The 288,358-nt window shown below is 32.7% G+C and overlaps 11 protein-coding genes across 23 annotated transcripts in view; 6 read left to right on the forward strand and 5 right to left on the reverse strand.

Annotated features, from left to right (window-relative positions):
- The first annotated feature begins 6,460 nt into the window (after nucleotides 1–6,460).
- Nucleotides 6,461–17,842, forward strand: LOC129799018 (dynein intermediate chain 2, ciliary). 2 transcript variants are annotated; one of them, XM_055842603.1, is made up of 13 exons: nucleotides 6,461–6,580; nucleotides 7,373–7,600; nucleotides 10,460–10,565; nucleotides 11,290–11,409; nucleotides 11,568–11,680; nucleotides 11,746–12,016; nucleotides 12,086–12,247; nucleotides 13,451–13,528; nucleotides 13,595–13,660; nucleotides 13,719–14,232; nucleotides 14,290–14,389; nucleotides 17,373–17,506; nucleotides 17,572–17,842. In XM_055842603.1, the coding sequence occupies exons 1-13, from the start codon at nucleotides 6,542–6,544 to the stop codon at nucleotides 17,762–17,764; spliced, it is 2,124 nt and encodes a 707-aa protein (XP_055698578.1). In that variant the 5' UTR covers nucleotides 6,461–6,541; the 3' UTR covers nucleotides 17,765–17,842. The 2 variants fall into 2 exon arrangements, with proteins under 2 accessions (XP_055698578.1, XP_055698577.1); XM_055842602.1 differs by lacking the exon at nucleotides 6,461–6,580 and adding an exon at nucleotides 6,869–7,302.
- On the reverse strand, nucleotides 17,777–48,257 carry LOC129799019 (proton-coupled zinc antiporter SLC30A2-like). Of its 3 annotated transcripts, none has more exons than XM_055842607.1 (8): nucleotides 47,940–48,257; nucleotides 43,383–43,755; nucleotides 43,179–43,322; nucleotides 22,165–22,481; nucleotides 21,808–22,104; nucleotides 21,497–21,743; nucleotides 18,087–18,327; nucleotides 17,777–18,024 (listed from the first exon to the last, which is right to left on the reverse strand). In XM_055842607.1, exons 2-8 carry the CDS (start codon nucleotides 43,473–43,475, stop codon nucleotides 17,864–17,866), a joined length of 1,500 nt encoding a protein of 499 aa, XP_055698582.1. In that variant the 5' UTR covers nucleotides 43,476–43,755; nucleotides 47,940–48,257; the 3' UTR covers nucleotides 17,777–17,863. The 3 variants fall into 3 exon arrangements, with proteins under 3 accessions (XP_055698582.1, XP_055698581.1, XP_055698580.1); XM_055842606.1 differs by having other exon boundaries at nucleotides 47,905–48,257; XM_055842605.1 differs by having other exon boundaries at nucleotides 47,884–48,257.
- A 14,565-nt stretch (nucleotides 48,258–62,822) lies between these two features.
- LOC129799020 (protein apterous) lies at nucleotides 62,823–170,621 on the forward strand. 2 transcript variants are annotated; one of them, XM_055842608.1, is made up of 8 exons: nucleotides 62,823–64,575; nucleotides 91,319–91,512; nucleotides 91,576–91,831; nucleotides 97,354–97,493; nucleotides 153,196–153,369; nucleotides 153,446–153,708; nucleotides 169,342–169,550; nucleotides 169,623–170,621. In XM_055842608.1, exons 1-8 carry the CDS (start codon nucleotides 64,537–64,539, stop codon nucleotides 169,788–169,790), a joined length of 1,443 nt encoding a protein of 480 aa, XP_055698583.1. In that variant the 5' UTR covers nucleotides 62,823–64,536; the 3' UTR covers nucleotides 169,791–170,621. The 2 variants fall into 2 exon arrangements, with proteins under 2 accessions (XP_055698583.1, XP_055698584.1); XM_055842609.1 differs by having other exon boundaries at nucleotides 62,829–64,575; nucleotides 91,322–91,512.
- Nucleotides 170,622–177,651: 7,030 nt separating this feature from the next.
- On the reverse strand, nucleotides 177,652–182,321 carry LOC129799021 (probable cytochrome P450 12a4, mitochondrial). The gene is made up of 7 exons (XM_055842610.1): nucleotides 181,631–182,321; nucleotides 181,194–181,564; nucleotides 180,740–181,129; nucleotides 180,511–180,664; nucleotides 179,605–179,853; nucleotides 178,009–178,171; nucleotides 177,652–177,946 (listed from the first exon to the last, which is right to left on the reverse strand). The coding sequence occupies exons 1-7, from the start codon at nucleotides 181,712–181,714 to the stop codon at nucleotides 177,771–177,773; spliced, it is 1,587 nt and encodes a 528-aa protein (XP_055698585.1). The 5' UTR covers nucleotides 181,715–182,321; the 3' UTR covers nucleotides 177,652–177,770.
- A 1,943-nt stretch (nucleotides 182,322–184,264) lies between these two features.
- Nucleotides 184,265–188,569, reverse strand: LOC129799022 (probable cytochrome P450 12b2, mitochondrial). Its single transcript, XM_055842611.1, has 7 exons — nucleotides 188,436–188,569; nucleotides 188,002–188,369; nucleotides 187,546–187,935; nucleotides 187,325–187,478; nucleotides 184,863–185,111; nucleotides 184,641–184,803; nucleotides 184,265–184,579 (listed from the first exon to the last, which is right to left on the reverse strand). Exons 1-7 carry the CDS (start codon nucleotides 188,508–188,510, stop codon nucleotides 184,404–184,406), a joined length of 1,575 nt encoding a protein of 524 aa, XP_055698586.1. The 5' UTR covers nucleotides 188,511–188,569; the 3' UTR covers nucleotides 184,265–184,403.
- Nucleotides 188,570–235,624: 47,055 nt separating this feature from the next.
- On the forward strand, nucleotides 235,625–253,708 carry LOC129799023 (LIM/homeobox protein Lhx9-like). Of its 3 annotated transcripts, XM_055842615.1 has the most exons (8): nucleotides 235,636–236,589; nucleotides 242,202–242,541; nucleotides 242,630–242,764; nucleotides 246,161–246,370; nucleotides 246,456–246,598; nucleotides 252,957–253,064; nucleotides 253,130–253,195; nucleotides 253,374–253,708. In XM_055842615.1, exons 2-8 carry the CDS (start codon nucleotides 242,462–242,464, stop codon nucleotides 253,553–253,555), a joined length of 924 nt encoding a protein of 307 aa, XP_055698590.1. In that variant the 5' UTR covers nucleotides 235,636–236,589; nucleotides 242,202–242,461; the 3' UTR covers nucleotides 253,556–253,708. The 3 variants fall into 3 exon arrangements, with proteins under 3 accessions (XP_055698587.1, XP_055698590.1, XP_055698589.1); XM_055842612.1 differs by having other exon boundaries at nucleotides 235,625–236,589; nucleotides 252,957–253,195; XM_055842614.1 differs by lacking the exon at nucleotides 235,636–236,589 and having other exon boundaries at nucleotides 242,074–242,541; nucleotides 246,459–246,598; nucleotides 252,957–253,195.
- An 11,553-nt stretch (nucleotides 253,709–265,261) lies between these two features.
- On the forward strand, nucleotides 265,262–266,176 carry LOC129799024 (28S ribosomal protein S7, mitochondrial). The gene is made up of 2 exons (XM_055842616.1): nucleotides 265,262–265,421; nucleotides 265,476–266,176. The coding sequence occupies exons 1-2, from the start codon at nucleotides 265,393–265,395 to the stop codon at nucleotides 266,116–266,118; spliced, it is 672 nt and encodes a 223-aa protein (XP_055698591.1). The 5' UTR covers nucleotides 265,262–265,392; the 3' UTR covers nucleotides 266,119–266,176.
- Nucleotides 266,132–266,899, reverse strand: LOC129799025 (uncharacterized). The gene is made up of 2 exons (XM_055842617.1): nucleotides 266,546–266,899; nucleotides 266,132–266,474 (listed from the first exon to the last, which is right to left on the reverse strand). The coding sequence occupies exons 1-2, from the start codon at nucleotides 266,844–266,846 to the stop codon at nucleotides 266,167–266,169; spliced, it is 609 nt and encodes a 202-aa protein (XP_055698592.1). The 5' UTR covers nucleotides 266,847–266,899; the 3' UTR covers nucleotides 266,132–266,166.
- Nucleotides 266,900–271,279: 4,380 nt separating this feature from the next.
- Nucleotides 271,280–276,793, forward strand: LOC129799026 (transducin beta-like protein 3). Its single transcript, XM_055842618.1, has 3 exons — nucleotides 271,280–271,393; nucleotides 271,455–272,596; nucleotides 275,519–276,793. The coding sequence occupies exons 1-3, from the start codon at nucleotides 271,368–271,370 to the stop codon at nucleotides 276,721–276,723; spliced, it is 2,373 nt and encodes a 790-aa protein (XP_055698593.1). The 5' UTR covers nucleotides 271,280–271,367; the 3' UTR covers nucleotides 276,724–276,793.
- Nucleotides 276,794–279,906: 3,113 nt separating this feature from the next.
- The window catches only part of LOC129799030 (G-protein-signaling modulator 2), a 48,808-nt gene continuing 40,356 nt past the window's right edge, over nucleotides 279,907–288,358 (reverse strand). Inside the window, exons 5-6 of one of the 2 annotated variants that reach the window (XM_055842626.1) lie at nucleotides 284,187–284,360; nucleotides 279,907–281,256 (exon numbers count right to left, since the gene is read on the reverse strand). In XM_055842626.1, coding sequence (XP_055698601.1) covers nucleotides 280,585–281,256; nucleotides 284,187–284,360 — 846 coding nt within the window. In that variant the 3' untranslated portion in view covers nucleotides 279,907–280,584. Of the gene's footprint in view, nucleotides 281,257–284,147; nucleotides 284,361–288,358 lie in introns of both variants that reach the window. The other variant, XM_055842625.1, reaches the window with a different exon arrangement.
- Nucleotides 284,995–288,358, forward strand: part of LOC129799028 (uncharacterized) — a 6,972-nt gene continuing 3,608 nt past the window's right edge. For 3 of the 6 annotated variants that reach the window (XR_008751485.1, XR_008751486.1, XR_008751484.1), the window contains exon 1: nucleotides 286,681–288,358. This exon is cut by the window's right edge and continues 1,515 nt beyond it. The gene's annotated coding sequence lies outside the window, so the exon portion shown is untranslated. The other 3 variants (XM_055842623.1, XM_055842622.1, XM_055842621.1) reach the window with 3 other exon arrangements.

Below are 288,358 nucleotides of genomic sequence, written 5' to 3' on the forward strand. Positions count from 1 at the left end.
TAAAATACGATAAATGTACGATCATGAAACCGCATGAAGAGGATATTTTGAAATTTTGCATTTCCATTTGGCGAAATGTTGAAAGTTTCTTTTTTTTCTCTCTTGCCAAATTTCGTATCTCTGTGTTGGAGAACACGATCTCAGATTCGAAGGAAAAATTGAATTTGTATATTTTACCTAAAAATAAGAATTTACATAATTTAATTTTATATAGCGATTTATTGAAGTCAATAAAGTTCTACTCAGTATGACTTGCTAATTTCTATTTCTTTTTTTTTCCTACAAAGGCGTGAAAGAAAAATGTCGTTAAACCTAATTTATTTTGTTGTGGTTGTTTTTTTGCAATAATATTTAATCCAATATTTGTTGTTGTTGTTGTTGGTTGTCGGCGTCGGATGAATTTAAAAAAAAAAAGAAAAAAAGCATGTTTTAAAGTTGACTGCAAAGCAAGATAGTATACAGATGTGTACAAAAACTTTTGACGCATGATTTAATTACATTAACTTTGAATTTATGGTGAATAATAATAATATGCGTAACAGCAAAAACTTAATAATAGTGTAAGACAAGTGTGTATAATTTTTGAATAGATTTCCTCTTCTTTTTTGTGGAATACAAAAAATAATTTAAACCACTTAAGTTTTTTATTACAATACAAAACGGAGAAGCAAAAAAAATACAATATAAATGGGTTCATAAAAAATAAAAACAAAAATTAAAAAGAAGAATGAGGAATATTTATTTAAATTTTTAAGCATATCGGTAATAGTTTAATCGAAATAAAAGTCAAATTAATTATTTTGTCGTGTTAACCCCAACTATGAACCCCAACTGTGACTTCGGTGAACTTAATATCCTGCGTTAGAATACGACTTTAACTTAAATCAATATATTTACAGTAGACTGTCAAATTCGGGCATTTGGGGCCGAAATGTTAACCGAATTAGAGAGAAATTCGGGCGTCAAATTGTTTGAAATCCAACGATTTTTTGTTTTTCTGCTTAGGGGAAAGTGACCATGCTTGATACTGTAAAATGATGTCCAAGGTTTGTGATTTTTTTCTGATTAACACACAAACCGAAGCGATTCTTCCACTATGACAAAAAAATGTCTCACTTATTAGGTTCATAGTCCTACCTCACATAGTTCCTGGAAATCCTTAGATTTTCCTCAAGAAGAAAATGAAAATTCAGTGGCGACTTTTATACAAGTCGGGTCCGGGGCCTTCCAGTATAATAATCGATTCGACAAATCGGAGGCCTATTTTCACTGCAAAAATTTCACCGGATACAAAAAATTGCACATCAATATTTAGACGGAACTCTAATCTATCTGCTTAAATCGTTTATGCGACTGGTTTGGTTATTAGTTTTAAAATCACTTTTATGTAATTTTTCTAAGCCGTGTTTTTATGACATTAGGGCACTAGCGAAAGCCATTTTTTCACTTTGAGTCCATGAAAATGTCACTCTGCAACCTTAAAATTCAGGCAACAGGGTTGAAGGCTATGTCAATTGTCTATAAAATTGGAGGATTACAATAGGTGTAATTATGAAAAAATCACATCTAATGATAGAGTTGCCACAATTAAATTATCATTCATGGACTCTTTTTAAAATATAGGATGGACACAGGTAGAATTTATGAATTTGTCACCACCCACAAAAACAGTGTCCCCAAGTAAAAATATTTTTACATAAATATTAATACTGATGAACCCTCTATGTGCCTATGATAGTAGTTTTCCTGAACAGCGACATTAATTAAGAAATACTTATAAAATATCATGTATCAAAATTACAGTTTTGGACCTATTTTTGATTTTTGCTTCGTTAAACTAGGAAAAAAGAGCTAGGATCCTAATTTTTTTTAAGAAATGTGAGGCTTAGCACCAGCTATTGAAATATATTGCGATAAGTCATAACTATTGATTAACATAGAAAATAAATAGTTATTATTAAGCTTGGATCGTATCAAGCATGGTCACTTTCCCCTACTCATATTCAGTTTACATACTCATATTTACGGTAAATTTCATTAAAATCCCTTAATAATGCAAAATCACATAATAACTAAGACAAACCATGGCAAAGTTGAGTATATTTGCTTCATTTGAAAACTTGAAAAATTTCGTTTTTTTTCCGAATGTAACTGCTGTCCAAATTAAAGAGTAGCCCGATCTTAAAAGAGCCGAATTAGCGAGAGTCTACTGTATATTTGCGATTTTATTTTATTTTACTAAGTTTATTTAGTAGCTAATCTTTCAATTTGAGATTTTTGTAACCTTTCTTCTTCAATATGTATTGTTGATTTCAGTTGAGCATTTCAATTGAGAGGTTCTTAGTAGGAGTAGGGGTCATAGTAGTATGGTAAAGTGTCCTCAAGTCGGTCCGTGGACTTATTTAACCAATTTTTTTGCATTCATAATTCTAAAAATAGATCGAAATCAATTCTTTAAATTTCACTTTCTGCTTGCGAACAATATTTTAAATATTTTGCATTTTATCGCTTTTTACAATTATTCCAAATTAAAGGTGATCGTAGTTTTTATCCCCCATTTTAAAAAATCGTTAGAAATCGTAATAATTGTATATTAATGCGAATTTCACCAATTTTTAGGTAAAATGGTGTACTACAAAATATTTTTTTTAATATTTCTAAAATATTTATTCTTTAATATTCATTTTAATACTAGTATTTATTTATCCTAAAGTATTTCTAAATATTTTTTCTTTCTTCTTTTATTTTATAAGAAACACCCAAAAGAAACAAATTAATAAAAAGAATAATTAAAAGATAAATAATAAAAATATATTTTCTTTTTTCACGGACACATGGAAATATTGAGAAATTCTCAATTTGCATATTCTTATCAAAAATATTTCCCTCATGAACTTTGCTAAAAAATATTTTTCTTTATATTGAGTGAAAATGTTTTTTTTTTATGTTGGTAAATTTATTTTCCCAACAAAAAACGTATTTTGATATTTTGAGTTGTTTTTTATGGGAGTCCTAATACTAAAAAAATATTAAAAGGATTTTCCAGATTTTCATATTTTCTTGAGGATTTTGCGTTAAACTTCCTCAAGAAAATGCTAATTTTTTTTTTAATTTTTTGTTTTCCGCCACTTTAGCCAGGAGTCTAAGGGCCTTGACAGACCTGAGGATTAGCCGAGAGACGGCTTAGCGTAATTATATTAGAAATAATGGTCGAACTACATTTCCATTATTTTCCACTAAGTCGTCGCTCGGCTTAAGTCGTAAGTGTGTCTAGGGCTCATAACCAAAAATCTTCATGAAAAAAATCACATTTTTATGCATAATTTTGATTTGTTTTGTAAAATATCTAGATATTGCTAATAGATTTTACAACGCAGGACCATTTAAAATAATTTAAAATCAAAATTTTCATTCGCCTAAAATTTTTGGTATACTTTTGAAGTAATTATAAAGCCCTGAAATCTATACTTCAATGCCTCATAACGCGTGGCATTTAAAAATGTTAAAACTATTTTGTTTTTAATGTTTTCCTAAGTACGTTCTTCTTAAATAAATAATTTTTAACTTCAGAATGGTTGTATGATGATTTATAAACAAATTTAAATCGACATTAATCTTAGATACGTTCAAAAGATTTCATAAAATAATATAAGGCAGAGCTCCTTCTCTGCAGTTCGAGCAGCTCGCAAAGCCTAGGACGCTTTGCCTATGCTTTTCGTATATAAAAACAATTTCTTAAAATGATCTTTAATTTAAATAGGAAAATACGATGAGGGTGGTTGTAAAGTCGTCGACAGTTGCATGTGCCGAAAGAGAAATAAACTTGTTTATTATTTTATAAAAGGGTTGCAAAACGTCCGAGTCTTCGCGAGCTGCTCGAACTCCCGAGAAAGAGCTCTGCCTTATATTCCTTTTCGCAATTTTTTCTGGTGCATTTAAAATTTTTGTTTAATTTAATTTGTCTATAAATCACCTCAAAACCATTTTGAAGTTGAAAATTGTTAAAAAAGAAGGTTTCAAAAAATTATTATTAACCCTTAAATTAATTAATTGACCAAATTGGATTAAAATTAAGAGTTTGACCTTCAATAATTCCAGATGGCGATTTTTCCGGTGATTAGGTGTCTAAGGACGAAATGTTCAGCTCGACTACCTCCAAAACATATCTAAAAATGAATGAAATCGTCAGGGCCAATTTTTTGCTAAATTAGAAAAACCTCATTTTCGACCTATTTTTGGGGGATAGGGAACGCATGAAGGGGGAGGGGGAAAAAACAAAGAGATTATTTTCGAGATAATGTCATTTGAGGAGGGGTCACTGAAGACCGGAAGCTGATATCTCTTACCATTTGAATTTTATATGAGTCAAAAGACTGAGGAAGTTCGAAACAGTATTTTTAAAATAGGGCTATTACCGTTACTTTCCCGATCCATCACCGATTGTGACTGATGCAGTCGGGTTTAGAATTAAAAGATCTTTCAAAATTGTCCAAATTTGTCCAAATTCGTTGAAAATTAGACCCTCCAGCCAGGGTCGTTGACCTCTGACCTTGAATAATTCAAGATGGCGAATTTTCCGGTGATAGGTGTCTAAGGACGAATGTTCAGATGGACTACCTCCAAAACATATCCGAAAATGAACGAAATCGTCAGGGCCAATTGGGACTGGTAACTTTTACATTCATTTGCTCGTAAGCTTTTTTTTTTATTCCAGAACCTAAGGATGATTCTCTCTGATTCTATTTATAATAATGTCTGATTGATAAAATCTATCCTCAAGTGCATAAATGTTGCAACCATCATCCATATTATTTACAGTACAATTTTTACCCATTCAATGTCTTCCTCTCCTGGCTAATGAACTGGTAATGAATTGTAAATTAATTTGTTATAAAACGATAATTAATTTTCATCCGAAATCTAATTTGTTATAAGGGAAAGGCTCATAATTTTGTCCAGTTTCTAATTTTGGACACTTTGAGGATAAAATTGGACACCAAAAATAAATTGATTAAAATTATGGATTTTTATTCCAATATTTGATGAATAATGAATTATATCTAAATATTTGTTCTTTTTGGAAGATTTTAACATTAAATACGTTAAATTTTGAATATGATTTGAGTTAAAATTGCTTTATTGAAAATTTAGTGTGAGCAAATTGTAAACGAGAAATATATGACAGAACTTCGTGTTTACTTCAGTCTTATTTAGCTGTGGTGAAGTACTAACAATTTTTTTCGCTGTTGTTATGTGACATTATTAAATATTCATTGAATATTGTGTTGATTCACGTTAGTGGTGATTTATACATTTGACCTGAAGTGAGATTTGCCTTGTGAATTAGATTTTTCGTGTGAAAAATGGGAAATTCTTTAAGACATTTACCAGTGAGGTGATACTCCTTATTTTGGACAGGTGTTTTTCTCACGAATTTTCGTGAAGTTTAAGATTTTGTGATGACTAAGTTGGACAAATGCCTGGAGAAACAAAGGAGCATCATCTCTACGAAAGAGATGTATCGAGAAATGCCTTGAAAGGCTGCCGGAAAGGCCAGGGAATGAGCGAATCCGCGCATATCTGGAGTACCGAAGTCAACTCACTTTAATGAATGATATGGAAAGTTTCCGGGCTTCTTGTGACATTCTACGTTTTCCTTACATGAACAGGAAGAGGACTTGGTAAAATTGGTTCATGAAATGAAGAACAATGGACATCCTGTTGAGGCGGATTAGCTGGTCCAAATTTACAGCCAATTGTCCAAAATAATAACCAAGTTGTCCAAAATAAAAGTCAAATTCATCTCTACATATCAATTCATTTTTAAACGTATTAAAACTAATTTTAGTAAAAATAAGACGATAAATAGCTTGCTAAGTTTCCAAACAACCATTCTGAAAAGAGAGTAACAAAAAAAGTCAATTAGATCGAAAATATCGCACTTCAAACTTGGAACATTGATGCTTATAAACAGACTGGGTAAAATTATGAGGCCTTACCCTATTACTTTCTGCGTAAATTTGGGCAAATTTAGAAGTGATAATTTTAAATTAGTTGTGAACTGGTAAATTAAAAAAAGAAAAGAAAAACAAGAACAAAGCTCATGGTATATTAAAGTTACAAGTTGATTCCGCTGATTTGGTCCTTCTCATTACCCTTTTTATTAAAGTTTTAAAATTTATATTTCTTTTAGGTCATTCTTAAAATTTCACTTGAATAAATATCAAGAAAAGAATCTTTGCAAAAGATATAAATTAAACAGAGTAGGGGCGTCTCAACCCTAAATTCTTTTAGTAGAGATCGAAATCTAAATTGAATTTTTCTATTCTCATTCATAAACACGAAGAATTGATTCGATTTACGTGGGTGTATGAATGAGTCAAATCCCTTATGGCTTCCTTGGAAACGGTCAATTGTTATCAATTCGATTGATTTTTCGCAACTTGAATTAAACGTAATTACCATATTGTCTTTTACTTTTTCAAAAAGTGCAAAACTTTTAATTGACTTTTGTGAAAAAAGTTATTCAAATCAGTTCAAGATGCCCCGACTGGACTTCCTGCTGCGAAAGCGCGGCGGTGTAAGTAGCAGAGAACTGGTACAAGTGCCCCTTTCATAAGGATCTCTTCCATAAGTATCATATAAATTCCAAAGTGCTTCTTATTGCTGAATTTTTATGTTTTGCCGCGGGGGTGACAGTAATGGAATGCCGTTGGAACTCACAATTTGGTCGTGTGAGATATTTCAATGAGGAAAAATGTCTTGTTATATAGTTTCCTATTTGCATGCACTTGCAATTTTTCTCTCCTCATCTCCTCTTTTTTTCATACTTCCTTTTGCCACTGTGTCTATAGGGGGATGGCTTTGAAGTCGCGCATTTCTGTCCGGGGGTGGCGACAAAGTTTTTAAAGTCACGCGGCATGAAAGTTTAATTTGTTGTCTCGAGAGGATGTGCGGGGGTGAAAGGAAAGCTTTGGCAAAACTTTTCACCACGTTTAACTTATGAAACTAATAAATTACACACATAAGGATAGAAATATTGTTAACTTTCACCTACAGCCCAAAACTTTTTTCCCCCCTCACAAAATGCAATAAAAACAGTTGTATTTTTGGAATGCAAAATGCTATCTGGCAGAAAGTTTATTTTCCACCTGGTTTTCAGTTTGATCAAGTCCTTCGAGGCATGTACATGTAATTTCCGTTTCCTGTAGTCACACAAATAGCTTTTCGTATATAACATAGCTTCTAAACAAAATGACTACTTCTCCCAATGAGGACAAGTCCTCAGTTGTACCATTTCTTGTGAGTGGTCGAACCTTTTCCCTGTCCTTCATGAAGTTTACTGTTTAATATTTCTACTTCAAAATGTTAGAATAAGACGCCGAGTCAGCAGAAGTTGGGGAAGGAAATGGGGGAAGTTTCGGGAAATGATGAGTATGAGAGTTGGATGAAATCACGACTGTTGCAACGGCCAGAAGATCAGTTGGATCTCACAGAAGCGGAGTTGAGTGAAGAAGTTCCGAAGTTGCTGACAACAGAAAATACAAATATTGTCAAGAATCTCGTGATCTACAGCTTCAAGGATGGAGGATTTGTCAGTGTAAGTTTATTTGTTCTAAGAGTTTCACTAAAAAATGTTTTAAAATTTTTAGGGAAAAGTGGGGCACCTTTGAATCGGGGCAGCTTTAAAATTGGACATTTCCTTTTATTTTAAATAAAACTGAACCTTATCGTGGTATTACATAGATCCATAAATCAATTGTGAAGCTAAATTACATTATGATAAACCTTAATTCTTTTTTAAAAATATAAGAAAAAAGTCAAATTTAAAAGGTGCCCCACTCCCCCCCTACATTTAGGTTTTTCTTATGATATTTCTTCTAAATGAACCTCCATTGCGTTATAGTGAAGACAAATTTTCTTCACCTTGAGTTATAATCCCTCTACTTGTGTCCTGGCTTAAATAAAAATGCACTTTCCTTTAAAAAAAAATAGGAAAGTCTGCCAGACAAAAAAATTTAAAAATAAATTGAAACAAAAATTTATAAAGTAAATTAAATTATTTAAAATTAGTCAATTCAGGTGATCAATTCCGAATGATGGAAGGAAATGAAGTACCTATTTTCTATATCAAACTCTTCCTATCACAGGATATTATGGCAATATTTTCGCTAATTTAAGAAAAATATCATAAAATTCTTGTAAAAAAAAATTTTAGGGGAGACTGTGGCAAAAATTCACAAATCGAAAAATTCAAAAATCAATATCTTCCAAGGTAAAAAAGATAGCGGCTCAATTTTTTTTTCTATAGATAGCCTCCATAGACCTTCTTTAATGTCGTAAGTTTCTTAGAATTCGAACAGGGAATTTAGAGAAAAAAAATATCAAAATTTTTAGCCCTATTTTTGAAATATTTTCCTTGCAGAAGATAACAATTATTACCTACTTATTTTCCAAAATTGATGCACTGGTGAATATTTTCTAAATAATTTGGATTTTTTGAATACGAATCCGCTATCTATTTTAGAATTTCACAAAAGTTCTTTTCTCCTTAGTTCTTTTTCTCCTAAGAAATCCTTTTATTAAAAATGGCCACTTGGGGTAAAAAGTAACAAAAGGTACAGAGCAAAAAGTAACAAAAAAGCGAAGCAATTTCTGATGTCTCACGGCGAAAAGAAACGTCATTATCATGTCTCGCCGCTTGTTGTTTGCATTGGTCAAACGATTTGCAGTCTTTTGTGTGTGTGTGTGTGTTTTTTTTCTAAAATAGCTTGAAAAGCGCTTTTCTCGTTTTCTCACTTTTCTCATAGAAAAAACGGTGTTTTACAAAGGTGTAGATGAATAAATTTTCTATGAAAATATGTTATCTAGGTATTTTTTTTCAAATTTACGGAAGCCTGTAATGAAGCGAATCAAAATATGATAATACGCAATGTCTGATACTATTTGCCCCAGCATTTTTGAGATTGGTCACAAAATTACCTTTTAGAAAACGGCTCGATAAATATATTTTCTTACAAAATAGAGGAAAATTACTTTCACAAAGTTGTAGAGCGGTAAATTTTCTATAAAACTGCGCTAATTAGAAATTTTTGAAGCGCTCGAGTAGCTTGTAAAAAAATAAAATATCCGTTTTGTGAGTTTTTGCCCCAGTCCCCCTACTTAATTATCACAAGTAAAAGTTACAAAAGTGATACGAGAATAGATATGCTATTAAAGACTTCAACGAAATTCGTAGGAATTTTGGAAAACTTCAACTTTTAGTTTAACACTAAGCATTTTCCAATTTTTTCCACAAATATATCAAAAAAATCCCTTAAGAAACAAAAAGTGACAGATTCTGAAGAATTTCAATGTTCGAAATATTCGAATACATTACAGAGCTTTCATAGAGGCATATTTTAGGCAACGAAAACCAAAACAGACAAACTCACACCGGGTTAAATTTCAATGGGGGATTTTATTAACTTTTTAAAATCGATTGGGTCACTGTTGACTCAAATAAAAATTTTCTAACGATCTTCGAAAGTTATGTTTTGCTCTAAATAGATAGAAAAAGATATGATTTTTTTTACCTCCAATTTTCTTCGGTCTTCTTCGTCATTAAAGAGTTAAGGACCGTTCAAACAAAGGTATCTTAATTCGAAATGCTATTTCCAAATGAAAAATTTTCCAGTAAATTTCACTACTATTCTTGTCTATCTTTCAAAGAATAATTTCTTCTTTGAAAAGCTCTGTTCACTTCACAACAGTAAACTTTTCAAAATGAAATAGAAAATTTATCAGAGTTTATTCTTATGAAGTCGTTTTAGTATTTGCTAAACTTAAAATCTTAGAAATCGGAAATATTTTCAACATTCAGCTGTCAACTTTGTTTATAAAACTTACACAAGTTAAATTCCTTTGTTTACAATGTTTTTGTTTTCTAAGTTTATTTTCATTAGAGACAAAGTATTAATCAATAATATTTAAGAATTAAATAGAGATCCATGTTGCAATAAGAAATATTCTATTGGTTTATGATGGACAGCTTCAGGAATAAGCAATAGAGTTCTTGGACTTTGATCGCATATTGAGTTTTGAAGCCTTGTTATAATAAATATATTATTTTAAATAAAATAAAATAAATTATATTAAAAAATTATACAGACCCAGTTTGTACCTCAATTGTACTGGGACATAAATAAATAAATAAATAAGCATCATATCCAATTCATTTTAAAACTACTGAAATCAGAATTTTTCGGATGAAAAATGAATTATTTCGAAAAAATTAGGTATATTCTTGAAATGTCGTTCCGGAATTATTATTCTTAAAACTCATGATGGAGCTCATAGTTGTCTTAAGATTTATATATTTTCTTTTATAAATTATTAAAAAATGTTAAATCTTATTTATTATACTAATCTAGAGCAATACTTCTTAATTAATATTACCCACAATTTTGACACATTTCAGGCACCTTCTATGGGAAATACTGTGACTTTATTTCAATTTGAAGGATCATCACTTCATGTGGATTCTCCAGAAGCTAAGGCCCAAATGGCCAATATGGGAGAAGAGGGTATAATTAAGATGAATTTATTTGAACTATATTATTTGTCTTTTTTTATTTTCTCAATGTCTACTCTTGTATATTTTATTATGAACAATTTTATAAGAAATTTTTTGGTATTAATAATAAAATTGTTCAATGCTTTGATAAATTCTTGCTACTATCATTAGTTCGTTACGTATAAGCATTTTCTCGTACTTGTCTTTTCTTTCATTTTTATGATTCAATTTGAAAGTCATGAATATGTGCTCTAAAAAAATTAATTTTATTCTTTAAAATCAAGTTGTACATAAAGTCTTAATCAAGAACAAAAGTTTGAGATTTCCTTGATTTTTTTATTATTGCACTTGTTCCTTTGTTTTTTGATTTATTATATCGAAATCGCGATTTTTAATTTTTTTCTTTATACTAACCGAAATCTCTCTAAAAACTTGAACTTCAATATTCAAATTATGATCCAAGAAATGCTTATACGAGACCAGCTGATAGAAATGATAAGATTTAAAATTCGAAACAATGTACAAAACTTTAAAAATCGGTCCCCTGTAAAGTCAAAAATAATTCTAAAATACTAAAATTAAGCAAAAATTGCTTCTTTTATTCTAATTTTTCCTAAAGCTTATTTTTCACAGAATCTTATTGTCACATTCAAAGGAAACTATAAACTTTGTCTGTAAATTAAAGCTTTTGCATGTTACTTTTCGATTTTCGAATATTCTCTCCCAAAATACAGAAGTTGAAGATGAGTCAGAAAAGGTGGAGGAGAAATTACCAACACTCGAACAGGATATTCAGGAGGTAGATAAGGAGGTGGATCCTGATGGAGAAGGAGTCGATGGTGAAGCAGCTGATGGTAAATGCTTCTTAAAGTTTTTGTATTTGAACATTTGTGTCTCACGTTCTTTGCTTCATGCTTCATTCTAAGGGATATTTGTCACTGTGACTCAAAAATCATTAAAATCTGATTCTATCATCGGTCATAGGTCAAATTTGATATATTTGCTATTGCAGAGGAAGTTCTGGATGATGAACCTGGTGCATCTCAAGCTGGTCCCAAGAAGAAACTCATCAATCAGTTCAATTTCTGCGAAAGAGCGGCTCTTACGTTTAACAATCCCTATCGTGTAAGTGTTTGTCGTATAATTTTATTTTACAGGATTTTGAAATAAAATTAATAATGTTTCATCAGACTGTGGAGACTCAAACTATTCCACCTCCACGATCTACTTTTGGCGGGAATGTCCTTCAATGGGTGATCTACGATTCCTATGCTGAAGATTACGCGCAACAGCAAAAGGAAAGGGAAAAGGATACCAAAAAGCCTCCACCGAAGAAGGATGAATCGAAGAAAAAGGAAGATAAAACAAAAGCTTCAGAACAACTTAATAAGAAGTATCTACAGAGTTGGCAGATTCTCGAGAGAATGGTCAATCAAAATATTTACGACGAAATTGCTCAAGGTTTGTTGAACATTTAGGTCCTTGTGGTCCATGTCAAATGTTCTTCTTTTTAATGATAATATTCCTTAGATTACCGTTATTGGGAAGATCCTTCTGATGAATTTAGAGAGGAAGAGGGAACTCTTCTTCCTCTGTGGAAATTTTCTTACGAAAAGACAAAGAAGCTAAGTGTAACGGATGTTTGCTTCAACACTCTCTACTACGATCTCTTTGCTGTGTGCTTTGGTTCAAGTAAGAATAATTAAACTTTCATAGCTTATCTACACGATGTTTCTAGAAGATCTACAGATCGATACGATCTTTGTAGAGATCGATTAATCGCCAGAATTTTGATTGAGATGATCGTATTGGAACGATCTTTGTAATGATTGAGAGATCTTCGATTTTTATAGAAAACGTAGAAAATCGTTGTATGGAGATAATCTTTGCAGAGATCAACAAGGTTGTATAATTTTTGTAAATAAGATTGGAAGAATATGTCCAGAGATTAATAGATATTCGATTTTGCGCAAAAACGGATCGACACAATCTTTGCAGAAATCGATCGGTCTGTACCGTTTTTGTAAACATTGATAGATCAGCATAATCTTTGCAGAAACTGACTGAATGCTGCGATCTGTACAAAGATTGACAGATAGCCACGATTTTTACAGCCTTTAACAGTTTGAAGAGTTCGTCAATTTTGTACGATTTTTGTAGACATTAGCGGACCGGCATTATCTTTTCTTAGATTTATAGATCGACACAAGGTCTGCAAAGATCGACAGATCACCGCGATTTTTGCATAAAATTGACAGATCGGCACAATCTTTGCAGAGATGGATTGATCGACACCTTTTTTTTATAAACATTAACAAATCAGTAGTACTTTTGCAAAGATCGACAGATCAGTACGATCTCCGCAGAGATTGACAGATCTGCATTATGTTTCTACACTGAGAAAAATCCGAAAAAGTTAAAATAACATTCCGGAAATTTTAATTTTACCCTGCAGTATTGATCCGAAAACGGTGTAAATATTACCCTTTTTAGGTTTATTATGGGTTAAAGTTACCCTTAATTTATGTTTATTTTACCCTTAAAAGGTGTAAAATTAACATTAAAAAAATGTTGATATATTTTTACACCCAAAAAGTGTTAAAGTAATGACGAAAAAAAGTTAATCGCAGCCTCTTTTTTTCTCAGTGTAGAGATCGAAAAGCTCTGTAAGATTTTTGTTGATATTGGTAGATCGGCAAAATCTCTGCAGAGATTGATAGACGGCTCGATCTTTGAGCATATAGGTAGGTAGATCAGCACAGTTTATAGAGATAGATCGATAAATTAGTACGTTACAAATATCAGCAGAATAAAATGGTTTTTGAAAATGATCGGCTTATTTTTTATGTTATTTACTCCTTGGTAAATTATCATGAAATTAATTTTCGCTTTCAGTGGATTTTGTAAAGCAATCTGCTGAAGGATCGGTCTGCTTATTCACCATGAAAAACCCATCCTTTCCGGATTATCGCAGTAAGTTTGTCATAAGAGCTTTTTGAGCAAAATAATCTGATCAGTAATATTCCCAATTTTATTTAGTTTGGACTGAAAGTGGGGTCATGTGTTGCGATATTCACGTAAAGTATCCCTATCTTCTTGCAATTGGTAAGGTTTCTCTTTTATGAGACTCAAACTATAATTTATAGAAATCTTTCCTCGAAAGGAATGTACGATGGAAATGTGGCCGTATACAACTTACAAGCTAATATGCGAGAGCCTATGTATATGTCTCAAGGAGTCAATGGGAAGCATTTGGAATGCGTGTCAGAGATCAAATGGGGTCCGGATATGACGGATGGTGAACTCAATTTTTACTCTGCATCGACAGATGGAAGAGTCTTCAATTGGGTACTAATGCAGAATAAGCTGGCCATAACGCCAATCATGACACTCTATCTCGATCGTGATCTCGGTGGATGTCCTGATGGAACGGACATTAAACTCAAGGGCTGCGCAACTTGCATGGTTTTCCATCCTACAAATTCAGAGATCTTTCTTGTAGGAACTGAAGAGGGACTGATATTCAAGTGCAGCACTGCTTACAGTTCTAAGTACCTGATGACCTATCAGGCTCACTATTTGCCTATTTATCGGATTGATTTCAATAAATACAACTCAAACATCTTTGCTTCGTGCTCTGGAGATTGGAGGATTAAAGTCTGGGAAGATATGAGAGGGTGAATTTAATAATTTCTTAATGTTAAGAAGTATTTTAATTTTTCTTATTTCCACAGAGAACCCTTGTTTATCTTTGATTTAGCCGCTAGTGTTGGAGATGTTAAATGGGCTCCATATTCTAGTACTGTATTTGCAGCAGTTACCACCGAAGGAAAGGTTATTAACGATTATTATTTAATTTAAATCCCAATTCTCAATTTCCTTGTAAAACCTATTCTTTTGGCTATCATTACACTAAAGTCGTCTTCAGACTAGAGGTTTAGCCCAGTTCCCGAAGATCTCAAAATCCTAAATAGCAACCAATTATATTGATTTTTCTAAATTTAATAGGTCATTTGTTCTTAATAAGCTAATTCTAAGGTGATTTTTTCCACAAAATCTTGATTGTTGAAAAATTAGAGCAGTTAAGCCATATGGTTAAGTCTCAGGTCTGAAGCCCGTATAACTTTATTATAGGGGAAACTGGGGCAAAAAGTCACAAAACGGATATTTTATTTTTTTACAAGCTACCCGAGCACCTCCAAAATTTCTAATTAGCACAGTTTTATAAGAAATTTACCACTCTACAAGTCTGTGAAAGTCATTTTCTTCTATTTTGTAAGGAAATATCTTTATCGAGCCGTTTTTAAAAGGTAATTTTGTGATTATTATCAAAAATGCTGGGGCAAATAGTATCAGGCATAAGATACATCACATTTTGATACCCTTTGCTACAGAATTCCGTAAATTTGAGTAAAATACCTAGATTACATATTTTCATAGGAAATTTATTCTTCTACACCTTTGTAAAACACCGTTTTCTCTATCTTTTTACAAAAAAAAAAACACACACACACACAAAAGTCTGCAAATCGTTTGACCAATGCAAACAACAAGAGGCGACACATAGCATTGACGTTTCTTTTCACCGTGGGACATCAGAAATTGTTTCGTTTTTTGTTACTTTTTCCTCCATAGCTTTTGTTACTTTTTACCCCAAGTGGTCGTTTTAAATAAAAGGATTTCTGGAGAAAAGAATCTTTGTAAATTCTAAAATAGATATCGGATTCGTATTCAAAGAATATTCAGATGATTTGGGAAATGTTCACCAGTGCATCAAATTTAATATATAAGTAGCTAATAATTGATATCTTCTGCACGGAAAATATTTCAAAAATAGGACTAAAAATTTCTATATTTTTTATTTTCTAAATTCCTTGTTCAAATTCTAACAAACTTACGACATTGAAGAAGACCTATGGAGGCTATCTATGGAAAAAATTTTAAGCCGCTGCAAGATATTGAATTTTAAAATTTTCGGTTTGTGACTTTTTGCACCAGTCTCCCCTTACTGGATAACACAAGGCAGGTGTTACCCGAACTATCTCCTTTTCACACGTTTAATAAGTTCTGGTTATTCTACAAATGCTTAAAAATAGAATATTGCATTAAATTAAGTAGGGGAGGGTGGGGCAGTTTCAACCCTAAATTGCAAAATGGATTTTGCGACCATTTTCCAAAAAGGTGATAAACAGAAGTATAACTTTGTATATTCTGTGAATTACAGTTCTGTTTAGGGTTAATAAAAATAATAACAATCATCCTTTAATTTCATTAGTCTATTGTGGAGAAATTCATTTCACTTGAAAGGCAGAATGTGTGAAAGTCCCCCATTGCGGGGCAATTTCAAGATAAATATGAGGCAATTACTATTTTGAAGTCTTCTAAGACTCTAAAACCTAAAAATATAATCAAAAAAGAACTTTATAACAGAATTTGAACACTAATTGATCATACAGAGAAAAAAAAAATATCGCTAAAGATTTCCAAGCCTATTTCTCATTAATTGAGCAGTTTTCTTTGAATTTTTATACGAATGAAATGTCTTTTATAGTGCTAAGCTAATTCCGTACATTGTTGGGTCATTATATCGTTTTAGAACATGTCCTTTTTAGTATAACAGTTTTATAATAGTATTTTAAAGTCTTGAATTTTTATAATACTAAAAAAAATTACAATATCTTGTTGAAAACATTCTGAAAATATATTAAAACAATTAAATTCATCATTTTTAAGCACTTAGAAAACACTGAAAGATTATTTTTTTTTAATTTTTATTATGAACTTTTATGAAATACTACTTTCCATAATTTCGAACTTTATCGACAAAACAGCTACCGAACGTTTTCAATGATCATTTTAAGTTAATTTTAATTAAAAAAAAGTAAATTGTTAGACACTGGAAACTTCTCCGTGTGCTTGCATGAAACTGCCCCTCACGCACTTTCGAAACTCAAATGAAAATTGTCAGAACCGTCTTAGATTTCATTCAACGCTAAATGCCTTATAATAATCATAAAACCACTGGCAATTTAATACAATCATGTTATTTCGATAGATAAGTGCAATAGTTCAGAAATTGTTGAAAATAAAACATTACAAAAAGTTTCATTTTGATGCAGTTTTATAAAATCAATTACAGAATTCAAACGCGAAGCGTCACGAAATTAATTATTTTTATGAACATTGGACTCAGTTATCTCTTCAATAACATAATGGTTCTATCCCATTCCTTTCAAAGAGATAAGAAGAATATGCAAAAATTGAAACTGCCCCGTCGTTAAACTGCCCCACCCTCCCCTACTTATTAAGTCCTTAATAAGTACTTAGTTAAAAGGGATAGGGGAAAGTACTCTCCCTTCGAACGTTCATGCCTTCGAATAATGTGAATTTTCTTTAAGTTTTCCTAAGGGACTTATAAACATTTCTATTAAAAATTAGTTAGGTTATTATATCAATTATTGATAATTATGTGATAATCATGTGGAAATATCTTAGGAAAAGTAAAAGAAATTCATATTATTCGAAGGCATGAACGTTCGAAGGGGGAGTACTTTCTCCTACTTTAAAATAAAGTTTGAGTTTAGATTGTTATTCTTAGATGAACCTCAATAAATGTTTCCAGGACTTAAATCCAATAAATATTTATCCGTTTTAGTATATTTCCAATTCATTTATATTGATTTATTTATTTTTCTATATGGAATTATTTAATTAAATTCTTCTTGATTCACGAAGGAATATATTCTTAAAATTTTTCCAAAGGCAATTGAGGATTGATTAGATCAATAATGCTTAATCTAATAAGAATCTTTTTTAGGTTTTTGTTTTCGACTTGAATGTGAACAAGTATAAGCCAATCTGTATTCAAGCTGTAGTGTCAAGAAAACGAAACAAACTTACACGATTGGCTTTCAATCAAAAACTTCCCTTTATCATTGTTGGAGACGATAAGTAAGAAGTACATGTTGTTTTTTGGAAATGATAACTTTTCTAATTTGATTGGATAATTTACCCAGGGGAACCACAATCTCACTGAAATTGTCGCCTAATCTTCGATTGAAGGTGAAACCACCGAAGAAGCAGCAATGGATGGATCAAGCGACTTTGGAAGCTCAAAAATTGGAGAAGCTTCTCTCATTGGTACGAGAACTTCCTGAAGGCGAGAAAATCAAGGATACAGCCACAACTGTAGCTTCTGGACGAAATTAGTTGAACTTGTTGTAAAGAATCTCGTACAAGTCTATTATTCAAGCACTCGATATGTACAATAAAAGAACTCTTAAGGAGAAATAATGAGGTATTTGAATACTATAACGTCACATCGGGTCCATTTTCAATGTGATTGTGGGATCTTGACTCCAGGATGCCAGGAGTTCGTTCGATCTGGCAAGTGATGTGTTGAATGTTGAAGGAATTCTTCGCAAGGGAAGTAACTGACTTGAGGACTTTGTCACTGTCCGCTTGGTGATCTACAAGATCATTACAGAAGTTTATGCAATAAGAATTAGAAAGCAAAATTGATGAAGCTTACCGATCACAAGATGAACTGACATCACGTGCCAATCCATGCTGATGCTCCATACATTCAAGTGATGGACTGACTTGACCCCTTCTAGGCAGAATATTTCGCATTCTAGCCTCGTTAGACTAAAGTTTTTAGGGACAGCATCCAGAAGAACCAGCACAGCATCTCGAATGATGTGAAATGTGGTAAACATAACGATGATTGAGAAGATGAAGGTGCAAATGGGGTCAGCGACCTTAGCACTGGGCTGTAATTACAGGTAAAGGTTAGACTGTTAACATATGACTATTACAAAGATTACAAATCGTTCAAGGTGAAGATCATTTTTTTGTCAACTTTTTAAATTACGACTGAGATTATACGACAATAATATATTAAATTTAATGAAAAATACTAACATTAAAGGTTATGATAATAAAATATTTAAACACGACCTTCAAATTATATTTTGGGGTCATTCGGAATTAAATCAACTTTTTAGTACATCTACAAGTGAAACTCGATTCTGTATTTTTAAATTAAATAGAAATATGATCATATTGTCAAATGCGATAGTAGAATGAATTTTGAAGTCTTGAAAAGATTTTAAAAGACAAATTAACTTTCATTTCATCCTAATAAGAACAAAAATAGCTACTAAATTGTCCAGATAAAAAAGCGATCATACAGTTTCTGATCTAGAAAATAATAGAATTTACATTTTTCTAATAACAAACTATGATAGAAACAACTTACTTAACACTTAACCTACCAAAACCCGGTCAAATTTACCGGTTTCAAATTAACACATTTAAACGGTACAATATCGCTATCAAACTTTATAAATTTCTCAAAATATGCATGTAATATATTTTTCAGTGTTTAAATTTTAATTTTTTGCTCTTTTCCGGGGCAAATTTGTTGAGTATCCTACCCTACCGCGGTTTGTCATATGACCGAAAAACGAGCAAAAATGTTCGGTAGGTTTAGTGTTAATTTGATGATAAATACTAAATTTTTAATCGAATTCGAAATATTTGTTCTTAGAAAAATTTAGCCTTAAATTAATTTGACTTTTTAAAAATGAAAGGTTAAGAAAGAAAAGTGTTGTAAATGTAAATATTTCAAATAAAATAGAATGTGAAGATGTACAATATATTTCGAATCAATTTAGAATTTTACTAAATTACGAATTTATTTATTGACTACAAGCATTATGTCGCATTCAAAAGATTAAATTTTCATAAATTAAAGGGTTTGGTTTAGCTCTAAGGGAAATTCTTTTCAATAAATTAAGTCTGCTTATACTTTGTGAAGTAGTTTTAATTTTTAAGTTAAATTAAGGTTTTAGCTTATTTTGCAAAAATTTGTTTGTTCAAAATTTTCAGTTTTAAATTCTGAGGACAAATTCAGAACTAAATTGAACGTATTCGAGTGTTTTCTCATCTTTAATAAATCTTGCTGCTTTATAGAATGCCTTAATCGATTTTATAAGTATAAAAAAAATTATTTCTCAAGATTTAAATAGTTTACTTTTTGTATTTAGCGAGTCAATTTGATAAATGTCCAGATAGTACAAGATTCATAATTGTTTTGTTAGATAATTTTTTAATTTTACTTTTTCATCCCAACTTGTCTTATTATTATGAGTTGTTGCCCTATCACTCTTACTACCGGACATCTGCTTTATTCTTTTACAGAATAAAAACATATTATAACAATTAGAAATGAAAAGTTTCACTAGGGTAGAGTCAGCCCTTTTGGCCATGTAAGCACTTTTGGCCACCTAAAACAAAATCACATTGTAAGGCAATTATGAGTGTATTGAGAACAGGAAAATGGGTCTTATTTCGTGACCTCTAATCTAACGAATCAGAAAATCATAGTTGATTTTGTATCGACTTGATTAATTCTAAGTTATTGAAAGAAATTCTCGACAAGGTAAACAATCACTAAAAAACATGGGATTCTTAAGAAACTTGTTAATGTTAAGAGAAATTGTTTTGCATTATTTTATATTTTTGATGAAAATATTTTATGTTATTCAATGAAAGTCCATTTCTTAATTAACTAAATTTTATTGTGATATCATCTTTAATAAGATTTTCTAACAAATTAAATGAAAATCGGATGTGGCTAAAAGAGCTTACTTTTTTCTGCTGTGTAAGTACTTTTGGCCATTCATTTTCGCAGATTTCAGTGAAACCAATCATGACTTTTGACTGATTTTTACATCAAACAGAAAATGTGCAAAATGTCGTTTAAAATACTCTAATAATCACATAAAATTGGTGTTAAATAAGAATAGAACTTGTGCTGTGTATTTGTGAATTTTTTCGAGAGCTATTTCTTCTGTTATTTTATTAAAATTCTATTGGAAACAAGTATCCAAAAGTGCTTACATAGTGGTCAAAAGTACTGAAACATGCATAGTTGCATAAAATGCATTTTTCACTAAAATATCCAAAAAAATTTGGAATTCTCTTGGATTATTAGGAAGAAACGGCCTTAAGGTATCTTTGTACAAAATTTTATTTTATTTAAATAAAGATTACAAAAATTACAAGCACATGAAACCTTAAAGTGGCCAAAAGTACTTACTCCACCCTAAGACTGAAATCTATAGTTACTAAAGATATTGTTTATAAAACAGTTAAGATGATTAAAGTTCTACAGTTTTTAAAAAATTTAAAGAAATACCCTGAGCTTTCTAAATTTGAAAAGAAAAGGTTAAAATGTGTGAAATAGTAAATATTTTCTCTAATTGGCTAAGTGCTTGATTTTCGTTTGAACCTCAATTTCGAGGTTAAAAATCAATCTGAGAGAAAAGTTGCACTTGGGCGAAAATGTAACTAATAAAATGCTCTATCAAACACACAAAACAGATTGTTGGGGACAGTCCTAAGTTTTCAAGATATTTTTGATTAAAATTGTTAAAAAGTTCGATTTTTCCATGTGTTCTGACATATATGAGACTACAGCGCCCCTGGTGTCAGTTGTACGAACTCTATCTGTACAAAGGATTATCGGTCATATAAAGGAGAACAAATGTTCCCATATTAAGAAATAAATCGGTTCAGCAGAATCGAAGATATAGGCACCCAAGTATGAAAAAAACGACAAAAACGATTTTGCCAGGATTCCAGGCGCAAAAACAAAATGAAATCAAAATAATAAGTATTTTCGTAAATCATTTGACCCTAGCAATAAAAAAAATAGCACAATAACCCAGGGACAAAATCACTGTTGCACAGTGTAATACAATGAGTTATAAATGCACAGTGTAAACCATGAGATAGTTATTTTATTATAGTTTAAGGTTTTAAGGTTTCAATTAGATATTCAAGATTCCTCCCTAAATATCGTTCAACTGTTCCAGTTCTATTTCAATTTAAAATAAGAGTAGACATAATGCAAACGATCAATAGTTAACTTACAAAAATTTTGATAATTATAGCAGCAATAAGAACCCCTATGCTTTGAATAAAGTCCCCGATGATATGAATCATTGCTGCTCTGACATTGATGTTTTTGGATTTTTTCCTATTACTAAAGTTTTCCTCTTCCTTGAGAGTAACGTCAATTTCTTCTAATCCCTGATGGACTGATCCATTTGGTTCTAATATTGTGTAGTCCTCAGTTTGACGGCAGTTAAGAGGACTTGTTCTATTGTCAGGAGAAAGCCTACAAAAAATTTAAGACAAGTTAAAAAAAACTTTTCTTTTAGAAGTCCCTCAAATCCTCTCACCTTCCCAGGGTTAGTTCATGGCTTCCCCTATGGGCGTCTGTGGCTTGCATGTCTATCACATCCTCATGATTGATGCTTCCATTGCATCCACTGGCCTTGCTGAAGGAATTATGGCGACTATGCGTCGTCAGGAAGGAGGTACTGTGCAGACTTAATGGATTGGGCAGAGCGACGTCGAAATTGCCTCGAGGCGCTTCCGCCAGAGTCTTTTTGGTGTGGTCACTATCACAGTTGTCGTGGGTGTGGGAATGGGCGTGGAGGACACTGGCGCAAGATCCATGCAACACGATTGCCATTCTGTGCACAAAGAGTGAAAGTTAATGCAATTATTTATGTAATGTCGCCAAGGTAACATACGCAACATTGAAGGCCACACCGACGGAAGAGATGATGATCATGGTGTCAGCATCTATGTCAAAGTCCCAGTTGATGAGGCGAATTATTGCTAAGTAGATTAGTACACCTGTCAGTGCCCAGATACCTAGGATGGACAGGACTGCTCCCGCCACTTCGACTCTTTTATAGCCGAAGGACATGTGTTCATCTGCAGGACGTTTTCCCAGCCAAATTGCCAAGAGAGCAATGATGAAGCTAATGCAGTCTGAGAGCAAGTGGGCAGCATCCGTAATTACAGCTAAACTGCCAGCTAAGTATCCACCAAAAAGCTCTGCAACCTTTAAAAATAAAATAATTAACTTTAATGTGAAGATTCCATTGGAAAGCATAAGACGGAATTCATCATAACGTTGAAAGGAAGCTATAAGTACTTCCATAAAAAATATATTAAAAGGTTTTCTCAAATCAACGGTCATACAGATCATTGTAAACGCCTGTCTTTAGAATGTTCTTTGCACTTCCTTATGAGAAACTTTTAACAAAATCTTTGGTCACGTTACAAATCCTTTTTTTATATTAAAAAACGATGAAAGATTTCAATATCAAAATAGAGAAATTTAGTTTGCTGAAAAGTTTCTAAATTTGATCTTCAGAACAAATTCAAAGGGTAAAATGGGAAAAAAGTATTATTCAAGGGTATATGGGAGTTTGTCTTACAAGGCACATTTAGTTGCCATCAAATTATAGGAAGATCATATTCCTTTATTTTTTTATTATATTAATCTTAAGCGAATCTAAATGCTTTTTGTAAATTATACGAAAATAAAAAAAAAAATTGGTGGTTGCAGTTACCCAGATTTCTCTTATCCGTTAAATTAAAATTTAAAATCGTGAATATTTGTCATTATCCAGGAATGTTATTTTATTTAATGCTATTAATCCCATTATCAAAGAATTCTACAACAATTAAAAGAAAAGAGGAAAATGGAAGAAGCATCTTGACTTTGTGACTCTTTTAGGCAGTCCGGATTATTATTAATCGTATTGAGATATTGTATTATAAGGTAATCATGTTTACAATGTTAATTCACGTATTCGAAGAATTTACTAAGTCTATTCCTAGGAGCGCCTTCCCGTAGTGAGAATGCTTTTTCTACACTCAGAAAAATAATCGAGTAAAACTTACTCGAATCGATGTTGAATTAACTCTTTTTCGTTGTGATTTTCGATTAACTCTTTTTTAGAGTTGATTTTACTTCTATTTAGGTGTAATATTCAAAAGAGTTGTTTTAAATTTTTTCCCTAAAATTTACATGACAAAAGAGTTAAAATAACTCTTTTTAAGACTGAAAATAATTTGTTTTAAGGGTTATAATAACGCGTTTCAAGAGTTAAAAAAATCTTTTTTAAAGTTAAAATATTTATTTCAAATCCCAAAATGAATATGTTTAGTAATTTTATGTTTTTTATTTATTTTATCATTTTTTATTTTATCATTTTCTTTATTAATATGTTCTTGACCTCAAGTTCCCTATGTTCCGAGCCAAATATTAAGTATGATGCACGCACATGTCCTCATAAAACACTGTTAGGCATATTTCTAGTTGATGTTCCATTTGTCACACGAAAATCTTCTTGACTGAAGTATATTCTTAAAACGAAAACACTTAAGCATATACTTCAGTCGAGATGAAATTTTACATCGAAAAAGAGTAATAATTACATCGATATCCGACGAATTAATTCAACGCGCACTAAGAGTTGTTACAACACTATTTACTAAAATTTATACAACGAAAAAGAGTAATAATTACATCGATATTCGTAGAGTTAATGCAACTCTGCCATAGAGTTGTATTAATTTTTTAGGTTTTTTCTTAGTGTTGCTCCCGAAGTTATTATATGTGAAAATTGTTTAAATCAGACATTCAGATCTTTCCACAGGACGGGACTCGAACTCACAACAACTGTGAGTCAAGGCGGTGATTGATCCGCTCAATAGCCAACCTCTTACCTATTGCTCCACTGAGATCCCCAGAGGCAGTCCGATTGACTGATTAAAATCTTTAAAGACGAAAAACTGTGTACTGTTATTAGGATAACTCGGTATGATTAATAAGAATATTAAATTATTTTACTGTGTTAATAAGCAAACATATGTGGAATTAACAATAATGACCGCATTGTGGTCATTAAAGATCCTAAATTTTGATTCCCATATCAAGCTGGCATCCAACAGAAACTTCCCAGAAACATTCAAATGATTTACAAATTTTCACTTTTAATATTCATACACTGAGAGAAATCCGAAAAAGTTAAAATAACATTCCGAAAATGTTAATTTTACGCTGCAGTATTGATCCAAAATTGGTGTAAATATTACCCTTTTTAGGTATATTATGGGTTAAAGTTACCCGTTTTCATGTTAGTTTTACCCTTAAAAAGATGTAAAATTAACTTTAAAAAATGTTGATATATTTTTACACCCGAAAAGTATTAAAATTATGAGGAAAAAAAGTTAATCGCACCTTCTTTTTTCTCAGTGTATGTGTGCTTGAGTTGAGATGAATTTTCCTGCATATTTAGGCTTTAAGACTTTGGTAAAGATAGTACGGAAGGACGTTTTTGGATAATCGTGATAATCCAATAGAGTATCTTTGTAGTTCTCTAAATGATGGTAGACATCAGTGATGCAATTCTGACGCCGTCACATTGCTATCCCGCCAAAATTTTCCCGATTTTGCGAAATAGAAATATACATCATACACAGAGTCTTTACTCTGTATGAGTGGGCACGGATAAAGAGTGTGGCGCTCTCAGCTGGATGGCATATGTGTAGTAGTGCCATAGACATAAAATACATAGACTCCTCATTCGCAAAAAGTAAACACTTTCGCGTTTGACATTCACTTTTTGAAATATTTTTTACAGTGTACTGAAATCAAAACAACCTGATTTTCCCGCTATTTTCTGAATCTTCCCGCCCTTTTGTAAATTGTCATAAAAAATACCGCCAAAAATTATTAATCCTGATTTGTGCACTTTGTGCAGTTTTATGAGTTTTTTGAACTAATAATTCGCAACTATTATGTTATTTTATTAGAATACTTACCAGAACACGGTGCCAAATTTTATACTAAAATATTAAAAGCAAAATTAGTATTAGAGAAAAATATCAAAAGTACCGAATCCTCAGGCTGTGAAGATAATTTTTTGTTGGAAATAACAACAGTTTAGCCAAATTCAAGACAAGACATTCATATTTGTTTGAACCCCCAATATTCCACCGATTCCAACTATTACAAGATAGCAAATGAAATGCTGTAAAAGTAATTTATATGCTGGGGTACTGGAAGATTTCGCCAGGAATAGGGAAGTATTGTTCCTGAAGCAAAAAGGATAACTCATAAGACATTCTAAATCGTGGCTAAGAAAATATTATATAATTTAGGAAATAAAAGAATTTATGAACAATTCTCACAATAAAAGTATTTATATTTTAGAAGAAATAATAGAATAAATATTAACTCAATAACAATATTAACAATATTAACTCAATAACAATCTATATCTATAATGTTATTATAAAAAAAGGATCGATGGATAAGAAATCAATTAAGTCAGTGTCCCATGAAAAATGTTAGATGACGAAGTTTCTGTCTTTTGGAGCTTTCAGGTTTGGATGCTTTATGAATGGCGTAGAATCTTACATTCAAATACTTCTCGGTGATTGCATCAATTAGCAAGAAACGATGATCTGCAGCATGTAGAAAATCAGTGTCATCTTCAAACAGATTTGGAATGTCAGCACAGGTTCTGCGCACCATTCTTCTAATCTTGAGAAAATCCTGTTCGGTATGATTGTTTCCCATCTCACGCAAAGCTTTTTCCGCAATCTTGCACACCCTCAATACGGAATTTGATGGATATTTCAGTCGTCCATATGCTTTATAATAAATAAGACAGTTGTCTCGCTGTTCCCCCTCCAAAAGATTGGTGCATTTGTCGCAATGGATTCGCAAAAGCAGACGTTTTATCACAAATCCTGCGATATATTCCACCACATTTTCTGCATATAAAGACAGAGAAGAGAGTCCGAAGATGTACTGATATGTTTCGAGATATTCCTCTTCCTCTTTCAACAACTGCACATTGCTTTCTTCATCGTCCTTGGTTAGAGCAGCCATTGCAGATTGCACTGGGATGCAATTGCCGACTCCTCGATCACTCAACTGGCAATGCACTAAAAGTCTTTTATAGCATGCTTTAAATTCGAGCGTGTTGGGATTGTTTCCACGTCCAAGACGACTGCGAATGGCCGCAAAATATAATTCCACGTGGTCTTGATTTAGTTTATAAGTTGGGAGATACGTTATATAGTTTTTTTTATCGTCATCTCATAAAGATGGACGATATTTTTGAGGCAAACCATTAATCCTACGAATCCCACACTTCTTTGAGAATGGATAATCTTTGTTCCATCAGGATACATAAGATCTGAGATATAATGGATCCCTTCTTCACAGGTCTGAATAATTTCTTTGAAATTTTTTTCGCAAAGTGCTTTTTTCATTCCTGTGTCAGCTGTGGTTTTTGTGTTCAAGATGTCAAAGATTTGATTAAACTGTCGAATGAACTTTATAGTCGGATGACATCCCCGAAATTGTGGCAGACGTAGGACTTCATCACAAAATTGAAGGGCATTTGCTACAGACAGGCTTAAAGCCTGTGTCGCTAACCTCACCTTCATTTTCTGATCTTTGAAGTAGACATGAGCTTTTCTTAATTTTGTACCCGCATATAATCCCTCCTCTTCTTGTATTTTTACCAATTCCTCTAGGTACTTCCAATTAATCATTCCACCTTCTGAATCCATTAGTGGTCCTTTTTCGCCTAAAGTATTTCTTACCAGTTTAATCATATGTACCGGATCGGGGTACGCACACAAAGTAACACCATCTATTTGGAATGTTGTTACCAATGAAAAAGGGCTCAGATCACAACCAAGTTCAGTAAAAGTCGCACGATTCACTAATGTACCATCACAGGTAACACCAAGAACTTGAACTTTGCATTCCAACAAATTTCGGACGCAAATCCTGACCAAATTTGCTTTTTGAGAGGCATTTGCTTTAACCGCTTTAACGATGGGGAAAAAGCCAAGGGCAATCTTCCATTTTGCATTGATGGCAACAGCCATAAACACTAGTACTTCTTGAGCCAGTTTTCCACTGTGTTCTTCTTCATCTCCGAAATCAATGTATCCACTTGCTCGTTCACCTTTCCAGCTTGTCCCTTGCGCAATTGACATTTCATCATACGATAACTGAACGCACAATTGATAAGGTGTTGCCTCTTGAGCTTTTTTTATTGCATCAAATGCCTCCTGTGTAAAACCTGGATTTACGTCAACAACTTTGTACCATCTGGAAATTGTTGATGGACTGGGCAACGCAAATCCCCACTCAGCCCTAGCGTAGTCATACGCTTTCGGTGAGTAAAAGTTGAGTGTGAGGGCGAATTTCTTTTCTTCTTCGGTGTAGGACTTCTTTTTTCGTGAAAGGAGCCTCCTGACTGCATTCTCGACGGCCTTCGGTAGGGCTGTTAGCCTCAATGCTTCTTCGACACTGAGAATACTTTTCTTTGAAAGGGCTTCAACGAAATCAGATAATTTTTTAATTTTTTTCGCCTGTCTTTTTGACTTCTCACGGAAACCAGCACATCTTTTTTGTAGACCTGATACATATGTCCTCATGAATTTTAATTTTTCATATCGAAGGTACTGGCGACCTGGCGAAGAATCAGTTGCTGTCGTATTTAATGCTCTTTTTAGAGTTATTCTCTCTGTAGATTGGATCATCTTCGATAAATCATTTTTCGTTGAAGACTCAGGATTAAAATGTCTCGCAATGTCTGGTATTTTCTCAGTGTTGGCTCTTTTTGAAATCTAAAAAATAAGATACATACATTTTAACAGAGAAAATCATTGAATATGTTGGATCCGTCAGGGAATCATTAAGGGCGGAGCCCTTAAAGCAATCGCGTGGATGAGCGCCTTGACCCCAAGAGGTTTCTCCAGAACCCTCAGCGTTCCTCCTAACGATCTGTACCCTACGACGATCCAACATGAACTAACTCTCTCAATACTAATCCTCCCAATACGATAACCCTCCCGAAGAGGTAACTCACAGGCAACCACTAGGAACGATCTTAGGAGAAATCGGCTCCGCTTCGAGAAACATCTATGATATCAAATTGAAATACCAACGGGGGGTTTAACCGTTTGAGAGAAGCTAGTGCTAACGAATATAAAAATTTGAATCCTAAACCCTTTAAGGATGATTGGAACACGGATGCTGCATAAAAAAAAATGAAATAGATATAAAACAAAAAAATCTTAAGAAGCTTTAATTAATTATGGCAAAAAACAAATGGTCAGTAAAAAGTCAAAAGTGGTCAGCAGAAAATCAAATGTGATCAGCAAATAATTCGAAATAATCAGCAAAAATTTTCAATTTTGTCAGTAAAAAGTTAAATTTGGTCAGTAAAAACTTCGAATTGATCAGTAGATATATTCGAGTTGATCAGTAAAAAATTAAAAATTAATCAGCAAAAAATTAAAAATAGTCAGTAAAAAGAAAACATGGTCAGTAAAAAATTAAAAATGAGCAGCAAAAAAAAATTTAAAAAGCAGTAAAAAATTAAAAATGAGCAGTAAAAAATAAAAAGTGGTCAGCAAAAAATTAAAAATGATCAGTATAAATATTCGTATTGATCAGTGAAATATTAAAAAGTGGTCAGTAAAAAATTAAAAATGAGCAGTAAAAAATAAAATTTGATCAGTAGAAAATCAAAAGTGGTCACTAGAAAATAAAAATTGGTCAGTAAAAAATTAAAATTGGTCAGTAAAAAATTAAAACTGGTCAGTAAAAAATATAAATTGGTCAGCGAAGAATTAAGCCAGTGATAATCCTAAATCAGCTTATAGAGGTGCATTTCCTTCGGGATCGGGAATCTTCGTTTTTTCCATTTTGTTTTTTACACTTTTGTTTTTCCCGGTTTTTTCTTTGGAATCTTTGTCTTCGGTAACTTTTGTTTTTAAAAACTTTGTCTTTGGAAATCTTGTATTTCATACATTTTTCACAATTTTCATAAATTCTGTCTGTAACACATTTTGCACAAGTATATTTTATACCTTTCCAAAAATTTCCTTTCTCTCAAAAAATTTCCATTTGCCCCAAAGGACGAAACTAAAAACTTCTCAAACCATAGAGAATTTCCCTTTGCCCCAAAGTACGAAACTAAAAACCTCCCAAAAACAGAAAACTTCCTTTTGCCCCGACAGACGATACTGATAACTTCCCTAAACACAGATAATTTCCCTTTGTCCCAAAGGACGAAACTAAAAATTTCCCAAAGCACAGAAAATTTTTCGTAGCCCCAAAGTACGAAACTAAAAACCTCCAAAAAACAGAAAATTTCCTTTTACCCCGACAAACGATATTGATAATTTCCTAAAACACAGAAAATTTCCCTTTGCCCCGACAGGCGATACTGTTAACTTCCCAAAACACCCTTGTCCCAAAGGACGAGACTAAAAATTTCCCAAAATACAGAAATTTTCCTTTGCCCTAAATAACGAAACTAAAAATTTTCCTTTGCCTTGAAGGACGAAACTAAAAACCTCCCAAAAACAGAAAATTTCCCTTTGTCCCGACAGGCGATACTGTTAACTTCCCAAACACCTTTATCCCACAGAACGAAACTAAAAATTTCTCAAAATACAGAAAATTTCCCTTTAAATAACGAAACTAAAAATTTCCCAAAACAGAAAATTCCCCTTTGCCTCGACAGATGATACTGGTAAGTTCCTAAAATACAGAAAATTTCCCTTTGCCCCGACAGACGATACTGATAACTTTCTGAAACACAGAAAATTTCCCTTAGCCCCAAAAGACGAAACTAAAAATTTCCCAAAACACAGAAAATTTCCCTTTGCCCTGAAGGACGAAACTAAAAACTTCAAAAAACACCATTGTAATATCTTTATTTTATTTAATAAAATATATTTGTTTAAAATATATAAAAGATAAGATTTCCATAGACAATGTTTCCAAAAAACAAGGGTTACCGAAGAAAAAGATTCCAAAGACAAATTGGAAAAAGCAAAATGGAAAAAAAACAAAGATTCCGCAAACCTTTAGAAACTATGAGAGATAGAGGCCTCATAATTTACACCCTATTAAAGTCTCCTTTAGGCTCAAGATGTGCAAAATTTCACTTGAAAATGAAGAAAATTACTGCTCATTTTTAATTTTTTACTGACCATTTTTAATTTTTTACTAACCACTTTTTATTTTCTATTGATAACATTTTATTTTCTACTGATCAAATTTTATTTTTTACTGCTCAATTTTAATTTTTTTACTGACCATATTCTATTTTTTATTGATCACTTTTTATTTTTTACTGACCAATTTTTATTTTTTGCTGACCGCTTTTGATTTTCTACTGATCAAATTTAATTTTTTACTGCTCATTTTTATTTTTTTACTGACCATTTTTTTTGCTGATCACTTTTTATTTTTTTTACTGACCATATTTTATTTTTTGCTGATCAATTTTTTATTTTTTGCTGACCACTTTTTGTTTTTTTACTGTCCATTTTTTATTTTTTGCTGCCCATTTTTAATTCTTTGCTGATCACTTTTTAACCTTTTACTGATCATCTCGAATATTTCTACTGCTCGTTTTAAATTTTTTGCTGACCACTTTTTATTTTTTACTGCTCATTTTTAATTTTTTGCTGCTTTTTTAAATATTTTTACTGATCATTTTGAATTTTTTGCTGACCAAATTCAATATTTTTACTGCTCATTTTAAATTTTTTACTGACCACTTTTTATTTTTTACTGACCACTTTTTGTTTTTTACTGATCATCTTTTACTTTTTACTGATCATGTTTAATTTTTTGCTGACCACTTTTCATTTTTTACTGACCGCTTTTAATAAAGTACTGCTCTTATTTAATTTTTTACTGACCATTTTTTTTATTTTTTACTGATCATTTCGAATTTTTTGCTGACCAAATTTGACTTTTTACTACTCATTTATTCAATGCCATTAATTATTATGCTATTGGATGTACTGTTTTAGAAAATGACTTTCATTTTTTTCCATCATAAGGGAAGAGTACCGGCGATCGGCAGTGTTCCTCGGATCGTCAGCTTATTACCATATTGTTGCACTAATTCAAATAATTTTTTAAAAATCAGTAGCTACTTTTTATCATATAACTATCACCAGAATGCATTGCATTAGTCCAGATTTAATTTATAAAAATAATTTTCCGTGAAACACCTGATTAAATTCGTGACGATCCAAGGTACAGAGCACTTAGTTGAAATGACACCTACTTTTTAATAATTTATTGTAATAATTTAAAATTTAAATACATAGATATAGTTATATAGATATAGTTAACATTCCGATCCGGGGTGCTCTTCCCTTATCACAATTCAGGGAATTTATTGGTTTTGCCTATTTTGCTGTTTGGCTTCACTTTATTGATCATAACTTTAAATCATCAAATTTATATAAATATATATAAATCTGTAAAACTACTCCTTGTGGGTGATATAAAGAAGTTTTCGTAAAAATACGAAAATTAGACCTTTGACCTTGAATAATTCAAGATGGCGATTTTTCCGGTGGTAGGTGTCAAAGGACGAAATATTCAGCTGGACTAAACTCTAAAACATTTCCAAAACTGAAGGAAATCGTCAGGGCCAATTTTTTTAAAATTAAAAAAACCTCATTTTTTGCCTATTTTTGGGGGATAGAGAACGCATGAAGGAGGAGGGGGTAAAAACAAAAAAATTACGTTCGAGGTAATGTCATTTGAGGTGGGGTCACCGAAGACCGGAAGTTGATATCTCTTACCGTTGATTTTTTATATGGGTCAAAAGACTGAAAATTGCGAAAAACAGTATTTTTATAAAAGGGCTATTACCGTTACTTTCCCGATCCATCACCGATTGTGACCGATGCAGTCGGGTGCAGAATTAAAAGATCTTTCAAAAATGTCCAAATTTTTTCCAAATCCGTTGAAAATTAGGCCCTCTAGGGTAGTTGACTTTTGATCTTGACTAATTCAAGATGGCGATTTTTCCGGTGATAGGTGTCTAAGGACGAAATGTTCAGCTGGACTACCTCCATAACATATCGAAAAATGAAGAAAATCGTCAGGGCCAATTTTTGCAAGGTCATAAAACATGTTTTTTAGAGGGGATAGAAGGGGTGGGGGTAATTTGGGTAAGTTAGTTAGATAGAATGTATTGACTTCTGGGGGGGGTCACCGAAGACCGGAAGTCAATATCTCTTACCGTTTAGCAGCTAGGATGTTGCAAAGTTGAAAAAAAGTCGATTGTGAAAACTGCTCTCTCTCTCGGAGTTCGAGCAGTTAACATTAAAAAAAAAAGAAATCTTTGAAACACCATTTCGTTATCTTAACATCATCGTGGGTAGAGCTCAGTATTACCATTGAATATGGAGAGTAATTAATACTTAAGATTATGTACTATTAACAAAAACATTCCGTAAAATTATTCCTTAATCTCCAGCTTTTGCCCAAACATACGACTTTTTTGGGCCAAAGGTAGTAGAATTTATGGGTTAATAAATTAAATAAAATATTCTAAAAGCGTATTGAATTTACCAATAATGATCTAGTACAAATATAAAATAATATCCCTTTCTATCAAAATTTCTCTTTTATTTGATTTTTTCGAACTCTAATAGAGTCAACGAATCCAATAGAGTCAACAGGCTTGGAAATAATTAGTTGACTCTATCGAGGTCCCACTCTATTGACTTCTGGGCTTCGGTGACCTCCCCACAAGTCAACATTCTTTAGCGAACTAACTTACCAAAATATGATTTTCGGACTTTGTACAAAATTGGCTTTTACGATTTCATTTATTTTTGGAAATGTTTAGTAGTTAAATATAGCTGAACATTAATCCACCGACACCTTTCACCGGTTAAAGCGGCACCTTGAAGTATTCAAGATCAAAAGATCTAATTTTCACCCGTTTTGTTTTGTAATTTAATTGTTATTAATATTTTTTTTACTTCAGCGATTTTCGATTTCAAAATAGTTTTATGGTGATTTGTAAACAAAATTTAAATCGACATTAATCTTATATGCATCCCGTAACTTTGCGAAAAAGAATATAAGGTAAAGCTCCTTCTCGGGAGTTCGAGCAGCTCGCAAAGCTTCGAACGCTTTGACACTCAATTTTTGAAGCAAACTCCTTTTGTGAATAAAAACTATAATACTTGTAATTAAAATTATTCATTAGAGCAAAAATTATCATTCATTGCTGTTGTTAGAAAAATTTCTCCAATTTTTGGGCTATTTTTGTCCCTATTGTCCATCCATCCAAGAAAACTGCCGAATCCTACGGTATTAGATTTTCCAAAATGAGATAAAAAACGTTTCATTATTGTTTGTTGTTGATTTTCGGTTTGTGAAAACTAAATTATAACTAAACAAAAAAAAACAGATTCAATTTTTATTTTGATTTATGTAAAAGGACAAAAAACTAACGATTATTCATCCAATATGGAAATCATGCATTAAATAATTTCTGAAGAAAACTATTTCAGTGGAAAATATTTTGTCAACGACTAATTTATATTTTGGAAGATTCACAGTATATATTGTTTTTTAATGGAATTTTACGCAGAAAATGACTTCAGGTAGTATAACAGAGTAGAAACTACCAATTCTTTTACCACAATTCTAAACTAAATGACCTATTATATTTCTAATGGTTTCTACACATTAGGAGAAATTTCTTTAAAAAATGTCATTTTAAAGAACATTTCCCCTATCCTTGGAGGCAGAAACGTCAGAATTTTTTATAAAATGCAGTTTTTGACGAAAATTGCTTCTAGTGTGTAGACACCATAAGACACAGAGTAACGAAATATTTTTCTCTTTGTCAATTTAAGCCTTTCTACTAACTGAAATTTCTTCTGTTAATTCATATAAATACCAGAACGATTAATAAATTCAATTACAATATTAAAAATAGCCCTAGACAACTTCATAAAAAGATTTTTAGGGAAAGGTGGGAAACTATGAGAATTCTTTTAACCCTTAACGAACGAGAACATACAAAACTTACCTCTTCCTCTTGCTGCTCTTGCTCAAACGGACTCCTAACCTTTGCTTGACGTATTATTTGTGCGTTCTTTTCTGTGTCAGACACAGATATGGTTGATTCAGATAATGATGACGATTCAATCGTAAAGACATCATTTTTGTGATGGAATGTGTGGATCTAAAAAAAAAAATATATATATATATATATAAGGCTTTCAACAACCAATATAATAAATGTTTAAAATTACCTCAGTTGATGTTACGGAATCATGTGGGTCTCCTACTATTTCTATATCCGTTAACGTGGCTGATGAATCGATGATTTCCTCAGTTTTTTTGAAAGCTAACGGTAACACCACGTCATGTAAGCCAAGTGCATTTAAAATTATCTAAAAGAACATTATATATTTAAAAACTAAATAGAAATTTTTTTTTACTAAAAATAGTGAAATTATTAAAATTTTTGTGCTATGTACACATTTTTACTTTCTTCTTAGAATTACTTATATTCTTTTAAGACAATTGATAAAAGTTTTGTTTTTTTTAATTTTTTGTGGTTGTTGTCCTCTACTTTTGTCAATGATGTATTTGGGTGAATTGAGTAATATTTACTTTTTTCAAAAAATTCGCGAATACATGCACTGTTATTGAAGTTAATACTTTCACAAATTCTACAAGTTCTTACTTTATGTTCCGAATACTAAAGGACAATTTCACACAATCATTATAAATTTTCTAAAAAAAAGAGTATGAATTAAAATTTCGACACCTTTTAGTCTGGGTAAGGTGTTATTTTATATTATATCTGTTTTATTTTTAAACGGGATTCCTTAGTGGACAATCTTAAAAGATATAAAAAAATTTAATCTTATTAGAAAAAATATATGCTAAATTGATATTATTATTATTTTTTCTTTAACTTGCCACAAATTTGTAAGACGGAACCACCCTACTTTTTGTGAGCCTTAAATAAATTTAAAGAAAAATAAAAATTGAAAAATTTATATATTACTTCAATTTTAAATTTTAGGACAAATACAAAAGCAAATGACAAACTTTTTCTCTTTTAGAGTCATTAAAAGTATGCTAATTTCACATGTGAATAATTACAATAGCAAAAAATTTTTAACAACATGGAATTTGACTATAATAAAATATTTAAAGGCTAAGAAAATTAAAAATTAATATGAAATCGAATCATAGCGAAAATTTGAGAATTGAAATGGTGTTCTTTACCTCCTCTTCATGAAATTGCAAATCTCCTTGTCTTGTTTTTTTAACAAGAAATCCATTATCATCTTCGTCTGACGATCCATGAGAATCCAATAAAGAATTATTCCTGGAAATATTAAAAGATTAAATATAAAAAAAATATTAATTTAGCAAATTTTGCTTCATTTGTGATTTTAAAAGAATTTACCCAAATCAAGTAGTCAAATAAAAATTTGTCTGAAAACCTTTTTCTTTGAATGAAAAACTAATAACAGCTCTAATTGCCAATAAACATCATTTTTTTGCCATAATCATTACACAGATTCATGATTCACCGTTATTGAACTGTTTAATAAGACTTTGGGTGGATTTTGGTTGAAAATAGAACCCATCGAGAACATATTTTTATTTTATACATTACTTACCTCCACTGAATTTCTTTCCTGCTCACAAACTCCCTTCTGGCGCTCCACCACCCGCGTTTCATATTAATCTTCTTTAATCACAGGAGAATCACAATTATATGAGTTTTCCACCGTTCGTTGAATGTTCACACTTATCACAACTGCACCTGCTGAAATTTCCTATGCAACTGACATAAAATAAAATTGAAGAAGAAGAAGAATTGAAAACATGTTTACATTTTACAGTGTAAGCTCCTGTCAAATCGAAAAGTGTGCTGTTCCAAGGGAAAATTTGAGCTTGAACAGTCTATGTATTTTATGTCTATGAGTAGTGCGCAAAAAGCGGAATAATGGCTGTTATTTTGAATATCCCGCGAATTTTATCTCGCGAGCTCCTGGAGGTCGAGAGATGGCAAAATAGATGCATTTTAAGTGAAAATTTCACGATTTAGTGCTCAAAAATTTTTGTTAAAATTGTTTCTATTAATTTTATGTAATATATAATTACATAAATTTAATGTCCACGAGGAAAGATTGAAATAATTATCGATGAATACTTTGGGGTTTCTTGGTGTCTCCAGAACATATACCACAAAGATACTTATAGTCCATCACTTTAACATTCTGAAATATTTTAATATGAAAATTCTCAAGAAATGAGTAAAAGTATTTGAATAAATGCATGTTATTTCAATAACGAGTAGCATGGTTTTCTCCAGAAACGATTTGTGAAAAAAAATTCAAAGAAGATTTTACTAGAACTACATTTTTAAACTAATTAATTTTTATTTTAATTTTTTCTATGATTTTCTTCATTTTCTTCATAAATCCCTGAATATCCTTCGAATCCTCGAAAAGGATTGCGCAAGACTACTTGTCTTTTTCACAAAAATATTCTCGAAAAAATAGCTAAGTTCTCTGAAGATCATAAACACGGAGAACTTAAGGGTAAGGGACCGGTGTAACAATTTATTAACAACAATATCTGATGGTCGTTGAATGGAACATTTCAGCCCAGAATTAAAAAAAAAAACATTTCTTCTCAGATATTTTTCGGTTCCCTACGGACCTTCTTCACGGGTCGAAAATGTCAGGTTTCTGGGATTTTGTCTGTCTTGGACGCCAAAGGGATGTCTTCATTGGGTACATGGGTTCTGAGTCACACACTTCACGAATAATTTTATAGCGATATCTTACTTTTTACAAAAAATAAGATTACTAGTTACTACACAAGTTAAACAAAATAAAATAAAAATCTTTCTTGGCTACTAACTAAGTTTTGCTTAACTTATTTGTAAAAAGTAAAATATCGCTGTAAAATTGTTCGTGGAGTGTGTGATTCAGGCAGGACCCATGTACCACATGTACCCAATAAAGACATCTCTTTGGCCCCAAGAAAGAAAAAGCACCGGAAACCTGACATTTTCGACCATTGAAGAAGGTGCGCTGCGCACGGCACCGAAATCTCTAGGAAGAAAAGATTTATAATCCAAGGACAAAATATTCACATTTTAATAGACTATTTTGTTCATGTTTTACGATGAAGTTAACATTACCTCTTCCTTCCCATCCTATGATATTCAGTGGCCCCAGCTCTTTCCTCAAGGAAATATTTTCGCGAAGGACACAAGTTGTCCTATACAGCCTTATTTATAAGTTTGAAGAATATTCAAGGATTTATGAGAAAAATTGAGAAAATTACAGGAAAAATTAAATGATAGGAAATTAGTTTGTTCTAGGGAATTTTTCCTTGAATTCTCCTGCAAAAATCATTTCTGGATTCTGGACACCAACGTTATGTAATGTACAATTATTGAGATAAATACGAGTTCAAACAAGCAAGTTTATTAATTTCTTGAGAATTTTTACCTAAAGATATATCAGAAATTTGACGTGATATTCCTCCATAAATGTCTTGGGAGAACATGTTCATGAAACACCAAAAGGAAAACAAAAGTACTCATCCACTGGCATCCCCCACAAGAAAGGATTTCATTTTATTTGCACTGTCTTTTAGAAAAAAAAAACTTTAGGTATTATAGTTCATAACGAAATTGTTTATTAAATACCGAAGACATTAATAAATTCATATGGAAAAAATAATTTAAAAAATTATTTTGTTGCCTTGGACCACACTTGTAACAAAGAAATTAAAATTTGAGTGATTTGATGAAGCCGGCTATGTAACGGAAATGATTTTGAAAATATCCCGCAATTAAAGAGTGAACGAGAGAGTGCGAGCGAGAGCAATGGCATGATTGAGAAATGACAGACTCATTGAACAAAGCGTTGAATTTCACGGATTTTTCTCTAGTTTTTCGCGAATTTAATGTTTTAGTAAATCAAATTACAATAATTTTCATCTCATAAAGGGTGTTTCTGTGTTTAAATGTGAATAATTTGCTCAAAAGTGCACAAAATATGAGCTGAAGCGGCTTCACACACACAACCACCTTCCCGAAAAATCTGGATAAATTTCGTGACGGACATCAGAATTGGGGGTCAGATTACAACTATAAACGATTTTTAATTGAAAATTCTATAAAGGTATGCAAATTTTTTTTTACTAAACAAGAATGCATACAAAAGTTAATTTATAAGAGCACAATTTATATTCCTTTGTAATTTTTGTTTGATTTTTCCTCGTGAGAGCTCTTTTCATCACCTTGTCTCTATTTTTTCATCCCAATTATAAAGAGAATTTTCTTAGAACGCATGCATTTTTTTCTAATATAAAAAAACACGCACTTTTAGTCTGACATACAATGAATTAGAATTAGATGAACTTTTTTTCCCCTGTTAATTTTTATGTAATTTTTATTTATTTACCAAATTGATAGAATATTTTATCAGCTCAAAAAAGAAAATTCAACTTTAAGGCGTTAATTTTTTTAAATTGAAACTCTCGAGGAATTTTTATTACAAGAAAAACTAAACTCATTTATATACTGACAAAGTTAGTAAAACAGTGACTAATCATAATATTATATCTCTGCATTGGGCTGTTTTTAAAAATTAAAGACATTTTAAATAAACTTTTTTTCTATCTGAGGACCTTTTGATACTGTGATTGATAACTATTTACTATTATAAATTAATCTATATGCAATATTTACTTTCTCGTACAACATGGGGTAAAAGGAACACCTAAGAAGTTGTGTCAAGACTTATTGACACTGTCCCATTTAGGATATGAAATTTGAACATCTCTTTTTATAGGAAAATATATGTATGTAAGTATATTATAGAAAAAAACATTACTTAACATTTTATTAAATATATTAAATAAATTTCAACAAGTGTCAATAGGGGTTCCTTGTTGAAGAGGTGTTCCTTTAACCCTACCTCTGCTTTTTAATCAGAAACACTTTGTTTTTTAAACAGGAAGGCAGAATTCGCATGATAATTTACAGTAATCATCCAAAGTTTTACCTAGTAGCATTAGTAAATGTCAACTTATGTTCTTTGGCTTTAAGAGTCCATATAATTAACTTTAATGGCCTGATTTATTTTACAGAACTACTTTCCTAACTTTCCTTATATTCAAACTCTCCTCATGAAATAATACCTTTCCGGAAATTTGTAGAAAAGAAAAATTATATAATCAATTAAAAGAATTTCTTTTTCTTCAATTTCGAAGAAGAACTTTGTGCATGCGCCGCGGAATGGGGAAAGACGCACAATTGCTTCATATCGTGATTCTTCACTTTGCTGGAATTACTAAAATGCAACTGAGAGTAATAAAAGTTGTTCGGAAAGACGTCATTCAGTCTTCTTTTACAATGCATTATATACTTTTAAAAAATAAAATTAACAACTTTTGATATTATTTACTCGAAAGCAAAAGATTTATTTTGTGGTGGAAGAAATGAGCGGAAAATAGCTGCTGAATAAATTGAAAATCCTATCGCATTTTAAATTACTAGAAGTGTTAGTCTTGTGGTATTTGAAGAGGCTTCAAATTACTAAATAACGAGATACAATATCTTGTACTGTCGCCATCGCCTTAGTGACTATTTGGAAATTTATATCTTATGTTTCAAGTATGTGTGCTTGTTTACATTTTTATACAGGTAGATTAATCGATAGGAATTTTAATTCAAACATAAGTTTAGAACAAAATCACACTGACCGTATAATTCTTACCGTCAACGACCAAAGCTTTATTTTTTTTTCAAATTTACACATTATTGTCGCAATTTTTAACACACAAAACAAGAGATAATTTTAAAAATGTTTTTAAAATTTAATAAAATGATAATACTTCAGTATCTTATAAGCAAATTCGAAATATTCATTGAAAAGAATTAAAATGAATATATAAAATTTTCGTATATAAAATTCTATATCTCAATCTTATAAGCCGTATAAACCTTTATATCTCTTTTGTCAAACCTTGCACGAAAATCACACTGCTTTTAAAGTCCTAAATTGAGTTTTTCGAAAAAATTTAAGAAGGACGACAATTCATTCCTATTCGATGAACCCGAATTATTCTGGAAACACTCATTTTTACATTTTAGGAAATAAGTTAATCAAAATAGATATTTATCTTCTAAAAGAATTTTAAAAAAGAATCTCAAAATTTCAATATTTTTAATCTTCTAATCTCTATATTCAAATCCATTAAAATTTTGGATATTTAAAATGATTCTTGAATGTTATTAATTAACCTGATCCTTAGAACCAAGGTTTATGCTATATAGATTAACTTTTCGAAATTGATACTTAACTCCCCAAAGGGATTTTTCCAAGAAAAAACTCAAAATTTCAAAATTTTTAATTTTTCAAATTCCTTTTTCGAATCATTTTGGGTGTTGATGTTATTATGAGTAAATCCGATAACCAGAACTAAGGCTTATGCTATATGGATTAACTTCTTTAATTTCCTAATAGACTACATTTTTGATATATTTGTTTTAGGATTGAATACGAAAATAATTTGATCTAATATATTTACAAAATTTCTTCTTATATATATATTTTTTTTTTTTGAAAATTGAACACCTTCGGAAATATGGGCTAAACCTCTGCTTTAACCCTTTAACGACGAGACAGTTTTCGCTGACCGAAAATCAGCAATAAAAATGAATCCAATAAACAAAACTTATGAAACATATTACATTTAACCTTTGAAAAGCCAACAGAGTCTGATTTGATGTATTTTATTGTCTCTATGAACGATAGGGACAAAAATAGCCCAAAATTTCGCTCAATTGAAAAATATTATGTTTGAGTATTGTAGTTTTCTTTTTCGAAAACGGTTTTGCTTTAAAAAAAATGTGAGTATAAAAAATATTTAAAATCAATTTTCAATATGGAAATTTAAAAATTCGTTATTTTTGAGCTTAAAAATTTACTATATAGCAAAAAGGTGAAGATTTGCAAGAAATATCCTAAATTCTTTCAACCTTCTATTTTGCAATGCGGATCAATGCAATTCGATTGATTTCAATGCGGACAGCATTGAAATTAATGAGCAATTTTAACATTTTAATTTTCTGAATTCAAATTTAATTGAGCAACTATATTTATACTACACTCTTAGAAAAGTTTAGACATGATTACTAATGCAAATTAGTTGTTCGGGCGATTATTATCAAATCTATTTAAAATAGTTCTTATATTCTTAAAACATTATACTCATAATAAATTTATTAGTAGTGAGAATATAAGACAATATTTACGTGGATAAGTTGCGGCAATTATTTCATAATGCTTTCATACAATTATATTTGCTTGTGTTAATTAAATGAAATCATTATCCCAACTAATATTGGTCACTAATTCCTTTTAGTTCTCACAACCAATGTAAATAGATGGGCCTATATTTTCATAAAGTTATGACTACTTTTCCAATAGTAAAGAGTGGTTTTTATTTTAGTAATGCGTTGAAGCTCTTTCGAATTTTAAGCAACTAATAAGAAATATGCATCACAATGAATGCTATATAGTAACCACAACTAATATGATATAGTTATTATAGCCAATAAGATGGGTATCAACCCCATTTATTTAGTAATTGGGACTAATACGTTATAGTACCCATTACTATTTTGATTTAGTTGTGATAACTAAATGAAAAGGATACTTTAACTAACTGTGGTCAACTATTTCATTTAGTTACCCAAACTAAATATATAGTTGGGTCTATATTTACTATATTTTATAGTTCTAATAACTGCATATGAGCTTGTACGAACTAATTTTTTCTAAGAGTGTATTTTAACATGTTTAAACATGTTTTGGTGGGCCAAGTATTAGTTTATATCAATAAGTAAGCGAAAATCTATCAATTCAAATGATTTTTAATGCCAAATAACGCATAGGAACAATTCATCTGAAAATTAAATTGAATTTACAAATTGAAAAATCCTAGTGTGATAGCACGGTTAGAATTGGATATTAAGGGGAAATTCAATAGATTCTGTAAAATCAATGAAATTGGGTTTATATTAATGATTTTGATAACTTTGGGAATTAGTTTAAATCTTTAGTCTGAAGACCGCTTTACGGCGTTATCACACTTGCACATTAAAATTTTAACGTGATTCACATTAATTGTCGCTTGTGAGAGTTTAAATATGTTATTTGTGTCTTTGAGTCACTTAATGTTTGGGGTTTTTTCTATTTATTGATAAAGAAGTGGACTTGGCCTGCAAAAATAAGTTTAAATTTACCTAAAGCATAAATATTTTTCATAATAAAAAAATAAAGAGAAAATCGTATTAATTTTTCGCATTAATGCTATAATTCAATTTATATCAAATTTTGCGGGCCAAGTCTACCTTTTTCAACAAATAGATCAAATTTTGAATATAAATGATTCAAACACATAAATTACACATTTGGACTCTCACCAGCGACAATTAATGTGAATCATATTAAAATTTTAATGTACAAGTGTGATAACAAGATTAGGATAAGAAAACTTAAATTTTTTTTTTACAAAATATCTAAATTAAATCTTTACGCTTTCTGTAACTCGGAATTGCGCAGTTAATCAGGTGCCATATAAAATCCTTTCCTAATGTTTTAAAAATACAACATTAGTTATTATTGTTCACTGTAAACCTCTTGTAATCCCACACAAAAAAATTTTCAAGGCAAATTCGGCTGGCTGATAAGGAAATAAAGTTTAATCTCGTTGTTTTCTCACTGACTTAACTCCCCTATAATTAACAATTTTGTTCAACATAATCGCACTATACACATTTTTTAATCAATTCCGAAGGTATGCACTTACCATAAAAAACGAACAAATTATTGTCGCTATAAGAAGTTGTTTCCTGGCTCTGAGGCTCTGTAAATCCACTGTGGGATGTCTGAATCCTCTCTGGCCATAGAGGCACTTGTGACTATCCTCCCTATGACTGTCTTTGCCATTGTCCTATGCAAAATCAAGAATGTTTAGAAAGGAGCTACCATACTTTTGTGTACATAGACTTACAGTAAGGAGTGGTTCGTCATCCGGAGAACGATCATCGGCAACAAATACTGGAGTACTAGAGTCCTCGTTGGACACTCTGATATAATCTGCCATGGTGTCCACGTGATTGCTATTCCTCCAATTGTTCTCCTTGCATTGATCACAGTCAAATTTCTACTAGCACGATTGACGGAATCTTATCTGTATGTTTCAAATTGCTTATTAACAAATGTTTTCCTCGAACTTCACCAACTCCTTATCAGTCCACAACGCGATTATCACTCGAGTCTCTCTCTGAGATAAATTCTACACGAGCACCAGCCACTTCGCACATTTTTTATAAATACTGGAAAAGTGTCTCGTACCCAATGCACTAATTGTCAGACTCGTCAGACTGTAGAGGTAGAAGGAAGGAAATTTATTAAACGCAATTGGAAGTCATTTATTGATTCGTGAGGCTCGAGAAGTGTTAATTCTTCCAACTCCATGGCAAAAAGTGGAAATTAATTTAGTGAATTAATATAATTCTTTCCATGATAGAATTGTTTTCTTTGATTTGCACAATTATTCTCAAGAGTTTTGCAACATTGTTCAACTGCGCGACAAAAGTCTGAAAAATCCGACATATTTCTCAATTCCCGACATATCTCAAAAAAAATTGAAATTCCCCTAGGAAAAAATCGCACTATTCATTTAGAAATTTTTATTTTGCGCTATTTCCACTTCAACTAAAACTTCCCATTTTATTTATAATCGTTTATCCACCGCAATTAACACTCCAATAAAGTCTCTACAATAAGCTGAATAAGACTAAGCATTAGCTGTGTAAATATTTTCCTCGAAATTATCGCGATAAAATTACGAGTATACAAGAGAAAAAGATTTATTTTGTGCTTCAACGAGTCTTATCGAGAGATGTGAGTCATCGTAGCATAAAGTGGCGGGATCATGGTTTTCTATAAACGCAAGAAATTGGTTTTGGGATTTTCTCTAACAAAGCATTATTTAATGAAATTTATGCGAATAATCATTGGCAGAAAATTGTCTAGCCGAAAAAAGTCTGAATTCTTACATGCTTTTTCGTTAATGTTATTAGGTTTTAGCATATATATTTTTAGCGTGTTGCTAAATAATCGAAATTAAGGTGTGAAGGTGTTTGTACAATTGGGACATTAAACTTTGAATGATTCATATATAGAACAATACATTTAGTCAGAAGCCAAATAAAGAATAAGAGTGCGCAGTGTCTAAGAAATTAAATATGATATTATCTTGTTATCTACTTTATTAAAAGCCTTATTAAAGCCCTTAACTAGAAAATTTATTTTATGAGACATTACTTTTTTAACTCTTTCGCGTCCCACTTTTATTCAGCAGATGAATTCATGCAAAATTGAGTTTTTCCTAATGCTTTATGATCAAATATAATAGTTCAGAGAAGAAAAAAATTTTCCATTCCGTGAAAACTCGGAAAAACCCCGGGTCATATATGACCCTGTTGTCCTCAAGGGAAGTGTATTTACCATTTTCAAAATCTATATCACGGGCTTTTTAAGAGTTTTTTTTGCTTGAAGTTACTAATTTGGCCAAAACCATGGCAAACTGGATTGTCTTGATGAACACTGTACTCCTGGTGTTCAAGGAATCTTCCTGGTAATCCCTTGAACAGTCACTGTCACAATATTTTGAGTGGTATTTGGCAAAAATAAACTTATCCACATATTTATTCACACACAATACAATTGCACAATATGAGACGCTTGCAGAATACTCTAAAATATTGCAAAATATGTTATAATTCATCAGATATAAGATGAAATGTCCAGGAGCAAGATGTCCCACCTGCATTTCACAAAGAAAAACAATGTCCCAACTACATTTCGCTATAGGTTTGGGACGAAAACACTGTTACCCTTGGGGACCATAGGGTCATATATGACCCGGAAAATTCTACACGCTTTTCTGGAAAATTGAGAGTAGTTTATTATATCAAAATATGCAATATACAATCTTTAGATATTCTATTTTGTGTTTCTAAAGATCTTTTTGCTGAAAAAAATAAATGAATATAAAAAATTTTGAAAAATAAAAGTCATTTCACAAAGTTTGAAATTCGTGATTTTTGATCTCAAATATTTTCTTTTCTTGAATATCTGGAGTCTTGAGAAAATTAGCCAAGAATCTTACATCCTTCTATTATGATGTCGTGCACAAACCGATAGATTTCAATTAATGTAAATAGTCAAAAGAAATTGTTTTTTCCCCGGGTCATATATGACCCTAATGACGCGAGAGTTAAGCCTTAAAAAAAACCAAAAGTGCCCTGAAACAATTTCAATAATCATATTTCATGATTATTATATTATGACTGATTATTTAAAAAATATTATAGGTAAATTGTTCCAAAAACAATAATAAAAAACACAATAATGAGAAGAATCATCAAAATGACAATTTTTTATGTAAATTGGTCTTAATAAAAAGCCATTTTTTTTTAATAAAAGACAAATTTTTTTAAATAAAAACTTTCAATTTCTTTTAACCAAAATTTCCCACAGTTTACTCGAATCGGCGTAACTCTTTTTCGTACTGATTTTTAATTAACTACATTTTATGGTTAATTTTAATTCAATTTAGGTATTCAGAAGAATTGTTTCAACTGTTTTCAAAGTAACTCTTAATCTTTTTCTCGAAAAATTTACACCGTAAATAACTCACTGGAAACCATCCTATCTAGGATCGAAACTTTGGCTAAAAATAAATAAAAAATAAAAAAATAGACTAAACTCCCGTCATGATTTACATTTAATTTCTATACAGTCTACAACCGGAAGTGAATTTTCCAAAACACAGAATATTTCCTTTTGCCTCTGCACCGAAAAAACTAGAATGGTAAAATTTACAATCATCTATACAAAATTTTAATAGCCGCATAGTAAAAAATTCACCCAGCATTCGTAATATTAGATCGGACTGTCCAAAATTGTAGAATATACGTGCTCGCCTGTACGTCCTTTGAATAGTAAACTCTAAATAGCCGGGTGGTAAATTCTAATATCCGGATAGTTGATTTTACTAGCCGAATAGTAAATTTTAGTAGCCGGATATTATAAAAAAAAATCTTGGATTTTTTATTATAATATTCCGATTAATATTCTCTGTATTTCATGCCATTTTGGTGTGTGTAAATCTTTTTCCAATATTGCCGACCTCGTCGATATTTCAACGCTGAACCTTTGTGATAAAACGGCCGCGTATCTTTCAACTGCACCACGAATTTCTATAATACAAAGCATATCGGGAACAGTTGGATCATTATCTCAGATATTCCCAGATTATGGTAAATTTTACTGGCTTGGATGGTAATTTCAACCCAAATTACTATCCTTCGTTAGATTTTCCATTTTTCCAGATAAATTCTAAGATCTAAAATTCGCCTAGTTAAATTTACTATCCGGATATTAGAAACTGTGAGAGGTCAAGGTAAAATATAAAGGTAGATTTTACCATTCGACTATTAGAATTTATTATCCAGAGGATAGTAAAATTTTAAAATTTCGAGATTTTGAGATTTTTTGCCTTCCGGGACTTTTGCCCTTTCGAGATTTTGATGTTCGGAATTTTGGCTGACGAGATTTAGACCGGAAATATTATATTTTGCATATAACTATCCCACTCTTTCTCAGTAAAGATTAGATTAAACTAAATTGATTTTGTTGTGAAGTTTGAAAGAAGAAAAAGAGTGCAAAGAATGAGATAGATGTATGCTATCCATATGATAGATAGAAAGTAATGCCAATTTATATATTTTATAAAATTTTTCTAATCTAAGTTCATCTATTCATTGTCAATATTCCAAAATAAAATAGTTTACTGATCAAAATAGAATATTTTTCTGATCAAAAATGTTTATTCGAATGTGCAAGCATACGGAATCTTATGAATTTATAATTTTCTCATCAAAATTGGAGAGGTCAGTAAATTGTAGACTTGTCGGCTCACATCTTCATTTCTCTTGAATCGCGTTGAAATATAAGGCCTTTACATAATTATTCAACATTTATTAGTTTCTTCATTCTACTTTTCCAATATTTGCAAATTACCTATACGCTAAATGCAAAAATTGTCACCTCATTTGATTACAAAAGTTCGTTGCTCTACTGCGCAATCAATACCTTTAATTGTTTACTGGATCATAGGTTGTAATGCCTAATTGAACCCGATAATATATGCTCTGTTCGTATTTACTAAGGTGCAATAAATTTGACTACGGTTTCTTAACTCTGGCAACCTATAAAATCTTTCTAAGCTGAAGAGGCTTTGTCATCATTATGTTAATCCGTTACCTAAGTCACATGACTTTGGTGGAAAAGAGCGAAACATGTTGATTTTTCCGCGCCAATTTTTCTCATGGAGTGAAAGAAAATTTAACTTTTGTTAAGGAAGCATTAGGAGAAGTAAAAGTGCAAAGTGAGTACGGAAGTGTGCCTCTATCGAAATCAATTTCACGGGAAAAATTTACAGTAAAACATCCATAGGTTACTGTAAAACAGGTAAAAAGCGTCACGTTTTGTTGACTTTCTTTGTAAGTCGTTACAACTTCAGCCCAGCAGCTGAATATCCAGCATCACCTAAACATTTTCACTACAAGACACTGCCCAATTAGAGTCACAATCTTCTAGAACCACTGCTTATATCACTGAGCACTATCACTAATTTAGTACATCTGTCCTTTTTCAAGAACGATTAGCACACAAAACAGGTGAATATTTGCCCAGAAACTGTGACAAAGGCAGGTCTACTCTCAAGTTTAGGTTCTAAAGATATTTTTTTATCACTTGTCAGTGCTTCTGGAAAAGGTGTCTAGTGTTTGAATTCAATGGCACAAATGAGAGATGAAGCGAGTTTGTACGTTTTGTACCTGACTAAGCTCTCACGTTCTCTTACCTGGCTCTCACTGATTCTCTTCGTGCTCAGTTCCAACAGGTGGTTATATCTCTGAATCAGAGGTGGGAAACCTTGTGAAAGTATGAACTATATCAGAACAAAAAGATACAAAATATTAAACTTATGCCAAAGCATTCTTTGAAATGATTGAAATACAAAAAATACATTTCTTTGGTTTTGACTTTTTGTAATAAACACATTAAAAATTAACACATTAAGGAGATAAGAAACCTTTTACTTTTACTATTGCTAATTTAAATATTTTTCATATTATAAAATTAAATATTATAAAATTATAAAATTAAATCATGAATAAAATTTATTTTCACTTATAGAATAGAGCATTACAAAGGGTCCTGGGATTAGAGTGGAATCACCACTTCTCGCCACTTACATAGAAATCGGTATTTTTCGCGAATTGTGAAATAAATGAGCCGCAAATATCTTTGTGTTTTTACTGCTACTACATATAGAGTCGAAAAATAATAATTATTCTTTTTGGATTTATCATTTTAAGCACTTTTAGAGTAATATTTTAAAGCTATTGCATCGAATCCAATATTTCTTACCAAATATAGTGTCATCAAATTTTCATCAAGCAAAAAATACCGCTTTAATAAATAATTTGTCTATTGAATATTTAATTACACTTATGGAATACATAAAATTTGTATTTAGCTAATTAATATCTCATTTTATATAATTTTTATATAAAAATGAGGCATGGCGAAAAGTGGTTATCTTCTGGAAATGATTTTACCACCTGACGCCATATCTTTTCAATAGACGCTGCTAACTTCACTTCATAGATTCTCAGTTGTCAAATTTGCATTGTTTACTTGCTTCAATAGACCCATAATTTGATTTCTCAAATAAAAGTGGAAGAAAATCGTTTAACCCTTTAACGACGAGGCACTTTTTATGGACTGAAAATCAACAATAAAAATTAAACTGGGAAACATAATCAATGATAAGTCTGATATCTAACCTTGGAAAGTCCAACAGAGTCTGATTCGGTGTATTTTGTGCTTCTATGAACGATAGGGACAAAAATAGCCCAAACATTTAAGTAATTTTTCTGAGAATACCAATGAATAATATTTTTCTCTTTAATGAAAAATATTACGTATGAGTATTCTAGTTTTTATTGCCAAAAGGGTTTTGCTTAAAAAAATTGGAAGTATAAAAAATAAATAAAATCAATTATGAATTTGAGAATTTAAAAATTCGCCTTTTCTGAGCTTAAATATTTCCTACATGCAAATAGCTAGAGACTTGCAAAAAATATTCTAGATTCCTTCAACCTTATACTTTACAATTATGTACAGACATAAGAAAAAATACCTTTAGGTAGTCAGGAAAAATTATTTTCTTTATGAGACACCGGTGTTCCAATCGTCTTTAAAGGGTTAAAGTGAGTAATAATAAGGTGATCACGTGGAAAAAGAAATGCTGAATGTATTATTTTTATAACATTGCCTAAAATAATAGAGTTTGGACCTTTTCAAGTGGGTGGCGAGAAGTGGTTACAAAACTGGCGTAAAGTGGTGAAAAGTGGCGACGAAGTGGTTATTTTTGCATTGTTAATAAAAATCAGTTTTTTAAGTAGTCCAGCGTTAAATTCTAGGACTATTCTTTTCACGAATCTAGAGCCAATACATTTAAGTAGTTTTGTGTCAAATTTGAGTTATCTTGTAATAAGAGTTCAAAAGTTATAATACAATTAATTTCACTTTTTCCTAAAACTGGCGATAAGTGGTTACTCCACCCTATGCATATTTTTGGAACTCAAAAAAAAAACCCGTTAAAAATGGTTTTATGATGATGCCATTACCCCATTTAATGCCACCTTGAATAAAATAATTTTTTTTTAATATTACGATTTACGTAACATTAAATAATAATTATAATAATAGGTAATAATAAGTAATAATAATAAATATATTAATATTGAAAAGGTGTGCATTTAAGGTAAGTAAGGTCTTTAAAAATTTCGAATAAATTGAGAAAAGTTTCTTAACTATGTTATACTCAAAAAATCTAGCATCCTGTACGTTTTTTTCTATGTAATTCGAGTTCATATTTTTTTGTTTTTGCCATAATATTATACACTTACGAATTAGTGATGGCTCAAAATTCCTTACATTGTGATCATAAACCTAATCAAAAAATCTTAAGACAAGAGAACTTTCAATCGGTCAAAAAGCTTAAAATCACGTAAGGAAAATTATTTTGTTGAAAAATGATTTATGCCCTAGACACACTTACGACTAAAGTCCAGAGACGACTAAGCTCGTTCATAGCCAAGTCAGTTCCTGACACACTACAAATGAGGCTTAGCATTCACTGGTATCCACAAAACATAACTTTCCTGGGTTTTTATGCAGATATTTCTACTGAAATGCCCTAGTAGTCCATTGAAAATGAAACTACTTTTAAATTTACTTCACAATTCACGTATAACAGCAAGAATTATTCACTAGAATAGCCAAAATTGGCTTAAGTCGCGAGTTAGCTTCCATCTCACAAATAATTGTAATTAACAATGATTATTGGACGTGTACTGAGACATGATGTTACAAATAGTTTCATTTTCAGAGAAGTATTAGTGTATTTCAGTAGAAATATCTGCATAAAAAACCCAAGAAAGTTATGTTTGGGGATACCAGTGAATGCTAAGCCTCATTTGTAGTGTGTCGGGAACTGACTTGGCTATGAACTAGCTTAGTCGTCTCTGGACTTTAGTTATAAGTGTGTCTAGGGCATTACACTGTTAATAAACCTAGAATTTTATTACAAAATTACTCTGTCCTTACATAAATATTTTTTCTTGTATTCAAAGTGTTACGTTGATACACAATAAGACTGGTTTTTATTTTGAAAAGATAGTATTAAATCATATTATTAGTTCAATAATACAAGAAAAGTTGACTATCGGAGTCAATTTGGGTCCAAGTTGACACTATCGGAGTCCGTAGTGTAAAAAAAATAGCTGTTGACTCTAATGGAGATTGACTCTATCGAGGTCCCACTGTAATTGCATAAGCAAAGTGTTCTCGACAGTCGGAATGGTAAGTTTGACTCGAAGCAAATCTGTACCGTAGGTATGGATAACTTTTCCTGCTCCAACGCTACAGATTTTCATCACTTTTTAGAATATTTTAGCATTAAAAACAAGCATATGAACAAATAAAAAAGTAAATACGACAAAGGTATATCTTTTACGGGTACTTTACCGATTCATGTCCAATTAAGTCCGATGCACCCGGGTTGGAAATTTAAAGATCCTTAAAACAAACAAATTTAAGCGAATCGTTTGAAAAAAAATCCCCCAATTTTGTTAGAATTTCGAAAATTCTATAACGAATTTGCTTTTCGAATACAGGTGTACAAGGACTAAATATTCACCAAAATATATTTATAAATAAAGGTAAGAAAATTACAATATTTTACCTATTTTACTATGATTCTATAAAACAATTTATAAGTGGTTTTATGAATATAGGGCAGACTGGGGCAAATTTTGTCAAAACGAAAATTTCAATATTCACTATTTTCTAAAATAAAAGAGACTGAGGCTTGAAATTTTTATTATAGATAGCCTTCATGAACCTTCTTAAACTTACAAAGTTTCAAGGGTTTGGAAAAAGAATTATGTAAAATAAAAAATAATGAATTTTTGAGCCCTATTTTTGGAATATTTGGCTTACAGAAAATATCAATACTGATTAGCTCAATTTCTCGTTAAGATAGAGAAAAATTATCTTCCATAAAGTTGCAGAGGAATAAATTTCCTATAAAAATATGTCTATTTGATATTTTTAACGTTTGCGGGAGTAAAACGTCACAAATTATCCAAAGACTGACAAAATTTTCCCCAGCAATTTTAAGAATCTCCACAAAATCGACTTTTAGAAAATGAATCAAAAATCACATTTCTTTCGAGATAGAGGAAAATAGTCTTCTGCAATGTTGTAGAGCAGCACATTTCCTACAAGAATATCTTTTTTATAAAACGTTTAAGTTTTCTCAGAGCTCGTGAAAGAATTAAATATGCGTTTTGACAAGTTTTGCCCCAGTCTCCCCTACTTGGTCCTTTTGGTCAGTCTAAAAATGTCTACTCTCTATTCTAAATTATTGGATTTATTTAAATGTAATTAATTAATGAAATTATGTTATCGCTCTTGTATCAATCCAGCCAAACTGCAAGTAAATTCAAAGATGACATACCTTATATAATCATATTCATTTGGAAAAATCGTTTCAATTTCAAAAATATTGCTACTATCACCATCTGTTTTTGTCCATCTACAACAACTCTCGGAGGTTGAAAGCCCGACTCTTGGAACTTCTTGCATTCCACAACTTACACGCCTCTCAATCAAATACCTGCGGTTGGATGGTCGGGGGAATCGCAATAGGTGGTGAGGGTGTCAGGTGAGAAAGAGGTATTCCGCAAAGAGATTTTCTTTGGACATCACCTTCTGACATGTGGTGCTTCTCTTGAAGCTTCCTTCATGAAATGAGGATGACATCAGCAGAAATGGAAGAGCGCGGCACGTTAATGTCTGGTCTGGCTTGTGAGGAATAATAGAAATACGATAATAACAGTTCTGGGTGTTGAATCAATTTTCTATTGTTATCTGTGAGCACATTCAGGCCCCCTCCTCAACTTTGCTCTCCTTCAATTGTTGCCGTGGAAGATGAAATAATTTTCACAGGAGCTACTGGTTCTTGCGCATTCTTCACCTTTCTCAATCACCAACACCTTCTTTCGAAGTACAGCTCTATGCAACTGATGAAATTTATTTTTTTGAAATGAAATGAGAATTTTAGGATTTATTAAACAAATAATTTTATTCCATTGTAAGAAGTTGTTCACAAATGACGACATAGAGACTTTTGGTTATTAAAAAGTTTAAATATTTTTTTAAAGTATTTTATATCCTAAATTAAACACAAAAGTAAAAATCAATTGACTTATCGTTCGTTCAACTTCAACTTTTTTTAAGTTTGAAAATTAGTATTTAATTCTTTATTCTATTTTAAAGTGCTTTTTTTCTATTATAATTTTGGGTAGGTCGCTTTTAAATATATTTTAAATGTATTTTAGAATCTCTAGCCAGCAAATATTTTCATTTTTCTTATTCATATTACTAAAATGCCAAAGTAGTACAGAAGTACTATAAACGCGATAAGGGCTATAATAGTATTATAATTCAGGTAATACATCAATTAAATTACGTTCAACAAGGACCTGAGTCCGAATTGCTACGAACAACAATAAGCAACAATATAGGGGAGACCAGGACAGAATTAGCCAGTGATAGAATTAGACAGTCAGTGGGGTGTTACAGGTGTTACAATTTTTCTTAGAAAGAATATTGAGCAAACTAATTTTAATTTATTAAGAGTAATTAATTCCTTCCCTCAGTCTAATTTAAACAAATTTTAGTTATTTAAATTATAGTCAGAGAAAAATAATATTTGTTGGTTAATTCTGCCCCGGTCTCCCTAAGATAATTCCTTTTAGGTAAATTGCAAAGGGACTTTCTGGAAGAGCTAAGTTTTTAGGTATGTATGCCGGTGCCAGCCTCCATTGGTGACCTACGCCCCTTGAGTCATTATTCTCCTGAGGATTCAGAACTCATTGTCCCGTGTTGCTTTATTTTTAAGCTTTTTTCATTAATGCACAATTCAGAATATTTTGTGTAATAATGACAATATTTTTGTTCTTAAGTAAAATACGAACGGGGCGAAGACTGTTTTATAAGAGGAAAGATATGAATTTGCAATACAAACCGCAAAATCTCAGTGTTCGGTGCTACCCCTTGTTCGGTGGTGGCCCAGATTCTTCCAATATATTCTTCTCTTGGCTGTATTTTCCTCACGAAAAATCTGCCTTAGATCATGTTCTTGAGCAATCCCGAGGACAAGATCAATGCTCTGCTGAAGAGGATGGTCTAAACCAGATTTTTTGTGAGGAAAATAATGCCAGGAGAAGAATATATTAGGAGAATCTGAGCCACCACCGAACAAGGGGTAACACTGAACACCGAGATTTTTTAATTAGATACTCCCTCCGTTCCGAAATAAGTCGTAACGTTTGGGGAAAAACTAGGGATTAAGGAACGGTTTCAGAGAATGTTTTTGTTATTTACAAATATCTTAAGTAGGAACTATAATCTATGTTCAGGGATAATATGGGGATCCTACCACGATGGTAAGTTGAGGATTCGATATGTTGAATTTGTCTATTTTTCGCGTTTTTTTTTCAAAGAGCTCCGGTAGATAGTTAATTACCAAAAAATGGACTGTGATTAACATTATAAGCTAGAATTTTTTCTAAATTTTTAGTATGCGTAAGTAGAACTCAACAGTTATTACCGATATGACATTTTTTTATATCTCAAATTTTGCAGAATAATAATAAAAAGAACATCCTTTTTTATGTGTTTCAATACCTGGATGCAAAATGGTGAGAGATACAGACTTGGGACCTTCAGGAGACCCCCCATAAACTGACCCTGGGACCATTTATATGTTTCTCTAAAACATATCTAGAATTGAAAAAAAAAGAAATCGCACGACGTGTTTTCGAGCAATCCCAAAAACATGATTTTGGAGGGTTAGGGGAGGGGTGGGGGCAAAATAAAGGAAATATTAATGGTCCCAGGGTCAACTTATTGGGGGTCCCCCGAAGGTTCCAAGTCTGTATCTCTCACCATTCCGTACCTATTTTAGATTGAAAATAAAACGCCAAAAATAAGACATTTTTAAGACATTCGTTCCTCAACATACCATCAACACTAGACCCCAATTTTAGTACTGGACATTAGCAATAGTTCTTTACAAGAGATAATTGTTGATACACAAAACATTTACCAACAAACTTTCCCTTAATCTCAATTTTTCCCAAACGTATGGCTTATTTCGAAACAAGAAGAGAAGGAGTATTAGACTGCAGAGGATGATACCTGTATAATTCATAGATAATATAGGAATGCTTGATCGATGAAGAAATGTTCGTAATAGTCCAAGTAGTTTAGAAATAAAAATCATTGTTCGGTGGTGCCCAGTTTCCCCTATATTAACCAATCCTATATTAAAGCAATAAGGACGATTAAGTCAAATACAGCAGATAAGCGTAGGTCTGAAGTCTGTAGTCTGTATTTAGATTGATATGATCCGATATGAAAGGAACGTATTTGGAGAAGTCGGAATAATTTGTGAATTAAAAAAAAACATCATTCCTTAACTTTCATTGACAACTCCTTTGTGAAAATATTTTACGACAATAGACATTGAATAATTCCATGTTTTTCAAGGTCATGGCTTGAGAGTCATTATAGATTGTAATTTTCAATCTACTGGGCCAAGTTTGGATTTCTTTGAAAGGTCCTTAAGTCCCTAACAAGTTTCGAGGAGGTTATAAATCTTTCTAATGTTTCCAAACTTACTTGTAATAATTGGATGAGAAATACTTTCTTTGATTTTTTACCCTTCGACCTTGAAAAACCGATCAGGAATTATTCAAGGTTATTAGGTGATATTCTTAACAATCTTATCTACTATAATCCTAACATTTTCGCACCATATGCGAGTGACTTTACACACCGAAGGTGACCTGGTTCTCCTGCTTTTCTTTAATTCAGGCACTGAAGGATGACCTTCAACGATCTGATCTAATATCTTCGATCAACAAAGAGTTTGGAGTTCGAGAAATAAAACTTAGACGAAATTAGAGGCTTTTTTAGTTTGACAAACAATTTAATCACAAGAAGTACTAACGCTTGCACCTTCACTGGTTTATTTGACCCCGCAAAAGATACCGATTAAATTGTGGTTAAATTATGTGTACATGCTCAAATTACACTGATCTGTTAATTGTCTGTCATTTTCTCTTCTGGAAGATGATAAAATTACTACAAGCCGATATATTCAAATTACAACTCTATCATCTTTTATTACAATTTTTAGAGTTTACGCCTGAAATTACGAGTTGCAATTGATTGGAGAAGAAAAAAATCTTCTTTTTAATATTTCATCCTTATATTGGTATATATATTGGTGCCAAGGAAATTCTGGAGCATTTTTGACGAAGGGGAGGATAGCTTGTGGTTAAATGGCGCCATCCTTGAATTACTGCAAGTCACAATCACGGACAAAAGAACTTTTCAGTATGTGCGTTTGGAGCAGCAGTCAAGTAATTTTAGCTTGCATTGTGAGACCCTATTGCAGCTTCTTTTCAAAAGTTCTTTTGTTGGCTGTTTTTTGGGTCAAGAGCATGCAATTGGTGAAAAAAAAGTCAATTATATTATTTACCTTTCAAATTCTCATGTATTTTATTGAAATTCTGCATTGGCATATCATCTGGCTATGGGATGATGAAGTGTCGTGGGGAAAAGTGCTATTTAGCATCCTGCAAGAAAACATAATCTTGTTGATTTTGTATTTGTGGCATATCTTGCTGGAATATGAATGATGATTGATATAAAAATTATAGTCTTCAACGGATGGCAAATTGCACACCACAAGATGATCCATGCTGTGACTCTGCCACCATGCGATGCACTTAATTGATTCCCTGAAATCCGGACAAATCTTATATGTTGTTCGCTTTCCCTTCCAGCATCGTGTTTGTGTCACTTGCGGTTCCCAATTCATTCCCTCAAGACAAAACTGCAATCACGCCAAAGACAACTGCCGCCAAAGATGATTTGGCAACGGAAGGGCAATTAGTGATAATTGAAGTGTGCCAAAAGTCTCGCTGGAATCACATGGAAGTCCGCGATTGGGTTCCGTTATTCTACTATCTTGACAAAATAACTCACCTCCTGGCTACTTGTGTCTCTTCCAGGTGATCATTAGTCCCGCAGGATTATGGTGTTTATGGACAGACAGAGGAGTGAACTGCCTCAAGCAATATGCATTTTTTGCAAGCGTTTCAATCTGTGACGATCTGACGACGAATATGCCACTTTTTCGTGCTTCCTTAAATTACTGGATACTTTTTGATTGAAGAAAGATCAAAATGAGGCAAAACATTGTATGTAGCGATATCCAATATTTTCAGTATAGTACTTAACTTTAAAATCACAAATTGAGTGATGAGTAAAATGACATAATAATTTTTCTTCAGACAAATTATTATATCATGACTGACAAACGGTTAATTTGAATTTGGAAAATTTTGGTATTAATTTGTAATCAACCTCAATTTGATAGATTGTCATCTAATAAATCATATTCAGAAAAATATTTGTTTGTATAGGGTAAATGTCCTAATTTAAAACCATTTTCAGACACTTTAACTTTGACAGAAGATTCAACACATTAAGTTCATATTTTTTTTCTGAAGAGAATTACATAAATTTGCTCCTTGACACTTCTAGAATGCTACTGTTTAGTGAAAATTCTTTAGATATAATTTAAAAACTTCCTAAATACAAGAAAAACACACAAGTGCAAAATGCTTCTATTGGAAACAAATTAATCCAAATGGAGACAAAGGAAAGTTTCTAATTGGAGACAAACACTGTAAGTGAAACCGCGATGAAAGGCTTCCAAAACCTTGTTGACTTGCTCTTGACTGCAGGATTTGTACTTATTCCTGATCTTTTCTTCTTTCCCATCTAAATCAATAAGAAAATCTCGCCAAAAAAATCATATTTCCGGGGTTTCCTATTGAAGCATTCGCTGATACTTCAGAAAAACCCTTTTTCTTCACGAAATAGGTAAATATTTCATTTGAAAACTTCACGTACCATTAACAACAAAGATTAGCACTTAATTTAACTAAAATTAACCAGAAATATGACTTAAATGTTAAACATAACGAATAAACAACAATTACCTCATTGTGTTTTTCATTGGAAAACATGGTCCACTGAAAAAACTGTATAGGACTAATTCCCATAAGGTGACCCATAATGATGAATATCCTGAATTTTGGTGCCGTATATTCCCAGGTTATAGAAACGGCTCCTATGTAGTTTTTTCCAAGAGGGTGACATTAGCTCTGAAAAATGCGACCGATTTTAGTGTAAATTTTTCCCTGTTTTCGTACACATTTCACGAGATTTCTCCAAAAATATGTAGTTTGCCAATTTGGGGTTTTCGGTTGCCTATTCTATATTAAATTGCCTTTTATTTTTTATTACTATTATTTGTTAATTCATTCTAAACTGACAGAAAACAGCTAATAAACACAAAAGTTTTTTCGGCGCGCTAGAAACATATGGGAAACGTAGGAAATGTCATGCCCCTGGTTTTTTCAGTGTCGGTCGATGAAAAATTCGATGGTGAAAAGGTGCACTTTTAATTTTTCTGAGAAATTAACAAATTAAAATTTGTGAATATGAATGGATTTTCGCTTTATTTGGAGCAAAATTAACTAAATAATGAAACTGAGGTATAGAAAATTTATAAATATAGTAATTTAGTACTGTATTTATCATGAAAACAGTGAAGTTTCCATTTGGAGTAGCGAAAAATTTCCATTTGAAGCAGGTTTTGAATTAGCTTAATTTACCCTAGTTGACATATGCTATTAAATTGTGAAATACAAAACGACAAGAATTATAAGGATATACTTTATCCCAGAACTTTATGAAAGAGGCCCCTTAGTTTTCAAATTAATATTTGAAAATGAAAATGAATATTTGAAAATGAAATTTTAATAAGAGTTAGTGGAAGAATTGCATGTATAGTATAGGCTTAGGCTATCGAAATTCCGTTCCAACAAGTGGTTAAAGGATTTACCTACAGTAAGATCTAAAGGGGATTCGAACCCGGGACACTTGCATCATAGAGCGAGTGCTCTACCAGTTGACCCATTGAGTGTCATACCTTAGATACTTTAAAAAAAAAATCCTTTTAAGAAGTAAATACCCCTTATTATCAAAAGAAGGACACTGTTTAGCATTCGTAGTGGCGAGTAGCAGAACTACAATAATAGTTTTCCAATGATTTTTTTTTATTATGTATAAGGTAAGGTATCCTCGAGTTGACCGCCTCTCTCAAGTCGACCACCCTGGGTTCCTCAAATCGACCGGTGGAAATATTTATTCAATTTATTTACATTTACAATAATATTTATCGAATGGTTTAACATCATAGGGTCAATTACTTCATAATTAATTCAAATCAGTGAAAATATAATAGAAATTGACCATAAAACACTGAAAAATCATAAAAAGACGGAGCGTTAAGGTATTTCTTAAATAAAAATTCGCAATTTTTTATCAAATTATGGCATACTTTTTGATTCTTGACTTTTTTAAAGGAATTATTGCAATTATCACCCTTAAAGAGTAATATAAAGATTCCTAAAGTAATTTGAATGGACTTTTAGTGTTTTTATTAATAATATGAATTATTTGATATAATGGCATGATCAAGATCAGGCCAAAAGTTGGGAAGATCTTGTGGTCTTAATAGAGAGGCAGAAGTCGCTTTTGGATGTACTGCACTCTTAGAAAAGTTTAGACACGTTCACTAATGAAAGGTAGTTGATCAGGAGATTATTATCAAATCTATTTAAAATGGTTCTTATGGTGCGATATTGCTGTGAAGGTAGAGGCAGAAGTTGTTCTGGAACTTGAGGGATGCAACATAAAGAAAAGTAATATTAGAAGTTAGCTAGTGTGACTTTTTGATTAATTCCTGATTAATATTCTGCAGATTGGCGACAAGGAATGGATTTCAAAATTTCTCCTTCGAGCCATGTTGTTTAACCTCAATATTTATAAGAGTTCTTGTATAAGATGGACAGTGGACATTGGATAAATGGGGATATCATGGCGCAGTTAGTAAAAACATCAGCTTTTTGTCATTAAGACATCTAGCCGAACTCTCGTAATTGTGAGTTCAAGTCTAGCTTAAAAGAATTAAAGGTTTGAAAAGGGACATTTTTATGTATTTACTAGGGGAGACTGGGGCAAAAAATCACCTAACGGATATTTTATTTTCTTACAAACTACTCGAACGCCCCAGAAATTTCTAATTAGCGCAGTTTTATAGGAAATTTACCGCTCTACAATTTTGTGAGAGTAATTTTCCTCTATTTTGTAAGGAAATATATTTATCGAGCCGTTTTCTAAAAGGTAATTTTGTGACCATTCTCAAAAATGCTGGGGCAAATAGTATCAGGCATGGGATATTATCACATTTTGATTCGCTTTTTTACGGGATTCCGTAAATTAAAAAAAATACCTAGATAACATATTTTCATAGAAAATTTATTCCTCTACACCTTTGTAAAACACTGTTTTCTCTATCTGAATGATAAAAACGCTTTTCAAGCTATTTTGGAAAAACACACACAAAAAAACTGCAAATCGTTGGACCAATGAAAACAACAAGCGGCGACACATGGAATTAACGTATGAGACATCATAAATTGTTTTGGTTTTTCTTACTTTTTGCTCCATACCTTTTGTTACTTTTTACCCCAAGTGGTCGTTCTTAATAAAAAGATTTCTTGAGAAAAAAATCTTTGTAAAATTCTAAAATAGAAAGCGGCTTCGTATTCAAAGAATCCAAATCATTTAGGAAATATTCACCAGTGCATCAAATTTAATATAAGTAGCTAATAATTGATAACTTCTGCACGGAAAATATTTCAAAAATAGAGCTAAAAATTTTGATATTTTTTATTTTCTAAATTTCTTGTTCGAATTCCAAGAAACGTACAACATCGAGGAAAGTCTATGGAAGCTATGAAGTTATTGCGACTGCCGCCGACTTACCAATACTGGACTCACAAGGAAATCCAAAGAAAAATCACAGGCCATACACACCATAGATTTATATTAGAGTTTTCTCACAAAAATGTATTTTAATAAGATAATTGAACACAAGAAGTCTGTATCACAAAATCAGTACTTTGGCTATTGATGGTTTAGCAATGAATGGCTGCCCAGAAAAAATTACAAGAATAACTCATTAAAATTATCGATAAATTTTTGTTATACCCTTAATTTACTTTCTTAAGGTCTGTAATAAATCGCAAGGGTAGTCAAGTTTATGTGTAACAAAAAAGAAAAATTAACAACTCAAACTATTAAAATTTTGCAAAAATCTATTCAAATTGATATTTTGTTGCCATAAAAGACATCAGAATAATAAGAAATGTAGCAATTAGTCAATTAGGGAAAGTGTGCCAAATTCCGGCCGGCTTGCAATTCCGGCCTTTTTTTTGTTCCTCGAATTTCGATGAATTTTAGTTTTGGCGTACTCTAGAGATCATACAATGCAAAAACATTACAAAAATGTCGTTTCGACACACGAGATAATGTGAAAAAGACACTGGAAAAATTCTGGGAAGGCAAGAAACTTTAAGAATGAAGGTGGCCGAAATAGGGCACCAAAGCAGTGTCTACATTTTTATTTATTTTAAAATGGAATAAGAATGATTTGAGTGAAAATGAAGATGATAAACTGCGTATAAACTCCCAAGCAACACTCCTTAAAAAGAAGGAATAAAAAAATTATTTGTATTAAAAATATTACATTTCAAACTTTAGACTTTGGCGCTTGCTCGCAAGTATGCCGAAATTTGGCACAGTTAGGGTAAGTGTGCCAAATTTCGGCATAGTTGCATGCAAACGTCAAAGTTTCAAGTTTGAAATGTAATATTTTAAATACAAATTGATTTTTTTTGTTCTTTCTTTTGTGAGAGTGTTGCTTGGAACCTTGTAAAGAGTTTACCGTCTTTATTTACTCTAAAATCATTCTTAATACATTTTAAAATGAATAAAAATGTAGACATAGCTTTGGTGCCCTATTTCGGCCACCTTCATTCTCATAGTTCCTTGCCCTTCGGGAATTCTTCCAATATCTTTTTCATGTCATCTCGTTTGTCGAAGCTACATTTTTTGTTATTCTTTTGCATTGTATAATCTCTAGAGTACGTAAAATCTAAAAGTTCATGGAAATTCGAAGAACAAAAAAGGTGGCCGAAATTGCAAGCTGGCCGGAATTTGGCACACTTACCCTACCCTATTTTTTTCAAAGGATCCTCGCAGGTGATTTTGAGTTTATCTATAATAATGTCAACCCTCTACTTAATTTTAAGGTGGTTAGCCGAGTTTTGATGTGAAGTTTAAAATTTTTACGAGATCATAAAATTGACGAAAAAAAGCTTCCTGTCTTAGCCATGTCAGCTTTATAGGCTTCCCCTCTTATTGTGCAGAGAGTGAATCTTCGTATGATGAATTGCTTGACTTGTGAGTTGGGATTGGTGTTCAGAGAGTCATGTTGGATTATTGCTCTCCTATATAGAAAAACTTATCAGATCGGCCAGAGTGTGGCGCTTCAATGCTTCAATTCTCTCTTTACTCTGGGCCTGAGTATTGGTGCTGGTGAGAAAGAGTGGAAACTTGTCTTCCCTTTCTGAGAGAGCACCACGCCCAGGTCCGCCCCAAAACCATAGCAACACACCGGAGAGCGATCCGAGAGCACCGGGTGCCTCCAGCCGCACATTCGGTATCTCCCACCTCATTCACGAGGCCTCCGTTGGCTTCTTCTCGCAGCCCGAGAATTCTCATCTCATCGCAGAACCCCAGTGTTCAGCTGAGTGTCGCAGACGGCGCATGCGTCTTTCTCACTCTTCCTACGGTACTTCTTCCTCTTGTCCGGACATACGGTGATCCTGTGCGAAAAATTCACGGGAGGGACACTATCACAATTGTGTGGTGCAAAAAATAAAGCGTGTACAAAAAGTGAGATAAATCTCATGATAAATTTCAGAAATATTCATCTCCAAGTGAACCCTTGGAGACCTCTGCCGGTGCTTTGAAAGCATATCAATCGAAAGGACGAAATATCGTGTATAATGGAAAACGGTCTATACCGCGAAAACGATTCTCAATTATTTTAAAATACCATAAACAGTTCCGTCTGAGTTATAACCGTGTTATCCTTTCAACCTAAATTTATTACATCGATTGACTGTGGTGTTTCCTGAACCTCTTCTATCCTTCGCCGTGAAAATCTAATGAAGAGATCGTTTCTGGTGTTTTATTGACTGGGACCAGTGTTTCGAAGACAGTGCCCTAAAGTGGAATGTATCCATCAGCACAGGCGCAGAGACAAATATAAATAATCCCTTATCGATGAAGAATCTCTAAATGACACACACGGTACTCTAAATTGCTTCTTATCACTACGATACATCTTAGCTTCGGGGAGTGAAGAAGATTCGACTTTTTGGCCTTTTCGAGTGACATAAAAAAAGGAATCTTGCAGGCGGCTACAGAAAAGAAGGAAGAAGACAAAAACGACGATAAAAATATTCTAATAAATGTCATCTATTCTCTTGAGCCTTCTAAATAATTGTCCATGAAGATTTTTTTTTTAAATACAGAGGCTTGGAAACTGTGAAAGTGGTGAAACCAAGACTTAACCTCTTGATATCTTTAAGGTTGTCAACAGTATACCGGCGTCTTTGATGGACCCTTAAATCGAAAGGGTTGTAGCACTTCTTTAAATATTATCCTATCAAGAAGCAACGTTTGTTTAAAAACTGTGAAAGTGGTGAAACCAAGATTAAAACTCTTGAAACTTTTAAGGTTGTAATCAATGTACCGGCGTCTTTAACGGACCCTTGAACCGAAAGGATTGTTTGTAACAACGCTTCCCTCAAAACGGTGAAAGTGGTCAAACCAAGACTGACACCTATTAGACCTAGGGTTGCAACCGGTATATTCCGAACTCTAAAACCGATAGAGTTCTAAAATATCCTTAAACTTCGTTCAACGAAGAAAGCCTAGTAGCTTGTAAACCAAGGACAAAGAAAATCTAAAGCTACCTTTAGAGCTTCCGTATAAGAACCTAATAAGACTTGGGTCCAACGACGAAACCTCAAAGTGTTCAGTGTGTTTAAAAGTGTTTATTGTGCGTCTCCTCAATTCCCAGGTGAAGATAATTTTTGCCTGTGAATTCTCACAACTTTGTCTTTTTTCCGGCATATTTAGCCGTTTTCCCTCGGTGGCAGTGTGGAAAAATTCTTAAGAGTCACACTGCGTTCCAAGACGTAGAATTTGAATGGTGTGTCTTTTGTAAAGTGTTGTGCCTTTGCACGCAATGATGCATTGATGATTTCCTTGAGTGCGAACTGTGCGTGCTAGAGATCTTGTGTGGCGAAATTTTACCTCTTGAGAAAGGGGTGCCCTTCACACGGGCTCCGTTGACAACGATAAGCGGCACAACGATTGAGGCGCTTATGGGCGTCTGCAATGAGGAGCGCCCTGTAATGCATTGGGTAGGTTGACAATTCACTATTTTTCCATGGGATCCAATAGAGCTAATCCGAATAATTTGCGGGAAATTCATGTTGAATCCTTGACGATTGCTCACAGCTAAATTGTTAGTCACTGAGAATGTAGCGTTTTTTTTTTAGTGGTCTTGGGGTAAAACCTGACGCAAGTACTCAGAAGAGACATTACGTTTTCTATTGAGACTGAAATAGTTATTCTTGCATTTAGCACGAAAGGATTTCGTGATCTCGTACCACTTTACAATTTTGAGGGTTGATTCATAACGGAATTTTCTGATTCACCTAGTTGTAATGTGTGCGATAATCAGTTTATGTTCTTACATTCTTACTAAAATTATAGCCAACTCTTATAATTGTAAAAAACCAAAATTTTGTGATCAATAAACAGCAGGGGAAAGCGCGCTACCTTCGAACGATTCAAGCTTCGAACAATTCATTTTTTTTAAATATGCCTTTAATAAATTTAAGCCGTTATATACTATATTTTAATAGCTAGTCCAATGCCTCAAATTTCCTGATAAAAGCCATGAGTCAAATCCGTCAGGAACATTGAAGAAAAACGTGTTGTCCGAAGCTTGAGTCGTCTGAAGGTAGCGCGCTTTCCCTTAATTGTTTAAATTTTTATAAGGGGATGTGGTGCAGTTGAAAGCAAGTGTGACTTAGAAAATAATTAGAATTATTTATAATTTATAAATATTCATATCTCTTTTAAGAAATCCAAAATGCTTGTAGTAGAGACCGTACTAATTTCATAAAGAAGTCATGGAAAATGGAGGACTTTGCGATCTGTCCATTTCTCCCTTAATTCTAACAAATTAAAATATTCTTCTTAAAAGATGAAATTTTTTTTCTTTAATGTCTTAAATCATAAGAATGGACATGGCCATAATCTTATTTAGTAAGTACTCTAGTAATTAGTACAAGAAAAATAAAAAAAAAAACTCTCAAAATTAAATAAAATTCAGACTTACAATTAATTGGGTGGTCAATATTTTTAGTCAAAATGGGTATTTTCTCGGCAAAACAAAATACATAAAAATTTAGAAGAAATATAAAAATTTCTTATAGTCAATAAAATAATTTATTATAAGCATTATTTAACAAAAATCCTAAATAATAAGGTGATTATTCTTGAAATTTAGTTTATTTAATTTATCTTTAACAATGAATTTACTTTTAATTACTTAGTTTTACGTGAAATAAACCAGTAATAAGCCAAAACCATGAATAAAAGAAGTCAAATGGTCCAATTTTGAGTTAAATTAATGTCACTTAACTTAAACCTTAAATAAAATTAACTTTTAGATAAAAGGTATTAAGATTTATATTATAAAGATCATTTGTATTAAAGTATTAAAAAGCCATGAAAGTTTAAAGAGTTTTTTTGTAAATGTTTATACAAGTATATAAATTGTATTTTCTTAATTTTCCATTAACGAACTTTCCGCCAGCTGTCTCTACTTTGCAGTATTGTGTAAAGTATTGTGTAATTGTGTAAAGTACAGACAAATTACGAACATTTTTGCCAATTATTCATAGAGTTTTGCTGAAGTCTACCGAATATTTAAAGCAAATCCTTTTTGACTTGACAAATACAAAGATTTTACAAAACAAAATCTGCATATACCTGAAAATATTATACTAATATAATAAATTTATGGTAGTTAAATGGTATGTTATGGTAGTTACGTTAGTTAGATATTTATTAATTGATTTTTATACGTTACATTGAACAGTTACAAAATTAATAATGTGTGTAGTAATAATCCTCAAAAAGTACATTATTTAAATATTGCGAATACAACATCCCATAAAGCAACTAGGCCTTCTTGCAAGCGAGACGTGCATTTTATTATTCTATTTCTTATAAAGAATGGACTCTAAAATTATTTAAAAATTCAATTCTCGTACATGTAATCTAAAATCTGATGTTACAAAGGGATTTATACCTGATTTAGACCGCTCTACCACCAAATTTTTTTTTGTGATCCAAAAAAATATATATTATTTTTAATTCTAATACAACAGTTTCAATTTTAAAACTTTAAATTTATATTTAAAGTCCATAATCGTATTTTGTTTTTAATTTCTTAAACATTTTAAACAACCTAGACACAAGATTTTGGTAATTAATGTTTGATCTGAGCTTATTTATACAGTTATAGATACAGCTCATTATTTGTATTTTGAATAAGTAAATAAATAAATAAATAAATAAACAAAGTAAATAAATAAAAGAATAGCGATAAAACATAAAGGATTAAAATAACTAAAATTTTATTATAATTTTCACCCCAAATAGTATTTTAATTAGCTAACTTTATTTATTTGAATTTCAAAAAAAAATTGTTTTTAAAAGCACTTTAATTATAGTAAGATCTTTTTAGCTGGGTTTAGGGTGAAAGGAACACCTATTGACACTATAAGAATTCGTGTCAGGACTTATTGACACCCTACTCTGTACCATTTGGAATAGGAAATTCGAACACTTATCCTTATCGAAAAACGCTGATTAATGAAAAAAAAACGTTATATTAATTAGATTTTATTGGATGCATTAAATAAATTTCAACGTTTTGACAAAAGTATCAATAGGGATTCCTTGTCGAAGAGGTGTTCCTTCGACCCTAATTCATGTTAAAATGCTCTAATCACTTATAGGAATATGGGGAATATGTTACAAAAAAGAGACGGCAAAGCGTCCCAGCTTTGCGGAATGCTGAACTCACGAGATAGAGCTCACCGTGAAATAGTTTTTTTTTGCATAATCTTTTGGTATCACTGATCTACTAGAGATCAAATTGATTCATAAATCACAAAAGCATTTGAAAATCAAAAAATCGGTACTTATCCGATTCATTACCGATGAAGACAGATGCAGCCGGGTTCTAAATTGCAATACCTTTCCAAAAAATCCAAATTTAACCAAATCGGTTGAAAAATGAGCCTTCCAAAGTGATTGACCTTAGACCTTTAATAATTCAAAATAGCAAATCTTCCGGTCATAGGTATGTTTGGGCGAAATGATGTTGGCCTGGAATATGTCTAAAACATATCCAAAAATAATTGAAAAAGCTTGGGCCAATTTTGTGAAATATGAAAAAACGTGGTTTTTGGAGGGGCTAGAGGGGGGTGGGGAGGGGGAAGAACAAAAGTCGAGAGTTTTTTTTTTATTGGGGGTCATCGAAGACCGGAAGTCGATATCTCTTCCCGTTTAAACTCCAGAACAGTGACAAGTTAAAAAATAAGTCGATTATATAACTGCTCTCTCTTTGAGTTCGAGCAGTAAAAGTACACACAAATATGTTTGACTCTAATATTTTGCACACAACTGTAATTTGTAATCTAGAGCATAACTTTTTGCAAATCTTCAAAGAATTCTCTATGCAGCATTACAAAACGATTTCGAAAACCAGAAAACTCTTATGTACTATTGTAGCACATCAAATTTTCTTAATTTTGTGTTTCTTTGAAATAATTTTGTGATAAAAGTTGAAGAATTTTGTGAAGAGGCCACAAGTATTGTCTCAACCCTATGAGAGGTTACAATTAGTACTTGCTCAAACCTTTGATTAGTTTTCTTGAGAATGAGTGTAGAGTTTTAAAACATTGTAATGTTTTAATGGATCTTTAGTTTTAGTTTTAATTCTATCTTAGTTTTAATTCTTGTTTAGACGAACTTTTTTTTATCTTATCTTTATATCCGGGATAACACTTTGCAACTGAGTGTCATATCTACAACTTTAATAGTGTAATTTTTACACATGCACAATTTTTAACTTTATATTATCGAAAATATAAATAAGCCTCTTTACTTTTATCAAGTCTCACAAAAATTTCTTCCAAGTCCGAAAAGTCTCAATTCAATACCACAAAACATTTAAATAAATCAGAGTTTTAAACGTTGAAATGTACACAGCAAATAAAGTGTAATCTTCAGAGTAAACCAGCATCACTGGTTTTGGGGTGAAGATGTATGAAGATGGAGATTGAGTATACCAGAAAAAAAGAAGTTCAAAAGATGCAGGGAGAAAAAGTTAATAAAAGATTAAAAGCGGGCTTTTTTTGCACCTTCCTTGCAATTTCTGCTGAGTTGGTGTATTTTAGCATTATTAAATTGATGTTATGTGTCAAGGAATTTTATCAATTGTGCACATTTTAGTAAAGAGAGAATCACAATTGCAAATTTGCACCTCGAGTCATGCAAAAAGCCGACCGATTGCCACCTGAATTGCTTGGCTTATTTCTTCTCCACCTTTTCAATCATGCAGCACGTCTTGTGACCAAAGTGGTAGCCTCATTGGAATGAGAGTCTCGGAACCGGCAACCGGTTTCCAGCTTCATCCAACCAATCCCCATATCTCTGGTGCGCGCCATTCGAACCGGCGGCGGAAATTCTATCGCGCAATGGACAGAAGAAGCCACTGGTATCGATATTTTTTTTAGTTTTGGTTTTAGTCTCAAACTCTAGACTCTTTTCTCTCGTTTTTTTCCCTTTTTGAAAGAATTGCTTCTTCATCTGAAAATATTTAAATCACCAAACATTTATATATCTTGCGTTTCTACCGGAATATTCTCCAAGAGAAACATATTTTACCAACTAATCGCACTGCTTCTCGCTCCATCCAAGCTTTTGGGCTCTTCTATGGAAGAATATTGTTAACGAAGACATTGATAACATCATCACGGCACTTAAGTGATTCTCATGGAGACGATGAATTCTCTTTATCATCAATTCACGAGTCTGGGCTTCTTTTCTCTGGGTTCTTTCTCCACCTTCTTTTTTTGTCCCATCGTATTTATGACAAGTGTAAAAGAATTGGATGTTTTTCATTGAGTGGTGAATTGAGAAAAAGAAAAATTATCATCTTGAAGATTTTTTTTAACGAAAATATATTTAAATGTTTTCACATTGACAACCCATTCAAGCAAATTATCGTAAACAGTGGGGTGCAAAAACAGGCAGTTTGCAAAAGAGACACCTCGAGATTTATTTTATGTTACCCAAATGAAAGGCTTGAAATTTTTATACACCTTTTTTTTGCATCAACAAATTTCAATGTTCTTCTTTTCTTATGTTAATTTTGTATCTCTTTTATTATGCCAACAGCCAGTGTTTTAATTCAATTACTAAAATTAATATGAACTGAGTTTTGACGTGTGATAAAGGTTACAGCAATTTATATATAGTCATTAATAGTATTTTATGATGTAGAAATTATTAGAAATCATTATTATTTAGAGTTCTGCAAAAACCTTGGGAATTTTTAAAAAAAGCTACAACGGTTTCTTACGTATTTGATTATGATTTAGATATTGATCAGACGAACATTTTGTCTATATTTGTATGAGTAAAAAACTTGATTATTGACACTTTCAAGGTCAAATTTTAAACAACTTTAAAGTATTTATTTATCAGTTGATTTGGTTAAGATCGGACTTATTCGAATGGTCCTAAAATTCTGCACAAATTATTAGGGAAAAAAAGCTAATTCAAAACTTGCTCCAAATGGAAATTTTTCTCTATTCCAAATGGAAACGTCATTGTTTTCATTATAAATACAGTACTAAATTATTGCATTTATATATTTTCTATACCACAGTTTCATTATTTAGTTAATTTTGCTCCAAATAAAGCGAAAATCCATTCATATTCACAAATTTTAATTTGTTAATTTCTCAGAAAAATTAAAAGTGTACCTTTTTACCATCGAATTTTTCATCGACCGACCATGTTTTCCAATGAAAAACACAATGAGGTAATTGTTGTTTATTCGTGTTGTTTAACATTTATGTCATATTTCTGGCTAATTTTAGTTAAATTAAGTGCTAATCTTTATTGTTAACGGTACGTGAAGTTTTCAAATGAAATAATTACCTATTTCGTGAAGAAAAAGGGTTTTTCTGAAGTGTCTGCAAATACTTCAATAGGAAACCCCGGAAATATGATTTTTGGAGAGATTTTCTTATTGTTTTAGATGGGAAAGGAGAAAAGACCAGGAATAACAACATATCCTACACTCAAGAGCAACTCAACAAGGTTTTGGAAGCCTTTCATCGCGGTTTCACTTACAGTGTTTATCTCCAATTAGAAAATTTCCCTTGTCTCCATTTGGATTAATTTGTTTCCAATAGAAGCATTTTGAACTTGTGTGTTTTTCTTGTATTTAAAAAGTTTTCAAATTATATTTAAAGAATTTTCACTAAACAGTAACATTCTAGAAGAGTCAAAGAGCAAATTTATGTAATTCTCTTCAGAAAAAATTGAACTTAATGTGTTGAACCTTCTGTCAAAGCTAAAGCGTCTGGAAATGGTTTTGAATTAGGACATTTACCCTAAATTGGTTTTGAAGACAATGCATTGTTGAGGTACCGATAAATCGAACTTTTATTTTATATTTAACTTTTAATTTATATTATATCTATTTGAAATTAGAATAGCTTAAAGATTTAATCAGTTTTAAATCGTTACTTACTTAAAAGTAACAGCGATAGATAGCAAAGTAATCTAATTGTAAAGTTTGGCTACTTGTGATATTATGCTAAATCCAATGAAAAATGAAAAGAGAAAATTTTTCTCCTAAATATTTTTCTTAGCACAAGAGTGTTCTCAAGTGCTCCTGCATCACTGAGAAAAAAATAGAGTGCGATTAACATTTTTTCCTCAGAACTTTAACACTTTTTCGATGTAAAAATATATCAACATTTTTTAATGTTAATTTTACACCTTATTAAGGGTAAAATTAATATGAAAAAGGATACCTTTAACCCCTAATACACCTAAAAAGGGTAATATTTGCACCGATTTTGGATCAATACTGCAGGGTAAAATTAACATTCCTTTTTCGGATTTCTCTCACTCAGTGATTATCGACTTTCCTTTGCGTTGGTTCCTGTCTCAACTTATATACATTGTCCTCGTCATATTCCTAAACCACAAAACATTCGTGATAGGATCCAAAACTAAGAAAAAACGATAATGCAGCAGCACATGAGAACAGTTATGTTCTCATTCAACGTTCAAGTGAAAAATTATCTCTTCTCATTTTTCAATTGAATAGCACTATTATTTCATCTAAATATAATTAGTTAAAAAAATTAGAGGTTTAAACGTACTAAAGTGTCTCAATAACAATAAGAGTATTTTAAAAAGTCAATTCTGCTAATGGGTTCGCAATTTATTTTTCCTCTTGCTTATTTCGATTTATTGTTAATGACTTTTCCCTTAAGAAACATAAATTTTCAAGAAAGTTGTAAACCTTAAAAAATCATCTGATTAATTCGAACATATAGTAACATTATTTTGAGTATTTTAGTCATACATAACATAGTGATTGGAATATTAAATTAAAAAAGAAAACTTTGAAAAAAAATCATTTAAATTATAAGAGACTTGCTGATTTTTTTTTTAACATTTTTTTAAATAACTTTATTTTTTTAACCTTTTTTTTAATAAAAAATACACTTTAGCAAAACAATGAATTTAGTTAATTAAAAAGATATTCAAATAAAATTACTAATATTTAGAATTAAAATGATAAACTTTCTAATGTTGAAAAGAATTATTAATGCGAATCGCTTTTTGCACATAACAAAATGACAATATATCGTTTTTGCTTTCTTCTAATCTAAACATTATGAGAAATTGTTGACCAAATTTAACATTTTGAAAATGCCCTGTTTTGACAAAAAATGTGTAAAAAAAAACATCACGATCCTGAAGAAATCGTAATATCATTGAAATAATGAAAGGTTAGCACTTAAAGTTCAATAATAAGATCAAGAACCAATTTTAGAAAGTTGATATTAAATATATCGCAGAAAATATCGACATAATTAATTCCTTTCATCATTTTGCATAAAAAGATTACAATAATGCACAAACTCAACGGAAACTGATCAAAAAATAAATTTAATTCCAATAAAATGGCAATAAAATAGCAGAAAATTTAATGCAGTCTCTTGCAATAGTGTTTAATATTTTTTTAATATTGATTTTTATCGATATTTTTATGGTTCCTTGCTTCAAAAGCACTCGAAAGTAATTTTTATACGAATTTTGCTCGCATTTCGATTTCCCTGAGGATGTTTAAACAAAACGAAGTGTTCTGAAAATAAATTTTCTTTACACCGGAACTGAAGATGACACATTAAGGAATCTACCAATAAATTCTGGTGATTCTTATCAAACAAATCGGCCTTTTATGCCATCCTACAAGATTCTGATGCCATGGTAAATAGCGTAAAGTATCGTGATGAACAATTTAGTCAGAATTAATCAATTAATTATCATTTTAACATTAACATTTCCTTCTATTTTGTCTTTCGGAGTCAACGAGAGTCAAGTCGATAAATTTGTGTGATTTTGGCGTCATGTGTGAGAAAAAGAGAGGCTGAAGGCAAGAAATGAGAGGCATTCACATGGAATAGTTCTCTAAGAAATTTAATTTATTTATTTGGTTACATTAGAAATGAATGGAGTGGAGAAAGAACTCAGCATATGATTTATTGCTATTGTTTCACGTCATCATAACTCAAAACATATCAAGCAGATGAAAATTCTGGTTATAGGAAAAAAAAGAGCCATACTTTTCCAAGAAAGACCATGTCTTCACATGCTATTGCAAATATTAAAAAGAGATACTGAAAAGCAAAAGTGATTCCAAGAAAAATCGCTCTCATTTCTTCTATAATTTACGCGCATTTTAATGCTCTTTTCCTTGCGCAAATTGAACAATTTTACCACGTTTTTGTACACCGTATTATAGATAAAATGCACATTTGTAAGGAAATTGAAATATGTTTTTTTTTTAAATTTATTTCCATTCGATATACATACTATTATTAGTCAATCATGGGATTTATATAATATTTTAGGGATTAATAGCTATTTTTTTAAGACAAAAAGCAGTATTCCTTTTATTTTTTTCATTTTCTTGTTTTGTTTTGTTTTTTTTTCGGTCAGACTTTATACTTGACACAAATTTGCATTGGGAAACTTTATATAAAAAGATTTAGCGACTTGTGGGAAAAGAAGTGACAAAATTAAAACAAATAGAAGAATATGATGAAATTTAAGTACAATTTGTAGTGTGGAAAAAAATCATCTTAAACCTAATTTCACCTTAAAGACATCATTATATGTTTCTTCTGCTCAAAAAGAGGCGTATTTTTGGTCCAGTAATTGGACAAAAGTGGTCAAATTTGTCCCAAGAAGTGCACAATCAAAAAAGGTCAACCAATTTCACAGATATTTCACAATTTCTGCAATTTCCATATGGTAAATCTGAAGCAACAAAAAGAAACATTCACCCATGGATAATCGTCAATGGCCCAGAGGTATTAAATTAAATTTAGTGTGAAAAAAAAATGCAAAGGACTTTGAAAAAAAAATCGACTTTTTTACCGCAAGAACCGCATTGGTGCTTGTACTTTTTTTTTTAATTACCAAGAATTGAAAATGTATGCCCCACTGTGGGGAGTGTGATTTAATGTAGTATTTAAAAGTGTAATTACACCTTTAATTATATACTATTAAAATTATTTAAGAATAATTACATATTCCACAGTCATTGAGACGTAAAGTGCGTAAAATGATATACAGAAGCGTTTGTGCGCTCTGCATATGCGACGAACTAGATATAGGGAGAAAATGTCTCAATGTAAACTATTTAAGTGCATAAAACCATAATAAACACTAAGTATATGTTATAATATTTTAATTTACAAAATTTTCTAGAAAACTTGCTGATGAAAGGATTCTTTTTCGATAGGGTAGGATAGCTTAATTCAGAACCTGTTCATAATACTTGAAAGATTTTTAATTAAGTACCGATAGATTCATTTGATTTTAAATCTTTGAAGAAAAGACTATTTTTAAAATAAAAACTAACTTTTCCTCTATGTGTTTAGATTGACCTAATGGTTTTTCTAAAATCATATTTTTCATCAAATATAGAACTATCTGGATAACACATTAAGTACATGTTAAGCACTTAATAAGTAATTAAACTAATTCAATGACTTAATTTTAAGGAGTTACAAAACATACAACTATACACAGAAAACCAGTGATAAACCCAGAGAAGCTTATGATAGCTGAGATTCTTTACAGGTGACCTCGAAATGTGTGCAACTCGGGGTGCTTGTAACACCAAAAATGCAGTCCGGTTAAGATATTTTTGGTTAGAAAACCGCTTGTCGATTTCTCTTTCCGTTCTCTCTCCAGAAGTGGTTATACGACGGACGGGACGTCGTGATCTATCAGTGTCAAAACATGTAGATCCAAAATTTGAGCCCGATCTGACGAGGTCGGATTTTACCTGTGCGACACATAAAAAAGCTAAGATTCTAAAGAATCTCAGCTAAAAAATATTTCATAAAATAGTTCGTAAATGTTTGTGAATTCCTATTGGGAGTTTACGAAATGCTCGTAAAGCGTGTAACCCACTAAAAAGTTCTAAATTTCACAAACATTGTACGTAATATGATCACTTGACGAGCATTTTTTTGTTCTTTTACAAACATTTGTTCATAAATTTTTGTTTGTCTGGCAAATTTTCACAAAAGAATGACAAAATTTTTCGAACGCTTTTCTGTGAGTTTACAAACATTTTCACGAACAAATATTTGTAAAAGAATAAAAAAATACCTATCATGTGATTATATGTTACGAATAACATTTATACGATTTAGGAACATTTCGTAAGTCCACAGTGGAAATTTAGAAAAAGTATCGAATAATTTTCTGTAAATTTTAAAAATATTTGAAACTGATTCAAATTAATGTTAGTGCTTTGCAGTAAATTGCAAAAATAAAGTGGTTTAATTGAAACTTAATTTTTGGATACTTCCTAAGACCTTTGTGAAAGTCCTTTATTAATAGTGTGTAGGGGAAAGTGCCCATGCTTCATAATGACTAAATTTTTCCTATGTTTTTGAATAAGTACGACTCCTTAATATTTTTTTAAAAGCAGAACACTCTCCCCTAGTTTTTCAAATCGTGATGTGATGAGTCACATTTATAAAAAGAAAAAAAAACATAGAAAAATTTGGTCGTTATGCAGAATGGGACCGTGCAAAGCATGGGCACTTTCCCCTATTATGTTCTTAATTAAGGACCTTTGACCAAGCATTTTTTAAGGTAAAATATACAATAAAAATAAACACTTTCGCTTCTGGTCAAGTAACTTCATCTGGTATTAGGGCCTCGACAGACCTGAGGATTAACCGAGAGACGGCTTAGCGTAATTATATTTGAAATAATGATTAAACACATTTCCATAATTTTCCACTAAGTCGTCTCTCGGCTTAAGTCGTAAGTGTGTCTAGGGCATTAGGGTGTTCTCCTCAAATGCCTCTGCAGAAATTTTAAATCATTTACCAAATTTTCAAATTCAAAATCTGGTCAACTTCCTGGAAACTTATTGGGCTCAAGGCCAAAAGTATCAGGATTTGAGACTTTTTGGGGCACCTTATAGGGTGGAATCTACACTTATGGATGTTATACACTTATATATAGCTTGCAAGAATCTTAAGTTATTACATTAAATAGATTTAGAAAATTCAAAAAAAATTGTTAATCACCTTATAAACTAATAATTTTATGACTTTTCAAAATCCGTTTTATGTGAGCTTAAGATTTTTGTACGCTGTCTATAAGTGTATAACGTCCATAAGTGCAAACCACCATACACTCCCGAATTATACGTTTGTGGAACTAGTGACAGAATTTGTCTAATTTTTAGAATCTTTTGGCAAGCTCACATGTCCGGACCGTGAGCTAAAGGGAGATTTTAACAGAATATTAAGCTATTTTATTTGCAATTTATGCTCCCGAATAGTAAGTTTAGGGAACGATAGGAAAGATTTCCAAGGTTGAATTTCCAATTTTTGCCGACAGATGTCACTTTTTTTGCAAAAAGGGCCTTAAGGACCTTATAAGTTCTTATTAAGGGCTTATTACATGAACTTCAACAAAGCTCTTATTTGAAAGAATGAACAATGGCTTCAATTATAGGTTTGCGCTTGTAATAATATATACCTTGTGCTATCCGGGTAGTGAGATGCGATCATGAGTCCTTGTCTGAAGAAATAAAATCTACAATATAGTGCAACTTTTCTTGCATAATAAATATCACAGACATCTAGAAAATTAATAAACCATCAAACGCATCAATAGCTCTATAAAAAGAACAGGTGCATTTGCAATTCAATGAATGGCATTAATAAATTTGTCCAAATTAATTCGGTAGCAATTTTAAAGCAATATTTGAGTAATTCCAGAAGTATAGATATTTTATCCTCATAATATAGACAAGATTATCATCTGTTCGGCCAGCAGTGTCGGGAAGAGCACTTGGAATAGCTTTCATCTTTAACCCCAGTGACTTTTGAACAATCACCACTCTGGTTGATTGTGGAATGAAATATTGTGAAAATTCACGCAATAAAAAAAGTATCAGAGATTTTTTTTTCAACAGTCGTGGAATGCCACACGTAGACAAATGGGATGGAACGTCGAGGCAAAAGTGTAGGTTTTGAGTGAGTTCACGACCTACAAGTGGCAGGCAAACTAATCACGAGAGTCATCGTCTTTCCGCATTTCGTGTATCGCGACATAGAGTGAGAGTGTGGCGTAGAACGCATGTCTATTTAGTGTGAAACAAATAGCGACTAATGTGCAATTATTAATTAAACAGTACAAATTATTCTACAAGTTTCTCCCGTCCACCCACCTTTAAAATATTTTCACAGAGTTTGTCTGACGGGCACAAATGGACGAGAGATATGCGCAGAAGTTGACTTGTCGCATCATTTCTCACGAGATTTGGCGGGAAATATTTAAGCTTGGAAATTTTTTATAATGAATGACAGCCGAAGAACGGTTTTAGAACATTTTTACATTTTTTCTTAAATCTGGAAATTATTGCGAATTTAAACAAAAATATTGCCTTAGTTTGACTCTAATTATTATCATTTGCAAATTTTAAGGTAATGTTTCCTGTATTAAAGTTAAAAAAAAACCGTGCAAAAAAACGATGTCAATAAATAATAACAAGAAAATTAACATATTTGCTATATAACAAGCATAAATTTGTCATATCTTGTATTTCTAATAGTGCTATTTTTATTCAATTAAGTTTTATTGACGTTTTACAACTTTTTTGGATGTTTTATAAAAACTATTTACATTTTTTTTTGGAAAAAAAACTTATTTTGCAAGACGAATATTCTTCAATAGTTTTTGTAAAACTTTCTATAAACGTTAATGAAAATGTTGTCGGATGAAATGCCTCTAAATCCCTGGCTTTCAAAAATATAGCAAATGAATAGAGAAATATTTATTGGTTATAATTTAAAAAAATAATTATTAAGTTAAGTGACTTCGATAAGATGGAAATAACTTTTTCCGCAATTAAAAGCAATAAATATTGTTAAATAAAAGTTAAAAAAAAAGGATTGACCCTATTAATATCATTTGAAATCATCTTAGAAGTTTTAGCAAAGAATATATAAAAAAATATTTAATATTTTTATTCAGCAATATCCATAAATAAGTATTTAATGTCAAAAGCTTTTTAGTTAAATCGCGTTTTTTGATTGGTTGAAGCTTTCAATCCATCGGACGTTTTTGCCTATCATAGAACACGATGGGACTAGAATATTTGTCGGGGTTAAATATTTAACAACATATTGTTAATAACTTTAATCAAAAAAATTGAGTGAATTTGGTTAGCAAAAGTTGGCAGAGTTATTCACCTTTTAGATCACCTTTTGTAAGCGTTTCGCGAAGTCTTCACAAAAAGTGTCGTGTGAAATTCTCTCAGGACCTAAGAATTCACATGAAAGTTTTTGCGAAAGCTTCAAAAAGTCCTTACAATAGGAGATTTCAGAGCAATGAATTTATCATGTGAATAATTCATCATCACAGAATTCATAGCCTAGAACTTAAACGGTAAGAGATATCAACTTCCGGTCTTCAGTGATCCTTAAGACGCTTTTTTCCTTTTTTCTCCACGCTGTTCTTCCCCTCCAATACTATGTTTTTTACTTTATTTCGATACTGCGCCTTGATTTCTTTTATTATTGAACATGTTCTGGAGATGGTCCAGGTGAACATTTCGTCCTAACATAACTATGATCTAAAAAATTTCCAACATCTAAATTATCGAAGGTTAAAGTTTAATCACTCGGATAACCATATTTCTTAGTTTACAACCAAAATAAACCAAAATCGAAACCGAAATAACCGAACCGAACCATAACCGATATAAACCAAAACCATATTTTTTTGGTTTATTTCGAAAACGGATCCTACGATTTCTTTTATTTTCGGGTATGTGTTTGAGGTAACTCAAGTGAATATTTCGGCCATATAGGTCCCGATCAAAATACCGAAAGCCAAAATCTTAAAAGTCAAAATCCCGAACACCAAAATCCCGAAAGCCAAAATCCTTAATGGGCCAAAATCCCGAAAGCCAAAATTCCAAATTCTTAAAAGTGTCATAGCTACTCCCAGGATTGCACCCGCGCTTGCTGGAGGCAAACAGAAATTTTCTGTGTCTTGGGAAATTATTCTACACAATATCCTCCATATAAGTTTCATCCCTTTCAGGATTTTGAACATTCTGGATTTTGGCTTTCGGGGTTTTGGCCCTTTCAGGATTTTGGCGTTCGGGATTTTGACGTTGGGAATTTTGGCTGCCTCCGCGGCCTTCAGCGATTTTCCTATTTTGATATTTTATGATACTATATCAATATTTATACCTGATCATGCTTTATTTTTTAGAAAATATAATGCCCATTATAAATAAAAATGATAATTATTTAATATTTGTTTTCATTTTCTCTAAAAATATTACCTGAAATTTACTTTTATTTTAAAATTCATTATATTTCTGTATTGTTCATCATTTATAAGCATTAATGCCACAAATTTTCGTAAAATAAAGTTATGAGAACTGAAAAATCATGTAAATAGAACCTTTGGTGCAGATTTCCAGACTTTACGTAAAATAGTTTAGGATAAGGAAGATTTTTTTTGTAAATTATATTGTTCAAGGAAGATAACCATTAATTCAATATTTTTTATGATCAGACTTACAAATCACGCAAAAACTCGAAAATTTCGAGGAAGAATTACGATTTCTAGAGAAGATTCTGTTTTTGTTCGTATAGTAAAATTGAATTTATTTGCCGCCGTTCCGAAAATAAAGGAACAAATTGAACATAATTTGAAAAAGTGACTGATGTGAGCATTACTGAAAGCCAATTATGTAAAAATACCCGGTTTAGAAGTGTTACCAGACGTACCTTTTGTTTGATTTTTGTTAAAGAGCATATGCAGAAGGACCTGTAATTCTGGAATAATATTCTTTGAACAGATGTATTCCTGTTTAATATCACAGGATATGCCATAACAAAATATTAGATGTCCCAAAAGTCAACAATTTTGTCCTTGATACATAACTGAGAACGTAAAACTTAGTGGTGGTGATTTTAAGTATGGGGTTACATTTTGGGAAGTGTCGTATGGTTGGTATATGGAATAGTCAGGCAATATAAACCAATTTGTTTACAAGGATATCTTTGGACAATACATGTACTTTAACATCGAAAAGAATTTACTTTTGGTTTTTAAGTTTTAACCAAGCTAATGATTCAAAACACACTGCCAAGAGTTTTTAAACTGGTTCAATCAGAACAAAATTGACCTTCTGGAATGGTCAGGACGGTCTAAGGCCCTCAATCCTGTTGAATTTAAAGGAAAAGATTGATCACAAGATAAACTTCTCGAATGTGACTAATTTGGAAATGTTTTAAGTAGATATCCACACTACATGAAATACAATCACATTAGAAAAGTGTCAAATTCTGATTTCTTTAATGATCTTTCGTTGTCAAATGCTCATTTTTTTCAAAAGTTACTTAACTAAGTACTAATTAATCCAAATTAAATTTTCAAATAGAACTCGTAAGTTGTTAATTGCAGTAGAAGCCGAAAACTATCACTTGTTATAGAGTGTGCTATTTATATTGTCCTCTTAATATGTGCTATTTCAAGAATTTTTTGATCGTACTAAATTTCTTGATAGAGCTTTCAGGTTTTTTCTTCATATTCAAATTGTATTTATATGCAAGTTCATTTATTATTATTACTTTCATCATTTAAAAGCATAATTTTTCGAAAACAGAGCATATATTACAGTGTCCGAAACTGTGCTATTTATTTTGTCGCCACTGTACCTATGACTGAAAAAATTTTCGACATCGAATTTCCGAAAGCTAAATGTTTAAGTGCTCCAAAATCATTTCAGGACTGAGTATAAATTAAAATTTATTCTTAAAATGAAATCCAATTTATTAATAATTAAAATTTTTGAGATGATTTTCTTGTAATTTATGAACCTGTTTAAATCGATAGTCAACCGATATAAAGCTTTGAGCACTCCTCAAAGCTGGGACGCTTTGCTGTCTCTTTTAAGGATGGTATGCTTATACGAAAGAGTGAAAATACACATTTCCAAAACAAAAACTATTAACAATTTAAACTAGCTGGGCTATGAAAATAAGTAAAACAGCTTTTAGTTGATTTAAGCATAAAGACTGTAAATTCATATAACTTTCTTATCATTGGGAAAAGACGAGAGAAGAATGTTAATTCCATTTTTGAAAACACTTGCACAGAGTTGTTTATGAAAAAAAAAATTCGCTTGAAGTAAAAGTTGCGTAAAGCCGGTGTTCTTCACAACAACCAACTCCATATTTTCACTGAGATGAAAGCCAGAGAGGGAAAAAAATGAGAGACAACTTGATAAATTTTCAAATTGGAAATAATAACAATTTCTTCAAATGAATTTTCTTATCATTTGGAGCTTGTTTGAACCGAAATGAACTCCCTTTTCAAAAGTTTGTCGTCTATTTTTTGCCTTCTTATTCTTATAGAATCTTACACATTTAAAATAATTCATAATTTTTTTCTAGCCTCTTTGGAGGCACGCTGAATATTGTGGAATTGATAAGGGAAAAAGCAATAGCAGTGAGACTGAAACAGCCAGAAAAATAACAAACATAATAAATCCGTCTGGCTCTGATGCAAAGGTCAATTTGATGTTGTGAACTAAGATGGATTAAAAGGTCAGCAAATAGCCTAATGTTATTTTCTAGCATTTTATCATGCTTTCTCTTTGAATAGATCCAAGAAATTAAAAATTAATTTAGGAATTTTGAAAAAAATTACTGTGTTTATATTATTTGTCGCAATTAAACAAAAGAATCGTGCTCTACAATCCTAGCATGAAAAAGTTTTTTTAAATGATATATTTAAAAATTCTAGATTTTGTTTTCGATTTGTTTTTGAAACCTAATTGAGCGTTGTAATGTTAAGATGTTCTTACCATTTGATTGTAGATTTTATTTGTAAGAACTGTTGGCTTCTGTAATATTGTCGACAGGTTATTTTTACAAAATTTAGAAGAATTTTCGTTGATTGAACTACTATTGGTGAGACTCTTAACAATAATGTCACGTTACTAGAGAAAAGCGTTCTACCTTCGCACAATTCCAGCTTCGGACAACTCGCTTTTTTTCTACACTGAGAGAAATCCGAAAAAGTTAAAATAACATTCCGAAAATGTTAATTTTACCCTACAGTATTGATTCGAAATCGGCGTAAATATTACTCTTTTTAGGTGTATTAGGGGTTAAAGTTACCCTTTTTTCATATTGATTTTACCCTCAAAAGATGTAAAATCAACATTAAAAAATGTTGATATATTTTTACACCCGAAAAGTGTTAAAGTTATGACAAAAAAAGTTAATCGTAGCCTCTTTTTTTTTCTCAGTATATGTTCTTAATAAATTTCATCAGTGCAGTGGCTCATTCACTAATTTAAAACAGATTAAAAAAATGAATTGTTCGAAGTGTTCGAAGCTTGAGTCGTCCGAAGGTAGCGCGCTTTCTCCTATTTCTAACAGTGTAAAACAATTTGTAAGTATTTTTCTAATATATATTTTCTTTATAATGGACTATTTGAAACACTTTAGGTTCCAACAAAATCACGTTTTGCTATCTTTATTCATTTCTACGATAGTCATCGTAGAATATCACTCAATATACACAAGAAATTTATTTTCTCTTCACACTTTAATCCTCCTGTTACAAAAGAATAATTGATTTTCATAAGTTTCCGAAAACGTTCAAAGGGTTCTGACGATTTAATTGATGAGTTAATTAATTGAATTTGAGTAAATTCCTTTAGCCAATAAATTTGTGATATGGAAATTAACACAATAAAATTACATATATCTCATGAATATTCAATTAATGTCTACGATCGCATGGTGTCACAACAAATTATATTCTCTTGAATTTTAAATGATTTCCATGGTGTATTTGTTAAGTGATCTCCATAAGATTAAGAAGTTACATTTTTGCTTACAATATTTTGGGTCCTTTTCAATCCATGGAAGAGATTGAGAGATTATAGGAGTTGCTTCTTTTTTTTTTTTAAAGAGAAATGCTCGTGGGTTTCTGATTGATGATCTTGTGTCAATTGTCCGATGATGGGGAGAAGGTAAAACAAAAGTCTGGTCAAGAGGGATCTCTTTTTCACCTCTTGGACCATGCTCATTCTTACAATCAAAATCAGATCATCTGTATTTCCTCCTCATTCTTCATCTTCTGCCACAGTGTTTTGGATAATATGAAATGTTTCCAGCACAGATCCATCATAATACCATCATGATCATGTCCGATGTCCAACACGCTAAATCTCAAATGATCGAAGACAAGGTGGAGAGGTATAAAATACCTATATACACATGATTCAGTAAGATAAAAAAATTCATTCATTGAATTTCAGCGTGAAGAAATTCTCTATAAAATAAAGTTCCAACACTGAAGACTCCTGGATGAGCGACGAAGCGATAAGAGATCTTGAGTATTTGCTATTTGGACAGCATGAGCGATTACGGGGGAAAAGGAGGGAGATTACTTGGCGCCGTGATTTCTCCACCTTGGGTATCTCTTGCCAAGTTCTTTTGCCCCGCTCGTGCATCCATGAAATCTTGGCAGGAACTGAAAATGACAACACTGCAATGCTGAAGAAGTTAATGTGATCACTCCTCTCGTGTATGCTTCACTGAACAATTGGATGGGAAGTCACCAGAGATTGAGACGAGATTCAAAATTCGTGTTATTTGTCCAATGATAAATGCATCCACATGGCTTGACGATGATGAGGTGATCATTTCACAACAACAATTGTCGTTTTGTCTTCCTGCATTCCCATCGAGCCACAATGATCGATGAGTGATCATTTAACTCTTCGGTAACCCGCTTCATTCACCAATTAAAGTGTCAATGAGCACCTAAATTCAACCATCCATGTAGTCAACTTCTCCCGTCGGTCGTGATGATTGCACTTCTTCTCGCATTCTCACTTCATCTTCACCTTTATTTCATTTTGATCATGATCTTCATGATCATCAAAATATATTTTTTAAAAGGATTCTCCCAAGATTCTCCTTAACTCAATTAAAACTACCTCAATATACTTGGGCGTTCAATGCTTTGCACACTTAAAAAAAAATTGGAGGGTAGTTTTTACAATTTATGTAGGTATTTAGATATTTTTTTTAGGGTTGAAATTATCCTAGGATTGTAGATATTGTATTGTTGACTTTTTTTCAGTATTTCGTACTTTGGTACATTTTGTCTTCTACACTTTGCCTTCGAGTTCATTTGATTTTCAACATTTCGTCTACAACTATAAGTGGTCTTTAAGAATTTGTCTTTAGTTCAATAATCTTAAACATTTTGACTTATACGGGCTTCATACCTAAGACCTAGCCATCTGGCTTAACTCCTCTAATTCCATGCACGATTTTTTTTTAGGAAATTGTTGTTTAGGATTGGATTATAAGGGCAAATTCATTAGATTTTGAAAAATCAATAAAAAAAAAATTTATTTAGATTTTTGAGACCTTCGGAGACTGGGCTAAACCTCCAGTCTGAAGCCGGCATAAGGGTACATTTCGTCTTTAACACTTTGCCTCCGAGTTCATAATGTCTTCAACAATTTGCCTTTAAGTTTATTAGGTTTTTAACCAGGGGCCCATCAAGCCTAATAAAAATTGGAGCTACTTTTCACTTTTCCTTGTAAAAATTTTGCAGCTATTGCACCGCGACTTAAAAAAATTTGCTCGTAGTTCTTGTATAATTTTTGCGAACATTATGAAATATGTATTTTTAGATAGCTTTTAATGCAAGATTTCGAATTATATCAGTCTGATAAGTCAATTCTCTTTAGAAAGAAACTTGCCAATAGTCTTCAGTGCCTCTATGCAAAAACGTATGGAAAAATGAAATGTCAAGAGGCTCCTGTTTTTAACAATTCGCCTACGAGTTCATTTGGTTCCGGCACACCTTTTAGAACTGGAAAATTTCATGAAGTCGAAATTCGCATCCCTTTCTTTCTCAGACGCTTTCCATATGTCCATCTCATTCTTTCGCACTCTTCTTCTTCTTCCAATTATCACAACAAATTCAATTTAGCTCAATCGAATTTGAAGTGCGAAAGAATGAGATAGACATATGCAAAGCGCGTGAGAAAGAAAGTCATTCGAATTTCGACTTCATGAAATTTTCCTGATCTAAAAGATGTGCCTGAGTCGCCTGAGCCATAATAATGGTTCTGGCACACTTTTTAGATCGGGAAAATTTCATGGAATCGAAATTCACATCATTTTTTTCTCTCAAAGATTGCATATGTCTTTCCAGTCTTTTGGATTCTTCTTCTTCCTTTGAACATCTCACCAAATTAAATTTAGCTCAATCGAATTTTGAGACCGAAAAAGATAGATAGACTTATGCAAATCCATTGAGAAAGAAAGGGACGTGAATTTCGATTTTATGAAATTTAACCGATCTAAAAGGTGTGCGGGAGCCATAACAATTCACCTTCAAGTATTTACTCTTTAACATTTTGTGTTCAATATTTCGCATTTGGGTGCATTTCTTCTTCAAAGTGTCACCTTGAAGTATATTTTGTCTTGAAGATTTCGTTGTAGTATGGTTCTCTTCGTTTTAAACGTTATAAATATCGTTCGTCTACGGTTCAATTGGTTTTCCAAAATTCTCTTGCAAATATTATACTGTTTTAGAAAAAAAATACTTTTAAAAAAATTTTATTTCTAAATTAAATTTACTATGTTAAGTTTAGGTTAAATTTAGTAATTATAAATGGCAATATTCTTGACGTACGTGAATAATAAGTATGGATTATAGGAAGCTCTTTATTATGACGTCCAATGTTCAGTTCTAGTCCTATTCGTCAACATTGAGAAAACATCTTTACACATCACAAAAGCAAAATGGGTTAGAGACCAAATAATAATTAGGATGATTAGTAATAAATAGGTGTAAATAAGGAACTCTAAAGGAAAAAATAATTCATTCTAAATTCAACTTAATAAATTAATTCTGCATTGAAATAATAGTTGAGACTGTTGGAAATATAGTAAGAGTTGCTAAACGAATAATGAATTCTAATATCCATATAGTAAAATCGTAGCTTAGTCATCGTTACTAAAATCTAAAAAAGAATTAGTAAGTTTTCTTACTTTAAAGTTTGCATTTAAAAAATTACAAATTAAGAAAAATATTGAATAGGTCAATAGAATTTTTTGTGTGAGTTGGTAAGTTGTTCTATCCAATTTTTCTCAGTGTATACTAGCAATAACCTCTTGAGATCCTTTACGAAAATACTCATTTTACACCCACTTTGCGCAACTAGACAAAGATCGTGCCTCTCAAGTATCTTGATCACACATAACTCATGATCGAACAATTAAAATTCGCTACTTTAAATCAAATTAATTTGAAAATCGTGTAACAGGCGTCACTTTAGCTCAGACTAGCCACTTTTCACTCTCAATTGACTGTTAATCTCACCATTTGGATCTTGTCTCAATGCTTTTCATGTAAATCACCTGGATTATCCTCAAATGATCACAAATCAACACCCAATCATGAGATTTTAAATTCAAAGAACCTATAAACACCTGTTGATATAGCCCAAGTGTGGTTTCGTGAAACAATGGGTCAAGCAATTGTGAAACTTTGACTTGACTCTCTCCATGATGAAAATAAATTTATCTGGAATGTTGGTCTTTGTTTTATATATCACCACCCACCAAGTTTATGTGCACGAATATTATTTACGTGATTGAAAAATAAAATGTTAGCTCTCCAGTGTTTAGAGATATTGGGTTCGATATTGCTATTGTATCAGATTTTTTAATCGTATTTGTTTCGTTTAGTTGTATTAATCAACCTCCCAGATAAGATTTTCAACTTTATGATATACTTCAGTCGAAATAAATATTGATATTTTTGCAAAGTTAAAGTTTTCTTTGTTAGCCATTAATATTATAGGGTTTAATATGAAGTAATATTGCCTTGGGGACAAAAGAAAATAAAACCCTTAAAAAAGAATTGAGGTATCCATATTCCAAAAAATAATCTGTAGGTCTCTTTGAAAAAGTAGAAAACAAAAAACTTTTGTGGTCTGTAAAATATTCTCTTTTGGTCAGTAAGAAACATATAAAGTGATCAGAAATAGCTTTAAAAACTACATCTGAAATATCAAGATTGTTCATAACATAAACCGTAATAATTTAATGAATTATTTTCATTAGTTTATATTAACAAATCTATGTATTCAAATTATTTATGATGCCATACCTAAAATCTTCTCAGGGCATTCACTCAGCCTTTCCACCGATTAGTTATAGTCGAAAAGCAATAAAAATGCTATACAAAGATGCAAAACAATACAAGAAAAAGGGAAACTAAGTCTGAGAGATATGCATAACAAATTTTAATTGAAACTATTTAATAATTGGGAAAAAATCGAAAAAATAAATGAGCAGTAAAAAATTAAAAGTGGTCAACAAAAGATTAAATTTGATCAGCAAATAATTCGTAATATTCCGTAAAAAAGTTAAATTTGGTCAGAGAAAACTTTGAATCGATCAGTAGAAATATTCGAGTTGATTAGTAAAAAATTAAAAAAAATGATCAGCAAATAATTAAGAATGGTCAGTAAAAAGGAAAAGGAAAGGTCAGTAAAAAAATAAAAATGAGCAGTAGAAATATTCGAGCTGATCAGTAAAAATTAAAACTGATTAATTTTAACATTTGACTTTTCAAGAAGTTATTTTGCAATGAGGATGGTCCGTGGTGCAATTGGTAAGAGCGTTCAGCTCTTGGGCGGTGCGACCCGCGCCCACTCAAAATAAATAAATAAAATAACTATTGTGCAATGAATAATAAAATTTTTTAAGAATAAATAATAAGTATTTCTCAATTCAAACATAATATTTTGGTATTGTAGTAACGGCAAGTCTCAAGCTCATGGGAAATTAGGACCAAGAAAATATTTGGCAATACATTGTAATCTTGGAACTCTTTATCGTATTTATTGTTTTTGTTAGCTAGACTATTATACTTAATCGCTTAAATAAGCTTCATCTATAAATAATTTGACTACTTTTATATTATTCCATTAAAAGGAGTATATAAAATATATGAAGTAAAAGGAGAATTTTCTTGATTTTGTAAACAACATTCATTTTATGAGAAAAAAACTTTGCTATTAAAAAGAAACTTCTGGTTTTTAATTATGTAAATTTATTCTCTCGAACTTAGTGAAAATATTCTTAGATAAAAATTGCAGTAAATTTGTAATTAAAATGAGGCAAACATTTTTATAGACACTGAGTAATTTTATTTATTTTGTCTGTTTTTTCTTTCATTATTTTCTCAATAAAATTACCAAAGATTTAAAAATCATTTATGAGAAAGTTTGGCTTGTAAATTTTCACAAAATTTGTTTTATTTGGAAATTATGGGAAAAGTAAAGAAAATTTGAGATATTTTTCTGAGTTGCAGTATTTTATAAATTTAGCACTGAATTCTTTTTATGTAAAAAGATGCTCATTCATGATCCTCATGATAAACTTTTTAAATATTAAATATATATTTTATGAAATACATGGTTATACAATTAAACCTCTTTCTTTTAAAACATTTAATGTGATGTTTGCTATACGCAATATTTAAAAGTACAAACAAATTTAATGCTTCAAAGGTATTTTTTTAGAAAAATCACGGGAAAATTTGAAATAAATATTTAGAACATTTAAATAAAAACGTTCGTAAAATTTCATCATTTGTTCGTAAGGTTTTGTTAGTCGAACAAAAATATTATAAATCGATGTTTGAAAAAATATTCTCGTCAAATGATTATGAACAGTATTTGTCAAAAAATACAAATTTTTTCTGCGTTATTATGCCCAGTGCACAATAATTTTTGTTTGTAAACATGTTTTCAAAATTTCCCATGAGAATGAGCGAGATGACTAGATCTAGATCTCACTCACTCTCATTGAAATGTCAAAAACATGTTTATTAAACAAAAGTTATTGTGCGTTGGGCATTACAATTTACGAGCATTTCATGAGTTCCCAATATAAATTCACGAATATTTACAAACAATTTTTTCTCCAAAACTGGATCACAAATACACCCGTTTTCCTGTATCCTAGCGTAAAGTATTCGTGAGTTTTGCAAAGTCTGCATAAATTTATTCTTGGTCCTTATAAACTTCTCTAAAGCGATCTTCAGACTAAAGGTTTAGCCCAGATTCCGTTCTTAACGTCTCAAAATCCTAAATAGCAATTAATTTTATTGCTCATTCAAAATTCTAATAAATCATTTGTTCTCAATAATCCAATCCTAAGTTAAATTTTTCCAAAAATTCTTGATTATTAAAAAAATTAGACCAGTTAAGTCATATGCCTATGTCTCAGGTCTGACGCCCGTATTAGGGAGGAATAAAGTCAGTTCAATAGCATCAAAGTTATGTTCACTTTAGTTCCAAATAAAAATAAAATTTCTTTTGCCTTTAATTTACGTACGCAAAATTTCATAAATTATTTGACCTAAACACAAAAAAATCTTATGAGATCTGGATATGGGATTATATATTATATAATTTTCCTTACTGCTAAAAAACAAGTTTAAACTGTCTTCTTAATTTTGATTTAAATTTCACTCATACAGTAGAACCCCGCTCTAGGCCATCGCTCTATAGTTCACAATTTATCGACCGTTGATTTCAAAACACTGATTTTAAGTTAGGTTATGCTTTTTAGTACGCGACATGCATACATGCATGTCATAATTATTTTAATATTTTTGGCAAACTTTATTGAGTATTTGTGATAATTGTGATCCATAATAAAGAGAGCGAGGACAAGTACCACAATCGCAAAGAAAGTGGAAGTCGTCGAGCAATTTCAAGACTAAAAGTCGTCGATAATTTTAAAAAATGACATGGACTATAGTGCGACCCAAGTGTCAAATCTGGAACCAAATATGGCCTATAGCGAGGCTCTACTGTATTTAAAAACATTTACGTTTTTTAATGACCTAAATTAATATTTTACTGCTCATTTTGTATTTTTTTAGACGTATTATTTTATTTACATATATTTTCTTTATGTGAAATTATTTTCATATTTACCAGCTAAACAAAATACTAAGCGATTTATTTTCATTCATATTGTGTTAGTTCAACTGACAATTCCTCGCAAGGTAAACCTGAATGAACTACCATTACATTAAAAAGAACCTTTGGTGCTTCTATATAAATATATATTTTTTTGTTTGTTTCTTATTTCGCTGTACCTGCCATAATTCATAAAAATAATTCCACTGATATAATAAATACATATTTAATTCCATATTTTAATAAATATTTATGATTATGTGCTTGTGCCATGCTTCTCAGTCAACTAAATACAAGCCTGTACTTGCTGTAGCAAAGCGACTGGAAAGTTTTTGTTTTTGTACAACGAATTGTATGATTTAATATATAAAAATTCATATTTTTATTAATTTAACCATTTCCATCTTAAAATAATTTATGATGGAGAATGGAATTCATTAGTTACCTAGACATGGTTATCTTAGTCAAAAGTGCATTACATGTTTTTAGCTCATCGGCTTTTTGCAAGTCGTGCTATCAATGCTAAAGGGGGAGTTACATGGGGTTGTGGAGAGAAAAAGTGATAAGAAAGTTTAGTGCATTTGCTCTCAATAAATTACACAATTTTCACATTTAAAATGTATCTATCTTTTAGATTGATGCACACGAAGGTGAAATGGATGGTATTTCTCATGTGATGTGAGTAAAAGACCTCACAGATACACATAATTCAATAATAACGTGAATATACGCAATTATGCGATAATTGAATAAGAAATGCACTTGAGATCCTTTTCGGCTTTACTTGAGCTTCGTCTTGATTCAACTACCGTGTCTTGCATGAGGTTATTTATTATATCATCATATCGCAATATAAATAATTGCAGCCACATTAATTATACTTTTTGATGGCACATTTATCCTAATTTCATATTAAACTTTCCGCAACCCAATGCATTAATAATTCTGCCGACGATTTTGAGGAAAGTCAGCACGGAAATTTACTTTGTCTCCTCAGAAAAGCCCACGGCTTTTATAATTTTTGCTCTATCGGACCCCAATGTTATTTTTACCGTGGCAAATTACTTTTTAATGTATGTTGAAATTATCAATTTATATTTGCATATTCTCCCTTTTTTTCCTCTTAACGAAAAAAAAAACATATATAGCAGCAGAGCGCAAGATTCTTTGGGCCGACGAGGGAACGAAGTCCCACACTTCCAACACCCGTGATAGGTGGTCAATGTACAAATAGGAACAACAACCATCCACTCCATAGACCCTGTGCATCCTGCCTGGAGCCCTGCGAGCACATTGGGAAGCCCTTTGGACCAAACACAGTCTATCCAGACTCATGTCGCAGGTAGGATGAATTTTAATTCTCCTGCCCACAGCAATGCCTCATCTCTGTCTCTCATCTCTGCAGCAACTACAAATCCCCAGAGCACGGTGGTCTGTTCGAAGACGCCTCCCTGAGTTACACAGACTTGCCCAAAGAATGCCTGGAACGCACAAGTGTGCCAACTGGGAGCGGTGGTGGAGCCAGCGCAGGATCCACAACCATTTCCGACCAGTATCTGCAGCTGAAAGCGGAACCATCCGCTCCCAGCAGTCCAGAATCCTCCTCCGATGTTCCCTCCTCCAATCCTGACGACTGCGCCGGATGTGGTCAGCTGATACAGGTAATAATACAGGCTAGTATATGGGCTTCAGACCTAGGGCTTAGCTTTATGGCTTAACTGTTCTAATTTCATAATAAACAATATTTTTGAGACATGTTTTTTTTACATTTTGTTAGATCCGTCAAAGGGGAACGTAATGGGAAGATCTGAGTGCTCCTTCCGTATGAGAAGATCATTAACTTAAGAAGTGTTTCAGTATTCAAAGTGTACACATTTAATAGAAATTCAAGGGGCGAATAATTGGCTCTCAGAGTGAACCGTGAGCTGCGATCAGCAAAATTATGCAGATCTGGAGATAAATATCGACAGATCGCTACAATTTGGCAAATCGACAGATCGGTTTTATAATTACCAAAATCGGTAAATCGGCTCGATTTTAGTGAAGAATCGACAGATATAAATATCAGTTCGCTCTTATGAAGTATAGCATTCGTTTAACCCTTTAAGGACGAAAAGCTTTCTGCTGAGCGAAATTCAACGAAATCAAGTTTCCCTCGATATTTTAGCCTAGATAAGAGATTTACGGTTAAAAAGAAATTTTCCCATACCTAGGAGTCCTGGAAAACTATGGGTCATATATGACCCAATCGTCCTTAAAGGTAAAAAAAAACACAAAATTTTCCAGACGACTTGTTTACTCGTTTGCTCTGTTATTTTTGAAAGATAAATAACTTGAATATATTTGTAATAATAAAAAGTGTTACTTAGAGTACGAGTAAAAATTAAAACGATCAAAAATTAATTTTAAAAAATCTCATTCAATTTTTGGTCTCAAAGACTCTTGAAGACTTGTACAGAAAAACAATAATTTTTATGAACAAATGTATTATTGTTTATGTAATGTATTACAGTTTTCTTCGAAAGATGTTTTATGGTAATGGGTAGGTGCAATGTTGCTTGTCTCTGGGAATTTAAGACGGACAGTTGCACATTGCTGTGGATCTGGGAGTTCTTCCGGAGTTGATACGTTTTCGATGAAGACTTCAAAGTCCACTTCATACACGTCTTGTTCCAAATATATTATGTCGCTTTCGTTCAGGACAAGATTCTCGGCATCATCGCTATCTTTCGGGTATAATATGTGGATGATTTCGGGTTCATTGATCATGAATTTTTTTTTTCCATTTTTGAAGTCATGTACAAGAGGAAAAAGTTATGAATTTACAACATAGACGCAGAAGTATCTTATAAATTATCAAAATATTACCTTCTTCAGTCAGTATTGCACTGGGAAATCTCAGCTAATTGATATATCACACAATATTATACGAATAATTAACTATTTTGCGTACACATAAACAAAAACATGAAACAGTCTAACCTCAAATCTTCGAAAATCCACTAGAGACAAATTCGGTGTTTTTTACCTTTAGGGACGATAAGGTCATATATGACCAATGAAAATTATGAAGCTTTCCTGAAAATACCAATAAACTATAATTTTTACTTTGTTGGGATATATTATGTATAGTTATTGTAGTTTCTAGTCCCAAGAGGTTTTTGCTTAAAAAAAAATTAGAAATATTAAAAATATTAAAATTCAAGCATCAACGTGAAAATTTCAAAATTCGTTATTTTTGAGCTGAAATATTTTTTATATAGCAAATAGCTGGAGATTTGCAAAAAATATCCTAGATTCCTACATCTTTCTACTTCATGATTATGTATAAACATTAGAAAGAAATAACTTCAGATAGTCAGGAAAAATTATTTTCTCTATGGGTCACGGGTGACCCAATCGTCCTTAAAGGGTTAAACTCGTGTAAGATTATAAATTTCTTACATACAGCTGGTAAATTTTTATGTATCGTACTGGAAACAGTGATCTTTCCGCGGAAGTTCTGCAGAATTGGCAGCACTGGCACGACATCGACACAAATTGTGCACACAAAATTGTGCAGACTGGCACAATTTTTACAAAAGATCGGCACTCTAATGAACCGTTGGCGGCACAGTTATTTACCCCTTGTAGAAATTTACGCTGAAAATGATAAATCCTTGATACTTAATTCTCTGGGCTGATGTTCTACCGCTAAATTTTTCGAGCTAAGTATTCTCAAGGATCAGCCTGTATCTATTTTCGGCATAACTAAAACCTATTATCCCACCTTCACGAATTCCTAGCGACACGTGCCTTTTTCTGGCCAAGCTGATACTCATCATCCCTCATTATGCTTGCTTCTGTTGCCCCTTCCTCACGCAACGATAGCCATTCATCAGCAATTTAAATTGTAATTGTAAACATAAATTGTAAAACTTTTATAAATTTTTGGCTTAAACGATCTGTGATTCAGGGTTTCTGCCGTTTACCTGATGAGATCGGTCGCCGTAAGTCGGCGGCAGCTGCAACCAAGCATTATTTGAGGAGAAATATATTGAATTGAAAATATTGAATAACTCTTGATACTAATCCTCTTTACAATATCCCTCCCCAACGGGTAACTCATAGTCTAACACCAGGAACGTTCTTAGGCGAAATCGGCGCCGTTCCTAGGGACATTTATGTCGTAAATTCAAATACCAACCAGGGGTTTAACCGCTTTAACCATTGGACTAGAGCTATAGTCTTAACAGTATTATTGCATATAATTTATAGCACGTGACTTAATACACTGCTGGCAATAATCATAGCTCCACTTTTTCATACTGGAAAAACTTTGAAAAATTTTTTTTTTTTAGAAAAAAATAAAAAGACGATTTGAAGGTATTTTCATACCGATATGAAAAATTGCCATTTGAATTTCATACCGTTAGAACTGTGAGTACTGTGATAGAATCTTTATCAAAATGGCGATTTTCAGGTGGCAATAATTATAGCTCCACTCAATAAATTTGGCTCCAGGGTATTTATTTTCAATCAGTGAAGGTAAATATCTTTTAGTAATTTAATTAATAACTTTATTAAGCTAATTAGAATCATTTTTATAAAGTTTTTCATGAATTTTGCTGAAATTTTGCAAGAAAAATGTTTAATGAACAAAAATAACGGATTAAATAAGGTCTTGAAAGGGATGGAAATTGACAACCAAAAAATTTCCATAAAATTGACAAGATACTATCACCTTTCATCCGAATTTGTACATATAGCCGACTTATATGCATTTTAAACCACTCCCAGGGCTAAAAATCTTCTTTTGTTAGAGGCAAAAGTGTGCAATTTTCCGTGTTAGAGTCGAAAAAAACAAGTTTTCTACCGAAATTTGATGTAAAACAATGCTGACTGCTTATTCTCATCATGTCCTGTTGATTCTGCCCCAAAACAGAATTCCAAGTGACTAAGGGGGTCTTCAGAATATTAAAATAAAAAATTATCAAAAATAAGCTTATTGCAGTTTGATGAACAGAAGGTGTTTTACCTAATTTAAGAGGTACAAAATTATTTTTTTCGAATAAAAAAATTGATAGGTCTTGTCTTAACTTGTTTTCTGTCTGAAAAAAATATTTTAAACCACTTAAATGACGTAAAACACCTTCTATTCATCAAACTACAATAAGCTTCTTTTTGATAATTTTTTATTTCAGTATTCTGAAGACCCTCTTAGTCACTTGGAATTCTGTTTTGGGGCAGAATCAACAGGACATGATGAGAATAAGCAGTCAGCATTGTTTTACATCAAATTTTGGAAGAAAACTTGTCTTTTTCGACTCTAACACGGAAAATTGCACACTTTTGCCTCTAACAAAAGAAGATTTTTAGCCCTGAGAGTGGTTTAAAATGCATATAAGTCGGCTATATGTACAAATTCGGATGAAAGGTGATAGTATCTTGTCATTTTTATGGAAATTCTTTGGTTGTCAATTTCCATCCCTTTCAAGACCCTAATTAATCCCATATTTTTGTTCATTAAACATTTTCCTTACAAAATTTCAGCAAAATTCATGAAAAACTTTATAAAAATGATACTAATTAGCTTAATAAAGTTATTAATTAAATTACTAAAAGATATTTACCTTCACTGATTGAAAATAAATACCCTGGAGCCAAATTTATTGAGTGGAGCTATAATTATTGCCACCTGAAAATCGCCATTTTGATAAAAATTCTATCACAGTACTCACAGTTCTAACGGTATGAAATTCAAATGGCAATTTTTCATATCGGTATGAAAATACCTTCAAATGATCTTTTTATTTTTTTCTAAAAAAAAATTTTTTTCAAAGTTTTTCCAGTATGAAAAAGTGGAGCTATGATTATTGCCAGCAGTGTATACCTTGAAAAATCACTACAATTCGCTCCTTGGAAATTACAAGGGGCCAACTCAATCTGAGCCATTTTTCAAGAGACAGCACGAAAGATTCAACTTTGTATAAATAATTATCTCAATTAAGTTTGTTAATTAAAACAATTTAATTCTTTTCTATTTGTATGAGCATTATTATAAACACCCAAACATACATATTTTTACCTTTCAAAATATGTTTTTTTTTATGAGTTAGCTCTTTGTCATTCTAAATGATGCGCAAATTTTCATGAAATTAGAATGACTTACACACTATTATACTATTTCTTATAGGGATAAATCAAAGACAGAAATTATTTAATTTCGAGATATTCAAAAAAGATACGTTTTTGAGAATTTGAGTAGGTCTTCTTAGAATCGTTCCCGAAGTTGATTGTCTTTATATCCATCCGTTTGGCCTCTAAGTAAGTGCAGACGCACGTACAGCCTAACTGGACTTCAGACGGATGAGATAAGCAATCGTAACATAATTTTTCAGAAATATTCTGATTTTTAAAGATAATTTGACTCTTTATAAATATGAAAATTTTGAGGGACAAAAAGTTTGAGCAATAAAATATCAAAAATTACAAAATTTTATTTTTCTAGGGTAAGTGTGCCACATTTCGGCATAGTTGCTTGCATGCGCCAAAATCTTAAGTTTGAAATTTAATATTTTTAATACGAATTTGATTTTTGGTTACTTCTTTTTAAGGAGTGTTGCTTGGAACCTTGTAGACAGTTTATCGTCTTTATTTACTCTAGAATCATTCTAAATACATTTTAAGATTAAAAAAGAAATGTTGACATAGCTTTATTGCCTTATTTCGGCCACCTTCATTCTCATAGTTCTTTGCCTATCGGGAATTCTTCAAATGTCTTTTTACACCATCTTGTTTGTGGAATCTGAATTTTTTGTTATTCTTTTGCACTGTATAATCGCTAGAGTATGTAAAAACAAAAAATTCATGAAAATTCGAGGAAAAAAAATATGGCCGGAATTGGAAGCTGGCCGGAATTTGGCACACTTACCCTATTATGAAAAATATTCCTGATTTTATTTTGATGAAAATAAGTTTGAATTTTAAGGAACTTCCTATGAAAAATCTTTTGAATTTAGGTATTTGTGTTTTTTTAAACAATTTACGAAATTCTCGTTTATTTTGTTAATACAATTTTGCCTATATTATAAGCTTGATTTACATAACTTCACTTATTTTTTTTTATAATATGATGTCTGAGATAAATTTTGATTAATAGACTCACTACGGACTATTTCTCACCATTAAATATCGCTTACAGGATCGATTTTATTTGTCGGCGGTGGAAAAGCGATGGCACGCTGGATGCCTTCAGTGCTGCATGTGTCGTCAACTCCTCGAAGGCGAAACTTCCTGCTACTCTCGAGATGAGAATATCTACTGCAAAACAGATTACTACAGGTACGTGAGTTTCCTTGCACACTTCCCCCTTTTTCCCAATGAGAGTCTCTGCATCTCGTGGTTTCACGTGCGGCGAAAGTTCATTAGCGATCGCCTCTCACAAGATCATCTTCTTATCACCAGTGAACATCGCCTTCAATTTGTCTTTCACTGATTTTATAGAGATCTTATATCTGTTACCTCTTATTTTTTTTATTTAACTTGGGCATACCAGTATAGAGATTCAATAGGATTCGCATTATTGTTCCACACAAAAATTTAATTCACTTGAGCGGGATTTTCATGCTTCTGCAAGTTTTCTACCACCGCCCACGAATTTCCGAAAGAAGACGTTCTCATCGTGGCACGCAGCGAATGAGCAAACAACTCAAGAGTAAATTTGACTTCCATCATCATCTGATAGTGCTGAGATTAGTGAGATGGATGTTCCGAGCTGCAGCTAAATTGGCAAATTCAATCTGAGCGAGTGTGAGAGATAATTGCAGATTTTGCACTGCTGAAGGAGTCTCGATAATCCCCCTATATATTCCATTAAAATCTCAGCAGTGAATAGCGAGTGCACAAAGTGCATCTTTTGCTTTTTCTTCCAGCGCGGTACACCCCACAACTGCCACTTTTCTGCACGCAAACCTACCGAGACGCCATCTCGCCTTTGAACTCTATGTGCAAAAATGATCTTGGCGAAATATCCGTGGGCAAAATCTTACCTTTTCCCAATACATACAGACGAATGGGGCTGTTTGGAACAGCTTCTTGAATTATATCGTTTTCGTTCTAACGAAAGCTCGTAACTATATTTTCTAATACTTATGTTTACCGGTTCACAGTGACTTTAAATTAATTCGTCACATAAAAGTTTTTCCCACATTTTATAGTAGTATTACTATTAAAATTTAGGTCATAATCGGTCCATATCCGGTTTAGACATGTTAGGGATTCCAAGACCTTTCCAATGAAATCAAATCTGCCCTATTCGGTTGAGAAATAAGCTCTCCAAAGTCCTTCAAGTTTCAAAACAGGAATGAAATATTCACCTAGTCAACTACTCCAGAAATAAACAAAAAACCACAAGACTCTTTTTTAAGAAAACACGAAAAGAATAAACATAAAAATTTATTACAGCAAAGTCTTCTTTGTCATTTTTTACCGGTTTCTAACCGATTTGAAAACAAATTTGGGTTTCGGTAGTCACACGAATAAAGCACTGGTTTTATGAGGCAGAGGCCTTGACTTCGATTTTTACATAAAACCTTTGTTTTGTGAAAAATTATAAAAAATTCAAAGGTATTTGTACGAAATTAATAGGCTTTTGGTAGACTCCATCTTACTAAGAACATCGAATAAGGGAGAATGAAAAAAGCATCCCTGTTGGAAGGTGATGTTCTTGTGAAGTGCGATAGGTTAATTAATTTATAGATTTGTTTAATTTAAGATGAATGCCCTAGATACACTTGCGACTTAAGCCGAGAGACGGCTTAACGTTATTATAACCAAAATAATGATTAGACACATTCCCCATCACTTTCCCACTAAATAAATCGGTTTTTGGCTCAACCGAGGGACGGATTAGTCAGAAACTGATGGAAATATAATCTGAACATTATTTTGATTATTACTGCGTTAAGCTGTCTCTCGGCTTAAGAAGTAAGGGTGCCTAGAGCGTAAACCCATATAAAGACGACTAATTCTTTCAACTCAAATATTGAAATAATGATATTCAGAATGTCAACTAAATTACATTTTTGAATAAGATAAAAATGTTGGCCGACTCAAAATCATTTTAAAATAAATAAAGATAATTTGTGTTTCCTGGACCCCTCAACCTATTTAGACTTCGTTTAAATCCGTTGAAAATTCCGCCTTACGCACGACCGTTTAACTTTTGACTTTGAAAAAGTCCTAAGAGAGAAAGATTGAAGGTCATTGTAGCATAATATAGCAACTTAATCTCAATAAGTACCTTCTAAGAGATACAGTACGATTCCATTGGTGTCAAGATAAATATAAAAATTTTGAATACCTTTAAAAAATCATAAAATTTTAGGGAGTATATAAAAACTCTTAAATTACTTTTTTTTTTAACTAAAAAAATGAGATAAGTGTCAAAGAGTGAACTACAAGAACTACCAAATACGTTTACATTATTATCTTACTGTATTCAATGTTGAAATAAATCACACAAACACTCTTTTCAATATTCCTATCGTTCAGTAATAACATTCCCAATTTGATGGCTCTCTCCGGCTGAGGTTTTTCCTTTACCGATTCGAAGGTTTATCAGAGAGAACTTACCTAAAAACCCGTTGGAAGTTTGAATGTTTAAACCGACGAGTTACACAAAAGTGAGCAAGTTCATGAAAAGAACATTTAGGGTAAGTGTGCCAAATTTCGGCATAGTTTCTTGCAAGCGCCAAAGTCTTAAGTTTGAAGTGTTGGTTGGAACCTTGTATACAGTTTATCGTCTTTATTTTCTTTAAAATTATTCTTAATGCATTTTAAGATGAAGAAAAATGTAGATATAGCTTTCATGGCCTATTTCGGCCATTTTGGTTCTCATAGTTCAGTGCCCTTCCGGATAATTTTTCCAAAGTCTTTTTCACATCATCTCGATCGTAGAATGGACATTTTGTGCCATTATTTTGTATTGTATATTCTCTAAAGTTTGCAAAAACTAAAATTTTAAGGAATTTTGAGGAACGAAAGAGGTGGCCGAAATTGCAATCTGGCCGAAATTTGGTACACTTACCCTATATTAATAAAATTGTAATTCAAATGTTCTGTCATCCTGAAGTTCCACAAAACTACACAAATATTCACTTTTTGCAGAAAATGTTTGCACACTGCTGTTGACATTGTTGACGATTAGTGTTAAGAATATCGAAATTCGAAATGGCAGAAAAATCAGCGCTAAAGCGGCAGGTATATGAACTTGCACTTCAGGCTTCCGGTAGAATTTCGAATAGGTTTAGCTTGCCTTTGAAATGGCTTTGTCTGTTCGAAAGGTTATTACTGAACAGAGCCATTATATTGTAAATAAATTTGTTATCCGAATTTATTTATTTCCGAATTTATTTTCGCGAGAATTGACAATATGCAATTAGGACATTTGCTGATGATTCTGACAATATTTTGTCGAGCTTCAAATTAAGAACTGTGAAGCAAAATCACGTATCAGAAACAATCCCACCCGCCCCTAAACAATTTTTTTGTTAACTTTGTTGCCGCTATCGCTCATTGCCACTTCTTGTCTTTGTCTGCACAGAGGTAGCCTTTTGCGAAATCTAAGAAAATTTCCCGCCTGAGGAAAGAATCCGCTGAAGATATTGAAGGTGGTGCATACTCCCCCAGTGATATGTTCGAGAAAGTTGGTCTTTTTAGTCTCATTTTGTGCTTAAATGTAGTAAAAACACCCGCAAATTACAGAGTCATTAAATTGAACCTTGAAGGAGTGGGAGGTAAAAGAAAATATAATTTTAATTCGAGTTTAAATCGTCGATGTATGAAACCGTTTAACGTTTATTGCAAAAAACGAATGCGCTATAACTAAAGTCACGTTTCAATTGAAACATAAATTTGAATATGAATTTTGTAATTAATTCGTTAAATGGGTTAACCTTTACACTTTAAACGATATTTTTTTTAGATAAAGAAAAGCTTTTTGTTTTGTTAAGTATGAACACGGTAAATTTTATGAAATTTGATTAAATATATTTTTTTAAATTTTTAGAATACTAATTCCTTAGTTATATTTTTATTTGCTTTTTTCTTTTTCGTTTTTCATTTATCCAAGACCTACTAGAAAATTTATTTTTGTTTTTCTTTAGACCAATAAAACTTATTAACATGAGTGAGCATCCTAAAAGAGTCGCACATGAAATGGAGGGTTAAAAGATAATTCCAATAATGGTGAATTTAAACGATTTTTTTGCAGTACAGCCCAATGCTTTGCCGAATATTCTCAAAGAGTAACTGACTCCTAATTGAATATTCAGATACAAAAAGATTGTAATCTAATCTTTAACAATTTTAATATCCTTAAATTGCCATCATCAACTGCCAAAGTTGCATTAGTTGGCAATATAAAATGTAATTGTCTTCTTTGAGTGCATCTTATGGAAATTATGGTAAAATCATTAAACGATTTCTTTTCACTTATGTTACAGAGCTAATGGTAGCAAAATGTGAATATACATTGTAAGTCAAAGTGGCATAAAAAGACTGTTATATCGCGTTATGTTCTACATTGCGAACAATTATTCTTTAACAATTATTTGCATTTGAATTAGCAATTTTTTTTTGTAAAACTCTTTGCCGTTTTATGCTTACCCCTTTTTTTGTTCAAAAGTCCCTCCTCTCCTTCGTGTCATGAACAAATTGTCTGTGTTTTTCATACTGTAGTATGCAATCAAAGAGTTTGCTTCCTATCATTAGATGAGGCATTTATGTATGAATTTCATTTGCCTTTCGTGAAAATATTGCTCTTAGGAGCGAGCTTTTAACCTTTCCGACTCTCAATTGCTCATGCGGCAAAACTGAAGGAGAATTTTGCACACTGATGTTTTTCTTTGGGAAGATTTGATAAAGGGAAATTGCTGAAATATTATGAAAATTTTTAACTGGATACTTCTTGGTATAACATTCTCCATGGTTGATTTGCGTGAAGCAAGAATGGCGCCTTATGCAGAATCCAATTCTCTGGGTAGCTACTGAAGTCAATTGGAGGGAATACGAAGATAGGGTAAGAAGTAACCTCAAACGTATTGGCGGATGGAAGATAAAATAAGAAGCAAAGACCTTCTTCATCTTCCTTCTGCCATTGATTTTGAGAGAAAATGGTGCTGAGGATTCTTTTGAAAAATAAAATAAACTGTGACCAAAATGAACCGAACTTCGCCGAGTACTCGAATTCGCGATTGGCAAGCTTGTGTAAAATAAAGTAGAAGCAATTTTTTTTACTAACAAATTTTATAACAAGAATCACTGGGGAAAATGGGGCAGTAGTAAACATGGGGTAATTGATATAAACGTTGTGACTTTTTAATTAGACTTCAGAGGATGAGACCTATATGAATCCATTGATATTACACACCAAAAGATATTTCCTAAAATTGTTCGTAAATGTTTGTGAATCCCTATTGGTGACTTACGAAATGCTCGTAAATCATATAACCACAAATAGGGTAAGTGTGCCAAATTCCGGCCAGCTTGCAATTTCGGCCACCTTTTTTGTTCCTCGAATTTCCTTTGAACTTTTAGATTTTACGTACTCTAGAGATTATACAATGCAAAAGAATAACAAAAAATGTAGCTTCAACAAACGAGATAACGTGAAAAAGATATAGAAAGAATTACCGAAGGGCAAGGAACTATGAGAATGAAGGTGGCCGAAATAGGGCACCAAAGCTATGTCTATATTTTTATTCATTTTAAAATATATTAAAAATGATTTTAGAGTAAATCAATACGGTAAACTCTTTACAAGGTTCCAAGCAATACTCTTTCAGAAGAAAGAATAAAAAAAATCATTTGTATTTAAAATATTACGTTTCAAATTTGAGACTTCGACGCTTGCATGCAACTATGCCGAAATTTAGCACATTTACCCTAAGTTCTTAAAAATTTGTACTTTTTTTTACAAACATTATGATTATGATTACTTGATGTGCACATTTTGTACTTTAACAAAAATTTATTCGTAAATGTTCGTAAAATTTTGTCGTTTGGTGTTTATATCAAATAAGAGACACACTGTCAACATTATTCCTCTATTTTCGTAAAAAAAAACTCGGAAAATTATAGTACAATATGACTCCTTAGGGCGATCATGGATGTAAATTTTTGATATTGAAAAATTCAGGAATAATTTACATTACTGTCTCTGTAGAGTCCGAGCAAAAAAAAAAGAAGTAACTTCAGAAAATAAACTTACGTGCGCAGAATAAAGTCAAAAAGTTGTGAGCTTTTTTGTGCAATGATGTTCCATTTTTTTACCGATCATTTTTGCTGTTTTCTCTTAAATTACCTTCACGTATATGTATATGTCATAAGAAATTACATAATTTCCCAATATTTCCCGTGAGATGTTACCCAATTTCATGTCTGAAATCACGAAAGTCATTGCCTAATGCCAGTGGATAAGGAATCTCTGTCTATCAACTTCTGTTGAAATATTCTTCCACACAATGTGTTTTCTTCATGTCTTCAAAGTCTCTTGGTGTCTCCACCATACTCTTTGCCCTTCATCCTTCGGCTAACCCCCCCAAAAAGTCAAACGATAAATCACAGAATTTTTGCTCCAAAGTTCAAAAAAAAAAGATTTGTTTTGATTCTCCAGAGAGAGGAACATGTGGGCAATTTCAAAGATGCAATTGCTTGCATCAAATGGCTAAGGCGAGGAGAAAAAGTCAAGAAAATCTTGGGTGACATTCACCATTGGGCCAATTAGGCGCAACGGAAATAGTAATTGGTGTCACACATTTCTGGTGCAATGTGCCCGTGATTTATTTTTTTCCTAAATATTTTTTACTCAAGCTGCATTCGACATTTCCCGCCTTTTTGGGATCCAGGAATTAGAAAGTTGGCAAACGCGGTGAAATCTTGTACTTTTTTTTATATTCTATGGGATCACATAATTTTGAAATTTAAAGAATTTTAGTTAAGAATCGTTAATTTAATATTCTTTCGCTTGTTTTAATGTGCAAATGTAACAAAAAAGAACAACAACTTTTAGAATATTTCTTATGTTTATGACGCGTAGGGGGAAGTGGGGCACTTTTAAAATTGGGATTTTTCACCTATTTTTTTTTAATTGAGCCTTATCGCGATATAACTTAGTTGCACAAACAGCTTGAGAAGCTAAATTATATTGCGATAAGGCTCAATTTTATTTAAAAATAGGTGAAAAATTCCAATTTCAAACGTGCTCCACTTTCAAAGGTACCCCACTTCTCCCTATAATACTGAGTAGTAAAACGTGTAAACTGTATTCATCATAGCCTTCTATTTCTTTGTTTTATTATTACCATTTTCCTTATATTTAGGGACTTTTTCTAGTGTTTGCCAAGAATCTTTGATATAATTTAATATAAATTGATGAAAAAATGCAATTTATGTCGCGCATTTTTTTTTAGTACATGCAGCATGTACTAAATAAGAATCCCTCTCCCTATCGATTTTCTAAAATTTTAGAAATATAAAAATATGTATTAGAAAAAAGTTATTGAAATATTATACGTCCCATTCTATTCCTAATGTAACTACATTGCATATGTAATGTTTAATTACGTTTAAAGTTTAGTACAAATCGCAGAGTTCAAATTTTAATTCTCCTGTTTTTTGAAAAATTTCCTTAGCTAAGTATACTAGGGTTACGGTTTTTCAGTTTAATACATAGGATTTTGTATTACAAATTCAATTAACATGATTTAGTACAAACAGGTACTAAACATTTGTTTGCTTTTTAACTTTCTTTTGAATAAAATGGACAAACCATTTGAGATCTAACCTCAATGGGAGATTGGGATTCCTTGAATTAAGTACAACGGAATTCCTGTCCTTGAAGTAACTGATCTCAGTCAATTAGTCAATGAGCCAGCCCCTGAGAAACTGCTGAGATAAAAGTGGTTATATCTAAATGTATCTTAGGGTTATTTTTAGCTGTATTTTTCAGTGCTTGTGCACAAGATCAAAAACTTTTCAAATTTTCCTCATGTTGCACTTCCCATCGTTCTCGCCTTCAATCATCGTGCGGCGCTTAAGGATGCGTGCGTGAAAAAGAATATAAATATAAATTGTACGGAACTTGTGATGCTGGCAAAACATGTTTTCTCCATGAAGGGAAAAACAAATATTTTATTCTAATTAGAAGAGCTAAAATATCCCCCAAAATAAAACCAATGAGAAAATTTCCTCTGAACAACTTCTCAACAACTCACCACTGGCATTCTTTCGTCAATGCACGGGATTTTTCCCGGGTTAGAAAGTGCCAGAGAAAGAGATTTCTTTTTCGTAGTCCATCTTGACGCAAAATCTGCCCCTAAATCATTGCCTTTGATGCCCTGAATTGCACTTCGTGAGAGAATGACGGGCCAAAGGAGTGTTGAGAGGCGAAAATTTCAAGTGTTGGCCCACCCACAAAAGAAATCGTGACCGAGTCGTACCATCTGATGGCTTCCATATGAATCCTCTCGGAGGTGGTGAGACAAAAGTCTCACCCCTTTTCACCTCTAACCATCTTTGTCTGTTTCTCTCATCTTCAACTTGTGCCTTCCACGGCGACGGAATATGCCGCAGCATCCTCCTGTCTTGTTATCATCATCGTAAATCTTAGCATTTTGCTTCTTCTCTTCGAATTTTAAATTGGTCACACAACTCTTTTCTGACTTCTTTTTCTGCCATTTTTGCCAACTTTTTCCACTTCTTGCTTCTCTTACCTCCTTGTCCAAGACTCAATGAGTCTGAAAAACGTAGATAATGGTTTTGAAACAGTCAACCCTCAATTTACATCCTCACTCATTCTTGTACTTCTTGTACGTCAACAGTGGTCTTAAGCCGTATACACTGCGAAAAACAGAAAATTAAATTTTACTGACTTCCAAAGAAAATTCTGCTGACCGGCTTGTTAAAATATTACTAATAAAAATCTACACGGAATGGGTTTTATACGATATTCAGACCTAAGGTTTAGCCTGTTTAGCCATATGGCATAACTCCTCTAATTTTTTGCCAAACAAGATTTTCTAGGAAATTGTTGCTTAGGATAAGGTTATATCGTTAAGGACAAAATGATTCATCAAATTTGGAACCACTATATTTAGAATTTCTAGAGCATTGTAAACTGGGCAAAACCTCCAGTCTAAAACCCGTTTTAGGGTTACTGCTAACACACACTCATAGCGGTTCTTTCTAATTCGTGCCCGACCTGACCAGTATCCAAATTTTGTGTTGCCTGATTCGAATCAATTTAAGAAATAGTTCAATAATTCGTACGATATCACTATCTTCATTAAATTTTTATTTTCTCAATTTTAAATTACGAATTTTGACTATTAAATTGCAATGTTCATTGTTTAAAAAAAAATATATCTCTATCTAGAAATATAAAAATTTATACAAAAAAATCTACGGGATATTGTAATTTCTACTATCTTATGGTAGATTTTATTTCTGATAAATTTTGTAAATTGAGTAAGTTGCAAAAAAATACCAGACAATTTTTTTTCAGTGCAGATAAATATTACCCATACCAACAGTGATTAAAATGGGGTCGACAATTTTCCCCAGAGAGATCATTAATTACTCTAATTTATGCGTAATTTCACACATTAGCACACACAAAAACTTATCACTTGGCAATTGAAAATTTGCTGTCTTCTTACCTAAAACATAACCCATGACTGTAGCAATTAGTTCAGAGATGTTTTATAGCTTAAACAACAAATTATACGTAACAATGAATTTGATTAAGTATTACTATATTATGAGGAATTAATAAAAATTTAAATTCTCACAAACGTGACATTTCAGATCCTTGCATTTTTAGTTATTTTTATTTAAAATTTTAAATTGAAATATCTGTTCTGAAATCCATAAGTTGAAATCGTTATTTTATATAATATTTTATATCAAAATTGTTTGGAAATGTTGCCAATAAGAATTAAATCTTCAGTCAAACATATACTTCTCGAAAATTTTGAGTTTAATAAATAAAACCTAAACTTTCCGATTTATATAAAAATTTTTAAGGGAAGTATGTTCTTATAATTATAAAAAAATAATTGAAAATCCTCAAATCCAGTCTTTTGGTTGTTTCAAATTAAAGATAGTTAAAGTAGTAGTAGAAGTTCCCTATGGTCTCAAAATTTTAAATAAATTGTAAAGAATTTTAATAATTTTCTAAAGTGTATTAGATGATTTGACCTTAATATTCAATCTTAAATTAAAATATTCCAAAATATCTAACCTTGTAAGAAATTAGGGAGATAAAACCACATGATTAAATCTAAAGCGATCTTCACACTAGAGGTTTAGTTGGGTTTCGCACAGTTCCCGAAGGTCTCAAAATCCTAATCTATCAACCAAAGCTATTGGTTTCTCAGAATCTAATGAATCATTTGCCATTAATATTTGATTTTAAAGAATCTGTGTTGAAAAAATCTGCTAAGCCCATTGTAAATCGACTAGGAGCGCTTTTCCGCGGTGTGGATGGTTTTTCCTTGCTCAAGGAGTGGTTGGACGAAGACAGTTTATTATATTACGTTATTGCAGACAATCAGACCTTTGCACCGGGCGGAACATGAACTCACAACTGTGAGTCAGGTCGGAGATCTATCCGCTACCCCCTGCGTCTATCCGCCTAAGAGCCAACGGTCTCGCCTATTGTTCCACTTGCGCCACTGAAATCCCCAATTAAAGAAAAGACTTGACTAATAATACTTACATTACAAAAGTTAAGCCTTATTGAGAAGCCTTTGGTCCGAAGGCCGTATAAGGGCTAAATTTAGGACTTAAGTTTTTAAAGATTAAATATAAAGATAACTTAAAGACTAAGTATAAAATTTGAAGCCATATAATGCTTGAATACCGTGTAATGTCGTCTTAAGACTAGAGCTTTAGTCAAATTGTCGAAGGTCTCAAAATCCTTTTAAAAAAAAGATCTAATGGGTCATTCGCCTTTAATTATCTATAATCATAAGTCAACATCTTACAAAAAATATTGACTGATAAGGAATTAGAGAAGTTAATCCATAAGGATAAGGCTTAAACCTATTGTTCGTATAAAGTAATCTTCAGAATTGATCTTCATCAGGTTTATTCTAGTTTTCGAAGGTCCCAAATCCTAAATAGCAACTAATTTTATTAGCTTTCAAAATCTAATAGACAACTTTTCCTTAATAATCAAATCTTAAGAAAAAAATTTCAAAAAATTTCGGTTTAAAAAAATTAGAGCAGTAAAGCCACATCTAAGCCTTCGGTCTAAAGGTCGTATAGGGGAAATGCTCATAATTTTGTCCAGTTTCTTATTTTGGACACTTTGAGGATAACATTGGACACGAAAAATAAATTGATTAAAATGATGGATTTTTATTCCAATATTTGATGAAAAATGAATTCTATCTAAATATTTGTTCTTTTTGGAAGATTTTAACACTAAATACGTTAAAATTTGAATATGATTTGAGTTGAAATTGCTTTGTTGAAAATTCAGTGTGAGCAATTGCTTACGAGAAATATGACAGAACTTCGTGACTTACTTCAGTCTTATTTAGTTTTGGTGAAGTACTAACAAAGTTTGTTCGCTGTTTTTGAGTGATATTATTGAATATTCATTGAATATTGTGTTGATTCACGTTACTGATGATTTGTACATTTGACCTGAAGTGAGATTTGCCTTGTGAATTATATTTTTCGTGTGAAAAATGGGAAATTTTTTAAGACATTCACCAGTGAGGTGATGATTCTTATTTTGGACAGGAGTTTTTCTCACGAAATTTCGTGAAGTTTTAGCTTTTGTGATGACTAGGTTGGACAAATGCCTGGAGAAACAAAGGAGCATCATCTCTACGAAAGAGATGTAGCGAGAAATGCCTTGGAAGGCTCCCGGAAAGGTCAGTGAATGAGCGAATCCGCACGTACTTGGAGCACCGAAGTCAACTCACTTTAATGAATGATATGGAAAGTTTCCGGGCTTCTGTGACATTCTACGTTTCCCTTACATGACCAGGAAGAGGACTTGGTAAGATTGGTTCATCAAATGAAGAACAATGGGCATCCTATTGAGGCGGATTAGCTGTCCAAATTTACAGCCAAGTTGGACAAATTAATAAACAAGTTGTCCAAAATAAGAGCCAAGGTCACCTCTACTTATCAATTCATTTTTAAACGTATTAAAACTAATTTTAATAAAAATAAGACGATAAATAGCTTGCTAAGTTTCTAAACAACCCTTCTGAAAAGAGAGTAACAAGAAATGTCAATTAGTATAGAAAATATCGCACTTCAAACTTGGAACTTCGATGCTTATAAGCAGACTGTCCAAAATTATAAGCACTTCCCCTAAGGGTTAAATTTAGGACTTAAGATTTTCAGCTAAAAATTTTTAAAATGCCAAAAAAGGCTTAAGGCAGAATCATATTGACAGTAAGTTGCTCACCGTATTTCGTAAATTTACGCATTTTCATTGCAATTCTTACGCAAATTCTCAATTACCGTATCACCTTATCTCATACTCGGTGGCACTATGTGAAAATAATATAAGAAAATTGAAGAAATAAAACGAAAATACGATAAACGGTGAGCAAAAAAGACTGTACGATTAATTTCTTTTAGAGTTTTTTGCTCATCGTTTGTTGAATTTTCATTTTATTTCTTCAATTTTCTTATATTATTTTCATCTAGTGCCACCGAGTATGAGATAAGGTAATACGGTAATGGAAAATTTGCGTAAGAATTGCAATGAAAATGTGTAAATTAACGAAATACGGTGAAGCTACGGCGTGCATTTTATTGTCAATGTGATTCTACCCTAACCTTTCAATTAATGCTTTAATGCAGAGGTGTGCAAGAAACCGTTGAAACCGAATTAACGTCAAAATAAGTTTGTTATAGTAGCGTTTTGACCATTGACGTACATGTTTCATTTGACGTTAATTCAGTTTCAACGGTTTCTTGCACACCTCTGCTTTAATGTTTTACATCGGTTGTAATTCCAAATCTTTCAATATTTTCCAGACCTTAGGTGTAATCGGATAGTAAAACCTCTTCGATTATTTTATTGTTGATATGAATTAATTTTACTTAGAATTTTTTATTCCTCATTAATTCCGCAAATTTATAAATTCTTATTTTTCTTTTCATTAAAGATATCAGAAATATTTGCCTTTCAGACTGACCCCTATAAAGAATAATTTCAAAGGAATTTTTAAGCTCTCAGTCTATATGTAAGATCTGCATAAAATTCATGTAATTAAGTTAATGTTAACATAATATTCAATCACTAAGTCTGACGTTAAAATATCCAAACATTATTCGAAATATTTCATTTTAATTTATAAATATTCTGAATAAATTTGAATACATATAAACTCCAGTCACTAATTCGAAAATAACCTTTAATTCTTTCAATACAAAGTAACTTTTCCTTATTGTTTTCAATTGACTTTTGAGACTTTTTCTGAACTTAAAAGCATTTAAAATGTTTCTAAAATGAACTTCAAAGCACATAAATTGAAGAAAGATTGAGAGAATAGGAGATTTTGGTGTAATTTATGAAGATTGAATTCCAATATAAAAGCACAAGCATTTTCACTTTTCATTCCAGAGAGAAATAAAAATTGAAATTGAATTGTTTCTGTGTAATGAATTTTCAACAATGTTATTTTATCGTTAAACGTGGGAAAATTTTTGAAATGTTCTCTAAGCATGAACTTTTCCAATAGAGTGGCACTTAATGAAAAACAGCAATAACAATATTTCCTCGTTTTGACCACTTCCTTAGGGATTCCAGCACTTTGGTTTCTTCAACTTTGTCTGAAGTAGAAGTGTTGATGTGATAAAAGAGAAGTGTTTCAGGCCACTTCTTGGGGATTCGATGGCGCGTCTGGGCTGGAATGGAGAGACGAGTCTGTGATGCAATTTTATTCCTGTCCAACATTTTTCACCGTAAGACTTTTCCAATCGAACAGACCTATAACGAAGGAGGTAAAAAAAAATTGTCGGCAATGCTTTTATCAGTGGTAATATCTCGTCGCAAGTTGGCGGGAAATTCCAACACATGAGCCGCCTTCTTGAGAGAGCTTTATGCACTTTTTTATGCAACTTCCACATTGCACATAATCACGTCTCTTTTTCTATGGGAGGTACAGGTTATAAGGAGAGTGTTATTATGAGATGTCCACCAAATACGGGAGCGAGAGACTTTTGATTGATTTTCACTTTGATGCTGAAATGTGTGAGGGACGAGTTGAGAAAAAATGGTGAAAAAATCCATCCATATATATACAATTCAAATGGGCAAGACGTGCGCATGATTGAGTGAGAAAAGTGCTGGGACGAGGTACAAGAGGGGAAAAATTCTACAATTTTGCGTTTACGGTCAATTGGCACAGAGCTACATTGGATTTTAACACTAAGTTTAAGTAGAAAAAAAACAAGGAATTTAGGTTAAATGTTAAGCCACCACCTGAGAAGGAGGCTTCCAATATGAACAAGTCACTTCTTTTGAAGTTGCTCTTGCAAAAGTACAGCAATTAAGTAGCACTTTTCCTCTTTTGCACAAACATCAAATTTGGGAAAAACATTTTTATTGCAATGTCTGCATTTATGGTGAAGACTTCCTTGAGAAAAAGATTCTTCTAAACCTGGAATTAGATGACTGAAACATATTAATTTGAATAATAAATCTTCTTGTCGAAACTTAATTTTTTTACTGTTGTCAAATTTTGATCAAACAAAAGTCAAATTTGGTCAGTATATAATTTTAAAAAGGGAAAAGAATTGAGCAAGAATAAAATTTAAATTTATATTTACTTTTCAGTTTTTTGAATTAAATTGAAAATGAATCAAATTAAATTAAAAAAAATTAAAATAAAAATTGATTTGTATGCAAATGCTCTACTTCTTCTCAATTGTATATTAAAGTATTATTTGTTATGTAGTCAATCGCGTACTACTCAGAAAGAAATTACGAAAGAAATTTAGAAGTGCCTCCCGAGGTGCCTCCTACCAGACCACCTTCAGATGTTAGATTACGCCTCTTACAAAAATTTCGTTTAAATAATTTACTATTATACGGTTTTAACCCTTAATTTTACAACATTTTGTAAATTTTGGAAAATATCTTTCGAGATTATGAAGACATTACCTATTAGATTTTTTATTAAAAACAAATAAAGTACCCGTATTAATTACTTTTCGACTTGCTGAATATTTTTTTCGTAATCTAATCGTAGTTTCTCCTTCCTTTTGCGTTCACTCCCTTCTTCCCTCTAAAACCATGTTTTTTGGTTTACTTCGTAAGCGACTAACGAAAACGATTCCAAATTTTTGGTTAGGAATGGTTCAGGCGAATATTCAGATCGAAAGATGTAATATTCGAAATTTTTAATTTTTCAATATCATAATAGTTTATCGATTCTAATGTTTGGAGACCAATTTCTAATCCGATTTGGTTAAATTTTGATATTTTTCAAAGGTTTTGAAATTTCCAATCCCGTTGTATTTCACAACTAACAAGGTACATTGACTTCAAGGTTAAAGGTTAAAGCCGGGATTAAAGCATTCTCAAATTCGTATTTATTAACCACTTTTCCATTTTCGAATGGTTTTCTGATGATCTCTAATAAACCTGTAATAAGTAAGATGGTTTGAATTTTAAATCCAAAAAATACACAAAGAATTAATTCACAGTGAGCTCTATCTCTTGAGTTCGAGCATTATACAAAACTGGAATGCTTCGTCATCTTTTCTTTTTATTTATAAAAAATAATTTTTCACTAACCAACCAATAATTTTGAAATGAATGACTAATTTATTAATGAATAATTAAAGGCGAATTCTAAGCTATAAAGTATATGTACCAAATTTCGGCGCAGCTGTATGTAAGCGACAAAGTCTTAAGTTTGAAATGTAATATTTATAATACAAATTGAATTTTCTTATTACTTCTTTTTAAGGAGTGTTACTTGGAATCTTGTAGTTACTTTATTGTCTTTGTTTTCTCTAAAATCATTCTTAATATATTTTAAAATGAATAAAAAATATGGAATTAGTTTTGGGTACACTCAGTCTCGGCATTATGAACTTCGGGATTATGCACCTGACGGAATTATACACATATATAATTATGTAAGTTTGCCTACCATAGGGAGTCATTTTTTTAAATACGCCTGAATGTAGGGTAAGTGTGCCAAATTTCGGCATAGTTGCATGCAAGCGTCAAAGTCTCAAGTTTGAAATGTAATATTTTAAATACAAATTGATTTTTTTAATTCTTTCTTCTGAAAGAGTGTTGCTTGGAACCTTGTAAAGAGTTTACCGTCTTTAATTACTCCAAAATCATTCTTAATACATTTTAAAATGAATAAAAATATAGACATAGCTTTGGTGCCCTATTTCGGCCACCTTCATTCTCATAGTTCCTTGCCCTTCGGGAATTCTTCCAATATCTTTTTCACGTCATCTCGTTTGTCGAAGCTATATTTTTTGTTATCTGTTGCATTGTATAACCTCTAGAGTACGTAAAATCTAAAAGTTCATGGAAATTCGAGGAACAATAAAGGTGGCCGAAATTGCAAGCTGTCCGGAATTTGGCACACTTACCCTATACTTTTGCGATACGGAAAATTTAAAAACACTGCTTCTTTTTCAGAATAAAACTTTATTTTTTATTAAGGTAAAATTTTTAAATATCCTAAACATTTCTTGAAGAACTCTGGCCCAAAAGTATACTGTTTGTTAATGCATTTATTTTAAATAGTTAAATTTTTTTGTTTTGACTCCTTTTACTCCGCGCGAAATTTGTTCTACGGCCGAATTATTCAAAAGCAAGCCCCTGTGGATATGCAAATTTTCTCGATGTGTAATGCCATTTCGCGCGTTTTTTCGGTCCTGAAATTATGCATAATCCCGGGACTAAGTGTAACTGCCTCCTTGATTCTCAGACTTCCTTGCCCTTCCAGACTTCTTTTAAAGTCTTTTTCACATCATTTTGCAAAAATAAAAAAAATCATGGAAATTTGAGAAACAAAAGAAGTGGCCGAAATTCCAAACTGTCCTAAATTTGATATAGTTACCCTAAATAAAATATCTAGACTGATGAGCCTAATATTATACAAATAATTGTATCTTTTATTTAAAGATCGTTTGATATGTGAAGTTTCATTATCCATTAACTAAGAATGGAAAATATTTAATTTAAAATAATAAATTTCATTTTAAAATTCTTTATTTGAATTAAAAAATTCGCTTTTTAGCAGTTAAACATAATGAGTTTCTTATTTGTATTGATTGCATAGTAGAACCTATAAAATCTAAATATAATTTGAACTCTCTAAAATCGTATCCGTTAAGACGTTTATTGGCATAAGGGTCATCAATTCAAGACTTAATTAGACAATGTTGTTACTTAGAAGTCAGTGACTTAGGAAAACGTATTAGATCTTATCTTAAAGGAGTTACTGTCTAATGTCTAATATATGTTATCAGTCCATTTACTTGAGCATTCAAAAACCCATAAATTTAGGTAGTCAAGTCAAATTAATTAAAAACCCGTATTTAACGAACAATGAATAGAAATTGGAAAATTAGTGATGGCATATTATTGATATTCTTAATAAAGTGTGAAATCAATAAAATGCCTTGTTTTCACCTCAGTATACTGACAAATGTTGTGGGTGTGTCAGAAGTTTGTCGATCATAAAAAAAAGATCCATATTGTGTCATGAAGAAAAATTATATTCTAGATAAAACATTTGAAGAGAGATATCGGTTGGAGAAATATCGAATTTCTAGAACGGGGTGAGTGGAATCGTAAATCCATATTGAAAGAATTGTGATCTTTTCGACAATAAAACCAAAACTGGAATTAAGAAGTTTCATTCAATGAATTCATTTTGATAATGTCCTACAAGATTTCTATTTTAACTCTTGGCGGTGGAGTGATTCTGTTCTATTGAATTCACTTCTTGAGTTTCGTTTGAATGTTCGATTTATTGGACAAGTTTATTGGGGTTTTTCTTTTTGGTTTTTGATTCAGACTATTGAAAATTGAGAATCAATTTGATGAACATGGTTAATCAGACAAAACATAAATAGGAATGTGTTTGTGTGCACTTGACTGTCTCAAATCGAGCTGAAAGTGTCACGTCCAGAAGACTTCTTTATAACAATTTTTTATCTTCTTGGTCTTTTTTTTGCTTGCTGACCACTATTGTATATATAAAATGTCACTGGACAATTTAATATGCATATTATTTTGAGTATCTCTCTATTTTACAATAAAAGAGAAATATGTCTGATGACAAGGTTGTCAAACATGTTTGTCAGATCCTTCCGATAAGTTGATCATTCATCTCTCCCAAATGGACTGCGTGTGACTTGGAAGAAGGCATTAAAAGTCTCCACAGTCTATTTAAATATATGTCTCTTGGGCTTTTTTTTGGGTTCTCTCCTTCTCCTTGTGGTTAAATAATAAAAAGGCTATATTGGAGAGAGAGAGGAAAAAAAGAGACAAATAAAAGAAAAACGGTCGACTTTCAGTTTTGAAAAGTTATGATTATTATCTCTTTAAATTTACCACACGATGATATTTCAACGTAAAATAGTTTTATTATTGATTTCTGTTGAGATATTGAAAGACTTCTTGAATGGCTTTTGTGCCTTTGGAGATCAGAGCGAGGGAAGGAGACACCTCAGGTACAATTTTTATTTAATTCCGTGTTCTTTTGCCCATCATCGTCTTTCGTGTTTTCTTCATCGCGCACTGACTTCTAAAACTTGGTGATCAGCATCAATGGGTAGAAGCAGCAAGTGGAAGATCTTTATGGGTCTGTTTGGGAGTAAGATGAGAGAATGAAGCCATCAAGTTTATCATGGAGAACATAAATTTACAAGAGAGATTCTTCGATCAAAACTGTCGAAAAATTGTGCCTTCCGTCTTAAACTGGGATCTTTATGAAACACAGGCTCATGATCCTCATGATCACCATACTGACAACATTCTTTTTTTTTTTGGCAAAAATCTCTGGACACTAGGCTAGAAATGCCTGAAGCGCCACAGGGGATCGTTATTTGATAGCTGAAGAGACGTCTCCACATGTACGCCAAAATGCGTAATCTATTCACAAAATTCAAAAAACGATCACTGAATGCCCAAGGTGCCATGAATTTCTTCTCCTGATGGCGATCTTCTATTCTAGAGAGCCTATTAAAAGATTTTGATGGTCAAGGAGACAAAAGTATCATAAAAACCCAGTGTTTCAAATTCAAAAGAAATTCAATTACATATCATCCAAATGCAAACACTAAAAGATCCGTAGATTGGACTCCCCTGAATATCCCCAACATCAAATCTCAACCAAATTACCATTTTTCTTCAATAAAATTCCAACTGCGGGAGGAATTTTCAAGAATTTCACGTCTTTCTCGCAAGTATCATCATAATTTTTCCTCACAAAAAGGCTTATTGGACTACCTCCTGGTGGAATGGAGAATTTTGTGTGGAAATATTGGTGATTTTATGGCTAATTTATTTTAGTGTTAAATGGACAAGATATGTCATAAAATCACTGATCAACATGAGAAAAATGATCAAATCAATTGGATTTTGTGTCTCACTTGGAGACAATTTATTAAATTGGTCATCTAAGAGGTGAGAAAATTTCAAAATTCTTCCAGGCGCATGGCAAAGAGGAAATTCACAATAAAGCTATTATAGCAGATGTATCTAAAATTCTTTGTTGCCTTCCCTATACAACTTCTTTTCCTGACCTAACATTTCAATTTCCTCTGCACAATTTTTATTCCCTGCGTGATGTATTTCATGGGACTATTATTGCACTAACCATGAAACTTTGGTGGCGAGCTTGAAATTTTCCACTTGAAATCTGAAATAGAATTAATACTTCCGGTCATATTTATTGCAAATTTAACTTTATAATTCTTTCTAGTTTTTAGTTAAGGGTGTTAAATATTTACGTTCTAGTATAATATTGCACAAGTGCATTAATTGAAATAGTATACAGCTTCAAATGCATTGGGGTACTTAAATAAATTAAAGAAGAATAAGGAAGGAAATCACTTATTTTAGTAGTTTTTTTTTATATCGCATTACACATTAAAAAGAAAATACTTGTACTAATAAACTTTGAATATTTGAACAACAATATTTTGGTCTCTATTCTTTTCTCATCCTTTGCAAAATTCGAGTTGTTTATAAAAAAGAAGTAACTTCAAAATTACCCAAAAGAGATGTTCTTAATGTTAATATGAATTTATTATTTCCATCTGCGATTTTATTTAGTCGATATCGAATCTAGAAAACTATCAGATTCAATGAGAAACAGTAAGGATAGAACCAAACAGCGACTTATATTATTTTATGTTGTTTTTAAAAAGAAAAACCATATAAAATCATTCATGATAACATACATTTCTAACTTTTATTATTTTCCTGTTTTTTTTTTATAGTTTCTGTTTTATTTTTAGTTTTTTATTGTGTTGTTATTTTACAAAGTTCTTATAGAATATTTTATATAGTTACAAGTATTCAAAAAAAATTTAGTTTAATATTATTTAACACTAAAACTATCAACCGTTTTTGATCGTTTTTCCTAGTGTGCTCGGTCAAATAAGAGACCGCGGTAGGCACTCAATATGTTTTTTTTTTCTTTGCAAAGAGGACAAAATTAGAATTAGACACTGAAAAATGTATTACATACATATTTTAAGAAATTCATAAAGTTTGATAACATAATTACACCGTTTAAAATATGTGTTAATTTTAAAAAGTCTTTAAACCGGTCAATTTGTTCGGTATTGATTGGTTTAATGTTAATTATACAAAATTGGTAAGAAAATGATTATTTTAGAATGTTCTTGCATGATACGGACAATTAAAAAAATGTATACACAAGAAAGATAAGTCATTCTCGGATATTTGACCGATTCATTACTGATTTCAAAACCAGTTAAACATTGACTTTCGAAAATTCAAGATGGCGATCTTTTTAGGTTATAGGCATGTTTAGACGAAATATTCGCCTGGATCACCTCTGAAATAAGAGAAGAGCACCAGCAATCGGCAGTGTTCCTCGGATCGTCAGGTTAATACCACATTTTTTCTCCGAATTAAATGATTTTTTAAAAATTATTAACTACTTTTTACCATGTAACTCTCACAAGAATGCAGTGCATTAACTCAGATTTAATTTATAAAACCAATTTTCCCTGAGACACCAGATTAAATTCCTGACGATCCGAGGTACAGCGTGCAAGTTTGCAATTACACATATTTTTTATTAATTTATTGTAAAAATAAAAAATTCAAAAGCACAGATATAGTAAAAGGGGTCACTAATGTGTCCATTAGCCTACATAAAAATACCAAATAGTGTTTTGAGGACTATATTTTTAACTAAATATGGAGCATGTCTCTTAACATTCCGATCCGGGGTGCTCTTCCCTTATATCCAAAAAGGGACAGATAATCCTAACCGGCCTATGTAGGTGAGATTCTTAACGTGAGCTAACTCGGAGTGCATGCAAATTCGATTTGGAGCTGAAGTTGGGAGACGCCATTCAGTTATCTTGAATCAAATTCGTGAAATTATACAAATTTTGTATTTAAACCAAAATATCAAGGATTTGGATGAACTGGCACAAAAGTAATATATGGGTGAAATGTAGACCAGAATGTTCTCTATAATTTTCCCATAGAACATGATCTCATCGATTACTCAGAAACCAAGATAAGCGAGGTTTTTTGTTTCTTAACTCGTTTTTTCATCCAGAGTGCCCCAAGTAGTCATTTGTTGAACTTCAACTATATCAAAGAATTGTTGTATTTTGTGGGACTTTCCATTTAAAACCATATTTCAAGTGTCTTGGTGGAGTAGAGGCAGTCAAATTGGCATCTGAGTGATTTCAAAGCGTTATTATGGGAAAAATCATTTTTTTCACACTTAAACGGCAAAATCGGAGTGATAGCGTAGTCTGATCGGAAAATGATGTATGGACGAAATGTAGAGACAAATGTGCTCTACAATTATGTTGAAGTAATCATCAAAATCGGTTCAGCGACAGTCGAGATAATTGAGGTTATGTGATATTGAAATTGGTTTTTCGACTGTGGCGCCTCTGGTGTTGGTCCCACGAAGTTCAAACATTCTAGAAAGTTGTAGCATTTGGTGAGATCTTTCGTTTAAGCCCTCATTCATCAAAATCGGTCACATAGAACCGGAGATATGATTTTTTGAATTTTGTGAGCTTTGACCCCTCATATCTCCGGTTCTGTTTTAACCACAGCGCACATACGCACCATTTTGGAAACGTCCTAGACTGGACTACAACATACTAAAATTTCATTAACTTGCACAATGCCGTTTTTGAGAAAAGTGACTTTGAATTTCGATGAATTTTGATGCTATCACAGCGCCACCTGTGGTGACTTTTTGAACTTCCATCTGAAAGTGCTCATCGAGACGAAACCAAAAAGGTAAAATTTAGGTCGCTATGTTAGCTAGAACCGGAGATAGAGGCCGGTCAATGTTCGAACTTTGGCCCCTTATAGCTCGGGTCAGGGGTTTTAGATCGACTTAAGGTTTTTTTTGTTTGATAGGTATAATCAACGGCTACAACATACTAAAATTTCAGCCCGATGCACAATGGAATTTTTGAGTTATTTAACTTATAAGATTTAAAAATTTTCTTTTTAATAATAGCGCCCCTAGCGGTGGTTTTATGAACTTGCGATGTTAGAAGGAGAAGTGGCTTTTCACGAGAGCTTTCCAAAAAGCCCTCATTTTTTAAATTCTGACAATTAGAACCGGAGTTACGGCCATTTTAAGAAAATTTTTTTGGTCCCTTATAGCTCGGGTCAGGGGGGTCGGGGGACCTTAAGTTTGGTATTGATGGAAAGCTCTAAGGCCCAGCTATAACATACTAAAATTTGAGCCCGCTCGATGCCATAGGGGCGGAGCTATTGAGAAAACAAAAAAAGGGGGGTCTTCAAAATGGCGGAAGGAGGGGTGGGGGGTGGGGGGTCAATGCACCAAGTTGCAATTTTCACCCGATATATAACCTTTGCCGAAAACCGCAAGTCGATATCTTTTTTAGTTTAGGGGCTATTAAGCTCCAAAGAGCGGCCGGCCGGCCGGCCGGCCAGCCGGCCGGCCGGGAACGTAAAATAGCCACATATATATTCGTGATCAGGAAGTGCTGAAACACATTTTGGCCAAATTTGAGGTCGATCGGACGACATGAAATTTTGTTAGGATTATAGTAGGTGAGATTGTTAAGAATCTCACCTAATAAAGGAAATCGTATTAGCCGTTTTCGAGAAAAACCAAAAAACATGGTATTATGGGGGGATGGAGGGGCGTTGGTAAAAATAAAAATCACAATAATTTTCCTTGGATCGAGTTATAGGGGGTCCTCCGAGAATCGGAAGTTCGTATCTCTTACCATTTCGCCTCTATAGGGGAAAGTACTCTCCCTTCGAACGTTCATGCCTTCGAATAATGTGAATTTTCTTTTAGTTTTCCTAAGAGACTTACACATTTTTATTAAATATTAGTTAGTTTATCATAAATTATTGATAATTCTGTGATAATTATGTGCAAGTCTCTTAGGCAAAGTAAAATAAATTCACATTATTCGAAGGCATGAACATTCGAAGGGAGAGCACTTTCCCCTACAATGGTAAAAGTAAAAGGATCAAATTGATCCAAATTTGATCGTTTTGCAAAGAATGGATCAAATTTCGAACTCTAAATGCCCATTTAACATAATAGAACATGCAAAGTTGATCCATCCTTCGCAAAAGGATCGAATTAATCCTTTTATTTTTACCAGTAGTGTATAGGTAATAACTTTACAGACAGAAAAAAAGAATATTTTAAAAAGATTGGTCATTTATGGCTACTTAACCAATTTAATACTGGTTGCGACCGATGCAATTGAATTGTAAATTTCAAGGTCTTTCTAAAAATCAATTTCTTCAAATAAAAACTCTAATAACAAAGAAAAGGATGCGTTAGTTCTTCTAATAATAATTAATTTCTAGTTTTTTTTTTAATTAAGTTGCCGAATACACAAGGAGAATAAAGAAAATATATAGTTTATTTTATTACAAAATCATTTTCAATGTTAATCTGCGTGAACTGCTTTTTCATACTCTATATTTTTCAAAAAACTTAAATAAATGTAAAGCACCTCGGCTAACACATTATGCACGTAATAACAACTTAATTAGTTCTTAAATCAGTTACTTAATTTCAAGGAGTTGCACATCCAATTACTTAAAAAATATTATTATAAGAAAATTAGACAAATTTCAGCGTTTTGTGGTGAATAGCAATAATTAAATGGGACTTGTTCAGTAACAACTATGTAATTAATCGAGACCTTTGTTAAAGTCCTTAATTAAGTAGTTTGTGTAAATGACATTAAATTAATTTAAACTAATTACTTAATGAGGGACTTTAGATTAAGTATTTTTAAATAGCTACCTTAATGGTTATAAAATGTTGTGATTTTCTCATATTCTTTTTGTATCTCAAAAAAAAAAAAATTAAAACACTCCCCCTTGGCTTACGAGTATACTTAAAACGTTGCTCCCAGTCTTAGTCCGAACCCAGGCTTTTCTCGCTAGCTCCAAGTGCTGCCGAACGAGTTAGTCACATTTTTACGAAAAAGTATCCCTAATTTAAAACAAACAAAAATATTGAAATGATTGATTAAAAGAAAATAATATTGAAAATGTAGTAAAATTGAGACTCCGTATTTCTGAATAAATAATAGTTTGGCTCAATATTCCTACTAGAGCAAACTAGAACATCCCACTGTCTAATTCTATTTCTGCAGGGGCCTCTCAACATTTCATTTTTCCATACGTTTCTGCATAGAGGCACTGAAGACTATTGGCAAGTTTTTTCCTAAAGAGAATTGACTTATCAGTCAGATATATTTCGAAATTCTGCATTAAAAGCTATCTAAAAATACATATTTCATAATGTTCGCCGAAATAATACAATAACTACGAGCAAACTTGTTTAAGTCGCGGTGCAATATCTACAAAATTTTTACAAAGAAAAGTGAAAAGTATCTTCACTTTTTATTAGGCTTGATGGGCCCCTGACTTCTGCTTAATTCTACCCCGGTCTCGCCTAGTATTTATAACAACTCATGTAAAGAACTGCCTCAGTTGCCCCTAGTAAGATTGATTCAACTTTTAGCAAATGGTTGTAATTATACGTCGATCTCAATATCTATATTCTGATTCCCACTCTTTGCTGTCAGATGTTACTGCTTTCGCCCAAAAAGTACCTCAATGAAGTACTTAATAAGTACTTATTAAGGACTTATTTTAGGCACTTGTAAAAAGGTCTTATTTAAGGTCATGGATAATGTCTTACATCAAGCATTGCGCAAATAACACCTGACTCGGGATTCTACATCTCTATAAGTTTTGATTTGAATGAAAAATGTTATAATACAAATGTACTTTCTTGGATAATAATAATATGGCACTAACAACCTTTAGAGGAACTAGGTTTACTTGCAAGTGAGATTTTTTTTGCGAGAATCTTTTTCTTATAAAGAGATAGGGCTGTCAATACAATGCTCGAAAAGCTACTAAATATGATTTGAACTTGTTTAACTCTTTGAGGATCAGAGAGCAGGTCACCGGTAACGCATAGAGAAATATTTTGTTTCTAACTATTTAAATATTTTTTACCCTATTTAGAAAAAAACTGGATAATTGGTAACCCATTCGTACTTTGAAAGGTCAATGCAAGAAATTTCAGGCACCTAAAGGGGATTCAAAACTGGGATACTTTTCTGTAATAGAGCTTTTGTTCTATCAGTAAACATACTGCATCTCCTTGGTGTTTTTAGCTGAAATTTTGAGTATAAGTCTATCAAAGGTGTTATAGGATTTAGGATCATAATTCTTGAGTTTATTTGAAATATTCGAATTAAAGGATGAAATACTGTAACATGCGACACTATTGAAGATTACTGATGCGATATCGCTACTTAATAATCGATTACAAGGTTCTGTGAGTGCACCTATGTGGTGGTGCATTAAAGTGCAAACTTCATGCCTCTATTGCTTCTCACCTTAATGCAAAACACTCAAGACGCAAAGAGATCTTTTGCGCGGCATCTCTCACAGTCCATGGAGTTTGAGGAGACTCTGCAATAGAGACACGCAATATATCCACCCAATTCTACAGCACCAGCCAACAGACCCAAAGTCAAATAACAAAATATAAAACATTATTAAGTATAAAAATATAAACAGCACTTACATAATTTATACATTTCTTGATGTTCGCATGTTTTACGCCAGATTAACATCTGACAGTCGATGCTCTCTTGCCTTTTTTTCGTGTGTACACATTAGACTTATACATATGATAGTTTTTTTTATTTATTTATGCGATATAACATTAAATTATATACAGTGTGTAAATGGTGAAGAGGTCCCAACAAGTGAATGAATGAGGAGACTTTAGATTCAATGTTCAAGAGACTTCTTATGTTTTTGCATTTCTCTTTTCTGTATTTCCGTACTTTGGTTCAAATACCTTGCACCTTGCCTCTAAGATTCTCTCTAAAGTCGTCCACTTTTTTTTCTTATAACCTTAAGTCTGCATCTTAAAATCCATTATTTAGTTTTCTTGATTTTGGCGGGACCGTCTTTTAAATGCATAATCTCCGTATTGCTTAAATGTAAAACAGTCTAAAGGGGATGGCAATTTTAATGAGAAAGGTAAAACTTCAGAATATATAATTATGGATCTTGGAATTTAAGGGGTTAAAAAAAATTAAATGTCCATGAAAGAACCACCCTATTATTTTCAATCCGTTGCAAATGCAAGACAAGCAGCAATAAACCGCGATGGTATTTCCAAATTAAGTTATTATTTTGAATAATGATGACTTTGGGCATTTCTCCCATGGAAAGTGATAAAATTTTATTATTAATATACGCTTTTAATATTTTGTTTACCGCATGGAACATTGAGATAGCTGTAGTAAAGGTTTTCTAACGACACTGTATGGCATAAAATACTGAACTTATGCTTTTTTTTTTGGAAATCATCATGAAGAGAACATGAGGTGGGAGGAAAATCAAATGGAACATTGAATTAAATTTATTAGAGGTAGGAAGTACAAGTGTGAGTGAGAGAAAAATGAAAATGCCAAAAATCATCCTGGTGTAACAAATTATAATTAACACATCCCGTACCAGGTATACTTGTGAGATCATGAGACGTGGCATATATATTTAATATCATAAAAATAATTGTATTGTATTTACAATTGTGCTTGGTGTCACTTTCGTAATTTATCCGACCTTACCTGCAATCCCTTGTTACCGAAGGAAAAATCAACGTAAAAGAATATTACACAGTAAATAAAGAGAATAAATCGGAGTTTCAGCTTGTTTGACACTAAACTCAAACTATTAAATACGTGATACAAATAAAACTAACAGTTACTTAAAGGATTTTTCGGATTTCCCATTTATTTTCCAGGAATCGAATAAGTACAAATTTGAATGATCAAAAGATGTTACGTAAGGAGATATTTATTTTTGTTTTTTTCAAAAACGTGGCACGACCACTTAAGAGCTAGAAAAGCATAGAATAGAATGATAATATCATCCTTTCGTTTTGAGGGATTCGTTAATTTATTTCCAGGAATGCCACTTTTCTAATGGGGTTCCCCCATGCTTCCTTTACTAAGTTTCGGTGTGCACAGTGGCACAGCTTGACCAGATGAGCCTGGAATTATGTAATTAATTAAATGAGATTTTTCTAATCACTGTGCTCGGTTCGTCGGTCTAACCAGGGACCTCTCGATTAAAACTTTATAAGGGCTTCAGATTTAAATCTTAATCATGTGCCTTAACTTTTCTAAATTCTTATCAGTCAAATTTTTCTTTTGGAAAATTTTCACTTAAGATTGGATTATTCGAGGCAAATGACCTCCTAGGTCTTGTAAAACCAATTAAATATGATAATATTTAGGAATTTGAGACTTCAAAGAACTGGGTTAAACTTCTAGTCTAAAAACCACTATATTTTTATATATATATATATATAAGGATTTTAGGAATTAATTGCATAACGTGATAAAATCAAAATCAAAATTACGTAAAATCGATAACGTAATGATAATTAACAGCGTCAGATGCGACACAATTTGATAAAATCAATGATAAAACGGATAAAATAAATCACAAAATATTTTAAATTCAAAATCGTCAATGAGATAAAATTTATCGCAATTTGTCTAAGAAAAATAAACTTTAAGTGTGTAATTGAGTGCAATCACAACATGATTGGAAATCTTTCAATGCTAATCCTTTCAACCCTAATTCCTTTTGTCCTGTCAATCATAACAATTATCCTAAGATAAGATTAATTCTAAGCTACACAGAAAAAAATATTTTGTAAAAATATTCGTAAATGTTTGTGAATTCCTATGGCGGAGTTACGAAATGCTTGTGAATTCTATAACCCACAAACAAATTCGTATAAGTTTGTACTTTTTTCACAAACATTGTTCGTAACATGATCACTTGACGAGCATTTTTTGTACTTTTACAAACAATTGTTCGTAAATGTTCGTAAACACACAAAAAATGTTCGTAACATTTTGTCATTTGTTCGTAAATGTTCGTAAAATATTCGTCAGATAAATAAAATTTTACGAACAAATGACAAAATTTTACGATAATTTTTTGTGTGTTTACGAACATTTACAAACAAATGTTTGTAAAAGTACAAAAAATGCTCGTCAAGTGATCATGTTACGAACAATGTTTGTGAAAAAAGTACAAACTTTTACGAACATGCTTGTGGGTTATACGATTCACGAGCATTTCGTAACTCCCCAATAGGAATGCACAAACATTTACGAACATTTTTACAAAATATTTTTTTTCTGTGTAGTTTTTCTCTTCGAGTATTAATGAAGTAGAATTTCAGTTAAAAAGCTTTCATAATTTTGGGGGCAATTTTTTGTAAAAAAAAAAACTGTCTTTTCAATGGCGTTTTCCTAAAGGCCTCTACACACTAGGAAAACTTTCTTTAAAAAATGCCTTTTTAAAGAAAATTTTCCATATACTTGTAGGGAGAAACGTTAGAATTAAAAAAAAAAATGCAATTTTTGACGAAAATATATGCTAGTGTATAAACACCATAAAGTAAATTAGAAGGAATCACACCTACAAAAGAAACCTTAAAAGGACATTTGTTAGTATTTTTTTTTTTACATTAGAGACTAGAAGAAAAAGATTTGTAAGAGAGTTTCTACAGTTTTTAAAAAAAATAATGACGAAGAAGTTTTTATATTTAAAAACCCATTCGTCAAATAAAAAAACAGAATATCCTTTTAAGGAATTATAAATCATAGAGAAATATCGTTAAATTTAAAATTATAATATTTTCGTATTAGTCAATTAGTCTCTTTAAGTTTGAAACAGACATAAATTACAATTTAATCTCAAATTCCTATATACAGTAGACTCTCTCTCAATCGGGAATATGGGGCAAAATGTCATCCGGTTTAGCGATAGAATTGAGCGTCAAAGACTTTGTAAATTCCACAAAAAGCGCTCAATTATAAAGAATCACGATAAAATAGGAAGAACTACAGCAAATTTGAGCGAATTAGCTTCATAATTAAACGTAAAAATTGTCAACAAAATTTGTCGCCCGATTGAAAAAGAGCCGATTGAGTGAGAGTCTACTGTAAATAAAATAAAAGTTTTTTGCCGAGTCAAAAATCAAATGTTTTCATTAAAGGACAAACCTATTTGTTCAATTTTGGAGTTGTTCTACAAGTTTTAATAGGGTATGCAAATAAATTTATTTAGGGGAAAGTAAAGTATTTTTAAATTGCTGACGATGTTTCTAAGAATCATTTGCCAAATATTTATGAACTGTGTTCATCCTAAATTAGTTCAGATAGTTTCTTTTCAGTATTGGCTATTTTAAAGCACACACAGAACAATTTTGATTCTAAATTTGAGAATATAATATCCTGGGAACTTAAATTGGTCGTGAATCCCCGAGGAGTTTAACTTTAGTTAGAAGCTCTGAGCAAATGATATGAGACAGAATCCCTATACCTTTTTCTCGATAAAGGATGGAGAACTTAACTTCAACATTAGCTGAAAAATGAAAAATGTCTTGAGATTCTGAATGTTTTTGCGAATTTCAATTAAAACTAAATGATCAAGGATTCAGAATTAGAGCTTTGGCATAAATCGGATATGATTGGAAATTAAATTGCTGGATGTATCTATTTGAATTTCCCATTTTTTTCTGTGTGTAGGAGAGAAAATTTTCAGATAAACAAAAATTAAACTTTTTGGAGAGCCTGTTTATCGTGAAACTGTCATACCATACCCTCCTTACTTGCCTATAAATTATCTAATATCGCTTTTAATTTTTTTCGTATAAGTGATCAATTTATTATTTTAATAAAGACACCAAATATTACCAACTGTACTACTTTTATTATAAACAAAGTTGTATTATCGTTATAATCACCACATTATTACCATTTTACAACTTAGTGAAGAAAAGCTTTAAAAGAGACTTAGTATTTAACACAGTTAATAAATTACAAGTATGAGTGAAATGAATGCAAAAACTCGACCACCGTGGAGAATTGCGTATATGATTTTTGTGAATGAAACGGCCAGTCCCTGAAATTTTTCCCTCCAGTCGCTCCAAATTCGACAGAGAAAAAATCAACGGAAAAACTGAGTGAAAAAAATAATTACGTAATTATTGTGTCAGTATAATATTAAGTATATTTATTGTTTAAAATAGCGGTATGGTGTCACTCCTGCTAATCTGATACAATCAGAGATTCTTAATCTTTGACTTTTTCAATTACCCAGGAGAAGTGAAGAGGCAAAAAATAAGGTTATTGTAGTTCATATATATATATGTAATTTTTTTGCTTTCCCGCTCCTCCAACCACTTGAGATTGTGGCCAGAGTTTTGATCAAAAGGCGCACGACTGAGGAAAAACGCGCGAATGGTGATCATTTCACACAGAGAGATACAAATTATTGAGTGAGAAAATTTAATTGAGAGACACTTAAATTGATTTAACGGCGGCAAATTAAATGTGAATTAATTTGTCAACATTTTGTGAAAAGAAATAATTAACCGTGCAAGAAGTACAATTAATTTTGAGGGCGCGAGAGATTGAGATAAGTTACCTTTTTCCCCCATTCTTGGTGGATTTTCTTTCATTCTGTTTTATTTTTGCTAATTTTTTCCGCGGGGCCTTTTTGTGAGATACATTTCGCCTGGGTGCAATGCATACTAAAAAATTCTTTATAGGGGAGCGTGAAGCAATTTCATGCATGAATTTAGAATTGAGCATTCTGTTCAACCTAAGAAATTTGAAAGTTCTGAAATGCATTATTTTAAATCTCAGAAATAATAAAAAAAAGGAAAAACACAAAAAAGCTGAGTGAAAAATTAAATTTTGTTGGAAGAAAATTAAATTTTTGTCGGTAAAAAATGTGATCTAAAAGGTGTACTGGAGCTATAATAAACCATTTTAATTGTTAACTAATCAAAACTGATTTTTTTTCTTTACCAAAATAGAATTTTTCACTAACTATTTAAAATTAGGGTAAATTGGGGTAATTTGGAACCATTTACAATTCTGTAAGACTAGGAGGATGTCATTTGACAAATTTAAAATTTTGTATGAGGTTAACTCAGGAAAAATATTGAAAAATGCGATCAATATCAAATACTGAGAGCGGGAAGAACATTTTTGGTCAGTAAATTTGTAAATTTAGTGAGTAAAAAATTCAAATTAATCAATAAATAGGGTAAAATGAAATAATTTGGAACCATTTATAATTTGGGACATTTGAGATTTTCTCACCGTTTTAGAAATTCAAAAGGAAGAAAAGCTGTTTCTGTTCATAATCGCCTTTTTGTTCTATTTCGCGGTCTTTGTTTTCTCTTTGTTCATCTGAAACAATGTAAAAGCCTCAAATGTTCCAAATTATAAATGGTTCCAAATTATCTCATTTTACCCTATTTACTGATCAATTTGAATTTTTTACTCACTAAATTTACTAATTTACTGACCAAAAATGTTCTTCCCGCTCTGAGTATTTGATATTAATCGCATTTTTCAATAGTTTTCCTGAGTTTATCTCATACAAAATTTTAAATTTGTCAAATAACATTCCCCTAGTGTTACATAATTCTTTTATTGATCAAATTTGACATTTTGTTAGCCAAATTTAACTTTATACCGGCGTGTTTATACAATATTTTTGAAACTTTTAAAAGTTGTATCATTAAAATCTTTGTCAAATCACCAGATAATATTCAGATTGTTTTAAAATTGATACATATATCGTTCGAAGAATGGTACTTCTTAAAATTATATGGACTTGTCAATAGAGGCGCCATCTATATGTGTGTCCCGAAGCTTATTGAATGATATGTTAATTATTTTAGTGGACATTAGGTTTAGGTATTCTCTGTTATTAACTTGAATAATTCAGACCACCTCTAACAGGGGAAGAGGAAAAATCTCCATTGACGACACCTTCCCTTCCAGAAACTGCCCAAACTCCCCTACCGAAATATACAAAAAAATTGCTTAGAGCTAATGTTGGGTGATTTTTTCACAACTTTCTCCCATCGTCAGTCGTGATCATTAAAGTAATTTGATCACTTGCTGTGGCGGAAGATTATTTTCTCGTGTAATGCTTAAAAGATCTCTCTTCACATGTCAAGATGTCACGGCAGATGCCTTTGATATTTGCTCCCCAGTGACACATTGATGAAATTTCTTATGGAAAAATTGAGGAAAGGAAAAAAGGAGGGACTTCAAGTCCCAGCAAAAAGAGTCTCCATGGGATTTCTCTTTGATCATCTGTGGGATTTTCAGCGGGCTTTTCTCGTTGGTTGCATCTCTTAATGATTTTCACCTTCATCGAAGTGATTCTCTTCATTGGCACATTCATAAAATTCTCAGGTGAATTGTGTTTCTGTGCAATTTCAATCTCTGTTTTTTTTTTGGTATCGCATAATGTGTTATTTAATTTTAATGTAAACATTGAAAATTCCCCCACCAAATTCAGCACATGCAAACGTCCAACATTTTGAGTGGTAGCAGCACAAAAAAGAAATTGAATTTTCAGATATGCTTTTCTTAACACTATTCCTAATCTATTATCTCATATACATGAAAAAGAAGAAGAGAAGAATTAAATCTTTGCGTCCTCCTTCCACCCATTTTGATGCACATTTTGCCAGCAATTGAAGGTATATATGCTATTTTTGCTGCTGCTTCAGCGATGATGAGAAATTCCGTGATGAGAAAAAATGAATTAATGCAAATATAACATGTGAACAAAAAAATATTTAAAGGTTGCGTTCCAACACCAGAAGAAAACGCAAGATGTCGTGTCTGAATATGTATGAAAAAAAAATTCTTATAATGTACATACAGGGGAGTAAGTGCAATTCATATCGCCTGTAAAAAAAAAAGCTATACCTTCCCTCTCACTCTCTTCATGAAGAGTTTGTTCAAGTAATTATTGCATTCTGTATTGTTTTGAGTAATTGTCCAACAATTATTTGAGTACTATTTCTTCTTTTTACTCTCTCTCTATCTTTTCCACAGTATTTGTTTAACCTTCATTTTCAATTTAACTCCAATTGCATCTTTTGATTTGTTTGGGCTCCCATATACGGAAAAAACTCCCAGGAAATGTTTATTGAGTGACAATCTTTCGGCTTCACTGGAAGAACGAAGCGGAAGTACATTCACTTTAACGGAAGATTTAAAAAGAATTACCGGAAGGAGTACTGAAAAAGTCATTATAGGGGGAGGTGGGGCTACTTTGAGCTGTGGGGCTACATTGTTATACGATTTTTTCGCATATTTCTAAATGAAACTGGGTTTTAACATGATGTAATTTGGATAGACAATATAATTGTGCATCTAAATAAAATAATTGTAAGGACCAGTTTCATTTAGAAATATGCGAAAAAGTCGTATAACAATCTAGCCCCACAGCTCAATGTAGCCCCACCTCCCCCTAAGGGTAGTGCATAGAATATCTTTAAATTTATTTATAATAATAAGAAAATCTTTAAACTGAATTAATTAAACAAGCAGAATATAATGAAATTAACACAAAATTAATTAAAGATCAGGGGATAAGAATTTGATATCTTGCAGAAAAACTGACGAAAAAATTCACGAAAATTTCAGCAAAATAAGCAGCTTATCTTATCTTATCAAAAATCAAGCGAAAAACTTGCAATTTTTGCCAATGTCTTTGGTGCTTCAATACCCTATATCAGTAAATAAAAAGTAGAGAAAACTTTGCCCAAAAGCTTTGGTAGGCTTGCATAAATTCCGAAAATAATGAAATAATGACATATTAAATAAAAACAAATAAATAATATAAATTAAATAGACAATAACCAAAAAAAATTGTTGAATTTTAGTTGGCTACTTGAATTTTCTCACGCTCCCCTACACTTACTAACCTTGATTTTTTAAAAGGATAACACTCGTGGAGCATTAAGAAAGTCAAAGTTGAATCACTCTGCATGGCCCATTTTTCAACCGATTTGTTCAAATTTGTTTTTTTGGTATTAATATTTCCAATCTGGCATAGACTCTCCCAATCGGCAATGAATCGGAAAAGTACTCGTAACTGGTCTATCTTTCTCTTAAAATTGTTGTCGATATTTTTCGCTTGATAGCTAAATAGAACCCGCCTGGTGGATTCTCTTCCCTGTTTGCGGGAAATTCATATATCCCGCCTCTCGCTCCAAGACAGGCCTTTTAATTCGTTGACAGGTAATGCCAATTAGTCGGTAACATGGCCTGGAAGAGTTCGTATGGGGGCACAGAGCTCGGTCGCTGCTAGGCAAATTGACCGCAATAAGCCTTGGTCTCCATAAGGAATCTTTCAAGTCAGATGCCCGGCTAAGATATTCTATTTTTATTTGTCCAAAAGTTTGTTATCAGGCTTGTTAGAAATCTTACGATGAGAGATATCGACTTCCGTTCTTCGGTGACCCCCCCCCCATAAGTCGATATTATTTAGAGACGTTTTTCTCCTTTTTTTTTCGCTCATCACCCTTCTTGCCATCCGAAATCATGTTTTTTTTGGTTTATTGCGATATGATTTATAGGCAGCTCAAGCGAATATTTCGTCCATAAACTCCTATGACCGAAAAAATGTTCGAAATCGACTTTTTGAAGGTTAGCTTATTCTTCTTAACTTTTAAATATGCTAAAAAACGGAGTGAGATAATATATTTTAGCGTAATTATAGTCCAATATACTCAAAAATACCATCTTCATTATCTCTTTTAGTTTAGGCCCCAAGTGAGAAAACGTACAATATAGTACGATATAGTTCGATATCGAAAAAATCGACATCGAAATTTCTAAAATAGATATTTTAATCTAGTGTCTCGAGATCTGAAAAGTTGTGGCATTTCACAAGAACATTTTTTCATCTTATTTTGAAGTCCTAATGTCAGAGTAGGGTGGAGACATCCCTTATGGGCACTATACACTTATAGACAGATTGAAAAAATCTTAAATTCTTAAATGAAACAGATTTTGAAAAATCACAAAATTTTAATCACATCATAAACTAATAATTTCATGATTTTTCGAAATCTGTTTTAAGTAAGAACTCAATTTTTTTATACGCTGTCCATAAGTGATGACTCCACCCTATACAATTTAAGAACGATTGAGTCGCCAGTGTCCCAAAAATATTTTTTCTACGACTAATTAAAGTTATGTTTCCCTCTTTGTAAAAGAAAAGAAAAACTTATTAAGAAAGAAGAAATTAAGAAAGAAATTTTCTGAATAAAGTAGAGTATTAAATATTCTCAGTAATTGGAACCGAAATTTTGAACAAAAACTCCTTTTGAAAAGCCCTTATAATGCTCGTAGCTCGTATACAGTACTGGTCCATACAAATAGAAATATGAGGGATAAATTTATAACACAAAGGATGTGATAGGCCAGGGTAATGACTGTCAGTTCAAAAATTAATTGCCAAAGAAAAGTACAAATTAAATGAATAACGCGTTTGACTTCAAATTCAGAAGATATGGGACAATAATGGGATAATCCCATCTGATAATTGGGATAATTGAAATATTGTGTGCTTATAAAAAATGCACTTTTGCTGTCCAATTTTCACTAGTGATGAATTTTAACAAAAAATAAAAAAAAACAAGTTTATTGTGCTAAAAAAATTGGAAATTAAAATTTTTCATGTTTGTTTTTCATAAAAAAATAAATGTCAGTGAAGTGGGATTGTCTTGTGTGATGTTGTTCCGAATTTTGTAAATCTTGGTTGTTTGTTTTTTATTCCCAGTTAAAATGAAATTATTTCATGTAGGCATAAAGTTAAGAGTAATATAGATTAAAGCTGTAAAATTTTCAAAAGAAAAACAAAAATTAGTCAGCTTGAAAATTTATTTAGAATTTAGACTGTGAGAAATAAATTTCGTTCAAAATTGTGTTTCTTATTTCTCATTTTAAATATCTTTTTTTTTATATTCGGCAATATAGTGTTTATTCAGCGGGGACCGTCTTTTTCTTTTAACTTGCAAATTTTGAACTGGATATGATGGTGAATAACTTAAAGATCAGCTATATCCTTATAAATAATAACCTTCGAAGAGAAAATATCTTCTTTGTTTAACAATTTAACCCATATCTGTTTTTTTTTATTTCGGAAGCGGCGGTAAGTGGTAATTAAGTGGCGAAAAAGGGTGTTTGGGAAAAAGAAGGTGGGACAGTTTCACGCATACATGACTTTCGAATATATAAAATTTTGGCATAATAAATTATTATCTGAGAAATATAGTGTAAATTTTCAATTAGTCAATACTCAAGAGAAACTAATTAGACTTATTCGGCTTGAATATAATTCATAAACGTTTTGTAAAAGAGTCTTTAAAAAAAAAATTCAGGTGTGTAATATTGCTCTACCCACCCTTACATACAGAATTTATATTGATCATTCGATATTGTAGAGGCAAAACTCTAATTGCATGTTTACTTTGGGTAAAACTAAAAATTAAAATTAACAACTATATTTAAATAAAAAAGTTTTATCACTATATTTCTCATATGTTTCATCTAAAAAATAAGATTGTAAAAAAAGAGAGGCACAGGAAAAGAATTGAAGTTGTTTCATCCAAAGTAAACTTGCAGGATAAGCTGAGCCACTGTAATATCGAATGGTTGATAAAGTTTTTCAATTGGTTTTAATATAAACTGTTTTAAATAGAACAATACTGAAAATCCGTAAATATTTATACATGTTAAATAAATCCGTATGTTTTCGGTACTTCCTTTACAGGAGTAGTGTTAGGAATCTTGTAAAATGGTATTGTGTCTCTGTTTTTTTTTCTAAATTCTAAATAGGGTCAGTGTGCCAAATTCCGACCAGTTTGCAATTTCGGCCACAGGTTTTGTTACTCGGATTTCCATGAACTTTTATTTTTTGCACACTCTAGAGATTATACAATTCAAAAAATAACATAAAATGTCTATTCCACGAACAAGATGATCTGAAAAAGACATTAGAGAAAATTCCGGAAGGGCAAGGAAACTATGAGATTGAAGGTGGCCGGAATAGGCAGCAAATGCTATGTCTACATTTTTATTCATTTTAAAATGTACTAAGAAAGAATTTAGAGAAAACAAAGACGATAGAGTGTCTACAAGCTTCCAAGCAACACTACTTATAAAAAAGTAGCAAAAAAATCAATTTGTATTAAAAATATTACATTTCAAACTTGAGACTTTGGCTCTTGCATGCAACTATACCGAAATTTGGCACACTTACCCTAATGCGTTCAAAAAATGAATAAACATTTAATAGAGACGGGTCCCGGTTAAAATTTCAAAAGCCAAAATACTGAAAGGCAAAATCCTGAAAGCCAAAATCTAGAATGCTAAAATCTCGAAAGCCAAAATCCAGAACGCCAAAATCTCGAAAGCCAAAATCCCGAAAGCCAAAATTCCGAATTTTTAAAACCGTCATAGCTACTCCCACGTATGCACCCGCGCTTGCTGGAGGCAAAGGAAAATTTTCTGTGTCTTGGGAAATTATTCTACTCATTATATACTTCATAAAATCTCATGCCTTTCAGGATTTTGAACATTCGGGATTTTGGTTTTCGGGATTTTTGACCCTTTCGGGATTTTGGCTTTCGGAATTTTGGCTGCCTCCGATTTCGGACATAGGTATTGCTTGTAATTTCGGCCAGCTGATTTCATACTTTTAATAATTTTAATTGATTTTTTGTAGTGTCCAACTTTATCCTTAATGTGTCCAAAATTACAAACTGTCGCAAAAAATAAGCATATACCTCAAGCATAGAAAAAAAACTAGAACATGATATTTTATAGGTGAAACTGTTAAAAATCTCACTTAATATTCATTTGATTTTAATTCATTTAATGTTCTTTTGCATTTCGCGTTGTCCGATGTCATTAAACGATCTTATAATAATTTTCTTTAATATTGATTGATATATTAGAAATTAAGAACACAAAATAGAAAAAAACAAAACCATTTTTTTCTCAGTGTATGTTTTAGTTTCTTAAATAGCCTTTTATTCTAACATTAGGTACACCCACGATTTCTGTTTCTGTTTTTTAAAGGTCAAGACTGATGATACCTCGTGGAGGTTTAATGTCTTGCTTTATTAATACGGTATTTGGGCTTATCTGTGAACAATCTAATGTTAAATTTACTCACATTTTTATCCCGTGAGATATTCAATCTAGGGAATTTAATTTACAGTGCAATACATCATTCACAAACACATTACCTCCGCTAGGGTGTTACGACAAGACGGTAGAATGATAAAGTATCATGATATTAGAAAAAAAATATATATATCCCTATCAGAATTGAGAGGGATAAATTCTGGGATAAAATGCATTTTTGGCGCCAAGCAGACGAGTCTTGAACGAAGATGAATTCCTTTAGAGAAAGAAGCTGCATGTGCGTGTGATTTATTGATATGATTTCTCAATTAATTGCCTACATGAATTTTATGACAAATGCGATAATTGTCATTACGGTGTAAAGAATTAAACACGAGGACAGTCCTCTTGCTGTACACTTATAATATATGACAATGTTCTTTCACTCTTTCTCACTCAAGATCTGTTTGAAATCTGATACTGAGGGGACTTTTTATCACTATGAGATCTTCCTCATCCATGGTGTTCATCCGCGGTGTCTTGGGGTCTTACCTCAATCCATGGTGATCTTTTGGAGGATTTGCAATATTCCTTGGATGAGGAGTGAAGAAATCTCAACGCCACAGCATCAATTGGCATGATTACACAGTGAAAAATTTTGCAATAGACCCTTACACGAAAACATACTGTTTTTGAAGATAATAGATTGAAGATATCCACTTATTAAAAAACACTAATTCTATGGGGTGTAATGACATTTCTGTGTAAAATTAAACATATAAGCAAATGTGTTTTTTTCTAAACATTCGTTTTAGTTAAAATTACACATGCTTTAAATTCACATACATTCTATGAAAGTGTAATTTTCTATCTCAGAATTACACATATTCTTTGACTATCTGTAATCGTGTAAAAAATTGTGTAATAGTCATTTTTTTACCGTGTACATTCACAAACAGTTTGAGAAGTTTGTGGATTCTCCCTCAACAAAAAAAAAATAACAATTTTGTGCGAGTTTTTATGTGAATTTTTGTGTGTTGTTCAGATGAGGTATAAATCTCAGATTTTATGTCGCGCACTCATATGTCCACATCTTCAGGTTACAAATCATATACACCTTCGTGCCCAGTAGTTTTGTTCACTGTCCCATGTGGCGGTGTCCAAATGCAAGAGATGGAATTACCTTGCCACTGAAGACCTCCATAAATTCTGCTGAATTTATTGAAAGCCACCGCAATCTCTCCTTCAACTTCATTTCTTATTTGGCACTCAAGAGTCAATCTCCTGCAGGTGACATCGTGGAAAACATATCACAACTTATGAGTCAAAAGGAATCCCAGCGACTGGCTTCTGTTTGTCTTTATGCATAAGGCAATTGGGATATCCAGCAATCATTACCGAGTTGGCATTCTCATGCTTCAAATTTTACCCCTTGGCAAGGTTTTTAATGGAAATGATTGAATACAAAACACTAAAGAAGGTTTTCTTCGTCAAAACCTGAATTTGAAATTGTGTTTTGGGATTTTTCTGTTTGTTTTAAATTTGAATATAATCGTCGAAATTTATCTACATATTTGTTTAATTTTTTCTACAGTGACTTAAAAGGACCCTCTGTAACAATATGCAGGTTTCTTCTTTATGGTCAGTCAATTCACGATATTTGACCAGAAAAACACCGCTCGTGGCTATCCTAAAAACACTAGAAAAATTTTATATTCATTCCAAGCAAGGGATGATTAAGTTTGAAGCACTCATGGCTCCCTCAAGTTAGAATCTGGTCAATCTTTGTAAAAAAAAATCAAATGAATAAAATCAGTTCAATGGGGTCATTTGGTACATTTGTTATTCAGGGAAAGTTCAGTCAAAAGTTAGTTTCTGAAATATTAAAGAGAAGGATTAATATTTTAAATAGACAGAATTATAAAAAAACACAAAATAGCAGAAAGATTCAAAAATATTAATATTTTAATAGAAGAGAACCAAGTTAATTTTTTTTAACTTTTTAATACTCTCAAACTAAAACAGCAAAATATAAACTAATTGTACTAAAATATTCAATGAGGTCGAATATATCCTATATTATACAGCGAGCATCTAATTCTAGCCGATATCCATTCAGTTGAAAACATACAGGAGTTCCGCTTTGAAAAAAATTTTCGGAACCGAAAAAAGCCCGGGAAATCACTCCAGTGACAAAGAAAATTTGCATACCTACAGGGCATATTTTTTGAAAAAGTTTCAAAAAATCCATAACCTATCCACGAGTTTTTCGGATCCAATTTTTCAGCCGATTTTCAGCCCCAACGGTTCATGGAAATGGATTTCAAATTTAACTCGTGAAAATTTTTTGCATACATTCAGGTGCAATCAAAAATTATTTTATAAATATTCTCTCAAAAGTAGGCAATTCATATCAAATTCTTTCAATGCGTTTTCAGTTAAGTCGCATCTCCCTGTATGCAATTTCAATTGAATTCTGCTAACCTTAAAACTATACTCGCAAGGTTGTGCTATCTCCATATTTATGGTTAGTACTTTTCGTACATTTTGTTCGAGAGCTGCTGACCGGTCAGCATAGTTTAGCTAATCGACTCAACAAAAATATGCTGAAACCGCAGCTTTATCCAGCTAACTGTGCACACTGAGTGGTCAGAGATATAACAAATTTGACTTTCTTTCTGAGAATACACGCTGGTCAATAGATGATAGGGTCTGTTGTGAAAGATTACCATTTGATGCAGGTTCTGAATTACCCTGTACCACCTATGATTCTATTTACTATTATTTAAAGTTTTGTGATATAAGCAAATTGAGTGCTTCTTTCAAGTGTTCCATGTTCAGAATTTCATTTCTATTTGTTTTTCAAAAATACAGATGAAACCTGTTACTATTTATTTATTACCTTTCCGGACCTTCAGATTTCGAGCTTAGGAATTTCATTCAAACTTATTTTTTTTAAAGAGTTTTAGGTCATCAACAAGATATTATTTTAAGATTCGAAAGATAGATTTTCCTATCCAAAAATCACAGCAATTTGACTTCGAAATTTTAGAATGGTTCCAGGAGAATTATGAATCAAATATATCTAATTTTAGTCTTAAGTGTGTAGCACGAATGCTACATGCCCTACACCAGAACATGCTAGAGCACCCTTCATCGCTAGCTTCCAGGAATTGAGCCCCATTGCCTATTCCAAGACAGCCATGGATCTGGCATCCTCCTCGCTTCGCTGGTGAAGACCGACTGACGAGCCGATTCGATCTCGTTGAGCACTCACAACCCCATCTAGCGGAACTATACCGATATCGTAATTTGCGGTTAGCCGCCGTTATAGCACCCCTCAGAGTTACCACCTCAGCTGAACAGTGATTGGTACCGTTAACTTAGAAGAGTCTTCGTCAAGATGAACTTTCTCCCTCCAACTCCTCTAGGCTCAACAGTCCTACTACAAGTGTCCAGGGTCCCAAAAGAGGCGTAAGAGTTACTTATATTTTAGGCGCCTCGAGTGGGTCAGTGGATAGAGCAGTGGCTCTGTGACTGCGAGGTCGTGGGTTCGGAGCTGAGCGGCAGCAGAAAAAAAGATTTCTCATGCCATATCGGCTTCGAATTCGTCCAGTGAATGAATGAATAGTAATGTCAATGGTGCATATTGGCAAAAAAGTGAACCGCCTAAAAACAATAGAGGCTGGTACGAAAACGAGTTTCGACATAAAAGTGGTACTTCAGTCGATACAAGTATTCGCTGTCACTGATCCCAAACACACACCGAGAAGGGACGCTGTGATATAGTAACGGCACTGATTGTCCACACAGAGCTGCGATATAGAGCGGCTACCCGTATCGGGGGATAAGATAGAATAGGAGTGGGGAAGCGTAAGGGTCCCAATTGGTGGCCTAGATGCATCGGAATATCCGAAATGGAGAACTAACCCCTGGCAAAATCTTATCTTATCTTACTTATATTTTAAGAAGTTATATTTTAAATTTGTAACGTGAAACATGAGTAGTTCTGGAAACTGGTTTCAATTTTTACGATTTAGGATTCAGTCAAAACGTACGATTAAAATAAACAAAAATTAACGGAAATTCTTCTAAAGTTTTAATCTTTTCGTAGCATTAATATTTCATTTTATCACTTATAAGTATAGATGGCAAATTAAATTGGCCAGAATTAAGTATAGATGGTCAAATTGAAGAACAAAAAATTAGACCGAATTTCCCACTTTGACTTCAGCTTGCAAATTTCATGAAATTTCACTGTAGTCTCCATTTACAATAGGCGGAAAAACGTGAAATTTCATGAAATTTGCCATCTATACTTATAAGTATTCGTTACACTTTGCAAATCCTAAAATACTTCTTAATGAATGTCCTGTGTTGAATCCAAAAAATGGCTTTTAAAAAAAGTTTAAATCTTATTTAAAATGTTTTCATGTTTCAAAAAAAATCTTTCATTTCTATTTTAAATTTCATATAATATTCAGTAGCTTAAAGCAATGTATATCTCAATTACTTGTAAAGCTTCTAAATTATCCAGAAACAAAAAATTCTTAGAAACTCATTTTAATTTTGCTACAATGTTACTCCTACAACACCTATTGCACTTTTTCAGTGCAATTCCATCAATACAACCAGAAATTCCGCATAAAAATCGATTAAATTTCATACCGCCAACACTAAAATGTTCTGTAATAACCGAGAAAACGCAGTGTAAAGCATAATTGATGCATTAGTGCGTATAAAAGTGCCTACGGTAGCTTCCACTGTAATTTTCCCAAGATCAGACGACCAACAATTTTCAACAATTTCCGTGTTTTGCCCACAAAAGTGGCTGCAACTCCTTTGCTCCAAATAAACACTTCAAAGTTATAAGATAATTCTGAGGATAAAGGAGTAAAAGGGGCGATTAATTGGAGAGAATCGAGGATGGTGTGTAACATGATTTGCATACTAAAGAGATAAACTTGATCAATTATTAACGTTTTTTTTATTTCTTGTGTAGACGCATGCCGGGAAGGAAAATACCCGCAAAATTGACGTGTTAATTCATAATTATGAACACGCAGTAGTTATACCAATCACTTCTTGTCATATTTATTATAATTAATGTCATCGATATCATTCGTCACGTTGGACTTCTTGGCGATGGAACCTTTTGACTCTCATCTTCCACCTAAGCATAAAAAAGAGTTTTGTGAGAAAGACTTGGTCTCTGGGAGGTGAAAATGTCTCCCTGGTGTGGCGTCATTGATATTTTCCCATCACCATGTGTCCATTGCACGTTCTGCCCATCAATGGGATGGTTGTGAATTTCACACATAAATCCATTCGGAAGTCTCGGTGCTTCCCATAACACTCGTTTCTCGCATTAAATGTTGTTGTTACCAATAAGGCTGGTCCCTGCTGCAAACACAAACAATATCGCCAGTGAGGAGAACGACTAGGGAAGCGCCCATAACACTGAAGAATGATAACCCGCTGCGATAATGCGCGGTTTTCGAGCACTCGCATTTATCCTATATACCAATTAAGTGCACCACAATAGAGCAGAGAAAAACGTCTCGAAAATGCGGGATTCTAAATCGTAAACTGAATCCTGCCTCATGAAATCCGACTGAAGAGGACAAAAACTAGTGATAAAGCTATTTTAACTTATAGAAGCTGTGATTCTTCCTAATATTCTACTTGTGAGACAACTCGAATCGAGTAAATAAATAAATAGATGATTTATTTCCTCTTAGACCATCTGCGGCTGCCACCAATTTCACAACCGACCTCAACGGGCAAGACGGCAGAAAATACCGAATCACTGGTTGTAGGCCATTGTTACTTTTACAATTCATGATTAGTGTTTTGAAATAGAAATGGATTCCCAAAGCCTTAAGTATAATATGAACCTAATAAAAAAAAGAAAAAATAGTTCACGATCTTCAAAATTGAATTTTAACAATATTGCAAAACAATTATTGTCCTTTGAACCGGTTTTAAATTTTGCCCTAGGTCAAAAATTTGAATTCCGGAAAAACTAGTTTAGAATTTTACTAATAATTTTGTAATTAATTAATACAAAACTTTGAAGATTATTTCATTGATTTAAGAATGATTTAAGAAGATTCTCCGAAGTCTAAATTGATTTATTTGAAATTCTAAATCTTACGTGCCTAGATTTCGAAAACTTCGACTCAAATATTGCATCAATTTAAAGAGGGCTCATATACGGAACCACAACATTTTGAAACTAAAAATTAATTACTAGCATTTTTGCGAAAACTTTTTTCATTAATGGGAAATAAAATCAAACCAATTGCTGTATCACTGAACAGTTTTTCTCCACTAGAGGGCACTATTTTTTCCCGATAGTAGTCCTAGTAACTGTTCTCAATTTTAAATTTAAGCTATTTGGCTAAAATTAGAGATGGTAAATTTCATGAAATTTCATGAGTTTCCGCATAAAGTAGATGGTGACTGCCGTGAAATTTCTAAAATTTTACCATCTCTAGCTAAAATGGATTACATGGAGTTGAAAATTCGAGTTTTTGCAATTCAATTTTTTTTAGATAGACCACTATTTATTAACATCAATACTTCCTGGAATACTGCATTCATAATTTATGTAACAAAAAGAAAATTGCAAATTTATTTCTGCGGCCACTGCCGTCTTATTGTTGGTTAAGGTTAACAACCTACTCCAGAGTGAAAATGGTCGAAAACTCATTTCAGGTTGTATATGCCCTACATCCTATAGAATGATCTAGTTTTTTTTTATTTTGAATTTATTTTACAAATTTTTAATTGAAAAAAATCTAAACGTTTGATATGAAAATTGAAGAAGTGGAAAAGTGACCAGAGGTAAAATTATCAATTTTACCATTTCAAAACATCTTCTAGACCTAGACTAAACTTCGCACTATCTATTCTCGACACTATCCGCCTTTACAATTAAACATCCAGATTCTAGGATAAACGAATTAAAGGCGCTGACACTTTTGTAACAACGAAAAGCTATCATTTGTGAATTAAAAACAACCATCTTGACGGGAATTCACTCAACTGACATGTAAATGTCGGAAGAAAACTCGATAGATGGCGTTATTAACTGTTCACAAAATTTATTTTTAAGCTTTTATGAAAAAGGTTTCACTAAATTTAATAAAAGTTTCTGAAAGTTGACTAAAGGCGTCTACACATTGGGAGCAATTTTCGTCAAAAATTGCGTTTTTGACAGAAATTTGACGTTTCTCCCTACAACGCTGCAGGGAGTTTCCTTCAAAAAAGCAATTTTGACAAAAATTGCTCCCAATGTGTAGAGGCCATAAGTCTCCGTTTTTTTAAATGAAGTTGAACATTTTCGAATAAATTTATCAACAAATCTCTCCATGTATGTAAACGGTAGGGGAAGGCTTTCAGGCTTCGAACACTTCATATTCACGTGTCCGAAGCCGGAGTGTATACGAAGCCTGAAAGCTTTCCCCTACATAAAAGAAAAAAAATAATGTTCAAAACACCTACCATTGTCAATAAGAGTTCGATATCAGCATAAATGCATATCACAATATCTGTGATCATGAAAGAATCATAGGCAACAGTCTCTCAGTAGTTCTGGGGAGTGAGAGAGTGATGCAAACTTGCAATTGTACCTATTTCAATTCAGAGAACTCAAAGTTGTTCAGCCAAACAAATCGTCAACTGAGAACATTTGTATCCTCACACCAGTGGTAAAAACACTTTTACAAATGGTACAAACAAAAGGGGAAATGCGAGTTATTGTTGAAAGCTGCTTGAGATTTGTTTTTGTCATTTGTAACCTCTTTTTTTTGGCTCTGGCTCCCTCTAATCTCATGTATTTGCATACATTATTGCATTTTGCTAGATCAATTGGCGGGAAAATATCATTTATGGCCATTTGTAATTTATATGATACAGAAATTTGAAAGAAAACATTATTTATACTCAAAAAATTTTGCATATTATCATTTTTGAAATCATCTTACCAGAAAAGAACTAATCTCACTTTCTGTGCTGTATACATTAAATTTACGAATTATAAGCATAGAAAAGTCACGGGGAAAAATAAGACTTGTATAAACTTGACTTATTATTAAACAATCTCACTTTTCTATTGATTCAAAACATTATTCATATTTATAACCTCATAATTTATAAATATAAGTTACACTTCCCTCTTCTTTTGCTATAGCACGTGTGTTTCGGTTCATTCACATGAACTGAGAAAATTTGCAGAGCAACTGGCCCAAAATTTTCTGATGCTTGCGGTTGATAAGGCGGACTTATGTATCCTACTATTAGATGAGATTGTTTTATTTGCTTTTATTTAGAAACTAAAGAACTAGGAATTTGAGAACTGAAAATATTTTCTGCAATAACTTATTAGATTTAGATCTTGTTCTAGATTTTTTTAAAAAAAGTTTTTGACCACTAAATTATGAGATGAAAGTCTTAAATTATTAGGTAATAGAAAATATAAGGCAAATTTAAGTAGCAGAAAATACATGGAACTAAAAACAGACTTGACAAGGCATACCAAATGTATAACAAAAATATATTAAGTAAATTTGTTAAACTTGGCATAATGTATCGAATGTCAATGATATTGAATAACTATTGATACCTGTGAACCCTGTGAATGATAAAGGAATTAAAATTATGATCAATTGCTACACTAATTAAAAATATTAAACTTTATTGACTTTAAATTCCCTTTGTGTTTCATAATTCAAATGGAATTCTAAAATTTTATAAAATTTTCAAAGTCGTCGGTACGACGTCAAATAAATGAAGTTCATCAAAAATTGATTTATTAGTTAGATTATACAATCGCTTACGAAGAAGCTTTTTTATAGTTTAGCTTGGTAAAATTTGGATAGTGTGCATCAATACTATAAGACGGCAGTGGACGTTTAGTGGCCATATCTTTTTTTTTATAATAATTGCACATTTTCTTAGTAAATTTATCTTTTAATGATAATCATTTTCAATGGGATAATTATTTATTGTCAATGAAATTAAATAATAACTAACCACCAGCAAAATAACTAACCACCAGCAGAATACAGACCTTTGCAAATAATACGGGGGCTAATTTTTAGTCTCAAGCATAATACTTTGGAGAAAGATGTAGATATAATATAATTTAATGTAATGCAATTTCCGAAGAACGATGCAGTTACGAAAGAAACCTCATACAGAACTAAGTAGAGAGGAATAACCAATATTTATCAACTTAAATAACAATACATCGTATAATTGTAACTTTTCAGTTCTTGTTATTAAATTATTTAAATTGTACCCTAAGCTACTTAAATGTTGGCTATAAATGTCTCTGCTATTTAATGTTGACCTAACTAAAAATTATCTTTTATTATCTATGCAATAATTACCACTATTCACAATCTTTTTAACCACTATCCGCCACTTTTAAAAAAGTCTATAAAATCCAAACTCTAGTATTATTTTATCTTTTATAGGATATTTCCTGTTTTTTTTTTGTCTTAATTATGTTTTTTTACATCAACTTTTGTGCTATTTAGAGATATTTTTTTCAGGAAACTATAGAATCACATTTGAGTTGGACTATTTCTTTTAAGGCTTATAAGTTTGAAGGATTCTCTCCTCTGCTGTTAAAAGAGAACATTCCGTCCACAATTTCTTTCGATGATCAATAGAATCTCTTCTCCTCAATCTTCTTTCAAGAATACTTGAAAACTCTATGAGCTTTATTTAAATCTAATGCTTAAATTACGCTCCGGCTGATCTTTGAGCATATATACTCGTAAAATTTGGAGGTAAACAATCAGATAAAGAAAATTCATGCAAATAATTTCTAAATCCAAATTGGACTGATAATTCTGAGACTATTTAGGCCCTAACCCTTTTAAGTTATCGCTTAGGGAAGTTCTTGGGATCTTGTGATCAGAAGCATTGGAGTTTGTTTAAAGATGATTACCCGCACACAGAAATAATTGTATTAATAAATAGCCAATATATCCGGCTTAGAGCACCCGGTAGAATATTGTCTTCGATGAATGTCCTCTTATTTTTTAATATTTTTAATACAAATTGAATTTATTTGTTACTTTTTTGTTAGGAGTGTTCCTTGAAACCCATGTAGACAGTTTATCGTCTTTATTTTCTCTAAATTCATTCTTAATACATTCTAAAATGAATAAAAATGTTGACATAACATTGGTGTCCTATTTCGGCCACTTTCATTTTCATAGGTCCATGCCCTTCCGGAATTCTTCGAGTATCTTTTTCAGATCATCTTGTTTGTGTAATCGACATTTTTTGTTATTTTTTTCATTGTATTGTTTCTAGAGTACGCAAAAACTAAAAATTCACTGAAATTCGAGGAACAAAAAATGTGGCCGAAATTGCAAGCTGGCCGGAATTTGGCACACTTACCCTACTACTTTTTATAATCATTTTTATTTTCTGAAGCTACTATTTTAATCACTAAACTGCAACAGAGTTGAAGGCTCCGGTAAGGCTCGTTAAGATAAATAAAGTGAATGTTTATATATATAGCATATGTTTCTATAGGCTTTCTAGTTTTTCATTTCTTCTAAATATTTTATTGCTTACAAGCAGCAATAAGAACTATTGAAATGTTATTTCAGTTATTTTATATTCGGGAACAGGGAAACATTAATAACCTAATGGAACACAGTATGTAAAAGATAACTCATAAAGAGCTACGAATAATTTTCAAAAAAAAAAGCATTTCATTGTAGAGTGATAATCCAACCTTCCGTATCGATCCCTCCAGAACTTCCCTTAGAACTGTACATAATTTTGCTTTTGTTTTGTAAATGTACAAAAAGCGATTTAGCTGAGATTCATTACAATGTAACTTTTGTTAAGGTGCGAAATCCGACTTCGTCAAATCGGGTCCAATTTCTTATGTACGTAATGTTCTAAAAATCATAGATCATAAATATCATAGGGTAAGTGTGCCAAATTTCGGCATAGTTGCATGCAAGCGTCAAAGTCTCAAGTTTGAAATGTAATATTTTAAATACAAATTGATTTTTTTAATTCTTTCTTCTGAAAGAGTGTTGCTTGGAACCTTGTAAAGAGTTTACCGTCTTTAATTACTCCAAAATCATTCTTAATACATTTTAAAATGAATAAAAATATAGACATAGCTTTGGTGCCCTATTTCGGCCACCTTCATTCTCATAGTTCCTTGCCCTTCGGGAATTCTTCCAATATCTTTTTCACGTCATCTCGTTTGTCGAAGCTACATTTTTTGTTATTCTTTAGCTTCGTATAATCTCTAGAGTACGTAAAATCTAAAAGTTCATGGAAATTCGAGGAACAAAAAAGGTGGCCGAAATTGCAGGCTGGCCGGAATTTGGCACACTTATCCTAAGTGATTTCCAAACGGTGAGTGTGAAGGTGAAAAAATTCCGTTATAGATAATGTTCGCCTCAATACCATTATCCCAATAATAATCTGAATAAATCAGATTATTACTTTCTCTTTGAATTCGAGTAATAATAAAAGTAAATAAGGGAAGAGTACCAGCGACCGGCAGTGTACCTCGGATCGTCAAGTTATTGTCATATTATTCCACCAATTAAAATGAACTTTTAAAAATTATTAGCTACTTTTTACCATTTAATTCTTCTAAAAGTTCATGGAAATTCGAGGAACAAAAAAGGTGGCCGAAATTGCAAGCTGGCCGGAATTTGGCACACTTACCCTATGTGTCCTGTATCGTCCGTCTATCGTGTTACCGCTTTTGAAGAGAAAACGGATAGAGATATTGACAAACTATTTTCGGCGAAGGTTATATGTCGATGGGCAACTAGAAGAAGGTGATGTCAGATCCTTCCTTGCAACCCACCCTCCGTCGTTTTGAAAAACCTTCAATTTTTTCTCAATAATTGGGCCAGGTCCTATGTGTCGTGAATCAGGCTCAAATGTTCTAATAAAAAACCTTAGTCCATTCCGATCTTTTCGAGGGCAGCTATAAAGCATCTCAGATACTGTAAGCCTATCTGGGCTTATCACTAGTTTTTTTTTCTAGGAATAGTTATGGTAATTTAGCAGCAGTCGCAATTGAGCATAAATTTAGGAATAAATGTAAACTAGAGTACATAGCTCCTAGCAGTTTTGCGTTATTCATTTTAAGTTTCTTTTACGATTTTGCCACAAATATGCAATAAAAACATTTTGTATGCTTTGGATTTTACACGCTGCGTAAACCCTTCATAAGATAGTTACTCAGTGATACTTAACCGTTTAGCGAGAATAATATTTTATGACATAAAATTTCATATATTCATAAAATAAATATGTATATTTTATGAACTGAATAAAGTATCACACAGTAAATTAATGTGTTATTGAATCTATATCTTCATATTTAATCAGTTTTTTTTGCATGGTCGCCTTCATGCTGGAATATTTGTTGGTATATGGTCGTTGGGGTCGTTGAAAATCAATTGTTTGAATGAAAGTCTTATGTAGTTTATTTTTAAATTTTATTTCTAAAAACGATTTTATAGAAGTGCTTCGAATATGCACGTTATATTTCTGCTGTGGTTCATTCATCGATTGAATAAATGTCTCAGCAATACCCCTATTGATTTCTCATGAGTTCACTCCCATGTTACATTTCAATAGTTAAAATTGCATGATTTGTTGTTTGAGCGAAAGGTGGAAGTTTGTTTCCTCACCACAGAAGAAATCCCACCGGAGGACTCACAAGGAAGAACCACCCGCTGGGCATCTTTCTTCCCTCCACGGGAGATCCCAAAACATTGTTGCACTCGGTGGCGTCTGCTGTTATGAGTATACATTGTTGAAGTATTGGGAATAAGGCTTAGGAGTTTGTTGAATTAGCTCTTCACATGAAAGGCCTCTTAACACCAGTTCCACACCATAGTCTGCATGATGCTCGTTGAGACAAATTTGAATAAACATGTGCTGAATTATTATAATCACTGCTGGCGATGATCAATGGCGTTTCCTTCTTATTTTCTCGTTCAATGCAGCGAAAAAGAGTGCAAAACACTGTGTGTTGATTAGATTTTGACCGATTTGGTTGGACACGCGATGGATAATTTCAATGATCGGCACCTTCACGTCTCATTCAAGACAATATTTAATGCATTGCCCAGAGGTTCTCAATATAAAAGAGTGCTGATGCCTTAATGATGACACACCTCAAAACCCTTTTAAAACATCTTTATAAAGCCCTATACATGAAACTAAAAAAAAAATCCTCACTTCGATCATGCCTTGTTAGTATCTCTTGGAAATCACTAAAGAGTCTCATAATGTTGGTGTACCAGTAAAAATGTTGCTCATTGACTCCCAATTAGTAGCTTCCAACAGTGAAGAATGATATTACAATAAGATGAGGAATAAAATGTACAAGACAGAAGCATAAAATGTCTTCAAAAGCAGCTCGACATTGTAAATGAAAAAAAAAATTCTATGCATAATTATTAAATTCTTATCTGCATATTATTTGTTGCACTAGTCACCATGAAGGAAATATCTTGGCAATAATTTCAAAAATTTATGCATTTGTTCTCTTCACTCTTCAACTGAAATTTTAGTCTGCGGTATAGCATTTTCCTCTGTGGAAATTTTTTCATTCTCGAAATGCTGAGAAAAATAAAAAAAAAAGGTAGATATAAACAGTTCCACTAAACGAGCTCAAAATTACAATCCGATTACAAATTCTTGTCATATTTGCTCAATGAAAGAAAATATTTTAATTGTAGCCAGACTCGAAAGGGGAAAAAGAGGCCTTATACTAAGAAGGAATATAAGGGAAAAAAAACGGTTTAAAACAATTTTCATTCTTTAAATGTTTAGCGACATGCACCTGACACTTTGACAATATTCATCTCATTTATATCCCAAGTCTTAATCTCACTTTATGCATTTTCCCATGCAATGTTTCTTTGGCAAACACCTTGCTGAGTTATGACAAGACATGATGATTTTGATATCTTCAACAGCTGATGGCCAATTATTCGATAATAGCAGCCTGTGATTAAGAATATAGAGTTAAAGGAGATTCCAAAAAATATATTAAAGCTTTTCTCAAAAAAATTATTACTTTGTTTAAGATTTTTCCTATAAAGATTATGATATCCTGTAAAATTTCACATTTACGATTTAAAAAAAGCATTCATACATAACTTTTAATTACTTTACACAAAAAGAATAAAACATATTAAAATATCAGTTTATTTTCGAATTATAGGACATTTGAAATTATAGCACGTTGGCATTTGATCTTTAGATTATGGCAGAGCTTATAACCAGTTATTCCGATAAATTTTTTTATGGTAAATTGTGGCTAATTTGAACGAGTTTCAAATTGCTCCATTTTACTCTAATACTAGGGAAAAACTTTTAAAATGAGAATTAATAGATAAGCCTTTTTTATTTTTTATTTAAATATAACTAATTATTGTAATCAATTTCATTAAAAAACATTAAAAATAGTCCTTATTATTGACCACCTGTTTGCATTATATAGAGATATCTTAGATTACAAAGACGTTAAAACAATTTGCAATAACCTTTTTTTAATTAACGATTTATAGTTTTTCCTATAAAAAATCCTATGATAAAGAACTTCAAAGTACTTATAGAAATATTTTTGAATGTCTGTAGATTATTTTTTTAAAAAGTATTACTTATAGTAGATAAAAAATTTAAATCTAACCGTAAATACGATATCGCAAGTTTGGCTAGATGGATGTCATAGAAAAGAATAAACAAAGAAATAACAGTTTAGAGACATCCTTTCCATAAACAAAAAATTACAATTTATGGTTTATTCTATAAAGTCTGCCCCATTTCATTATTATAGCAGACATGATAATATAGGTACGATTGACCTATAATCGCACTTATCTTTTATAAATTAGAGGAAAGTGTTTTAAAATATATTGCGTAGTCACATTTATTCAGAAACGAATATAATTTCTGGACCAAAATGCCTGAATTTGAGAGAGTCTACTGTGTTCTTATTATTTGAGAATCGAATATTTGATATATAGTAGGTGTCAAAAGTTTGTTGCCTCATGTATGATCGGGAACCAGGTGCAAAAAATGATAGAAAAAATTACTTTTTAAAATGTTTCTTTTTGAAAATTAGATGCCTGTAATCCAGAGATCGTATTTAATATATTTCAAAAAAATAACTATTTTATTTCATATAAAAATTATTGTTTTCCAAAAGTTGATCATTTTTGATTCGTCAAAAGTTTGTTGCCTTGTTTGAAAAGTTACTCAAAATGGTCAAAAACATGCTACTAACTTAAAATAAACCGGCTAAATTTTGATTTTATATCATTTGAGAGACCAATGGTGAGTTTGGATATTTCTAAAGTTGCCTGTTCAAGCCTGGGTGGAGGCAGGAATTTTTTCCTGTCTCTATTTGGGTTGAATTGTGAGTTGGGAGTCACTTGTTCTGATTGTCACTCTCTGTGGATAAACACAAAACTTCTTGGGCTTACGTACCAAGCGAACAGAAGTCTGTTCAATCACTTTCATAATAAAATTAATTATTTTTATATGAAATATATTAAATAAGATTTATGGATTACAGGCAACTAATTTGCAAAAAGAAAAATTTTAAAAAGTTATTTTTTCTATCATTTTTTGCACCTGGTTTCCTGATCACACATGAGGCAACAAACTTTTGACACCTACTGTAAGAAGCCAAAACGATAAAGACGATTATACGATTCACGAAGATCCATAAACAAAAATTACATTTTATGGGTTTTCCTATAAAAAACGATCTTTTGCGCAGTGCACAAAACACCTGGTGATATACTTTTCGTTAGTCCTTAAACAAAAGTCTTTTTTCGAAAAAAAAAAGAAGTAGTTTTAGCACAGCCTTGTTCTCACCTTAAATAGATCATAATATCATATAGCACCTCTGTTAAGTAATTGCAAAAATTACTTTCACTATAGCATGTTTTTGTTTAAAATTTTCGGTCTTTTAAACGCTCATTTGGCAATTTAGCATCAAGGAGGAAGTTACACAACAAAATCGCGGTTTTTGTATGAGCATGAACACTGTAAATTTTTTGATAGGGACATTTGCTGGTAACATCTTTCTTGTGCGAGATTTATCTCGTGAAACACTGAAGAAGTCTGCTCACATGTCTTCTTTACGATTCTTCCACCTCTCTCACCCCGTGAATGTCACTATAAGTGTGTTGTATTATATACATAAAATAAATTAATTATCCATTTTATTTAGTGTATCTTCGACTAAGATGAAAAATATTCGGGCAGGTTTATTGTGGTATTTTCTGTGTCTCCTGTCTTTCTCACTCTTCCCATCTTGTGATAGTCCATGAATGGGGAATTGCGGATGGAGCATGGGCATGGGTTGGTGGGAGAGGGAGAAAAAAAAGAATAAACACAACATAAAAGCAATAAAAATAGTTGATTCTCCTTCAGAATTTATAGCATAAATGCGCCAAGAAGGTAGAGGAAAAAAAGTGTGTATTTTTTATGACCATTTCCTCTCTCTCGTATTGTGGGACAAGGAAAGATGGACAAGAAGACATTCTCAGTGTAAGAACCTATAAATTTTAATGAAAATTATTTTGAATGTTACAAATGGTTGAATCTTTAGTCTCATTGTAATTTCTCTAACAAGCCCACAAAATATCACTGAGATCGTGTGTTAGATGTTCTGCTGCGGATATTGGACAAAATTCAAATTAGATGGACTTTACAGGAAAATATTTTTCCCAAGAAGAAGTTGTAAAAATCTGTGCTGATGGGGTAAAAATAAAATCTGGGTGGGAATTGGAGCGTGTTGGCGCCATTTGTCAATTTAAATTTAAATGAGCCCATCGACCAATTGCCACTTCTTGGAATAATTCTCATTTTAATGTTCCCGGTCTTTGGATATACCTTTTGCTGGAGAAGATGTGATTGAGAAGTTGCAGAAAATGCGGCTTTTGAGGATCACCACTGATTAAATTTCACGTTCGTTCGAAAAGACTCTCATTGAGGATGGTTTTGTTGGATGAACTTGCTTTGGGTATTTGCTTAAAAGTTCTTTTGCCCATGAAGTTGAGAGTAAAAATTTTTGAGCATGCACACAAAGTTCAAAAAATGCAGACCCATAAAAATGGCGGTAAAACTTAACCCTGTAATTTTGAACTAATAATTCCAGAGTATTTGGTACAAGACGATGCTCCCGATGCATGGCCACGATCAGTTCGTCGGAATTGGTGATGAGAGCCCGTCATCTTGTCTTTCACGTGAGATGCTTCTCCTGTGCCGTGTGCAATACACCCCTCACGAAGGGGGACCACTTTGGGATGAGGGAGTCGACAGTACTGTGTCGGTGAGTTACACCACATCTCCTAGTACCTTGGTATAAAAAAAACTCCCCTCAACTGCAACCTTTAACCTTTTTCCAGACTACACTATGAGATTTCCTTGGAAACCGAAGCACTTCCAACCACAACACCAATGACCATGGCTTGCCAGCATCCCCAACCATTTGGTACGTCTCCCCTTGGACCACCTAGTCCCAACGATGGCGCCACAAAACTCGGACCCTCGGGCTTCTTTGGCGGATCACAACACAACCTCAATGCAGCCTTGGCTCAGCCACCGCGACAAAAGGGGCGCCCCAGGAAGAGGAAGCCCAAGGACATCGAGGCCATGACAGCCAATTTAGGTAAGTAAAACATCTCAATGCAGACAAAATAAAGTTCCCCAGCACTGAGGGCAGACACAGTGCCGAGGAAAAGCTATAAATAACTAGAGAATCATAAATCAAGATTTAAATCTCTATTGACGAAAATATAATGAATGTAACATCACAATGATTCGTAATGTTGTGCTGTCTAACAATGAGCTAAGTGTATTTTGGGGATTTGTTTTAAATGATTGTTAAAAAGCTGGAATAGAGACTCCTGTTGAGATCCAAAATTGAAAGATTTACGCGTGCGCGATTGAATCATTTCAATGAAATTCTCTTCTTTCTCTACCTTCACAAAAGTTTCATTGAGTCATCACTAGCCATTAACAAAACTTTTGTATTATACTTCTACATAGCCATACCGTAATCATTTGTCGTATATCCAGGCAAAAAAAGCGATTATTCTTGATTTTATTTTAAGCAGCTGTTGAATATCACAGTGCCTGTATTAAAAGTTTAATGCAATTTTTTCTACAAACAAAATTATTTGCAACCCATTAATTTCTTGTTATCGAAAATTTTATGGAGTCTAAAATAATAAAACTAAACTATATAAATGCATGCATATTAAACATATTAAAAATTAAAAATCTTGAATGAACTTCAATGGTCTTAATTTAAAAATCATAAATCGCAATAATGATTCATTCCTCTTAAGGGGGCAGCCTGATTTAGAAGACCAAAACCTAGCAGTTTTTCGCGATTTTTTTTTAAGGAGAATGAAAAGACCATGCGATTCCTTCGAACCATGCTTTCGAATAATGTCAATTTTCTTTTATTTTTGCTAAGAGACTTACACATTGGCAAAAATTGCTTATAGTGTGCTATTAAGGGGGTTTCCCTAATTAGTAGCCAAAAAATGAACTGTTTTTGCTGTTCTTTTTGGAAGATAACAAAAGAATAAATTTTCTTCAAATTTCTGGTATATATTTATACATATTTAAAAATCGGTTATTTTTTCGGAAAGAAGCATTTAGGGTAAGTGTGCAAAATATCGGCATAGTTGCATGCAAGCGTCAAAGTCTAAAGTTTGAAATGTAATATTTTAAATTCAAATTGATTTTTTTTTATTCTTTCTTCTGAAAGAGTGTTGCTTGGAACCTTGTAAAGAGTTTACCGTCTTTATATTTACTCTAAAATCCCTAAAATCATTCTTAATACATTTTAAAACGAATAAAAATGTAGATATAGTTTTGATGCCCTATTTCGGCCACCTTCATTCTCATAGTTCCTATCCCTTTGGGAATTCTTCCAATATCTTTTTCACGTCATCTCGTTTGTCGAAGCTACATTTTTTGTTATTCTTTTGCATTGTATAACCTCTAGAGTACGTAAAATCTAAAAGTTCATGGAAATTCGAGGAACATAAAAGGTGGCCGAAATTGCAAGCTGGCCAGAATTTGGCACACTTACCCTAAGCTATTTAAACTAAGAATAATTTTACCGGACCTATGATTATCAACTTTTATAATTATTCAGTTCTGTGCGTAAATAAATCTATGCAGCGAAAAGCTTCAAAACAAAAGCCATCGAATATTGACTCAAGTGACAAATAATCATATCAAAATTAGCTTTTGTGAGACAATAACAACACGAAGTAAATAACAGTTATACAAATTCAGCGATCTAAATCATTACGTTCGCAATTAAAATTATTTAGAGTTGATTGATATTTCATCAAATCGCCACAGTATATCTTTTAAGGCTTGTGTACATTGGAAGCAAATTTGATCCTTTTGCAAAGGATGGATCAAATTTCAAACTCTGAATGCACATTTATCATAATGGAACATGCTAATTTGATCCATCTTTTGCAAAAAGATCGAATTTGGATCAATTTGATCCTTTTATTTTTACCAATGTCCCTTAAAGGCCTTCAATGAACAAATTTAACTTTTTCCTAACAGAATTTGACTTTTCTCAAACTTGGACGTACTTATATTTTTGGTTGATTTGTATCACTTTATCAATTCTTATTTATTCAGCAAAATTTTACTAAAAAAAACTTAAAAATTTCACATTATTTAACATAAACCAAAGTGTTACTGTTTATTCCTTACATTCTGAAATTAATAAAGCTTGAAGATGTATATTAAGTAATAAATTTAAAATGAAAAAAAATCATATAGAAAGTTTAAGCTTAATGACACTTTATTTACGATGGCTAACATAGTTTCAGTATTCCATAAGGTTTAAAAGAACTTTGCAATCCACTTTAAAAAAAAAAACTTAAAGAAATCTGGCGTTTTCGTTTTAGATTATAGAAATCTTGTAAAGTTTAATAGAATTTGACACTCAAAATTAAAAATCATTACCTTATTTATCTTTAAAGATCTTTACGATTTAGCTCTTAATAGCAAATTTAAAGGCTTAAAAAGTATAAATTTATCTGAGAATAGAAGGACATAATTTATCAGTCAATTTTCGAATTTAATTTTTTTCTATTTTTCATGCTTCAATTAAATATAAAATAAAATTATTTAGTCCTATTTCATTTTGGGATTCACTAAAGCTTTAATGTATATTTAAAGTATAATCATCTCTAGGAAATAACAAAACGAATGAAACTAAAATATTATACGCGGTTGAAAATTTATTGACAATTGAATATTACATTATTGATATATTTCAAAATGATATAAATAACTTTTAGTCTCATTGTTTTACATGTGTTGATAAATAATCGACTCTTCTGAATAATTTGCATTGATTGTATTGGTTTTTTTTAATAACCCCTTGCATAAGCCGAAAAATTTAGTGTTTTTAAAAAACAGTTTAGAAGGATATGCTGATGAAGAACATAAGATTTTTTTAATGTATTATTTCAATCAGACCATAGATCTGATGTTAAACCGAAAGATGGATTTATGTAATAAAATTCATATAATCATTTAATAAAAATTTTATTCAGCCTTCTCTCATCCGATTCTCGCATTTGAAAGAGGTATCAGCATCTTTATTGAATTTAATCCGTTAAAATACGATTTTAAACTGCCTTTTTTTGTTAATGGTCAATTATAAAATATCAATTTCCAGTAGCAGAGACAAATAAATCTACTCTTTTAAAAAAAATTGTCAAATTAACAAAAAGGTTTATCAATGGGATGTTCTTCTATACAAAATGTAAGCAAAATTTTGTTAAATTGATAAACAACATTCCTTCGATAAAATTTTAACAAAATTTATTTGTTCGCTTAACAGAACTTTTTCAGAGTAGTATTTAGGAAACAGAACAAGATGATTTTTTTCGATCGATATAATTTCATTAAATCGAAAAGATGATAGTGTGGTATATAATAATTTAATCGTAGGGGAGACTGGGTCAAAATTTGTCAAAACGAAAATTTCAATATTCACTATTTTCTAAAATAAAAGAGACTGAGGCTTGAAATTTATATTATAGATAGCCCTCATGACCCTTTTTAAACTTACAAAGTTTCAAGGGATTCGAGGAAGGATTATGTAAAATAAAAAATAAAGAAATTTTGAGCCCTATTTTTGGAATATTTGGCTTACAGAAAATGTCAATGCTGATTAGCTCAATTTAAGCTAATTTCTCGTTAAGATATAGAAAAATTACCTTCGACAATGTTGTAGAGGAATAAATTTCCTATAAAAATATGTCTATTTGATATTTTTAACGTTCGCGAGAGTAAAACGTCACAAATTATCCGAAGACTGACAAAATTTGCCCCAGCAATTTTGAGAATCTCCACAAAATCGACTTTTAAAAAATGATAGGATTATAAATGCTAATTATTTAAATAATAATTTTAAATGCTCATTATAAAACGTTTAAGTTTTCTCAGAGCTCGTGAAAGAATTAAATATGCGTTTTGACAAGTTTTGCCCCAGTCTCCCCTAATTCTAGAGACATATGTGTAATTTTTCGGATCTGTACTGTAAATCTTAAAGCTCAAGTTGTAGTGATTCATTTGATGATTTTTTTTCGTTACTTTTTGTGGTTTCTTAAGACAAAGAAATTGAATGATCCATCAGAAAAAATTCCGAAGATATTCCCCTACTGAAAAATTGAAGCAATTTGTGAAAAATCTGTACAATTTCCCTCGAAAGCCAAATAGGTGGGACAAAGAGGGTTAGATGAGCTGGAAGATCATGGTAAATAATGAGACAATTAAGTTTGCATTGGAGCATCTCAAAAGTGGTGTGTAATGGACGTGAAATGAAGCGCCACAGAGGTTTTTCCTAGAAGAAGAAATTTATCGTGAATTTAAATATTTTCGTGGTTGGGAAGTGGCAGGTGTGACAATTTAATCGACTGAAGAGTGACTCTGGGAGTCTCCAGCCCAGAAAGGAGAGCAGAAGTACAAGAAAATGCAGATGGGAGAGGAGAAGCGGGACATTTTGAAGTTTCTGGTGACTTGAAATAAATTATAACCACACGAAAAGGAACATTTCTCCCTTGGCAGTAAGAGAAAACCATTTGGAATGAATGACTGTGTCACATTGAAATATTTCCACCATGAAGATTGTGTAATTTATGTTTTCATTAATTTAATGTCTTCCCCTCTCGTTCTTACCAAATACAGATCAACATCTTTAGAGAGATACCACATGAGAGACTTTTCTCGCTATTGACATTAATTTTTTGGTATTTTCCCATGAAAAAAGAAAAATGAAAGCATTTTATGTGGGTGAAGAAAAAAGCAAAAAGAAAATTAGAAACTCTATACATAATATTTCTCCCTATCCGAAATAAAATAAAATGTTCAACACGGAAGAAAATTTGCATGAGCAAAATGTAAATATATTCTCAGAATGAATATAAAATTTTGCCATGGTTTTTCAATTCAGGAAACACGGGAAAAATATCCCGGAATTTCCATTAGGGAAGTGCTCATTGAAATCATTTTTATTTTGTTTGGAATTTTTTTTTCTTTCACCTACGAAAAATATTATTTACATTTTATTAAGCGAACATAGCAGAATTTTTCTGCACCGGATGAATCTCAATTTGTGAATTGAAAATTTCCTCCCTTCGACCCACGATAGGAGACTCTTTTCTGGGCCAATTGTACAAGGGGATGGAATTTTTGTTTATATTCTCTGAAGTTGTGTTTACACATGGTTTTAACGAGTCATATTATTATTGAACATGTTTGTCCTGCAACATAAATACAGCAATTTCCACCCGTTTGAGCAAATACGAGGGATTTTGCATTTATTTCACTTTGTGTGTTTACTCAATGGATATGAAGAGTGTTAAAAAAGCAAATAACTAAAAGTGAGAACTTTAATCTGTCGATTAGCTTGGGCATTCATCAAAAATCTTCACAAATATTTGTTTAAAATCCCAAAGGGGAATAAGATCGAGGGCTTCCAATTTCCGTTTAAAAAGATTAAAGTGAAGATTAATTGCATGTTATACAATATATTTGCATTAAAACATTGGAAAATGTTTTAAATCAATGCAATGACTCAAAATTATTTAAAGTGGACGAGCGGGGCAATTTTGATCACGGGCACTCGAGGCCGTCCGGTCTTCACTATATCGTCTTACATAAATCTATAAATCAGACAACCTAGAGTCATGGATAAAACTTGACGTTGTTTTGAAACGGCTTCAAAAAGTATTCCATATATTAAAAACTCTCTTTACTTTTAAAATAGCTTAAGAAGTCAATTAGAGCAGGTTTAAATCTGGTTTTTACTATTCGAACTCCAAAGAGGAAGCAGTATGCAATCCTTCGATTTCGAGCTGTATATTTTTACTCTTTACTCGTTAAGGAGTCATATTTTGTAGAATTCTGGAAATCTGAAGTTTCGAGGTTTTTGACGTTAGGGCCTTGACAGACTTGAGGATTAGCCGAGAGACGGTTTAGCGTAATTATATTAGAAATAATGGTCAAACTACATTTCCATTATTTTCCACTAAGTCGTCTCTCGGCTTAAGTCGTAAGTGTGTCTAGGGCATAATGCTATTTGTCCTTCCATCCCCTCTATTCGTCTACCCGTTCCGCCGTTACCACGCCTAGAAGCCAAAGTGTCAAAGATAGTGACTTAGCACCTTCGAGAAGTCCCCCATAAGTCGACTCTGGGGCCATTTACATGCCACTCAATTTCTCGCGCGCGTCCCTTTCTCCTCATACATAGCATATATAGATAGCCTCCATAGACCTTCTTCAATGTCGTAAGTTTCTTAGAATTCGAACAAGGAATTTTTAGAAAATAAAAAAATATAGAAATTTTTAGTCCTATTTTTGAAATATTTTCCTTGCAGAAGATAACAATTATTACCTACTTATTTCCCAAAATAGATGCACTCTGGTGAATATTTTCTAAATAATTTAGATTAATTGAATACGAATCTGCTATCTATTTTAGAATTTCACAAAAGTTCTTTTCTCCAGAAATCCTTTTATTAAAAATGGCCACTTGGGGTAAAAAGTAACAAAAGGTATAGAGGAAAAAGTAGCAAAAAAACGACGCAATTTCTGATGTCTCACGGCGAAGAGAAACGTCATTGTCATGTCTCGCCGCTTGTTGTTTGCATTGGTCAAACGATTTGCAGTCTTTTGTGTGTTTTTTTTTCTAAAATAGCTTGAAAAGCGCTTTTCTCGTTTTCCCACTTTTCTCGCAGAGAAAACGGTGTTTTACAAAGGTGTAGATGAGTAAATTTTCTATGAAAATATATCCTCTAGGTATTTTTTCATATTAACGGAAGCCTGTAATGAAGCGAATCAAAATATGATAATACCCAATGTCTGGTACTATTTGCCCCAGCATTTTTGAGAATAGTCACAAAATTACCTTTTAGAAATTAGCTCAATAAACGTATTTCCTTACAAAATAGAGGAAAATGACTTTCACAAAGTTGTAGAGCGGTAAATTTCCTATAAAACTGCGCTAATTAGAAATTTTTGAAGCGCTCGAGTAGCTTGTAAAAAAATAAAATATCCGTTTTGTGACTTTTTGCCCCAGTCTCCCCTAATTACTTATTACTGATCGAATTTAAAGAGAGAGCAGTTATATAATACACTCTGTTTCAAATTGTGACACGGCTAGAGGCCAACCGATAAGAAATATCGACTTCCGGTCTTCGACGACTCTCCTCCCGTTTTCCCCCCACCTCCCTCCTATCCTTACAAAACCATGTTGTTTTGGTTTATTTCGAAAAGGCAAATATTTCGTCTTTGAACACCTATGTCTCGAACATTACGATATTGAATTTTCGAAGATCAAAGTTTAACCACTTTGGAGGGCCTATTTCTCAATCGATTTGTTTAAATTTGGATTTTTCTGAAAGCTCTTGAAACTTCCAACCAGGCTGCATTGGACTTAAACGGTCATGAGTCGGTATAGTACCAAGATTTACCTTTCTCGGAGTTACTTTTTTATTTGTTCGAAAATATTCTGAAACCTACTTTTCTTAAGCAATTTCTCATTTCGGAATGATTTTATAAATTTATCAATCAATTTAATAGGTAGTAAGGCGGTATGTACCCAAAAAGCAGGCAAAAAGTTTATATAAGAAGAAAGGAATATATAATACGATATTTTATGTTTGCCGTTGTATAAACAAATAATATTAAAATTCTGTAATAAAATTTTTGCACGACAATTTACTCTTAAGATCATTAAAGTTTCAAAATAGTATTTTAAAAATCTATTTTTGTATTGCTAGCTTAAGAAAACTTACGTTTTACTTTCTGAGAAACTGCCCCATTTCTAAATGAAATTGCCCCTCCTTGGGGTACTTTCACGCATTCTGGCGTTCATCCGATTAATTTAATTTTAAGATAATTGTTCCTATTTATGTACCCTTTACTTTTCTTAAAAGTTTGTTTGCTATTCTGCTTATGATCATTTTCTAAAACGGTCTTAAAAACTAATTTGCAACGGATGAGTGAAATTGCCCCACCGACCCCTATAGCGTACCATGTCCAGCCGGTTGGGCCGACAAATTTTGTAAATATAGCAACGATCCGAGTTTTTTTTTCAACGAACTACAACAGCATCAAACTGTAATTGTGAAAGACTTACTCGTAAAATCTTAAGTTGATTCTCTATGAAATTATTTGTAGTATCATTGTATTTTTTTCACCGACAAAATAACCAAAGATTATTGTCAGTAAGGTGATTCTTCGAGCATTGCAACTTTAATGTACACCCATAGTAGTTAAATTTGATGATCTTGTAGAAAATTTGCAAAGCGATCACCTAAGTGGTTACAAAATCTTCCGAGATTCCTGAATGGACCCAGAAAAACTCTGACAATTCCCACGGTTTTTTATCATCTCCAAGGAACTTCTGGGTGGAAGAATCTTTCAATATGGGCGTTGAAAGCGTTAAAAAATCAGGTAGCTACCAGTCTTCGTTTTTTTCTCACTCATTATCCATTGCTTCGTTTCCTTTCTTCGATTTTACCATTTCAAAAGACGAATAATAATCAGTTCTGTGAATATTCTTATGCAAAAAGTTTCCGTAAAGGTGATACTTTTTTATCGAGCTTGTTTGGATATTCTTCAACGTCAAATTTTTGAAACTTTGACGAGTGTTGAAAGTAATCAATATGTACATGGTTTAAATAACATAAATTGTGCTAATGAATGCTAATATAAACGAAACATAAAAGATTTAAGAAAATATTGATAATGTTATGCAGATTTGTTTTCATTTCTGCATCAGTAAAATTATTTCATTAAAGAAATCTCACATTATTAAGACTTTTCTTTTGCTTCCCCCGACAGTTGAGGAAAAAAAAACTTCACAATATCCAAACGTTGAAGGGCAAAAAATAGCCACTAACTTTATATCTTCTGGTGGTGTTAATTCACAATGCAATACAACTTGAAGGCGCCAGTAACACCCAAATTGTCTGACTGTTGCTTTTATTTTAGAATGAAGAAGAGGAAATTATATGGCAAAAAAGAACATCTTTTGTACCTGTTTCCATATAACATGATATTTCGTTTGGTAAAGTCCTAAAAAAAGAGCAATGTAACAAGGAAAAATAAAATGAGAGAGGTACAAGACACTAAAGTCGTAAAAATCATTTTATGAAATTGTTGAATGATGCTGAATTAATGGGCAAAGCGTCAAGCTTCACAGTAGCCTAACTTTTATGAAAAAGACATATTTCATTTTAGAAGTTTCATACTTGCATTTGAATTCCCGAAGGATACGCTAGCATGAGAAATTTTTTTCTAAGCTAACAGCATCCATGTATTACGTTAAACTTAAAACAAATTTCAAAACTACATGTATCTCATTATATAACTAAAGTATAACTTTATAAACAATTCTAAACTATATTACCGTTTTTTTTAAGTTTATGGGTAGTACAGTAATACTTCTCCAGTGAAGAAGAACAAATAAGATTTTAAAAGCTAATTTCACTTTCAAGCATTATTGGCAAAATAAATTAAACACTATATTAATACAACAAAAAAGTAATGAGAAGTATAAACTGAATTCGATCAGAAAAAATTTGGTCATCAAAAAAAAAAGATTGTTCAATAATGGCTCCGCGGTACACTCTTTAAATAAGTAAAATTTCATTAAATCAAAATTTACATCCCATTCTTTCCCAAACGTTTTATATAAGGTAATAGGAACACCTATTAACACTATTAGAACTCGTGTCAGGACCTATTGACACCCTACTCTGTACCATTTGGTATACGAAATTTGAACACTCATCGTTATCGAAAAACGTAAATTAATGAAAAAACGCCATATTATTTATATTTTATTGGATACATTAAATAAATTTTACCATTTTGACAAAAGTGTCAATGGGGGTTCCCTGTCGAAGAGGTGTTCATTCGACCCTGTGTCTTTTCTACTCTTCCGTATTTTTTTCTTTTCCAAAAAAAAAATCAATTTATTTATATTTTATTTGTAGAACTGTGCGAAAGACTGAGAAAAGGTAGGGGAAACTGGGGCACCACCAAACACGGGGTCGAATCACACACTAATTTTTATTTCTAAACTACTTGGACTATCTCGACCATTTTTTCAATGGACAAGCATCCCTATAGCTCCTATAAATGTCTATGAGTCTTGTCCTCTGAAGTCAAATATATGATTAAAAAATCACTGTGTTTGGTGGTGCCGCAGAGTCCCCTATGCAAAACGCATGAAAAAGAATAAGAAGTGAAATTTAATTTTATGAAATTTTCTTGATCTTGTGCTATAAAATCTAAAATTTGGTTAAATATTAAATTTTTGTCAGTAAAAAATAACTAAATCTTTATAAAAATGGATTTTATAACATCGTAGATGGTTCTAGATAAAAAAAATGACAAACTCTTTATTTTCGCTCTCACACGAAAATATTTCTTCTTTATGCTTTGTTTATATTGATTTAAATAGTGTCAACGGGTTTACTTATTATTTTCCTCTAGTTTTCAAAGGTATTATCTATTTGTAGTAACTAAGTTCACTCGTTTAAAGTAGTCTTATGTTTGTGTTAACAATAGTAGTTTAAAAGTTGTATAGGGGAAAGTGCTCTCCCTTCGAACGTTCATGCATTCGAATAATGGGAATTTTTTTTATTTTTCGTAAGAGATTTACACTAAATTATCACGTAATTATCAAGAATTGATGATAAGCCAACTAATATTTAATAGAAATGTGTAAGTCTCCTAGAAAAACTAAAAGAAAATTAACATTATTCGAAGGCATGAACGTTCGAAGGGAGAGTACTTTCCCCTATTTACCCTGGAATTTTTTTAAATATATTTTCAGAATGCTTAAAATTTTCATGCGTTGACCTGTTGAAGTTGTACTGTACTTATCAAATTTTATTTTATTTTACTAAGAAAAAAAAGAGAAGTAATCTTAAGTATAGGACTTGTACTTCTTCGTGGGCTTCTTATCGTTTGTGCCTAATGCCCACTTTAAACACTAAAGCGGTCATCAGACTAGAGGTTTAGCCCAATTCTCGAAAGTCTCAAAATCTTAAATAGTAAACAATTTTATTTATTTTTTAAAATTTTCCAAAAAATCTGGACTTATAAAAAATTAGAGAAGTTAAGCCATATGGCTAAGTCTTAGCCATATGGTAAAGGTAATGAAATCTCTATATTCCAGTTTAGAAATTGTTCCAAATTACCCCGTTATTTGACTGCATTTAAATTTTCTTTTATATTCTTTAAGTTTGTAAGACTTCACATAAAAAAAAATAATTCCGGTATGTTTAGAAAAATATTTTTTTTTGGATATTATAGTCGCTATACTTAACTTATTGTTATTAGGAAAAAATATACTCCTTCTGTCCCAAAAAAGTCGTTCTTTCATATAAAATGTATTACCATATGTACGACTTTTTTCGAGACTGAGGGAGTACTTTTTATCATACGGTTTTCAAGCTCAAAAGGTATCAGTGTGAATAAACTTCCTTAATTCTTCAATTTGCAAGAATTTTCGGCAAATTTTGACCTAAAATTGTATATTAGGGTTATTTTGTTTATTAGATATTCAAAAACGTGTACAATTGTTTTCTATTTGCGAATTAGGGACCATTTGAAATAGCCCAAGAAGCATATGTTCTTAATATAGTCTTGTACAATTCCTTCACTGAAAGAAATACGAAAAAGTTAAAATAACATTCCGGAAATGTTTATTTTACCCTGCAGTATTAATCCGAAATCGGTGTAAATATTATGCTTTTTAGATTATTAGGGGTTAAAGTTACCCTTGTTCATGTTAATTTTATCATTAAAAAGGTGTAAAATTAACATTAAAAAATGTTGATATATTTTTACACCTAAAAAGTGTTAAAATTATGAGGAAGAAAAGTTAATCGCACTCCTGTTTTTTCTCAGTGTTAAGTAAGGCACTATAGAACTAAAAATCTTTTTATTTGCTTATAACGCTCTTGGTTCCATCACTGCGATTACTATAAGTAAAATGGTGCACTCTTAAAGATCTTAAAAGCTTCTATAGGAATTTCAACAGAAAATTCTCACTTTAAGTATTTTAAAAGTGCACTAAATGGCTTGTTTAATACTTGGTTCTATAAGGCAGCTATTTTGCTTTTTGGGAGAGTTATTAGTATTAATTCTATCCTGCCTATAGTATGTGGTAAAGTTACTCGAGACCTTTTGTAAACAGTGCAAAATTTTAAAACTCATCAATTAGTTTTCTATTTAACTCCCAGTACATATTATTGTAAATCACATCTCCCATAAGCCAAGACAAGCTTATCATTTTATCTTTATGTTTCTTTTGTCCTTCTGCTATTGTATGAAATGCAACATGACTCACTTGTGAATTCTTGAAAAGTGTTCAGAAAACACGCAAGAATGTTTCAAGGGGGTTAAATCACAGATAAATAGCTGGTTCTCAGATCTGAGTCTGTGAATTGCAATCTAGCTTTAACTACAAAGTTGCATACCCCTTTCGAATTCATAGCAATTGGGCAGACTCACCATGAGACTCTATGAACTTTTGAAAAAGAGGTGCTCAAGAGAGGAGTAAAAAAAACCTAGAGAAAATCATTGATGCGCAATAGACATGGTCTATGGGCTAGTGCGAGATTTCTGGACATGGGAGCTATACAAGAACTGGGAGAAATCGTCTGGAAGATATAAGAGCCACGGATAAGCAAGAATATAGTGTGGCCAGTGGCTGAGAACAATAAAGAAACTCGACTTGGTGTCGTAAAAATTTCGAAATAAAATTGAATCCTCATAACATTAATTATTTCCCCTCGAGAATCACCAAAATTGGATTGGTTCTGGAGAGTTTTCTTTGTCCGAAGAGAAGGAGGAGCACTAAACACTGATTTTATTCCTCGATAAGACCCTTCATCGGCACTACGAACATGCTGGTGAAAACCTTTATGATATCAATATCTCTCCTCATTCCAGCATTTTATTCTTTTTTTTTTCGAGGTGTATATATAAGTTTATCCATTCTCCTTTTCGATGTGATATATCTCAGAAGATGAAAAAGAAATGCTGCTCAATGTTTGCCTCCAAAACATCCAGTTTTATGGATTAGGAGCCCGAAGTAGGAATATTTTACTGGTAATACTAGACATCTCTTGTTCAAGGAGTGAAGCATTTTGATTGCTTTATTGACTTATGCTGGGGGTCTTATTGTCCTGGAACAGGAAGAAAAAAAACTTTATTTTGGGCACTTGAGAAATCAAAAATCCAACGCCAGGGGTGCTAAAAAGTCTATTTTATTGCGGGTGTATTTGCTGTAAAATAATAAAAGTTCGTGACGAAACTGTGAAGAACATGGAACGGACAATAGAAATAATTTTTCTAAAAATAACCATATCATAATCTTAGGCGCATTCCATGAAAGGTCGTTTTATAAATTCGTATAAAATAAACTTTTATTATTTCTTCTATTTTTTTTATGTCTCTATCAATAATTCATTTGCTTTATTATTTTTTGATTCTTTTATTTTATGTTCAATTGGCGGATTTCGTAGAACTACTTAGCGACAGTTTGTTTTTTCTTTATTTCTCTAATTCAAGTTCAACTTGATTTTCTTTTGTGACAAATACCTTTTTTTTATATGTAAATTTAAAAAAAAACAAAATACTTCCTTTATTATTTGTTCAAGACGGCTTTTAATTTATTTATTTATTATGGCACTGGCTTTTTGAATTGCATCATAAAATAAAGATTTGTCAGGTTATGATTGTTGATAAAAAGTATATTTTGCCAGAAAGATTTGCAAATTGATCAAAATAGGCAAATTACTAAAAAAAACCATAGTAAAACAATTTTTGTCAATAAAGGATTTAATTATAATAAAAAACACGTATTATATTAACTTTATAGAAAAAAAATTAGGGTATTCAAATGAGTGGAAGAAGTAACATTTTGGAAATGAAATGTTTAAACACGGAAAGCATAAACATTTTACACATCATTAAATTTAAAAATAAACAAATTCATTTTTTAATTGTATAAAATTAAATTTGGCCAGTAATGCATCCTCCATAACCTTTTGATCCGGAAAATTAAATGAAATCCAAATTTTCATACCTTCTTTCTCAAAGTTTTCCAATACTTCTATAGAGGAGACCGGGGTAGATTAGCCACCAAATGACATTTTTCATTGCGTATAATTTGTACAAAAAAAATTTGTATGAGACTGATAAATGTTTCAATTGATAGTAAGGCAAGTATATATTTAGAGTAAAGAGTGGTTTCGTCAATATTCCTTCGCAGGCAAACTATAAGATACCACTATCTAATACTATACGTGGCTAATCTGCCCCGGTCTACCCTAATGCTAATAATGTATATAATATTAATAAGTATGTATTTCGGAAGCACAAAAAACATATTTCAATATTTTTCAATTTAAAACTTTGAAATAAGACTGAGAGAAATCCGAAAAAGTTAAACTTACATTCCGAAAATGTTAATTTTACCCTGCAGTATTGATCCAAAATCGGTGTAAATATTACCCTTTTTAGGTGTATTAGGGGTTAAAAGTACCCTTTGTCATGTTAATTTTACCCTTAAAAAGGTGTAAAATTAACATTAAAAAATGTTGATATATTTTTACACTTAAAAAGTGTTAAAGTTATGAGGAAAAAAAGTTAATCACACCCTCTTTTTTTTCAGTGAAGATCAATATATGTATCAATTTTGGTAAAGGAATTGTAAAGAGTTTTTTTTATTATATTTAAAATCTACACCCATTAGGCTCATGTTTTTTTTAAATTATTAGTTCTTATTGCTCCAGCTTACCTTTTAGATCAGGAAATTTTTTTAAAATTAAAATTCATAACTTTTCTCTCTGAAACGTTTTCCATGTGTCCATCTCATTCTTTCCCACCCAAAATCAGATTCAACTAAATTAAATTTGGTGTAATGTAAAGTTTAAAAGAACAAGAAGAATCCAAAAGAGTTGGATTGACTTATGCACAACATTTTTGAGAACGAAAACGATGTAAATTTCGATTTCATGAAATTTTCCTGATCAAAATAAAAGGTGTGCTTGAGCCATTACATAGGGTAAGTGTGCCAAATTTCGGCATAGTTGCATGCAAGCGCCAAAGTCTCAAGTTTGAAATGTAATATCTTTATTAGAAATTGATCTTTTTCATTCCTTCTACTTTAGGAGTGCTGCTTAGAACCTTTGTAGAAAGTTTATCGTCTTTATTTACTCTAAAATCATTCTTTATACATTTTAAAATGAATAAAAATGTAGACATAGCTTTAGTGCCCTATTTCGACCACCTTCATTCTCATAGTTCCTTGCCCTTTTAAAATTCTTCCAATGTCTTTTTCACGTCATCTCGTTTGTCGAAGCTACATTTTTTGTTATTCTTTTGCATTGTATATTCTCTAGAGTATGTAATAACTAAAAATTCATGGAAATTCGAGAAACAAAAAAGGTGGCCGGAATTGCAAGCTGGCCGGAATTTTGGCACACTTACCCTATAAAATTTAATGTTTTCTGACCAAAAACAAATGCTATTAAAAAAAAAATACAATTCTAAAATTATTTTATAATTTACAACAAAAATTCTCTTTGATTGAATTTTTAAATATTTTAGCTTAGAATGTTCAGACAATTATAAAAATATAATAAATAGAATTTTAATTGAGTGATAAAGATGAACACAGACTTACCAATCTGAGATAATAATTTTCTAATTGAAGATCTCAATTCGGAATACTTGGACTTGAGTTACGGCCGAGGTGGTCCGGGTGGCCTGAATGCATCTTCGCGGACGAAGAGGATGCGTACGTCCTTCAAGCACCACCAATTGCGCACCATGAAATCCTACTTTGCCATCAATCACAATCCGGACGCCAAGGACCTCAAGCAGCTGTCCCAGAAAACTGGACTGCCGAAGAGGGTGCTTCAGGTCAGAATTCAATACTTGTTGAGATCCTCGAGAGTCTCAACTTATAAATTTCTGGGGTCCTTTGCCTTTTAGGTCTGGTTCCAAAATGCCCGAGCGAAGTGGAGACGGATGATGATGAAGCAGGAGGGTAAGGGTGGAGGTGGCGACAAAGGTGATATCTCTCTGGACTTGGACAGCTATAGTTCACACAGTCCATCCTTCATGCTCGGTGGTCCACACAGTCCTCATTCGATCGACTGAAACGTACTAAATTCTTTCCTAAATCCCCGACGTCTTTTGTACATGATTTCAATTTAGAATGTTGTCTAGTTTTAAAAGTAAATGAAAAAGAACCCGTAGCTTTAGACAGTGAAAATTCTCTTTGGAATATTCCCTGGATCACACTCCTATTAAAATATAATTGAGGAATTTTCTCATCTCTATGAGAGTTCTTAGCATAAAAGATGAATCTTCTGTGGGTGCCAAGAAGTTTGGAGGTAAAACTAAAATTGAGAACATCTTTCAGCACAAAATCCTCCAAATTTCTTACCTCCTAGTAGAATATTAACTTTGAAGTACATCTTGGAGCAAGGATGTTATACAAACTTGCCATTTCAATCCAGTTTAACTAAGGATGACAGGTGTAGTTTATACGTAGGCTACTCCATGTTAGTTTCAAGAAAACTTCAGTAAATTCAAAACTCAGATTGACTCTTTGTACATAAGTGCTGATTGAGAGTATGAAGAAGACCACGATATTGACAAGAAAATAGATAAAATTTGTGTACACATAGAAACTTTATATGAAAAAATTCAAAGTTTTCATACTCAAAACAATATCATTTTTCTTCTAAAATGTGCTCTTATTTTTCAACAAAAAAAACACCATTTTCTTAGTGATTTTTTAAAGTAATTTTATGAGTTTTGTCTAATTTTAAAAATTAATCAATAATTTATATACGAGAAACTTGTAGCTTCTTAACTTAAACAAAATTGCATGATATTTATGTAATTTGTAATTGTAAGTAGACAAAAGATTGAAAATAATGGAGAATAAGTAAAAGAAATAAAGAAAGGTATTGAGAAAGATCATCTAATTCTTTATTTGGTGTATTTGTATTTTTACGTTTCCACGAATTCTGTTTCAGGTAAGTGTGTTATCACTTAGAAATTTCTTTTAGAGCAATTTAAATAAGAATCAACAAATTTACTAAATTGCAGTGTTATGCCCAGCGCACAATAACTTTTGTTTGTAAACATGTTTTCAAGACTTCCTATGAGAATGAGCAAGATGACTAGATCTATATCTCACTCACTCTCACTGAAATGTCAAAAACATGTTAACTAAATAAAAGTTATTGTGCGTTGGGCATTATGGTATTGAAAATAATAAAAATTTCCGGAATAAAAATAAATTTTCTGGAATCAAAAAACTTGAGATTATTTAAAATCGAATATTTAACAAAATCTTTAAATATTGAATAAAATTAAGTTCTTGCGATAGGGGAAAGTGCCTATGCTTGATACCATTGGAAGCTTCGTAATGACTAAATTTTCTATGTTTCACAATATATATGTGACTCATTGCAACCATATTTTAAAAACTATGAGAAAGTGGCCAGTTTTTAAATATATATATTGCGGAGTCACGTTTATTAAGAAACATAGGAAAAATTTAGTCATTACGAAGCTTTCAATGGTATCAAGCAGGGGCGCTTTCCCCTACATTGAAAAGGAAATATTTCTTAACAAAAATTAACGATAAAATTTTAAACTTGACTTTAAGAAAAAAAATTATAAGCTATCTCTGAAATTTTATTTTGGATTTGAAAATTATTTATTTTGGATTTCAGAACTTTTATGACAAAAAGCAATATTAGCTTTACCATAACAATGTGTATTCAAAATATAATTTCTGACACCAAGGAAAAACATGGGTCTAAAATTGAATTCTTATACAAAAAGCAAATCTATGGTAAAATGTGAATGTGGATCATGGGATAGATTTTTGGGTGTAGCAGGGATCAGTGTTATCAAAAATGCAATGATCATTGAAAATCAAATTTGGTAAGTTGCAAAATTGCAAAATTTGGTAGTAAAAATTGATCCCGAACTGAGGGTTTAGGATAGATGTCCCATGCAAAAAACTCCTTAATCTAAATCTTCTACTGTTAAATTTTACAGCCTAAATATTCTCAAAAATCAATTTAGACTAAATAAAGTAAGTACAGAGTATGATTTGCGGCGATTTTTTAAATTAATTTTGTCTTATTGACTGACCAAAATACAATAGATGGGACCGGGGCAGAATTAGATAGCAAATAAAATTTCTCTTTGGGTATAAATTGTGAAAAATGTTTGAACAAGATTAAACATTTAATTGAATAGAGAGGGATATGTGTTCTTTGAATAAATATTGATTTGCTCAATAATCCTGCTAAGGCAAAGCATGATATTCCACTGTTTAACTCTACCCCTGACTAATTTTTGGAATTTGAATGTACCTAAGGAGTAGATATTAAAGAAAGAAATATGTAAACTACTTCTGGAAATTCCCTTTCAATTTTGGTTGGCACTTCCACAATTTATATGAAAAATCCTCAAAATCTGTCTATCACTTCCAACCTACTTGTTTCTTCCCGTAATAATATGCTGTTTGACTATGTGCATTTTGTAGTTTTTTTCATCAAATTATTTTAATAAGACAATTTTATAAAAGCTGCAGCAGATTGGGTAAAATTAAAAAAAAATGTCAATAATGGCTCCGGCATACCTTTTAGATCAGGAGTTCATGAACTTTAGATCATGAACTCAAAATTATAATCCCTTTCTTTCTCACACCCTTTAAATATGTCTATCTCATTCTTTCGCGCTCTTCTTTTTCCTTTATACGTCACTCCAAATTGAATTTAGCTCAATCAAATTTAGAGTGTAAAGAATTCGATAGACATATGCAAAGCGCGTGAGAAAGAAAGGGATGTGAATTTTGTTGTCATGAAATTTTCTCGATCTAAAAGCCATAAAAATGAAAATTTATATGCTCTAAATAAAATTGAATAGTTAAGTGTCCGCAACATCTTTTAGATAGGGTAAATTTAATGAAATTAAAATTACAATTATTTTTCTTTCTTAAATGTTTTAGAAATGATTATCTACTCTATCTCTAGTTTTTCTTACTTAAAATTCGATTGAACTAAATTTAATTTGGTGTGATGTTAAAAAAAAAAAGCGTTCGAAAGATTTGTAGGGTAAAGTGATACAAGTTGGACAATTGGACATAGTATTACAAGTTGGAAAATTCGCGGGCACAAGTTGGACATGGCTTTTTTCTTGATAAATACAGTACGAAATTAGTTTTTAAGCACAAGGAACCAAATTGTAAAACTAAAGCATTAAAATATACAAATAAAAATGAAGTATTAAATTTATCAAGAAAAAAGCCCTGTTCAACTTGTATCATTGTCCAACTTGTACCACTTTACCCTATAGACAAATGCAAAACGTTTGAGAAAAACAGGGATGTAAATTTCGATTATGTGAAATTTTTCTGATCTAATGGTACCGGCTACCTTTTAGATCAGGAAAATTTCATGAAGTCGAAATACGCATCCTTTTCTTTCTCAAACAACTTGCATATGTCTATCTCTCTCTTTTACATTCTTCTTCTTATTTTAAACATCATAACAAATTCAATTTAGTTCAATCGCATTTTAATTTTAATTTTGCGAAATAATTATTATGCGAAACGAGTGAGACAGAAAGGAAAGTGAATTTTGATTTCATTAAATTTTCCTGATCTAAGAGGTGTGCCGGAGCCATAAAAGGTGTGTCGACAGCCATTATGAACCATTTTAGTTTTTTACTGACCAAAGTGGATTTTTTACTTACCGAATTTCAATTTTCCACTAACTATTATTTTGAATTATTTACTGACAAATTTGAATTTGGTTATATACTTACCAAATTTGCTAACTTACAGACGAAAAAGATTTAGCTGTTTCGATATTCCAAAAAATAAACTTGAATTATTATACATCATCTTTTAATAATCTATAAATATGTAAAATTTTATTCCTCGTAATTTTTTTCAAACATATAAAGCCCTTTCATTGTCCTAAATCTATTCTATGACATTTGCATTTTCCACCCCATATCTATCACTATTGCAGATCCCTATTGTGTAACCCTCCTGAAAATATGAAGCATTTTGTGCTCTTTGGTGTAGTGGGCAAAATAATTGGGATAATCTTTCTGTTTTATGCTCATTTTTTTAGCATCCGAATGTCTCAACCCTCAAATTAAGGAGAAAAAAAATGATTTACTCGTTTTTTGGGGGTAAAATCAGTTACTCAAACTTCATCTTTCGACACGGCCGAATAAGAAATAAATGAGCCTTTTTTGTAATTTTGTCAGGTTAATTAAATAAACACCAAAGAGTTCTCGTCACACTTTGATAGCAAAACCCAAATTTGTGTTTATTAAAATATACCCTCCCTCTTGCTTTCTAGCACTAAAAACTATGATGAAGACATAACAATTGTGTTAGTTGATTGTGGTGAAGTAAATCACAATTTTTTTTTGGCGCTTTTGTACATCATTAACACCGATATAGAGAAATATGACAGTGGTATCATAATAAAGTAGTTTACGGGTATCACAATTACAAAATATAGGTAACACAAAACCCTCAAAAAGAAGGGGAGAAATATAAACAAAATTAATTGAGTTGTTTTGTATATTAAAGTGCAATTCTTCTACAATTATTTTTCTTCCACACTCTCATTCGCTCTACTGGATAAAATGACTAATGTTCTCGCCACAATAATAACTATTTTATTGTCCCGGGATTGTTGCATAGAATGAGGCATACAATCGTAATTTAGTTTAACATGGGCGGGAGAGACACTCACATAAAAAAAAATTTAGTGTGCAATAAAAAAATGAATTATGACTTTGAGAATCACTGGTGGAAAAGTCATTTGGCTTGAATTTTTACGGGTTTCCCCATTGTTTCGTCTCTCAAATCTCTCTTTTCCCTCCATTTTTTGCCCAAACTCTCAAATGATGGGACGTAGAGAACATCGAGAGAGATTTTCAGGGGGTTGCAGGCAGAGCCATTTGCAGGTAGCATATGCTCTATGGAATAAATTTATATCCAGATTTGTTCAGATGAGGGAAGAATTAAGAGGGTGCTGAAGAGGCTCATGCTGTTCATGCCCAATAATCCATGTTAGAGATGAGAGATCACAAATTTTGAAAACCTATACGGATTTCTTTTCTGAACACTAGGAATATCAGATACCTTTCATTGTTTTGATTGATTTATTACAGAACGCAAAATTAAGAAGTTATGAACGATTTTAATTTTTGTTAACCAAAATGGTTTTCTTGCTTCCCAAAATGGAATATTATTCTGACAATTTTTAATTATTTACTGACCAATTTTTATTTTTTATATACCAAACTTTCTAATTTACTAACCAATTACTGTTTTACCCTTTATTCTACTCTTAGTTAGATTTAGATTAATGTTCATCTTTTTGTAAAAGACTCTAAAATCAAATATTCTACTAATCTGAGTTTATACAACACTCTATTCTGATGTGAAGAACTTTTAATTACAAGATAAAAGAATAACGATTTTTCTTCCCTTTGTTCTGGTACTCAATTTTTTTTATAGGATTAGTCAATTGTATCCAACCGTTTATGAAATACTTATTATTTTAATTTGTGTTTACTTTTATGGCCGTAATCTAGGAAAAAACTTTTTTTGTCTTAGATCTTTAAATGATCAACAATTCTTCAGAACCAACGGAGTTAATTAAATTAACTTCAGTCTAAAATTACATATCTCATCTAATACAGGATAAGGGAGCATTGGACCAAGATCTTAACCCTCTAACGGTGTTTTCTTTAATATATGAAAAAAAGTTCTAAAACAATGTTTTCTACTCTGAAAAAAATGTCTTTTTAAACGAACAAATGGATTTTGTTGAAATTTTGTCAAATGGATGTTATTTACCAATTTGACAAAGCTTTTCTTTCATTTTATATGGAAAACACCCTTTTGACAAACTTTTAACAAGATCCAGTTGGCCGCCGATTTGACAAAACTTTTCCATATTCTGTATTGAAAAACATCCTTTTTACAAACTTGTCTTGATAACTTGACAAAACATTTTTTTCAGAGTAGGATAATTATGATCCAATAAAGTCGAAAAAACCATCCATTCTTCATTATCTTTTTTAGTTTAGGCGCTAGGTGTGAAAATATAAAAAATTTTTAAAACTCTTTTTGCTTCTAAAATTCACATTTTTAGTTTTTTCAATTTTTTTAAATAAAATATACAAAGTAGAATGACACATCTTTCAGTAAAAAATAAATTTATTTTACTCAGATAACTTCAAATCGGTATTTTTATGGAAATTGGAAATGAGTTTTTTTGCACTAATATTTTTTGTTGCTTTTTCTCTGACCTGTCACACAAAACTGGGAATAGCAACAAAACGAAGAATCAAAATGAGTTCAAACTTTCAAGAGATGTTTATAAGACTATTACTGAGGACACTATAGCACTTTTAAATAAATAAAACCTTTATTGTCGTAAATGTGATTTTTGTGTAATGTGATTTTTGTGAAGACCGCCTGGAGGCGGTCTTACCCGTGAGAGGGTTAATTAATACCAAGCTATTGATACTATATTTGTATTATATTTATTATCATTAATTAATGAATAATATTAATATTAATAACTTACAATAACTCATGGTAAACACGCCATACTTTGCGGCTATCGCCATCTTGGCGTTCGTTGGTGACTAACCTTCAGGGTAAAACGATGAAAAATCCCTTCACAGGTTGTATGTTGTCAGGGCCATGACTGTGAGATCTGAATGGTAGACCTATACCTTTTTCAACCTTTTTAAGGTCATCGATTTCCTCATTTTCTTTACAAATGTAACATCGTTTAGTTCATGTTCACTGAAATTACTAAGAATCGATAATTTATATAAAATATACTCCATTTGCCAATGACAGCTGAGCAACACGTAAGGCAACATAATTTTTAGTTTTCTGTGCTGCCCTCTATGAGCGCATAGCAGTGTTTAATTTATATATTTGATAAGGTCTGCTTTTAATGAAGAATTTTTTAAATAATGTATTAAAGTATGGGTTAGTTCAAGCCTTAGTTAAAACCTCCCTAAACAGATGAGTTATTATTGACAATAAATAATGAAAATTTGATAATGATTATGGACATAATTTATACTGAAATATTAAAAAGATAGAAGAATTTAGTTTCGTCTTTATTTCCTTAAGTGTAATTTTATTACCTACGTTTTATTTAAATACATCTGTACAGAAAAATTCTAAATAAAATTATCCTTGACAATTTGTTAAGTTTTGCTAGCCAAAAATCAGAATTCATTCAGTCATTTGAGACTTCTCTGACATATACAACCTGAGATGGAGTTTTTCCACCGTTTTACTCCGGAGTAGGTTGGTTATCAACGCTAAGACGGCGGTGGACACAGAATTAAGGCCTTGACAGACATGAGGATTAGCCGAGAGAAGGCTTAGCGTAATTATATTAGAAATAATGGTAAAAGTGCATTTCCATCATTTTCTACTAAGTTGTCTCTCGGATTAAGTCGTAAGTGTGTCTAGGGCATAACAAATCTTACACAAAGGTTCATTTTTATTACGCTTTTAAGTCATTGATAATGAAATAAATATCTATCTAATTTCTGTCTTTCGTTTGTACATAGATATTAAAATAATTTTATTGACCTCATAAAGATTAAATTTCAGGAATATAATAATTTTTGTAAGTTGCTAGAGTAAGCTAAAGTCAATAAATTAAAACCAATCAATTTTTATTCATTTTTATAATATTGGAGTTAAGATACAAATTTGTCAATTTGGGATTAAGTATCCTAAAGCACTATGTAATTTTTTTTCCCAAAATATTTGACGCATAAGAATTAAGAACACTTAAGATATATGGCTAATATTAGGTCCAAAGACCGTTTAAGGGGCTACGTGAAATAAAACGACTGGAAAAGTCTATATTTTCCATATTTTCTCTATTTTTTCAACAGAATAAGCTAAAGTCGATATTCATTTTTACAACCTTGTAGTTAAGATACAAATTTGTCACAAAACACCTTCAAAACTCGTTACAGTAAAGTAAATGGCACATTAATTGGGTTTTATATCCTCCATCTTCCCAATATTAATTATTCTTCAAGTTCTGTTAAGCGTAATTTCAGATCGCTAACTGGCATATTAATTGTTAAACTTTTAATTTTCGGATCAGGATACCTCCAATCAATATTATAGGTTCTCACCAATCGACTCACCAGGGACTCAATTTCCATCTCTGCAAATCTACGACCAACGCACATACGTATACCTATAAATAAATGAAAGGTTATCTTTCTCTGATTAAATTTCATAAAATTCATAATTCCTAACCGAAGCCAAAAGGAAGGTAGGAGAAGGGATGAGAAGTTGCATTCACTGGACAAGTCATCTTGCTGTTTGGTGGTCGAATCCATCGCTCTGGTTTAAATTCATACGGTTTATCAAAATATTTATCCTCCATTTGAGTTATTTGATTACCCATCAGGATTCTAGTCTGAAAAAGGAAAACAAAAATTCAGTGCTGTATTTCAACCGCATAATATGCCAGCTGAAGTCAAAGTGAGAAATTCGGTCTAATGTTTTGTTCTTTAATTTGACTTTATTTTGCCAACATTTCGATCCTGGATGTGATCTTCTTCAGGGCCTATTACATACATATTCAATTTTACTAAAACACTTTTTTAAATACTTTTTTAAAATACTTTTTAACAATTAAAAGAAATATTTAAAAGTTGTTTAGAAAAGTATTTTAGTGAAATTTAGGTGAAAAAATTAGTTTTGATGATAGTATGAAAAATGGAAATGCAGAGGCTGACTTTACTGGCGAGTAGCGATTCTTTGGAATCAAGAAGCATGCGAGAAGACTACAGTTTTTTTTACTGATCTTTCAATTCTTTTGCAACAGGGGGCATCAAAATTGGTAGCCAAGAGGTTCATCGGAAAGGGTTCGTTTGCATTGCAGGGTACAACCCTGAGGTATTGCATCCTTGTTATCACAAACTTTAAATATACTAATATGCTTGAATGATACAGGAAGATCAAAGAGGTCACCGGTAGATGAAATAGTTGCAGAACTGACACTCAGCAAAAGAAGAATTGTGCATAACTTGGATCAAGAATTGATGAAACAAGAGAGTGATGCTGGACAAATGATTCCATTTAATGAGCGATGCAGGGACTGGACAAATATTTCATTCCTAACGAAGTGGGTTGAATTAGGAAGCGGATATAAATTATCCAATGCTAAAAATTGCGTCTTTTTCATCTGATGGAAGTGTTTTCCGATTATTCTAGACTAGATTATGCGACCAGAAAGGGTAAAAAATCCCCTTAACCGGAAATAATGTAAGCAGAATTATCAATCTGTTTGTAAAAAGAACTTGGGATTATTAAAGTCAATTTATAAAACAATATTTTCTAAAAAATATATAAATCCAATTTTCCAAAGAAAAAATGCTTTATTTTAATGAATTAAATATTTATCAACGTCGAATAAAGAAAACAACTAGTAAAAGAATTATTCTTTATTCTTTCTCCTCGAAAAGCACACAAAAACAGACAATCTCGTACTTTGCGGCACCTCTGAAAGTGTCCAATAGTTATGAGACGTTTTGAGGTTGGAATTCATATTTTATAAAATTCACCACTCAGAGTTGCATCGCAAATCTCGTTCATATAAAATCTCGTTCCTAATAGACCCTGTCAATAAAATTACGAGATTTGACATCTCGTTCATAAAGTTGCATCGCAAATCTCTTAAGTTTTAATTTGTATGTAATAGACCCTGAAGAGGATCCCATCCAGGATCGAAACGTTGGCAAAATAAAGTCAAATTGAAGAACAAAGGATTAGACCAAATTTCCCACTTTGACTTTAGCTTGCAAATTAGAAAAGGATTCCCGAAAGAATATAATTTGAATTCCTCACATTTTTAGGGATGTGATATCCCTTGAGAACAAGATCCTGTCCTGTTGAGCGGAAGTTCCCAAAGGTCACTGGATACAACCTCAAAGCTTCTTTGATGCAAGCCCTGAGATAGGGCATATTACTCATATTCTCTACAGTAAGTGGAGACGTCTTCTCTGGTAGAATCTTCATCAACTCTTGTCTCAATTTATCCTGCTTCTCAGGGTTCTTAGCCAAAACATATAAAACGGAGAATGTTGCTGTTGACGTCTGTAAAGAGTCAAAATTGAATTAAAGGACATCTCACACGGAAAGTTTGAGTTGCTTCTCGAAAAGCTCCAACACTTTCTTTTCCATCATCTTGTCCTGAATCCCAGGCTTTCGACCACTTCCTCCTGGCTTCTAAGAAATAATCTTGAGCTCCTTGGACCGAATTATAATCTTCCAGGCGGTGGAGCGGCACACTTTCCGGTCAATTTCGCGATCCCATCATAACTCGCATTTGGATTCTTGAGATGAGTGTCAACTTTTAATCTCTCCACGCTCTCCGTATTTTTGCAATAAGTTAGTGAAAAATCAATATTTTTTAAAAAGAATTTTACCAAAAGTAAACTGTATAACCTTTTAAGGACGATTGGGTCACCTGTGACCCATAGAGAAAATAATTTTCCTGATTATCTAAAGTAATTTCTTTCTAATGTTCGTAAGTTCTCATCAAGTAGAAGGTTGTACGAATCTAGAAAATTTCTTTGTAAATCTCCTGCTATTTGTTATATAGTAAATATTCAAGTTCTAAAGTGAAAAATTTTCAAATGACCGATTATTCAATGGTTTTCGTGTCATCGAGCCATTTAAAATTCAAAACAGCAATAAAAAAAGGTTTAGGAAAAAATTGTTAAATCTTTAATATTAAAACCATATACTTACTGAATCAACTCCAGCAAATAATGCGTCCATCGCCATGACTGTTGCAACTTTTGGATCAATTTCCAAGAGTTTCTTAAGAACTCCCTCATTTTCCTCATTATCGGGATCATCCTTGATTTTTTGAATCCCAATATTTACATAATGTTGAATAACTCTTTAATAAATTCAGAGAAAAATGTTAGGCTTTAAGCTTAATATTAAGAAAATGTGCATAACGCATAACACATACTTATACATATTATCTGTGCTCTGTGTGAGTTTGCGATAAGAAGCGGTAGGAAAATATTTCCAAAAGGATAGTTGAAAATTCAGCCGGTATGTTAGGTCAAAGAAGACTTTAAGGTCATTCATAAGACTATGCATATTTTTGTTTGTTGAATTATCAAAGATTCCAAGTCTAGTGTCCAGTGTAATTTGGGCAATTGATTCGAGAGCCCACATATTTAATTCTACATACAAATCCGATGGAGTTTCCATGTTTTTATCTCTCAGAGAATGCAATCTCTTAACAAAATCTTGAGTGACTTCGTCAACAGATGGAACGTATTTCCGTGTTATTTGCGGTTTCATCATGACAGCGTTAACTTTTTGTCTAAAGTCCCACCAAGATTTTCCCTGACTAATCATAAAAGAAAAGTATCAATATAAATATTAAAATTGCAGTATTCTTACAAAAAACATACTCTGCAAAGCCAATCACACCTTGATAAAAGTCCTTCCGGACCTTTGTCCGATAGTGATGAATTGTTTCAATCCCCCTTCTAATGGGATACTGCCCTTGAGTCTGAAAGACGGTCTTAAAGTCTTCAGGATCGTACACAAGAATTATATCATTTTTCCCAAAAACTCCAGGAATTTTACTAATATCTCCATACTCTTGTCTAAACGCTGAGAGAAAATCAACAAAATCCTTCTTATAATATTTTCCTCCTGGCAGAGAAGAACTTTTGACCAATTCAAAAGCACTTGGTCCAGGAATTTCGTTGTATGGCTTTACATTAACAGTATCCACTTCCAGAGTTGCTACATGCTGATTTTCATTTGATGACGTGTGCTGAGACATTACAATTTTTTAAATTGTTACTATATTTTATTAAAAATTTAAAGAATAGTTACGCACCACTTTAAGAATTCCACTTAACTGAGACACTCTGCAATTGCCATTGCGCAAAATAACTTTCGCATTTGACCACATCTTAACCATTCCACAGTTGACTTGATACTGAGGTACTTGTAATCAAAATTTTCGTTATCATGACCACTTCGTCTGACCTTCAAAATAATTTTTGAAATGTATACAAATGAATTGAACACAAGCAAAAGCTCAGTATAAAGTGTTGGAAATTTAAGTAGTAGACTTATCTCCAACAGTCACTAAATAACCATCACTTTGACAAATTTGATTAGGCCGAAGCCAAATTTTCAGCCACATTAAGAATCTCACACCAGATGATCTTGGATAATATAACAATAATACACGCTTTAAATCTAAAGCTATAGAGATATGGTTCAATTGGTCTAATTTCTTAGGCGGAAGTAGGGCACCGTTAAATTGGGCTACCTTTGAAATAGGGCTCTTGTATTCTATCTTCAAATGGAACTAAACTTTGCAATTATATTATTTAGGTTCACAATCCATTTATGAAGTAAAAAATTATATTATGATAAGGCTCATTTCAATTAGAAGTTGGATAAAAAAACCCATGCTTCAAAGGAACTCCAATTCGAAGGTACCCCATTTCCCCCTAAAGGCCTCTACGTCTACAAACTATGAACTAACAAACTAGGAAGAAACGTCAGAATTTTTTAATAAAGACATTTTTTTACGAAAATTGCTTCTAGTGTGTAAACACCATAACTTGCGAAATTTTTGGGAAAATATTTGCTTGAGAGATAAGCATAATTAATTTATTAAACTTTGAAAAATCGCCATAAATTTTATTTGTTTATAGAAATTCATAAACCTTCAAGAACTTGGCTAAACCTTAGGTGTTACACGGAACATGACAGATTTTTAAATCTGGACTATGACAATTTTTATGCAATAAGAATATCAATAAAGTAAGTAATATTAAAACATACAATAATAATACCCATGAAACTATCCTCTAAGTCTGTTTGAAATTTTTCTCATACAAAATCAAAATTATAAACTTGAATGTCTAAACAGAATTGTTTATGAATTCACTACTCAAATTCCCAATTCTTTATTTTTTTTAAACTGATTAACTTAAGAGGTAGCAAAAAGGCCTAATTTTGCGGAAGGCTTGAACTCATGAAATAGACTTCACTATGATTTATCCTCTTGAATTGCTTTTCAATGCATATCGGTTTAATATCATAGGAATAGCTTTCGAAGAGAATAAAAAGAATAAAATGTTTGAATATAACGACAAGTTATTGGGACTTCATCAGATACCGCAAGTCGACATCTCTTATCGTTTGAGCTCCACTGAGGTGAGTTATTATATCCTTAAGTTTCCGTAGTAAAATATAATAAAACATAATAACATAAAGCTATTGTACATAATTATAATAAAATAAATTACCGAATGTAAGGCTGACCGTTTCCGCGGCTAAAGTCCCTGCCGTTACTAATGAATTCTCTAAAAGCTGATTGGGTACACAATGTGCCTTATCCCTAGGGTTAACTCTATGAGTAGGAGATGAAGGTTTTAACACCTTTAACACGAATAGAGAATGTGCCTTTCGCTGATATTAGTAGATTGTATCTGGGTTGACAGTTCATTCTAAGTTGGCTCTTAAACTACAGCCTTAATAGATATATCGTCGTTGGGCCACCCCCACCAGTTGTGTTTCCGATCTGTTCCAAGTTCGATTAGCTTTCTTAACTCAAATGATAATCTATTCGAAGTTAATGATTTTAAATAACTTGAAGATTAAATGAGGTATAGCAGCAACACAGATTTCAGACTAAAAGTTTAGCTAAGTGTCCGAAAATTTCATAAATTCTAAATAATAGTCGTTTTAATTTTTTTTTAATATTCAGTAAATAAATTACACTTAATATCCAATATTAAGTTGATGTTTGCCCAACATCTTGCTTAATAATTCTTTGCAATTCTTATAGAGATTATTTAGAGATTTTTCAAAATATAGTAAATTTAAGTACCCTACATTAAGTAGGATTAAGTACCCTACAGCACTATGTAATTTTTTCCCAAAATTTTTGACGTATAAGAATTAAGAACACTAAGCTATGGCTAATATTAGGTATAAAGACCGTTTAAGGGGCTACGTGAATTAAAACGACCGGAAAATGCTATATATATTTCCATAAATATTAGTTCCAAAAAACTTTTTTTTTGTCTTAGATCTTTAAATGATCAACAATTCTTCAGAACCAACGGAGTTAATAAAATCAACTTCAGAGAGTCTAAAAGTCACACATCTTGTCTAATACTGGATGAGGGATCATTGGACTAAGATCCTAATTAAAACCAAGCATTGATACTATATTTGTATTCTATTTATTCTCATGGTAAACCCACCATACTTTGCGACCATCGTCGTCTTGGCGATGGTGACTAACCTCCACGGTAAAACGATGAAAACCCCTTCACAGGTTGTATGTTGTAATTTTTGACGCATAAGAATTAAGAACACTAAGCTATATGGCTAATATTAGGTTCAAAGACCGTTTAAGGGGTACGTGAATTAAAACGACCGGAAAATGCTATATATTTTCCATATTTTCTCTATTTTTTCAACAGAATAAGCTAAAGTCGATAAATTAAAACCAATCAGTTTTTATTCATTTTTACAATATTGGAGTTACGATACAAATTTGTCACAAGACACCTCCAAAACATGTTATAGTGCGGTAAAAGGTACATTAATTGGGTTTTATATCCTCATCTTCCCTATATTAATTATTCTTTAAGTTCTGATAAGCGGAATTTTATATCGCCAATTGGCATATTTATTGTTAAACTTGAAATTTTCGGGTCAGGATACCTCCAATCAATGTTATAGGTTCTCACCAACCGACTCACCAGGGATTCAATTTCCATCTCTGCAAATCTACGACCAACGCACATCCGCGTACCTATAATAAATAAAAGGTTGAGTTTCACTGCTTAAATTTCATAAAATTTATAATTCCTTACCGAAGCCAAAAGGAAGGTAGGAAAAGGGATGAGAAGTTGCACTCACGGGACAAGTTATCTTGCTGTTTGGTGGTCGAATCCATCGCTCTGGTTTAAATTCATACGGTTTATCAAAATATTTATCCTCCATTTGAGTTATCTGATTACCCATCAGAATATCAGTCTGAAAAAGGAAACAAATTAGAAAATGAACACCGAATGAATATAATTTGAATTCTTTACATCTTTCGGGATGTGATATCCCTTCAGAACAAGATCCTGTCCTGTTGAGCGGAAGTTCCCAAAGGTCACTGGATACAACCTCAAAGCTTCTTTGATGCAAGCCCTGAGATAGGGCATATTACTCATATTTTCCACAGTAAGTGGAGACGTCTTCTCTGGGAGAATCTTCATCAACTCTTGTCTCAATTTATCCTGCTTCTCAGGGTTCTTAGCCAAAACATATAAGACGGAGAATGTTGCTGTCGACGTCTGCAATGAGACAAAATTGTATCAAAGTTCAGAATAGGCATAGTTAAGCTTCTGAAGCTTTGTTGTCACAACGATACAAGATATGAAACAGTTTTATTTTTTCCCATTCGAACTCCACAGAAGGGACAAAATATAATCAATTTCTATGTCTGGTTGTTACCAGAGCCTTAACTCCACTGGTTAGAGATAGATACTTTTGGTTTAAAGAGGACCCCACACATATTACCATTCGTACCAACAAAAGATTGATGCTCCCTTTCTCCCCTATTTCTCCATCTAAACCAAAAATATGTGTAGGGGAAGATGGGCCTACTTTGAGCTGTGGAGCAATATTGAAACACTATTTCTTCTTATATTTCTAATGGATTCAGGGCCTTGGCATAATTTAATTTAGATCCACAGTTGTAGTGTTTATCTAAATTACACTACGTTTAAGCTCAGTTTTCTTTAGAAATAAGCAGGGGCCCATCAATACTAATAAAAAATGAAGCTATTTTACACTTTTCCTTATAAAAATTTTTGCAGATATTGCACCGCGACTTAAACAAATTTGCTCATAGTTCTTGTACTATTTCAGCGAACATTATGAGATCTGTATTTTTAGATAGCTTTTAATGCACGATTTCGAAATATATCAGACTGATAAGACAATTCTCTTTAGGAAAAAAGCCCTCTTTGGGCCTCTTTTTCTCTTTAGGCCTCTGGAAATAAGCGAAAAAATCGTATATCAATGTAGCCCCAGAGTTCAAAGTAGCCCCACCTGCCCCTACTGAAATTTCTTCAAAACGCTTTAGAAATTATTCTTGTTTACAAAGATATTTTGAAATTGTTTAAAAGGCCATTTTCTTCAAATACGCATTGTTCTTACCTAGTCCCTGGCGAGCGGCCTTCAAAGTTGAAGCCAATTTCTGACTTTCACATACAAATGCGTATGGGAATTTTTCTGCACTCATGATCGTTACACGATATATTGAGGTGAGCCTTGTATACAAGACCCTGAGCCTTGTAAAGAAGGATAAATATACTATATATCTTTTTAATGCGGTCTTGTTCTGAGAAGTGTAAGCTGAGTTTCTGATCAATTTGTGAATTGGCTTCAAACAGCTCCATATAGAAAAACACTTCGCCGGGGGCTAGGTTCTTACCGTTCTTCAATTATTTACCTAAACGGTTCCAAGTTCAAAGGTTAAATAGTTTATAAAGTTTTAGAGATTAACTTTATAAACCTATTGAGCAAGCCTGGATTCATTGGAAAGGTTCTTTTTTTTTAAGACTGAAACAGATCCTACCGCTTAATCCGGTTGAGAAATGGATGAATCGAATCAGTCATATCGTTCTGATCCGAAATTACGTTTTATTAGCGAAAAGTGGAACAATTGTCAATTTTGTCAAGACTTTCATTGCTCTCCTACTACTAAGCTATGGACCATCATTTTGAAGTAGACTTTAAAAACTCGACTATGTTAGAGCAGAGCGAACATTTAATGCCAAAACCTATTTATTGTCATCCCAATATATTTATTGATGGCAGTCAACATCCCGAAAGGACCACAGCACTGGTGAAATCGCGAGAAAACTTATGACACTTTACCAATTCGGTATAATTAATAATAATTTATTATAATAATGCTAGCACTGCATTCCTTTAGAGAAACTAGGTCTTCCTGCAAGCGGATTTCTAGACATGCATTATTATTTTTTCTTGTACGGGATGAGGTTGTCAGTCCCATGCCTCGTGGAATCAGGTGCAGTGAAGCTCACTGGATGCAATCCGAACACCTTTAACGCCAGAAAAATTTCTGGTGACCTAAAGGAAATTCGAACCCGTGACACTTGCATTACAGAGCGAATACTCTTCTCTACAACTTGACCAATTGAGTGTCACATTCCAATATTATAGCATTGCAAGATCTAAGTATTTGATAATATTAAAACTTACACATTTAAAATATCGAAATAATTAAAGGAAAATATACATTTACGGGTGATATAAACAGGGCATGGCATTAAATGGTTCCTCTTCTCTAAAATTGCTTTAAAATCGAAATTTTTTTATTTTATCTGTCATTTTCTTTGAACTCATGACTTTCAAATTTAGTGGGTACAATCACACGATGGTTCAATGTCATTGAACCATTTGAAATTCAAAACAATGAGAAAAAAAGGATTAGGAAAAAATGTTAAATCGTTTGTTATCTTAAGCCCTTACTTACCGTATCAACTCCAGCAAATAATGCGTCCATCACCATGATTGTTGCAACTTTTGGATCAATTTCCAAGAGTTTCTTAAGAACTCCCTCATTTTCCTCATCATCGGCGTTGTCCTTGATTTTCCGAATCCCAATATTTACATAATGTTGAATAACTCTTAAATAAATTCAGAAAAAATGTCAGGCTTTCAGCTTAATATTGAGAAAATGTGCATAACACATACTTATACATATTATCTGTGCTCTGTGTGAGTTTGCGATAAGAAGCGGTAGGAAAATATTTCCAAAAGGATAGTTGAAAATTCAGCCGGTATGTTAGGTCGAAGAAGACTTTAAGGTCACTCATAAGACTATGCATATTTTTGTTTGTTGTATTATCGAAGATTCCAAGTCTAGTGTCCATTGTAATTTGGGCAATTGATTCAAGTGCCCACATATTTAATTCTGCGTAGAAATCCGATGGAGTTTCCATGTTTTTATCTCTCAGAGAATGCAATCTCTTAACAAAATCTTGAGTGACTTCGTCAACAGATGGAACGTATTTCCGTGTTATTTGCGGTTTCATCATGACAGCGTTAACTTTTTGTCTAAAGTCCCACCAAGATTTTCCCTGACTAATCATAAAAGAAAAGTGTCATTAAATATTAAAATTATACGCAGTATAGTTGCATGAAACTTACTCTGCAAAACCAATCACACCTTCATAAAAATCCCTCCGGACTTTTGACCGATAGTGAACAATCGTATCAACCCCTCTTCTAATGGGATACTGCCCTTGAGTCTGAAAGACGGTCTTAAAGTCTTCAGGATCATACACAAGAATAATATCATTTTTCCCAAATACTCCAGGAATTTTACTAATATCTCCATACTCTTGTCTAAACGATGAGAGAAAATCAGCAAAATCTTTTTTATAATATTTTCCTCCTGGTAAAGAGCTCTTGACCAATTCAAAAGCACTTGGTCCAGGAACCTCATTGTATTGCTTTACATTAACAGTATCCACTTCCAAAGCTGCTACATGCTGATTTTCACTTGATGATGTGTGCTGGGAAATTATTAGTTTTTAAATAGTTACAATAATTTGTTAAAATCTTAAAGAATATTTACGCACCACTTTAAGAATTCCACTTAACTGAGACACTCTGCAATTACCATTGCGCAAAATAACTTTCGCGTTTGACCACATCTTGACCGTTCTACAGTTGACTTGATACTGAGGTACTTGTAATCAAAATTTGCTTTATCACGACAACGTCGTCTGACCTTCAAAATAATTTTTGAAATGTATACAAATGAATTGAACACAAACAAAAACTCAGCACAAAGTGATTGATGGAAATTTAAGTGATAGAGTTATCTACCAACAGTCACTAAATTACAATGACTTTGATTCTCTTAAAGCTGAATTTAGCCAAAGGGAAACTTGGATTTATGAATATTAAACTAAATTTGACTGTTAAACTCAAAGTCACCGCAAAGTTTGATAAAGCAGATTAAGTTAAATCTTCAGCCACATTAAGAGACTCACACCAGTTGATCTTGGATAATAACACAGGTTTTAAATCTAAACCTAGCCATATGGATCAATTGCTCTAATTTCTTAACTGACGAAGTTTTTGGGGAAATTACTTGTGGGGTAAGGATAATTAATTTATTAAACTTTGAAAAATTACTTAAATTTTCTATTGTTTAGAATTTTAAAACCTTCAAGAACTGGGATAAACCTTAGGTATACAGACCACGTAACATGAGAGAATTTTTAAAGCTGACTATGATAAATTTGTGGAATAAAAATATCAATTGAATATATAAATAATTAATTAAAACTAAAACTTTATAGAAATTGCTTAATAAACACCAAGGAGATGATCCTGTAATGTTAGTTTCATTTACAGTTAAGTGTGCTAATACTAATCCAACTTAAAATAATATTTTTATTTTTATTTCCGTAATATAGTCACTAACAGTAACAAAATATAACTATTCAAGTTTGCGAAATAGCAAAAATAATATTTTTATCCATTAAATAAGTGAGTGTAATCGACTCATTTCAATCTTGTGCCAGCTGGGTTCTTCACTAAAAATTTTCTAGCAGTGATATTTTCGCTAATAACAGGTGGTTGATTGAAAACATTTATTGTTTTTTCCTTGTAAAAAAAGTATTTTAAATCCAAAGGTTTAATTGAAAGTGAATTAGCGAAAAGGTGATCCACTTAGTGCATGCTGACTTATTTCAGTATTATCATTATTTTATAAATTTTCTTTAATATTTTTGATATTTTTTTTATATTTTATTTCTGAATGAAACAGTGAATAATTCTATGGATTTAGAAGAAGTAAAAAAAGAATTTTATCAGTCCAAAAACAAGCGTTTAAGTAGCACTCTTCGGAAAACAATCCAGTTACCCCACCTTACTATATGGTTCGAATCAGGGTAGACCGAAGTCAAAATGCGACCCATCGTTAGAAAGCTCTTGACCTCAGCTACAACATATCTAAATCACACACTAATATCTAAATCTAAATCACAACTAAATCTAAATCAAACACACACATCAACACATATAAATTGAAAATGGAAGATCCGAGATATTTGTCATCGAATATTGGAAAATGGATTTTTCGATTAATCGAACCTTCAATTAAATCTGATAAAAATATAGCGTTTTAAGAGTTGTTGTATTTATTTAATGACAACTTTAAAATCACCAAAATTTTTCAAATCTTGTCATTTAAGGGCAGAGATATGGCCGTTTTAAAATTCAATTGAAAATTATAATAATAAGGTTTTAATTTTCTTTTAAATATTCAATAAATAAATTGTCCTTATCCAAACCTAAGTCGATTTTTCCTAAAAAATCTTGCTTGATAATTCTATGCAATTATATAGAGATTATTTAGAGACTTATGATGATTTGTTCATTATAACTGAATTTTCGCCTGAAACAGATCACTTTTTATTAATTTGATTACAGAAAATATTGAACCTTGTATTAAACATTAAATATAATAATAATGCATGCAACTTGCAACAACATTCCTTAGAGGAACTCGACCTTTTTGTAATATGGTCTGCAGACCTAAGGCTTAGCCTAATTTCCAGGGGCCTCTCGACATTCATTTTTCCGTACGTTTTTGCATGGACGCATTGAAGACTAATAGCAAGTATTTTCCAAAAGAGAATTGCCTTATCAGTGTGATATATTTCGAAATAGTGCACTAAAAGCTATCTAAAAATCGGTGGCAGCCAAAATCCCGAACGCCAAAATACTCACTACTACTTTTATCCCTGTCAATATTTTGAACATTTGGGATTATGGCTCTCGGGATTTTGGCTCATTCGGGATTTTGGCTCATTCGGGATTTTGACTTTCGGGATTTTGGCGTTCGGGATTTTGGTGTTCTGGATTTTGGCTTTCTGGATTTTGACCGGGACCCCTTTTCTGAAAAATTGAGGCACTGAACTATCTATTAAAATATACATTCTTATGGGCCAAATTGATTTATAACACATTGAAAAAAGTGATTTGTGCGAAGCATAAATCGTCCGAAATTTTTGACAGACAAGAATCAAGAGCGGTTAATAAGTCATATGACTGGCTAAACCTTAGTTCTAAAAACCGTTTAAGGGGAGTTTGGGATATTCATTATTTTTTCCCTATCAGGGATGATATTGTCAATCCCAAGCTTTGATCCCAAATAAATGTCAAATCTTAAAAACTAAAGCAACTTATCTCTTGAAAACCTATGTAAATGTATAAATAAAAATAATAATTGAAAATAAAAACCAAGAATTGAAGAACAACCCTTATGAGGAAGTAAAGACGCATTTCTGTATTTAGGAACTTGTAAGTGCTAAAGCTACTGTAGTAATATTTTGCTGTGAAAACATTCTTAAGAATGTTCGTGTAATTAATGACTTAGGTCCACTTTACAATTCAATTTAAACTGCTACTTCCAATTCTTTTCGTCAATTCCTCATTCTCCGCAATATCTCAATTTCATGAAATGCTATCCATATCGTGTCTGCTGTCTTTCCCCGCAGGAAAAAATAATAAATAAAGGAATTAATACAAACATGAAGAGATATATAGAAAAAAAAAGAAACAACATTGAAGGAATACTAAAAATATGATTTAAGACCATATTCAGAGATAATTATCTTGCAGTCATTTATCAAAGAGCATAAAGAAACACCATAAAGGAGTTCAAAATATAGTTGTCCATGTGCCAAAGATCATTAATCATTCAATTTGAATATATTTTTATCAACTTCTCTCTTTTTTTCCATTTACGCACTGCAACAATCAGTTTTTGGTGCAAAGAACGTGGTGAAGTTTAAATTGAAATTGGGTAGCCAGAACTCCCTCATGTTATTATTTTGCCTTCTAGAGCTACCTCACCATTGCTCACCGGTTTCTTTAACATTGTTCAAACAAACAAGGCATTAGAGGGTCATCTTTCACCTCAAACCGAGATGTTAAAGTGCAATAAATTACTACATGTAGTTGAAGAGGAGAGAAAATTACCATCTTAGTCGCCTCTCTGCGAGGGAGTTAGAAGAATGTTGTTCTATTGTTCTAAAGGTGTTACCATTTATTGATGTTGTGCCAACTGTTTGTTTAGTCACTTCTTTGACTGCTCGTGTAGCGAAGCACAAAAAAGCGCGGTAGGAAAAGAATTATGCTATACATTTCTACTGATTTCCGCTGACCATCCACGTTGCGGAAGAATAGATACATGAGGAATAAATCTTTAAAAAAAAAACTGTCTATGAAATTTGTTTAGTCTTATCAAAATACCACATTTAGATAAAATCGGAAGAATTTTTAAATTTGGAAAACGTTAAAATATTCTGGGTATTTTTTAGTGTTATTTTGACTTACAAATTTTTTAGACAAATTTAAAAAAAAAACCTGATTGAACTAAAACAGATTAATTTTTTTTTCAGGAAAGATGCGCAATTCCTTGTTCTTTTTTATGTGTAAGAATTTGAATTGCAAAAGCATTTGGTATTGTGATGTATTTCTCTGAATTTTCATGACTGCAGTACAACAATCATGCATTGGAAAATCACATTCATTTCTTTTTAGTAGAAATAGAGTTAATTGAAAATTCAGTTTAAATAATTCATGACAAAACAATTTGCACCATAGTTTATTTGTAAGCATTTCATGCGAAGAAATGATTTTTTTTTTCCTAAATTCATTCATTCATCAAAAGTGTATCAAAGGATGTTATATTCGATAAATCGTAAAATGTGCAATGAAATCCAGACTTTTGGTAGTTTTAAAGAACTTTTCCAAAGAAATATTTAGGGTAAGTGTGCCAAATTCCGGCCAGCTTGCAATTTCGGCCACCTTTTTGTTCCTCGAATTTCTATGAATTTTTAGTTTCTACATACTCTAGACTCTAGAGATTGTACAATGCCAAAGAATAACAAAAAATGTAGTTTCGACAAACGAAATGACGTGAAAAAGACATTGGAAGAATTCTTGAAGGGCAAGGAACTATGAGAATGAAGGTGGCCGAAATAGGGCACCAAAGCTATGTCTACATTTTTATTCATTTTAAAATGTATTAAGAATGATTTTAGAGAAAATAAAGACGATAAACTGTCTACAAGGTTCTAAGCAACACTCCTTAAGTAGAAGAAATAAAACAATCAATTTATATTAAAGATATTACATTTGAAACTTGAGACTTTGGCGCTTGCATGCAACTATGCCAAAATTTGGCACACTTACCCTACAGAATTTTCTGTTTTTTTTTTTTAATAAAGAGAATGAACTCACTTTTAACTATTTTGAAACTTAGATCAGCAATTTATTCGTCACCTATATTAACTATATATATTAAACTTTAATCCAAAATAATATTAAGCGGTTACGTGGGTCATAAGGACTGAAAAATGGCATACTTCCTCTATTATTTTTTTTTCAAATTAATTCGCCGATACAAGTTGGACATGGATTTTTTTCTTGATAAATACAGTAACTATTTTTTTTAAGCACAAGGAATCAAATTATAAAACTAAAGCATTGAAAATATAGGGTAAGTGTGCCAAATTTCGGCATTGTTGCATGCAAGCGACAAAGTCTCAAGTTTGAAATGTAATATTTTTAATAAAAATTGAATATTTTTGTTACTCTTTTATAAGGAGTGTTGCTTGGAACCTTGCAGACAGTTTATCGTCTTTATTTTCTCTAAAATCATTCTTAATACATTTTAAAATGAATAAAAATGTAGACATAGAATTGGTGGCCTATTTCGGCCACCTTCGTTGTCATAGTTCCTTGCCCTTCCAGAATTCTTTCAATGTCTTTTTCAGATCATCTTGCTCGTCGCAGCAACATTTTTTGTTATTTTTTGCATTGTACAATCTCAAGAGTATGCAAAAATTAAAAATTCATTGAAATTCAAGGCACAGAAAATATGGCCGAAATTGCAAGCTGGCCGGAATTTGGCACACTTACCCTACAAATAAAAATGAAGTACTAAATTTATCAAGCAAAAAAGCCCTTTCCAACTTGTACCACTTTAGCCTATACACAGTAAAAAAGAGATGAAATTGGCTAGTTGAATTCTATTAGTTGAATTGAACTGGTTGAAATTTCGAATAACAACCATTGAAAAAATCAACTTTCAATTGAAAAGGAATCAATTAAATTGCAGAACTAGTAAAATTCAACCCTCGATAATGGCCCAAATGCAATAAATAGTAGTAATAATTACTATAATAGTAATAAAATGAAGCAACAAAATGGCATAAACTTCATTCAACGTCTGATTGAATAATGCTACGATTATCCCGTGTAATAGAATCAATTCGATTTTCGTAGTAATTTTTCAATCGATTATCGCGGCAAAAAGTTCAACTTTCAACTAATTTCGTTTGAACTCATTCTTCTTATTTTTATATTTTGTGTAATTTCAGTACAATTGTTGAAGGAAAATTCAACTTACTTTGCTTTTCAACTTCGAAAATTCAACTTGTTTGCTTTTCAACTTTGCTTACTACGATAATCGTTGCAAATTTACAAGATCACTCAGTTCAAGATTACTCAGAGAAGATTCATCTGCGATCTATATTACCTGTTATTAGATAAGTTAAACTCATACTTAATAGAAAGACTTTTTGATCCTTTTATCACAACTTTTTTGCTACATATTCAATTTATACCCCAAAACTGTTTACTATCGCAAAGTTTTTCATCAAATTTAAATAAGGGAAGGTAAAGTTATTTCATATAGTTTAAATTTTCACTTCATTAATCTTTTTCTAAATGTACTAAAAGTATGAGAACTGAATTCAAAATGACTATCTAATGATCATTTATATTTTTATTGACTGTAAATATATAATCGTAAAATATTGCCTATTATAAAGTGTTGCGTACGTGAACGTCCCCTGTACTCCCATAACTTATTCATTTTCCGACTTTACTACAGAATTGTTTGAGACGAGGTGCTTCAAGAACAATACTTATTTGTGATCATCGTTAAACTCCCCACTCTAGGAATTACCATTTGAAATTTTTGCCACCTCGTGTGAATTTATGTTTTTATGCTTATTGTATTCTTTTGATCAAGAATATAGTATCGATATTACCCATAAATATCTCTATCAAATAAAATTCAAATACGAACGCCCAAAATTGTTTCTTTTGTCGAAATCTTCGGCACCCACTGATTCACACAAAAGTCCACCTATTTGCTCACCTATTGGGATCTTCCATAAAATGCTCTCTCACGATCACCGATCAAATTAATACAATTGAAATCAATGAATAGAACAAGGCGTTTTTTGTGTCGCCTCTTCTTGTAAATTTCAAAAATTCTTTTTCCCTATAGTTTTTTTTTGTTCCAGATCTCTGGGAGTATAATATTATTTGATTTGTGTGAAAGAAATTCGTGAAACGGTAGCAATTGGCTTTGTCGGCAAAATATTGTTGGGTTCACCTGTGGTGTGTGCACATTATTAGAGGAGAATTGATGATTTTGCTTCCTTCTCTGTAATATTCCTTCCCTATTTCTTCTGCCGCCTCGACAATATTTCCAATCAAGCGTTGGACACTCTATGGGAGATCTCACCAAGAAGGATGAAGAAGAGGTAGAAGACACTAACTCTTCCGTGTCGAGATACCTTTTTTTCTATATATCTAATCGATGAAAAAAATTGAGATATTTCTCTAATAAGGTCCAAACGCCTCATCAATGAATCTATTCAAATTCTTCAATGTTTTTTTCAATGTGGTTTCCACTCTCTCTCTGGGCATCTTCGCTGGATTTCTAGTTATTGATGAAATCTTCAGTATTATGCCCTATTATAATATCGCACCTTTATTATTACAGAGGCACTTTTCTATTTTAGACATTTTTCAGGAGACAACTTAAAACTTAAATTTTAATTCAAGATTTTATTCCATTTATGGAATATATCAACCGTGAGCAACAAATCGGATGGTAGTCATCACCGATTCGTTTCAATGATCGGACGAACGGTGCCAAACAGTCTGCATAATAACCTGATCGACGCCGATTAATTTATATGATCAGTTGATCGATAGCCTTAGCGAAACTAAACGATATAGACACACTTGACTTTCTCGCAAGCAAGATTTTCACAACATTCATTATATTAATTTTTCTTATACAGGGATGGTATTTTCAGTCTCATACCTCGTGGAATTAAGAGCAGTAAAGTTCACTGGATGCCGTACGAACTTCGAACATATTTAATGCCAGTAAAATTCCCAATGACCTAAAGGGGAGTAGAATTTGAGTTGATTCACGCTTGATACTCTACCACTTGGTTCACAAAGTGCGCCAAGGTCTGAAAACTATACAAGGCAAGGGTATGGATCTACTTTAAATTTAATCTGTTCTAGATGGCATTTAGGTATACTTTTCCTATTTTCCAAATTTAGAAATTTCAAATACGATCCGAGTATTACGGAAATCTAGGACAGTTTGTAGCAAAATGGATATTTATATTTTAGCAAGCTACCAGCTGATCCGTGAGGCCTTTATTATCAAAACTTTATACAAATTTACAGTTCTATAGTTATAATTAATGTGATTTACAAGCCATTTTTTTAATAGTTGACTTTGAAGGAATTATCAAAAGATGATTTTGTTTATACAGACTAGATGTCTAGTCCAGTTTCCGAAAAACTCAAATTTTCAAACAATAAGCAACTATTAAGATATTTCAAATTCACATGGATCAATAGTCCTATAAATACGATTCTAAATAAGTTTTTCAAAAAATTTCGCCTCTTAAGAAACCAGAATAGTTAGATATATTAATTTTGGGCGAACCTGGCATCCATCCATAACACTTTCAGCTTATCTTCCTAGCCAACACGCCCGCTGCATCTAGGCTTCTGTTTGAAGCCCTTATGCATCTCATTTTTCTGTTACTCCTGCTTGTGGGTTTTGAGTATTAGGCCAGAAAGTACTTCGGATAAATTCCATTAGACAAAACGGCTTCAATTTTGGAAGGTCATTTTGGTCTAACATTACTTTGCCAGTAACGCTCGGCCAATGTAGGATCGTTCTCTCAGGGTTGTTACAATCTCTGCAAGTTGGACTACAGTCGACACCCATTTAAAATTTATGTGGATGAATCTTAAGTTCCATATGTACTCATGCTAATCCACGATAATACTTAGCCTGTAAAATCTAGCAGTATACGTTAATCTTAAACATCTCATCTGTCATACAATGAGGGCTTAGAATTATTTATATATTTTAGTAGTCCCTTGCATAAATTTCCTTCATCTTATCCTTTGCTGTCAGATTTCACACGCTAAATATTCTTGAGGATCAGCCTGAGGCTTTTTGGGTTCTTAAGTCTGAAGCTCATATTAGTCTCTTCGCGGATTTATAAAAGGCAGAGTAGGTAAACTGAAAACAAATCATAACCAAAATTAGTAATACCTGTTCAATCCACATATTTTACTTCATATTTTACAATGCTTGCTGACGAATTTGACTTCGTGCATGTTACTCAGCGTAAATTTTAAATAAACTCCTTGCTTTCTGTTACTTTTAAAGATTTTTTTTATTCTTAAAATTCTAAAAATTATAAAACTGTCAATGAATTTATGTTCAGTGCGTCCAAATTATTCTAAAAAACACTCACTAATGCATGAATTAAAAAGGCAAACGAACAGTAAAAAATTCAAAATGGGCAGTAAAAAATTAAAAATTAGTAGCAAAATATGGTCAGTAAAAAACGTAAATCTTTACAAAAATGAGTATAATTTAACATTTAAAATTATTGCAGATAGAATGAAAAGCCCTTTATTATCCCTTTGCCAAAATTAGGACAATAATATCACGGTTTCAGATTTTTTGTTACTCTTCAATTTTAACTTTTTACTACTCATTTATACAATGCCATTAAAAAAACTAGTCATAAAGATTTTATATAAGTTAATAAATTTAAATTTCGGTTTTCCCTAAGTCCTTATTTTTTCAAATCTTTTTTTATATAAGAAAACACTTCCGTCTCATAAGATATGCATAATTCAACATACGTCACTGTTATAATCAAGGTGCGATATTTTTTTGGTATCCCATCTGCTGACCTGAAGGAAGGCAGAAAGAGACATCGTGGAGAGGAGAACGTGTGAACATGATGAAAAAGAAAATGTCCAGTAGTTATTTCCTGAACTGTGGTAGCCACTGTTTAAATATTTTTTATCCTCCAACATCTCCCGCCTTGTCTCTTCCTAGACACACAAATTACAGTGTTTAGCGTGAAAAATACCATAGATTTTTTTGATTGATTATCACAATCTTCAAATGCCCCATCTCAGCATCTTTTCCGATGAGAAATTTCGTCTCATTTGCAAAGATTTCACCCAATACTTTGGATTGGGACCTAATTAATGGACATTTGTGAAATTTTTGATAATCTGAGGGAATCGTATCGATTGAATTAACCACTGCTGGTACGAAAAGATTTACGGAATATAAATCTTTATAAGAGGGAACTCAAGGGTTTAACTGGTTGGTTACAGATACATTCATTGATAGCAATGCTATACAGAGTGAAAATAGTAATAATTGAGTTAACAACCCCTAAATTGATCATAATCTACCCTTTATTCAATAAAATTGTGCACAAACAATTCCCAAAGAGGCAAGAATGGTCACGGAATGTCAATATATCACAAGAGGGTGCAAGATCAATTGTCAGATTTTTTCAGAGCATATTTGCGATTTTTATATCTGATAATGCTACAAGCACATTAATAATTGAGACACAGTCCATGGAAAAATTGTAGACACATGTTTCCATTTTTTTCTACCAAGTTGAGTTAGTGATTTTAATTGGAGTCGACAGCGTGGATATCAACATTATTAGGGGGATTGTTTTCAGTTGTCACATCAACAAATCTCTCCTTTCCTGGAATTGCAAAAGGGATAATTCATAAATGGTGGGTCTGCTGATAAAAATGCAGGAACTTTTCATAGAAATTTTCGAGGGGGTGCGTAAATGTGATACACGCGCCTTGATATAATTGTGCAGTTTAGGTGATTATTTTGGGAACATTTTTCCATACAGGGGGTGAGGATCAAAGCGTAAACAAGAATGTACAAAAAAAAATTAAGAAATATTATGTAGCCACAGGATATGTTCCATCCCTTACCCCTTTAAGGACGATTGAAAGACCGTGTTCCAAAAATTTATTTTTCTGCGGTCTTTGAAGATTATTTTTTGCTGGTGCACTAGAAGCAGTTTTCGTCAAAAATTGCCCTTTTTAAAAAAAATTCTGACGTTTCTGCCTACAAGGATACGGGAATTTTTTTAAAAAATGCATTTTTTAAAGAAATTTCTACTAGAGGCCATAAGAAATCAGAAAAAAATAATTTTTCCTAATGGCCATTTTATAACCCTATCGTCCTTAAAGAGTTAACTGATATCATTTCTTTAACCTGTTGCGTAATTTTGGCTTTCAAAAACTTTAACTCATAGAAGAGAAAATAGATTCTTTAGTTTTGACATGCAATAAACTAAAATCAGATAGGGATGGACCTATAAATGGATGATGTGAGCTGTCTTGGACCGCTCATTTTTTCCTCCAAAACCGTATTTTTTCCTGAAATCGCTCGAAAATATGGCATTCGATTTATTTTTTATTTTTGTGTAAATTTAAGAGGTTACCTTAGCGGACATTCCATTTTTACACGAATTACCATTATTCCTAATAATGATTTTTCAAGATCAAAAGTCAAATGTTTCTGGAGAGCGTATTTCCCAACCAAATAAGGTAATATAAAGGCTAGTTGGAAATGGAAAGGTATCGAACTGTATTGAACTCTGAACCGCTATAATTCGTTTATGAATCGGTAAAAAAGCGTTTATAATCCGATAATTAATTTTTGTCATCGAATAAATTATGTTACGTCTCCTCAATTTTAAAAGGTCTTTTGAGTGATTCATCTCGATCGATTATGAATCGGTAAACGATAAACGATGCGTAAGTTCTTTAAAGTATAGCAACGAAGTCACGAGTTCTTTTCTTTTTTTAATATAAAACAGAATTAAAGTTCAAATTTTTCTCATAACGTAACTTTCGTTTAACTGTTTAACATCCAAAGTTTATCGAGGAAAGAATATTTAAAACAAGTTTCGTTATTTGAAATATTTTCCTAGTAATATACCCTGGAATAATTTGAGTAGGGGAGACTGGGGTAAAAAGTCACAAAACGGATATTTTTTTTACAAGATATCCGAGCACTTCAGGATTTTCTAATTAACGCAGTTTTATAGGAAATTAATCGCTCTACAACTCTGTGAAAGTAATTTTTCTCTATTTTGTAATTAATACATTTATCGAGACGTTTTCTAAAAGGTGATTTTGTGACCATTCTCAAAAATGCTGGGGCAAATAGTACCAGGCATGGGGTATTATCACATTTTTATTCGCTTTATTACGAGCTTCTGTAAATTAAAAAAAAATACTAAGATGACATATTTTCATTGGAAATTTATTCCTCTACATCTTTGTAAAACACCGTCTTCTTTATCTGAACGAGAAAAACGCTTTTCAAGCTATTTTAGAAAAAAAAAACACACACAAAAGACTGCAAATCGTTTGACCAATGCAAACAACAAGCGGCGAGACATGATAAAAACGTTTCTTTTCGTCGTGAGACATCAGAAATTGCTTGGCTTTTTTGTAACTTTTTTCCCTATACCTTTTGTTACTTTTTACCCCAAGTGGTCACTTTTAATAAAAGGATTTCTGGAGAAAAGAACTTTTGTGAAATTCTAAAATAGATAGCGGATTCGTATTCATAAAATCCAAATTATTTAGAAAATATTCACCAGTGCATCAATTTTGGAAAATAAGTAGGTAATTTAGAATTTAGGTGTGTTTTTTTTTAGAAAAAAAACACACAAAAGACTGCAAATCGTTTGACCAATGCAAACAAAAAGCGGCGATACATGGCATTGACGTTTCTTTTCGACGTGAGACATCAGAAATTTCTTTGGTTTTTCTTACTTTTTGCTCCATACCTTTTGTTACTTTTCACCCCAAGTGGTCATTTTTTAATAAAAAAAATCTGAAGACAAGAATCTTTATAAAATTGTAAAATAGATAGCGGCTTCATATTCAATGAATCCAAATCATTTAGGAAATATTCACCAGTGTATCAATTTTAAAAGATAAGTAGGTCATAATGGATAATCTTCTGCAAGGAAAATATTTCAAAAATAGGGCTACAAATTTCGATATCTTTTATTTCCTAAATTCATTGTACGAATTTTAACAAAACTGAGAAAGGTCTGTACAGGCTATCCATAGAAAAAAAATTGAAGCCGCAATCTTATTTATCTTGGAAGATATTGAATTTTGAAATTTTTGATTTGTGACTTTGCCCCAGTCTCCCCTACTCTGAAAACAAATTATCACTTAAACATAAAATACAATAAAATATCTTGTCGCATTGAAAAACTGGAAAACAATATCCTTTTGACAAAATTTTAACAAGATCTATTTAATGCATTTACAAACCTTTTCTTTCAGATTATACAGGACATAAAGAAGGAATTCAGTTATTGAAATTGACCATTTGTTATAAAATTTCTCATTAGGCCTGGGGTGCAAGTGCGATACAAACCTACACGGATAATTGACATTTAAACGATTCACTTTGTCTCCTGTTTGCCCTTTCTACTTTTTGTATGTAACAACGAAGACAATTTCCTTGGCAAACACAACTTTTGGAAATTACATTTCCCTTCCAGATATAGTAAAACCATCTTCGACAAAGTTGTAGAAATGTAAATTCTCTATAATAATGTGCTTATTACAAATCTCTCAGGTCTACTGAGAGCTCATAAGAAATATAATATCCATTTTACTACATTTTTTCCCCATTTTGTACTTGACTTTCCTACAGTTAAAAATAAATAAAAATAATTCTTTAGTCTGTTATCTTCCGCATTGGAGCTCATACCGCGAGAATTTCTACTATGGTCTAGTGGGTGTTCCCTTGGGTTGAGAATCTCCAGAGGGGGTCTACGGTTTTCTGCCCCCCTGAGATGGAAATTCTCCTGCAATTCTTATCGAGAGTGTGAGAATGATGGATGTGAGGGTCAATTCAGTGACTTTTATGGTGTGCGGAATTTTTATGTTATTCCACTTGCAGGCCCCCCTCAACATCAAACCTCTTTGCTCCACTTTTCATTTCCTTAAACACTGGCGGAGGTAGAAGATAGAAAAAAACCTAAAAAAAAATACAAAACCGAGGGAGAAAATGATTTATAATTTACATTTCATAAATACATGTTTTTTTCTACTCTTTTTACGATATTTTATAGTCTGTTTTTCATTTTTGACAAGACACTCTCTTACCCCAGTATATCTCCTTGTAAAACTGCGTGTAAGATGAGACACATAATGAATTATGGTGAATTTATACATAATGAAATTTATGCTCAAAGAATCCAAGGATCAGACTTTCTTCCAAACAGAGGGCATCTCTTAGAACACCCTAGTCTAGTTTTTTTAATGAATGAACGTGAAGATAATATTGAGATAGAATAACCGCACGAATTATCTCTGAGGATGGAAAATCATGAAGAAAGTCTAGGCTGAAATTCAGAGTCTTCCAGACTTAAGAATTGTTTCAGTATAACTACCAAAAATTCCCACACAAATCTCATGTTATTCTTCTGAAATATAATGTGCAATGGAATTGAAAGGGAAAAGTATGAGAGATAGAATAATGACAATGTTGCTACGGCTCAAACATACTAAAGAGCATGCATATATGTAATTTAATACTCAAAAGCATGCGACCGGGTGTTCACAAAGTTACAATATTTTAAAACCGCAACAAACATCTCAAATTTCAAACCATTTTCCTTCAATATTCCACCAGACACTCGAGAGCCTGACTAACCAATTTTTAGATTGTATGGCTATTTTGAATATTCAACTTACCGGAATCCTTGTGAATTTGTGTCAAATTTCCTCGAGGCTCGTCCCTTTTCGCCTCACTTTCTTTTTGTCCTCAAATTTCTTTGATCACTTCCTCCGCATTTTCCAGACAGAAGGATCATTAATTTCAGAGTCACAGACCCTGACGATTTCAAATCGATCCTATCTTGAAATAAAAAACAGAAAGTCTACATAGCCAAATCTGTTACAACAAATTCTCAAAATATCAAAATTATAGACTATTATTAGAAAGAAAACACTCTTAAAAGCTATAAAGAAAAGGCTAAAAAAAAATCATGTTTATTATCTAAAGGTGGTAAATGGATGAATATTTGTAAAAATAAAGTGGCTTGTTTACTCTCGAAGCAAATAAGAAGTTCCTATGTCAACAATAGCGCGGCTTGAGGCCCTTAAGAAAAAAATAGTCAGAGTCAATTCCTTAGAAACATTCGAAAAACATATTTTGTTTTCCTCTTAACACTTACACTCTCGGATAGTCCCTGAAGAGCATCTTACACAGTCGAGATGATATAGAGAAAACATCAGATTAGGCTATTGCCATATGGCTTAATGATTCCTGCTTCAATCGTAGCATAAGGTAACCAAAAGTGAAATTAATCTCCTTTGTGAATAATAGAAGATTGTGTAGTAGGGAGATGTAGGGCACCTTTGAATTTGAACAGATTTTTAAAATAAATTGAACCATATCATGATGTAATTTAGCTGGGCAATTGGTTTGCTAAGCTAAATTGAATCATAATAAGGTCTAATTTAACTTAAAAGAAGGAGAGAAAAGCCCAATTGCAAATCTACCCCGATTCAAAAGTACCCCATTTTCCCCCTATAAATAAAGACGACATAAACATTCTGTATATATACAATTAAAAAATACAAAACGGATTAAAAAAAAATATTGCAAATTTAAGCTCTTAACAGATCTTTTAAAATTTTCCATTATCAATAAATTGGCGTACAACTCGTTATATTTCATATTCTTTTACTTTAAAGGTTGACTATCTACATCATAAGGCGGCGATAGTCCTTCAAAACTGATACCTAATTACATTACATTTTAATTAATGGTATGCCTTATTCGCATTATCGATAAAACAATGGACAAAAAAATTGTCTTCCAACAGTCATAGCCAATCCACTATTCTATATTTATTAAATAAAATAATTTAATATAAAACCTTTTATCATAAAATATTATAATTTGGATTAAAATAGCATTTACAAGAAATAACAAATATTTTACTAAAAACATGATATCATTAGAAACCAACATAAAATAAGAAAGAGCGAACAGCTCCCCATAATCTGTATATTAAGCTGAGACAGATGATATAGCAATTGTAATAACATTACTGATTTTATACTCGTTCAGTTTAGAGGTATAATAAAAAAAGAAAAGATTTTTTTTTCAGTTACAGAAAACGGAATATATTTTACTTATAAAACATTACGATTTATATTTTTTATAAAATATTAAAACTCTTAAAAAATATTGGACTGGAAAACTTCTAAACAAGAATTTTCGTAATAAATATTGCAATTTTTTAATTAACATTTAAACAAATAAGAAATAAGAAACAGTTTATTTATATTTTACTGCTCGAATTACACAAAGAGAACAGTGTATAATATGTCGACTAGATGACTAGACGGATATTTCGTCCATTAGGGTAAGGGCTCATAATTTTGGACAGTCTGCTTATAAACATCGATGTTCCAAGTTTGAAGTGAGATATTTTCAATACTAATTGATTTTTTGTTACTCTCTTTTCAGAAGGGTTGTTTAGAAACTTGGCAAGCTATTTATCGTCTTATTTTTACTAAAATTAGTTTTAATACATTTAAAAATGAATTGATATGTAGAGGTGAATTTGACTCGAATTTTGGACAACTTGGTTATTAATTTGGACAGATAATCCGCCTCAAAAGGATGCCCTTTGTTCTCCATTTCAAAAACTTATCTTACCAAGTCCTCTTCCTGTTCATGTAAGGGAACCGTAGAGTGTCACAAGAAGCCCAGAAATTTTGCTATATCATTCAATAAAATTAATTGACTTCGGTAATCCAAGTACGTGCGGATTCGCTCATTCCCTGGCCTTTCCGGAAGCCTTTTAAGACTTTTCTCACTACATCTCGTTCATAGAGATGATGCTCCTTTGTTTCTCCAGGCATTTATACAACCTAGTCATCACAAAAGCTAAAACTTCACGAAATTTCGAGAGAAAAACACCCGTCCAAAATAAGGACTATCACCTCCCTGGTGAATCTCCTAGAAAATTTCCGTATATTTTACATGAAAAATCTAATTCACAAGGCAAATCTCACTTCAGGTCAAATGTACAAATCACCATTAATGTGAATCAATACAATCTTCAATGAATATTTAATAATATCACTGAAAAACAGCAAGGAAAAATTGTTATTAGGGGAAAGCGCGCTACCTTCGGACGATTTAGGCTTCGCAAAAATCATTTTTTTTTTCATTGTGTTATAAATGATTTTGCACCATTATAATATTAAATTTCAATAGCTAGTTCTATGCCTTATATTTTCAGAAAAGAGCTATGAGTGAAATCCATAATTAACATAGAGAAAAAATCGAATTGTTCGAAGCTTGAGTCGTCCGAAGGTAGCGCGCTTATCCCTACTAACAATTTTTAATAACAATAAGACTGAAGTAAACACGAAGTTCTGTCATATTTCTCGTAAGCAATTGCTCACACTGAATTTTCAGCAAAGCAGTTTTATTTTAACTCAGATCATATTCAAAATTTAACGTATTTAGTGTTAAAATCTTCCAAAAGTAACAAATATTTAGATAAAATTCATTATTCATTAAATATTGGAATAAAAATCCATCATTTTAATCACATTATTTTTTAGTGTCCAATTTTACCCTCAAAGCGTCCAAATTTAGAAACTGTCCAAAATTATGAGCCTTTCCCCTCGAAAATACCATTGAATCATTTCTAATAACAGTTTTTCAAGACCAAAGATTAAAAATTCTCTAGAGAGCGTATTTCTCAATCAAATATTACTATGTTTGGGCTCTTTGGAAAGGTCTTGGAGTTTCTGATAAGTTTAAGACAGTTGCAATCGATTTATGAACTGATCTTGAACTGACAAGTAATTTTGATTCGAAAATCAATCTTATTATTTCTCAGGGGATCTCAGCGGCGTCATGGGCAAAACCGTTGGCTCTTGCATGGATAAGGGCAGAATCACATTGACAGTAAAATGCTCACCATCACCGTCAAAGCCCTCACCGTATTTCGTTGATTTACGCATTTTCATTGTAATTTTTACGCAAATTCTCAATTACCGTGTTACATTATCTCATACTCGGTGGCACTAGGTGAAAATAATATAAGAAAATTGAAGAAATAAAACGAAAATGCGATAAACGGTGAGCAAAAAAAACTGTACGAAAAACTGTAGCAAAAAAATCCTACAGTTTTTCTTATTGCTTACCGTTTATCGCATTTTCGCTTTATTTATTCAATTTTCTTATACTATTTTCACCTAGTGCCACCGAGTATGAGACAAGGTAATATCGTAATGGAAAATTTGCGTAAGAATTGCAATAAAAATGCGTAAATCAACGAAATACGGTGAGGGCTTTGACGGTGACGGTGAGCATTTTACTGTCAATGTGATTCTGCCCTAAATCCTCGGCTTCACTCACAATTGTGAATTCTAGTCCCGTCCGGTGCAAAGATCTGAATATCTGATTTAGCAATTTTCATATATCAAAAACGTAATAATGCATCGCCTTCGTCCTCAGGGAGAATGGAAGAATCATCCACACTACGGGAAGGTGCTCTTGCGTGGCCTACAATGGATTTTACAGGCTCTTCCATATGCCATTACAGGATGACATTGTAAAAATTATTACCTTGTAATACAATATCTCGGTACGATTTATTATTCGTCAGCTATTTTTGGGGATCTATTGAGTGATTTCTAAATCGATACAAATCGGTTGTAAATCGGAAAATGGTAAATTATGCGAAAAAACTTTCAAGATACAGCATCCAAATCATGAAATCGAGCATTTTGCAAAGTATGGTACGCTGTGCCATCTCCTTTTTATAGAGACACATGTGATAAACGCGGATGATTTACAGTATAATCGATGATTAAATACTGAAACTAATCTACAATATTTACTTTGCGAAAAATTAAAATTTTAAAAGTAAATGGTTTATCAATTTCTATAAAAAAAATGACAAATGGTCACTCAAATTTTTCTTCACTGTTCAACGAAAGCAAGTAGCTGGACCTGTAAAGTAGCGTCTATGATAAATCTACGGGAAAAGTAACAACTTTACCGGCAAGAAAATAAACACTTTAATAATATTACTTCTAGTGTTTATTAGTTATTGTCTTAGAAATAGGAAGAAGCAGAATAAAGGTAACCCGATGAACTCAAATGAGAGAATTCTTACGCACATAAATTTTATCTATTCTCTTGAGTTTTTTTGAAATTCAAAATGATTTTTAATTCTTTTCCTAATTCAGTTCTCTTCAATCTTCACGCAAATTTGACACTTTTCGCAGTAACTATCTCCGAGTTGAGAATAAAAAATTTAGAACTGAATTAAGAATGAATAATAAAATTCTTTGGTAAAATTTATGGCACTTTTTTGCACTATATCTTCACAAAATTCTTCACACTGTTCAACTTGTGCTTCTCGCCTTTTTGTAGTTCTTTTAGTTCGCATCTTGCGAGACCCTTGATATTCTTCAATTATCAAGTTGAAGAGAAGTGAATTTACCTTCTTAATTAAAAATTGAGGCAACGGTTCATGCAAATAACGACTCTGAGCGTGTTTCACATGCACTTGAGGAGTTATGACGTGTGCATGAATTGTGACGCCGGCTGTGGATTCATTCATTTATGGGTGCACCCTTGGTACCAACAACCCTCAGAGCACCACAAGAACTCGCCATGGTATTATGACACGCATCGAACAATCACAATTTGTTTTTCCTATTTATTTTAAGTAATTTTCACAACCATATCCGTGGTCCATTGAAACTGAGCTGGATGTTTGAGAGGTCTCGTGCCAAAATAAAATTTCTCTCTATTCACAAAAAAAAAAGTATTCCGAGGGGGTGGATGCCTAACGAATATACTTTAATCTCACGTGCTATTTGGCATTGTGCGAGAAATCGAGAAATGGAAGTATTCGGCAAAGAGGACTCTCCTTCTCCAGACTCCCTGCCACGAGGTGAGTCCATTGAGATGACTCTGGTGCGCTCTTTCGACGTCAAAATCGCCTTAATAGCCCACAAAAATCTGCACGTGTTCATTGAAAATTATTTTTTCGACACGTGCAACAGACAAATCTCACAATTCCTTTTTTACCTCCTCCACCAGTTCACCCTCTACATATGATGAGGTGTACGTGTGTTTTTCGACAAAATAAACCTTCGCATTTGAGATCATTTACAGGGTATTTCTCAGCCTCACACTCGCCTTCATCAATGGGAAACATACCCCCGACCGTGTGGGAGATTTCCTGCCTCTCAAATTGCGCTATTTTGCTGAATCAGCTTTAATGTTACGCCTTTGAACTACAACTGCAGCATGAAGATTAACTTATTCAGGCGTGATATGTTCGAAAATCTTTCGGAAGCTCTTAAGACTAAATTCAAATCCTAAAGCACAAAAAGGCTTAGACAACCTCGATTTTGTTGTTCTCCGCTGTAGGAGTAGTGAGGCAGTTTCATGCTGTTGACCAAATCCTATCACAAAATTAATAGTGATTACTGCGAAAAGTAAAGGTACAATTCAATCTTTACAACCCAGCGAGCACTGTTAGCTGCAAAAATCAGCGTTTTTAGTATATTTTTGGTGAGTCGATCAGCAAAAATATGCTCACCGGTTAGCAGTACTCGAACAAAAAATGCTAACTAAATATAAGGAAATGGCACTACCTCGCGAGTTTTGTTTTAAGGTTAGCAGAATTCAGCTGAATATAAATATATCGAATAAGCTGAATATAAATATATATAATTGAAATCGATTAGCATTTGGTGCTCGCTGGGTAAGACCGGTAAAACCACTTATTTTTAAAATGTTACTATCTAGAATTATTTATTCGGAATTTAATTTCGGAAAGAGAATGAAGGAAAGTATTTATCAAAATTCAAAATAAAAATTTGAAAATTTTTAAAACACACAAGAAATATTTAAATTTAAAATCGTCCAGTTTGCGTATAATATATCTATCCCTGGTCGTCAATTAATTTAAGATTACTCAGGCAGTCAATTAAGTAATTCGTTTCAATGAGGTATTGTATTCCTAAATTTTATCGTCATATCATTCATTAGCAAAATTGTCTCACCATCCACAATAGTTAACAACAATAAATAGAGCTACGATTTTGAAAGTGTTTTTTTTATTAATTTCGATTTTAAACATTCCGTAAGTCTTGTTTTCAATATTACTGATATAGTTTGGTCATTGAGCAACCATCTAAAAAAGAGCTCAAAATATTCTTGTTTCCAAAAAACCCCTTCGACATAAATTGCATTGAATTTCTGCTTTAGGAATAGACATATAGGAGAGACCGGGCACAATTGGTTAGCCAATGAAATTTTTCTTTGTCTAAAATTTGTCAAAAACATGTTTGAATTTTGAATCAGACTAATAAATATTTCATTGAATAGGAAGGGAATTAACTCGGAATAAATAGTAGTTTGCTGAATATTCTGTCTTAGAAAAAGTATCCCAAGAAGCAAAATAGCTGCCTTATAGAACCAATATTAAATAAGTCTTTTAATGCACTTTTAAAAGACTTAAAGTGAAAATTTTCTATTGAAATTTCTATAGAAGCTCTGAAGATCCTTAATAGTGCGCCACTTACTTATAGTAATCTAAGTGATGGAACCAGGAGCGTTAAGGCCTCTACACATTGGGAGCAGTGTTCTTCAAAAATTGCATTTTTGAAAAAATTTTGACGTTTCCACCTACAACAGTGTAGACGATTTCTTTCAACAACCCAATTTTTGACGAAAATTACTTTTAACGTGTAGAGGCCATTATAAGCAAATAAAAAGATTCTTGATTCTATAATGCCTTACTTAGGGAATATTATAAGACTATATTGAGAAAAAATTGCTTCTTGGGATATCACCCCACAGTTTAATTCTACCCCTGACTAATCTGTCTCGGTCTTCCCTATTTAGATAGAATACACAAGGATTGAGGAACACTGAAAATATAGTAATATAATGACTCAATCATATTTGCATGTAAAGGATTAATTTTGATACTGTCCTAAGAAAATATTTCAATATCCTAATTCTTTAGATACATTTTAATTAATAAAATTCAGTAAAACCAAAAATATAATTAGATGATTAAAAAAAATATATTTTTAAGGGAAAAACATTTAATGCCAGTAAAAAAATTGACCATAAAAATCAATTAGTAAATTTAGTCAAATGAATTAATCAGTTCAAAAAACTAATTTTAGCCACTAAACAATCGATTTCGGTTGGTAAAAAATCAATATTGGTCATGTAAAAATCAATTTGTGCCTGTAAGAAACTTAAATCTACAAAAAAAATTGTCTAATTTATATAATTAACATTTTAGATGGTACTATAAATGAAACAAAATTCTTGTTGTCTTTAGCCTTGGAAAAATTAATATGAAGATTTCACGTCAAAAGTTCTAAATAAATCATTTAACAAATTTGTTTTTCTTTTGATCAAATTTATCTTTTTTACTAAATAAATGAAAATTTTTACAGGTCAAAAGCGATCTTTTTACTAAACAAAATTAATGTTCTTACTATCGTTTTGTTGATCAAAATTGATTTTTTTTTACTGGCAAAATTCAAGAGAAAATTTGATTTTTTCTTTACCAATATCAACTTGAAAAAATAAGGAAATATTCTTGGAAAGAGAAAATTTAAAGGTATATAAACTGTCTAGTCATTTCAAGTTTAGTCTGAAACGTTGTTTAATGAATGTTGAAATATTTACTGACCAATTTCAATTTCTTGAATGTAAACCATTTTCCATTTTTTGTTGTAACAGGTTGGTAATTATTTTGATAAAAATGGTAAGTAGAATTAGGCAAAATTGAAAAGTAAAGCCTCTGGCACACCTTCCTTTTAGATCAGGAAAAATTCGAGAAACCAAAATTAACATCCTTTTTTCTCAAATGTTTTGCACTCAATGTTCGATTGAAGTAAATTTAATTTAGTGTGATATTCAAAAGAAGAAGAAGAGTCCAAAAGACTAGGATAAGCTTATTGTAAAACGTTTGAAAAAGAAGAAGATGTGAATTTCAATCATATGAAATTTTCCTTATCTAAAAGGTATGCCAGAGCCATTTTGAACAATTTTGGTTTTGACATTTTACTCACTAAAATAATTTTTTTACTTACCAAAATTGAATTTTTTACTACCAAACCAATTTACTTGCCAAATTTACTAATTTATTAACCAAAACCATTTTATCATTTTTTATATCTAAATTTCAAATTTCCAACAATTTGAAATAAATTAAGGTCAAGATTTTCAGAATTATCCCTAACACTTTAGACTTCTTCTTATAGTTTTAAATAAAATTTTCAAATTTTAATTGCAAAAGACTTTTTTAATTTGATCTAATTTAAATAATCTTATTATAAAAGAAGATAGGCTAAAATTATTCCTATTCAACAAATTGCCTTTTCCATAACTTTACATTTATAATGATAAGAAATGTTTAGGGGGAACTGGGGCAGTAGTAATCTGGGGTAGTTGTAAACACTGTGATTTTTTTCATTAATTTTAAGACTCCAGAGGATAAAACCCATAAGCATTCATAGATACCATGGGGATGTATGTCCACAGATAAATTGGTCAATAAAATCCTAATATACTTTAAAAATAAAAATCATTTTCCTGAAAATGTTGATATTTCGATTATTTTGATCATTTGGATTTCCACCTGGAAATTAAAAATTGTGTAAAATAATCTAAATGTAGCAATACCAGTTCTTTCCTACATCTTTTAGGATTATATTAATGCATTTACTAGAGAAATTGAGATTCTCATTATTTCAAAAGAATTAATAATTGGTCAGAAAACAGCATTTGGGGTAGATGTAATCAGGCAATTTCAATTTCACAAAATGAGTAGGTAAAAGAGCGGGAAATTGACCTTCATGCGAAATATCTATAATTCATAGATTACGAAAAAAATTGGTGGCGCTGTGTTCAATAAAAAGTCACATGATGTCAAAATATGGGGAAAATCCATTGAAAAATGTCTTTGATATGCATGCTTTTAGTTTTTTTGCTATTTTAATTATTCTTTGTAAAAAGTGTCGCGATTTTTTGAAAAATATACAGTCTTTATATATCTCTTAAGTAATTAAAATAATCGAAAGTGGTGCAAAGTTTATTTCAAGGGTGGGAAAAAAGGTGTTTACTTCCTCCCCAGAAAGTGGTTACTTCTACCCCAGGTATTTTGTGAAAAGAGAAAAATGCACAGGGACACAAATTTTATTTTTATGGAAAACTCAATTGTTTTCCAGCATCCGCATTACCCTCGACGAATTGTCTATACCCAAGGGTAAAACATGAGCTAAGAAATATTTTCCAAAAAATCACGGTGTCCTTGGAAAATCACCTCAAATTCGCATGTATCGAAAATGATTACATGTGCCCCAGTCTCCCCTACATATTTTTTTTTAGAGAATATTGAATATGGAACACATCAAAATGCCAACATCCTCCCTTTTCTAACGCATAATATTTTGTATTTATTCTAGAAGAATAGTTTTAGCATTTTGTAAGCACTAAGCCTCAATTATTGTTTTAAATGGTTTTTACTCAATCATCAAATAGATGAGAATCAGCATAAACTTCTACTCTGAACACCGCTTGAGATTTTTTTTATGGTAAGTTCTCAATGAATTATTCCACAGGAAGGCTTCTTAAAATGGTAACAATTTTCATGAAATTTTCACTTTATATTTAATTATATACCTGTGAAGAATTTATCGCTCAATTTATGATGAGCTCTTCTATAATTTAATGAATAAACCTCAAAAGATTGCAATAATGAGTTGAAGTGCGAAAAAAATTGATATCTATTCAATTTAAATAATTACCGCGTTTTGTGCGGTTAGGCAATATATCTTCCGTCTTAACTACTTGATGCTTGAATTTTAATCAAAATATTCCTAATTGGTGTAAAATATTCGGCAAAACTAACCAAATTCACACTCACATTTGGAAAAATGTTAGGTGTGAAATATTATATAGCATAAGAAAAATTCTAAGTAATTTAATCATAAATTTTTATTGCAATGTTGCGATTAAGGGAATTTCTGTGAAACATGAATTTAGGGTTACTTAATTAGCTACTATTTAATTTATTCCTAATTTTATGATAATAATTCCATCAGATTAATAATTCCCTAATAGCAAAAGTCACGAAGTTTCGCTGACTTTTGATCATAATGCGAAAAATTAGGAATTTTGTGTTTCCTGTGTAACATGGCAGAATTTTTAATTGTAAAATTTAATTGGGAAATTTAAGCATTAACAAAGTACAATTTTTAGCTGAAGAAGGATGATTGATCATTTTGTCCAAATTACTGTCAATTGCTTTTGAGTGTGATGGAATATTTTGTAAATCAAAGCACTTGATTTCCGGACCCCTATCGAGAAACATAGAGTTTTTCCAGTACAGATTGAATGAAACATCCCCATTAGTTAAGGCACCATCAGAATCCACCATGGAAATCAATTGAAGCGGAAAGCACAAGTGGCTCAATTTAGGGTGGAACATATGGAAAATTTCAATGGATTGTATATCTCCCTTAGCTTCCGTGCCTTGGCGGAAAATCCCTTCCTGAGAGGGGTGAAAATTATCCATGAGGCACTCACCCCACACACCCTGGTAGTCCATCGATGTACAAATTTGCCACAAATAACAATATGGATTTGATCCTTCCTGGCGTCCTCCTGGCAAAGTCTTCTGGGGTGGTTGTGTGAGATGACACCAGCGAGAGGGTGATTTGTGAATTTGATTCCCATTCGCATGACTGAGCGCCTCATTAAATTGACATGCGAGACGTTTGAGCGCCATTCGAGGGAGGATCCGTGAAATTTTCCTCGCTGATCCGAAGAGAGTTGGAGGATTACGTCTACGGAAGTCAATCTTTGCTCTTGAATGCTTGATGTTAGAGAACCGCTTGTGGAATTTGATGCTCAGAGCCGAATCAAATGATATTTGATCTGATGACTGTTAACTTTTATGAGATGGAGGGAGAATGGTAATTTTCCTGGAATGAAAATCATGTGAGATAATCACACTCATTGAGATGTCTCTTCAACTTGCCGAAGCAAATGTGGACTTACCAAAACACATGTATCATTAAACGCATGCTTAATTTTCTCCCTGTCCCACAATCCCTCCCATATTCGTCTCCCCGAATCTTCAGAGAACAACTCAAAAATCGCTTCCTCTTTTGCCATCAAATCTCAAGTCTGTCTCCCCATGTCTTTTGCCACTTGCAAACCACACTGAGATTGAAAAGACTCTCCCTCCCTGGAGTACACTCCACATGACATTCTTACCACAAGGCTATGTATCATTTAGAATATTCCGCACTGTTGGGCGTGAAATTTTTATCCCAAATTGGGGTAGAAACGATGACAAACATGAGTTTTTGGCGCACACCCACTTAAAAAGTGACGCCAAATGAGACGATGATACTAAGAAGAAGTATTTTCATTCCATATGCAAAGTATCGTAAGTAAATTCAAATGGGATCCTCTTGCAAATTTTGGCGTGAAAATGGAGAAAAAGACAAATTTGCGAAAAATAACGCGCGAACAAGCAAGAAATGTTACTTCTTTGGATCATTTGACTTTTACTCCCTTTTTATAGCTCGAAGTATTAAAGGGGTGAGCAATATAGAGATAGACATACATAACGTTACATGTTGCCGGTTACTATTCTTTAATAACAATGGCATTTCTATGTCCCTTGATCAGTTTTTTCGTGTTTCTTTAAATTTACTTGGATTAAATAATCTTCAAATTAGAGTTTTGTAAGTCCCTATATAGAGATATTTGTAGTAAGACGACAGTAGACGCAGCTTTGATAACTGAAATAAATTACAATTAATTTATTTTAAAATATTACTGCCAATCTCAAATAATAAATCTGAATAAATTTCCTTAACCTGATACTTTACCGCCAAATTTTACGACCTGATCATCCTGAGTGTATTTAGGCCTTAAGGGAAACTGGGGCACCACCGAACATGGGGTAGTAATAAACACTGCTATTAATTAATCAGATATTAGATTTCACAGGATGGAGCCAGCATGAATTCTTATGTACTATAGGGATGCTTCTCCACTGCAGAAATGGTTGTCATAGTCCAAGTAGTTTAGGAATAAAAATCAGTGTTCGGTGCTACCCCCTGTTCTGTTGCTCCGGTACCCCTGTTTCCCCTATAACTGGTTTTATATTGGAGATTTAGCCCAATTGCTGAAGGAATGGAAGGTAATCTTTTTTAATGTAAAATCAGCATTTTCCAAAAAATCTTGCCTGTTAAGACATTATGAAACTTAAACTATGTAACTATGGAGTCCCGTGTCCTGAGATAATCCATTGTCTCACTACCTTAAGGCGTTCTTCAAATTAGAAGTTTAGCCCATTGAAAGTCTCAAAATCCGAATTAAAAACCAATTACGTTGCTTCTTCAAAATCTAATAGGTCATTTGCCCCTAATAATTCAATTCTAAGTTAATTTTCTCCAAAAATTTTGATTGATAAAAATTTGGAGCAGTTAAGCCATATGGCTAAGTCTTAGGTTTGAATTTGAAGTTTGTATAAGGCCGAAAACACAGAGCTCGACACTCCTCTTTCCGTGATTTAATCAAGACTGTTAGACTCACAAACGCTCTCCTCTCAATCTAATTCTAGTAAAGGAAATTAACTCTTGAATTTCATCATTACAACTATAAAGAAGAACTAACTACCACGAACTAAATGTCAGGTCTAAAGACCATTTCACCGTAGAAACAAACCGCTTTCCCCTCAACCAACGCAGAATAGTAAAAATCCTTCACAGTAGGGGGAGGTGGGGCTACTTTGAGCTGTGGGGCTAGATTGTTATACGACTTTTTTGACTATTTCTAAATAAAGCTGGTCTTTCCAATTATTTTATTTAAATTCACAACTATTTTGTCTATCTAAATTACATCATGTTAAAGCCCAGTTTCCATTAGAAGTATGCGAAAAAATCGTATAACAATCTAGCCCCACAGCTCAAAGTAGCCCCACCTCCCCCTATGTATCCTCCTTTTCAAACACCCGATTTTCTTGTTTAATTCGAGAACGCTTAGATTTTGGAAGAATTTCAGAAAAATCATTTTGTTTTTATTGGTTAATATTTTTATGGTTTTTATTGATCCTACATATCACGAAAAATCACTGAAATTGCTTGGATTTCGGAAATTCTAGATTTTTGGAGATTATACTAAATCTCTTTTGTGAAGACAGCTTTAATTAATTTTTTTTTACTTGAAAAGTTGTTTAAAATCTTGAAAAGTAGCTTATAATTTTTGTTTTTATAAAGTAATTCTGAACACACATAAAATTATAGTAAAAAATATTGATATTCCTTTGTGCGATAATATCAATCACAAAGCATCTTTCTATAGTACCTCCTTCATAAAGACAGTGTTGTTTTGTTTCTTTGGTAACCTCTAAGAATAAAAAAAAATCTTGCAAAATTTTAAAGAACAACAGAAGTGTCCGATATTGCCAGCTGTCCAAAATTTGGCGCAGGTTCCCTATACCATTCCGCAAAGTTTATTTCTTGATTTATTTAGTGAAGATTCAATTCAATTCAATTTATTAAAACCCATTAGGAAAAACTGTCCTCTCTACAGCAAATGGTCCTACTTTTCCTACACATAAAGTTAGGACGTTAATGGAGGCCACACAGGCCACATAACTCAAGATTAGCACAAAATTAGCTTTGTGATTATTTATAGCCTTTGATTTTGCGAATAAAGACGAGATTTAGAGAGATTTAGGATAGAAGAACAAGGATATATTTCTACTTCAGACTATTAAAAACGTGTCTCAAGGTTAAACCGTGAGTCTGAAACTTAAATTAACTGTTGGACATTTAGTTAAATGCTTAAAACTTCAGAAGTTAGGAAAGTCTTTATTCCTGTGTCATGTTTAAAGTTAAGGTGTAGCAAAGATTGGAAAAGATACTAAAATTACTCATCAATTGCGATTTTACTTTTATGTCCTAGTTAAAGACATAACATCTTCTTAAGACACAAATCTCCGTTTATTATTTTATTGCTAAAGTCTAACAAAAAAAATCCCATGAGGATTCGTGCTGAATTGGGTACAAATTGGTCAATTTGAGAAAGATGAAAAAGTGGTTTTTTGGCTCCCATCCCACATGCAACGATCATGATTATTTGTTATAAACCCGAATTGCCATTTGAGGGGCCTCACATCAAAATATGCTTTACGCTAGATAAAGCTTGACAAAAATGTGTGCTTGACATTGATGAAGAGACAAGTTAAGAGTCACAAGAAACTACGATGGGGGAAGTGATAAAAAATCGTCTGAATAATTTTTTTGAAGGGGCCCCAGAAACATTCAGAGAGGCGAACACAGAAAAGGTTAAAAGCGAATAATTCATACGAATGTTGCTGGAGTTCGCGTGCAATTTAAATAATTAGGTGGTAATGCTGATGCTCGACCCGTTGAACATTAATGATTCTTCCCAAGTACTGAGTGCCCAACAACCAACCTCTGAGGCACGTTAAAATAGACCAAAGAAGGAGAAGAGCAAAGAACACTAAATTGGCGCAATACATTGTAGCATATTGTCCGAATCGAGAGCAATTTGCATAATAAATAAATTGACGATCGAGAGGGTTGATAAGGGAACTATAACTGAGGGTTGATAATTTAATTCAACAACATCGCAATTGCAACGTTCAATCTCAATCTCCCTCAATTTTATGCTCTTTATGGATTAATCGAATGATTTCAACAGCACCTGCTCGAACATTTTTACCATCTTTCCCTTATATTTGTTTTAAAATTTTTGTTGTGTGAGCTTCTTGAGCTCAACCGAACCCCTGTAGAGGACAGTTTATAGGGTCTTCAATAGGACATAAAAGATAAGGTTGCTTCAGTTTACATGTTTTTAGCATTTGCGTTATCTGAAAAATTTGTTTACTTATCTTAAAATTGAAAGAAGTGTCTGATCTATTTGATCCTTTGGAGACAAAAGTCATCCGAAAAGCGTAAAATTTATCAGAAGATAATTGAGCCATATTCTGTTTAAGGAATTTGTTCAAATTAATACACACAAAATAGAAGCGATAACATTTAGACACAAAAGAGATAACAATCCCAGGATAATCTCATAAAAAGTGGTAGCAAAGTGTCTGAGCTTTGCGGAACGCTCGAACTTGTGGCTTAGACGCTATACCTCAAAAGTTCTTGAACATAATTTGCCGTTTACTGGTTCACAACCGATTTATTGAACAGATTGAATTACTCAAAAGATCGACCAAGATAGCTTAGGAGTAATAGAATTGATTTTCTTATAAAAATTACTAATCGGTTATGAATCGGTTTATTACCGGTTAAAAATCGACTGGAACCGCTTCAGTCTTGTCAGAAATTTCAAGACCTTTCCAAAGACCCAAAATAACATGACCCGAAATAGGTTGATAAATGCGCTGTTTAGAGCTTTTTTAACCTTTGACCTTAGAAAAACGTTACTAGGAATGATTCAACGGCATTTTCGTATATGAACGAAAAGTCAGCCTAGGCAACCTCTTCCATATCCAAAAATGAAAAAAAATCTCACAACGCTTTTTCGAGTAATCCTAAAAAAAATGGGGGATTCCTTAAAAGGGGAGGCTAGCAAGAAAATGAGGGGCTTGATAACCATTCTTTGGTAGACTCATAAGGAGTCCCTTGAAGGTCCCAAGTCTCCATCTATAACCGTTTGACTTCTAGAGCGTGTGACAGCTGGACGGACAGACTGACAAACAACGTGACATCATTTCTCAGAAATCATCTGAAACACACTAGAGAATTTTTATGTCCGTATTGAAACGAATTCACTATGTTTGTGCAGAAAAAACTCTTCAAACATGAATATAAATTTCTTTAGTGTGTAGAGGTCATTGTGTAGTACTAAAATCTGGCTAGTAAAATTTACCATTCGGCTATTGAAATCTAATATCCTAGTATTATATTATATTATATAGTAATATATCCTAAAACCGCGTAGTCCTACTATCCGGTTATTAAAATTTTGTATAAGAGATGACAAATTTTACTATCCTTGTTTTCTCGGTGTTTTCATAGGGTAAACAGGGGTAATTCTGCACAACTTTACAAGGTGAAAATTTGCCCTGATTTTTCAGAACCATTATGAATTCAAGATAATTCATAAATTATGTAGGGGAGACCAGGGTAGAATTAGCTATGGGTAGAATTAGTCAGTGGATTTTTCTCGATTTCCTTAAAATGTACCTTGAGCAAAGTATTTTTTAGTGAAAGTGGGAACACACCCCTATATTCCCTGAAATATTTATAAGTCTGATCCTGTCATCCTACAATTTAGAAGCATTTTTATAAAATGGGAATAAAATTGTAATTTTGATGTTACAGTTTTTGGCCCAGCATTTGATTTCTGAGTTTCTAGTCAAGATATCATAGTTTTACCTCGTTTCTGGTTTAATAAAGTTAATTCCCAAGAAGCAAAATAGCTGCCTTATAGAACCAAGTATTAAACAAGTCTTTTAGTGCACTTTTAAAAGACTTTAAGTGCGAATTTTCTGTTGAAATTCCTATAGAAGCTCCTAAGATTCTTAAGAGTGCGCCACTTTACTTATAGTAATCTCAGTGATGGAACCAAGAGCGTTATAAGTCAATAAAAAAATTTTTTGTTCTATAGTGTCTTACTTAAGGAATTCTACAAGACTATATTAAGAAAAAATTGTTTCTTGGGTTATAAGATATTTTTCACTTCGATAATAATTATCTCCTTTTTTTATATAAAATGATAAACACTGAAACAGCCCTCGGGTCGGGGGAGTTGTAGCCACTCTTCCGTGGCAGGCTGAAACTACCAACGATTTTTCACTAAAACATGGATAATTGTTAGATGAAAAAGTACTATTAATATTCCTAGCAATATTGTCATTTGGATGTTCTACTTGTGAAATAAATTTTTTCAGGATGTTTGCATCAATTTTTCCGCAATTAAAAGAATTGCTTAACAAAGTCGCTTTTCATTTAGGTTTAAGTAACATATTTAGCATTAGTGGGTTTCAGTGTATCAAGTGAAAGAATATTTGGTATCTCCAATTTAAAATTTCGTCAGGAAAGCTGGTGGTTATTAGTACCCCAAAAATGGTTACATCTTCCCAGGCCGGGGTACTTGTAGCCAATGTGTCATACTTTTTTCATTATTCTCTCTAGAAAAAGTCAAAGAATTTAGAGCTCTGAACTATACGGGTTTATAAAGCCAATATCCTAATGCTACTTATGAAACATGGAAACATTAGACTTACCTTTTTCACAAAATATGCGCAAAGAAAAAGCTTCATTTGCTGGCTAATTCTATCCCGGTCTCCCATATTATGTTTGAGTAAAAGCTATAACAATAACGCTAAGGAGATGCTGCAAAATAATTGAGTTTTCCATTACAATAAAAATTATGCCACTATGCATTTGTACTCGTTTCCAAATAACTGATGTACATAATGTGATCACTTCCTGCTGAGGCTGACCCCAATTCACTAAATTAGTCAATAATACTGTTATCCCTGTCCCTTAAAGCTTTTAATTCATAAGTTTTATTGAATAAATTTTGTTCGCCACGTCGCTTGTTTTGTTTTGAATTAATGACTGATAGGTAGGGATTTTTTCTCACTTTTTTCTCGCAAATATTGAATTAAAATGATTTTATGTTACACTATTCGCACTGTCTTTAGATATTTGGAAGATTTTATAAACGTTTTATTGAGAAATATTGCAATTTTGCTGCAAATTACAAGCCACGCAAACGAGCAAAAGAAGATACGGCAAATGCTGATTACTGAAAATTTTGTATGGAAATTTGTCGTAACTTCCCCAAAAATGGAAGTTACGACAAATTCTGATAAATTTTTGTTAATTAAAGGCACTTACGATAATTTTTGTTTAAAATAATTTTTATTGGGTTTATAAAAGTTTCTTTTTGACAAATACGTTTAATAAACAAAATTACGCTGATTCCAAATATGTATATATCTCAAAATCGCAAAAATGAAGTTACGATAAATGCTGATTTAACTGACGATATACCGATTTTTTGTCATTTTTTAAAAAATATATTTTTTCTTAAATGACTTCGACTATGTTAACTAGGTAAGGGTGGAGCAATTTCACGCAGTTAAACTTTTTTTCAAAACTCATTTGCTAAACGAGTAGGGTGGAGTAATCACTTATGGACGTTATATGGGCAGCGTGAAAAAATCTTAAGTTCTTACTTATAACGGATGTAAAAATATAAAAAAATTATTAGTTTATGATGTGATTAATAATTTTATGATTTTTCAAAATTTATTACTTAAGACTTTTGCAAGCTGTCCATGTGTTCATAAGTGTGTTACGTCCATAAGTGTTATGTCCATAAGTGATGACTGCAGACTGCACCCTATGAGCCATATTCAAATAAATTAAATCCTATTACGCAATAGGGAGGTGACCTCCTTCCGGGTGCGTCAGAGATGCTGATTCCTGACGCCATGTTTTTGCGAAAAAACATTTTTGTTTGGTCTCTGAAAGGATCAGCATCCCTGACGTACCCGGAAGGAGGTCATCTCCCTATTGCGTAATACTTATTCTTCGACAGATATCCTATTGATAAATCCTATTAGTTTCTCTTGTGTATTGCTTATCTAAAAATATAAGCCATAAATACTAGATAGATAGTCATTTATTAGCATGCTTTCGTGAAACTGCCCCACCCTTCCCCACTTGTTTGGTGGACTATCGTTACTATGAACATGTCTCGTCCCTTCAAGTTTTATGCCTCATTTTAAATAAGAAAATCTCAGCAGTGGACCTAATCCTGTGTTATGCTACCCCAATTTCCCCTAAAACTAAAGATTACATTGAAGCAAATGCACTTTTTTTGTATCCTAAAATTTATTCAAAAAGTCGTGAGTCACATCCACATATCATGAGTATAATCGAATGGTAATGAGTTGCATCCAAAGTGACTGAGGGATCAGGGATGTCCGTCTCTGAAATAAAGACAAAACCCTTGGGAGGATCCCTTTGCGGGAAGAGACACCAAAGGTCCGCTGGTGAAGTCTGAAGAATGGCGGCATCTGTCAGCCCTTCTTGAGAAGCCGCTGAGATCGCGGTGGCAATTCGTTATCCTCGATGCATTGTGCAAGACCCAGGGAAGACGCACTCGCACCAGTCATTCCTGCTTCGGGACTGTCTGTGAATGGCAGGGAACAGTAGGAGATTTCATGTGTGCTTCAAATGAAAGCTAATGAATAATTTATTGACTTTTAAAAATGGAATTCCTTCATGAGTTTTAAACCACAAAAGCCGCCTCAAATGTCCATGTCTTATGTATTTCAAAGTTTCAGTTCTTCTTGCCAACTCTCTTCGTGGTTAGCAAGTTTCCCTGGGTATCTCTCTTTTCTTGTGATATAGTAGTGACTTCTTGCATTTATTTTTCCACCCATCACTTGCAACATCACTCATTCAATGTCGTCTCCTTGGACAACAGACTTTAAGCTCTTGGTTGGAGGGATTAGCCCCATGGAAAATTATTGTTGAGCACTGCTCAGGCAATTCTTTCACTCGCACTTCAGAGCTATGCCTTTTGAAAATGAGATGCGCCTTTGGAGATTGAATTGATATTTTGAAGTTAACGTGCGCGCACGCGGAAACTTTCAATAGAAAAGCAAGTGGAATAAATATAAATAAATTTCTGTTTTGTGAAAATGTTACATAAATAAATTCTCTTGCAAAAACACGATAGTTGAGAATATTTCTCAAATTCCACTTTTCACTCGTTTTTTTTTCCAATCCTCAGGCTCCTCTCTTTCTATATGGGCGATGACAAGAGGCATGACAAAAGTCAGCAATTGTACACAATTTTCTTATTCTATTTTTCTTCATCATCTTTCTCTGTGGAATAAATTTCCACAAATCGTTTACTTGTCTTTCTCCTCAGTCCGCCTCGGAGTCTGTCTTGAAATTCACCAAGAGATTGTGGAAGAAGTATAAAGAAATAATGAAGGCGAAAACTTTCAATAGAGTCTAACTACCCCTTGAAAGCTTTTAAGTATTCACCACTTCCAAGATAAAAATGACATTTTCTATTTGCAATATTTTTATAAAATTATTCCATTCACTTCATCAAATATAGTCAATATTTGATTTAATTTTCTCAGTGACTATACTCAAATGCGGGGACTGAGCAAAAAGGGGTGCATAGGATCTATGAAGCATTAGTTTTAGTCTTATTCTATTCCTGCTTCCTTCGTGTAGCCCTTTCCTTCCTCTATTCGTCATTGCAAAAAAGTTGGATAAAATTCCAAGCATTTGAATATCACTTCTTCTTCTTCTAGAAAATTGTCATTGAAGTTTCAAGAAGTTTTCTTTTGAAACATTTTAACCACCGTATGGTATCCAGTTGACTTCTTCGCATGACGGCGTAGGGGACAGTCATAATAAATTTGAGTTGCAAAGGAAAAATCTGAAAAGACTTCTTTTTAAATATAAATAGGATGAAAAGAACACCCGTATTCACAGAAAAATATAGATGAAACAGATTGTAACAATTATATCAAATTTGTTCAACCTGGTTCATCCGCCAGGTCTTCGTGTCTCGTTCTCGTTGTACCGGGTTTGCGGAGCCGTATTCTACATTGCTTCCTTTCATTGAGGGAGTAATTCTCTATGGAATGAACTTCCTGACAGGAAACGGTGGCTGTGTATGTGTATATCTTATTTTTATTTTCTGATGCAGATGGTTTTTACAACCTGAGAAAGAGTTTTCCACCGTTTTACTCTGGAGGTTAGTTACCAACGCTAAGACGGCGGTGGCCATTATCACACAAACATTGAATTCTTTGTACACCTATACCTGTCAAAATTTTGCTCACAAGAGCTCTAGCTTAAAAGCAGTATTTGAAATAAATAAATAAAATAAATATACAAATAAATATCAATATTTTAATGAAACTGCCACCAAGTAATTTCTTCGATCCTAATACAATTAATTAAATTTGAAAAGTATAATAAAAATTCTAAACAAATTCGTCTTACAAATAATAATTTATTCAATTTCACATTAGCCCCCTACCAATGTGTCCACCGCCGTCTCAATGTTGATGATCAGCCTCCGAAGCCAAACGGCGTGAATCCATTTTCACTGGCTAAGCATTGGTAACATATTACGTACAATATTACTTACTTATTTACTTAGGTGGATGCAACGTCCTTTTAAGGGACCGGGCCTCTCGCACTATCCTCCTCCAGTCCCGGCGACTTTCCGTCAGCTCATTCCAGAAACGTAACATAGATCACTGTCGAAAAGTCCGTCCTATCGGAGGCTCCTTGCGAGTTTTCGTAACAACCTTTGCTTTTACTGGGACGGAGGGTTGTTAGCCTATCGCCCAAATTAAAAAAAAAAATCATTTTCGCTAATTTTATGCTTGTTCCAGTACTTTTGGTCAGTTTTAAAATGAATTTTATTAAATTGGGACGTAATAACCCGTTAGAATATTGGAATAGAACATATTATGCTTGATGAAGTAACACTTATTCTTAAATTTCTTAAATTAGTTGTTCTATCCTAGGTGTCCAAAAGGGATGACTCTACCCTAGAAGAAGAAAAAACAAAATTGTTATAGGATGTGATATGTATTTAAAATGAAAGAATAATCTTCAACCTCTTACTTATAGTTTTCAGTCTTAATATTAGCTTGATTAAGGGTCTGTACAGATACATACCGGAGGATTAGTCAACACATAGCTCTTAAATTGAAATGTTGATTTTTCCCCATTCAAAACTAGAATTTGATTCTTCAAATGTTCTTTGATAAAAGGTTAATAGGACTATTTGCACAAAATATTGTCATGCTCGATGAATTCAAACTTTCAAACTCAATTTCGAATTTACAAACAGAAAAACAAACTGTCATTGGTATGTTTTTCTTTACAACAAAGTGAAGACTGACAATCGAAACATACTTAAAAATTCTAACAGAAGTGATATTACCCAAGAAGCAAAATAGCTGCCTTTTAGAATCAAGTAAGTATTACACAAGTATTTAAGTGCACAATTAAAAGACTTAAAGTGAGAATTTTTTGTTGAAATTCCTAAAAGCTCTTAAGATCCTTAAGAGTGCGCCACTTTACTTATAGTAATCTCAGTGGTGGAACCATGAGCATAATAAGCAAATAAAAAGATTTTTGGTTCTATAATGCCTTACTTAGCGAATTTTACAAGACTATATTAAGAAAAAAATGTTTCTTGAGTAGGCTCTATAAGGACGAAACAAGAAGTAAAATTATCGTTTTTGGTTTTCGAAACCGATCTTCGATTTTTTCAAACCACAGCTGTCCATAAAACTTTTAACATAAAATTTTTATCAATTTACTGCCAAGTTGTATCCTAATTTTTAGATCTGCACAGGCCCTTATACCCTCCCTAGATGTTGTTAGAGTTAGTGCTAATGAGTTTGTTAAGTTATACGGGCTTCAGACCAAGGCTTAGCGATATGGCTTAATTTCTCTAACTTCTTATCAATCAAGATTTTTCATAAAATTTTGACTTAGAATTGTATTATAAAACGCATATAATCTATTGGATCCTAAAGAACCAAATTAATTGGTTATTTTTAAGATTTTGAGACTTTTTGGAACTGGGCTAAACCTCTAATCTGAAGACGGCCTTAGGGGGTTTAAAATTAGATAGACGTTAGTATTGAGTACCATCAATCATCCATACCATCTTTCATCTTCAGTTATTTAATATGTCGGATTAGATAGGACCTTGACTTATATGTCAAGTAAAAAAAAAATTTATTGAAGATCTAAACTCCAAGTTATAGATTCTATGTTTTCTACTATTATTCATGAATCCAGATATTTTTGAAAGTGTTCTCTAGATTCATGTCTTGCGTGTGCTACGTTGAGCAACAACGTCGTATTCGATTGGTTATCCCTTTGGCATACAATGGGCAATTCCTAACTCGCCCTTCTGTCGCTCTTTCAGAGATAATCCGCGATTTCTTCTTCTGCATGCACTTTGGCACGCGGGTGGTGCGGTCAAAAGAGGGGACGCAAGGTAAGAATTGAGAAACATTATTCCACCTCTGTGGCAGCCGCGCACATTTTGTGTTGTTTGCAGCACGATTGGTTTGGCTTCTTACCAATAAAACAACATTTTATGTATAGAGAGAATTCGATCGCGAGACGATCACACAAGAACAATGGAATTGAATGAATTTTGTTGTTATGTCGTTCCTCTTACGATCGTTCATTCGTTGACATTGTTTTAACATTTTTATGTACAGCACCATGCACATTTTATTATGCTACCACCACTCTTATGTGCTTTGATCGAATACCAAAAAGTCCTTTGCTTCTTGGCCACAACAATTTTAAAATTCACTTTAGTGTAGAGAGCTTTATGTGAATTGTTTTTGCTTGTTCAAGGTACACGGAAAAATGTTCAGTCATGCTAAAATTCAGGTATAACTTGGGCAATTTTCAAGAAAAGCCATCTCGTGATTCTTTTTGGGTAGAATTTTGCAACCTGTTGCCAAAATTTTGACCAGATATCTTCAGCCATTTCCTCCTTTTGCAGGTCTTTCACGCTCTTTTGGACTCTCTCTGGTTGTCTCTTGCCAACAACAATAAATCTTCGACAGACGAAATAAAGATACACGTGAAATTGAGCACGAATAAAAATTGTGTAAAATTGAATAAAATTTTAATTATTTAATTCATGGTATAATTTTTCGTGGACCCCGCGCGAAATCCACAAGAAGTCAACCAAGCCAAAACGCAAACCAAAACCAAACTTTAAGATAAACATAAAATTATGGTTGGATTCATTCAGTAAAAGTAGCAAATATGATCATAGTTTTCTTAATGAGGGGATAATATTTAACATGAGAATTAGCACTACATTAAACATGGAATAATCATGATGTTCATGCTAATTATAACGCAATAAAGAAATTTACTAAACGACATTCTTGCCTTGCTCCTCAATGCGCATAATCTTGCAAGAATTACGCACATGCTGAAAGGGGTTACCTGCCTCACACTCGAGGCAACTAATTGTCTTTTAATTGTCGATCTCGAATCTTTATAGAAAATTATTTAAATCCATCAGGTGTGCTCCCCACTTACAGACCTAACTCTGGCACAACCTCCATGGGGTTATACACATATACTCGGACGTCTTGTTTACAAAATGCGCGTGAAATTGAATTATAAATTGCACAAAACGAATAAGAACACGTTGTATGGCAACAAAAGTTGAATAAGAAAGTCACAATTAATTACACATTTAACTTGTTAACTTCATTTTATATCTCCTTCTCGATAGTCATTTCTTTTATTATCCGCTCTTGTGCCTCACTTAATTTTCTTTAATCACGCTGACTAGCTATTACGTCATTGATCATGAACTTTGATTTTATCTTTTACTAAAATGCAACATTTTTTGTCATCTGATACTCAATTCATACCCAAGTAGCAAAATATTACCATTCCCAGGAGTATTGTAAATTTAGGAAATCTAATAGGATAATGTATGCAATAGGGGAAACTGGGGCACCACCAAGCACGGGGTAACACCAAACACTGCAATTTTCTAATCAAATATTCGACTTCAGAGGACAAGACTTATGTAAATTTTGAGGCATTATAGGGATGTCCAAATAGTTTAGAAATAAAAATTAGTTTTTGGTGCTACCCCATGTTTGGTGGTGCCCCAGTTTCCCCTACTTCCTTGTATGTCATACTTCACTGCCACTTCCCTGAAAAGGTAAGTTTCTCGTTATTAAAACACGGTAACTTATATATAACTCATATAGCCTTTTTAACTTTTGACCTTCAAAAACCGTTATTAGGAATAATTTAATGGTATTTTCGTAAATGGAGGAATTTCCGCCTATCCCAAAAAACATGGTTTTGGAGGAGAAAGAAAGAGGTGGGGATAATGTTGATCTATGGGGGGTTACTCAAAGGTACAAAGTTTCTATCTGTAACAGTTTGGGCTCTAGGCGTAGTAACGCATAGACGGACAGAGAAACGGACAGGAGGACAGATGAACGGACAGATAGACGAGCAGACGGATAAACAGCGTGACGCTATTTCCCGGAAATCTTCTGAAACGTGGAAATATGCTCAGAAAATGTGTTTCCGGGGGATGCTAGGTATCTCCCTCTCTGTGGAGTTCGAGCAATAACAAAACGTGGTTTGCTCAATATAATTTGTAAGTCAAACTGTAACATCACATTGGCTCTATTTGATTTTACCCTTGATTAATTCTACCCCAGTTCCCCTACTCATAGGCAAGACCGTTGGCTCTTAGGCAGATACATCCCCGGTTTGACTCACAGTGTTATGAGTTCGAATCTCGCCCGGTGCAAACAATTAAATGTTGAGAAAAAACGACATTCTCACTATAAGATAAAACGTAATGAAAATACACTGCCTCTGCCCAAAAACTCAGGGACCATAGAAAAAGTACCCATACTACGAAGACGACGTTCCTGTCCTGGGTGATCTACGATCAGCAGATTCTTCCAACACGAGCACGTTGTAAAGGTTACATTGTAATACAAATAAAGTGTGTCGATACTATTAATAATATTGAGTGCATTATAGCTCAATGTAAGAAAATAAATATGAGGAGAGTAATAAACAATATTACAACATGTGGTAATTTTTAATGTAAGTACAGTAGAGTCTCGCTATAGTCCATATTTGGTTCCAGATTTGACACTTGGGTCGCACTATAGTCCATGTCATTTTTTAAAATTATCAACGATTTTTAGTATTGAAATTACTCGACAGCTTCCACTTTCTTTGCGATTGTGGTACTTGTCCTCGCTCTCTTCATTATGGATCGCAATTATCACAACTACTCAATAAAGTTTGCCAAAAATATTAAAATAATTATGACAACATTGCATGTCGTGTACTAAAAAACATAACCTAAATTAAAATCAGTGTTTTGAAATCAACGGTCGATAAATTGTGGACTATAGAGCGATGGCCTATAGCGGGACTCTACTGTATTACCTATTTATGACTTTATGATTTGCTGTCCATTGTATCAGAGGCAAGATCAGAGGACTAAGCCGTCATAGATTGACTCTACCGGAAACCTGAGCCAAATAGTTTTTACGTGCATATTCTATAAAAGTGTTGTAGTCTATCTATTTGCTTTTTATTTATTTTACTATTTTCTTTAGATGAGTAAAACTTCTATTTCATTTGATAGAACATAGGTCAAAATAATCATTAGACCTATGAGAATAAAGTAATTTTTCCAATCTACAGCCGCTGTCGCCACCAAGCCGTTGTTATACTCCGCGTAAAGTTGCTATAGGCTGACGAAAAAATATCTTAAAAGTGACTAAATTTTGCTACATGGGTATAGTTCAATTTAACTCATAAGTTTTGTGGCTTATTTATTATATTGAGACAATTTACAATTATTTTTGGCAAGATATATGTTCAAATTTAAATTAACGAATTTTGCTAGGTTATAATAGTAGATTATACTGTCACAGTATTTGGTTATACAATCTGAATTGTATCCTTATATATATTACAATATATTCTAAATCCTAATAAGGATACAAAAGCTGAAATTAACAGTAAGAAATTGATTCCAGTGCAGGGTTTAAGTCTACTCCTGAAAGGGTTAAATTAACCCCTATCCTACCTGAGAAAGAAAAGATGAATAGCACGAGATAAATCAATGATTGTTGCATGGCGTCATTGAGAAATGATTTCAGGATGAAGATGTATGTGTGATGCGTTACAGAGAGCGAGAGCGCGCAGCTTCCCGCCTCTTTTGGTGCAGAGAGAGCCTTCGGAGCATTTCACAGAAATCGAAATTGGTCGAACAACACACCAATGGCAGTCAAAGGGAGGGTTTCTCTCTTACTCTCTCTTCGTACATCATAAACAAAATACGGTGTGAGAATCATATTCTAGTCTGAGGAAAGAGTTAACCCCTCCAGCGTAAAGGGGTAAAAGTTACACCAAGAACGTACCCCTTCGCTTCTGTAAGTTTTATCTCTCGGGTAACAGTCATAAGGTGGCAAAAACATGGCGAAAAGATCAATAAAAATTCTTTTCGCGATGAAGAATTTTGAAGTGGAAGGAAGGTATACAATAAAAAAAACCCGTGCAAAAAGTGATGCACGACTGTTCTTGCTCATTTTCTATATATAAATGGAGTCCAGAATCTATTGAAAAATCGCCGAGTGAACACTAAAGTCAGTCAGGCACTATGTCAACACGCAACCGGAAATAGTTTATTAAGTAATTACCGGTTTTTCACTTGAATCCACACTTACGACGCTTCGTAGAGGTTCTTTGGTGCTTAGAAGAGGAAGGTGTAGAAAGATAAGGAAAAAAACGAGAGCACCAGGTAATAAGACAAAAAAAGAACCATCGACCATAAATTAACATATTGATGATACACCATCGATTTTATCGTGAAAATTCAATCGATATAAGATAAATCACTCGATTAAATCGGTTACACTATTACACTTATTATGTTCTAATTGCGTCAATTATATCCGCACATGCCACATGTAATAGATATCTTGATTTTTATTATCAGGGAGATGGAAGGAATATTGCTTTCATATCATCATTAGTTGGCACACTTATGTATAAAAATAATAACACCCTCCCCAAAATATTGGACACAGATCATCTTTCTTGCAAAATATATTGAGTCATAACAGAAATTTTAATTGCGATACAATTTCCGTATCCATACCAAAAGTTCGTTGGGTATCTCATTAGGAGGATGTATGTATAATTTTTGCAGAATAAAATTATTGTGTAATCAAAATTCTTTAATATTCCTTCCTCTCCCAGAAGTGAGGCACAAGAGAAAAAAACACAGAAAAGAGATAATTTTTATATACGTATATTTTAATACAAATTTGAATAATTTTATATTAATGAAATAAGGTGGGCATTCAAGTGGCAAATGTAGCAAATTGCTGTCCAAAAGTGAAAAATGTGAGTAATTCCTCAATGGTTCTTAATTCTTCTCTCACACTACCCACAATTTAATCTACACGAAATACTCTAAATTAATTACAATGTTGAAAAAAAAACTTCTTTTTCTGAAATACATTTTATAGATATATAGAACAGCATAAGGGAGACGAAATTGAGCAAAGGAATAAGTACAAGAGCAAGTTGCAATGCTAATTTTGCTGATAATTTAAATTGTTTCTCAAAACATTCTTTAATATGAACCACTTAAAAGCATTCTTTAGGCAAGAGATAAGATGGGGATGATACAGTACTGAAAAGTAGTACAGAGTCAGGCAATTAAACTGCAACTAAATTTAGATCGTTACAACTTTCAACCCGTTGGTGATAGTTCCCAAATAGCCCGCTCATATTTTAAAGATAAGTGCATTTTATTGGCTATAAATTTATAGAAGCAGTTGCGAAAATTTTTAATTTTTTTTAATAACAATATAGAACTCAAACCTGATAGCGTGAATGCACTATATATTTAACCGAAGAAGATCAAGCGGATATAATTAAAACCCTTCAACACCTTAATGTAATTAAATCATTCGTGGTTTTCAAACATATCTCGATACTGGGATACTGATAGCACTGCAAAACATTGTGGTCGAAAAAACTGTATAATTGCCAGCTGTCGTTCGTAAAGTGAAGAAGCGAATTGAAAGAAATCCGTGTCATAACTGCAGACAAATGGTCTGCGAGATGAACATATCGCAAACAACCATGAGACGAATAAAAACCTCATTGTATAGCCTTACACATTCCGAAAGGAAAAAATTTCAGTACTCAAAAAGATAAGATTAGGGTAAGATGGGGTAATTTGGAATTATGTCTATTTTGGAATTTTGAGATTTTCTTACTGTTTCAGATGGTTAAAAAGAAAAAGAAAACCACGAAGAAGTACAAGACTCTTTTAGACAGTTTTGGATGGCTAAACTGTTAGGAAATCTCAAAATTCCAAATTGGACATGATTATCCCATCTTACCCTAAACCCCAAAGGCTGATTATTCTGAAAAGAGTTTTTTAAGCAAATAGGGTAAGTGTGCCAAATTTCGGCATATTTGCATGCAAGCGCCAAAGTCTTTAGTTTGAAATGTAAATATATTTAATAGAAATTGTTTTTTTTCATTCCTTCTACTTAAGGAGTGTTGCTTAGAACCTTGTAGACAGTTTATCAGTAGACAGTTTAGAACCTTGTAGACAGTTGTATGCAGCGACCGATATATTCAGCAGGGCGCAGGACTGTGCCAAAAAGGTGGCCTTATCAAGGATTTAAATCTGATTATCAATTTTGATTATTTGTAGACCTTATCTAGCTTACATCGATATATTTATTTCCTTTTCAAATTAAAAAAAAAAAAACAAAATTAAAAAAATCCAGTTCAATTGCTTCACACTATATAATAACAATGAAAAGTTTCATTTTGACAAAAAAAAATAGATAAGAAACTCAAAATAAAGTTCTAATAAATCATATTAAGCATAATAAGCTAATAATTTAAAGTATACTTCAATGAACAGAATGGGATATGGAGGAACATTCAGAAGAATGTAACGCATGTCCACGATAAGATTGTTCCCAAGAATAATGCTTTAAAAATGAAGTCTACATAATATTACAAAAAAAAAATATTTTTTGATTTTTAATTCATTGTAGATTTATTAGATATATTAGTTTTTTTATTCAAGTGTTTGATTGGCGAAATCTCGAATCTTCTTCTTGAGTCCTCCCATCAAGTTCTGTATAAGATCATTACCGCAGTTCTTGGTTGTTTCATTCCATTTTTTCTTAAAGTCCTCGATGTTCTCTACGCGTTTAACCTTCTTCTTCAGATCATATTTGATAATAGCCCAATGTGTTGCAACTGGACGGAGATTTGGAGTGTTTGGCGGATTCATCTCCTTGAGTACATAACAAACGTCGTTCTCCTCGTACCATTCTTTGGTTGCTTTTGAGTCGACGACGACGCCAAATCTGGCCAGAAGATCGGGGGTATGTCATGGCATTTGTACAGAGGCAACAGGCGTTTTTGGAGGCACTCCGTGATGTAAATTGACGAGCTCATGTTGCCTTGCATGAAGAACGCCTTGCTCTGACGTCCATATGAGCAGATCGCCATCCAAACCATGTATATTTTTTGGAAACTTTTCATAATTTTTGTACCTGTACTTTTTCTTACATCCTGTGCGAGACTTTCCGGTGTAATATTGCTGTCCTGGTAATTGTTTGAAGTCTCCTTTTACGTATATGTTTCATCATTCATCAAGATGAACCCAATAAAGCCAGGCGTCATCTTATCGTGCAACCTTCGACCTCGTGTTTTAGCTGACTGACTTTGTACATCCGTGCGATGAGGGGCTGCTTGGGCCTTAAAAGTCTTCAGTCCATTCCTCTGTTTGATTTTGTACACAAGACTGGGAGAACATTTAAGTTTTTTAGCCATATCCCCACAGATGTTGAAGGATTGTTCTTGTAGCGCATGATCATCTTTTTCTCCAAACCTCGATCTCCAATACTCCAATTTTTTCCACATCCATGTTTCTGGGCAGTGGTTTTACTGTCGAGGAATCGAAGAATCACCCTCCGGACGGTCTCGCGTGAGGTATTTGCGAGTTTTCCAAGGTCCGCGTAATTGATTCCAGGATTTTTTTAGATATTTCTCTTTTGCATTATTATTTCGTATCTCAGTGACAAATGAACATAATTTGATGAGAGTTTCACCAAAAGAAAGGTAAAACACGTGTTGCAATGTTTACATACAATGAAAATGCGGAGCTAGTTACATATGTCATTAAAATATTAAATCATTTGGAACAATATTATCGTGGACGCGCTTTAAGAACTAATGTAAGACAATGATTTTAATATACTAGGCTTTATACTAGATGCCACTTCGACCAATATTTCGTTTAAAAAATATTTATTTTTTATTTAAAGTCTAAATTTTTTCTCAGGGGGAGCTTATGGCTAAGTAGATGAAGTGCTAAATCTATGGCGCAGAGACCTCTGCACCATAGAGTAACCACAACCACACCCAGTGTTGAAAAAAAATTGATCAGCCGGATACATAGGTTCAGGTTCCTTATCATGATCTAGCTCAGGGGTGAGCAATAATCGTTTGAAACCGAATAAATGTCAAAATTAGTTTGTCCAGGTTGCGTTTTGACCATTGACGTACAAAGTTTTTATTTAACATTTGTTCGGTTGCAAACGGTTCTTTGTCACTTCTGCTCGAACTGATTACTTAGGGGAAACTGGGGCACCACTAAACACGGGGTACCACCAAACACTAATTTTTATTTCTAAACTACTTGGACTATCTCGATCTCGACCATTACTTCAATGGACAAGCATCCCTATAGTGCCTATAAATTCCTATAGGTCTTATCCTCTGATATCCAATATCCGATTAAAAAATCGCAGTGTTTGGTGGTACCCCGTGTTTGGTGGTGCCCCAGTTTCCCCTACAGCACTGCCACTGTCCGGTCATACACTGATGGCTTCGTGCATCACTCTAGATTGGCTGGCTTATTCCACATCAGTGTATCTCTCATCTGGCCAACTCCGGACAACAGGACACTCTCAAACTCTTTATCATGTGCATCTGCCATGGTTCATCAGGAAGTCAACTAACTTTTGTCAAAACGCTTGTTCTGCTACACCTTTCTTGAATGGCGCATTTTTATTAAGGCTCTTCAAAACCAAATTTGTATTTTTAACATTATATATAAAATTTATTTGTTTTCTTTTTATTTTAAATAAGTTATAGACCCGCTTGATATCCCTGCTTTAAGTTACTCAAAATACTTGCAAGGTATATCGATCACGGTAGTTTCCTCACACTGATTAAATGATAAGATAATTTAAATTTAAATTCAAATTCGTGTAATTGCCTGTGTCCTTGCAGAGTCAAAATTGAAGTTATACGTCTTCTTCGGCAAACTTTTCCAAAAGGTAGAATAACTTTTAATTCTTCAAAGTAATATTTGCAGAGAATATGTAAAAGTTGCTTCATCTTGAAATACAATTGCAAATACATCAATATACATTTCGTAACACACAAAAAAATCTCTTTCAAGATTTTTTCCTCCTCGAGAACTTTTTTGCCATCTTTTTTTGGCTGGTCCCTCCACCCACTGATGCAAACAAAGGCGGTTCTTCTGTGAAAGCAAAATCACCCTTCTTCTGTCTGAGGAACCTCTCCATCCAAAGCACAAATTCACCCCCTCGTGCCCATGAATAAAAAGGTTTTCCCTTGCTCATGGGCTTCCTCTGGTGGAGGGGTAGAACCAGAGATGTTGCATGTGTTTGGATGATATTTCCCTCAGAATTTTCCGACATGTCCTCTTCTGTCTCTCTCTCGGAGGGAAAATACACCAATACAGCTGGAAAATTCTGCCATTTGATGGCATATATAGTGATGTGATGAGTGGCAGAATGCTGGATTCGCGCTTTTTCATCAAAATCGTTTGGCATTGTTCGATGGTGTCGTCTCAACGGTAGTCAGCTTTTTCTCTTTTTCACCTCTACTGATAATCTCGAGTTGTTAGGTATAGAGTAGAGGAACAAAAATATATATACAGAAAAAAAAACAGCTCAACAGGAAAGACAAATAAAAATATCAGAGGGATAGAGGCATATAGTTAGAAACAAGGAGGACTCAATAGGGGTGCACAAGAGGCAAAAGAAGTGGAGGAAAAAAATATATATAGAAGAAGGAGCAGGAAAAAAATATTCCCAACACAGTCACACGATTCGTGGCCAGGCACACAATCACGGTGAAAACGCGAAGGAGAGGAAGATATTGAGAATTTTTCACCAAATAGTTGAATTCTTACCTCCGTTCTGAATGCATCCATCTCCCTGGTTCTGTGCCAGCGTGCTCTTGTCATCACCTACCCAGAGAAGTGCTTAACACTGACCAACGTAATTGCTGATCTCGCGCGCTCCCGCAAGACGCCACCACAAGATTGGATGCTGAGGCGAACAGGAGAAAAAGCTGCTGTGTAACCTTTCATTTGATTTATGACACGACGTACATCCAATTAGAGTTCTTCTCACAGCACAACCCAAGCTCAAGAGCTTCCGTTTTACTCGTGCACCCATGCCCAATACCCGAGATCACCTCAAATGAAGTCAGTATCCTGATTGGGGCTCCTGAACTTACATACTCAGGAGACCCCACCAACACCGGAAATAACTCCCTCTCGTAAAAGAACAAAAAAAAAGTGCAAAACCGAACAAAGTGCTTATAAAGTAAGCAATTGTGCTCAAGGCATATTTTTGTGAATGATGTGTAATTTAATTAATTGCTTGTTAAAACACTAATCCGCGGAAAACTGCTGCTGCAAAAAAAAATAATTCGATGCACCACAGAACCTGAAACAAGACGTGACCCGTGCAAATGGTAATTTGAATTAACAAATTGCAGTGACTCTGTTTTGTTCAGCCGCTCCAACACATCTTCTCCTTCCTGCCCTTTCCATACAAGGTTTAGGGCAAGTGGTTTCACCCCATCGTTCACTATTTAACCCCAACACGCATTATTTTTTAATTACTCTTTGGTGAAACACCTCAATGTGCGAATATTGCAGTTATTCACGCAATTTCCAACAGAACTACGTTTTTTTCTTTGGGCGTGCTCTCCCCTAAGCAAAAGAATCTACCAAGAGTGCCGCTAAAGTTCAGTACGAGCATCGCATATCAATTTATTTGACAGTAATTTAATGACGTAATTAATTATTACAGAATTGTCGCCTCATAATAAATGCTGAAAGTATCGACATTTAACACTCAATTAATTACAATGTCATTAACCGTTTAATTGAATTTAAAGTGAAAATGAAAACAATCTGCTGTAAAAACGCATTGACTGACCGTTAATTCCTTAACGTCACCGTAAAAGCTTCGGGGCTATAGTACAAGCCTAGCTCTTGTATTAAATTAACGTATTATGAGATAAACTCTTATTTATTTTTACGCATATTCTGATTAATATTTTGAAATAATATAAAAATAAATAAATAAATAGCATAGGGGAAACTGGGGCACCACCAATCACAGGTTAGCACCAAACACTAATTTTTATTTCTAAACTATTTGGACTATCTTGACCATATGCTTCAGTGGACAAGCATCCCTATAATGCCTAAAAATTTCTATAAGTCTTGTCCTCAGAAATCGAATATCTTATTAAAAAATTGCAGTATTTGGTGCTACCCCGTGTTTGCTGGTTCCCCAGTTTCCCCTATAAGATTAAATTGTTATAAACGGTTACGGCGACTAAGGATTTAGGGATCAATCCAATTTTTCCCGTATGGTCCGAACAGTCAGCCTCTCAAAGTCAGCTAAAATCTGCCGATTGACAGAAGATACTGGAACTGCACCAAATTTCGGCCAGTTTGAAATTTCGCCCACATCTTTTGTTCCTCAAATTTCTATGAATTTTTAGTTTTTGCATACTCTAGAGTACCGTAAGCCCGGGTGATTTTGTCCCCTGAGGGTGACTTTGACACCCTCCTGTTCGTTAGCCTTTCTTTATTTCTAGAACTTAAGGATGGTCTTTGCCAATCCAATCTACTATGTCTGATCAGTGACAACTATTCTTAAACATTAGAATTAAAGCTTATGAGCAGGAAGGGGTCAAAGAGGTATAAGTCAACCGCAGGGGACAAACTCACCCGCACTTACGGTATTATATACAATGCAAAAAATAACAAAAAATGTAACTTTCATGAACGAGATGATGCGCAAAAGACTTTGAAAGAATTCCGGAAGGGCAAGAAGAGAATGATGGTCGAAGTATTACCCAAAGCAATGTCTACATTTTTCATTTTAAAATGAATCAAGAATGATTTTATAGAAAACAAAGACGATAAACTATCAAGGTTCAAAGCAACACTCCTTAAAAAGAATTAACAAACAATTCAATTCGTATTAACCCTTTAAGGGCAATTGTGTTACGGGTGACTCAAAAATAAAAATTTTTCAACGGCCATATACAGTTATACGGGCTTAAGACCTATCGCTTTGTTTTCTGGCTTAACTCCTCTAATTCCTCATCAAGCATGATTTTTTAGCAAACTGTTGTTTAGGATTGAATATTAAGGACAAATGATTCATTAGATTTTAAAAAATCAATAAAATTCCTTGTTATTAAGATTTATGAGACCATTGGGAACTGGGCTAAACCTCCAGTCTGAAGCCGGCATTATGCTTTGCTATAAAATCTCGGAAAAAATAATTTATTCGGACCCCCGATTTTTGACCCTCTCGTTTTCAAAGGGTTAAAAATATTACATTCCAAACTAAAGACTTTAGCGCTTACATACAGCTATGCCGAAATTTGGTACACTTACCCTAAGGGAGTTTGCGTTTGCATTATACGGGTTTCAGACCTGAGACTTAGCCATATGGCTTAACTGCTCTAATTTTAACACAATCAAGATTTTTTGGAAAAATTTGACTTGGTGTTGTTGACTTATAGTGTAAATTCTAAAAAAAAGCAATAAAATTGGTTGCTATTTAGGATTTTGAAACCGTCTGAAACTGGGTTAAACCTCTAGTCTGAAGACCGCTTTAGGGTATTAATTAATACTCAGCTTTAGGCCTTATTTAGCCGTTATCTCTTATTCAAATCTTAGCGTTAAGACTTGAACGATATGTCTTAATTCAGGGGTGGAATGACAACTTTTCGACACTATCGAATCGATAGTATCGATAAATCTGTATCTGATAGATTAAGTGAATGCCGACTTTTTACGGATTGTTGTGCCGTTGATTGCGACATTCTTTAAAGAATGAGACTGTTGATAAATATCTGTATTAGTTACAGGAAGTGCAGCTATCGTTTAAATTTTTCAGAATCGACAGTCGATAGTATCGAAAATAAGTTATCATGTCACCCCAGGACTGGATTTTTCATCATTCATAAATGGCAAATGAATGAACTTGTTAAATGCACCTCCTTATTTCACTTCCGGATATTGTACGAAGGGTAGAAGGTATAGAGATAATGATAAGTATTATTTCAGTAACGTTAACGATTTAGAACTTAAGAAATGCAAAAAGTATCATGTGAAAAATTAGCTTATAAAAAAATATCAACAAAATATAAATAAAATCAGGTATTTTGGGTTTGCAAATTGTTTAATTTTATCACTACTCTATTTTCTACACATAATGCAGCGTCGAATAAATTATTATTATTAGAAAAAGAACACGTGAGCTTCATTGAAATTAAAAAAAAAAATGAAGTTAGTGACAGCGGAGCAGCATAATCAAGAATACTGTTTTCTCAGTTCCATTTTAATAAAAAAAACACAATATTAAGCAGAGACACTTACCCCAAAATAAAATTATCTACGCTGATTTTTTCTTTTGATTCTTAGTAATTTACTAAAGATGCATAGTTTTTGTGGGAAATTCAAAAGAAAAAATAATTAAATTGATTATATGATTTATACTGAACAAATTCTTCAAAATATTTACAATAATGCAACTAAAACAAAATCTAAAAAAATGTGAAATACTAAGCCGAGATGCAAACCAAGCAACCAAAAAAGCGTAAGAGAAGTTTAACAGTTAGAAAACTTTTGCAAAATTTTGAATTACTTTGAAAAATCAAAAATATTTAGTTTTCATAAATTCTTTTCTTTACAGTTGTTTTTTTTAATTTTTTGCAAACAAATTAAACTATTATACAGGCTTCAGGCCTAAGGCTTAGCCATATGGCTTATCTTCTCTAATATCTTATCAGTCAAGATTTTTTGGAAAATTTTACCTTAGAATTGGATTATTAAGGACAAATGACCTATTACATTTTGAAAAATCAATAAAATCGGTTGCTGTTTAAGATTTTGAGACCCTCTCGGGAACTGGCTAAACCTCTAGTCTGAAGACGGTCTTAGGGTCGAAAGGATACCTATTGGTTACTCTTTCTGCAGAATTTGGAATATGAAATTTCAGCTTCTATCCTTATAGAAAAAAGTAGTTTTATGAAAAAATAAACTCTGTAATCATTTTATAAAATACAGAAAAATAAATTTCAACATTCTAGCGAAATTGCCAACAAATGTTTCCTGTAAAATAGGTGCTCTTTCGATCCTAAATATTTTGAAGATCTAAAATCTACATGTCTTCATTTTTTACCTTTAAATGCTACCTTATCCTTACGTTCAAAGCTTCCTTACGTTTAAATACTTCCTGACGTCTCGTATTACTTTATTAACGGTTTCCTTTTTCTTCTATATGCTTCCAAGAGTGCAAGCTCAAAAGCATTATTGAGGATAAATAAATTAAATAAAAAAAATTAGAATTAAAAAATTGAAATCTCTAACGGAAAATCAAAAGTCGTCTAAATTTTTTTTTAATTTATGCGTCAACGCGATGCAAATTGAGCAAGTGTAACATTATTGGAAATTTATTGCAATTCACTGTAACTCTTTTAAATACACGAAACTATCTGAAATTCCGCATCGATGATGTTTTTTAACAAAAAGAATTTCTCATTCTAGATATGTCAATTGGATATCAGATCACTAATTGTTTAACGGTGAATACTAAAATATGCTCATAAAATCTAATTTATGAGCATTTCACATAAGTTTATTACCGATTATTGTCTATTCAATCTAACGTTTATCTGGTTATAGCTGCAATTTTAGTCATGAAAATTACTAATTAAGTCATACAGCACACCATATCCCACAATCTGAGACATATACCTTTCTGCATATTAAAAAGAGAGTTGAAATTATTTTTATAGGACACAAAGCTAAAATTTTATCTTCAGATCTCATATTTATCTCAACTGTTTAATTTTGTAACAGACGGAATATTTAAAAATATTTTATACTGACAATAATTGATTTTTTAAGTTATTCTAAAATCGCTGCTCTAGCTTGTTTTTTGTTTTTGTTTTGGAAATTCTATACCTTTACGAACTAGGCTAATGCCCAGCGCACAATAACTTTTGTTTATAAACATGTTTCCAAAATTTCTTATGAGAGTGAGCGAGATAACTGGATCACGGTTTCATTCACTCTCATAGGAAAGTTAAAAACATGTTTACAAAACAAAAGTTATTGTGCGCTGGGCATAATAATCTTCGGGCCCGACTTAATGCCGCATTAAGGTCTGTACTGTACATTAGAGAGAATTAGTCGAGACACCGAATTATAGCAAATTATGAATGAAAAATATTTTTAACAATTTTCTATTAAGTCGTTTCTTGATTGTAACCGTACTCTGTGTAGAACCACTCAGAGAAATCCGAAAAAGTTAAAATAACATGATATTTTTACACCCGAAAAGTGTTAAAGATATGAGGAAAAAAAGTTAATCGCAGCCTCTTTTTTTCTCAGTGACATTACGTTCTTGAACCTGACCTCTCGTCATAATTACTTTTCAATTAACTGAGTGTTACATTTCTGTGAGCAAAACATAAATAAATTTAGCCAATAAAAGTCGAATCTGGTCAGTAATAAATCAAAAGTAGCAAAATCGTACATTCATAGCAATTGACTTAATAATTTCTTGTTGCTTTAAAATCCAGACCAGCGTGAACTGGACTAAATATTTAGTTTGGAGACTGCTTTACTGACCAAAAGTTAATATCTAGTGTTCAAAAATGTTTTTGGCTGAATCACTTTAGGGGAATGTGGGGCATTTTTGAATTGGAGTACCTTTCAAATAGGGATTTTTCTGTATTTAAATGGAACAGACCTTATCATAGTATGATTTAGCACCATAAACCACATGTGAAGATTAATTACATTGTGATAAGCCTAAATTTTTTTTTTTTAAAAAATAGGGGAAAGGAGCCAATTTCACAGGTACCCAAAATTCAAAGGTGCCCCATTTCCTCCCATATCTGCTATATTCATAGACAAATGCAAAGAAAACAAGTAATATCTGTTTGTAAATTCAATTAAATAAGTTTTATTTAAACTTGATTTATCATTTGCATCGTACGTTTCAACAAAATAATAATATACGCGTAATTTATCATTTGTACAGGCCAATTACCATATAAAGTGCATCGACTTGAGTTGAGTGAAAACTGATGATTTTGTAAGACATTTTTCATGCCATGATCAACCAAGTAAAAGGGGAGACAATGTTAAGGGAAGCATAATTAATCGGTGTGTGAGTCCTTCAAAGTGATGCCATCAACGTATAATTTAATTATTTAACATTGCTAAAGAGGTGGGAAAGACCATTAAAAATCAATTTTGAGCCCATTGGCAAATGACAAGAACGGACAAACGGAAGGAGTCATGCTGAAGGATCTCATGTCACCAGAATCCGCTTCGGCCGAAAATACCTGTGCCGGCTGTGGATTGTCCATTAAGGACAGGTGAGAGATGATCAGAATTTTTTCCTCCTACTTTTTATTTGGGGAAGAAAATTGGGATCAGAGAGACTCATGGCAATGTTTAATGCAGATTCTACCTTTTGGCGGCAGATCGTGCCTGGCATGGACAGTGCCTTAGATGCTGTCGTTGTTCTCAGCCCCTCGATACAGAACTTAGCTGTTTCTGTCGCGGCGGGAATATTTACTGCAAGGAGGACTACTGTCGGTGAGTCATTGAACCAAATTATTCGGATTGTGATACAGGTGCAAAATAGTCCAACCCTGGCGCAATTAAGACACGGGCTCTCGATGGGTACTCTCCAGGTGATGTTTTTTCACACTTTCGCGGGGTGGACAATGCTGTCCAAAACACTTGAGAACCTTCCCACATGACCATATACTTATTTATCTTTCCTCGTGCTTATGATATTTCTATCAATATTTATCTTTCACCGGAAAACCTTCCATCAAATGCCATTGAGAGGGTTTCACTCCACCCTCCTCATACAAAATATCCTAACATCTTTTGTGCCGTTTTTTGCTTCGTTCAACATGTCTTGAAACTTTTCCATTATTGTATCCCCAAATGTAAACCCTGGCAGATGGGAAAATCAATAGAGCCTCCCAGAAAAGTTGACGTCCTCTTTCCTTTCTTGGAGGACATATTTTTTCCCCCTTGTACCAATGGTAAAATTGTGTGCGCGGCGCAATCGTACAAAGGGGGAACCCAAATGCAAGCCATTGTATCATGGGATGGTGCAAGAAATCAAAATTGATTTTGCTCCATTCTTCTGACACTTTCTGTCTCACTTGTTCCTCCTCCAGAGAGATTTTCCACTTAAGGAGACAGATAAAGTATTGCCGGCAAATGCAAAGATACCAAGTACGTTGTATTACCTTTTTCTGCATAGAGATAGAGAGGAATGAAAAAGCTCTTCTTGTGCTTCCCCAAACGCTATAGGCTTGTTTTCACTTAAGACACCATATATGGATGATTGAGAATTTTCTCGTGCGAGTTGAGATTGAAAGTTCTCTAGCACCTCACCACAATTACTCGAAAAGTGAAATGAGATTTAAACGATAGAAAGCGCTTAATGAAGTCTTGGCTTTTCAGGAGTGCACAACTCTGATATATTTAACACTTTGTATTTGTCTTTAGACTTTAAGACTTCCCTTTAGCATCAATTGCCGGAATTGAGGAGGCAATCCTTTGATCATATCGTCTGTTGAAATTAGGAAGTTGTCGGCTATAATTGACTATTATCGTTATATCTATACATTTATACGTCCATGACTCTATTTCCAAAGGTTTACACATAATGAGTGGTTCAATTAGACTTTGAGTATAGAAATTATGTTTGTTGGTAAGTTAAGACAAAATTTGTTTTTCTGATTCTTTTGAAAAATGAATTCATATTTGGAAAATGACAGCCTTTGAAACCGTGAACAATTCAGAATATTAAGCCTTCAATAGTACAGATTCTTTTTTAAAATACTTTTTAAACTATTTTTAGTCCATTTAGATTATTAAGCTTTTTTTATTAATTTCAAAGCCAATTCAACTTAACGATTTTTTTATTATAGTTTTCTGTGAAGAAAATTTATGAATTTACCTCGATAGTCTTTTTATGGTTTTTAACTTACTTTTAAATTTAGATAATATCTGCGGCTGATATTTTATTTTCTTTTACTAGAATTGATCTATCATTATTATTTCAATTTATTTTTGATAATAATTGCTTTTGAGCTAGTGTTCTTGGAAACATATTTCAGAGATACAGGGTTCTTAAGAACTGCATATTTGAGTATTAGTGGTCACTTCCGTCTTAACGCTAGTGACACTTTAAAAAGCCAAACACGAAAATTTTTATGCACTTTCTTAAGGGGTTACGTGGGTCTCTTAGACTAAAAAAACAGCCTATTACTTTGGCATCTTTTTTAAACATATTAAAAAAATATAATTCGAGCATTTTAACTACATTGTCTGAAATTTTCGTCTCAAAATTTTAAAAATTCAGCCGTTGGGATCTGATTTTTCGAGATAGTTTTTGGAAAAAATGTATTTTTCGGTGGACAAGATTTCTCAGAATAAATTCATGTGACGTCAAAAGAACGAAATTTCCTGTTAGCTGATGAGTTAAACTCGAACCTAAACGAAGAATTTTTTTATTTTGTATCAATGTTTTACAAGACAAAACGTGGTGTAAAATACGCCGAAAACTGATTTTTTTTTGTAAAAAAATCTGCCAAAAATGCATTAAAAATGTATACCGTTCGAGTACGAGTTTAACTCATAAGCTAACAGGAAATTTAGTTTTTTGACGTCACATATCAATATACAGTAGACTCTTCGATATCCGGCTGACTGGGGGACAAAATGACATTTAGGTTTTTTGAATGATCAACGGTTTTTCTATTTTGTGCAGTGTGAATTTATTTTCTGTCTGATAAAGAAAAAGAGAATTTTCTTCATGGTGTGCTTATGTTTCATTTTTTATCACAATTATGTATTAAAAACTTCGATACAATGTTAATAATACTTTAATTCACTCTGGACAAACTTCATGTTTAGTGAAAATAATTTTGAATATATCAACCGCCAGTGTTTGGCAGCTGTCACCCGGATATCGAAGAGTCTACTGTACTCGATATAGATAATATATGATAAATCTTGTCAATCGAAAAGTATGTTCTTACAAATTAGCTTTCCGAAAATCGGGTCCCCACGGCGAAATTTTTAAGATTTTTAAATAAAAGTTTCAGAAAATATAGTTTAAATGTTGTGCTTTTACATGCATAAGAACATAAATTAAAATAAAAATTTATTATTTTGAAAAAAAAAGGTGTTTTCCAGTCGTTTTGGCCCACGTAACCCCTTAACTAAACCCCTTAGACTAAATATTTTCTCTAATTTTTTGACATAATAAAAATTTATTTGAATTAAGTTTTTAAGCGCATAAGTTTTTCTCAAATTTTCATTAAAAAAAAACAGCTGTTGGGACTTTATTTTCGGAGACATTTATGAAAAATAAATACTTTGCGGTAGTCATGATTATTCAGCTCAAAGTAGATTCATCAAATATCAAAAAACTAAATATTTCCTGATGGCGGATTAGTTAAATTCGTACCTGAATGAAGGAATGACAATTTATTACAAACTCACATAAAAATTTTTATTGATTAATTTTTGGGGTTTAATAAAGCTTGAAAGTTTAAATACGATAAATTTGATAAATCTATCTCTAAAGAACAATATTTTTATTTAATATTTTATAAAATCAAATTTTCCAAATGGTTTTGACCATATAAGTTTCTTAATAATGATACATGGAATTCATTTATCTTTCACTACAAGACTTCCTAATTGTTGCAATGCTTCAACATTGTCTTTAAATCGATGTATTTGATGTGTTTTTTCTGGTTGGGTTCTAAAGTGCATTGAACAAACTACTTTTTAATGGCAAAACACCATTCCAAGAGCATTGTTTGTTCATCCTCCGAGACACACTTGCCTTTGAATAGCACCGCAAGATACCAATCCGGAAAGAAAAAATCATCAATTCCTTCAGACGCATGGCATGAGGAAGAGGCCTCGTACTGATTACAAATTGACTCCCTCTAGGATCTTCTCCACAACACGCTGTGCCAAATGCGGCGATGGCCTCAGCTCATCCGAACTGGTGATGCGAGCCAGAGAGATGGTCTTTCACGTCACCTGCTTCTCTTGCACCCTCTGTGGTGCACCTCTGAGTACTGGAGACACTGCCGCCATCCGTGGTGGTCGGGTCTTCTGTGGAGAGCATTATGATGTCGACATTCTCCATCTCGAGAGGTAAAACACTTTTGGGGTTTACCTCAGCTCTTGAGGTGATTCTTTTATTTGGGTCAAGTGACTCATCTTCTATCATATCCTTCAGCAGTGAGCTCAATCTCACCCCATCGCCCCAATTCTACTGTGGGAGTCCTCAGAAGGGCAGACCCAGGAAAAGGAAACCACCAGCGGTGCAGCCTCAAGAAACTCCTTCGGACAATATTGAGCAACAAACTCCTCTGAGATTGGGTAAGTCATCAATATTGCCTAAGTTTTTCGCAGCTGTTATCTCTTATAATCGATAAATTTTATGCTATTCCTGAAGAAATATAGAACGAATTGTTTATTGCAAAATTCCACGAACGTATAAAAAAATCCTTGAGGAGCAAACATTTTTTTTATCGTTAACACGCAAGATGAGGGCTTATTTTGATGAACACATAAACATCTTCAGTAACTTATCAGGAAATCTCTTTGCCTTTGAATCCTGGCGCCGTGTGAATTTGATTATACGTGACTTTTTCTCCATGAGATACAAGAGATAAAGTGATGTGCAGGCTCTCATGCTACTTTTTTATTGATTTACCACTCATGATTTTTTCAACACTCCTGCCGACGAACAACTCGAAGTAACCCTCATAAGTCTCAGGGATAGCTCTTTTTTGCTACATGGCGTGGGAATATTTTTCCATGTTTATTATTAGTATTCACCGAACTATGAGGACTTCTCATCAATATCAATGACATGTTTATGAAGATGCTGCGAATTAGAACAAAAATGTTTTGTTTATTTATTTATAGCATTGGACATTGGCTCTTATAAGGTGCTTAAATACTCTTCCACCCTGTTATTTTGATCAATCAAAAATAAATATAGAAAATCTCAACAAAAAAATTGTTTATGCGGAATATCCAGAGAATCGTCCATCATTAATTATTTTTTTACCTCTAAAGCAATATTTGTATCTGCGACTGTAATGCAAAATGAGATCGTTTTGGACCAAAACCCATCTACTTAATTTTTATTCTTCAAAATCGACCAAACGTTACTGCCAACTCATTTTCTTTTTTCGCGCAATTTTACTTGCAGATCGGCGCTCCCAATTGTTTTTGGTCCTACTGTCCCTTGTACAGTTAAACTTCCATTTCTGACACATATAACCCAAATTTTAGATTTGACGAGACATATTCATCGTAGGTGTCCTCAAACAAACAAAGTTCCTCAGCATCTTTTATCTCAGGTTTAACATCTCGACATCTTCGTTATTAGATAGTTTTTGAATTATAATATCTGTAGGTATCGTGGCTGGTTTTATTAAAATATATTCAACCTGTAAAAAACACATTAAAAAAGACTTTTTTAATGTTTAATGTTATATTGAACATAACTTAATGAACTAGTGTTTTAAAATATACAAAATGGCAAATTTTTTCTTGATGTGCAATGTATTTACTTATTCTGAAACAAAAAAAAATTATTTTGAATGTTCACAAATCATAACGATTTTATCATACACATTTGCTTGAGCTATTTATTGATAAAAAAGAAGACTTAAAACATATTAAATAGGCAAGATTTCTCATTAAACATTAAAGAAAATCACATTACTTTTTAAATATAAAATCATAATATTTATGCTTTTAGTCCTTTTAGTCATAAAAATCAAGTTTTGAATACCAAACCTTGCTATTTCATAATAAATAGACCAAAATTTAAATTTTAAGTCATTTAAGGATACAAACTGCAAGGGAAAGTATAATATCAAGATATTAAATTAAATCTTAACAACGAGGATTTTAATTTGATGATTTCTAATCTCAAAAAAATATTTTTGAGATTAAAATATATTATGTACTAAATTTGAATTTATTGAGCTTCTAAAATTGATAATATTTGGGAGAGGGATTGGTGCAGAGGCACTGTACCCTTGAACAGTAAAAAATAAAATTTGTTCAACAAAAAAAATTGCATTAAAAGTACTTTAAAAACCAACGACATCAACATTCAGGTTCTTGCAAAGAGACAAAGATATCTTAAATTTTCGCTGCAACCTTCTTAACATGCTAAATAGTGCGAAAAATTTCAAGTTGAATGTCAAACTAATACCCATATAGTTCAATAAATAAAATTCTGAGACAAATTTACTAATAACTATTTCAAAAATCAAATTTAAAACTTGCAAGAACATAAGAACTAAAAGCATTGACATTTGTAGTCGTACTGTATATACAGTGGCGACAAGATAAATAGCACAGTTTCGGACACTATGCTTTGTTTTTCGAAAAATTAGGCCTTTACTTTAAATGATGAAAGTAATAATAATAAATGAACTTGTATATAAATACATTTTGATTATGAAGAAAAAACCTGAAAGTTCTATCAAGAAATTTATCACGATCAAAAAATTCTTGAAATGGCACATATTAAGAAGACAATATAAATAGCATACCCTATAAGAAGTGATAGTTTTCGGTTTCTACTGCAATTAACAACTTACGAATTCTATTATCAAATTAAATTTGGATTAATTAGATTTAGTTAAGTAACTTTTGGAAAAATGAGCACTTGACAACTAAGGATCATTAAAGAAATCAGGATTTGACACTATTCTAATGTGATTGTATTTCATGTAGTGTGGATATCTACTTAAAACTATCTCAAATTAGTCACATTCGAGAGATTTATCTTGTGGTCAATCTTTTCTTTTAAATTCAACAGGATTGAGGGCCTTAGACCGTCCTGACCATTCCAGAAAGTCAATTCTGTACTGATTGAACTAGTTTTACAAACCCTTGGGCATTGTGTTTGGGATCATTAGCTTGGTTAAAACTTAAAAACCAAAAGCAAATTCTTTACCATGTTGAAGTACATGTCTTGTCCAAAAATGTCCTTCTAAACAAATTGGTTTACATTGCCTGATATTCCATATACAGACCATTCGCCACTTCGCAAAAAGTAACCCCATATTATAAAATTACCACCGCTAACCGCTATTATAAAATTACCACAGTTATGTATCAAGTAAAAAATTCTTGACTTTTGGGACATCTAATATTTTGTTATGGCATATCCTGTGATATTAAACAGTAATACATCTGTTCAAAGAATATTATTCCAGAATTACAGGTCCTTCTGCATATGCTCTTTAACAAAAATCAAACAACAGGTACAGTTTCGTTTGGATACTAACTCTGCACGTCTGGCAACACTTCTATACCGGGTATTTTTACATAATTGGCTTCCAGTAATGCCCACATCAGTCACTTTTTCAAATTATGTTCAATTTGTTCCTTTATTTTCGGAACGGCGGCAAATAAATTCAATTTTACTATATACGAACAATGGCAGAATCTTCTCTAAAAATCGTAATTCTTTCTCGAAATTTTCGAGTTTTTGTGTGATTTGTAAGTTTGGTCAAAAAAAAATTATTGAATTTATGGTTATCTTCCTTGAACAATATAATTTACAAAAAAAAATCTTAGTTATCCTAAACTCTTTTACCTAAAGCCCATAAATCTGCACCAAAGGCTCTATTTACATGATTTTTCAGTTCTCATAACTTTATTTTTACGAATATTTGTGGCATTAATGCCTATAAATGATCAAAAATACAGAAATATAATGAATTTTAAAATAAAAGTAAATTTCAGGTAATATTTTCAAAGAAAACGAAAGTGTGCTATTTAAATTTTCCACGCACGATTTATACCTAAACTCATAAAATGACAAAAACACATGGTTCTAAAAGACACAAATATTAAATAATTATCATTTTTATTTATAATGGGCATTATATTTTCTAAAAAATAAAGTATGATTATGTATAAAGATTGATAATGTATCATGAAACATCAAAATAGGAAAATCGCTGAAGGTGTGCTATTTATCTTGTCGCCACTGTACATTAGACCTATTTTTGTAAAAATTTAATGATCACACTGCTTTAATAAAATTAAAGAAATTAATTAGCAAGCAAAATATTTGGGAGAACAAGAAAGTTTCGCACATATACTTATTAAAGAAAAACATGTAATTTTCCCAAACACTCAAAAAACTACTTTTCTTATATTGAAAAAGGAGTTTCTGTGAGCAAAAAAAAGTCTATCGTATATGCATTTCTCAATTAAAATAGCCTATTCTTGCTCTGAGCGATTAAACAAGGGAGAGTTTGTGCAGCTTCGTACGGAAAATAATGTCCAAAATTAATTTTTTTTTAACTGACACAAACCGGATCAATTTTATCATTATGTCAAAAAAATCTTTTGTTAGGTTCATAATTCCACTTCACAAAATTCCTAGAAATCCTTAAATTTTCCTGTAGAAGAAAATTAAAATTTAGTGGCGATTATTACATATTTACCCTGGTTTGTTCAGCTGCGTACAAAATTTTGACATTTATGTAGGGGAGACTGGGGCACATGTAACCATTTTCGATAGATGCGAATTTGAGGTGATTTTCCAAGGACACCGTGATTTTTTGGAAAATTTTTCTTAGCTCATGTTTTACCCTTGGGTATAGGCAATACATCGAGGGTAATGCGGATGCTGGAAAACAATTGAGTTTTCCATAAAAATAAAATTTGTGTCACTGTGCATTTTTCTCTTTTCACAAAATACCTGGGGTAGAAGTAACCACTTTCTGGGGAGGATGTAAACACCCTTTTTTCCACCCTTGAAATTAACTTTGCACCACTTTCGATTATTTTAATTACTTAAGAGATATATAAAGACTGTATATTTTTCAAAAAATCACGACACTTTTTACAAAGAATAATTGTGGAGCTCAGACGCAAAATGACACATATCCTATAGCTAAAGCATAGGATATGTGTCATTTTGCCTCTGAGCTCCACAATTAAAATAGCAAAAAACTAAAAACATGCAAATCAAAGACATTTTTGATGGATTTTCCTCATATTTTGACATCATGTGACTTCTTATTGAACACAACGCCACCAATATTTTTCGTAGTCAATAAATTAGACATTTCGCATGAAGGTCAATTTCCCGCTCTTTTACCTAGGGTGGAATAACCGGCTATCGCCATGTTTAGGAAAAAATTAAATTCATTTAATCATAACTTTTGAATCCTTGTTACAAGATAAGTCAAATTTGACACAAAGTTACTTAGATGTATTGGCTCTAGATACGTGAAAACAATAATCCTAGAACATAACGCTGGACTACTTAAAAAAAACTGATTTTTATTAATAATGCAAAAATAACCATTTCGTCGCCACTTTTTACCACTTTTCGCCAGTTTTGTAAAATTTGTAACCACTTCTCGCCACCCACTTGAAAAGAACCACTCTCGGTTATTTTAGGCAATGCTATGAAAAGAATACATTCACCATTTCTCTTTCCTTGTGATCACTTTATTATTACTCTCTTTAAATCATTTTTCTTCACTTTTATTTGAGAAATCAAATTATGGGGCTTTTGCAGAAAGTAAACAATGCAGATTTGACAATTGAGAATGTACGAAATGAAGTTAGCGTCGCCTATTGAAAAGATATGGCGACAGGTGGTAAAATCAATTCCAGAATATTACCACTTCTCGCCATGCCTCATTTTTATATAAAAATAATATAAAATGAAATATTAATTGACTAAATACAAATTTTATGTATTCCACAAGTGCAATTAAATATTCAATAGACAAATTATTTACCCAAATAGGTATTTTTGGCCTGATGAAAATTTGACGACACTTAGTACATTTGGTAAGAGATGTTGGATTCGATGCACTTGCTTAAAATATTGCTCTAAAAAGTGATCAAAATCGTGAATCCAAAACGAATAATTATTATTTTTCGATTCTATGCGTAGAAGCAGAAACAATACAAAAAAATTGCGACTCATTTATTTCATAAATAGCGAAAAATAGCGATTTCAATGTAAGTGGCGAGAAGTGGGGCACTGGCGAGAACTGGTGATTCCACCCTACTCATTTTGTGAAATTCAAATTGCTTGTTTACATCTACCCCAAATGCTGTTTTCCGACCAATTATTAATTCTTTTAAAATAATGAGAATCCCAATTTCTCTAGTAAATGCATTAATATAATCCTAAAAGATGTAGGAAAGAACTGATATTGCCTCATTTCGATTATTCTACACAATCTTTAACTTCCAGGTGGAAATCCAAATGACCAAAATAATCGAAATATCAACATTTTCAGGAAAAATGATTTTTATTTTTAAAGTATTAGGATTATATTGACCAATTCATCTTTGGACATACATCCCCATATGGTATCTATTAATGCTTATGGGTTTTATTCTCTGGAGTCTTAAAATTAATGAAAAAAATCACAGTGTTTACAACTACCCCTGTTTACTACTACCCCAGTTCCCCCTACGCCTCATAAAAAGCAAAAAAGACCTAGGCCCCCAAATTTGTCAGGCAATGTGAGGTGTTGGACTAGCTGTTAGAATATATGACCATGTAGAAACCTGCAAAACCTTCCCCTACTCATAACTTAAAAAAAGTATTTTATTTAAGCTAAAAATTGTATTCTAAAAATAAAATAAAAAATATTCTAAAATAATTGTATTATTTAAATGCAAACTATAAGTTATCTAACGAGTAAAATTTTCGTTGCAGAGTTGATCTCGTCGGATGTTCAAAGTGGATCCTTAGATCTGTCCTATGATGGAAGTAGTCATTCACCTGGCTCCGGTGGATGCCTCACACCCCAGACGAGAACGAAACGTATGCGAACTTCCTTTAAACATCACCAATTGCGAACAATGAAATCTTATTTTGCAATCAATCAGAATCCGGATGCCAAAGACTTGAAGCAATTGGCCCAGAAAACTGGACTCTCCAAACGTGTTTTGCAAGTAAATTTTCTCTCCCTTGCCATCTTTCTCCAAGTGCTTATGCCATCTTTGCCATCGTGCTTCCCTTTTTGGTTTTCTTTTGTGACTTCTTCTCTTTTTTTGTTTTGGCCACTGGCAAGACACCGAATTTCACGTGAGATTTCATTGTGAATTTCACTCATGTTGGCGTCAATTGCAGGTTTGGTTTCAAAATGCGAGAGCCAAGTGGAGAAGAAATCTGATGAGGCAAGAAACACAGCCACCGATTCAAGGATCAGGGAAAGGTTCATCGACCATGACGGGACTAACGGTCCCCGGAAATACTCAAGGAGGCACAGGGGAGGGAAATCCAACCTCAGCTTCATCCCATGCCCTCGATGAGATGCACCAAATGACTTTTGCCGAACTCTACTGAATATGCCACAATCTCTTCAGGGCACATTTTTACATATTTGCAAAGAATAGAGAGAAAGATGAAAAAAAACTTGTAGATTTCTTGAATATATTGTGATCAAATATAATTTATTAATGAAATCATTCGTGTTTGAAAATTAATTGTCTTTTTTTACCCAGCAGGAAATATACAATTTGCAAAAATTAACCGCGCAAATCTTGGCGTATTTCCGGTTCTGGTCAGTTTGATCTTCTCAGGATGTATGATTTATTTATAAAATGCAGTTTTGTTAAATGATTACTGAATAATTCATTGAGAGAGGAAATCGCCAAAATTTTCGAATGCTGATTGCAAGAATTTTGTGAAAATCATTTTTTTTACAATACTCGTATATTGATATTATTGATGATTTGTACTGTGAAGAATTGTATATAAAACGCATGGTAAGTCCAGGGTTTAATTCAACACTTAGATATGTTTTATGATAAATATATCAATCTACTAATGTATTTTAATTTGATTTAAGTATTGTTCACTTTTCTTTCCCTTAGTACTAGAAGCTTGTCTAATGCGTAATTTTGAATATTTTTTTTTCTTTTTATGATAATGATGGTATTGATTATGAAAATATGCAGTAGCCTATAATTTTATTTATCATTCTAAAAAATGTATTTTTGAAAGCAGTGCTTATCATACATAATACATATTCTCACTCTCCTGCACTAATGTAAACGATTTTAGACCAATAATAATTACAATATTTAGTAAATATTGGTATAACATCTCATAAAGGAACTAGGCCAGTTCTCTAGCGAGTTTTCTAAATGTGCATTTATTTTCGCCAATAAAATATAGAGAGTAGGGGAAAGTACTCTCCATTCGAAAGTTCATACCTTCGAATAATGTGAATTTTCTCTTATTTTTCCTAAAAGACTTACATATTTCTATTAAGTATTAGTTAGTTTATTTTATCAATTATTGATCATTATGTGTAAGTCCCTTAGGCAAAATAAAAGAAATTCACACTATTCGAAGGCATGAACGTTCGAAGAGAGAGTACTTTCCCCTACTATACTTTTTAACCTATTGCCGATTGTGTATGTTCTTATAAGATTTCAATAATTTTTTAATTTTATTTATAAAAGAAAGTTTCTGATCTAATTATTATTATTATTATAGCATACTAATTTTATTAGATTTTCTATTTATTCTCGTTGTTGTTTTTTTTACTATTTTTTAATATTTATTTTTGGTATTGTACAAATGATCAGTAAAAAAAAATTATGCATGCTCAATTTATAATCTTAAAAGCAATAACATTTCCATAAAAGTCTAAGCAAAAATAAAATAAAAAGGTTTTCATTTTATCTCCTACTCTCCTCCTCTTATCTTAGACTCATTTTGGTAAAAATTTAAGTCTATCAAGGGTAGAACATTCTTAGAACCTATTTAATTAAAAATAGTGTGCAAAAAATTGATTTTTCGGTAAATAAAAAAATAAAATGGTTTATAACTTCTTAATTTTCCCTTTGCAAAAACTATTTCATTGTTTAATCAATTTTCATTTTTACTGAACATTTTTACCAAAGTTTGGCCCAAATGCTGTAGCCGCTTACAAATGACCAAAATGTAATATTTTACTAACCTAATGTATTTTTTTACTAACCAATTTTATTCATTATGCCTTCGGCACACCTTATAGATCTTAGAAAAATTTTATTTTAGAAATTTACATCCTTGGCTTTCTCAAACAATTTGCATATTTTGTCCAACTCTTTCTCACTCTTCTTCTTTTTTTTTGAGCATCACATCAAATTCAATTTAGTTCTATCGAATTTGAAGTGCGAAAATGAGACAGATATATGAATAATCTTTGAGATAGAAAGAAATTCGACTTCATGAAATTTTCCTGATCTAAAAAGTGTGCTGTAGCGGCTGTAACCATTAGTGCTTTTCTTGTTTTTTTTGCCTTTTTATTCTATGTACATAAGTTTTTTTTATTTTATAACATATGATGAACATAGTTATTCATAATATAGTTGGTCTGTTTTACGCTCAGTGTTTTACATTTATGCAGTCTGATTTATTTAATTAATCCTAATACTTCTTATCTTGAATATCAAATTCCAAAATTTACTTTGAAAAGCACTCTCTTGAAATCCATCCTTTTAATATAAATATCGAAAAAGAATAAATAAATGAAAACAGTATCCGGTTAATCCCGCAAATGACCATTTCCTTTATAACCGACTAAATGATATAGTTTGTGCATTAAAATGCATCCAAATTTAAATTTCATGTACATTATTTTTTTTTCATTTGCAAATTTATATACCGAAAAAATGCGCATTTAAACGAATAAGAAAATTTATGGAAAAAAGCATGTAAATAGAGCTTTCCTGTGCCAAAACTGTTGAGAAATGGTAACAGTACCTACAAACTCTTTTCGATTTTTATGATTTGGCCAAAAAGCATTGGAAATTTTGTGCCAAAGACAAAAGAAGTTGGACAAAGGATTATAAGCTGGGATAAACCTGCTCTTTTGGTCTCCGTGCTCTTTTTCCCCTTCAGCCAGCAGATAGTCTGGTGATGGTAAAAAAGAATGCCCTTCGCGGAACAAGTGATACAATATATAAAAGGATGAACGAATAATAAAACAGGTAAGGAAAGTACAGAGTGAAGTAAAACAAAAAAAGAACACATCCACCAAGAGACGACAAACATCGATTTGGTCGATCAGCGGAATTTTTATTAGGAATTCGAATCCAATTAACAAATTTCTTTCTTTGACTTTTCTCAACGGTTCAGACGCAGCCGGAGCAGAAGCCTCTCCGCCATTGGGAATTGATGCAGCCAGAAGGACAAAGGTGAGTGCGGGAGATGTGCGAGAGGAGGCCCCCAAAAACCACAAAAAAGTAGCCCGCAAAGAAGTTCAGAACAATTTTGTTGGCATTGTTGGGTGACCATTTTAGAAGCGAAAAACCGGGTTCCAATTTTTGTTTTTGGGCGCGCGAAAGAGAAGAACCACGCAGGAAATTTATTGCCACTGCATATCGCTCCACATCTTCCTCCCTGCACTTACTCAGCCACGATCACCCATCCTCTTGCCCTTCCCTGGGATATGGTCAGTTGCTGCCGCTGAAAGAGACTCAGAGTCTCTCAATGTTTGGATCTTGTGCCTTGGATTCTCCGATTACTTAAAGCCACTGTTGGAATCCTTCTGACAAAACACTCAGAGAAAAATTACATCTAAAGTTTATGTTATAATTTGAGACACTCTATAACGGAAATACTACACTTTATCTTAATAAACACTGAAAAACTTCAGAATATTTTTTTTGGCAAAGAATGAGCAGCAAAAAAATAAACTTGGTCAGTAAAATATTATTTGTCGTCAGTAAAATATAAAATAAATTTTTAATAGGGGAGGGTGGGGCACTTTCACCCCTAAGTTGCAAAATGGATCTTGAGACCATTTTGTAAAAATATGATAAACAGAGTTAAAACTTTATAATATTCTATGAGTTACAGTTGTGTTTAGGGTTAATAAAAATAATAATAATAATCCTTTAATTTCATTGATCTATTGTGGAGAAAATGATTTTATTTGAATGGCAGAATGTGTGAAAGTCCCCATTGCGGGGCAATTTCAAGATAAATATGAGGCAATTTTTGAGAAAGATAAAATGTGTTTATATGAAACTTGCGATACCAGAATTGATTCAAATTACTATTTTAAAGTCTTCTAGAACTTTAAAACAAAAAAATATAATCGAGCAAGAACTTTATAACAGAATTTTAACTTTAATTGATCATACAGAGAAAATAAGATATCGCCATAAATTTCCAATCCTATTTTTCATTAATTGAGCAATTTTCTTAAAATTTTTATACGAAAGAAATGTCTTTTGTAGTCCTAAGCTAATTCTGAACACAAATGAATCAATATATCGCCTTAGAACATGTCATTTTTAGTATAACAGTTTTATAATAGTATTTTAAAATCTTGTATTGTCATAATACTACAAAAAATTTATAACATCTTGCTGAAAACATTCTAAAAAATATTATAACAATTAACTTTAACGTTTTTAAACGCTTAAAATCACTGATAGATTGTTTTAATTTAATTTTTTTGTTAATGAGTTTTTAGAAAATCTACTTCCCAAAATTTCGAACTTTATCGACAAAAACAGCTACAAAACGTTTTCAGTGATCGCTTTAAGTTAATTTTGATTAAAAAAGCAAATTATTGGACACAGGAAACTTCTCCGTGTGCTTGCATGAAACTGCCCCTTACGCACTTTCGGAACTCACATTAAAATTGTCGGAACCGTGTTAGAATTCAATCAACGCTAAATGCCTTATAATAATCATAAAACCACTAGTTAATTAATACAATTATGTTACTTCGAAAGATAAGTGCAACGGTTCAGAAATTTTTTGTAAATAAGACTCTGTAAAAAGTTTCATTTTATTGCAGTTTTTGAAAATCAATTACAGAACTCAAACGAGAAGCGTCACGAAATTAATTATTTTTATGAACATGGGTCTCAGTTATCGCTTCAGTAACATGAAGGTTTTATTTCATTCCTTTCAAAGAAGAAGATAAGAAGAATGTGCAAAAATTGAAACTGCTCCGTCGTTAAACTGCCCCACCCTCCCCTAATCAACTTTCAATTAAATTCAGTTTATTCAATTTTCAAAAATATAAGCATTTTTAAGTTCAAACAAGATTTCAGGTTGCAGAGCCTTATAAAGTGATAGGAAAATCATCATCACTTTCAACCGCTTATCCCTATTGGGGTCGCGGGCCTAAGATAGGTTAGCAGCCTACGCCTGTCGATCCTCCCCCACTTTAAGAAGGTGTTCACGGTCAATCCCAAGGCGCTGCAAGGCAAATGTCCTAGGTCTGCCCCGATATCGACGCACTCACAATAATGGCTTTCACAGCTTTTCTGGGAAATCTCTCATTGATAAGAAAATCACTATATTTAAATGTTATTAATACTTGGACTTAAGAAGAGTCCTCACGGTATCTCCGGTATCTCCCGATAAATTCAAGTACTTGGTTTGACCGTGAGGATTATTTATCAGTAGTAGTGTGGCAAGATAGACTGAAGATTTTGTTAATAGTCTAGAGATGAATAAAATAAATTTATAAATAAAATCTGCGATTAATATAAAAAAAAAATAATAACGAAGATTTAAAAAAAAAAGAAATTTTAATTGAACTTAAATTGTAGTTTGCTTCTAAGATGTTTAAATTCACGTCAATAACAGAAAACAATAATTATAAAGAAAATAATCAAATATAAAGTTTTGTTTAAAATATATGAGTATCATATTAAGAAATAATTTTTAAAAAATAGAGGCAATCATCTTATATTCACACTCCTCATAAAGAACAATTTCTATTTACTATAAAAAACTATTTTAAAAATTCATTATACTATATCAAGAATTTAAAGAATAACTATTATTTTAATTTCAGCCTGTTAAAGAATTTTATAAAAAAAAACTATTTGGAGATAATTCAATTTAATTTATAAATGAATATAAAAGAAAGATTACAGAATTATAATTGAATTTTAAAAATGCCAAAATGTTCATAACAGACAGAAACCCAGGTTATAGATAGACGAATAGCAGCACCGGAGTAAAAGGTTCTAGTAAGAGAATCTAGCATGTAATTGTTAAATGAATTAATGTTTAATATAAATTATTATTTATCGTGTTATTTATTAATAAATAAATCAATCACAATTTCATATAAATTATTATTTATATTATTATTTAAATAGTTTAAATATATTTATTATCTTTCATTTTTAAATTTAAGTTAAATTTAAAAATTAAAATTAAAAACAATTTTTCTTATTTTTTTTAATATTCCTAGAGGGACTAATCTTGAGTTTGTTTTTACACTAAAATTTCAATATTTTAAGGAGTCGTTCGAAAACGCAAAGCTAATATCTCAGGCCATTAGGGCTATATGTAAAATGGGAAAAGACATGTAGAAAAACTAAATCCTTTTTTTCAAAACTTTAAATTCACAAGTTCACTTTTTGAGTAGCGACTATATATCTAATATTTTCTTCAAATTGATTTGAAATTCAACAATCAACTATAAGCGCATGTGAAGTTGGAGTTTAAAAATAATAATAAATTCATGTTCGATAAATATAACTGATTTTCCCAACATTTGGGTTCATTAATTAACTTTCTTTAAAAAATACCTCGAATCAGTGTTATTACTTTTATCTTGAAATAAAACTAATACATATACTTCAATATCTTGTTATAATCTTATCGACATTATCAATCTCTTCATTAACTATTGCATCCATTTTATTACAGGAAATGTTTACATTATGTAAACTAATTCATAAATAATCTCTTTTCCATGGGTTTCTAAACCTAAAGGGCCCTTCAGTGTTATACTGCATTCATCTCAGGAAAGTGATTAATGTCCAATGTGCATAAACTGCTGAGCAAGCAAACATAAATAAATATTCTGGGTGTTATATTGTTTGGTGTAAAAGCCAATAAGCCCATCACAAGTGTAAGATTCACACACCCCCGCGTATTTTAGCTGAAGAAAAATTATTGGCAATTCGCAGCAATTTGTGGAGGTGAAACAGAGAAGAAATTGATGTAAATATGCCACAAATCACACTTCATGACTCTACCCTCCAACTACCAGCAGTATTTGGAGAGAAGCTCCAGAGGAAGAGATTTATGCACCTCGTCGTGTGGCCAGAAGATTCGGTTCTGAAGAACATTCCAAAAAAAAAAATTAACGCACCACGAAATGGGAAAAAGATCTTCAACACCATTCGCGAATTGACAGTGGATTTATTGCACCACATAAATATATAACACCTCAATTTTCAATCCCATATTCCATTGAGAGCCCTCGTGTCCTAAGATTAATGACTTCTAGCCCATTGTAATTTATTTTTCTTAACACTGTTACAAATTTTCTGTTAAACTTCAAAGCTTTTTTTTGTTTCCAGTTTTCTTCAGATAAATATTAGAAGACTTATATCAACTAAGAGTATGCTAATGATAATTTACTAAATATTTCACAATATTCATCAAAAGAAGTCATACAACATTTTTAAAAGAAACTACTTCTCAATTGTTGTGTAAATTATTTTACGCGATTATTGAACCGATTTTTCGCCATTTTCTCGAGGAAGCCAGTGATTTGGTCAGAAAAATCACAGATGGATCAGAGCAAATAAGCTTTTAAGATCGAGATAATTAAATTTATAGATAATGAAAACCGGGGATTAATGTTTTTGAATTTTTCGAAAATATGATAGATAAAACTATAATTTCGAAAAGAGGTGATTTACCTTTTTTATATGCAATATAACGGAATGGACAGTGGCGGATATAGGGGGTAGCAAAGATGAAATGCTGACGGGGCCCCTACCCCAATTGGGTGTCCTTGGATAGCTCTATTAAATATTTGATATGTTTTTTTAGGTCATAAGACTCTTACTTAACTTTAACCATTCGGCCATCTTTAATAATGCTGGTTTTAAAGTTCAGAGCGTCAAAGCCTTTGTAAATTCCACAAAAAGCGCTCAATTATAAAGAATCACGATAAAATAGGAAGAACTATAGCGAATTTGAGCGAATATAGCTTCATAATTAAACGTGAAAATTGTCAACAAAATTTGTCGCCCGATTGAAAAAGAGCCGATTGAGTGAGAGTCTACTGTAATTTGGATTAAAAATCGATAATCGTGCAAAATCCTTTTTTTTTAAATCTTCAAAATAGGCTGTTAAGAAAACCTTGGGAATTTTTGATCAACTTTTTTTAAAGAAAGAAAAGTGAAATGTCGTCTTGGAAGAGGTTTTAAGGACTAGTTTAGAGCTCGACCTCAAAATAATCAAACTAAGGTTTGAATTGAATTTTTAAAAGGAACTTTCAAAAAGATTTTGAGTCTCTAAAAAGAGCATTTTTCATTTCATTACCTTCAAGGAGAAGTGTTCTTAGTATAGCTTTAATAAAATCATTGAACATACGAAATCCGCCGAAAGATTGAATTTAAATTCAATTTTTAATTCTAAACACATAAAAGAACACTTTTATTGGAATTTCCACCCAAAAAAAGCTCACTTGAAAATGTTTTTAGACGCTTTAGAGAATTTCTTGTGGAAATGTTCTTGTTTTTGCACATAATTTGAGATCGTAAAAAACGATCTGGACAAGAATTTATGGAAAATTTTAAACAAAACTCTTGGTGAGGTGTTCATAAAGGAGTTTTTAAAAAAATAACCTTAAGTTGCTTTTGATCCAAATTCTTCTGTAAAACAAAAAACCTAATGTTTGTTTATAAAAAAAACTAATAAAACAGCTTATGAGCTATCTGAACTACTTAAAATCATCAAAATCCAAAATCAGAATATTATAAAATTTATGAAAAAAATCAAGTATAAAATCTAAAAGCCTTTTTGGTCGAAGAACAGCGTTTTGGAATATTATTCTATAAATGCAGTTTCCTCCAACAGCAAGTTTCCCCAGTTACCCCGATTCACGATCTCAATTTGGAACCCCCTCTTACTAAAATCCTGGCTACAACCTTGACACTAAATAGATCCTCATTTATCAATCCTGAATGATGGACACCTCAATCAATGGACCAGTCTAAAGGACAAGGTGTAGTGGCCCCCTCCCTGTTCATCATTTCATTCTTTGTATTCCGGAGCCCCCTAACCATTCAATGACAGGCCCTTGGACCCTATATCCGCCACTGGGTACGGAAAACATTTTTAATACGAGATACAAACGAATCTCATTGGTTTGTCATTAGAACACCCTGGACTCAAGATATCGTCATTAGAAAAACCTAGATGAAAATAGTCAGAGAGTTAGAGAATAGAGACATTAAAAAAGGAAAGGGGCAGACAGATCACCCCAACTTTGGTCAAATATCTTTGTTGTTGTTTTTTTTTTTGTAAATTAGAGAATGCAATCGGTTTTAGATTAAAGAATATCATTTCATTGATTTTTTTGGAGTTTTTTAAATTAATTTTTCATTATAATTTTTTGGTTTTTTTTTAGAAAATATGGCTATGAAATAAATTCTACCTGAAATTTAGAAAGGAATTCACAAAAATTTACGAACATTTTTACAAAATATTTTTTTCTGTGTACAGATTGACTTGAAAAAATTCTGAAAAGCATTGACCAAAATTCACACCGGAAAAATAAGAATTTTAGTAAAAGAAATAAAATAAAAATTTTTGGCCAATTTTCGGACATCCTAAAAGGGTATGGCTCCAACAAATCTTTTAGATCAGGAAAAATTCGTGAAATCAAAATACACATATAGGGTGAAAGGAACGTCTATTGACACTTTAAGAACTCGTGTCAGCACCTATTGACACCCTACTCTGTACCATTTGGGATATGAAATTTGAACATCTCTGTTTATAGTAAAAGGTATATTACAGAAAAAACGTTATATTACTTATATTTTACTAGATATATTAAATAATTTTCAACATTTTCACAAAAGTGTCAATACGGGTTCCCTGTCGAACAGACGTTCCTCCGACCCTACATCCTTTTCTTTCTTAAAATTTTTGAATATGCCTATCCTACTCTTTCGCACTCTTCTTCTTCTTTTGAACATCACACCAAATCAAATTTAGTTCAGTCAAAGTTTGAGTCCGAAAGAGTGGTATAGAATTATGCAAATCTTTTAAGAAAGAAAGGGACACGAATTTTGATTTCATGAATTTTTACCGATCTAAAAGTTGTGCCGGAGGCAATTATTTCTATTTTCTCGACAAATATAAAGGTGGAAAGGTATAACTTGGGGGTCTTCATTAGAATATTGGAGCATAAATAGACTAAATGAGGTGGCGATCGTGCGAAGGCTGTGAGCAGGAAGCGAAGTGTTCCATCTTTCATCGAATTACTATAATAGAAAAAAAATTAAAAGTGACTAAGACGAATGGTTTTGAGACTTTTCGGATTCCTAAAGGTTCCTCTAAGAAATCTTGTCATTCTTATCAAAGTCACTGACAAGAAAGACTAACATTGTGCAGTGTTATCAATTAACGTTTTAAACAGTTTTTGAACAGGAGACAGTTAGCAATTTCGTGAAAATATTGTAATTTATTTAATTATATCTAATAAAAATGCGAGTAATACAAAGTTTTTTCATTAACCCATTCCTTACCATGGTATTACACATCAAACGCAAATTGAGTAATTTTAGATAATTTATTCCTGGGCAACTGATATGCAAATTTCTGTCGGGAATGGATTTTTAGTTACTTTAGTCATTCAGTTACTTAGAAAAAATATTCCGACAGATGTAAATACATTTAGTTGTTCTTTTCTCGCTTCGCGGAAAGACATGCAAATTTTTTTCTCAAAATGGCGGACGGAAAATTCGACATCCCATCGAATTTGTCAAAATTGGCCTTCATCCTCTTTCCTGATTTAAATTCTGATTGCTAATTTGTGTTCTTGGATATTTACTCTACCTAAATCAAGATTTTGTAATAAATTAATGTAAAGAATTTAAATTCAGTCACCGTTAAGTCGTGTGTTTGACAGCGGCTCCCCGCGCCCCCATAATAGATAATTTTTTTCTTTTCAAAAAAATCATCTATAAAATCCGTAAGAAACTAATTTCAAAATTTAAACATTCTATCTCAAGTATTTCTAGTACATCGACTGAATGGCTACCTTTTCCTGTAAGGATATATGATCAAAATTCAAATTTCATTTCCCAAATGGCACAAAATATGGTACCAATAGGTCATGATTCATGACACAATTGCTTAAAGTGCCAATAGGTGTTCCTTCGACTCTATATTTCTCAAGCGAAGTATACGTTAAATTGAAAAACCATCTTTTAAGATTGTTTTACAGGAATCTATACATTTTTTTAAATTTTTTTCTTACTATTTCACAGAATTTACAGTGTATTTTTGGATGAAAAATTAGAAAAACAATCAATAACGTCAACACACAATTGAAAAAGCCGCGGAGGTGAATGCAAGAAGGTGCAAAATATCCGCAAAAATGAGAGTTGAGACGGCACAAAGAGCCACACAGAGAGAGTAAAACCAATATAGAGAACGAAATCAACTCTAAATCTTTCAACTCAATCGATTCTTTATCGCGCGATGCTCACACACAACACCACAAATTTATTGCATCCAATAAATAATGCAAAATATGAATGGGGCAATATTGGGATTGTTTGTAAACAATCTGCACACCGATGGTCATTTCAATTTTCCACTTTGTTCTTTGCTCTCAGCCTGGGGGTGGTGGAGAGGAAAGGTCGTCTGGATGTAAAATATGACCATTTCTCGATTATTTATGCAGAATTAAGTGACTTTTCAATTTACTTTTCTGCCCTTTTTTTTTGAGGTCATTTCGTGCTCTATGGAATTTCTTGAGATTTATCCCAGGCAGAGAAAGAAAGAAATAAAAATTGCCTGATATTCGACAAATTATCTGTAAAATATTCCAAGGGTGATACTTATTTTTACTAAAAATGATTATTATTAAAAATAAAAAGGAAATTGAGAATTAATATTTGTTCTAAAATTTGAAATTAACAGAAAAGTAATATTGCATACTTTCCGGCGTTTCAATTTGAACAACCTCGTCTTTGCTGTACAAAGGGGTTTGTGTATAAGCTAAATCAGTCTTTTCCGGAAATATTTCTTGTCAACCAGAGAAGTTGTTTTCCTCGTGAAAAATTGTAGATTTTCCCCAAAAATACATAATAAAATGCATTAATTTTACTTCCCATTGATCAACAAAAGTCTAATAATGCAGAAGACACTATCAACAATATTCAGGTGAAGTCAAATCTCTGATAAAAAGAATCTCAGTTTATAACCTCACTTTTTCAGGGGCCCTGTGTCTCCTTTCCTCCCAAGGGCCATGTCCGTGTACAATCCGCACTTTGTGGAGCCAGTGTTCAGGAAAGATGATCAGCAAGTACTCAAGGAGACCGGGGAAGCTTCAAAACTCGCCCATGTACGTATCAAAGCGGCTAGAAACAACGAAACTTCTTCAGTGTTCTTCGATGATCGTGTCCGGAAGTTCACAAACTACATCATGAAGGGCGGACAAAAGGAACTGGCTAGGGAACTTCTCACTAAGTGCTTTGAGAACATCAAGAGAATTCAATTGGAGCGATACAATCTAGCCACAACTCCGGAAGAGAAGGAGAAAATTGAGACGAATCCCGTAAAGATTTTCCATGAAGCTGTTGAAAATTGCCGGCCACTCCTGCAGCTGACGCCCATCAAGAGAGGTGGCCAGCGGTATCAAGTACCCGTACCAATCACAGACAAGCGTTCCTACTTCATGTCAATGAAGTGGATCCTTGAGGCCGCGAGAGAAAAGGAACGGAAAGTTCATCTTCCGGAGAAGCTAGCATGGGAACTTCTGGACGCTGCTGCTTACCAAGGACGCGTGATCAAGAAGAAGCAAGACCTGCATAAACAGTGTGAGGCCAACAGGGCATATGCTCACTACCGATGGAGTTAAAATGTCCAGAAGATTCTTTGTAAAATAAATAGATCTATTAGAAACTTTCTACAGCAAATCATACCCAAATATCATTCCAAATTTATCTTGATCCTGAAGAGAACCTCCTCTATAAAACACCACAAACTTGTCTTTAGAGTTTCTGAAAGACAGTGGATAGAAGAATTTGTATTTAAGAGGAGGAAGATCATCTGCCCGAACTACATCGTCTGCTGACAAGATAGCTTCTTTTCTTTCGCCCAGAAACCCTACATAAGCCAGTTTAATCCTTTTCCCTGTGCTGTCCAGGTAGATGAACCCCACAACATTTCTCAGAAGTAAACTGAAGGCAGTCAAGGAGAGGAATCCAGTGACTCCTGGAAAACAATCTCGCTTACTTGGGAATTTCTAATCTCCGTAATTCCTTACCTATCGAATAATGTCTTACCTATCGTGGTTACTGCAGTGAATGTTCCTTCCGGGAGGTTAGAGGTGGTCTCTGCTACCCAGGCTAGAGGACTAGAAAGCAGTGCTAAGATGCCCTGGTGGATTTTTATCTTATTTGCCGTTGAGAAAATCCGGATCTGAGGAAGTCTGTAAATTGTTGTCCATTTCTCACCATCATCAGGTTTGTTTTCTGATCCTCTGACTTGGGAATTGCACTTTAGGTTACTTGTGGTTGAAATACACCTCAGGGATTGTGTGTTCTTAATTATTTTAAGAGAATTGAAAGAAAATCTCAGAATCATTTTCACTGCCCGCGATTCTAACCTCAAAGTCAAAAACCACCCTGAAGAAACTACAAAACTTGCAAAATGGTACAAACATTCAAGAGTGATCCAAGTACACTGTAAAAAACAGTTTGTCGAAAATAAGCTCAGTTTTATTTTTTTACGGCAAATAGGGTGGAGTAAGTACTTTTGGCCACTTTAAGGTTTCATATGCTTGTAATTTTTACAATCTTTATTTAAATATAGTGCCCGCTTCGTTATCCGGATGATTGGGAAACAATATGACAGATGTCCGTTTCGTAATCCGGATGGATTTTTTGAATTTGTTCAACGTCGCGAAAATATAATACAAGGTTTTTCTAGAATTACAATAAAAGTTTTAAAGAAGCTAAAAAATACATAATTAGAGAATTCTAGGCCATTATACTTCATTTATTAAACAAAAACTTCACAGGATCATTTTCATTGCTGAACACACATGCATACATGACCTCAAAATGAACTTAAATGTAACTGTCGATAAGTCGTCCGAATTACGGCGATCCGGATTAGAAAGTGGGCACTGTAAAATGAAATTTTGTACAAAGATACCCTAACGCCGTTTCTTCCTAATAATCCAAGAGAATTCCCAAAATTTTTTTTGGATATTTTAGTAAAAAAATGCTTTTTATGCAACTATGCATGTTTTAGTACTTTTGGCCACATTGTAAGCACTTTCGCCGCTTTTGGCCATTGTGTGTAAGCACTTTTGGCCACTTGTTTCCAATAGAATTTAAATAAAATAACAGAAGAAATACATTTCGTAAACTTTCACAAATACACAGCACAAGTCCTATTCTTATTTAACACCAATTTTATGTGATTATTAGAGTATTATAAACGACTTATTGCATATTTTCAATTTGATGTAAAAATCAGTCAAAAGTCATGATTGTTTTTACTGAAATCCACGAGGTGCGCCACGTGTAAAATGTATGGGAAAGTGAATGGCCAAAAATACTTACACAACCGAAAAAAGTAAGCTCTTTTAGCCACATCCAATTTTCATTTAATTTGTTAGAAAATCTTATTAAGGACGATATCACAATAAAATTTAGTTAATTAAGAAATGGACTTTCATTGAATAATATCAAATATTTTCATCAAAAATATGAAATAATGCCAAACAATTTCTCTTAACATTAACAAGTTTCTTAATAATCCCATGTTTTTTTTGTGATTTTTTACCTCGTCGAGAATTTCTTTCAATAACTTAGAATTAATTAATTAACAGAGCGATGCAACTTTATTTTCGTATCTTATAAGATAAGATTTCAAATTTTGAATTATAAGATTTTGGTATGCAAGATTAAGGTCTATGTCGTGAGTTTATTTGAACGAGACTACCATGCTAGCTATGAGTGTCATTTAGTTTTCGCGCTAATTTTTCTCTTTGGAAAGCAGAAAGCGGGAAGGAAAAACAGTAGATAAGTGGAAAATATTTAGTGAAAAAGTTCAACTGAGGAAACGGTGACCAAAAGAAAATGTTGAAGATTCATTTGCTGGTGAGTAGTACTTCTTTGAGATCTATAAATCACAATTTAAAGTTAAGTTTAGGTTTTTCCTAATGTTCATTTCTTTACAGAATGAGAGATCTTCAGAGATCAGTGGTTAGCAGAAAGCATTTGTTGTCTTTGCAGAGTGTGACTTCCAAGTAAAGCTTGCACTCTCTTCATCAGAAATTCTGTCATAAAGACGAGTATGCTGAACAAGACAGTAGAATCTGAGGTCACCGGAAAGATTGGATAAGAACTTTGCATAACACATGTGAAGAGGATGCTCCTGCAAAGATGATTCGTTTTGAAGAATAATCTGTTAGGGATTGGACAAAAATTTCTTTGGAAGCCAGAAGATTGTATCAGGAATAGGATATAATTATGTAGTTCCGAAATGTATAGTCTTTTCCGTCCCCAACGATGTCTTTGGATTATTCTGTATTAGAAAATGCGATCAGAGGATGCAGAAATATACCCACAACTTGCACCGATAGCAGAATTACCAAGCTGAGGAAGAAAAAGCCTGAGATTGCGTTGAGAAAAATAAATTAAAATGTATTTTCAAAAAATATATGTTTCATTTTTCAAGAAAAAATATTGTATTCTGACGAATTAAAGATTTTTCAATTTTAAATAAATAAAATGATTATTAAGAAAACCACTCCTTAAATCTTCCTCTCGAAAATCATACAAACACAGAAAATCTCGTACTTTGAAGCACCTCTGAAAGTGTCCAGTTATGAGACGTTTTGAGGTTGGAATTCATATTTTATAAAATTCACCACTCGGGGTTGCATCGCAAATCTCGTTCTGAACAGAGCCTGTCAATAAAATTATGAGATTTGACATCTCGTTCATAAAGTTGCATCGCAAATCTCTTAAGTTAATAGACTAATAGACGAGATCTGTAAAGTTGCATCGCGCTGTAAGTCGATACAAAATCAAATATGGTTTTCTGATACGTTAGATTAGAGGTCACGAAATAAGACCCATTTTCTTGTTCTAAATAAACTCATAATTGCCTTACAATGTGATTTTACTTTAGGTGGCCAAAAGTGCTTACATGGCCAAAAGGGCTGACACTACCCTAAATAAGAAAAATACATTTCCTAACGTCAAGAGAGACTTCACACCGCATCTACGCCAGATTCAAACAGGGACCCATATCATGAGAAAATTCCATTTTTTTTCTCTAAAAAATGCTATTTTCTTAATAGGATGGATACCCCGAATGATGCCACTACCCCATTTCATGCCACCTTCAATAAAATTGTATTTTTCTGAACATTACGAATTAAAAATTAAACAAAACATTTACCAACAAACTTTCCCTTAAGTCCCATTTTTCCCAAACGTATGACTTATTTCGGAACAAGATTTTTTCCCAAACGTACGACTTATTTCGGAACGGAGGGAGTAAAATTTTAAGCCTTTCGAATGAAAAGTGTTAAAAATTAGGAAGAACGTTCAATAATCAGCTTAATTCGTTTTAAAACAATATAATTAATCAATTATTCATTTTCTTATAAAATGTTGAGGAAAAAGTGTGTCTATATTCTCTGATAAAAATCGCTCGTAAAAGTTTTGTAAAATCTCTTTGCCCCATATAGAAAAGTAGCGAGATGTTTGGCTACCCCTGTCGCCATAGGGATTTTTGTAAAATCTTTTCATTTTCAACATGATATCTTGTTGATACTGGATATTCCACATTTTTTACTAATAAAATACAAAGTCTTGTAAAAGTTTTCTCATTATTCTTTTTTTTTCACCAAAAAATGACGATTTTGTAGTCAGAAATAGTCTCTAAAGTTCTATTTAACCATTCCTGCAGACAGCATATCGGCGTATAATTCCTATATATAACAAAAAGCATGAAAATCGTGATTATTATTTCCACCAAATTGATGAACAATATCACAGAAAATATTCCAAGAAACCATTTTGAGAGAAAGAGCTAAAAATGAAAGAGAAAACGGCAACTCCATCTATTGGGAAATTCCCATGAAAACCAGATGTTGAGAAAACTTTTACAAGAATTTTGTTAATTCGTTTTGGTGGATTCGGTTCTAATAAAATATCTTGTTGAAAATGAAAACATTTTACGAGAATCCCTATGGCGACGTGTAGCCAAGGGGTAACTCATATTGAGAAACCCTCGTCAATTGTCCGAGAAACGCTTCGCGAAACCCGAGGAACCCAATTTCTGCATCGCCAAACCCGAGAAACCAGAAACCCTTGTCAGAAAAACTGGGAATGAGTTACCCCTTGGGTTTAGCCAAACATCTTGTTACTTTTCCATATAAATTGACTTATTTTACAAATTTTTTACGAGATTATTTACTTTTTTCAGAGTTGATATAAGCGATATAAGGTTTCATATGGCATTTATAAATTCTTTCTAAAATTATATTATGGCGACATATGAGAGCAATTTTTAGAAGAAAAATTATGAGCCCTCATTGTGTGTCTCCTCATGCTAAGAAATTCATTTAATTCTTACAGTGCTGTCTCTCTATATGCACAGTTTGGGTACTTTTTTTGACAGTTCTCTCTCTGAATATGCACAACTTTTTTTGAAATTCCCAACGGTTTTTTTCTTTCTTTTAATAAATTATCATTTTTTATTGTTCTAGAATTTCCCGTGTTATTTTAAATATAATATGAGACAGAAAAAATAAAATTAAGAAAATTGAAAACAAGAAAAATTAGTTACGAAGAAAATAATTTTCTTTATTACTTTGTCAAAATGTAAACAAATTGATTTTGAATTCAACCGACACAAAAGCTGTGCATATAGAGAGTGTGCATATAGAGAGAGACAGCACTGTATTTCATGTAAGTAAAAAATAAAATTAACCTTTTTTGATACTGTTTTTTACAGTGTACTTAAAAATTTGTCTTACCTACTTCAACTTCAAGTTTTGTAGTTGCTTCAGGGTGGTTAGAACATGTGAGCGCGTGGTTTTGTTGTTCCCGGGAAATCATGCTGTGAAAGTCCTTCAGGATGTCGAAAAATCAATTAAAAGAATCGTAAGTAATTCCTGAGTTGATATTTTCTTAATAAATTCACTAACGTCCTTCTGATTTGCAGTTTTGAGGTGGAAAACCAGTATGAAGCATTCCATACGTCCGGCTTCGTGGCTTGGATTGGAGAAGAGATTGTGTGTCAGGATTCTGAGAAGATCAACATTGTTAATGTGGAAAGTGGGAAAGTTGATCGGTCAATTAGGGGTGGAATTGAAGAGGGAGAAGGCGAGGATGTCATCTATACATTCGCTGTAAGTTTTGGAGGTGAATTTGTTCTTTCTGCCCACAAAAGTGGCCTCCTCAAGCTCTGGGATGGAAAATCCTGCACTTTAGAGCGGATGTGGAGGGGTGTCCATCATGGACCCATCTCCAGGGTGGCTTTTCACCCCACAACAGACACGGAAATTGTGGCAAGTGGAGGATGTGATGCTTCTGTGAGGATCTGGGACTACACAAAGAAGATCTGCCTGGCGAATCTTCGAGGCTGTCAGGGAGTCATAGGGCTCCTGACATTCACATCCAAACAGCCCCACATTTACGCTGTTGGTGATGACAACAAGATTATCGGATGGAATTACAAAAGCAGGGAAGTTGTAGCAACTCTCGAAGGACACTACAGTCGAGTAACTTCGCTGTGCCTCACGAACGACGAGAACTTTCTCGTGACCACAAGCAGAGACAAGGTCCTGATTCTGTGGGATCTCATGCAGAAGAAGAGTGTCAAAGTGATTCCTGTCTATGAAACTCTCGAAAGTGCGATAATCCTTCCAAATATCATCAATCTTCCGGGTGGAATCTCCCTTCCGGATGAAGGGATCCACGTGGCTGTTGGCGGAGAATCCGGAGAGATTAAAGTTTGGGAAGTGACTAAGGCCAAGTTGATCTTTACGCAGACCAACAGTTTAGTCTCCAAAGCAGAAGTAGAGGGCGGATTGGCTATCACTCAATTGGTCTGGTGCCCGAAATCCCAACAAATCAGGATTGCAACAGCTGATCACAACATCCTCATCCACAACATTGGAACTTTCTACTGCTCCAAGCAGCTCATCGGTTTCAGCGACGAGATCCTGGACATGGCTTTCGTGGGAAAGAAGGATAGGTACTTGGCTGTGGCCACAAACAGCCAGGACATCAAGTTCTACGACACCACAACGATGAATTGTCAGCTCCTCAGAGGCCATACGGACATCGTAATGGCTCTGGCTGGTAAGTCCTTTTCTTTCTATCCGTCTCGCCAATTATCTGATCAGAAAAAATCTGGAGATTTCTTCTTCAGAATTGTGTAGGTCTAGCTAGATAGATCATTCCTTGGGATTTTTGGAATATTTTTAAGATGTCTTTTAGATTAAATTATAATGTCTAGTCCGGTCTTTGATAAAAAACTTGACTGGTTTTTACAGTCGTTCAGGTATCATCAGAGACCTCTTAATCAATTCTAACAACTTAGCAATGGTTGAGTATACCCTTATCCCTTTCTGTAGAATTTGCTAAAATTAAATCTCGGAATCAGGATTGAAATGGCCTTTCAATGGGGAACTTTCAGATGGAAGTTCATTAAGTTACCACAGGCGGCGCTGCGATAACGTCAAAATTCAGACTAATTTTTCTCAAAAACGGCATTGTGTAAGTTAATCAAATTTTAGAGTGTTGTAGTCCAGTCTAGGATGTTTCCAAAATGGGGCGTAAGTGCGCTGTGGTTTCAATAGAACCGGAGATATGAGGGGTTAAAGTTCACGAAATTCAAAAAATCATATTTCCGGTTCTATTTGACCGATTTTGATGAGTGAGGGCATAAACGAAAGATCTCACCAAATGCTACAACTTTCTGGAACATTTGAACTTCGTGGGACCAACACCAAGGGCGCCACAGTCGAAAAACCAATTTCAATATCACATAACCTCAATTATCTCGACTGTCGCTGAACCGATTTTGATGATTACTTCGACATAATTGTAGAGCACATTTGTCTCTACATTTCGTCCATACATCATTTTCCGCTCAGACTACGCTATCACTCCGATTTTGCCGTTTAAGTGTGAAAAAATTGACTTTTCCCATAATAACGCTTTGAAATCACTCAGATGCCATTTTGACTGCTTCTACTCGACCAAGACACCTAAAATAGGGTTTTAAATCGAAAGTCTCACAAAATACAACAATTCTTTCATATAGTTGAAGTTCATCAAATGGACACTTGGGGCGTTCTGATCGAAAAAAAGAGTTCAGAAACAAACAACCTCGAATTATCTCGTTTTCTGAGTAATCAATGAGATCTATTTTATGGAAAAATTATAGATAACATTCTGGTCTACATTTCATACATTATCATTTTTCTGTCAGTCCATCCAAAACCTTGATATTTTGGTTTAAATACAAAATTTGTATAATTTCACGAATTTTATTCAAGATAACTGAATGGCATCCCCCAACTTCAGCTCTAAATCGAATTTGCATGCATTCCGAGTTAGCTCACATTAAGAATCTTACCTACATAAGCCGGTTAGGATTATCTGTTCCTTTTTACGTAGTGACGAACAGTCGGAAAAGTCGATTTTTAGCAGGTATTAAAATCGTGCTCTGAGTGTCAGAACGTGAATTTACAAAGTTTGAACCCGACCTGACGAGCTTAGATTTCACCTCGGACCACAGAAGTTGAGATTATAAAGAATCTCAGTAAAAACTAGGCTCTTATCATTCTGTAGAAGTCGAACTAAATACATGTATAAGGAGTGGCAATTTGCGAAGTGCTGAAATTCGAGACTTAGATGCTATAGCTCAAAAGTATCTTCTCATAATTTACCATTAACCGGTTCTCAACTGAATGGTCCCGATTCAAAAATCACTCAAAAGATCCTACAAAATAATTATGAGAGTAATAAAATTGATTTTTGGACAAAATTCACTTATCAGTCGTTCACAAACAGTACATTATTGGTTTGCAACAGATTTGAACCAATCTATAAATCACTCAAAACATTGCTCAAAATATCTTAGCAGTAATCTAAAAAAAATGTATTGGAGAGGAAAGGGAGAGCTGGGGAAAATGAGGGGCATATCAATGGTCCCAAGAGTCGACTTATGGAGGGGGGTCCATTGAAAGTCTCAACTCTCTATCTCTAACTGTTTGGGCTCTAGGCGTGGTAACCGCCGAACGGACAGACGAACAAACAGCGTAACATTATTTCCCAGGAATCATCTGAAACGTGGAGATAATGTTGAGGAAAATGATCTCCGGGGAGTGGAAGGTGGAAATTTTGGGAGGTGGAAAAATCGAGGGATTTTATAAACTGCTGTCTCTGTGGAGTTCGAGCAGTAATAAATAGACCACACCCCGAAGCCTGCTACAAATAAAATGAAAGTAAAGCATACAATTAATTGGAAACACTGCGCAAAGTAAAGGAGATCATTCCCATTTGTAAGTTTCCAATACTAATTTCAAGTATTTAGACGTTAACAGATTATTTTATGATAAATTCTTTATATAATTGCTATAAGGGGCGTGGTCTGTTTTTTTTGTACATCGTAGAACCTCACTAACTGCAGGTAATTTGCATGGGTAGTTAGCTGAGATTCTTTACAATTTCTTTTATACTATGCGATCTCTCATAAACACTGAAACTTCAAAGAATTTCTTTTAATAGCTAAGTGACGTTTGAATAGGGCGTGACCTAATATAAATGGGCGGAGTTTACTTCATTTACTTACGTTCGTCTTACTTTTTGTTTAGTTCGGCATAATTTTATGGTATTTTCTAACCATTTTATTGGGGATTAGAATGCTAGGACTTGGAAACGACTGATCACAATGTTTTGCTCATTTTTTGATTTCTGTACATTATTGTCCTAATGACCTCATGAATAATAACCTAATGAATTATACGGGCTACAAACCTAAGAGCCATATGGCTTAACGCTCTAATTTCCTTATCGATCACGACTTTTTGGACACATTTAACTTAGGATTGGATTATTAAAGATTATTAATCTAGGCTCTCAAAAAGCAATAAAAATGCTCGCTCTTTGGGATTTTATGTCCTTTGGGAACTGGGCTAAACCTCTAATCTGAAGACCGCTTTAGCTAGAGAATTATGGTTGAGTTCAAGATATACCTTCTTACTTTTTTTCCAGGACGTGGAAAACTCCTTGCTTCCGCCAGTAAAGATTCCACCGTGAGACTTTGGTGTCTGAAACCTGACAGTTTCGAGGTGAATTGCATTGGCGTGGGTAAAAAGCACACCGCTTCAGTAGGTTCTGTGACCATGAGTCGCATGGGAAGTTCCTTCTTTGCATCCGTCAGTCAGGATTTGTGCCTAAAACTCTGGACAATTCCGAAAGATGGTTCTGGAGAAGATGCCTCCCTAGTCTGCTCAGCCACTCAAATGGTGCATGAGAAAGACATCAATTCTGTGGCTATTTCACCAAATGACAAGATGCTGGCCACAGGATCTCAAGACAAGACAGCGAAAATCTGGAATGCCAGTGATTTATCTCTAGTGGGAGTTCTCAAAGGGCACAAAAGGGGAGTTTGGTGCGTGAGATTTTCTCCAGTGGATCAGGTGATTCTGACTACTTCGGCAGATGGAAGCATAAGGATTTGGGCAATAACTTCGCTGTCTTGCTTGAAATCTTTAGAAGGGCATGAATCTTCTGTTCTGAGGGCAGAATTCATTTCCAGGGGAATGCAAATCCTTTCAACGGCTGCAGATGGACTGATAAAGCTGTGGAGTATCAAGGATAGTGAATGTGTGACGACTTTAGATCGCCATGAAGGCAGAGTCTGGACATTGGCACTTCCAGCGAGTGAAAAGCATTTCTTCAGCGGTGGGTCGGATTCAAAGCTCATTCAGTGGCGAGATGTGACAGAGGAGAAGAAGGAAGAAGATAGAAAGAAGGTCCAGGAGACAATTCTTCAGGAGCAGGAATTGAGTAATTTGCTGCATCAGAAGAAATACCTAAAAGCTCTGCAGATTGCAATTCGATTGGAAAAACCGCAAATGACGCTGAAGATCGTGAAGAGCATTGTTGAGGTTCAAGCTGAGGGAGTGGAAGAGACTATTTCTGGACTCAATGAACTGGACAAAGAGACTCTCTTCAAGCATGCTTCAATGTGGAATACAAACAGCAAAAATTGTCGGCCAGCGCAGTTGGTCATCAATATTCTGCTGAAAGAGATGCTCGCTGGGACTTTCAGACCCAGTGGAGCTGCTAGAATTGTGGAGACTCTCCTGCCCTACACAGATCGTCATCTCAGGAGAGTCACGGAATTCATGAAGGATCTAAACTTTGTCGAATTCACACTAAAAGCCATGCAACCGCACGCAGATACAACATAAAGTTAATTTGTATTCAAGAATAATTTAAGGAAAAAATAAAAATGTATATTATATTTTTAGTGTTGCAAAATTTAGTGATTTTTTATCTTGTTTTATTATTATTTAAATTTCTAAAATCGTTCAGTGCCGCTGGACATCACGTTTGAAGAATTATCTAAAACCAAAAATTGCAAAATTATATCGAGGCTACGTAGGATGAAATATCCAAAAACTATCGTATTTTATTGTTTGACCTACAAATCAAACGATAAATGATATTGACTGTTCATTTTTCGTGACCCCCCTTCCTTCAATAGACATTCCCTAGAAATCTTCCATCCACGGCCTGCTATCCATCGAAATGAATTTTCTTTTTTCGAAATACTTAGCCCTAAGCGATATCGTATCTTAATTTCGCACTGAAGTGATTTGAGTGGCATTTTGAGGATTTTGAAGATGGAAATTATTTACATTTGAATGTGAAAACTATGTACGGCAGGAAAGAATTTATACCAGAGAATAGACGAAAAAATAGACCTTTCTTGATTTCTTCAACAGAGGGCCAATTTTTGAAATTCTCACTCGCACCCGCGAGCTCTTTAGTGACCGAGAGAAGTTGACTCGCACACCCCGCAGATTCTCTTGAGTACGTACAACGAGTAAGTGAAAAATCACGAAAATTCACAAATTCGCCAGAAATAAATTTCTCTGCGGAAGACTATTGAGAATTTCTTCTCAATATTTTAGAGGAACATTGCTCATTTAGTGGGCAATGTTTTTGCAAAATTTCATTGAGATCGGATAAGAAATAGATTTTGAAAAAAAAAAATGGTAAGTTCAAAATGTTCAGAAATTAAAATGTACTAAATCACATTCGCTTCTAATGCATGTTCTAGTGATCAGAAATGAATAAATGAGGGCTTGTTGGAAAGCTATTGAGTTATACTACAAATTTAAGAACATACCAAGTTTGGAAAATTACCGCTAGGTGGCTCACATATGAAATTTCACTAAAAATCACCAAAATTTCACCCTAGAGTTGGTCACTTGAAAATTCATATACAGAAAATGTAACAAAACATTTTCTGTATATGAACTGTCCTTTGCTAATTGTAAATGATACTTAAGACTACTTATCATCTACATGAGCCCTCACTCCGACCACTAGAAATGCCTCACTTGTGTGATAGAGGCTCCTTGCAAAAATACAAAGACTCTAGCTTAGAACAAAATTCACTGGAAATTCCTTAGAGAGCACTGAAAATGGAACTCTATGGCAACTTTATCAATTGCAACTCTTCAAGGAGCATCAAATTGATCTTTAATATCTACTTACTAATCACAAAGGAAATTTCTTGAGGAAAATTCTGGCCTTCCAAAAATTTTATTTTCGTTTTTTGGCTCTCTTTTCAAACTGATCTATGTAAATAAAGAGTAAAAAAAACATTCACAGACATAAGAAAAAGATTGGTCGTTGTTTAAAAATGGTTCAATGGCCTTCAAGTTGGTTAAAAAATCAGGAAAATATGAAGGATTGTCAAGAAATAAATTTTTATACTGGAACCCAAACAAAATATAATATTTAAGAAGTCTCATTTTCTTCTTATAAAGGAACACATAGAACAGCATTTCGTCTGATTCTTTTAAAATCACATCTATTGCTATTTTTATTGATTGGGATTCCTCAGGAGATCCATGAGTTAAATCAAGTACTATTCATGATCCTCAGCTCTTTTTCATCTTACCAAAACACAATAAAAGCAGAAAACACCTAAAACTTTACTACACTAAATAACCTGTTCTTGATCTTTTTGCCACAAAAAGAAAAATGAAAATTTGAAATTGTTTTGGGCAAACTTAAATGATGCAAAAGTACTTTTACCGTATACCGTCGAAGCCACGAGTTTGATCACCTTGCAAAGCCTGGGACGCTTTGTCGCCTCTTTTTTTCTAAAAGAGGTTTATACAAAAATATTTATATTAAATATTTTTTCACAATTTTTGCACTCAAAAACTTATATTTTTTATTTATTTTTTATTGACTCTGTTTTCATATTTACTCAAATTTCATAATCGTTTTCTTTTAAAACCTGTGCTCCACAATTTTTGTCACAAAAACACTAACTTTTTCCCGTAAATTTTTCACGATGCTTTTTTTTATAATTCTTTTAATTTTCTATTTTTTTATTTTTTAAACGCTCTCTAAACTCGTGTGTAAAATACACACAGCGCTAGTAAAAACCATACCTAGAATCGTTTGCAAAACACGCACAGCACGATCATAAAATAGTTAAGAATGCGCTTAAAATCAGGCACAGGTCAATCATAAAACGGTTAATGTGCTTAAAATTACGCACAGTTCATTTATAAAACGGTAAATGCGTTTAAAGTCGCGCACAGCTCAATCAGAAAACGGTATAGGCGCATAAAATCCCACACAGCTCAATCGGAAAACGGTAAATGCGCTTAAGATCACTCACAGCTCAATCATAAACAGTTTTAAGCGTAATCTTGACAGCACCTCAACGTTTTGTTTTATATGAGAAGAAGAAAATATTCGAATATTTCCCTAAATATTCGCAATATTCAGGAAATATTCGCGATATTCGCAATATTCGCGATATTCGCAATATTCAGGAATTATTGGCGATATTCGCAATATTCATGAAAAATGCCAATATTCGCGATATTCACGTTGGTAGATGTTCTAGACTCTTTCCGTACAGAAGTAGATCTTGAAAAATTCGAAAATCTATTTGAAGATCCAAAAAAGAGACTTTCTTGCTTCTTAATACTTTCGCAAGGTGGCGGAAGTTACATCCTGTTCGAATTTCGAAGTGCTTAAGTGTCAAAATGTGACGGTCTTCACATTGTTGTGAGGAAAAAAACTGAACAACGACGTTTACTGTTCTCGCCCCAGTATTTAATCACTCAATAATCAGTGAGTAACTCTTTTGCGAGCTTTTTAGTGTGATATTTGATGAATTTTCCCCAACTTGTTCGAAAATTTAGTATGAAAATTCGAAATTGAATTTGAATTCTTCGAACTTCAACGACTTTTTGTGCAAATAGAGTTCCATTTGCCTTTCATCCAAGACACTTTTGGAGAAGCAAAATCTACTTGTGATCGGGATCACTCGCGAGTTGTTTCCCCCTTGTTTCCAACTCAGTAAAATTCCAGATCAATGAAAAAACACTTTGGAGTTGTAGATAAAATCTATATAGCATTTTTATTTGTCTTAAAAGTGAAATTTTTCAGATGAAACAGACATTCCTCCATGAGATACTCTGCCACAAAAGTCAACACTTGAAAATTTTCATTTCATTCACAATGTTTTTTTTTCAAAAAGATTCCTACACTTTACAATTTATTATGTTGAAATTATTACTTTTTTTTTTGGACAAAAAAAATTATTATTCATAAAATATCCTCTGAAATTCTTGCTATCCTTTGGCTTTACTTAAGAAGTTCTGTCTAATGTAAAATTTTTTCTCAAACTGAGAAAAAGTAAATATCGATGTAAAGTTATTTTCATTGAATTATTTTTGTTTTCTTTTTTTCTTGTATATTATGTGTAAAAGGAAAGTACAAAAAGGAAGGATTTAAAATGTAAAAAAAATTCGTCATCTCAAAAAAATACTAAATAAAAAATTATTTTGGCTATAAATGCATAAAAGTTTCATGATCTCTGTATTTTTTTTGTGGTAAATATATATTTTTTTGCTTTTCTTCTCAATCAAAAAACACGAAAGAAGAAGAATTTGAGTTCACAATCTCGAGGTGATATTTGAGTTTTTTTCTTTTCTTTTTAATCTGGGAGGGATAAATCCTATGCACTAAGAGGATTGGAGGGACAATTAAAATATGGTAATAAAATGATTTTAAATTTTCTTGCCAGGCTCCTTCGTCGTCGTGCTATTTGGTGGCTGAATGTGATTGGGGGCCATCCCGAGGCGTCTGGAAACACCGAGTGGCACTGCAGCACGCTGATCCTCCATCCGTCCACCCTGGACACGTGAGATCAGCGAGAAGAAGTCCTCATCAGGTACGGTGGCGCCAATATTTGACCTGCCCCTACGCCCACTGCCCCCTTCCCCATCCTCCATCCCTTCTCCCGGACGCGGCAATTCCGATCGCTGCTCCTCCAGTCGCGATCCCTGACATCGCATCAACATGTCCAGGAAGGCGTCATCTGGCGCTGCGGCATTTGCCGCTCCTTTCAGAATCACTCCTCCTCCGCCCCTGTTCACCAACCCCGGCAGCGTTGCCCTCTGCTCGTCCATCCTCTCGGACTGCAGGTCTGCAATCATCTCCAGCAGCGCATTGCGATTGTCCTTGGTCTGTGGTGGATTTCGATTCTGTGCCGCCAGGGGCTTCCTCATAGCCCCCTCGGCATGCGCCACAGATCCTCCGGCAACCTTCAGTGAACACCTCTGGTCGTCCATTCGTTTACTCTGAGAATTTGTGAGTAACTCAAAGAAATCATCCTCCTGCATGATAGTCCCACTCTCCCCTTTCGTATGATGCTCCACCTTCTTTCCATCCGGAGTTAACTGCAAAGAAACAATCCCCAAATAAACTCAACGTCTCCCCAAAATGCGGCCCAAGAGAAGTTGGAGTGAAGATTGTTTTTTTTTTGAAGCTACTGATAAACCTTGATCAGTCTAATACCGGCTTCAGACCTAAGGCTTAACTATATGGCTTAATTGCTCTAATTTTTCATCAATCACAATTTTTTGGAAAATTTTTACTTAGAATTGGATTATTAAAGATGAATGACCTATTAGGTTCTCAAAATGCAATAAAATTGCTCGCTATTAGGATTTTGAGACCATCAGGAACTGGGCTAAACGTCCAGTCTGAAGACCGCTTAATGTGAGTGAGAGATTCTTAATGTGAACCAATTCGAAAAGCTTGGAAATTCAATTTAAAGCTGAAGCTAAGGTACGTTTTGCAATAATAATAAACAGTCTTTGTAATTAAGTCAAAAGACCTGGAATCAAAGGCGTAGCAATGATTTTAGTAAGTCGTCCAAATTTGAAATTATGTCAGTTAGGGTCGAAAGAACACCTATTCGACAGGGAACCCCTATTGAAAGTTTGGTCAAAATGTTAAAATTTATTTAATGTATCCAGGGACCTCTCGACATTTCATTTTTCCATACGTTTTTGCATAGAGGCACTGCAGACTGTTGGCAAGTGTTTTCCTAAAGAGAATTGACTTATCAGTCTGATATATTTCGAAATCGTGTATTAAAATTTATCTGAAAATACATATTTCATAATATTTGCCGAAATAATACAAGAACTACGAGCAAATTTGTTTAAGTCGCGGTGCAATATCTGCAAAATTTTTACAAGGAAAAGTGAAAAATATCTTCACTTTTTATTAGGCTTGATGGGCCCCTGAATGCATCTCACAAAATGCAAGTAAAGCATGTAATGAAAAAAAATTTTCAACGCTTGAAGAAATGAAGTCAGTCGCAGTAGGCTTTGGATTTTGTTTTTCTCTTTTTTGTCATTTCAAGAGAATTAAATCAGCTTTCTTTTGGTGAAATTCTTGTTAAAAAGTATTGATTATTGACTGAGTTATTAAAAAAAGATGGAGAGCATGCGAAGATTAGACAATCATCTCAAAATCAAAAATTCAAATGTGAGTTATGCTAAGATCGCGAAATTGACTGGGAAGTGTATCGCTCCACCGTCCGGAAGATTATAATTCGGTTCGTGGAACTCAAGACTGTTGCTCAAAAGCCAGGAGGAAGTGACCAAAAGCCTGGGATTCAGGACAAGTGGATGCAAAACAATGTGCTTGAGCTTTTCGAGAAGCAAATCAATCTTTCAGTGCGAGATGTTGACAAAAAAGGGTGGCAAAGCGTCCAAGGCTTTGCGAAATGCTCGAACTCGTGACTTAGATGCTATATACCTCAAAAGTACTTTCGCATCATTTACCATTTACTGGATTTCAACCGATTTGAACCGATTCATAAATTATTCAAAAGATTCTCCAAAATTTAAAAAACAATAGAATTGATTTTCGGATAAAAATTATTCATTGGCTATGAACCGGTTCAGAACCGATTGTAACCGGTTCAGTTTTAAAGGAAATTCCAAGACCTTTCTAACGAGCCAAAACATGATACCATTCGCTTGATAAATGCGCTCTCTAGTGTCCTTTTAACCTTTGATCTTGAAAAATCGTTATTAGGAATGATTCAACGGTATTTTCGTATAAGGACGAAATGTACGTCTGGGTAATCTGAATGAAAAATTCGCAATGAATGAATTCGCAATTTAAAATCATGAGAAACACAATTTTAATATAATCCTTAAATGTTTGAGCTTATTGAAAAATTAAAGAAATGAATAAAATCGTTTACTCGGACGATAAGATAGAGTAGGAGTAGGAAAGTATAAGGGTCCCATTTGTCGCCTGAATGCATCACTAATCCGAAATGGAGAACTGGACCCTGGCAAAATTTTATCTTAACTTCACTAAGGTCTTAAATTTTTAAGATATTTCGGACGAAAAGGAGTAGTAAATCGTCCCAGGTGTCCTAGGTGTTACCGGTTGGCAACTGATTTTAACCGATTTATAAATCACTCAAAAGATATCCCAAAATAGTTGAGGACTAGTATAATTGATTTTCGGATAAAAAATAGATATTGGTTCATAAAATCGGTCCATAATTATTTGGAACAGATTCAATCTAGTCAGAAATTCCAAAACCTGTCAAACAAGCCCAAACATAGCCCCATATGATTGAGACATACGCTCTCTAGAACTTTTTCATATTTAACCTTGAAAAATTGTTATTTAGGAATAATTCATTAGAAATGAAAGAATCTCACGATGCGTTTTCGTGCAATACAAAAAATAAATAAATAAATTTTTGATGGATAGAAAAGGACTTGGGACGGACAGACAGACAGAAAAAACGGACAAACAGCGTGACGTCATCTCTTAGAAATAATCTGTAACGCGAAGATATGATATGTGACTAGACTTTGTTTTTATTTATTGTATCCTTGGCGCTGCGACCGCCCTGTCCACTGACATTCCGTTTTCCAAAGCAACTCACTTCAATTTGCATTCGGAAATATTATTTAATTAAGAGAAAGAATAAAAAAATGTGCATGCTCAAAAAGCGATCGCAGCGCCATAAAGGATACAATAAAGAAAACTGAGTCTTTACGGGACTACTTAGATCCAAAGACAATGATACTGCTCTCTCTGTGAAGTTTCGAGCAATAAAAATCACCACTAGACTCTCTGATACTCAACTGATAAGGGCGATTTTTTTGGCTTATCCATGTTTTCATCTGCAAACTTAAATTTCACTCCAACTTCACTTGAACCATTAAAAATTCCCACAATAAACAAACTTGCAAGAAGAGTATAAAGATAAAATTAAAAAAAAATAAAAACAAAAACAAAAGAAAACCTTAAGCAAATCCAATTGTTCCATGCTTTGCCTTCGTACCCGAAATTGCCGAACCGTTTGACCGGACTCTTGCTGCTCGGCCGATGCTTTGGACCGTTGGCTGTCCGAGGAGATGGCATCTAAATCTGTGGGTGTAATTTCTGGCAGTCCCAAAACCTTCCGCAAATCCGTGATATTCATGCGGGCTGTCGATTCACCAACAGGATCACCGAGCTATTGAAGAAACACTCAAAAATTAACCACACGATCTTCTGGTCAATAGCTCTCTGAAAAGTTTCAATCACACAATCTCTCTCTTCTTTAGCTTTCGCATCACGTCCAGCAAAATTTTGTCAATGCGAAACATGTGGAATGGCCAAACAACAGCTCCAACAATTGTGCGTATTCTCATAGGAATACTCTTAAAATATATGGAATGGGATTTATTCAAAATACAATTGAGAGGATTGAGCTTTTGGCGGGATTTCCATTGACCACGTGTTTCTTTTAAAAAAAATCGCACCTACAGTTAGATAGCGGCACATCTCCAATTTTTCATAATATTTTTTAAAATAATTTTTTACTGCATACTTTCTCTATTTCCGAGATAGAAAGTAACTTTTATACACTTTAAATTTAATTATTTCAATTCATTGATTTATCACGAAAATAATGAAATTAAAAATAAATAAATTTTTAAGATATGATCTGAAATTAAATTCAGCTCTTCAAAATTTGAAATAAATTTTTCGTTTTTTTTAAGCATAAGAGCAGAATCACATTGACAGTAAAATGTTCGCCGTATTTCGTTAATTTTCGCATTTTCATTGCAATTCATACGCAAATTCTCGATTACGGTCCCGTCAAATTATCACTCTACACGCAGATTTCCCTCGGCAGTTTTAAAATTGTAACGGTAAAACGTTCAGAAAAATTCTGCTGATTTTCTGCAGAAAAACTCTGTAGAGAATCTACAGAAAAACTGCAGAAAAGCTTCAGCATTCTTGTTCGAATTCGTCAGATTTTTTCTAATCGTCACCACGCCACGCCGCCGTGTCAAGAGACGCAGGAAAAAAGGTGCCTCAGGTGAGATATTATAAAAGTGATATAAAATTTTGTGTTTTTAAGTGTTTGTAATGGCAGTGAATTGTGTAGAAGTGTGATTGTGAAATCCTGATTGTGTAGAAGTGTTGTGAAAGAATCTGTAGTAAATGTCTGGGGGTGCATCTATTCACCTTGAGACACCCAATCGGTCATCCCCACATAATTGTCCATCCACTCACCACAAACACCTTCAGGCACGCAAGATGATCATCCCCAGACAAACATCCCCTCACAATTGTGCATTTACTCGCCACAAACTCCTTCAGACACGGAAGATGATAATCCCTTGTCGGGGGACAAGCATAACCTCACAATTGCGCATCCAATCACCATAAATACCTTCAGAAGCGCAAGATAATCATCCCCAGAGAAACATCTCCACACAATTGTCCATCCACTCACCACAAACACCTTCAGACATGCAAGATGATCATCCCCAGACAAACATCCATGCACCCATTCATCTAGCACCTTCAGACACTCAAAATGATCATCCCCAGACAAACATCCCCTCACAATTGTGCATTTACTCGCCACAAACTCCTTCAGACACGGAAGATGATAATCCCTTGTCGGGGGACAAGCATAACCTCACAATTGCGCATCCAATCACCATAAATACCTTCAGAAGCGCAAGATGATCATCCCCAGACAAACATCTCCACACAATTGTCCATCCACTTACCACAAACACCTTCAGACATGCAAGATGATCATCCCCAGACAAACATCCATGCACCCATTCATCTAGCACCTTCAGACACTCAAAATGATAATCCCCAGACAAACATCCCCTCACAATTGTGCATTTACTCGCCACAAACTCCTTCAGACACGGAAGATGATAATCCCTTGTCGGGGGACAAGCATAACCTCACAATTGCGCATCCAATCACCATAAATACCTTCAGAAGCGCAAGATGATCATCCCCAGACAAACATCTCCACACAATTGTCCATCCACTTACCACAAACACCTTCAGACATGCAAGATGATCATCCCCAGACAAACATCCATGCACCCATTCATCTAGCACCTTCAGACACTCAAAATGATCATCCCCAGACAAACATCCCCTCACAATTGTGCATTTACTCGCCACAAACTCCTTCAGACACGGAAGATGATAATCCCTTGTCGGGGGACAAGCATCCCCACACAATTGCGTATCCGTTCACCATAAATACCTTCAGAAGCGCAAGATAATCATCCCCAGACAAGGGATGATCATCTTGAGTGTCTGAAGTTGTTTGTGGTGAGTGAATGCAGACGAACGGGAATGTCTGGGATGATCAGTGATCATCCTGTGTGGTTGAATGTAGAACTGACGAGGTTTAAGAACATTTGTCTTGTTATTGCGAGATGCGTAATTATTTGCGATATATTTTTCCTTCAAGGTCCCAACCCAACGTAGCCGAGTTTCGTTCGACACAAGAGATAAGTATTCGCTTTTTGTCTGAAATTTAAGAGTTAAAAATGAGTGAGAGGTATTTTGGAGTGAGTAAGAGTTCATATTTTCGATTGGTAAATGAATGCTTGGAGGGTGTATTAGACGAAACTGAGAGTGATAATGAGGAGATGATGGGTGCAAGGGCATTGCCTGTTTTCGAAGATTATGGTGAAGTTCAGGACGTCATGAATGTGAACTTTGAGAATGAAATTGAGCAAATTGAGGATGATTTTGAAACAAATGTTGAGAGCTTGGAAATTGAAGAAGTGGAGGATGAAGTGGAGAGTGATGTAGAGGATGAAGTGGATAGTGATGTAGAGAATGAAGTGGAGAGTGATGTGGAGGATGAAGAGGATCGTGTATGTGAAGATGAAAGTAAATTAGTGAAAGATTTGCGCCACTTGGTCATAAGTGAGAATTGTACGGTATCCTTCACCAATAAGATTTTGAATGTGCTGAGAGATAATGGCCATAAGGAATTGCCCAAGACGAGGGCAACGCTCGTGCACACCCCTCGATCCCAATTAAATCTTCGTAATTGCCCTCCAGGTGATTACTTCCATTTTGGAATTGAAGAATCTCTTCTTCAATTTCCAGAAAATTCTTATCCCGCAAGTGCAGAGTGTATTATGTTGGACATTGGAATAGATGGATTGCCATTGTCCCGAAGTTCAACTTTGTGTTTGTGGCCAATTTTGGCATCGTTTTCAAATGTAAAAGAAGTTACCCCATTCGTAGTTGGGGCGTATGCTGGTTATGGCAAACCCTTCAATGTTGATTGTTTTATGAAAGATTTTGTGGAAGAAGTGAATGATTTGCATAGGCAGGGGGGAGTATATGTGACAAAAAAGAGGATTTTCAAGCCATTCAAAATTGAAAAATTTATTTTCGATTCGCCAGCTAGGGCTTTTGTAACAAACTGTTACTATCACAATTCACCAACAAAAGGATGCCCAAAGTGTGACTTGAGTATTTTCATCAGCGCGGATGGAAAAAAACCAAAAAACTATGCGACTGAAATTGGCCTTCTCAGAACGGATGAGTCGTTTAGATTGAGGAGGGATTCTCACCATCATTCCCCATTTCCTACAGGCCTAGAGAGATGTGAAACCGTTCGAATGATTTCAGATGTTGTACTGGATCCAATGCACGTATGTGATCTTGGTGTTATGAAAAGAGTATTAAAGTATGTATATTTGGAGTCTTGTGTGAATTTTCGAATGTCTCCAGAGAAGAAACGTGAATTCTCAAACTTCTACAAATCCTTAAGCTCATTTATACCGGAGGATTTTGCTCGCAAACCTCGGTCTTTCGATGATATTAAAAATTTTAAAGCAAATGAGTGCCGGCTCATAAATTCATATACAGGAGTGCTTCTCTTCCAGAAGTTCTTACCTCTTGATTTTTTTTACCATTTTTTGCACTTCTATTGTGCTTTGAGGTTACTATCTGCTGAACCCTTAACCTCAAGTAATGTTGACTTTGCAGAACAGCTTCTATCGAGTTTTGTTCAAGATTTTCCACATTTCTATGGTGAGAACAGCGTACATTTTAATGTACATGCTCTACTCCACTTGAGTGACTGCGCCAGACTCCACGGAAATCTCACCAATTTTTCCGCTTATAAATTTGAAAACCACTTGCAAGAGCTTAAAAAACTTGTAAAGCGCAAATCAA

The sequence above is a fragment of the Phlebotomus papatasi genome, chromosome 1, assembly GCF_024763615.1.
Source record: "Phlebotomus papatasi isolate M1 chromosome 1, Ppap_2.1, whole genome shotgun sequence".
NCBI classification, from domain to species: Eukaryota; Metazoa; Arthropoda; class Insecta; order Diptera; family Psychodidae; genus Phlebotomus; species Phlebotomus papatasi.

Coding starts and splice junctions, on each gene's coding strand:
- LOC129799018 (XM_055842602.1), top strand. CDS start 7,255: ATGACTACTTCTCCCAATGAGGACAAGTCCTCAGTTGTACCATTTCTT. Junction 7,303..7,372: donor CCTCAGTTGTACCATTTCTT/GTGAGTGGTCGA, acceptor TCAAAATGTTAG/AATAAGACGCCGAGTCAGCA. Junction 7,601..10,459: donor AGGATGGAGGATTTGTCAGT/GTAAGTTTATTT, acceptor GACACATTTCAG/GCACCTTCTATGGGAAATAC.
- LOC129799019 (XM_055842607.1), bottom strand. CDS start 43,475: ATGGCAGATTATATCAGAGTGTCCAACGAGGACTCTAGTACTCCAGTA. Junction 22,482..43,178: donor TAATTTGTTCGTTTTTTATG/GTAAGTGCATAC, acceptor TTATTTTTAAAG/GTTGCAGAGCTTTTTGGTGG. Junction 18,328..21,496: donor CTATAATTATCAAAATTTTT/GTAAGTTAACTA, acceptor CTGTAATTACAG/CCCAGTGCTAAGGTCGCTGA.
- LOC129799020 (XM_055842608.1), top strand. CDS start 64,537: ATGGGCGTCTGCAATGAGGAGCGCCCTGTAATGCATTGG. Junction 64,576..91,318: donor AGCGCCCTGTAATGCATTGG/GTAGGTTGACAA, acceptor AAACATATATAG/CAGCAGAGCGCAAGATTCTT. Junction 169,551..169,622: donor TGCCGAAGAGGGTGCTTCAG/GTCAGAATTCAA, acceptor TTTGCCTTTTAG/GTCTGGTTCCAAAATGCCCG.
- LOC129799021 (XM_055842610.1), bottom strand. CDS start 181,714: ATGGTTAAGATGTGGTCAAATGCGAAAGTTATTTTGCGCAATGGCAAT. Junction 181,565..181,630: donor TAAGTGGAATTCTTAAAGTG/GTGCGTAACTAT, acceptor GTAATGTCTCAG/CACACGTCATCAAATGAAAA. Junction 177,947..178,008: donor CTACCTTCCTTTTGGCTTCG/GTTAGGAATTAT, acceptor ATTTATTTATAG/GTATACGTATGTGCGTTGGT.
- LOC129799022 (XM_055842611.1), bottom strand. CDS start 188,510: ATGTGGTCAAACGCGAAAGTTATTTTGCGCAATGGTAATTGCAGAGTG. Junction 185,112..187,324: donor TATTTGCTGGAGTTGATACG/GTAAGTAAGGGC, acceptor GTCTCATTGCAG/ACGTCGACAGCAACATTCTC. Junction 184,580..184,640: donor CTACCTTCCTTTTGGCTTCG/GTAAGGAATTAT, acceptor TATTTATTATAG/GTACGCGGATGTGCGTTGGT.
- LOC129799023 (XM_055842612.1), top strand. CDS start 242,462: ATGCTGAAGGATCTCATGTCACCAGAATCCGCTTCGGCCGAAAATACC. Junction 246,371..246,455: donor GACATTCTCCATCTCGAGAG/GTAAAACACTTT, acceptor CATATCCTTCAG/CAGTGAGCTCAATCTCACCC. Junction 253,196..253,373: donor TCTCCAAACGTGTTTTGCAA/GTAAATTTTCTC, acceptor CGTCAATTGCAG/GTTTGGTTTCAAAATGCGAG.
- LOC129799024 (XM_055842616.1), top strand. CDS start 265,393: ATGCAGAAGACACTATCAACAATATTCAG. Junction 265,422..265,475: donor ACACTATCAACAATATTCAG/GTGAAGTCAAAT, acceptor TCACTTTTTCAG/GGGCCCTGTGTCTCCTTTCC.
- LOC129799025 (XM_055842617.1), bottom strand. CDS start 266,846: ATGATTCTGAGATTTTCTTTCAATTCTCTTAAAATAATTAAGAACACA. Junction 266,475..266,545: donor CACTGCAGTAACCACGATAG/GTAAGACATTAT, acceptor ATTGTTTTCCAG/GAGTCACTGGATTCCTCTCC.
- LOC129799026 (XM_055842618.1), top strand. CDS start 271,368: ATGTCGAAAAATCAATTAAAAGAATC. Junction 271,394..271,454: donor AAAAATCAATTAAAAGAATC/GTAAGTAATTCC, acceptor TCTGATTTGCAG/TTTTGAGGTGGAAAACCAGT. Junction 272,597..275,518: donor CATCGTAATGGCTCTGGCTG/GTAAGTCCTTTT, acceptor CTTTTTTTCCAG/GACGTGGAAAACTCCTTGCT.